At 44.3% G+C, this 254338-nt stretch overlaps 1 protein-coding gene across 5 annotated transcripts; it reads left to right on the plus strand.

The window, feature by feature from the left end:
- The first annotated feature begins 36406 nt into the window (after window positions 1-36406).
- Window positions 36407-183201, plus strand: NFASC (neurofascin). 5 transcript variants are annotated; one of them, XM_066600152.1, is made up of 32 exons: window positions 36407-36710; window positions 83176-83216; window positions 93586-93725; window positions 95985-96002; window positions 98751-98856; window positions 99001-99197; window positions 100718-100840; window positions 100935-101105; window positions 113480-113591; window positions 115791-115975; window positions 119337-119468; window positions 119960-120103; window positions 122026-122137; window positions 123136-123302; window positions 123614-123761; window positions 125182-125306; window positions 126982-127026; window positions 127298-127399; window positions 129759-129956; window positions 130116-130186; window positions 134592-134814; window positions 142197-142312; window positions 142606-142810; window positions 143431-143553; window positions 144557-144730; window positions 146282-146296; window positions 153350-153541; window positions 155664-155771; window positions 157477-157632; window positions 160841-160972; window positions 164060-164129; window positions 180809-183201. In XM_066600152.1, exons 3-32 carry the CDS (start codon window positions 93641-93643, stop codon window positions 181038-181040), a joined length of 3987 nt encoding a protein of 1328 aa, XP_066456249.1. In that variant the 5' UTR covers window positions 36407-36710; window positions 83176-83216; window positions 93586-93640; the 3' UTR covers window positions 181041-183201. The 5 variants fall into 5 exon arrangements, with proteins under 5 accessions (XP_066456249.1, XP_066456250.1, XP_066456252.1 ...); XM_066600153.1 differs by lacking the exons at window positions 142197-142312; window positions 142606-142810; XM_066600155.1 differs by lacking the exons at window positions 95985-96002; window positions 153350-153541; window positions 155664-155771; window positions 157477-157632.
- Window positions 183202-254338: the final 71137 nt, after the last annotated feature.

A 254338-nucleotide genomic window follows, 5' to 3' on the forward strand; every position in this document is an offset into this window, starting at 1 on the left:
ATTCAGTAGAAACTGCATAGGCAGACCCCATAACATTTCTATAGCAAGAGTATAGGGGGACCCCTGTAACATTTCTGTACCAAAGGTATAGGCGGACCCCACTAACATTTCTGTAGCAAAAGTATAGGCAGACCCCTGTAACATTTCTGTAGAAAGAGTACAGGCAGACCCCAGTAACATTTCTGTAGCAAAAGTATAGGCAGATCCCTCAAACCATTCAGTAGAAACTGCATAGGCGGACCCCAGTAACATTTCTATAGCAAGAGTATAGGCAGATCCCTCAAACCATTCAGTAGAAACTGCATAGGCGGACCCCAGTAACATTTCTATAGCAAGAGTATAGGAGGACCCCTGCAACATTTCTGTACCAAAGGTATAGGCGGACCCCAGTAACATTCCTGTAGCAAAAGTATAGGCAGACCCCTGTAACATTTCTGTAGAAAGAGTATAGGCGGACCGCAGTAACATTTCTGTAGCAAAAGTATAGGCGGACCCCAGTAACATTTCTGTAACAAAAGTAACGGCGAACCCCTCAAACCATTCAGTAGAAACTGCATAGGCAGACCCCTGTAACATTTCTGTAGCAAGAGTATAGGCAGACCCCAGTAACATTTCTGTAGCAAAAGTATAGGCGAACCCCTCAAACCATTCAGTAGAAACTGCATAGGCGGACCCCAGTAACATTTCTATGGCAAGAGTATAGGTGGACCCCAGTAACATTTCTGTAGCAAGAGTATAGGCGAACCCCTGTAACATTTCCGTAGCAAGAGTATAGCCGAACCCCTCGAACCAATTCCATAGCAAGAGTATAGCCGTAACTCTCAAACCATTCAGTAGAAAAGGTATAGGCGGAACCCAGTAACATTTATGTAGCAAGAGTATAGGCGGACCCCAGTAACATTTCTGTAGCAAAAGTATAGGCAGACCCCTGTAACATTTCTGTAGCAAAAGTATAAGCGAACCCCTGTAACATTTCCGTTGCAAGAGGATAGGCGGACCCCATTAACATTTCCTTAGCAAGAGTATAGGCGAACCCCAGTAACATTTCCGTAGCAAGAGTATAGGCAAAACCCTCAAACCATTCAGTAGAAAAGGTATAGGCAGACCCCTGTAACATTTCTGTAGCAAGAGTATAGGCGGACGCCAGTAACATTTCTGTACCAAGAGTATAGGTGGACTCGAGTAAAATTTCTATAGGAAGAGTATAGGCAGACCCCAGTAACATTTCTGTAGCAAAAGTATAGGCGAACCCCTCAAACCATTCAGTAGAAACTGCATAGGCGGACCCCAGTAACATTTCTATGGCAAGAGTATAGGTGGACCCCAGTAACATTTCTGTTGTAAAAGTATAGGCGAACCCCTCAGACCATTCAATAGAAACTGCATAGGCGGACCCCAGTAACATTTCTATAGCAAGAGTATAGGCAGACCCCTGTAACATTTCTGAAGCTAAAGTATAGGCAGACCCCTGTAAGATTTCTGTAGCAAGAGTATAGGCGGACCCCAGTAACATTTCCTTAGCAAGAGTATAGGCGAACCCCAGTAACATTTCCATAGCAAGAGTATAGGCAAAACCCTGAAACCATTCAGTAGAAAAGGTATAGGCAGACCCCAGTAACATTTCTGTAGCAAGAGTATAGGCGGACCCCAGTAACATTTCTGTACCAAGAGTATAGGTGGACCCCAGTAAAATTTCTATAGCAAGAGTATAGGCTGACCCCAGTAACATTTCTGTAGTAAAAGTATAGGCGAACCCCTCAAACAATTCAGTAGAAACTGCATAGGCGGACCCCAGTAACATTTCTATAGCAAAAGTATAGGCAGATCCCTCAAACCATTCAGTAGAAACTGCATAGGCGGACCCCAGGAACATTTCTATAGCAAGAGTATAGGAGGACCCCTGTAACATTTCTGTACCAAAGGTATAGGCGGACCCAAGTAACATTTCTGTAGCAAAAGTATAGGCAGACCCCTGTAACATTTCTGTAGAAAGAGTATAGGCGGACCCCAGTAACATTTCTATAGCAAAAGTATAGGCGGACCCCAGTAACATTTCTGTAACAAAAGTAACGGCGAACCCCTCAAACCATTCAGTAGAAACTGCATAGGCGGACCGCAGTAACATTTCTGTAGCAAGAGTATAGGCAGACCCCTGTAACATTTCTGTAGCAAGAGTATAGGAGGACCCCAGTAACCTTTCTTTAGCAAGAGCATAGCCGAACCCCAGTAACATTTCTGTAGCAAAAGTATAGGCAGACCCCAGTAACATTTCTGTAGTAAAAGTTTAGGCGAACCCCTCAAACCATTCAGTAGAAATTGCATAGGCGGACCCCAGTAACATTTCTATAGCAAGAGTATAGGTGGACCCCAGTAACATTTCCGTAGCAAGAGTACAGCCGAACCCCTGGAACCATTTCCATAGCAAGAGTATAGCCGAACCCCTCAAACCATTCAGTAGAAAAGGTATAGGCAGACCCCAGTAACATTTCTGTAGCAAGAGTATAGGTGGACCCCGGTAACATTTCTGTAGCAAGAGTATAGGCGGACCCCAGTAACATTTCTGTAGCAAAAGTATAAGCGAACCCCTGTAACATTTCCGTTGCAAGAGTATAGGCGGACCCCAGTAAAATTTCTATAGCAAGAGTATAGGCTGACCCCAGTAACATTTCTGTAGTAAAAGCATAGGCGAACCCCTCAAACCATTCAGTAGAAACTGCATAGGCAGACCCCAGTAACATTTCTATAGCAAGAGTATAGCCGGACCCCTGTAACATTTCCGTAGAGAGAGTATAGCCGAACCCCTGTAACATTTCCGTAGCAAGAGTATAGCCGAACCCCTCAAACTATTCAGTAGAAATGGTATAGGCGGACCCCAGTAACATTTCTGTAGCAAGAGTATAGGCAGACCCCTGTAACATTTCTGTACTAAGAGTATAAGCGGACCCCAGTAAAATTTCTATAGCAAGAGTATAGGCTGACCCCAGTAACATTTCTGTAGCAAAAGTATAGGCAGACCCCTGTAACATTTCTGTACCAAGAGTATAGGCGGACCCCAGGAACATTTCTGTGGTAAAATTATAGGCGAAGCCCTCAAACCATTCAGTAGAAACTGCATAGGCAGACCCCAGTAACATTTCTATAGCAAGAGTATAGCCGAACCCCTGTAACATTTCCGTAGAGAGAGTATAGCCGAACCCCTGTAACATTTCCGTAGCAAGAGTATAGCCGAACCCCTCAAACTATTCAGTAGAAAAGGTATAGGCGGACCCCAGTAACATTTCTGTAGCAAGAGTATAGGCAGACCCCTGTAACATTTCTGTAGCAAGAGTATAGGCGGACCCCAGTAACATTTCTGTAGGAAGACTATAGGCGGACCCCAGTAACATTTTTGTAGCAAAAGTATAGGCAGACCCCTGTAACATTTCTGTACCAAAAGTATAGGCGGACCCCAGGAACATTTCTGTGGTAAAAGTATAGGCGAACCCCTCAAACCGTTCAGTAGAAACTGCATAGGCGGACCTCAGTAACATTTCTGTAGCAAGAGTATAGGCAGACCCCTGTAACATTTCTGTAGCAAGAGTATAGGCGGACCCCAGTAACCTTTCTTTAGCAAGAGCGTAGGCGGACCCCAGTAACATTTCTGTAGCAAAAGTATAGACAGACCCCTGTAACATTTCTGTACCAAGAGTATAGGCAGACCCCAGTAACATTTCTGTAGCAAAAGTATAGGCGAACCCGTCAAACAATTCAGTAGAAACTGCATAGGCGGACCCCAGTAACATTTCTATGGCAAGAGTATAGGTGGACCCCAGTAACATTTCTGTAGCAAGAGTATGGGCGAACCACTGTAACATTTCCGTAGCAAGAGTATAGCCGAACTCCTCGAACCATTTCCATAGCAAGAGTATAGCCGTACCCCTCAATCCACTCAGTAGAAAAGGTATAGGCGGACCCCAGTAACATTTATGTAGCAAGAGTATAGGCGGACCCCAGTAACATTTATGTAGCAAGAGTATAGGTGGGCCCCAGTAACATTTCTGTAGCAAAAGTACAGGCGGACCCCAGTAACATTTCTGTAGCAAAAGTATAAGCGAACCCCTGTAACATTTCCATTGCAAGAGTATAGGCGGACCCCAGTAACATTTCTGTACCAAGAGTATAGGTGGACCCCAGTAAAATTTCTATAGCAATAGTATAGGCTGACCCCAGTAACATTTCTGTAGTAAAAGTATAGGCGAACCCCTCAAACCATTCAGTAGAAACTGCATAGGCGGACCCCAGTAACATTTCTGTAGCAAGAGTATAGGCGGACCCCAGTAACATTTCTGTACCAAGAGTATAGGTGGACCCCAGTAAAATTTCTAGAGCAAGAGTATAGGCTGACCCCAGTAACATTTCTGTAGTAAAAGTATAGGCGAAGCCCTCAAACCATTCAGTAGAAACTGCATAGGCGGACCCCAGTAACATTTCTATAGCAAGAGTATAGGCGGACCCCTGTAACATTTCTGAAGCAAAAGTATAGGCAGACCCCTGTATCATTTCTGTAGCAAGAGTATAGGCGGACCCCAGTAACATTTCTGTAGCAAAAGTATAGGCAGACCCCTGTAACATTTCTGTATCAAGAGTATTGGCGGACCCCAGTAACATTTCTGTAGTAAGAGTATTGGCGGACCCCAGTAACATTTCTGTAGTAAAAGTATAGGCGAACCCCTCAAACCATTCAGTGGAAACTGCATAGGTGGACCCTAGTAACATTTCTATAGCAAGCGTATAGGCGGACCCCTGTACCATTTCTGAAGCGAAAGTATAGGCAGACCCCTGTAACATTTCTGTAGCAAGAGTATAGGCGGACCCCAGTAACATTTCTATAGCAAGAGTATAGGCGGGCCCTAGTAAGATTTCTGTAGCAAAAGTATAGGCGAACCCCTGTAACATTTCTGTAGCAAAAGTATAGGCGGACCCCAGTAACATTTCTGTAACAAAAGTATGGGCGAACCCCTCAAACCATTCAGTAGAAACTGCATAGGCGGACCCCAGTAACATTTTTGTAGCAAGAGTATAGGCAGACCCCAGTAACATTTCTATAGCAAGAGTATAGCCGAACCCCTGTAACATTTCCGTAGAGAGAGTATAGCCAAACCCCTGTAACATTTCTGTAGCAAGAGTATAGCCGAACCCCTCAAACTATTCAGTAGAAAAGGTATAGGCGGACCCCAGTAACATTTCTGTAGCAAGAGTATAAGCGGACCCCAGTAACATTTCTGTAGCAAGAGTATAAGCGAACCCCTGTAACATTTCCGTTGCTAGAGTATAGGCGGACCCCAGTAACATTTCCTTAGCAAGGGTATAGGTGAACCCCAGTAACATTTCCGTAGCAATAGTATAGGCGAACCCCTCAAACCATTTAGTAGAAAAGGTATAGGCAGACCCCAGTAACATTTCTGTAGCAAGAGTATAGGCGGACCCCAGTAACATTTCTGTAGCAAAAGTATAAGCGAACGCCTGTAACATTTGCGTTGCTAGAGTATAGGCGGACCCCAGTAACATTTCCTTAGCAAGGGTATAGGTGAACCCCAGTAACATTTCCGTAGCAATAGTATAGGCGAACCCCTCAAACCATTTAGTAGAAAAGGTATAGGCAGACCCCAGTAACATTTCTGTAGCAAGAGTATAGGCGGACCCCAGTAACATTTCTGTACCAAGAGTATAGGTGGACCCTAGTAAAATTTCTATAGCAAGAGTATAGACTGACCCCAGTAACATTTCTGTAGTAAAAGTATAGGCAAACCCCTCAAACCATTCAGTAGAAACTGCGTAGGCGGACCCCAGTAACATTTCTATAGCAAGAGTATAGGCGGACCCCTGTAACATTTCTGAAGCAAAAGTATAGGCGGACCCCTGTAACATTTCTGTAGCAAGAGTATAGGCGGACCCCTGTAACATTTCTGAAGCAAAAGTATAGGCGGACCCCTGTAACATTTCTGTAGCAAGAGTATAGGCGGACCCAGTAACATTTCTATAGCAAGAGTATAGGCGGACCCTAGTAACATTTCTGTAGCAAAAGTATAGGCGAACCCCTGTAACATTACCGTATCCAGAGTATAGGCGAACCCCTGTAACATTTCCGTAGCAAGAGTAAAGGCGAACCCCTCAAACCATTCAGTAGAAAAGGTATAGGCAGACCCCAGTAACATTTCTGTAGCAAGAGTGTACGCGAACCCCTGAAACATTGGTTTAGGCGAAGGCTGGAAAAATGAGTTAGATAACAGTTTAAGCAAGGGCCAGAAAAATTGGTGTACCAAGAGTACAAGTGCACCCCTGAAAAATTGCTCAACCGCGAGGGCAGGTGAATCCCATAAACATTTTTTAAAGATACAGCTCGCTGTTGCTTAATTTGTTATAGAGGCTGGAGGTAGCCTTGTGAAAAAAATTGGTTTCTGTTAAAGTATCAATATTTTTGAAACTTTGAAAAATTGTAAAAAAACTTTTAAACACAGCCTTTTGGGCCGCAGAAAAATTGGCAGTTCAGCGTGATGACATGCTGTTTTAGCAGGAGGAGGAGCAGGAGTAATAATATCCGAGAGTGATTGACAAAGCTAATTCCCCCTTTTTTGTGGTGATAGAGGATGCATTTTTCTCCTGTTGCAGTGAAAACAATCATTAGGTTCTGCTTCTTTCTGCCGGTGGAGAAGAGAAGTCTGGGGAAATCCAGCCTTTGTTCATCTTTATGAGTGTAAGCATGTCGGCACTGGCAGTTGACAGGCGGGTACGCTTATCCGTGATGATTCCCCCAGCTGCACTAAACACCCTCTCTGACAAGACACTAGCGGCAGGGCAGACCAGCACCTCCAGGGCGTACAGTGCAAGTTCGTGCCACGTGTCCAGCTTTGACACCCAATATTTGCATGAAGCAGAGGCATCACGGAGGACGGTGGTACAATCGGCTACGTACTCCCTCACCATCTTTTTACAGTTCTCCCTCTGACTCAGCCTTGACTGGGGAGCGGTGACACAGTCTTGCTGGGGAGCCGTAAAGCTGGCAAAGGCCTTGGAGAATGTTCCCCTGCCTGCGCTGGACATGCTGCCTGATCCCTGCTCTTCCCCTGCTACTTGGCCCTCGGAACTGCATCTTCTGCCACTAGCGCTGTCAGATGGGAACTTTAGCATCACTTTTTCCACCAAGGTCCTGTGGTATTGCATCACTCTTGTACCCCTTTCCTCTTCGGGAATGAGAGTGAAAAGGTTTTCCTTATACCGTGGGTTGAGAAGGGTTTACACCCAGGAATCTGTGTTGGCCAGAATGTGTCTACTGCGAGGGTCACGAGAAAGGCAGCCTAACATGAAGTCAGCCATATGTGCCAGGGTACCAGTACGCAACACATCGCTGTCCTCACTAGGAAGATGACTTTTAGGATCCTCCTCTACAGCCCATACGTGCTGAACAGATGAGAGGAAAGCAGCATGGCTACCCTCTGCAGTGTGGCCAGCAGTCTCTTCTCCTCCTCCTCCTCCTCCAAAATGCGCTGAGATATAGACATGAGGGTGGTCTGGCTATCAAGCGACATACTGTCATCCCCCTTCTCCTGTTCCAACCGTAAAGTGTCGGCCTTTATGCTTAGCAGCGAACTTCTTAGCAGGCAAAGCAGCGGGATGGTGACGCTAATGATTGCTGCATCACCGCTCACCATCTGGGTAGACTCTTCAAAGTTTCCGAGGACCTGACAGATATCTGCCATCCATGCCCACTCCTCAGTAAAGAATTGCGGAGGCTGACTACCACTCCGCCGCCCATGTTGCAGCTGGTATTTCACTATTGCTCTACGCTGCTCGTATAGCCTGGCCAACATGTGAAGCGTAGAATTCCAGCATGTGGGCATGTTGCACAGTAGTCAGTGCTCTGGCAGCTGAAACCGATGTTGCAGGGTTCTCAGGGTTGCAGCGTCCGTGGTGGACTTGCAGAAATGTGCACAGATGAGGCGCACCTTGCCGAGCAGGTCAGACAAGTTGGGGTAGTTTTTCAGAAAACCCTAAACCACCAGATTGAAGACGTGGGCCAGGCATGGCACGTGTGTGAGGCTGCCGAGCTGCAGAGCCACCACCAGGTTACGGTCGTTGTCACAAACGACCATGCCCGGTTGGAGGCTCAGCGGCAAAAGCCAGAGGTCGGTCTGCTCTGTCAGACCCTGCAGCAGCTCGGGGGCTGTGTGCCTCTTGTCACGTAAGCTGATTAGTTTTAGTACGGCTTGCTGATGCTTGCCCACCGCTGTGCTGCCGCGCACTACCGACTACTAGCGATGTGCTCACACTTCTTAATTGAGAGGTAGAGATGGCAGAGGAGGAGGAGGGGGAGGGTTTGGAGGAGGTGGCATAAAACGCCGCAGATACCAGCACCGAGGTAGGACCCGCTATTCTGGGTGTGGGTAGGACGTGAGCAGTCCCAGGCTCTGACGCGGTCCCAGCCTCCACCAAGTACTTGTCCACGTGTCCGTGGTTAAGTGGACCTTCCCAGTAACCGCGTTAGTGAGGGCACGATTTATGTTGCAGGAGACATGCTGGTGTAGGGCTGGGATGGCACACTGGGAAAAATAGTGGCGACTGGGGACCGAGTAGAGCGGGACCGCCGCCGGCATCATATTTTTGAAAGCCTCCATTTCCACAGGCCTGTACGGCAGCATCTACAGGCTAATTAATTTGGCAATGTGCACGTTAAAGCTTGTGCATGCGGGTGGGTGGCGGCGTATTTGAGCTTTCGCTCCAACGCTTGTGTTAGCGACAGCTGAATGCTGCACTGAGAGACATTGCTGGTTGTAGTGGAGGACGGTGGAGGTGAGGGTGCAGGCTGGGAGGCGCTTGTGCCTGTGTCCTGGGAGGGGGATTGGATCAGTGTGGCAGGTTGGGGCACAGGGGAAGAGGCAATGGTGTGACCCGGAGGCGGTGAATGGCCTTCGGCCCACCTTGTGGGGTGCTTGGCCATCATATGCCTGCGCATGCTGGTGGTGGTGAGGCTGGTAGTGGTGGCTCCCTGGCTGATCTTGGTGCGACACAGGTTGCAAACCACTGTTTGTCAGTCGTCCGCGCTTTCACTAAAAAAACATCCACACCTTTGAACACCTAGCCCTCTGCACGGAGGCTTGCCGTGAGGGGGTGCTTTGGGAAACAGCTGGGGGATTCTTCGCTCTGGCCCTGCCTCTACACCTGGCCACTCCACTGCCTCTTCCAACCTGTCCTGCTGCTGCACTTGCCTCCCCTCTGAAGCCCTGTCCTCAGTAGGCTTAGCAAACCAGGTGGGGTCAGTCACCTCATCGTCCTGCTGCTCTTTCTCTGAATCCTCTGTGCGCTCCTCCCTCGGACTTACTGCCCTGACCACTACCTCACTGACAGACAACTGTGTCTCATCATCCTCATCCACAAAAAGCTCTTGAGACAGTTGACGGAAGTCCCCAGCCTCATCACCCAGACTCCGGGAATTTTCCAAAGGTTGGGCATCGGTCACGACAAACTCCTCAGGTGAGAGGAACCGTTTTTCCCCACTCATGGCAGGGACCCAAGAACAGTTCCTGGGAGTCTGCCTGCTCAGAATGTCATTATAATGGAGTGAGGAGGCTGGGAGGAAGGAGGAGCAGCAGCCAGAGGATTCAGAGTTGCAGTCCATAGGCCGGAAGTAGTGGACTGCGTAGAAGGCTGGGTGGTCGATACATTGCTGGACGCGTTTTCTGCCATCCACGACAGGACCTGATTGCACTGCTCTGTTTGTAATAAAGGTCTACCACGCCGACCTGTAAATTGTGATATGAAGCTGGGGAGCCCAGAAACTTGCCTCTCTCCTAATCCCGCAGCAGTCAGCTGTGATTAACTACGCCCAGGAACTCGGACTGTGCCCACACCCTCTCTTGGACGTCCGCGTCCTTAACCCTTACCCCTATTCCTCATCATGGCGAATTAAGAATAGAGCAGGGCCCAAATAAATTACCCCACTGTACAGCACTGACAACTGTGGCTTAATTCACTGCACAAAGAGACTTGTAGATAGCGGAGGCTGTATGCTGTGACTTGAAAAAAGTAACTCGCTGTCTTGCACTGATACTTAAAGGGGTTGTCCGGCTATAAACATTAGGTCTCATTACTTCTGTTTGCCAATTTCCATGCACTTTGTAATATACATTGTGCATGGAAAATGAAGCAAACAGAAGTTTTGGACTTACCTGAAGGGATGCCCCCCCCCCCCTGTGTTGCTCCTCCGTCGTCCCTGGTTACCACAAGAATCTTCTCTTCTTGTCGGCCCAGCTCTTGTCGGCGCGGGAACGAGCCTCTTCTCATCCGCGCATGCGCAGTTCTTCTCTCTGCAGCCGGGACCGATATACGATCTTCTTGTGTGCAGGGGGGGAGGATGGAAGAGCCTCAGAGCAGGAACTGAGCTCCCGCCCCCTCTCTGCCTCCTTTCCGCCCCTCTGCACTATTTTCAATGAGGAGAGGCGGGACGGGGGCGGGGCTAAGGTCCGCGAATTAGCCCCGCCCCCATCTCGGCTCTCCCCATTGCAAATAGTGCAGAGGGGCGGAGAGGAGGCAGAGAGGGGGCGGGAGCTCAGTTCCTGCTCTGAGGCTCTTCCATCCTCCCCCCCCCCCCTGCACACAAGAAGATCGTATATCGGTCCCGGCTGCAGAGAGAAGAACTGCGCATGCGCGGATGAGAAGGGGCTCGTTCCCGCGCCGACAAGAGCTGGGCCGACAAGAAGAAAAGATTCTTGTGGTAACCAGGGACGACGGAGGAGCAACACAGGGGGGGGCATCCCTTCAGGTAAGTCCAAAACTTCTGTTTGCTTCATTTTCCATGCACAATGTATATTACAAAGTGCATGGAAATGGGCAAACAGAAGTAATGAGACCTAATGTTTATGGCCGGACAACCCCTTTAAGGGTAATTTACGGCTCGCAGAGACTTGTAGATAATAGAGGCTATATGGAGTGGGAGAAGACTATAAAGACAGTGGTTAGTGCTGGTAACTGCGGCTATCTCAACCCCACCAAGGAAAGGGTATTGTGAGACGCTCTGCACAGCGGCAGAGCTGAAATACTTTGCAGTGGCCCAGGAAATATTACAGTACTGTTTATCGGTGAGACCTCTGTCTAATGCACTGCAGACACAGAACGGTATAACTGAAGTTGTTTGCAGTAGGCTAGGAAATGTTAGAGTGCAGTTTCACGGTGAGAGAAGCCAGCCACAACTATAATGCACACGGTGAGATGTAGCCCTAAGAAGGTCCATTGGGTTTCTTGTACAGAAGATCAGGAGGACTGTATAACTTTCCCTACAGAAGTGGCTGTGTCCCTACAATCTGTGTTATGCACTGCAGACGCAGAACGGTATAACTGAAGTCGTTTGCAGTAGGCTAGGAAATATTTGAGTGCAGTTTCACGGTGAGAGTTGGTTGTACGGCACTGCAGGCTGAGAACGCTATTACTGAAAGGCTGGGAACAGGCCTAGATGCGTAATACAAAAATTGATGCACTACTGCTCCCAGCCAGCCACAACTATGATGCACATGATCAGATGTAGCCCTAAGAAGGAGCGTTGGGTTTCTTGTACAGAGGATCAGGAGGACTGTATAACTTTATACCCAGATTGGGGTTTAAAGAGTGCTGCTGGTAACTGTTTCTTTATGTTAAATGAAATGTTGTCACAATCCATGATGATTGGCTGATAAGATGCTGTTCGAGAATGCCATTTTTTTTTGCAATAAAACTTGATGGAGACAGCACAAGTGGCAAACTAAGCCTGAATGCCCATAGAAGGATTATCACTGCGGAAATCAAAGTGAGACACCAGCCGCGAATTCCACAGCAATGTCCATCCATAGACCTGCTGTGTTAAATGATTCTCCCCTGCCTACGAGCGGAAATCAACTGTGATTTTCCGCTCACAGGGGAGAATTGCAGCATGTTCTATTTTGTGCGGAAAAACACACAGACAGGATGGAAGCCATCTGCCCTGCGATACTTCCACACTGTGAGCACAGCAGAAGTATTGCAGGAATCCACGTCACAGCTCAGCACGGGCGCGTCATGCACTGCACTGTGCATGCGCATCGGCTCACCGGACGAGACACTCGCAGTGGATCCGGAAAGGTGAGTATGGGGTCTCTGGGGGGCACCGGGGCTGATTCCGCTGCAATATTTTGCAATTCGACCCGGCCATGGGCATGAGGCGTAATAGTAATTACAAACTATCCGGGTATTTCCATCACTCCCATTGAAACAAATGGAGCACTAATTGCACTGCTTGGCCAGTGCTCCATTGAGAGTCACGTCACTGCTGGAGTAGAAGCCACCTCTATAGTGACTGCAAAGTGAGACATGGGAGTCCCATTCTCGAGATTGGTAGGGGTCTCAGTAGTGACTCCCACCAATCAGCATTTTATTCCCTATTCTGTGGACATGTAATAACTTGTTTTTCTGGTAAAAAAAAACCCTTACCCCTTCCCGCTCCAGGACGTACATTTACGTCCTGGAGCGTCAATGTATGTATGCAGAGAGATCGCGGGGCGACCTCTCTGCATACAGCGCGGGCGTCAGCTGTTTACTACAGATAACACCCGCGGGCAATAGTTGCAATCGGCCGTTCGCGGCTATTAACCCTTTAAATGCTGCTGTCAATTCTGACAGTGGCATTTAAATCCCTTGAAAGATGTTTGGGGGTCCCATACGGCCCCCCCCCGCGGTGAGATCGGGGGAGCCGTGCAAGTGTCATGGCAGCCAGGGGCCTTCTGAAAGGCCCCAGGGCTGCCTTGGGAGACTGCCTATCAAGCCATCCCCGTGGGGTGCTTGATAGGCTACCTGTCAGAATGCAGTATGCCGTAATGCTATAGCAATATGTCATACTGCAGGAGCGATCAAAGTATCGTATATTGTAGTCCCCCAGGGGGACTTAAAAGTAAAGTGAAAAAAAGAGCAATAAAGTTTTTTTAATTGTAAAAAAAAAAAAGTTATAAAAGTTTAAATCACCCCCCTTTTGCCATATTTATAATTAAAAAGTCTAAATAATAAAATAAAAATACATATTTGGTATCGCCGCGTCCGTAAAAGTCTGATCTATCTAAGTAGCAGATTATTTACCTCGCACGGTGAACATGGTCCGAAAAAATAAATAAGAAACGCCAGAAATGCACTTTTTCAGTCACCCTGTCTCCCAGAAAAAACGCAATAATAAGCGATCAAAAAGGTACGCAGTCCGAATTAGTACTAACGGAAACTACAGGACATTCCGCAAAAAATGAGCCATCACTGAACTACGTCGACGGAAAAATAAAAAAATTATTGCGCGCACAAGATGAGCGCAGAAAATAACTGAAAAAAATTAAATGTCTTTAAAAAAAAGAGTAGTATAGTAAAAAAAAAAAACTATACAAGTAGCAATCGTACTGACCCAGAGAATAAAGTTATCATGTCATTCCTGTTGCAGTTTGTGCATCGTAGAAACAAGACGCACTGAAAGATGGTGGACTGTCGTTTTTTTTTTCATTTTACTCCACTTAGAATTTTTTTAAAGTTTCCCAGTGCATTATATGGTACATTAAATAGCACCATTGAAAAATACGTGTTCAACAAAAAACAAGCCCTTATATAGCGACGTCGATCGATAAATAAAGGAGTTATCATTTTTTTGAGGGGGGGAGGAAAAAACGAAAATAGAAAAAAAAGGGCCCCGTCATGAAGGGGTTAATGTCATATCTAACACGTTTCGAGGGAATGAATTGGCGAAATTATGCGTCAGGGCATTATTGGCGCAAATATGGCATCGCCTGAACGGTGATTGTGGACCAATAGGACCATACTGAGGACTTTTTTATGAGTCCCATTAGCAGGACAATTCCCCCCCAATTTTTTAACTCGGGGACATCTATTGTGGTCCATGTTGCTAAATATACCGACGTGGGGTGCGCGGTAATGTATTGTTTAGCATAGGTATTAGTCTGCTGGACAATAAGCTCCTGGACGCCGCCGCTAATGAACAAATTAAAAATATTAAAGGGGGTAAAATTTGCGACGACCGTATTGATGCCTGGAGTTGCTGTAAATTCAGGGATTACATGGCCCTGCTACCCCAACCCCTTCCTCAACCTCCATGGCGCTAGAGGCAGAGTCGTCACTCTCAAAAAAAAACTCCTCTTCCGACTCACTTTTGGTATTGCTACCAGAACTAGTGGTGAAGAGTAGCGTGTATGCTTGCTTAGCGCTGTAGCGTCTACGCTCCATTTTAGAATTTTTTTTTTAATGGAGATAGACAAAAATATAATTAACCCCCAAAAAAGCGGTCAGGGATATAATGGGGTGATTAGGGTATGAGGAATGGTGATGGCGGGGTGATGACGGATAATGACAGGGTTTTTTTCTGTTTTTCACTCTCTATATGGCACATGCTTTTTCTCTGCTATCTTATTCCTGTCACAAATCTCTCTCAGTGACAGAAGAGAGATACGCCGGACTAGACGTGTGCCATATTTATGAAACAAATGACATGGATGGCTGTGATAGGTGTATCACAGCCACCCATGTCAGCAGGGACCAATCACTTTGGTCCCTGCAGGTTACTATGCCAAATGCCACTTTGGCATTGGCTTCTACTGCGCATGTGCCGCCATTTTCCCAGCGCATGATGCCCTGCACAAAAAGACTATGGGCTGGTCACCAAGGGGTTAACTGAAGGTAGAAACGCTGGCACAGTTATTATGACACCCTGCTCCACCACCCCTGCACTGTCAGCGATTTTGAAGCAGTTTCCACCTGTTACTTGGAATGATTGGATACCCTAGTTACTGTGGAAAACTGCACTATGAAAAATAAATATAAAAATGATGGTACCCCCAGAGGTAAAAAAAAATAATAAAATATACAAAGCGGGACCCATTTTATTTGTAAGTTTTTCCCAGGAAAGTGTTACCTATGCAAATATACAAAAAATATACAAAAATATTTAAAAAAATGTTTGTAAATACTAAATTCATACAGAAGCAAATCAAATGAATATCTGTCATTTGCAAAGATTGTATACATCGGTCAGTACACAAAGGGTAATAAGATGACAAAAAACAAAACAAGTGAAGCTAAAAGACTGCTATATGGCCTAAGAAATATTATTCCGTAGTTTTTTACTCTTTCACCGTGCGGGATAAATATTGCAAGATTTTGATAGTTCAGACCTTTACGTACACGGCGTTACCAACTGTGTTAGGTTTTCTTAATTGTTTAGATTTGATAAAGCTCTGAGAAGTGGAGAAAGAGACATTTTTTTTGTAATAATATACATTGCAAAGGTTTTTAAAAAGCGTAAACGTTTAGCTCCTGTTTAACCCCTTAGTGACGGCCCCATGATGTTTTTTACGTCCTGCCGTTGCAGGACATGTATGGAGGGAGACAGCGCCGCTATCTCCATCCATACAGTGCGGGCATCAGCTGTTTATTACAGCTAACACCCGCGGACAATAGCTGCAATCGGCCATACGGAAATGCACTTTTTTGGTCACCCTATCTCCAAGGAAAAATGTAATAAAAAGCAATTAAAAAGTCAGTTGTATGCAAAAATGATACTAAAGGAAACGACAGGACGTACCACACGAAATGAGCCCTCACTCAACTATATCGACAAAAAAATAAAAAAGTTATTGTGCGCAGAAAATTGAGACAAAAAATAATTTTTAAAAATTAAATATAAAAAAAAAACAAGTACTACAGCGAAAAAACTATACAACTTTGGTATCGTAGTAATCATACTGACCAATAGAATAACGCTATCAGGTCATTTTTGTTGCTCTTTGTGCGCCGTAGAAACAGGACGCAACGAAAGATGGTGGAATGTCGTTTTTTTCCCATTTCTCTCCACTTAGAATTTTGAAAAAGTTTTTCAGTACATTATATGGTATAATAAATAGTACCATTGAAAAATACAGCTCGTCCTGCAAAAAACAAGCTCTCATACAGTGTCATAGATGAATAAATAAAGGAGCTACGATTTTTTAAAAGGGAGTAGGAAAAAACAAAAATGGAAAAAAGCAAAAAAGCTCCGTCACTAAGGGGTTAAGGAGCAAGGCATACAAGTTAAGTCAGGGTGCACCAAGAGGTTAATACAGTATGGCTATAGAGATTAGAGATGAGCGAGCACCAAAATGCTCGGGTGCTCTTTACTCGAGTCGAACTTTTCGCGATGCTCGAGGGTTCGTTTCGAGTAACGAACCCCATTGAAGTCAATGGGCGACCCGAGCATTTTTGTATATCGCCGATGCTCGCTAAGGTTTTCATTTGTGAAAATCTGCAAAACCCAAGAAAGTGCTGGAAACAACACAGAAACGGATAGGGCAGGCGAGGGGCTACATGTTGGGCTGCAAGTTCCCAGGTCCCACTATTCAGCCACAATAGCGGCAAGAGTGCCCCCCCCCCCCTACCAATTTTTACTTCGGACAAACCCTCATTAGCAAGGCACACCTTAGCTAAGCACCACACTACCTCCAACAAAGCACAAGCACTGCCTGCGGGACACACCCCTGCCTCTTCTCTTGGGTTACATGCTGCCCAACCCCCCCCCCCGCACGACCCAGTGTCCACAGCGCACACCAAAGTGTCCCTGCGCAGCCTTCAGCTGCCCTCATGCCACACGCTGGCCTTACAGCCACACTACCCTCATGTCTATTTATATGTGCGTCTGCCATGAGGAGGAACCGCAGGCACACACTGCAGAGGGTTGGCAGGGCCAGGCAGCGACCCTCTTTAAAAGGGGCGGGGCGATAGCCCACAATGCTGTACAGAAGCAATGAGAACTCCAATCCTGTGCCACCTCCATCAGGAGCTGCAAATGTGGCCATAGCAATGGGGAATCCATGTGCCACACAGTATTCATTCTGTCAAGGTGTCGAATAGCTCAATTCACACTGCAAGGGGAAAGCCGTCAGCGCTCTGCCCTCTACCCAAGTCAGTCAGTGTCTTTGTGCCAGACAGGTCAAACACCGCGATGGGAGCTAAGTTTTCACCAACAGCATGAACAAGCCCAAGACATGAACAAAAAATTGATCTGAGCGGCCAAACATGGCAGACTTGCACCGCGCCCACGACATAGGCCTCGGCCCACAGCTTCAGCAATCCTAGGCAGGAAGCGGACTTTCACTGCACCAAGGACATAGGCCTCTGCACAAACCCTCAGCAATCGCGGGCCTACAGCGGACTCCTATGCTAGCGTAGCTGTGCACGTCTCATTAGCACTGTATTGCTCATGTAGTTTGTCCCAATGCAGTGCCCCGGATAGTAGAGCTAACGTCAGATTAAATACAGGTGGGCTTCGGCCCACACTGCATTCCCCAGTCAGACCGGGGTTTTTAATACATAGACACAGGCAGGTACAACTCACTAATGTGAAGTCTGTGTGGACCGACAGCATGGGTGGCTCCCTGGAACCCACCGGCGGTACATAAATATATCCCATTGCAGTGCCCAGCACAGCAGAGGTAACGTCAGGTTTAATGCAGGTGGGCTTCGGCCCACACTGCATGCCCCAGTCAGACTGGGATTCTTTATGAGTAGACACATGCAGTTACAACTCCGTGTGGACCGACAGCATAGGTGGGTCCCAGGAAGCCACCGGCGGTACATAAATTTATCCCATTGCATTGCCCAGCACAGCTGAGGTTACGTCCGATTAAATGCAGGTGGTCTTCGGCCCACACCGCATGCCCCAGTCTGACGGAGGTTTTTAATACATAGACACTGGCAGGTACAAATCCCTAATGTGAAGTCCCTGTGGACCCACAGCATGGGTGGCTCCCTGGAACCCATCGGCTGTACATAAATGTATCCCATTGCAGTGCCCTGCTCAGCAGAGCTAACGTCACATACAATACAGGTGTGCTTCGGCCCACAGTGCATGCCCCAGTCAGACTGGTAATATGTACCTTAACAGTAACCGCGTTGGTGGGAATGTGGTGGCGACTGCGGACCTAGTAGCGCGGTTTTATTTAGTTGGTTTTCGGAATGTGGCCAGGATTAAGTGGGCCGTGGCGGGGGGATGGTGGGGGGGCTCTCTTGTTGTGTCGGTAAAGGTGAAATTCTTGGACTGCCACCAGACGGACCAATGCAAAGGTATTTGCCAAGAATGTTTTCATTGTTGGAGGAGGAGGGGGATGTTTTTGAGGCACTACGTGTCTCTCCACGTGTCCGTGGTTATATGCACCTTAACAGTAACCGCGTTGGTGGGAAATGGCCTCGCCACCATCATGTCTTTGGGAAGCCTCCGTTTCCACACCCCAGTGACATAGCATTAGCAGCGGTATAGGCAGAGCCAGAATTAGTAACATTTCAGCGGTAGCATTAGGGACAGACCCCAGTAACATATCACTAGCAGCATTATAGGGGGAGCACAGTATTAGTTCCATTTCAGTAGTAGTAGCAGTCCAGACAGGCCCCAGTAACAATTCCGAAGCAGCAGTATAGGGGGAGCACAGTCTTAGTTCCATTTCAGTAATAGTAGCAGTCAAGACAGGCCCCAGTAACAATTCCGAAGCAGCAGTATAGGGGGAGCACAGTATTAGTTCCATTTCAGTAGTACTAGCAGTCAAGACAGGCCACAGTAACAATTCCGAAGCAGCAGTATAGGGGGAGCACAGTATTAGTTTCATTTCAGTAGTAGTAGCAGTCAAGACAGGCCACAGTAACAATTCCGAAGCAGCAGTATAGGGGGAGCACAGTATTAGTTCCAATTCAGTAGTAGTAGCAGTCAAGACAGGCCACAGTAACAATTCCGAAGCAGCAGTATAGGGGGAGCACAGTATTAGTTCCATTTCAGTAGTAGTAGCAGACAAGACAGGCCACAGTAACATTCCCGTTGCAGCAGTTTAGGGAGATAACAGTCTCTTTCACATTTCAGTAGTTGCAGTTTAGACAAGGCTCCAGTTACATTTATGTAGCAAAAGTGTAGGCCAACCCCACACACCTTGCTGTAGCATGAGTGCAGGCGAAGCCCATAAAAATTACTAGGATTACACTGTAGGCGAGGCCCCAAAAAAATTGGTGTACCAACAGTACTAATGTACCTCAGAGAAATTGCCCATGCCCAACAAAGAGGGCAGGTGAAACCCATTAATCGCTTTGGTTAATGTGGCTTAATTTGTAACTAGGCCTGGAGGCAGCCCAGTTAAAATAAAAATTGGTTCAGGTGCAAGTTTCAACGCTTTAATGAGCATTGAAACGTATAAAAATTGTTTACAAAAATCATATGACTGAGCATTGTGGGCCTAAGAAAAATTGCCCGTTCGGCGTGATTACGTGAGGTTTCAGGAGGAGGAGCAGGAGGAGGAGGATGAATATAATACACAGATTAATGAAGCTAAAAGGTCCCCGTTTTTTATGGTGATAGAGAACGATGCTTCCATCCGCGGGTGCAGCCTATGTATTGTTTAGGTATCGCTGCTGTCCGCTTGTGGAGAAGAAAAGTCTGGGGAAATCCAGGCTTTGTTCATCTTTATGAGTGTAAGCCTGTCGGCACTGTCGGTTGACAGGCGGGTACGCTTATCCGTGATGATTCCCCCAGCCGCACTAAACACCCTCTCTGACAAGACGCTAGCCGCAGGACAAGCAAGCACCTCCAGGACATACAGCGCGAGTTCAGGCCACGTGTCCAGCTTCGACACCCAGTAGTTGTAGGGAGCAGAGGCGTCATGGAGGACGGTCGTGCGATTGGCTACGTACTCCCTCACCATCCTTTTACAGTGCTCCCGCCGACTCAGCCTTGACTGGGGAGCAGTGACACAGTCTTGCTGGGGAGCCATAAAGCTGGCAAAGGCCTTGGAGAGTGTTCCCCTGCCTGCACTGTACATGCTGCCTGATCTCCGCGCCTCCCCTGCTACCTGGCCCTCGGAACTGCGCCTTCTGCCACTAGCGCTGTCGGATCGGAATTTTACCATCAGTTTGTCCGCCAGGGTCCTGTGGTATAGCATCACTCTCGAACCCCTTTCCTCTTCGGGTATGAGAGTGGAAAGGTTCTCCTTATATCGTGGGTCGAGCAGTGTGTACACCCAGTAATCCGTAGTGGCCAGAATGCGTGTAACGCGAGGATCATGAGAAAGGCATCCTAACATGAAGTCTGCCATGTGTGCCAGGGTAACTGTACGCAACACATGGCTGTCCTCACTAGGAAGATCACTTTCAGGATCCTCCTCCGGCCATACACGCTGAAAGGATGACAGGCAAGCAGCATGGGTACCCTCAGCAGTGGGCCAAGCTGTCTCTTCCCCTTCCTCCTCATGCTCCTCCCCCGCCTCCTCCTCAACGCGCTGAGATATAGACATGAGGGTGCTCTGACTATCCAGCGACATACTGTCTTCCCCCGCCTCCATTTCCGAGCGCAAAGCATCTGCCTTTATGCTTTGCAGGGAACTTCTCAAGAGGCATAGCAGAGGAATGGTGACGCTAATGATTGCAGCATCGCTGCTCACCATCTGGGTAGACTCCTCAAAGTTTCCAAGGACCTGGCAGATGTCTCCCAACCAGGCCCACTCTTCTGTAAAGAATTGAGGAGGCTGACTCCCACTACGCCGCCCATGTTGGAGTTGGTATTCCACTATAGCTCTACGTTGCTCATAGAGCCTGGCCAACATGTGGAGCGTAGAGTTCCACCGTGTGGGCACGTCGCACAGCAGTCGGTGCACTGGCAGATTAAACCGATGTTGCAGGGTCAGCAGGGTGGCAGCGTCCGTGTTGGACTCGCGGAAATGTGCGCTGAGCTGGCGCACCTTTCCAAGCAGGTCTGACAAGCGTAGGTAGCTTTTCAGAAAGCGCTGAACTACCAAATTAAAGACATGGGCCAGGCATGGCACGTGCGTGAGGCTGCCAAGCTGCAGAGCCGCCAGGTTACGGCCGTTGTCACACACGACCATGCCCGGTTGGAGGCTCAGCGGCGAAAGCCAGCGGTCAGTCTGCTCTGTCAGACCCTGCAGCAGTTCGTGGGCCGTGTGCCTCTTCTCTCCTAAGCTGAGTAGTTTCAGCACGGCCTGCTGGCGCTTGCCCACAGCTGTGCTGCCACCCCGCGCGACACCGACTGGTGGCGACGTGCTGCTGCTGACAGAGGTTGCGTAGGAGGAGGAGGAGGGTGGTTTAGTGGAGGAAGCATACACCGCCGCAGATACCACCACCGAGCTGGGGCCCGCAATTCTGGGGGTGGGTAGGACGTGAGCAGTCCCAGGCTCTGACTTGGTCCCAGCCTCCACTAAATTCACCCAATGTGCCGTCAGGGAGATATAGTGGCCCTGCCCGCCTGTGCTTGTCCACGTGTCCGTTGTTAAGTCGACCTTGGCAGTAACCGCGTTGGTGAGGGCCCGTACAATGTTGCGTGAGACGTGGTCGTGCAGGGCTGGGACGGCACATTGGAAAAGTAGTGGCGACTGGGAACCGAGTAGCGTGGGGCCGCCGCCGCCATCATGTTTTTGAAAGCCTCCGTTTCCACAAGCCTATACGGCAGCATCTCCAGGCTGATCAATTTGGCTATGTGCACGTTTAACGCTTGAGTGTGTGGGTGCGTGGCGGCATACTTGCACTTGTGCTCAAACAGTTGCGCTAGCGACGGCTGGACGCTGCGCTGCGAGACATTGCTGGATGGGGCTGAGGACAGCGGAGGTGAGCGTGTGGGTGCAGGCCGGGAGACGGTCGTGCCTGTGTCCTGAGAGGGGGGTTGGATCTCAGTGGCAGGTTGGGGCACAGGGGGAGAGGCAGTGGTGCAAACCGGAGGCGGTGAACGGCCTTCGTTCCACCTTGTGGGGTGCTTGGCCATCATCTGCCTGCGCATGCTGGTGGTGGTGAGGCTGGTGGTGGTGGCTCCCCGGCTGATCTTGGCGCGACAAACCTTGCACACCACAGTTCGTCGGTCGTCTGCACTCTCAGTGAAAAACTGCCACACCTTTGAGCACCTCGGCCTCTGCAGGGTGGCATGGTGCGAGGGGGCGCTTTAGGAAACAGTTGGTGTATTATTCGGTCTGGCCCTGCCTCTACCCCTGGCCACTCCACTGCCTCTTCCAAGCTGCCCTGCTGCTGCACTTGCCTCCCCCTCTGAAGACCTGTCCTCAGTAGGCTTAGCAAACCAGGTGGGGTCAGTCACCTCATCGTCCAGCTGCTCTTCCTCCGAATCCTCTGTGCGCTCCTCCCTCGGACTTACTGCCCTTACTACTACCTCACTGATAGACAACTGTGTCTCATCGTCATCGTCCTCCTCACCCACTGAAAGCTCTTGAGACTGTTGCCGGAAGTCCCCAGCCTCATCCCCCGGACCCCGGGAACTTTCCAAAGGTTGGGCATCGGTCACGATAAACTCCTCTGGTGGGAGAGGAACCATTGCTGCCCAATCTCGGCAGGGGCCCGAGAACAGTTCCTGGGAGTCTGCCTGCTCCTCAGAATGTGTCATTTTCATGGAGTGAGGAGGCTGGGAGGAAGGAGGAGCAGCAGCCAGAGGATTCAGAGTTGCAGCTGTGGACGGCCTAGAAGACTGTGTGGTCGATAGATTGCTGGATGCACTTTCTGCCATCCACGACAGGACCTGTTCACACTGCTCATTTTCTAATAAAGGTCTACCGCGTGGACCCATTAATTGTGAGATGAATCTGGGGACCCCAGAAACTTGCCTCTCTCCTAATCCCGCAGCAGTCGGCTGCGATACACCTGGACCAGGAGCTCGGCCTGTGCCCACACCCTGACTTGGGCCTCCGTGTCCTCGCCCCCGTCCACGTCCTCTAGGCCTACCCCTACCCCTCAGCATGGTGTATTACGAGATTAGCAGAAACAGAACGCTGTAATTAAATGTGCCGCTTATTGGCCTGTGGTTGGAGGCTGACTTCGCTTACGTAACGTACTGCAGAGGCAGGAAACAATTATGCGCAAGGCTGGGTATTAATTCACCAACTACTACCCCCAGCAGAGACGCAGTAAACTGAAGGCAGTGACAGGCAGGCCTAATATTGTATTTTTTTGAAGTTTTTGGGAACAACCACACTGCCTGTGATATACACTGTATTTCGATTTCCCTGTTGGAGGCTGACTTTGCGTACGTAATGCACTGCAGAGGCAGGAAACAATTATGCGCAAGGCTGGGTATTAATTCACCAACTACTACCCCCAGCAGAGACGCAGTAAACTGAAGGCAGTGACAGGCAGGCCAAATACAGTATTTTTTTGAAGTTTTTGGGAACAACCACACTGCCTGTGATATACACTGTATTTTGATTTCCCTGTTGGAAGCTGACTTTGCGTACGTAACGCACTGCAGAGGCAGGCAACAATTATGCGCAAGGCTGGGTATTAATTCACCAACTACTACCCCCAGCAGAGACGCAGTAAACTGAAGGCAGTGACAGGCAGGCCTAATATTGCATTTTTTTGAAGTTTTTGGGAACAACCACACTGCCTGTGATATGCACTGTATTTTGATTTCCCTGTTGGAGGCTGACTTTGCGTACGTAACGCACTGCAGAGGCAGGAAACAATTATGCGCAAGGCTGGGTATTAATTCACCAACTACTACCCCTAGCAGAGACGCAGTAAACTGAAGGCAGTGACAGGCAGGCCAAATACAGTATTTTTTTGAACTTTTTGGGAAAAAGCCCACTGCCTATTTAGCCAGTATACCTCTTTCCCTGCCTCACCAGTACTGCCCCTATACTCTGTAAAATGACTGCAGACTGAGGACGCTATGGTCTGCATGCCCGATATACAAAAAAAACACTGCTCCCAGCAGCCTCAACAGTACTGCACACGGTCAGATGTGGCCCTAAGAAGGACCGTTGGGGTTCTTGAAGACTAAAATAACACCTAACACTCTCCCTATAGCAGCTACAGCAAGACAGCACTTTCCCTGATCTCATTTAGCATGCATCTGTGGCGAGCCGCGGGCCGGGCAGATTTTAATACTCGGGTGTCATCTGATCTCCCCAGCCACTCACTGCAGGGGGGTGGTATAGGGCTGGAACATCACAGGAGGAAGTTGTAATGCCTTCCCTGTCTTTCTATTTGCCAGAAAAGCGCGCTAACGTCTCAGAGATGAAAGTGAAAGTAACTCGAACATCGCATGGTACTCGTCACGAGTAACGAGCATCTCGAACACCCTAATACTCGAACGAGCATCAAGCTCGGACGACTACGCTCGCTCATCCATAATAGGGATGAAGAAAACTCTTTTGATACATTAATGATTTAGCATCCAGAACAAAATACGACAACTGTCTAATGGTAAGGAGGATCCCACTGTTCCAGAATAATTTATTATTTTACCCTGGAGATGTATTGCGCACACCTACAATGGATCTCAGATTCATATTTTCTATGATTTCAGTGATTGTATTGCAGTGTATGTGTGATGTTTCCAAACTAGGGTCATTGTCAAGGCATAGTGCTTCATGTGGGAGTCATGTACTTAGCAAATGCAAAAGAAATCCAGTCATGGGAATTCACAGACATTTTTTTATTTCTGAAAAATACTTGGGAAAACTTTGGCTTCCTTCCCAAGATAATATACGATCTTGTTTTTGGCGATAAATATACCCAGACATATTACACCTTTATGTCATGTTTGGGAATACTATGCCTACATTTACATACTTATTCACATGAGTGGTGGCGTATTTGGTCTAAGAATATGGATGTAAAATGAAAAAAAAAAAAAAGTCAGCCCCTCTGGCAATGTCTTCCAGTGCAAGCGCGGTGCATCGGTGAACTCAGGTTGTATATACCTTGCTTCACTGTGCATGTGCTGGGCAGATGGGGTGTGTGTGTGGGGGGGGGGGGGGGTGCAAGACACCTTGAGAGATTTCAGCAGCACCAGTGCTGATGTGCTTACACAGGGGGAGCCGGTGAGCAGGAGGAGTAAGAATTTCTGCAAATGCAAAAAAACTTTTTTTTCGGGTAAAAGCATGTGTGTTCTGCTTGTGTCATACTGATTGAAAATGATTTTTCAGGTGACAGGTTCCCTTTAAAACCACTGACAGCTTAAGTGAACAACACTGATTCTCATGGGACCTGTCAACTGCTGGAATATATTAGGCAGCAAGTGAATGGTCAGTTCTTAGAGTTGATGTGTTGGAAGGAGGAAAAATAGGCAAATGTAAGGATCTGAATAACTTTGACAACTGTTAAACTGTGATGGTTATACCGCTGGGACAGAACATCTTCAAAACAGCAGATCATGTGGGGTGCTCCTGGTATACAGTGGTTAGTACTTGCCTAAAGTGGTCCATGGAAGAGTAACCAGTGATCAAAGGCTAGCCTGTTTGCCCTAATCCTACAGAACAACTACTGCATACAAATGTCTGGATAAGTCAACGCTGCCAATATAAAGGTGTCAGAACATAAAAGGTATCACAGATTGCCATTTATGATTCTGCGTAGCCGCAGACTGGTCAGAGTGTCCATGCTCACCCTTGTCTACCATTGAAAGCGCCTAAAATGGACATGTGAATATCAGAACTGACCATTCAGTAATAAAAAGGCAGTCTAGTCTGATTAATCACATTTTCTTTTACATAATTTTCATGGTGTGTCTAATACTTGAGCAAGAAATGGTATCAAGGTGAGGTCTGGGCAGAAGACAAGTAAGCAGAGGCAGTGTGATGCTCCGGGCAATGTTCTGCTGGGTAACCTTGTGCCCTGGCATTCATGTGGATGTACTTTGACATGCACCACCTATATAAACAGGATAACAGTCCTAATCACACTGCACAAAAGTGTTCAGGAATGGTTTGAGGAACATGACAGGGTTCAAGATATTGACATGGCCTCCAAATTCCCTCCATCTCCATCCGATAGCATCTGTGATATATGCTAGAAAAACAATCTGATCCAGGAGGTCCCACCTCACAACTTACAGGACTTAACCCTCCCAAAAGTTGCATTCAAATTGCAAAAACCCTCCAAAAAATGTAAGTTTGAATTTATGTTTCATGTTAAAGTATTTGAAGCAGAACTGAGTTGCCGTTAGTGTATTTTTAACCACTTAGGCCAGGTGGGTTCATATGGGCGAATTTACGCACTACACAGAGAATAGAATTTATAGATTTCAATGGGTTCGTTCACTTTTCAGTATTTTCCACATGCATTTCGGTCATGCAAAAAAGTGGAGCATGCTCTATTTTTCTGTATATTGGCACACCAAGGGTCCTCATAGAAGTCAATCGGAGGTCTGCACATGCACGCGCAATATACAAGGAGATGCGTGAAACACTGCGTAATACCGCTGGGAAAAAACCCCACATCTGATACTCATTAAGACTGAATAGCCATTTCCTTCAGTGCATCTTTGCCGGGCGCAGATGAGCTTGCCTCGCAGGCAAAAAAGGACAGTAAAATACGCCAATGCATGTGCGCAAAAAAGCATAGTTCACTCCACAAATATGCAGTGCTCAGGCGTGTGCAAATCCGCGTATGCTTGTGTGTAGCTGGGACATAACTATTTTTAGCCTTAAGAGCCATTATTTCATTTTCTCGTCTGTATCTGTATGACACCTGGTATTTTGCAGGACAAGTTCTAGTTTTAAAGGAGCTAATTTCGATACATATTATGTATTGAAAAACTTATATTAACTTTTATTTTGCTGCGGGGATTAATTTTTATGGGGTTCTCCATGTGGTTTAAATATTCTGCTGACTTTATTCTACGGGTTATTACGATTACGACAATACCAAATTTATAGAAGTTTTATTTTGTTTTGCTTCTTTTGCACAATATAAACAATATTTTAAATTACAAAACCCCTTTTCATGTGGCATCACTTTACAGGACCGGAGCATTTTTATTTTCCAGTCAACAGAGCTGTATGAGGGCTTGTTTTTTTGTGTACAACATGTAGTTGTTATTGGTACCATTTTGATGACTTTTTAATTACTTTTTATTTTTGTTTTGGGAAAGAAAAATTAACAGAAAATGACTTTTTCTTTTATGGAATTTACCATTGTTGTTGTTTATTCGTTCAGTCGCTTCCAAGACTTCGTGGACCAGCCACACCAAAGCTTCCTGTTGGCTGTCGCCACCCCCAGCTCCACCGAGGTCCAGTCCGTCACCTGAAGGATATCATCCATCCATCTTGCCCTTGGTCGGACCCTCTTCTTTTTGTTTTCCACTTTCCTCAACATCAGCATCTTCTCCAAGGTATCCTGTCTTCTCATTATGTGGCCAAAGTACTTCAGTTTTGCCTTTACTATCCTTCCCTCCAGTGGTTTTATTTCCTAGAGTATGGACTGGTTTGATCTTCTTGCGGTCCAAGGCACTCTCAGCATTTTCCTCCAACACCACAGTACAAAAGTGTCTATTGTCCTTCGCTGAGCCTTCCTTATGGTCCAGCTCTCACATCCATAGGTTACGATGGGGAATACCATTGCTTTAAGTATGCGGACCTTCGCTGTCAGTGTGATGTCTCTGCTCTTAACTATTTTATTGAGATTGGTCATTGCTCTCCTCCCAAGAAGTAAACGTCTTCTGATTTCCTGGCTGCAGTCCGCGTCTGCAGTAATCTTTGAGCCTAGAAATATGAAGTCTGTCACTGCCTCCATGTTTTCTCCCTCTGCTTGCTAGTTGTCAATCAATCTGTTTGCCATATTCCTTTTTTTTTAAAAACGGCAACCCATCTTTTGCACTTTCTTCTTTCCCCCTGGTAATACGGCTCCTCAGCTCCTCCTCGTTTTCAGCCATCAAAGATGTATCATCTGCATATCTAAGATTGTTAATAATTCTTCCAGCAACATTAACTCCATCCTTGGATTCATCAAGCCCCGCTTGTCGCATGGTGTGTTCTGCATACAAGTTGAATTGATAGGGTGAGAGTATACAACCCTGCCGTACTCCTTTCCCAATCTTAAACCAATCTGTTGTTCCATGGTCTGTTCTTACCATTGCTACTTGGTCGCTATACAGATTCCTAAGGAGGCATATAAGGTGACTTGGTATCCCCATACCACCAAGAACTTGCCACAGTTTATTATGATCCACACAGTCAAAGGCTTTAGAAAAATCATTAAAACAGAAATAAATGATTTTCTGTAATTCCCTGCCTGCCTCCATTATCCAGCGGATATTGGCAATTTGGTCTCCAGTTCCTCTGCCTTTTCTGAACCCTGCTTGTACATCTGGCAAATCTCGCTCCATGAATTGCTGGAGTCTACCTTGCAGGATCTTGAGCATTACTTTACTGGGATGTGAGATAAGGGCCACTGTGCGATAGTTAGAGCATTCTTTAGTGTTTCCCTTTTTTGGTATGGGGATGTAAGTTGATTTTTTCCAATCTGATGGCTATTCTTGTGTTTTTCATATTTGCTGGCATATGGCATGCATTACCATGACAGCATCATCTTTCAAGATTTTAAACAGTTCAACTGGAATACAGTTGTCTCCTGCTGTCTTATTATTAGCATTGCTTCCTAAGGCCCATTTAACCTCACTCCTCAGGATGTCTGGTTCTAATTCACTCACCACACCGTCATAGCTATCCTCGATATTATTATCCTTCCTATACAGATCTTCTGTATATTCTCGTCACCTTCTCCTGATCTCTTCCACTTCTGTTAGATCCTTGCCATCTTTGGAATTTACCATGCTGGATAAATAATGTAATATTTTATAGTATGGGTTATTATGAATGTGGTGATACCAATTATGTGCAGGTTTTTTTGTTCTTTATATTTTTGGAGTATTTGAAGCCTTTAAGGGGGGCAAAGTCCTTAAAAAATTTTCTGTAAAAACATTTAGATGGCACAGTCAGTAATGACTGCAGCATCTGTGAGATTAAAGGGTGTAGAAAAGTGATTAGATGAGCAAGTCTTTATTTCACTCCTTTTCTAGAAAAAAGACCCCATATGTGACAATCAAAGAGCAAATATGCTCTCTGATTGATGGGGACATGGAGATATACAGGAGAATTACAGAGCTTATCTGTAGCAGGCTGATCTCGCACCTCTTTCTCCCCTCTGCACACACTAACTGAAAAGTGACAGTGGTGAATTCAGTATTACTGACTCCACTCCAAATGGCTGCTATAAACAATCTTACCTTTAAAATGACACCAAAAGCTTGTTGATAGTGCTAATTGTACCAGAGCTACAGCCATTTAAAGTAGAACGAGTGTTGTTCATCCAAAGCTGTAAGGTCCTTTTCCTGTTAAATGAGCCCTGTTCATCCTTAACAGATTAAAGGTGGTGTACCAGAATTTCAAGTTATCCCCTATCCACAGGATAGGAGATAACTTGCTGATTGGTGGGGGTTTCACTGCTCCCAGTAAATGCTTTGGGCTGCCTGCAGTCGCTTCCTCTGAGCTGTGTCCTGACTTGCTGTGCAGCCACTTTCCTCCCAGAAGAAAGCAGACACACTTGAAGCCAGGACTTTCAGCCTCCCGATGCAGGCGGCACGATGGGATGACGTCATCGTGCCGCCTGTGCGGGGCCAGAAGGAAACTGCAGAAGTCATGGACAGGTAAGTATTAGAGATGAGCGAACGTGTCCGTTACGGACACATCCGCACCCGGACACCGGCTTTAGCGAACACTGCAGTGTTCGCGCGTAAGTGTCCGGGTGCCGCCGGGGGGCGGGGAGATGCGCGGCGGCGCGGGCGGCAGTAGCGGGGAACAGGGGGGAGCCCTCTCTCTCTCCCTCTCCCCCCCACTCCCCGCCGCACCCCCCCGCGCTGCCACGGCGGCCCCCGAACTTTTTCGCCCGAACACCGAGGTGTTCGCAAAGTTCGGTGTTCGGGCGAAAAAGGGGCGGGGCCGAACGTGTTCGCTCATCTCTAGTAAGTATAGCTTTATTTTTTTTTTCTATTGTAACATTGGGGGAACTATTACTAAAGAGACATTAGTGGCACTATTAAAGCTTTGGGAGCAAAATTATAACTTTAGGGGCATTAATAAGGCTATGGGGGCACAATTATAACTATGGGGGCACTATTACTAAAGAGGTACTAGTGGCACTATTAAACTTATGGTGGCACAGTTAAAATTTAGAGGGCACTATTACTAAAGAGGCACTATTAAAACTATGGGGGCGAAATTATAACTTTGGGGGCACTATTAAGACTATAGGGGCACTATTACTAAAGAAGTACTAGTGGCACTATTAAAGCTATTGGGACACAATTATAACTCTGGGGACACTATTACTAAAGAGCCACTATGGGTACTTTTGCAAGTATGGGGGAACTATTATTAAAAAAGAGGCACTAAGAGGACTATTATACTAAAGAGGCACTGGGGAGCACAATTATAATTAAAGGGGAACTAGTAATACTAATGAGGCAATCAGGCGCACTATTATTATTAAAGAGGCACAAGGGGGATAGGGGTACTATTACTAAGGGCTCAGTCAGACAGGCGTTTTTTGCTGTGCATGTTATTTGCGTTTGCGATCCGCATCTATTAGAACCAATGCTTTTCAATGGCAGTGGTCATATGTCTGTTTTTTACCTGCGTACAAAAATGTGCAGTGGTAAATATAGGGCAGTGGATTTTAAAATGCAAATAACGGCAGTATTCAGGATTTCTTGGATGTGCAACCCAGGGGTTTCACCCTGTTGTCAGTGGGGCCGGCGGCAGCAGCGGCGGCCCCATTGACATACAGAGAAGATCGCGATCCTCTGCCAAAGCTGTGGCCAAGGATTTCTTCATCTCCACGGAAAGTCCCCTCATCACTGAACACTGTGACAGCATTGTCACAGTGTTCAGTGACAAGGGTTTCCCCGCGGAGATGAAGAAATCCTCTGCCACAGCTGTCACAATTGTGGCAAAGGACCGCAGTGCTATTCCATTGAATTCAATGGAGTCGGCACTACAGCAAGCTCCATTGAAAGCAGTAAGATGCTAGCAGCTTCCGCAGTGATTTTCGGGGAAGGGCTTTAAAAATAAGCCCTTCCCTGAAAAATCATTCCTAGAATGTGTAAAAAATATATACTCACCTTTCCGCTGCTGCCGGAGTCAGGCACGTCCAGCCGCGTCTTCTCCTGAACTGATTTTAAATTCCCGCCTGGTGAAAGGACTGCCTCTGATTGGCTGAGCACTGTGAAGAATCAGCGGCAGCACTCAGCCATTGACTGACAGCTGAGTGCTGCCTGTGATTGGTTCCTGCGCTCAGCAAATCAGAGGCAGTGCTCAGCCATTCATTGAATTCAATGAATGGCTGAGCGCTGCATCTGATTGGCTGAACGCCTGCTGAAAGGACTGCAGACCAGTTCAGGAGAAGACACGGCTAGACACGCCTGAGCCCCGGCAGCAGTGGAGAGGTGAGTACATGCTTATATTTAAAGCCCTTCCCCGAAAATCACTGCAGGGCTTGCTGGCAGCCCATTGCTTTCAATGGGGCTGCAGAAGCGCCATCCCCACTGAAAGCAATGGGAAAACATCGTGCTCCTGTGCCACAACTGTGACAGGGGAATTTTTCATCCCTGCGGGGAGTCCCCTTGTTGCTGGACACTGTGACAAAGCTGTCACAGTGTTCAGTGATGAGGGGACTCCTCGTGAAAATGAAGAAATCCTCTGCCACAGCTGTGCCAGAGGATCGCGATCTTCACTGTATGCTCTCAATGGGGTTGGCGCTGCTGCCGTCACAGCTGCAGCAGGGGATAGAGGGCACCACACTTTATGTGCGCATAAACGCAGCCAAGTGTGTTTTTTTCAGCGTGATGCCCGCTTCGGTCACACAAACTTTTGTGTGTTTGCGTTTTACGCAAAAATATGCGCAGGAAACAAACGCCCATCTGATTGAGCCCTAAGGAGGCACTATTACTAAGGGGGCTGTTATTACAATGGAGAGCTTTTGGGGTGCTACTACTATTAAGGGGGTATTTGAGATTATGGTTAAGAGGGCGTTGTTACTTTGTAAAGGGCACAACAGTGGGCATTATTAGTATGTGTGTTACAAAAGGGCTATTACTGTGTGGTGCATTAAGAGCACGACTAGTACAGTTTGAGGTACATAAAATGGCTTTTTGACTGTGTGGTGCAGTATAATCATTTTAAGCATAATATGGGGCATTATCTGATTGGCACTATCTATTTGGCACGACTGATATCAGAGGCACTGTCTGAACCGCTCTATCTTTTTAGGTTAAAGGGGTTTTCCAGGAGGAATACTATTGATCAATAGCTGATCAGCAGGAGTCTTTCACCCGGGACCCCGACCGATCAGCTGAGCGGGCGCATTCTGTCAGTGACACAAATACACAGAGGTTGGAACTGAAGCAGCTGAAGCCGCTCTCCATTGACTTAAAGGGGTTGTCCCGCGCCGAAACGTTTTTTTTTTTTCAACAGCCCCCCTGTTCGGCGCGAGACAAACCCGATGCAGGGACTTTAAAAAAAAAACGCACAGCGCTTACCTGAATCCCCGCGCTCCGGTGACTTCTTACTTACCCGGTGAAGATGGCTGCCGGGATCTTCTCCCTCGGTGGACCGCAGGGCTTCTGTGCGGTCCATTGCCGATTCCAGCCTCCTGATTGGCTGGAATCGGCACGTGACGGGGCGGAGCTACACGGAGCCGCTCTCCGGCACGAGCGGCCCCATTGAGAAAAGAAGAAGACCGGACTGCGCAAGCGCGTCTAATCTGGAGATTAGATGCCGAAAATTAGACGGCACCATGGAGACGAGGACGCTAGCAACGGAACAGGTAAGTGAATAACTTCTTATAACTTCTGTATGGCTCATAATTAATGCACAATGTACATTACAAAGTGCATTAATATGGCCATACAGAAGTGTATGGACCCACTTGCTGCCGCGGGACAACCCCTTTAACATAGCGGCCCTTTAATACTGAACAGCTGCTGTTTACACTGTGTTTAGCTCATTGTCCAGCGTTTATGTGGCATAAAATCCTGAGCGATGAGTGTTCAGTGTAAATAGCAGCCGTTCAGTATTGAATGGCCGCTATGTTAAGGCAATAGAGAGGGGCGGGGGAGCGAGGAGAGAAATCTCCTGCAGCCACCCCGCTGTGAGCCAGCGATACTAGCTCTCCTGTGCAGCAGCACCAGAGCTAGTATGTGTGGGGACGAGTGTCGGGCATCGTTTACCTGACACTTATCCCGTCTAAATGGGCCTTTTGTGTAGGTTGGGGAAGGGTTAATGGGGTGGTGGAAAATTGAGGAGCCAAAGTTGTCTGTGTTACAAACGTTGCAGAGACAAGCTGTGGCTGAAAAAAAGCTGGACAAGATGGAAAAGATGGGCAAAAGTGAGCAACTCCAGAGAAGATGTCACCTGTGAGTCACTAAATATAACTGTTCTATATTTACTTATTTAATCTGCAGACGCTTGTGTAGTACTGGTATCTACCGCTATATGGTCACTATATGGTGCTGGGATGTACCTATATGATGCTGTGAATTCAGGTCACCAGACTCGAGGTCAGACTGGAACGCTTGTCTGTATTGTGGGTGCAAAAATACACCTGTAATATGCTCATCTGAAAGTGATTCTGGTGCTGTATGTATGTTATTAGCTTGGTTAAGGTATTGTATTTATGTAAAGAGCTTGGTACTGATGCTATATTTATGCTATTAGCTTGGTTAAGGTGTTGTATTTATATGATGAGCTTGGTTCTAGTCCTGTATTAATGTTATTAGCATGGTTCTGGTGCTGTATTTATGCTATTAGCTTTGTTCTGGCGTTGTATTTATGCTATGAGCTTGGTTCTAGTCCTGTATTGATGTTATTAGCATGGTTCTGGTGCTGTATTAATGTTTTCAGATTTCTTCTGGTTTTGTTATTAGCTTGGTTTTGGAGTATTTATGTTAACTTTGTTCTGGTGCTGTATTGATGTTATTAGCTTGGTTCTGATGCTATATTTATGTGATGAGCTTGGTTCTAGCTCTGTATTTATGTTATTAGCTTGGTTATGGTGCGATATTTATGTGAGGAGCTTTCTTCTGGTGCTGTATTTATGTTATCAGCTTGGTTGTGGTACCATATTTATGTGATGAGCTTTCTTCTGGTGCTGTATTTATGTGATGAGCTTGGTTCTGGTGTCATATTTATGTGAGGCTCTTTCTTCTGGTGCTGTATTTATGTTATTAGCTTGGTTCTGGTGCTGCATGTGTATATTGAAGTTAGTTCTGGTGCTATATTTATTTTTTAGTTTGGTTCTGATGCTATAATTATGTGATGAGCTTTCTTCTGGTGCTGCATTTATGTTATTAGCTTGGGTCTGGAGCTATATCTATGTGATGAACTTGGTTCTGTTGCTGTATTTATGCTATTAGCTTTGTTTTGGTGCTGTAGTTATGTTATTAGCTTGGGCCCGGTGCCATATTTATGTGATAGGCTTTCTTCTGGTGCTGTATTTGTTATTAGCTTGGTTATGGTGCTGTATGTGTATATTGAAGTTAGTTCTGGCACTGTATTTATGTTATTAGCTTGGTTCTGGTGCCATATTTATGTGAAGCTCTTTCTTCTGGTGCTGTATTTATGTTACCCTTTTCCTGAAAATAAGACCTACCCTACAAATTAGCCCTAGCATGATTTTTCAGTATTTGTGAGGATTCTTGAACTATTAGCCCTACTCCAAAATTAAGCCCTAGTTACAGTTAAAAAAAGTTAATTTAAATAGTGTCCAGACAGCTATACATGTAAAAAAGTGAAATCTTTTGGAGCAAAAATTAATCTAAGATTCTGTCTAATTTTCGGGGAAACGGGCTATTAGCTTGGTTTTTGATGCTATTCTTATGTGATGAGCTTTCTTCTGGTACTGTATTTATGTTAGTAGCTTGGTTCTGGTGCTGTATGTGTATATTGAAGTTAGTTCTGGCACTGTATTTTTGTTATTAGCTTGGTTCTGCTGCTGTATGTGTATATTGAAGTTAGTTATAATGCTGTATTTATGTTATAAGCCTGGTTCTGTGATGAGCTTTCTTCTGGTGCTGTATTTATGTTATTAGCTTGGTTCTGGTGCTGTATGTGTATATTGAAGTTAGTTCTGGTGCTGTATTTATGTTATTAGCCTGGTTCTGATGCTATACTTATGTGAGGCTCTTCCTTCTATTACTGTATTTATGTTATTAGCTTGGTTCTGATGCTATACTTATGTGATGAGCTTTCTTCTGGCACTGTATTTGTTATTAGCTTGGTTCTGGTGCTGTATTTTGTATATTGAAGTTAGTTCTGGTGCTGTTTGTATGTTATTAGCCTGATTCTGGTGCTGTATGTGTATATTGAAGTTAGTTCTAGTGCTGTATTTATGTTATTAGCCTGGTTCTGATGCTATACTCATGTGATGAGCTTTCTTCTGGTACTGTATTTATGTTATTAGCTTGGTTCTGGTGCTGTATGTGTATATTGAAGCTAGTTCTGGTGCTGTATGTATGTTATTAGCCTGATTCTGGTGCTGTATGTGTATATTGAAGTTAGTTCTGGTGCTGTATTTATGTTATTAGCTTTGTTCTGGTGCTGTATGTGTATATTGAAGTTAGTTCTAGTGATGTATTTATGTTATTAGCCTGGTTCTGATGCTATACTTATGTGATGAGCTTTCTTCTGGCACTGTATTTGTTATTAGCTTGGTTCTGGTGCTGTATTGTGTATATTGAAGTTAGTTCTGGTGCTGTATGTATGTTATTAGCCTGATTCTGGTGCTGTATGTGTATATTGAAGTTAGTTCTGGTGCTGTATTTATGTTATTAGCTTTGTTCTGGTGCTGTATGTGTATATTGAAGATAGTTCAGGCACTGTATTTATGTTATAAGCCTGGTTCTGATGCTATACTCATGTGATGAGCTTTCTTCTGGCACTGTATTTATGTTATTAGCTTGGTTCTAGTGCTGTATGTGTATATTGAAGTTAGTTCTGGTGCTGTATTTATGTTATTAGCTTTGTTCTGGTACTGTATGTGTATATTGAAGTTAGTTCTGGCACTGTATTTATGTTATTAGCCTGGTTCTGATGCTATACTCATGTGATGAGCTTTCTTCTGGTGCTGTATTTATGTGATAAGCTTGGACACCTCGGTGGGGCCTACGCAGTATTAGGCGGGTGGTTTATAGCGGATGGGTGTATATCAGATTCTCTTGGCGTGGCATGCCCCACAGTAAGCTGCCTCTAGAACCTCATAACTACAGTGATTGTGTACAAAGCCCATTCAATGTGGGTCAGAAAGCTGCCATAGCTGCAGGGATAAATCTCCTCAGCACGACCATGATGGCTTCAGTTGATAACCGCCCTTTGGGATTCCTGCTATAGAATGGCAGGGAGTCCCGTTCACCATATGGTCTCGTCGTGTTCTATAGGTTATCCCCTGTATTGTTCTGTCGCCATCCATTCACCACACAGCAGCACGCTCCTTCGGCAGCTGTGCTGAGGAGGAGCGCGGGAGCGCGGATGCTGAGGAGGAGCGCGGGGACGAGGAGGGGGCGCGCTCGGCTCTGAGGCACGCGCACGCAGGTTTCTGCCCTAATGCGGTGCACGGAGAGAGAGGACAGCTCCCTGACAGCTTGTCACTGACCGCCCCGCAGCCCGTCCTAGTCACCTCAGTGCCAGCCTCCAGCCTGGCAGAGCAGCAGCTACACCCACTTCATGCATCACCTCAGTGCAGCCGCCCGCATCCTGCCAGCATCTCCTCACTGCTAGTCCTCTGTGGCCATCCTCCCAGCGCATCTGTCCAGCCGCCGGGGCTCCACTGCGGCGCCCCATCCTGCCAGCACATTCCTGCATCATCCCGGGGACCGGCCGCCGCCGGAGAGATGACAGGTCAGCACTGCGGGTGCGGGAGGAGGGGGAGGATGTGGGGATGTCTCCGGGGGTCTGCAGCCGCAGGACGGCTCTACCTGCCTCATTGTCCCCGCGGTGTGCCTTTGTGCTCCTCGCTGCAAACTCTGGTCATGTCCTGGCAGACGCATCCATTGTCCGTCTGGGGGGGTCGGGGCTCTCCGGCATCTAACGGGTTACTTTGACATTGGAGAGCCATTAATAAGGTTGCTGGTAAAGGTAAAAAAAAGCCGCAGCTTCTCCCACCCGAAGCCCCCTGTGGGGTAGGGGGCGCACTGACAAAAGGGGGCAGAAATCCGGACCTTAAGGCCCCTTTACACAGAGCGATAATCGTTCAGAGACACGCAGCCGCTGATCGGACCGTAGATTGTTCGCATCTCATGCATTTTATGCCAGCGTAAAAATCATCACTCGCCAATCGGTTTAACATCCGATCGTTCTCATACCGCGAACGACTGAACGGCGTTTATCGTCTGAGCGAGCCAACGATATGTCAGCCTGTATAGACAGGGGAACTCCGACATCGTCCGCTCGCTCAAGCGAGAAACCGGTGTGAGCGGATCCTTCATGTCGGACCGCAGTCATCTGTCCTGGCTTGTATGGTGGGGGGCTTGTTCACCCCGAGTCTTAGCTCCACTGTAGGACAAAAGGGGACATGTTCCGCTGTCTACTGTTCTAAGTGCGCAAGGAACAGGGGGTCCTGCTCTGCTTCGGGGGGTCCTGCTCTTCTTCAGGGGGTCCTGCTCTGCTTCGGGGGTCCTGCTCTGCTTCGGGGGGCCTGCTCTGCTTTAGGGGGTCCTGCTCTGCTCCGGGCGGTCCTACTCTGCTTCGGGGGTCCTGCTCTGCTTTAGGGGGGGTCTGTTTTGCTTCACACCCCTATGAGGATAGAGATACACCACCCAGAGGCCACATAGTAGCTTCCAGTGCCAAAAATCGGAAAACAGTTATAATCAGATACATATTGTCCTACCCCCCCACCCACCCCCGTACCCAGATGTGTCTTGAAAATCGGATCATACGTCTAAATCATCTTAATTGTCGTTGTTGGCTGCAGTACTAGTGTGTCAGTGGTTAGTAGGTTGTGTCAGTGGTTAGTAGGTTGTTTGTCAGTAGTTAGTAGGTTCAGTCGTTAGTAGGTTGTGTCAGAGGTTAGTAGGTTGTCAGTAGTTAGTATGTTGTGTCAGTAGTTAGTAGGTTGTGTGTCAGTGGTTAGTAGGTCATGTCAGTAGTTAGTATGTTGTATCAGTGGTTAGTAGGTTGTGTCAGAGGTTAGTAGGTTTTGTCAGTGGTTAGTAGGTTTTGTCAGTAGTTAGTAGGTCATGTCAGTAGTTAGTATGTTGTATCAGTGGTTAGTAGGTTGTGTCAGTAGTTAGTAGGTTGTGTGTCAGTAGTTAGTAGGTTGTCAGTAGTTAGTATGTTGTGTCAGTAATTAGTAGGTTGTGTCAGTGGTTAGTAGGTTGTGTCAGTAGTTAGTAGGTTGTGTAAGTTAATAGGTTGTGTCAGTGGTTACTAGGCTTGACTAAAGGTGCTTTCATACGGAATAAATTGCTGGATTGTTTGAATTTGACCGATATCGTAACCTCGGCCGATGATTGAATGATCGACGCTTATCATTCATTTTGTGCAAGCATGAAAATCATCACTGGCTCGTTTCCTGATTATACGGTTTAAGCACCAATTGTTCAGTCGCCCTCGTTCCCCGGTACAGAGTCGCCCTCCTTCACCGGTACAGAGTCGCCCTCATTCACCGGTACAGAGTCGCCCTCATTCACCGATACAGAGTCGCCCTCGTTCCTCGGTACAGAGTCGCCCTCGTTCCCCGGTACAGAGTCGCCCTCGTTCCCCGGTACAGAGTCGCCCTCGTTCCCCGGTACAGAGTCGCCCTCGTTCCCCGGTACAGAATCGCCCTCGTTCCCCGGTACAGAGTCGCCCTCGTTCCCCGGTACAGAGTCGCCCTCGTTCCCCGGTACAGAGTCGCCCTCGTTCCCCGGTAGAGAGTCGCCCTCGTTCCCCGGTAGAGAGTCGCCCTCGTCCCCGTGTACAGAGTCGCCCTCGTCCCCGTGTACAGAGTCGCACTCGTCCCCGTGTACAGAGTCGCCCTCGTCCCCGTGTACAGAGTCGCCCTTGTCCCCGTGTACAGAGTCGCCCTCGTCCCCCGGTACAGAGTCGCCCTCGTCCCCCGGTACAGAGTCGCCCTCGTCCCCGTGTACAGAGTCGCCCTCGTCCCCCGGTACAGAGTCGCCCTCATTCCCCGGTACAGAGTCGCCCTCATTCACCGGTACAGAGTCGCCCTCATTCCCCGGTACAGAGTCGCCCTCATTCCCCGGTACAGAGTCGCCCTCATTCCCCGGTACAGAGTCGCCCTCATTCACCGGTACAGAGTCGCGCTCATTCACCGGTACAGAGTCGCCCTCATTCACCGGTACAGAGTCGCCCTCGTTCCCCGGTACAGAGTCGCCCTCGTTCCCCGGTACAGAGTCGCCCTCGTTCCCCGGTACAGAGTCGCCCTCGTTCCCCGGTACAGAGTCTCCCTCGTTCCCCGGTACAGAATCGCCCTCGTTCCCCGGTACAGAGTCGCCCTCGTTCCCCGGTACAGAGTCGCCCTCGTTCCCCGGTACAGAGTCGCCCTCGTTCCCCGGTAGAGAGTCGCCCTCATTCCCCGGTAGAGAGTCGCCCTCGTCCCCGTGTACAGAGTCGCCCTCGTCCCCGTGTACAGAGTCGCCCTCGTCCCCGTGTACAGAGTCGCCCTCGTCCCCGTGTACAGAGTCGCCCTCGTCCCCGTGTACAGAGTCGCCCTCGTCCCCCGGTACAGAGTCGCCCTCGTCCCCCGGTACAGAGTCGCCCTCGTCCCCGTGTACAGAGTCGCCCTCGTCCCCGGTACAGAGTCGCCCTCCTTCCCCGGTACAGAGTCGCCCTCATTCACCGGTACAGAGTCGCCCTCATTCCCCGGTACAGAGTCGCCCTCATTCCCCGGTACAGAGTCGCCCTCATTCCCCGGTACAGAGTCGCCCTCATTCACCGGTACAGAGTCGCGCTCATTCACCGGTACAGAGTCGCCCTCGTTCCCCGGTACAGAGTCGCCCTCGTTCCCCGGTACAGAATCGCCCTCGTTCCCCGGTACAGAGTCGCCCTCGTTCCCCGGTACAGAGTCGCCCTCGTTCCCCGGTACAGAGTCGCCCTCGTTCCCCGGTACAGAGTCGCCCTCGTTCCCCGGTAGAGAGTCGCCCTCGTCCCCGATACAGAGTCGCCCTCGTCCCCGTGTACAGAGTCGCCCTCGTCCCCGTGTACAGAGTCGCCCTCGTCCTCGTGTACAGAGTCGCCCTCGTCCCCGTGTACAGAGTCGCCCTCGTCCCCGTGTACAGAGTCGCCCTCGTCCCCGTGTACAGAGTCGCCCTCGTCCCCCGGTACAGAGTCGCCCTCGTCCCCCGGTACAGAGTCGCCCTCGTCCCCCGGTACAGAGTCGCCCTCGTCCCCCGGTACAGAGTCGCCCTCGTCCCCCGGTACAGAGTCGCGCTCCTTCACCGGTACAGAGTCGCCCTCATTCACCGGTACAGAGTCGCGCTCATTCACCGGTACAGAGTCGCGCTCATTCACCGGTACAGAGTCGCCCTCATTCACCGGTACAGAGTCGCGCTCATTCACCGCTACAGAGTCGCGCTCAATCACCGGTACAGAGTCGCCCTCCTTCACCGGTACAGAGTCGCCCTCATTCACCGGTACAGAGTCGCCCTCATTCACCGATACAGAGTCGCCCTCGTTCCTCGATACAGAGTCGCCCTCGTTCCTCGGTACAGAGTCGCCCTCGTTCCCCGGTACAGAGTCGCCCTCGTTCCCCGGTACAGAGTCGCCCTCGTTCCCCGGTACAGAGTCGCCCTCGTTCCCCGGTACAGAATCGCCCTCGTTCCCCGGTACAGAGTCGCCCTCGTTCCCCGGTAGAGAGTCGCCCTCGTTCCCCGGTAGAGAGTCGCCCTCGTTCCCCGGTAGAGAGTCGCCCTCGTCCCCGATACAGAGTCGCCCTCGTCCCCGTGTACAGAGTCGCCCTCGTCCCCTGGTACAGAGTTGCCCTCGTCCCCCGGTACAGAGTCGCCCTCGTCCCCCGGTACAGAGTCGCGCTCCTTCACCGGTACAGAGTCGCCCTCATTCACCGGTACAGAGTCGCGCTCATTCACCGGTACAGAGTCGCGCTCATTCACCGGTACAGAGTCGCCCTCATTCACCGGTACAGTGTCGCGCTCATTCACCGGTACAGAGTCGCGCTCAATCACCGGTACAGAGTCGCCCTCCTTCACCGGTACAGAGTCGCCCTCATTCACCGGTACAGAGTCGCCCTCATTCACCGATACAGAGTCGCCCTCGTTCCTCGATACAGAGTCGCCCTCGTTCCTCGGTACAGAGTCGCCCTCGTTCCCCGGTACAGAGTCGCCCTCGTTCCCCGGTACAGAGTCGCCCTCGTTCCCCGGTACAGAGTCGCCCTCGTTCCCCGGTACAGAATCGCCCTCATTCCCCGGTACAGAGTCGCCCTCGTTCCCCGGTAGAGTGTCGCCCTCGTTCCCCGGTAGAGAGTCGCCCTCGTTCCCCGGTAGAGAGTCGCCCTCGTCCCCGTGTACAGAGTTTATCTTTGTGTTTAAATTGACCGTTTGAGCGAACGAGCAAATTGTGTCATCGTTTGCTCTAGCGAGTGATTTGTCACTACGTGTAAGCGCTCCCTCGGGCCGGACGCTCACGGATGTGTGCATATTGACCTACAATACAGTGTGCAGTGAGGGACCATATCTGGCCCATGTAGTTGTGTGTGGGGTGTAGTATTCCCATAGACACAGGGAACCCATTCATATGACAGCATGCTAACCTCTGTGTGCTGCTGTGTTTTACAAGGGCTTATTGAAATGCATTAGAACTAGAGATGTATGAAATAATGTTCCTGTATCACTTATTGCCTGATACGCTGATCTGTGGTGTACAATGGCAAAAATGATTATTTACCTAATATTCTCATAACTGTGGCAAAAATTTATCTCAGACTTGCAGAATTAGTTTTCAACCATGCATCCTGTTGGCTAGATAATCTCAAATTTGTCAGAAAATGAGATCTCCTCCCATATTCAGGATCCATGTGATACAGATCCAAAATATGATCACATGCATGATGACTTGGGCTGATATGCTTCGTATATCACATCTTCTTGTACAGCAGGATAGAACATTTTGCAGGACTAGCTCAGACTACAGAATACAGTTTCCAAGAAAGGACCAGATGTCAAAATCCCTAGACCAGGGTCTACATCTGCTGCAGAGCGTTTCCTCCTGAGTCATGAGGGTACATACTCTAAAATATGTAGTAGTTCTTGGTTGCAGGTCAACTTAAATGTACCGATGATGGAGGAGTGTGCTTGCTTGGTTCTTTGCTTTTCTTCTCTCCTCTTCTAGTTCACTCTCAGCATTTGACCCAACAACAGACGAAGTCTCCAGGCAGGCTTCTCTCTACGCCTCACCCTACCGCCTGCATTAGTGACCCTATTATTTATCCACCTTCTTAAGTGATCTTACAATAATTTTCAACCTGTCTCTTTCTTCTGGTACCTTTCTCTCCTCCTTTAAGCACTCTGTCATATCCCCATTACTAAAGACACTGCCTCTTGTGCTGCCAACTACTGACCCATCTCTTATCTCCCCTTCATCTCTAAACTCCTGAAGGTTCTGTCTACTCTTGCCTAAGCTATCTCTCAGATAACCTTCGTCTTGAACTCTTACAGTCTGGTTTTCGCTCTCTACATTAATAATAATCTTTATTTGTATAGCGCTAATTTATTCCGCAGCGCTTTCATACTACAAAAACAGTTCCTACTAATATGTCAAATGATCTTCTGACGGCTAAATGAAAGGCGACCACTCTCTACTTACCTCTTGGATCTTTCTGTGGTGTTCAATACTGTAGATCACCAAATTCTCCGCTTTATCAACCTAAACAATATTGTTCTTTCCGGGTCTTCCTGCTACCTTGTTCAGTGTATCACTTGCCATGTCTACTTCTTCTCTTACCCTTGCTGTTGGGATTCCTCACGGTTCGGTCCTTGGTCCTCTCTCACACTGCCCCTGTTGAGCAAATTATCAGTAGATTTGGGTGTCAGTACCATCTTCATGCTGATGATACCCAATTATATACTTCTTCCTGTGACATTACACCTTCACTACTACAAAACGTCAGTGATTATCTGTCCACTGTTTCTAACATTATGTTGTCCATCTATAACTGAATCTCTCAAAAACGAAACTACTTGTGTTTCTGCCGTCTACTAGCCAACCAAAACCTGATATCTCCATCTCAGTCTGTGGTATAACCACAACTCCTCGGCAGCACGCCCGCTGTCTTGGGGTCATGTTCGATTCCAATCTTTCCTTTACTCCCCACATCCAGTCACTTACTTGCTCATGTCACCTGTACCTCAAAAACATCTGCCCTTTACAAAAACTTTTAACCATTCTCGGCTTGATTACTGCAACTCGCTACTGATCAGTCTTCCCCTCACTTAACTCTCCCCTCTCCAATCCATCCTGATTGCAGCAGCCAGACTCATCTTTTTGTCAAGCCGCTACACTGATGTCTCCCACCCACTGGTTGTCCATCAAATATAGAATACGATTTAAACTCATCACTCGCATCTGTAAGACTTTCTCCAATGCTGTGCCACCCTATAACTCTTTCCTCATGTCTGTCTACTATCCTGCCTGTGACCTCTGCTCTGATAAAGGCCTTAGACTACTTTCCTCTCTAATCTGGACCTCTCACTTCTGCATCCAAGATCTTTCCTGAGCTGCACCAGTTCTCTAGAACGCGCTACCCCAGACAATCAGGTAACTCTGAACGCCCACAGCTTTAACTGAACCTTAAAAACATATATTTTTAGAGAGGATGACCATATTCCCTAATTGAAACTCTTCTCCATCCACCATGCTTCTACACTCCCCCTTGGAAATCCGAATCCCCCATGTACCCCATTACTCCACTTACCTGTTTATGCACAAACATGGCTAGTGATCAACTTACATCGCTTAATGTATGTATGTATGTACATATATAGTTTTATATTATCCCATGGGTATGCTTCGTTAAGGCTCTTTCACACGGGCGTATTTGTGCCGCATATTACGCGTGTAATACGCAATAAATAAAACCAATTGATTTCAACTGATTCATTCATATGAGCATATGTTTTCATGCAATGTTCGACCATGTGAAGTAATGCTTGGCATGCCCTACCTTGGTGCGTATTCTGCACCACAATAGGCCATTGCATACTCACTGTGCATCTGTGCACCAAATACATGGGCCCCTCTGCGTCCTATTTTGTGCATGCCACAATCCAAATTATACGGGTGTAAGCAATTTTTGGCCTTGTAACTAAGCATCGTATTTATGCGATCCGCCCGTGTGGATGAGCCCTGCTAGCCTAAGCTCTCGCGAGCAGGCTGCTCATCCCTATTGTTCAAGCTTTGCATCAATTTAATATTGTATGTTATGACTCATTTTGTGCATGTTTCCCCTGATTTGGAAAGCGCTGCGGAATATGTTGGCACTATATAAATAAAGATTATTCTAAATGCCAAATTATCAGCATTTCTGGGATATCAGGTGGTGGACTACTGGAATTGGACTGTGAGGTTGTTTTGCTGACAACTAGTTTCCCTTTCCGCATTAGGCAGACAAAAGTATCGGCTTTGTTGCTCAAAATAAAACGAACAAAGTGGCTAAATCAGAATTTAGTAAATATAAATGAATAGATATTTAAGCTAGGAAATAGTTTCTAAATAAAAAGCTATTATGTGGCTAATGGGACTGCAATCAGGCAAGAAGTGAATTCTGGATGGATTAGAATAAAATATTCAGTGAACTGGCAGTGACTGGGGAGAATGAAAGGGATTTAAATCGTCAGATTAGGGGAATTAGAATCAGTTTTGGACATTGCGCATCATCTTTTTATATCAGCAGGCCAGCGCTGGGATGTACTATAGAAGTGTAGAGTAATGATATGTTAATTCCAATAACAGATTACTTAGAAGCGGGGTAGTCATTTACAGTGTTTGTTTCATTCTAATACTGGATTATCCATATTTTAGTCTTTGGCTAATCTTTACGTTATTATTTCTAGGTATTTAATATGTCACCAAATGTGCACGTCCCCTCCTTATAGGAAACAATGTCAGGAACATAAAGATTCAACGCAAAGGTCCTAGAAATGGAAATGTTCCTATGGAAGGTCCTTACAGCGCCGTATGGGCCTGCTCCATGCTATATGCCATAGATATTCTCTATCACTATGTGATTTCACATCTCATCTATTAGTTCGGATATTCATTTTCAGTTCTAGATTTTATGGCCATCAAATTTTTGCTGCAAAACAGTAACATTATTAAAAATAGGGGTTTGATGAGTAAAACCCGGAGGCGCGGTGTCACCAGGATAGAGGATTAGTATGTCACATTTCAGTGCTCATCTGTTTAATCCATTTGTAAGCCATTGTTCCAGTTGGAGTAAAATGTAAAAAAAATACATTACAGTATTTGGATATTTAACAATGATAGCCATTAGTTTCTGAAGTCAATGGATGAAAGAAGCGGTTGTAGGCGCAATCCCTTTTTTAAAGAGACAAGGACCGTGATGTAAAGCTCAACTCTACACTTTATATTAATATATCCAGCATATAATATTTGCTATCTCCATTTAGTAAGAGATATTAAGAAAGGGCTGTCTTCATTGGTTCCATAATGTAAGTAGGGTCCGCTGACAATAAGCTGATCACAGGGTGTCCCACCGGTGATCAGATGTCCAGCAGTCTGTGGGGGAACCTGTGGGGCAGATGGTCAGTTGCCTGCTTTACTACCACAGGGAAAAAGAAGGACTGAGGCCAGACACATGTGGCTGTAAGTAGCGGTGCGCCGCACGTGAGCACGCAGTACGTTCGCAGTGACGTGTACTTGCTGCGTGCTGCCAATCCACATACACTATCTTGGCATGTATGTGCGTGTAATATGTGTGAAGATACTGCATGCTTTTTTTTCTGCATGCAAGTATGACTGGTCCAATAGTAATCAATGGGCAATTGGCACCGCAACACGCATTGACAATACGCTCGCGTGAGAGTGGCCTAACCAGTATTGGACCTCAATGGAAATCTTATACATCTCTCAAAACTGCACTGTGTGAATGTGGCCATATGAGAAATTGAGTTAAGTCACTTATAATGAGACAAAGGCGTTTTTATTTTTGTTTTTTTTTAAAGGGCATTTTTTGGATGCCCTTAAAAAGTTACATGGTGATTAACCATGTGAGGTACTACATGTCCCAGCATGGGTCTGTTCTGTGATTCTGGTGGCTTGCTTTCACAGCACTGTTAGGCTCTATAGTGGACTGTACTCCTCATAGCTCTAGTCTGCTTCTGTTTCCTACTTCCAGACCTACTGGAGACCAAGAGTGGGTCGTTGCCTGTGGAAGATCACTCCCATCATTTTCTAAGACGTATTAGTAATCTGAATGGTTGCTACTGGCAACAGCCTTGTTTCTGGAGTAGCTATATGTATGACAGATTGATTCCTGGGTATAGCTTCCTCCTGAGGACCATAAGAAAGGGCTCCTTCAGGCACAGAGCTCTTAGTTCATGTCAAACCTGGGGGAATTTTTCTAAAAGCAGTCCAAGTCGTGGACAAACAGGCTCCATATGTAGCAAGTGCAAGTGAAGACATAATACCCCGTCTATCATTCACCCTCTCCTGCTCGCCGTTCGGCATGTGTCCATATTTTTGTTTCTATGCACATTCAGCTCCACTTTTACATCTGTCCTGTCCCTTTCTTTATCTCGCTGGGTCCTTTCTCTCGGAGCCTATTTAGCTTTCTTTGCATTAGTTTCTATACCCTTTTCAGTTCTTTCCAAGTACCCCCTGCTGTTTTCCCTTCTGTCGCCCTGTCAGCTTTTTCTGCAGCATCACACATTGAGACACTCCTCTGCCAAACACGTATGCCCCTCCAGTATGGCATATAATTATTGTGCTTTAGTGATGGGGCTGCCAGGAAATTAAAGGGGTTTGCTGGCTGTAAACCATTTATGGCCTTTTAACAGTGCAGACCATCAATAGTAGATCAGCAAACGATTGTGGCCCGGAACCACCGCGATCAGCTGTTTGTCAAGCCACTGTGCTCATGCACTGAACTGATTTCTGCAGGAAACAGACAGCTCTGTTCGCACTGCAGTGGCCAGCTTTGGCATTACAGGCAAAGTTTCCATTCACTTCAATAGGAGCTTTGCCTGTAATACCAAATCTGGCCACTGCAGTATGAACAGAGATGTCTGCTTCCTACAGCAATCAGCTAAGTGCAGGAGCGCATCGGCCCAGCAAATAACTGATTGGCGGGGTCCCAGATGCAGACCTCTACTGATCTACTATTGATGGCCTACACTGTGAATAGGCCATCAATAGTTTACAACTGGACAACTCCTTTAAACTATTGCTGCCAGAATCTCCCAACAAATTGCAGCTATTTGCTGGGGATCCACTGGTGCAAACGTTGGTGCTGATTTGCTGCAGATTTTTTCAGTTGTGGAAAATCCACAGCAAATCAGCCACAAGTGTGATGGCACACGGCAGTTTTTATGTTCAGTTTTTTGTAAGCCAAAGCCAGGAGTGGAGAGAAAGTACAATGGAGGGATTGGCATGTCTTCCCTATTTTGGACCCACTGCTGGTTTTGGCTCACAAAAAAACTGAACATAAAAACTGGCGTCTGAAAGTGCCCTGAATGTGGCTTAAATTGCTCCAGAAAACTGTCATTTTTTGAATAGTAAATCTGCCCCTCTGGGTTACAAACCAGGCAGTTTGGTGAAATTTACACCAGATTTTCATCCCGGACTTGTGGACAATTTGGAAGGATATATTGCTATAGGGAGTAGAATTGGTAGCAGTCATTCTGCTTTGATTATAGTAATACTGATCAGTGGTCAAAAGGCGGAAACTTCTAATTAACTTTCTATGGTAAAGGGACATATGTCCAGCAGGAGCCAGCTGGAGCCTCATTGTCCGGTGACATTACAAAGGGGCTTCCAGCCACTGGTCAGCAGCTGCTCAGAAGCCCCGAGCCGAGGCCGAAGCCTGCTGCTCCTCACATCAGCTGTGACATCTGTCACCGGAAGGTCAGGACTATCACAGTGAAGGACTTCACAGAACGGCTGGGAACATTTCATGAAGAGTAGAAGCAGTCCTTAACTTTCTGTACGGCATCCTTAAAGCATTGGTGTGCTTTATACCTGCTGTAGCCATAGAATCAGGACTGCTTGCTGATGGCAAAAACATCCTTTATAAAAAGTTTTATCAATAAAAATGATGAAACTATTATATATTCTTTATTTCATCTGCCTTCCCACAATGCCATGCAATTTTACATTTTCATATTCACTTCATTCAGGGATGGAGCCCATAGCATTGTTCATACTAATCTCCCTGGTTAATGAGCAGAATCCTAGAACTCCTATGAAGACTGGCACTGATGCAGGGAAATAAGTAGGTTTTAGGGACAGACCCGTGCACAGATTTAGGACAGTTTCATAAGAGTGTATTACTAGCGCATTTATGCGCCTGTAATACGGACGATTGTCCCAGCCCGTCCGCAGGTCTACTGACACAAAGTCGGAGAATCCTAGATCTCTATGATGCTGTGAGTTCAGGTCAAGTAGACCTGTAGTAGGCCTGGGGCACTCGTCCTTATATACAGTAGTACACTCCGGTGATACTGGGCTTATATAGAGAAAGCCTCTAAAGAAGTATACTGTAGTAGCTTCACTCAGTGGTCGGAGCCCAGAATATTCCCTGTGTAAGAGAACGAACGCGGTCCAAAAAATACACAGAGAATAATAGAAAAAGTGGCCTTATTGCCTATATTAACCAATTGCACTGCCATTTCAGACACACTTATGAGCAGAAATGCTTCCATTATCATGTAGTATCATATCAGCGATCAGCCATGCACTCTAGTGAAATGGTTAATTAACCCCATGAATATCCGTGCTCATTGCCAGTTCACAGATGTCCCATCCATATGCAGTGGTAGAAGGGGGGTAGTGTTTTCTGTGTCTGGCAGATGCGGGATTATAAAGAATGAGGCAGTGACGGCAGGCGGGGGGGAGATGAGCTGCAGAAGGAGCAAGCACCAGCCTGGTACCCACTGTCTGCAGAAAGAATTCCTCCACTCATTCATTAATGCCCAGCTAAATAGTGACCCCTTATTACCTATACTATCATATCACATCAGAATCCTCCTATATTATTAGATGGCATATATGTGACACTATTCACACATTAGTTACAAAAGGGAATAGTGTTTGTGTTTTGTACCTTAATTCCATAGAGAAACAGATGGTAAGGCTACTTTCACACCTGCGCTCGGGTTTGTTCAGGGTTTCCATCTCTCTGCTCCATTTTTGTAGGAGAGAAATTGGTATAAAACCGAAAAAACGTCCGCTTTCTTCTCCATTGATTCCTATAGGGTTTTTTAAAAAAATGGAAAAGCTTTAATTTGCTTCGATTCCAACAGGTTTCCATTTTTTGGGGATGAGAAAATAACGCTGCACTGCTTTTCTGTAAAAAAAAACAAGAAATCGGACAGAATGGGAGCTTTTCTTTATTTGAAACCCCTCAGGACGATCAAAATCTCACACATGCGCCAGAGATAGCAGCCAGGCACATGTGCAGTTAATTTGGCGCACTGATCTGTGCATATGCCGCTCCATGAACTCCCGGTGTATGCACAAGATTTTGATCTCCCTGTGGATGGCATCTACTACATTGTCCATGTCACCCTGGCAGAGAGGGGTGACAGTATGGGGCATACTCCTGGTAGTACAGACAGTCCAGGCCACCCACCGGGCCGCTTGCAAGAATTGGCAGGAAAGGTTTAAATCTTATTTATACAGATACGATTTAATCAAGATTTATTACCAAATATGTTTAAGAAGGAGCATCATTGTTGTATCCATGTAGGCGGTTTTATAGGCACGGAAGGGATGATGGGTTCCCTCTATAATGTATGGGAAATTGACAATTTTATGGGTATATTTTCAAAGTATGTGGAGACTAATTTGTATTTTAAAAATGAGTTTGTGTCAAGAAGAGGAAAACGTCACATACTGGACATATTGATTTCATCTGTAGTGGTTGGGACAACTGATATTCAATGATTTGAAGAATAAGAGAAAATGTAATGCTAGGACTTATCGCTGATATGGAGAACAAAGGGTACACGTGTCCCATTGGTAGTACAGATGAATGTGACTGTATTGTAGTTCCCTATGAAGTGAATGGCTAGGAGGAAAATCAATACAGCAGCCGCTGCGATACTTAATGACGAGTGGATAACATCATTTCCCTTTGTATGGTATATGTTCCGCCGTTTGTACGATAATTGTGATCACACTTATTACGCTACATATTCCTGTACAATATACAGCCCATCTAGATGGAAGTTAGTAATGAACCTCACGTTAATTAAGATACGAGTCTCTCTTCCTATAACATTGTGTGCTGAAAACAAGGCTGTTCACGTATGCGTTGGGGTTTCAGTTTTTAACATATCCATCTATAGACATATATGGATTCAAAAACACATACCAATCTGAAAGGAATTCTATTTTGTTACAGATCAGTTAGACAGATTGGTGCAAAACTGGAAACATTAGTTGTCATTTGTATCAGCTCGGCATCTGTTTGCATCTGTTAGAATGGATCCTTCTTTAAAAAAATTGTTTTGCTATTTCAATAAAAGAACATGTCAAAATACAGAAAAATATCGATAGAAATACAAAATAAATGATGTGTGTCAGATACATTGGAATCCCTTTTAGTGCAAGCCTTAAAATAATAATAGTGCTAATAAATATCCTCCCAGCTTCTCGTGGGCAGTCATTTCAAAAACGTCTCTTAATCATCTTGGAATGTCCATTTTCACACTAAGTAATCTCCAGTTTCCCCAAAGACCCTGCAATATTTAAAGATGGATCCCTATACCATAATATCCTTCATGGGCAAGAACTTTTCCATAAAGACCTTCCATTTCTGGAAACCTTTTGAGGCTTGTCCCTCCTTCAATCTCTTTGTTTTAAGTCTCTCCATATCTAGAGAATGTTTAATTTGCACAATCACTTCCTGTACAGACGATTAGATGGCGAAAGCCAGTAAGTCAGCTAATATAACAGGAACCACGCTGGAGGTCTTCATAGTATCAGGAATATATTGAAATGGAACGATTGGAGGTTCTAATGGGAAAACCATATCCGAAATTCTAGCAATTGGCTTTTGTATTTCTTCCCAACATTTTTGGGATTCAGAACATGTCCAAAAGCTGTGAAATAAGCTTGTCCTTGGGTGGTCATGTGTGCTACAGGGAAGCAATCTGTCAGGTGTGTTTGAGTGTGGGGGGATATGGAAGGCATATATATTACCCCATCCATCAGTTTAAAATAGGATTCTCTCCCCCTTTCATTTATGAACAGATCCTTTTTACATTGTAAGTATTTTTTGCACGCAAGAAAAATGGATTAGTTAAACAGAACAAATAATAGATACAAGCAGAAGGCTTTCCAGCGGAAGTTATTTTCTGTCTGGTTTCTGTTGTAGGCTAACGGCACACGGGCAACTGCAATATTATGAATCACAGCCCGATATTGCGCTTGCCAACATGCGATTTCCCTGCGGATGAGAGGCGTTTTTATCTCAAAACCACCGCACATCACTTCGGGGAAGTAATGATTGCAGAGTTTCTCCCATTGTTTTCAATGGGGAAGCCCCGTATAACACCGCATGCATCTAGCACATGGTGCGATGCTGCCACTGGACCTTTTGAAAACAATGGGCAAAGCGATGTGAGGGCACGCCCAAAGATAGGATGTGCCAATTTTTTTTCCAGATGTGGTAAAAAAAAAATCGCTCATGTGTATGACCCCATTCAAAAAAGAATGGCGTTGCAGCGCACAAATCTCACGCGAAATGGCAAAAATATCGCAGATTACACTGTTTCCATAAACAAAGCAGAAACCTGACGGAACTGAGGCAAACTGAGAAACCTAAAATGGGACATTAAATGCAAATATTTGTTTCCTTTTCTCTGTCACTATGATAGAAATGAAAAATAGAAACTCTGAACACAGATGCAAACAGAGAATTATTGAGGATGAAGAAGGATTTCACAATGAATGCCTGCAGCGTATTCCTCAGTATAGGTACATAGTGTCAGATGTCACCAAAGATACGTATTTCACTAGCGGACTCTGTAGTGATGGCACAGCAGACCGTGCCGCTCTATAGAGTTGTCAGCTGTACCTTGCAATAAGCTTTACTACAGATATAGTACTGTTAATACAAGAACCGGACTGGTCCCATTCAGAACATAAGAAAAGCCAAGTATTGTGGGAGAACTGGCATCAGAATGCATGGCATTATGAGATGACTGGTCGCCTGCAGCCATCCGTGTAGCCCTCACAAATGTGTAATCCAGGCTCATAGTTACTGCATAAAGCCATTATCTCTAACACAAGTCTGGATTCATTTAATCTCCAGTCAGTGGTAATAGATTGGATACACAACTGATACATTGATTGATACAAAGTGACACATAATTTGCATGATATATTTTGCATTGCTTTTTAGGCACTGGGCACATCTGCGAGGCGTGATAGACAACGTCTTCATCTTCTGAAGAATAAATAATATTTGTAAGCTAATTAGCTTTGTACCATATGAGAACGGGGTATGTTCATTTTCCACAGTGAAAGAGATCTCGTCTTTATGAGTCCACATAAAGCCTTGTTTGTAGGGCGGTCTGGATGTGGTACACGTAGGGTACACCATGCAATAAATAGTTCTTTCAGGCTTCATTCTAGTATCTCATAAACAACTTCATGGAGAGTTATAAAATATGGGACTAGATGAATGCTCGTTAGTGATTACTAAGCACAGATAGCAAAACACAAAATGTAGTCCCAACTGTACCTAGACCTAGAATACCACGTAGGAGGACCGCAGTGCTGGGAACGACATTATGGAGGCATAGTGCTACATTATACAAAGCTACCTCATTGTGTAAGTAGAGTGACCCTCCGGGCAGGCGCACAGATCATCAAATGATTGAATCTACTTAGTCGTAACATTTTATTTCTATGAATATAGTGATAGCTGCAAAAATCCAGTTCCATAATTCTAGTTTTAGTCATTTAATAGATGTTGCTATAATTTTAGCCTGCAACCTCTGCCAATGGGCCATAGCAGATGCAGAAGGCTGAAGCCTTCTCCACAGACTATATTAGATGTCAGTGCAATTGTGTTTATAGAAACCACGCACTCCATTCAGTAGCACAGAGGAGCAGGGTGACGGCTGGGACCTGGGGTTTCTTAATTGGGTAGATATACACATCATGTACTGCGTGTTAGTAACATGGTATGAAAGGCCAAAAAAAGACATATATGTCCATCCATTCAGCCTATTAACCAGCAGTGTTGATACAGAATAAGACAAAAAGAAACAATTTTCCCCATTCCTTCCTGACTCCAATATGGCTATCGGAATAATCCCCGGATCACCTCCCCTTCTATAACATGTAATATTGTATCGCTCAAGAAAGGCGTCCAGGCCTCTCTTATACTCTTATCAAATTCACCATCCCCATGTCCTCAGGCAGAGAACTCCATAGTCTCACTGCGCCTACAGTAAAGAACCCCCTTCTATGTCGGTGCAGAAACCTTCTTTCCTCTAGAAGTAGAGAGCGCCCCCTTGTTACAGTTACAGTCCTGGGTATAAATAGATGATGTAAAATTGAAGTCCGGCCCTTTATCGTGCCCACACAATAACAATGCCATCCTCAGTGTTTAACCCAGTAGCAGTAACCCTCACATAGTAGTGCTCCACATAGAAATATTGCCCTTTATGGGTATGTTCAGACATTGCGGAAATGATTCATATTTTCCACAGTGGAATTGGCTGCGGAAAACCTGCGGGCAGTACAGATAAAATGTCAAAACATGTTATTGGGAATTGACCTGCAATGCCGATTTTAAATCTGTTGTATGTCAATTCATGTTACAGATTTTCACCAAGGATTTCACTTTTTCAAGTCAGGGGGTGAAATCTGCATCACAATTTGTATTAAAGTCCTGCAGACTATGACACAGATCTGCACCAAAATCTGCAGCGGGTTTTCCATCATAGAGATTCTGCATTCATGGATAAAGCCTTAGGCCCCTCTCACACATGGACGCTGCAAAACACCGAGATTTCAACTGCGGCCAACAGTGTGTTTTAGTGCACCCCATCATTGTGATGGGTGATGAGGTGTGCTAAACGCTGAAAAATAGAGCAGACAGAACTCAAAAATCACGGCGCTGGAAAGCACCCTCCAGCCTCGATCGAATGCATGTCTGCGAGACCCCATTGAAATCAATGGGAGCGTTATCGGCGTTCAAAACATTGCGGTAATCACAGTAAAAAACGCCTGTGTGAGAGAGGCCTTAGAGTTTATTGACGCCTTGCGGATCCACTGCACATTTTCCGCAGTGGTGAAGATTTTGCACCGAATGGTGCACATTTCGTAACAGATCTGTTGCTAAAATGCTGCAAATTTGCAGTGGATTTTGGAACCTCATTGGAAGGGGTAAAGTCAAAATCCACATCATAAATTGACATACTGTGGATTTCTTCCACAGCAAGTAGACAAAGTTTCTTGAAACCTTATCTGAACTGCTGCTGCTGTAAAATGCTGCAGAGCCTCTGCAGAAAACTCCCCTGCCGGCAGTCTGCAGGGTTCATGAGTGCCGCTCCCCCTTCAGTGTTCACGTGAATAATCCTACAGGAACATTCCACGTTCACACAGCGTCATTTTGGTGCAAATTCCTGCCAGAAATGTGCATGAGAATCCATGCAGTTTTAGTGTTCAGTGGAAAGCTGTGGAAATGCATCTTATGGTTTATATTGGACACATTTTGAAATCCATGTCAGGGAAAAACAGAATGTCAATTATTGATGCAAAACTAGCAGTGGGTGGGTGCACAGGGAGTTGCCCCTTGTCTGGAACTTTGACGTTTGGCCTCGAATTCCTGCCACAGATTAAGGCCGGCCTCACATGACCATATGTGTAAACCATTGTGTAAGTCACGCAGCGTTTTACGGCTGTGGAGCCAGCGATGAGCCACCCTATCACCGCGTATGGCAGCGATTTTGTACTGCGTATCTCACGCACGCTGTCATGCGCAGTCTTCCTGGCTTCTTTTTTGTTTAAATTTCCCACATTGTCACTTCGCACCGTATAAATGCCGCCCATACACAATGTAATTGCATATATACAGCACTGATTACGCACCCATACAGAACAGTGAGCTCTCTTGTGCGTAATACGTGACAAAATAGAGCATGCTGCATTTCTTTTTTGCACTCGCGTAATACGCAATGCATACACGCAGATGTGAGCGAACCAGTGTTAGTCAATGTATTTGATTGCACGCAAATTACCGCGGATTATACGTGTTTACATCTTGTGCGTAATACATAATTCAAATACGTTCGTGGGACCCTGGCCTAAGGGGTACTTCCATCTCAGCACTACCTGGCGTATATAACAGACCCATTGCTATTTCTTGACCACCTTTCCGAGTGTTATGGGAACTGCCGAGGCGGCAGCCTTGGAATGTTTCCATAACTTCCAATGAAGTGATTGGGTGTTATAGAAATAGCGCAACGCAGGAGTTACGCAAATAGCGCTGTGCTAAGCTGTTTCACTTAAATGAGTGTAATGGAAACAACGTTAGGCTGCCGCTTCGGCTGTTCCTTAATATCCCGCAGAATGGTCAGGAAACAGCTGCGGGTTTCTCAAATTAGCCATGGGTCAACGCCTATAAGTGTCAGAAACATCCGAGGAGGATCTGACACTGAAGATCACTGGTGTGAACATGCCCTCTGCTTGAAGTCACACACTTGAGTGTTCGCTCACCTTTTGGTGCCAGAATCAAGGGCCTTTTCAGTGTCAGCAGATACTAAAGGTGGAATTGCCAGCCGAGACTTAATATTGTCTGTAACAAAGCATTAAAGGAATATTTCGCAGTTGAAGCTGCACCAATTTTCTTTCAAACATCAAAGCACGGCTAATCTTCTGTCCTTGAAGGCAATAGGGATACTTTTAATTTCTAATGATTTCCTGTTAAACAAGAATCTATTTAACCAAACGTGTTTCTGAAATTCTAACTGGCCGGCATCTGATAGGCAAGATATTGCTCAGGCAATAAGAAGCGTGAATTGTGTCATCACTGCATAAATATGTAAAAGGATAAAGACATAAGATGTCGTACTTGTAGCAAGCGGAGTACTAAGCAGGGGCTTTCTGACAAATGTTGCCTAATTAACTCTACATAACTAGTCAGAAATCATGAAACACCGGAAATGCAGGACCCATTTAATTTTGTCTGCTGCACATGTCTACTGCCAAAGGATGTTTTGAAGAACTTGAATTATGGGGCTTGCTCTTTGCATTCCGAGTGCCGGACGCAGATAAACTCCCTCCTCCACCCTTTTTTTTAGCTTCCATAGGAGTCCATGGGAGCCTCCAGCATAAATAAGAAAAATTGGCTACTGAAAACGGCAATTTGACATTTTGATGGCACGTTTTTTTCATGCGCCTCAAAATCGCCCTTGTAAGCGAATAAATTGTAATCCAACCCTTTACATGATCGTGATTTTGTGCTGATGTTTTATCTCGGCAAACTAGCGGCGTAAAAACACTAGTGGGAATGACGTCTCTAACCGTGTATGGTGCGGGCTCAAGAACTGAGTCCCCTCCGTACCCAGCAGCTGTCAGCTGTTTCTGAAAGCTGACAGCCAGCGATAACTGCCGAGATTAGAGTTATCTCTGATGGCAGCAGTTTACTGTTTAGTTGCCGTTGTCAAAGCTGAAAAACTAAAAAAGTTACGGTTCTCAAAATATGGTGACAGAAAGCAGATTTTAAGAGAAAAAAATTTTTTTTTTTAACAATAGAAAAACACTAAAAACTATATGTTGGCATCGCTGTAATTGTACTGACCCATAGAACAACATTAAGGTAATTTTTATTGCATTGTGAATGCTGTAAAAACTAAACCCATCTAAATTGGCTCAGTTGAATTTTTTTCATTTCTCATCTAAAAAGTTTTTCCTTACATTTTATGGTATATTAAATGGTGCCATTAAAAATGCAAATTTTTTAAATATAAAAACAAGCTCTCATATAGCCATTCAATGGAAAAATAGAAAGTCAAGGCTCTTTTGATGAAAGAAACAAAAAAGCTCTTGACACTTGAGCGGCACATCTGTCTCCACATTCTGTGGTCAGCCAACACCAGGCTCTTGCCGGGCCTTGCCAGTCCAGCACACTTCCCTTGCAAGTGTCACTCGGAGAGCGCACATAACCATATCTAGCAACACAGCATATCCGCATGTATGCACATAGGACCAATAAACAGCATCTCTCAGCAACAGGTTCAGGTCCAAAGATACAGGCAACCGACAAGAACAAACAGGCAAACTCAGTCTACTCCTCGTAGGCCGGGTTCTATGCTGTGGTAACTGCATGTGGCCATATGATTTTGCCAATAGTGCGTATCTTTTGCTGGCTAATCGAGCAGTCTTTGGCATCTGCGGGTGGTTGGAGGTTCCATATATAGTTAGCACTGCGCTTTACAAGCTCCCCTTCTACGATTCTTCCTATGTAGCAAAGGGTCCTCCAAGCTGTCTCAGGCACTGGAGTCTGGGTGCGACTGCTAGCCCTGTGTCCCCTATAATTATGCCCCTAAATAAGTGCATTTGTTTGCAAGATTTCAAAGTGCCCGGAGTGGGGTAGGGGCAACAGAACATTTACTGCCCTTTTTCTGCCGATATTGTCAGCAACTGTGATGGAAGTTGTTTCCGGAGGTTCTGACGTAGTTGTAAAACCACCTGATCTCTTTCTTGATGATACTTATACGGTTATTGCTGGCCACAAGGTGACCTCCTGGGATGTTTGATCCCTGAAGTTCACTATTCTGTGCCATAGTTGACCTCATGCGAACAGCAGTAATGCTACCATATCCTCCCGGATGTCCAGTGCCACGTAGAACAGTAGAGTTGGAAGGTTTGTATCATTTGGCCAGGTAGGCATTGTCTGCAGTACATTGCAGATGAATCCCGAGGAGGATCTGTGCTGTAAGTGTCTTTCTTGTAATGGGATGGTAAATAACGCTGACTCATCCTTGTTCCAAATCTGGGCCTGTCATCCACTTAACTGCTTTTAGAAAATACTGCTAGAACAAGCTAAATATAAGTTGTAAAATTATGGCTGCAGCGTTAACATTCTGGAAAATGAACCATTTTAAGTGAAGCGGGCCTAGTTTTCAGTGGCGGTGCACCTTAGTCTACACAGGCGGGCACTATTAAATGTCATCTGCCTACATAACTTGTGCATCATTCTGATTTATGGCTCGTGACACAAAGAAGAATCTAAGGCCGGCTGCACACAGCCGGGTCGGATTCCGCACAGCGAGCCGTCAGTACAATTTCTTTAAAATCCTGGCCTTTTCCACGTCGTTGCTAGGCGATTACGTGGAATCCATGACCTTTCTGCAATGTCATTGCAGAAGGGCCACAGGTCGAACGGTTTCCATTGACTTCAATGGAAGCCGTCCGTGTGGAATCCGTACAGAAATAAAGCATGCTGTGATTTTTTTCCTCTACGAGCGGAAAATCACTATTGATTTCTGCTCATGTAGAGGAAAAAGCTTTATGCTATAGCATGCTATGGGCGGTATTTACTGCGGAATCCGGAGGCGGACGCCCGCTCCGGATTGTGCAATGCAAATCGGCCCGATGCAGGTGGCCAAAAGCTTATTGAGATAATTAATTTTATGTGGATTTGTCCCACCAAAGAAGTCATACCGTATCCATAGGATAGGGGATATCTATCTGATTGGTGTGGTCCAGCCAGTGGGACCTCCACTGATTAAAGGAATGGGGTTGCTGAAGGCTCCTGAGTCCTGAATGAAGGGAGCAGTGATCAGGCATGTGTGCTACCACTCCATTTATATCAGTGGGACTGCCGAAGATAGCTGAGTGCTTGAATTTGTCTATCTACGATAATCCCATTGAAATGAATAGAGTGACCACCCCTCCATTCATTCAGGTCATGCAGGACTCCTGTTCTCGTGATTTTGGGGTGTCTCAGTGGTCATAAACTGGCAATAGACATTAGATATTAGTTTAAAGGTCCACCAATTTGAACTGTGTCTGCTGACAGCATAACACTATATTCACACTGCTTTTGCATAGTATGTATAGTACTTTCTAGAAGTTTGGAAGCAACCCATGTTTTAAACAGCAAATCGCTATTCAAAAATATATCTGGCAGCTTTGCCACCAAGAATGGGAAAATATTCCTATCAAAATACTTATAAGTTCCTCCCCTCCCTGATCCACAGAGACCAGGTCGGCTTTATACCTTCACGACAAGCCCCAGACAATATTAGAAAAGTCCCCAACCTTATACATATCTCAAAAACACATAGTACCCCGCTAATAACCATAGCCCTGGACATACAAAAAGCTTTCGACAGCCTCTCCTGGGATTACCTTTTCGCAGTCCTAGAGAACGCAGGCATCCGGGAAGACTTTGTCACAGCACTGCGCTCCTTATATTCCAACCCCTAAGCAGAATTAAAACTCCTCTGTTCCACAGTTAGGAAAATACCTATGCAAAGAGGAACAAGGCAGGGCGGCCCCCTGTCTCCAGCTCTGTTTGCACTAGCAATGAAACCTCTGGCCCATATTATCAGAAAAAACCCAAACATCTCAGGTATTATAGTGGGAAACCCAAGAATATAAAACTAGTCTTTCTGCAGATGACGTCCTCCTTACTTTACCCAGACCCTTCACCTCCCTACCACATCTAATAGCATCACTGGACTGGTTCGCTGAGGTCTCAGGCCTAATAGTAAATATGGATATGATGGAAGTTCTCTTCTATAATATTCCTCCCCATACGCAGAAACTCATAGAGCTTAATTTTGGGTTCAAAGCCTCCCCACGCTATATTACATACCTGGGAATTAAACTCACTTTCTCCCTCGAGACACTATATAAATGGAACTACCGCCTATTATTTAGTTCTCTTACGTCTGAGATAAAGAGATGGGATCAGACTACCCTCTCATGGATAGAACGTATTAATTCAGTAAAATGATAATTTTGCCTCATCTCCTATATCTTCTCAGGTGTCTTCCCATAGAGGTCCCCGCAAACGATCTGAAGGAGATGCAATAGTTTATCTTTATTTTATATGGAGGAAAAAAAGACCTGGAAACAAACAAAAAGTTATGCACTACCGTAAATGGATCGGAGGATTACCAGTCTCTAATTTAAGAAAATACTTACTGAAAGCTCAGCTGTCACATATTCGCGGGTACAAGGAGGCCCCTGTGGGCAGATTTGGAGGCGGCCCTTCTGGCCCCGGTGGAACTTGGGGCAGTTTTCTAGGATAAAAGTATAAAATCCACAATCGTACAACACTTATCACCCCTGACCTTACACCTTTTTCTTATTTGGAGGAAAAACAGGTTTAAATACTCTGTGATGTCACCTCTTCCCCCTTTGGTGCCTGTTAATCGCCCTAAGCTCCCAGGAGGGCAGTTTTCCATGGTGGCAGGCTAGAGGTGTCGCCCTACTTTACCAATTTATGCCCCACGGCAAACTCCTCACACCACAACAACTGATAGATACATATTTAATCCAAGATAATCTCTGGTTGGAATTGGGGCAAATTTATAGCTTCCTTCATTCTCTGGTAGGCACCGCTCATACCACTTTCACCCCTACAGCGTTTGAGAGAACCTGTATTTAGTTCCCACTGCAAGCAGGTATGCTATCCCTATTGTATGTCAACATGAACCGGCCCCACCGGGAGCTAAACTCCCATTCATGCAACAATGGGAATCAGATCTTAATATCTCCTTCTCCTTCCCCCGATAGCATCACTGTTGTACATTCATCTCAAAAGGCACCCATCAAGTAATGCTTGCCGAGCCTTTCCTTAAAATTCTACACAGATCCTATCTAGTCCCCTCAATAATTCATAAATATTCACAAAGCACCCCTCCAAATTGTTTCAGGGGATGTAACACTTTGGGATCTACCTCCCACATGTGGTGGTCGTGCTCCGTGGTAAGGTCTTTCTGGAGCCGGGTGGCCAATTTGATATCTAAAATCTTTCCCCCTTTGTCCGTCGATTTGCCTCTTGGTGGACAAACCTCTGGGCTATAATAATCAGCAGCATAAGCTTTCACAACACATCTGCATGGCCGCCAGAATCTATATAGCATCCCAATGGTTCTCACCCACCCTTATACTTAACCCAGTTATTACAAGATTCTCAAGAATGATGCTGTATGAAAAGCTGTTGGCCACGAGGGAAGATAAAATGGAACTATTCCTCAAAACATGGTTGCCATGGGTATCTTTTCTAGAAATACCTGGAATAAACAGACTTCTCAGCACATGAGGAGTTGGATCCGGAGTACAATCGATTTCATATCACTTGGGGAGAGGGAAAATAAATAAATAAATAAAAAGAATTCAGTAAGGGCATATCTAATGAGCAAGACCAGGCTGGGAGGGAGGGGAGAGAGATAAGTATCATTTCGCATCTACTAGATATTATGGACGGGCGGGGGTGGATTTGGGAGATATGAGAGGAAAAGGGAAAAAGAGGCTTTCTATCCAGCATTCTTTGATTATATGTGTGTTTTTTTCTTCTTTTTTTTGACTGTTTACCTTAATCCACTGTTTGTAAGATACCACTACGCAGGGAACTTGCTAAAGCTTTTCAGCATGTTAAAAAGTGAAAAATTCAATAATATACTTTTTTTTAAACAAAAATATTTATAAATTGATCTAATACATGCCGATAATATGCAAGGTTGTCATGCAGGCAAAGGGGTGATACTTCGAGGAGCCCAGATTGTAAGACTCAGTGGGAAGATTGAGCCATTCTTGTCCTGTTGTTGAGTATAATAAGCACTTACATGTAGGTTATTTAGTATTTTGGAAAACTTCTCCCAAATTTACATTTTTATGATGTGTTTCCAAACTTCTTGAGGTTACTGTACTTTTGTGGTTTACATCAGGAAAATATCCCAATGACTAGATAGGTGTACAGTGGCGTAGGTCGCCAATAGGCTCCCATGTTAAAAAAAAAAAGTATATACTGCAGTATACTTATTTTCATACGATGTCTCTGAATTGAATAGAATAGTTTAGTTAAATACGCTATTCTATCTAAAGATGTTTGCTGGCCCAAGAGAGGACAAAAGGTCACACTTTTGGCCTCTTTTAAATAAATGGAACATATGAATACATTTAACTTATATTCAAGGATCTTATGGGCCATTTACATGGGATGATTATTGCTGGCTGGGTATTATTGTATCTTGACACCACCAGAAGCAAGGGTTTGACAGGGTTTCCATACAGGAACGCCCATGTCACACCCCTAGCTCCCAATTGACTCAATAGGTGAAGGTGCTAGAGTGGATTATTGCTGCCTGAAGCGCCAAGCCATGTCAGTAAGCCGCACTCCTTGTGTGTTTGCCCGTTGCTCAGCTTTACCGGAGTGACCGCAGCTACCCGCCTGTCCCCTGGCGCTGTGCCCTCCCAGCTGTCCTCCTCCTGCTGTCTGCGGCTACTGTCTATCAGTGACCCCCGGCGAGGTTGCCTGCCTGCTGTCCTAAGCAGTGTGTGGGGGACGCATGTCAGCGAGTATCCCACGCCGCTGTGGTCTCCCCACTGTTACTGCAAGCAGTCTGTGGCTGCCGTCTGTCAGTGTCAATTCACCTTGCGCTGTGGCCTCCCTGCTGCCGCCTGCGATGTTGAACTTACATGGGGGGGTGGGTCGCCTTGTGGTCCACCGCTGGGAAAGGCACTTCACACTGGTGTGGCCTCCCTGCTGCCGACCCTGCTCTGCACCTAAACCAAGAGGGGGGTGCCGCCTTCTGCGGCAGCAGGGAAGGCAATTGCACCTGCGGATGCGCGCCTGGAGCCGAGGCCGCTGTCTGTCAAAAGAAATGCAGCTGTAGGCTCAGTTTAGTGGGCTGCCAGGACCTGAACCCCAGCCAGCTGTCTAGCTAATCGCGTACAAGGGGCGTCACCCCCCTGTCAATCTTGACTCCACCAATCATTCCTGGCGGCGTCAAGATACAATAATACTGGCTGGCTGTCCACAGGGGAGTTGTCAATAAATTGCCCACAGATCTCACATGACGTAGTTTCCATAGGCTAACTATGGAAAGCGCAGCCCGACGTCCACGAGCGGAGAATCATAGGCATGCTGCGATTTGCCACTATTCTCCGCAGTGAGCCTATCTGTTGGGCTCATCGTGGAGACCTGTCAGTGCTCCCCCGTCTTCCCCTGCAGGGGAATATCGCTAGCCCATACGGCCCAGAAAATCGTGCAACACTGGAGTGTTGCGAGACGCGCGAATATGAATTCCATTATTTTAAATGGGGTCATATAAATATGTGATGTGGGGAAAAATGGTGGCATCTCCTATCTTTGGGCCTTTTGTCAGAACGCCTCGTCCACTGTTTTCAATGGGGCTGTAAAACACATCATACGGCTTGCGATGGGCACACGAGTGTCATGTGAGGTTTCCCATTAAAAAAAATGGGAAACACTTGCCGATCCTTTCAGCCATGTCGGAGGATCGCTGCTGTACTGAAGTGATGGGAGGCATTTTTAACACACATTGCATGTTCACGAGCGCAATATCGCACCCACCCGTGTGAAACTAGCCTTAGGTGGATTCACAATTGGTTGAGTGATCATACTAAAAGAGTGGGCATAAATGGCTGCACATCCAACTGGAAGACTATGTCAAGTGGGGAACCACAAGGCTCTTTACTTGGAGCCGTTTATTAAACGCTGGTATAAGTAAATATGCCTCGTGTGTCTAAATATACTTCACATGTGTAGCATGAGGCATTGTGCGAAATTTGGCACAATTTCAGACTGTCTAGTCTAAGTTTAAATTTTAGACATGAGTAGCAAATCTTCTGTATGGTTGTAGGTAGATTGTCAGCATGAAGAAAATGCTCCACCCAACTCCCATCCCTCAGGGGTGGTCTAACTCATAGCGTTTTAGGAAAAACTACATTTTCTGCAAGAATTTTTACCGATTAGTCTTTTAACGCAAACGACGTGGCCAGATGTTAGTTATAGGCCAATAGGAATCTACTAAATGTAGTACAAACATTGGTTTTTTTCAGGCGTTTTTCCTCACTTTGGGTGTGTTTTTTGGCTATATGTTATTTTTTGCAAAATGCAGCGCGCTCTCGGTGTGGCCTGGAAAAATCATGGCTTTATAAAAGAAAAAGCTGTTGTAAAAAACGTTTGAAATTCATTGCGTATTTACAATTCTCAAAAATGCCAGAAATACAGAAAATCTGAGTATGAAGGAAGCCTTACCAATGATTGATGGCTGTAACACATCCCTGCTGATTGCTAGAATAGCCCAGCCGACCTGCTATTATTTTAGGCTGCCCTTAAGGGGTATTCCCATCACAGACAGTAGCAGCAAGCAGGATATCCCATCACAACTGCTGGGACCGCCACAATCCTGAAGCCCCCCTTCAAGGGTTACATAGGTTTCCTTAAAACAACAGAGGGGTTAATTGTAGATCCTAGAAGAAAAGCTCTATTGTAAAAATAGAATATGAGATCGAAGCTTTGTCCTTTTGACTGAAGGAGAGGCAATTAAAAAAAAAAAGCGCCTTTGTATCAAAGCCGTGCGATTCTACTCCATAAATATTTTACAGTCCTCATTGAGCGACTATGGCGGCTCCCGGGCGGTGTGAGGTCTGCGCAAATGATACTACACACCAAGTCAAACACCATTCCTAAGAAAACAAGGGTGACGGAAAATGAGTGACATTTGCTGCGTTGAGAGGATTGTACTGATGTTCACATGGTGCGGTACTATATTTCTGCGCGTGTCACTTCATGTCCCCGTAATTGTGTTTGACATGTTTTTAATCTACGCTCATTTTTCTTCTCTTTTGACATTTTGCACAGTCCTCTAAGAAATGTGGTGTTTGTTGCTACACAGACTAAATTTGAGCTGATCCCCCTGAGGAAACCCAGGCCATTCATGGTCGGGACTGAGTCTATTGATTTATCAGTGACAGGTGCATACATGCAGAAAACTGCAGATTAATCTTTGCCCGTTGGGAGCCATCATGTCTCTCTTAGCTTTACATGGACAGACATCGTGGAAATGTCAGCGCCACGGACGCAGGATATTTTTTATAGCACATTGAATTGACTAATAGGTCCATAACTGCATGGGCTGCCTGCTCCCACTCTGCAGCCGCGAATCCATATGGATGAGGCCGAGCTGCCTGCGGGGAGAGGGCAATGTTCTGTACTCATCTGCATATTAACTGGTCTGCCCGCTGATCTGCTGCAACCAGGCCCTCTGGCCGCCTTCCATCTACACACAAACACTCCTGCTTCATGATTTTCTTCCTAGAAGCACCATCATTGACTATCCGTAACTAGACTGCAGGGGTTAAAGGGTAAATGCGCTAATTTTCTGTTGGAGGAATCGAGGCACAATAAAGACCCCATTTATGCACGGGCCGGCTGCTATGTAAATAGTGGTTTAATGAATGTGTGAACGCATCCTCGGACATTATAAATGTTTAGAAATGCTGCACCGATTGTAGCGAAAGAGCCGGGAAATATGTGAGTAGGATACAGGAATGTTACAGTAGACGGAGGGTGTAGATGGCTACATTTATATGGAGCAGCCGCAGAGTGCAGGGAGCGGGAGGGTATATATATATAGATCTGTGTATTTAGATGGATTATATAACCGAATAGCATGGCTTACGGGGCATTCACAGGCATGTCCAATCTCATTTCCGTCAGTACCATCCATATTTATAGAGGTGGGCGGACGCAGAGTCAGTAGCATTTTTATTGTGTACAGAAGAAAGGATATTTGCGGCCTCAGTCTACTGTGTGCCTATAGGCTCTAGACCAACCACTGAACCACCGGGCTCACATGGATGGATTTCAATTGCGAATCTGTGATCAGCGTCTGTACAGAGGATCCGCGGCAAAATGCAGGCATTAAAAAGCATGTACTTTCGCTCACACTTGCGGATACAAAGGAAAACTTGCATCATGCTATGTTTTGCCGCGGATTCCTTACAGACAGCCTCCATTGAAGTCAGTGGAGGCCATCCAACCCACAGCTCAAAAGCAATTAAGATTGCGTATGGGCTGCGGGTACACGCGTCATCACTAAGTGACAGCGCGGGAAATACAAATATTGGAAAAATATGACCGATGGCGAGCTGCCGCTGTCATCTGCAATACAGGAAAATAAGTTACACAAGGCGACAGGCCAGCCTCACTGATGGAATCCGTTGCAAGCCTCCTGCATGCAGGATCCGGTCTGCCCGGACGCCTTACAGGGACCATTACATTCTCATTTGTGTTTGTTGTCGTTTCCTAATCAATTACGGGAATGTAGATTTCGGTATATTTCTGATCCAATTTCCCACATTGCGCATGTCTTCACTTCCTCTTTAGTTTCTTTGCCCCATGCAAAGAGGACACATTAGTGGACCATTACTAAACTGTCTGCTAGGCACTTGGACAAGAAATGCACAGTGTTGTGCTGTTTGTAATTCCATTCTCAACGCAGGTGTTAGGGCTTATAAACACGAATGCATTTGCGTTGCGTATTACATGTGCAAAATTTGCGCACGCAATTAGCCGTGAATAGAATGCATTGATTTCAATGAGTTCGGTCACATGTGCGTTTTTTGCGCAAACATTTCGGTCGCACACAAAAAATGCTTAAATACATATTAAACTAATTTAACTTCATTGCCCATTGAAATTAACAAAAGTATGCTTGTGTGTTTTTTGACAGGTGCGCACAAAATATAGTAAAACATGCACAGGCGCATGCAAAAAAGCAACACCTGTCATGCAAAAACACGTATAAATACACTTGTGCCCGCGTGAAGCCGTCAGTCAACCCATCATAAAGCAGGGCCCTCTGTTGCTGTCTTGACTTCATCAAGCAGTCCGGCTTGGGAGGGGTATACACAGTATACAGTAAATATGTACACAGCTGTATTTTTGGCCCACAATTGTCTCCAACATTTCCTTCATTTTCTTCTAGTAGAAGAAAAAACAAGAGAAGTTACATAACACAGACCACGGGCATATAAAAAAAGTAAAAATAAAGATTCACGCATCATTGGTAGATGGGGCAGGTACCGCAGTGTCCCCATAACAAAAGAGAAAGCAAAATAGTTCTCAAATCAGGCCCAATGTCCACGGGCGGGAGATCCGTGCGTCTTCCTGCCCTTCGGGATGCATCAGCAGTTAAAGACATGCAGATGTGATTTCTTCCCGGCGTTGAAGCCTATGGAAGCCGTCCGTGGCACTGCCACAGCTGTTTTTGTGCTGTGCAGCGGATACAAGGGAGAGCAGGAGTGTAAAAAAAAAAGGTGTGCACGACGCATGCGTGCTGAGCACATTCACCGGCTGGAAGAAGGTCTGGTCTGCACTGAGGAGAGCCCCGCAGCGTCCAGAGAGGGTAAGAAAATGTATTCCCCCCCCCCCCCCCCCCCATGGCCGCGGGCACACACGGATTTCACTGCGGGATTATAGGCTACATTCACATATGCTTTTTCAGTATTTTTAAGCACCTGTAAAAACACCATAAGGCCTCCTTCACACAGTCGTTTGCAAAAACACTGCGTTTACTGCTGTTTCAGCAGTGTTGACATGTGTTCTGTCAGTGTTTTGGCTGTGCTTTCAGCTGTGCCGAAAATGCAGCCAAGGAAGCTGAATGCCAAAACTGAGCCAACTGGCATATCGTGTTTTCTCCCAAAATTAGACTCTGTCATACTAATTTTTGCCCAAAAAGAGGCACAGGGTCTTATTTTCGGGGGATGGCTTATATTCACCTAGCAGGCACCGTCTGGATCCCTCCTGCTGTTCTTTGGTGTTTCTGCAGGCTTACGTGTAGTTGTCAGCGTCGACAGAGCATCTCTTGCTCAGAACGGGGTTTGAAAACCTGCTTCCAGCATGAGATTGCTCTGATTGGCTGAGCCGCGGCGCTTGAGAACCAATCAAATTGATGCACCAATTACAACCATTTATTGAATGGCTGTGATTGGCTCGGAAGCCAGCAGGAACGCCTGAGAGCAGCGGAAGGGACCAGGACGGTGCCTGCTAGGAGAGTATTCCTTTTTTTTTCTCACGTAGTGTAGCTAGGGCGTGTCAAAAACGCAGTACCAATGGGCGACACACAATGTTTAAAAACGCCAAAACGGGCAAAAATAGAACAAATATTACTTTAACGCTTGTCTGAGAAGCTCCATTGAAATGAATGGCAGCATTGTACAGCATTTAGCACAGCGCTGAAAACACAGCGTTAAGCGACAAAAAAAACGCCAGTGTGAGGCAGGCCTAAGTTTTAGGTTATCTTCACGTATAGTCTTTTTTTTCCTGCTTTTTTGTAAAAAAATGCCAGAAAAATTGCATAATGCCTAATGATGATGCCTTTCTTTTTGGTGGCATTTTTTTGGTTGCATTAAAGTTTTTTTGTTTGGAGTTTTTTTCCCAGTAGAGCAGACTACAGGAAAACACCAACCAAAAAGGCAAACCTTTAGAGCATGCTGCAATTCGCAAAAAACACCAAAATAAACTGCACCAACATTGAGAAAAATATGTGAGTACAAGAAGCTCCACAAGTGTGTGTCGTGTGCTTCAGAGCTCAGTGCTGACCTGCAGCTAACATCTCGACCTGACATGCAATGCTAGTATGAAAAAACGAAAAATTAGACATTTTGGAAAAACGTTTGACACCACCCTTAAGGGTTCCTTCACACCATTTTGAGTCACAATGCAAATTTTTCTTTCTGTTGGGTTTATCTTGCCTTTTTTGATACTTTTTATAGCAAAAACTGCTGCCAGCATTATGAGATGTACTACAACAGTACACATTTTTTAGCTTTTTTGGCACATTTGTACTTTTTTGCCTTTTTTTCCTTGAAGCAAAGCTTCCTCTAGTTCTAGCGTTTTATCAGGCTTTTTTCCGTAGACTTCTTCATAGAATAAAGAAATGCTTGAAAAAAACATGTGTCAAAGATACATGAACAAAAAGGGATAATACAAAAAAAGGAAATTCATGGTATTTTCACAAGCCCAAGAAGACAATGTGAGTGAAGAAGGTCTTGCGCATGAATATGGCTCATATTAAACTTAATTGCCCATTAGTCAGACCTCATCTGGAATACAGTGTCCAGTTCTGGCCCCCCACAGTTTAAAAAAAGACATTGGCAAACTGGAGCAAGTTCAGAGAAGAGTTACCAAGATGGTGAGCGGTCTGCACATCATGTCCTATGAGAAACGGTTAAAGGATCTGGGAATGTTTAGCTTGTAGAAAAGAAGGCTGAGAGGAGTCATACAATTCATGACCTATCATCAGGATAGGTCATCAATAGAGATGAGTGGGCACACTCGGTAAAGGCAGTTACTTGAGCGAGCATCGCTCTTCTCGACTAACTGCATGCTCGTCCGAGCAAATGCGGGGGCTGCGGGTGGGAGTGAGGGGGAGAGAGAGCTCTCTCCCCCACTCCCCCCCGCTGCCCACCCGCATTTGCTCGGATGAGTATGCAGTTACTTGAGAAGAGCGATTCTCGCTCAAGTAACTGCCTTTACCGAGCGTTCTCGCTTATCTCTAGTCATCAATAGTTGATCGGCTGGGGTCCGTCATTTAGGACCCCAACCAATCAGCTGAGTGGGAGTATGCTGTCAGCTCTGCAAATACACAGAGCTCGGAGTGGAAGCCTCCGAGCCGACCCGTGTAGTGGCCGGCGCTTGTAACTGCAGGCACAGCTCCCATTGATTTCAATGAGAGCCGCGCCGGAAATTACATGGGAGGTGGTGCGGAGACTTCCACTCCAAATACACAGAGATCAGAGCCCAAGCCTCCTCACCAACCTCCGTATAGTGTCCGGCGCTTGTAACTGCTGTCACGGCTCTCATTAAAATCAATGGGAGCCTTTGCTGCAGTTACGAGCGGCGGCCACTACTCGTAGGTCAGCGCAGAGGCTCCTGCTCCAAACTCTGTGTATTTGTGGCACTGACAGCATGCACATGGATTTGTTCTGCAGTGTGTGGATGGCATTTCTTGAAATCTCATCTACTTGGCTTACACTGTAATACATGCTGCGTGCAGAGCTGTTTTGTCCAGAACATACCCTAATAATTCTAAAAAAATAAAAGGCATATGTACGTAAAAATGGTATATAAACCAGGTTCTATCGAAAAAAAACAAAAGAACCCCATAGCTTTATGGTAACACCGCAGGTGAAGACGCAGAGAGGGAAAATGAAAGCTAAACATCATTTCCAAGCATTTCAGAAATATCCCAGTGCTGTATATGAGACAAGAGCCACCCTATGGAGCTTTACATGCAGCACGGTGGTTGATGACACCAGGAAGGCCCATTGTGAGGTAGTGTTGGCATACTACGATAGCTGCAGCTCTGCTTACATATACGATTCAGAATTTAGAACAAGTTGCATCATCTTCTAATATTAATATTATTAATATCTGCTGTGACTGTGGGCACCCAGTGACTTCCACTTGCGCTATGTACCCCAGAAAGGAGAGGACAGAAGTGGTTAAAAACCCCTTATCTCTTCTCCTCTAGGTTCTCAGCTGTGACTAACAGCCGATAACCTGACCTGCTCCTGTTTGATTGCAGAAGGAGAGGCTTTAATCCCGTGACGTATTTTGTCTATCGGCGGATTAAAGCCAAGGACCAAGTGCCATATATTTACCGCACTTGGTCCTTAAGGGGTTAAATTAATCCCCATAAAATGCAAGTCATGCTACTAAATGATGTGATCCTCTGGTTAAGGGTTTATTCACAGGGGTGAGCACAATATTCTTCTGGCCGACATTGTGGTTGCCAACGCGCGTTTTTTTACAGCAATGCAAAGTGGCTTGGATTTTTTTAAAATGGCATCGCTTCTGTGAAATAGCGATTCTTATGCGCGTTTGGATCGCAAGTGTTTCCGATTGACTTCAATGGGAATCATCACATCGCATTCGCATTCTCATCACATGGCAGGTCCCATTGAATACAATGGGCGAGGCGTTTCCGGGGTCCACCTAGAGATAGAACATTTTTCCTCGCGGTAACGCTTATGTGAATCAATTCATTCAAAGGAATTGATTTAGTATTCGCGCGAGTTTTGTGCGCATCACATATAACTTCACTTGTGTCAATTAGAAGACTAATTGTAAACATATGTTGTTGATTTAACCCTAGTATGAAGTCAGTCACAGCAAGTGGCCATGGGGATGTCTGCATGCTGAGGGTTGTGGTGCTTTTACCTGCCCTCTTCTATTAGTACATTGGTAAATATATGACCGCTTTCTGTGATTGTTTTTCTGTATATTCCCCTTTTCAGTGATTTCTAGTATGAAGTCAGGGTCACTATCGGAATAATTCTGTAGCAGAGGAACACAATGATGTCCGGGGATGAAGTGTGGGTAACATTCCATTCCATTGATGGCCACATCGTGGGCTGCTGAAAACATTTCCCAACCTACTGAAATCCAGACTTCTTAATGAAGTTAAACTTGTCCTTTGTGTGAAATGCCAAGGCAGTGGGGCGGACGGGGTGGAGTTAGTCTAGTTTAATCTTCAGCAAAACTCGAGCACATACACGGCTCACTGTCTGCTGCACTCATCTCTATATCATGTTTTCTGTTTCTAGAAGAGGGCAGATATGGAGCTGATGCTTATTATCCTCATTGTACCCAACGAAATGGACTTTTCAAATCTCCTGTAAGGATTACCTAGCGTGACACAATTCTAGCACAGCTCTCAATAGTAAGAAGTAGTAGGGCTCTACCGATTTCAGCCTCTGGATATTAAAAAGATCACTGACAGTAAACAAAGGTCTTGAGAAAGGCAGAAAACAAAGGGGTTGTCCAAGTCATAAAAAATATGAGCTAAATGCAGGAATTGGCATAATATGGCAAAAAAAGGTATTCTCACATGATTGATCCTTCACCGCTGTAGTTCATCCTGATGGGTTTTGTTTACTTAGCTGAGATGATGATGTGCCGTATGCCTTACATGACTTCTGTAGCCAATCCCTGGCCTCAGCAGACTTGTGATACATACTGCTGAAGCCATAGCTTGGATGCAACGCTCACGAAGACAATGTAATATATTTGCACATCACCACTGCAACCAAGTAAACATAGCCCTGCAGGGAGGAGTGGAGTTGCAGCACTGGAGTAGTGAGGGGGATATACCGGTAACACAGGAGTAAACCTTCTTTTGGTGTTTTATGCCATTTTCTGCACTTAATTTCTATAATGTATGAATGATTAAAAGGGTTATCTGGACTTAAATACTGATGACCTATCTTTAGGTCATCATCAGATCGGTGGGGTACAGATGCCGACATCCCTGCTGATCACCTGTTTGAAGAGGCCATGGCGCTCATGGAAGCACTGGTACCTGGTATTGCAGCTGAGTCCTATTCACTAGAATGGGATTGAGAATGCAGGAAGGCCATAACAGTTCAAAGAAGTAACCAAGGGGCTACCCCAAGCACTGTACCTACCTTCATGCAGCTGATGGGCAGTAATGACGGGAGTTAGAATCCCCACAAATCTCATATTGAGGGCCTACCCAATGGATAGATGGTTAAGTCCAAGATAAATTCTTTGAGTCTCATTCCCTTTAGACTAGAAAACACTTTTGACAGAACTGGCTCACCAAAATTTCTCACCAAAGCAAGAGCTCTGAGCCTGAGCATATATATATATTTTATCTTTCTCACCGCTATGAGTAGTATGTATCTTCCTCCACCTTGGGTGCTCTACCACAGACCTGGGAATTTGAGGGTTCTGCAATTTTTTGTTGGGGCCATTCCCGCACCTTAGGACTTACAGCCCCAAGTGCTCCTACCACCACTAGGACCACTTTGGCCTTCACTTTCCACATCCTCTCCAGTTCTTCTTTCAAGTCCTGGTACTTCTCCAGCTTCTCATGCACCTTCCTGGTGTTGCTGTCACTTGGTATCACTACAGCTATCACCACTGCTGTTTTCTGGTCCTTGTCAACTACCACAATGTCTGGTTGGTTGGCCAGTACCTGTTTGTCTGTTCATATGGAAGTCATACAGGATCTTTGACCTTTTATTGTCGCCCACTTTCTGCTGAGTCTGCCATCTGGATTTACAAGGCTTTATCTCATACGCTGTGTAGATGTTCCTGTACATAATGCCTGCTACTTGGTTGTACCATATGCTGTTCCTACTTGCATCATACATCCTGTACTTATCTGTTGGACTGTCTCTAAGGCCCCTGCTCAGTCTGCACTTTGACTTCTGTCTAATATGGTAGATCCCTGTTTCTATGGATCTGGTACTAACTGTCTGTTCCTGTGCTGCTATGATCAGGGCCTCAGTGCAGTCTTTGTATCCAGCCTTCTCCAGCCACTGGTAGGATTTCCCAGTGTTGGCAACTTCAATTATCTGTCAATGGTACATCCCATGCAGTAGCTTATCTTGCCACTTGTTCTCCCTTACATGTCAGCTGCTGCTTCCCTCAGCAGGTCATCTTTGGATAATACCTTATTGATGTACTCCTGGATGCTCTGAGCTTCATTTAGGATGGTGGCTTTGACCCCCATCAGACCCCATCCACCCTCTCTCCGTTTGGTGTACAGTCTCTGGGTGTTGGATGTAGGGTTGAATCCTCCATACATTGTGAGGTTTACACATCGGCAGCCTCCATGTCTTTTTTTGGCCAGCTCACTATACCAGCAGGGTATCTGATGATTGTCAGGGCATACGTGTTGATGTTTTTCCCATCAAGCTATTTAGGACCTGTCTTACTTTTTGGTGGCACTTGGATGTAGCTGTCTGCCTTACATGTTTTTATGGTTCCCATGAGATTGTGATATACCAAGGTACTTATAGCTGATCTGTATGTCTGCTAGATGCCTTGCTGGCATTTCCATGCCATCAGTCTTAACAACTTTGACTCCCTTTACTACCAACTGACTACAATTCTCCAGTCTACATGACATCTCAGTGCTCTCACTGAAAATCCATGTCAGATGGATCAGCGAGTCAATGTCTCATTGGCCATTAACATACAGCTTGATGTCATCCATGTAGAGGAGGTGGCTGATGGTAGTTCCACTCTTGAACTTGTATCCACATACAGCTCTTGTGATTATCTGGCTGAGAGCATTCAAGCCTATGCAGAACAGCAACGGAGACTGCATCACCATGGTATATGCCGCATTTAATGGTCACTTGTGCTAGATGTCTTGAGTTGACCTCCAGTATTGTCTTCCACAGTCTCATTGAGTTTTTGAAGTAGGTCCTTAATGTATTGTTGACTTTGTAGAGCGTCAGGCATTCAAAGATCCACATGTGTCACATTGAGTCATAGGCTTTCCTGCAGCCAATTCAGGCTCAGAGGTTGGTCTGCCTGGATCTTGAATCTTAGACAACTGTTCTATCAAGGAGCTCAGCTCAGAAGGGCATTGGGAACAACACCAGATATATATGTGTGTGCATATCCAGTATATATACCTCTTAGCCTGTAGTTGTGTGCTTTGTTATCAAAATAACTCTGCCCTTATGCATATGCATTATACACAACTACACACTATTCCTCACACTCACTCATCATCACCATAGCATCTGCATCTTGATTTCAAATTCCAAGCTTAAGTCCCATGAAATCCTGGTACGCCCTGGATGTAATAGTGAACAGGAGCGCCAAGCTGCGCAAGCAGAGAGAATGAGACAACAAAGGGTCCACCATGTTGGTCTGCCCTGGGGATTTCGTGTATTCAAAATAGCTGATGCCTTTGTATCATAACTATTATTCCTAATTCCACTGAATAATTATTCAGAACAGGGATTTTTAATTCTACATATAAATTGCAGTCATATATATATATATATATATATATATATTAAAAGGATGGAGACGGTTGTCCATTGGAGTCCTTGCAGTATGCGCTGGCACCAGGAGTTATGTGGAAGCCTGCAGTGTACTATTGTAACCTGTGCCCGCTCCCCTCGGTAGAAGAGCAGATTGTCTGTAAGTAACATTTGAGGTTATGACATATATTTAAGGTGTTTTCCTGGAGGGGAGCTTGTTCTTTGTGATGATAATACATGGTGATGGATGCCAGAACATTTTAACTCTAGGTTATAAAACCAACTGATTAGGAGATGCTTTTTATTTGACAGAACCTGAGGGATAAGAATGTAAAAATAAACCCAGTGCGAGGGCAATGTGTCCCAGGAGCCATAAACATCACCGACACGTCTGCTGCTTACCATACTGCAAATCACAGCTTCAGATCACTGGATTCGCTCATTTACAGCAGGATGTTTGCCACTGGTGTCTATCTTCTGTATGGCATTGGACACCTTTCTCAAGAACATGTAATTACCTAATTTTAGTTACAGACTTCATATTCGTATACAATGCCAACCCCTAGTTTGGCCTCAGAATGGGATTTATTGTTCCAAGATGTGAAAGTGCTCATATAACACTAATATACTGTATAGACATTAAAGGGGTTGAGCCAACTAGGCATATAATGTGATGGATCAAGATCCCCCGGATGGAGAGCCACACTACATTCTGGCAGACATTGGATATACAGTTATTACAAGAATGCAAATGGCCGACCAGTAATACTACATTTCCCCTGCAGCAGCCGTGGCTTCCTTTTGGCGATATTAGCTGTTTTCAGAGGGGCTGAGAGCGGGACTCGGCAATCAGCTGTTCACACGGAGCCTCAAAGGGTTTGTGCATCTCAGGACAACACCAATAATGACAATTGAATGCTATATAGCGTACTATATAGCTGGGCGGAATTGATACTTTTGGATGCAGTTCTGACAGGTAGACAAAAAACACTATGTGGCAGATTCCTCAATAGTGCTGAAAAATGTATCATTTTTAGAGATATGTCTAAAACACTATAAGGGTGCCTGCCCACTAGTGTTTTTTTTTTCTAGTGATACGAGGTCGAGTGCCTCACAGCTCAGAGAAAACGCTGCGATATCACTCATTGTTTACAGTGGGGCTGCAGGCAGCAGCGCCAGACCCATTGAAAACATAGGGAATATATGACAGCTTTGGCAGAGGATTCCTTCATACCCGCTTGGACTGCCCACAGAAAGCGCTGGCGTCATTGGCTAAGCACTCAGCCAATTACAGGAAGCGCTCAGCTGTCATTCAATGACTGAGCGCTGCCTGTGATTGGCTGAGCGCTCAGCCAATGACACTAGCGCTTTCCAGGGGGCAGGGATTTTTCAATCCCCTGCCTCCAGAACACAAAAGAAGACTGCCATGCGGAGAGAAGAGTCGGACGGTTCTTCTAGGTGAGTATAATTTTTTTTTTAGTTTTATTTTACAGCTAGCCATGATTTTCAGGAAAGGGCTTATATTTCAAGCCCTTCCCTGAAAATCATCGCTGCGGGGGTAGCCTGCAATCCACTGCTTTCAATGCGGACCCCTTTGAAAGCAATGGGATAGCATCACGGACTTCTGCCACAGCTGTGACAGAGGATTCCTTGATTCCCGTGGCCCCCATTAAGATGAAGGAATCCTCTGCCATAGCTATCACAGCTGTAGCAGAAGACTGCAATATATGCCCTATCTTTTCAATCGGGCCGAAGCTGCTGCCGCCGGCCCCATTGAAGACACTGTGTGATATTACAGATTTTTTTCTTTGCGCTGCGAGACTTCCGAAGAAAAAATCGCAAATGAGTATGAAACCATTGAAAATAATTGAAAACTAAACTTTAGTGTGAGTGGAACAGCAAAAATGCATGTATTTGAATTGCTGCGATGTACCGTGTATTATACACATGCACATCACATGCAGAATACGCATTTCAAATCTGTTCATATGCTGGCCAATGATGAGAGAGATTGGTGCCACTGTTACTAAATTTTGGACAGTTCTTGTTAGCTGTTTAGTCGTTCACGCCCCTCGGCGATCCTAAAGGCTCCCTCCATCCATGTTTTTCGGTTTTGCACTGCTTCTTTCAGTTGTCCGATATCCATGCCAGTATCAGCTTTGACAGTATCAGCCATCATGTTCTTTGGTGCCAGGTCTTCTTTTGCCACTGATCTGTCTGAGTATTATAGATTTCTTTAGTGACTCTGCTCGCATTACATGGCCAAAATATGTGAGCCTGTGCCTGGTCATCTTTCCCGACAGTGATATATTGGGTCTTACACGATTCAGGACTTCTCTGTTTGTTATTCTCGCCATCCAGGGCATATGTAACAGCTTTCACCAGCACCACAGCTCCAACGCATCAATCCTCCTTCTATCGGCTTTTTTCGCAGTCCAGCTTTCACATCCATACATGGCTATAGGCAAACTGTTTGCACTATTCTGCGTTTAGTTGCTATAACAATATCCCTACTTTTCCAGAATTGTCCATGTTTAGCATCGCACTTTGCCCCAATGCTATCCTACATTTTATCTCTGGCATAGATTCTCCAGCCTGGTCAGTTTTTGGGCCACGGAAGATGAAGTTTCGCACGCATTTTATAGCCTCCTTGTCAATTTTTATTTGAATTCGGTCATTTTTTGCAGTTGTCAAAATTTTAGTCTTTTTTAAATTCAGGTAGAGGCCCATTTTTTCAGTTTTACTCTTACACATCAGCTGTTTCAGACCGGCTTCTGTTTCTGTAAGCAGAGTTGTGTCTTCTGCGTAACGGAGATTGTTGATGTTTCTGCCACCACGATTTCTAATGTGTCTAGGTCCATTTTCTGCATGATGACTTCCACATATAGGTTAATCAAGAAGCGTGAGAGGATGCAGTACTGTCGGACACCTTTATTGATCCCAAACCAGTCTGTGTTCTCACAGTGGCTTCTTGATTGGTATAAAGTGATTTTATCAGCTTGACTAGATGTGCCAATAAGCCCAGCTCTTGCAGGGCCTTCCACAGCTTGTCATGGTCAACACAGTCAAAGGCCTTAGTGTAGTTGATTAAGCACATGTAGATATTCTTTTGGTATTCTCAAGCTTTTTCAATGGTTCATCGCAGGTTTGCAATATGGTCGTGGGTGCCAAAAAGTACTACACACCTATATAGCATTAATTATTTGAGATGAATGGGAGAGCGAACGCACAGAGCGGGTTAAAAAGAGTCACACTGTGTATATGTGGCAACTTCGTGGGGACACATTGTTGGAACAGGGCACCCGGTGACTATGAAACACAGCTCACCGAACTTCTTGTTCCCTGTCTTTTTAGCCCCATGACATAGTTGATGGGGCTCAAAGGCTATGATAGATTCCCTTTAAGGCCTAATGTCCACAGCACATGCGGATTTCCACAGCGGATGCACTGCAAATGATTATGGATTTAATTTTAAAAGCCTGCGGGAGATAGCAGATTCTTTGCTTTTTCTGCACAGTGCATCATCCACACAGAAGAAATCCACAACCCTGCCTCCCAGCCCTTTCCCTACCTTCCTAATTGATCTTAACCTTCAAATGCGCAGTGAATCCACAAATGTATTTGCAGATGCACTGTGGGTCACTTGCTGCCATAGAGATGAATGGAGCCCATCCGCACTTCATCTGCGGTAAAATGGAGCATGCTGCGATTTCTTTTCCGCGCGTGCCATCTGCAAATCAAATCAAATCCGCAAGCCTTAAATTAATTGCGGATGCCCCGTGCTTCTCTATGGGCTGCTTGAACTGCGGATCGTCGTGACCTGTGCGAATTCCGCAAATCAAATCCGTACAAGCACCGGCCACTATTCGGAGGTCGGCACAGAGGCTTCCACTACGACCTCTGTGTATTTGGAGCGGAAACCTCCACACCAACCTCCCATATAGTGTCAGGTGCTTGTAACTGTGAGCACCGCCCTTCACAGATATAGATTAAAACTAATAACTTTTATTAACAACTAATTAAAATTGCCAGCCGCTCACCATCAGAGCCGCAGGCGCTACACTTTTTCTCCTATCCTCTACCTGCACTATACCTCCCCTAGCTAGTGGGGCAACGCAGCATTGCCTTGCAACCTGGGTATTGCTGCTAGCCCACATAAGCGCATTGTGACACTTGATCCATTCCCGCAATAGGGATCTTCTATGGACCAAGAGCCTGATTATCCTCTATAGGCTTTTCCTGTCCTTACTTAACAACAGGAGACGACTCCAGAGCTATTGTGCTTGGACCGTACGGTCCATCTGGAATAGCCTCTCGCCATATATGGGCATGATATACAATGCGCTTTAGGAGATAAATCTCTACCTCCTGACATCCCTCCTGTTGGGAGGTATCGGGATTTCTAACTCCCACCTACCCGCTTTGAGACTAATATACCCCACCGGTGTCTCGGAGCGACTCGGTGTGGCCTTCGATAAATATATCTAGGGTAAAGCTAGACTCTGTGCTAATTCATCTAGCACAGGGACCTATTACACCAAGGTCCTGAGTCAGTACAGGTAGAGGAGTCATAGGAGGATTCTGTCTGAATCAATGACAAAGTTTAATTTTCTAAAGGACTATCAACAAGGTTCTGAATCACCGTGATAGGACAAATAGGGATAATCACGCATATTTCTGGGCGATTATCGGCCCCGCTCCTGAGGAACCGCCCCAGACAGGGACGGAGAAACGCGTCGAGCAATTACCCCACTTCTAACGTTGAAACACGTAAAAACACCTGAGCGACTACTTACCTTTAATGGTGAAACATATAAAAAACATCTGACCAGTTACATAAATCCCTACTGTGCAAAGGTGTATAGAAACATCTAAGCGGCGACACGAACAGTCAGCCAGCTTCCATTCCTGAACCATGAATAGAAATATTTGAGTTATTCTATTACCTAAGAATGGAAGTCTGACACTTTTTGACTATTCCACGTAACGTGACGTGCCGCTACAGACTAGTGACCCAGTCCCCTAATATTGTTAATAGGGTCTAACCTGACTGGCTACTGGAGGGGAATTGATACCCTCACACCACCCGGTCACTGGGTTATTGAGCATGATCTATGTTGTTAGTCCACGTTTGTTTTGTTTTATGATGTATGTGGCCCTAATTTTAATTAGTTGTTAATAAAAGTTATTAGTTTTAATCTATATCTGTGAAGGGCGTTCCCCTGACTATATAGATTTGAAATACCACTGTGATTTTGTTTAACTGTGAGCATCGCTCTCATTAAAATCAACGTGAGCTGTGCCTGCAGTTACAAGCGCCGGCCACTACACAGAGTTCGGTGCGGAGACTTCCGCTGCATCGAGGTTCCGCTTGATGATCTACCTTTTGGGTAGGAGGAAAGGGAATCCTTGCTGCCAAATGTCTCTCTCTTAGGACAGAACCAAACAGTGCCATGTGGACCCCTGCCTGGCTTTTTCTAATGTTATTTTGAGTCGAATCTCAGACGGAACCTTTGACCGGAGGTTCCAACACAGATGTGAAACTGGCCTTAAACTGTTCCCTCATTCTGAAAAACTGCTGTAATCCATCTTGTTAGACAAGAGCTGCTGCAACAGCCAATAGTAAGTGTTTTATCTCACCTGAGAAATGGAATCCTCCATGCTGCTGCTTCTTTGAATATAAAAGATAGAGAAAGGGGAGCAGGATTTACTCTTCTGTGTGCATGTTACATCATGGCAGCTAGTCTCTACCCACCAGCTCATAGAAAACTGAGAATTATGGATGGAGCCTGATGAGGGGAAATCTGATGAAAAGTTCAGGAAACAAGTTATATAATGGGCATAAATGGGGTTATTCCTCATGTATACGCGATAACTTTCTCTGGAAGGTCTTCTGCAATGACATTTACTTTTTAAATGCAATCACTGAGTCCCTACTGCTATCTCTATACCGTTCTTATGTTTTGTTGGTTTTATTTTATCCGACACGTACATGCTGTATATGTGAAGCATCTGTTATTTTCCAGTGTTTAGTGCTACTTGTATATAACAGAATAGAAATGCACCATGTATTATTTATGTCCTCACAAGTTTACTTTGTCATGACTTCTAGTCAGATAGGAGGCATATCTATTACCTACAAGAATAGCTGTCTTCTCTTCTCTTTGGTTTACCTGATTGTACAGTAACTTCTGCTGTGTAGATTTCAGTTGGCCATGGACCTTTATGGAGTCCATAACTAAACCTTAAAAAGGCATATAAAAAAAAGTTATATTTTTATTTTGTATCTGACCAAGATCAGCAAGCAGGTGACCCAATAGTTGGAAATTTCAGTTTCCTTTTTTGGTCAGCAAAAATATGATAGATTTGAGAAACTGTTATTATTTTACTTAATGTTTGTAGAGATTTACTTGCATACACATTGTTTTAGTCTGTAGCTCTCATGCATAAACTGTGGATTGGATTAATAAGGCCACTCTCACACATAGCGTCGCCAAAAAAAACAAGTTTTCGGATGTGGGTTACTGCTTCCGCCAACGGGCTTTAGCACACTCCATCATTGTGACGGGTGATGAGGTGTGCTAAACGCTGCAAAATAGAGCAGACGGTGCTCAAAAATGCCGCGTTCGAGCACATGTGTGCGAGGCCACATTGTAATCAATGGGAGTGTTATACCTCAATTACTGCGGTGTTTTGAATGCCGTGGTAATCGCGGAAAAAAATGGATGTGTGAGAGTGGCCCAAGAGTCCAGGAATATCTTTTTGATATAATGTATTCCGTAGAAAATTTCCCTTTCCCTTTCCCTGAGATGTCAGTTCAGAAATAAGAGTGCTACAACTCATCATCACTCTACAGATCATACAGTGACTACATGAGTGATCAAAGGCAGCCAGTGGCAGAATAAACAACAACACTGTGACTCACATGTGACATCATTTCTAATTAACATTGTGGTTTTCTTCTCCGTCCAGTCCAGACTGACATGACAGCTTCTCTAGGATACGATTTGTCTCTTCAGAAGTTGCCACACAGATGTCTTTGGCTCTTTGCTTTTTCATATCCATAATCGCTATGTTAGAATGAGCTTTTATTAATGCCACACATGGTTTCCCCTAAATGCTGTATACCAGTGCAACTCACAGCATCCCCTGAGTAATGAAAAATAAGCCATACTGTCCCCCTATAGTAGTATATAACCATACTGTCACCTTGTAGTAATATATAGCCATACTGTCCCTCTATAGTAGTATATAACCATACTGTCACCTTGTAGTAATATATAGCCATACTGTCCCTCTATAGTAGTATATAACCATACTGTCACCTTGTAGTAATATATAGCCATAATGTTCCCCTGTAGTAAGATATAGCCATAATGTCCCCTCTGTAGTAAGATATAGTCGTACTTTCCCTTTGTAGTGAATAAAGAGCCATACTGTCCACCTGCAGTAAATAAGTAGTCATTTTGTTCCCATATAGTATTAAAAAGCCATAATATCTCACTGTAGTAATATATAGCTTTACTGTCTCTCTCTAGTAATATATAGCCATACTGTCCCTCTGTAGTAAGATATAACCCTACTGTCCCTCTGTAGTAAGATATAGCCATAATGTCCCCCTTTTGTAATATATAGCCGTACTGTCCCTCTGTAGTAAGATATAGCCATAATGTCCCCCAGCAGTAATATATAGCCGTACTGTCCCTCTGTAGTAAGATATAGCCATAATGTCCCCCTGTAGTAATATATAGCCCTACTGTCCCTCTGTAGTAAGATATAGCCATAATGTCCTCCTGCAGTAATATATAGTAGTACTGTCCCTCTGTAGTAAGATATAGCCATAATGTCCCCCTTTAGATATCTATCGCCGTACTGTCACCTTGTAGTAAGATATAGCCATAATGTCCCCCTGTAGTAAGATATAGCCATAATATCCCCCTGTAGTAAGATATAGCCATAATGTCCCCTGTAGTAAGATATAGCTATAATATCCCCCTGTAGTAAGATATAGCCAGAATGTCCCCCTGTAGTAAGATATAGCCAGAATGTCCCCCTGTGGTAAGATACAGCTATAATGTCCCCCTGTAGTAAGATATAGCCAGAATGCCCCCCCTTCCCCCCGAAGTAAGATACTAGTGATGCTGATCACACAGCCCCTGTCACACAGTTATAATAACGGAGATCACAGCTCATCCTCTTGACTGCATACTTATGGCATGAAAACATACCATGGTATACCCAGAAGATAGCTCTACCTTGTGTGCCACAATACGCCTTTATGAGACAACCACTTGAGGAAAAATTGGTAGAAAGTATGACACTTAATAAACAACAATATCTTCTCTTGCAGATTAAAACGGAAACTATAGACGGAAGTGGGACACTTGTAAGGTAAGGTGACAGCTTGCTATCATTATAAGGCTTTCCCACAACTCCTTATAGTATATTGATAGTGCATGTTGTATGAGTGAGTGGGGGAAGTTGTGGGGAACTTTCTGGGAAATGTAATATCCCTTTCGCTAAAAATCTAAATTTACATTCTGTACAAAAAACAATAGTCCGCAGCACAATACATAGCAAGCACCCGCGTAGCTGCACCAGAATGCCCTACTGTTGTTTATGCCAACCGTCTAAACAGTGTAAGGTTCTTACCGCATCATTTGATCACATCCGTGTGTGCCCATCTGCCACGTCACAGCGAACCTCCATTTTTTATGCAGTTAGTATTTACAACAGTTGTGCGTTTTTCTGCAGATATTCAGTGTGTACGAGTGCTGTGTTACCTTCCATCCGTGTGATTGCTGCAGAGATTAGTTTGTTTTCACATCTGCACTGGGGATTCTGCTTTCAGGGGAATCCCCGCGGCTGAACAGCTCCGTCTCTGAACAGCGCCGTGGGTGAGTGTGATATCAGTCCGGGAAACTTGGGCCGATATCACGCTTGAAAACATGCAAGTGTGATGCGTTTTGTGAAGAAAAAAAAACGCATTGCATCACTGTACATGTGCGTTTCACGTGCATGAAAAAAACACATGTTGCTCCAGTATATGTAATGATAACAATCGCATGGCACTAGCCTAAAGTATGCGAGTGTGATGCAATAATTGGCAATATCGCCCAAAAATTGGACATGTAAATACACCCACTGAAAATAATGGAGTCTATTTCTGTGTGAGCTTTTGCATCTCGCAACACACAGAACTGGCAGGGTAATATTGCCCCTGTAAATACTGCCTTGGGGTGGATTCAGGCGTGCTTATGTTCCCTTACGTGATAATAACTGCCGTAAAACAGGGCAAAAGGAAACCAGTTATCTATGGGATTTCAGTGGTTTCGTTTTCACCACCTCTACAAATCAGACATGGGCATCAATAGAGAATACCTGGAAAGGGGGTTTCCAGGCAGCGCCCGCAGTCAGTGCTGGGGTACACCGGGGTCGGATCAGAAGCCGCTGCTCCAACCTCTGTGTAGTGACCGGTGCTTGTAATGCGCTGCTAAATAAGTTGGCACTATACAAATAAAGATTATTATTGTAATGACAAGTTCAGCTCCCATTGATTTCAGTGAGACCACAGCCTGCAATCACAAGTTGTGGCCACTACACAAGTGGAGGGAACAGCGTCTGCTCCGAGCCCGGTGTATCCCAGTGTTGCCTTGGGAAACCCCTTTAAGTTATCAGTATAAGCTAAAGTTTGGTAAATATGCATAATTCAGTAGAAATGGTTTAAACATAAAGGTCATTTAATGTGGTAATAAAGCATTTAAAATGGGCTTTAAAAAGTTGCAATAAATAAATCTGTGAAAAAAAAGATGAATAATCAAAGTAAAAAAAAATTGTAGTACGTCCCATTTTATCTGATTCTCCAAAATATGTACAAATGAGTGTATGCTGTCCCGCACATCACAGCACAAGGACAGGGGATGGGGTTCATGTGCTGAGAAACTCAGATGCATCGTACTATCGGTCCGGGGGAGGTAGCCTTCATCTGATATGTCACATATCTGCAGATAATAACACTTACCGTAGATTTCATATATAACAATTCATTGAAAAACTGTTTTTTTGTTATGGTCAGTCGCTTTGGATGTCTGAATTGCTTTAGTTTTGTGGGGATCCATGGCAGCCAAGTGTAGTGGTTTAGGCGGGGCTCACGGACATGTGTGGTAAAGCGCTGCATATAAAGTGCAGCATTTTACAGCATTTTTTGCCTGCGTCTGACAGTGTATCCCGCGCACGCTGTCCTGCACGGGCTTCCTGGTTTCCTTTTTTTAAAATTTTTTCTTCTCTGTCACTTAGTGACGTTGCGTTTACACTCTGTACATACACAATGTAATTAGTTATGTACAGCGTTTTGCACGCACTCATAGAGGACAGTAGGGAACGTAAAGCACAATTCCAATCCCCTTGTGTGAGCCCAGCCTTACTCATGCGGCCGTGGACACCATGCTGACAATACTGCCACGTGAATGAGGCCTTACCCAGAAAACAATTTGCAAATGGCTCTGAGGATCAACATTACTCATTAAAACAAACCTGCTGCCAGCAGTGATTTGCGCGGCTCGCGTTTGGTCGTTTGTGCTTACTTGTAACATTTTTAAATAGACCACATAAAAGCATGAAAGCATTTTGTACATCGTGCAAGGCTTTTACTGGAAATAGTCAGGTTGGAGACAACCCCATACTGGAGCCTATGGATGACTTATGCCGGGCTCACACAAACGATTCGTATTGCACATATGGGAGCCCGCAGCAGAATCCAGCCGGGACCCCGGCCGACGACCCCACGTACCTTCTTTTCCTGTGCTGCGGATGACTGTGGACCCTCGCCGTCGGTCCTCTACAGTACAGGTTGTTTTTTTTAAATATTTGTGTTTCCTGCGCCATCGCTAGGCGATGACACAGGTACCTGTGACATATCCGCAATTTCAATTGTGGATGGGCTGCAGTTCAGATGGCCTCCATTGCGCGGAGTTCCCTGCAAAATAGAGCGTGCTGTGATTTTGGCCGGGAAAAGATATTACCTGCCCCATCTTCTCCGCACAGAGGTTAATTATGTGCAGGGAATAACCCCTAGCATGGACAGCTATTCATCTGTATGGCCGCATCTGTGTATGCAATTATATAGCTGGCAGAAACTTTCCTTAGCAAAATGAGCTGTTTCCTGGGAGGGTGAGAAGCCAAAAACTGGTGGCCTCCATCAGAAAAGTGGGACAACCCCCAGTAAGAAATGCTCCTTCTTCCTTCCAAAAGCCAGGCAGCTGGATGGAAAGGTGGACTGCATTATAGTCAATGGCATCCGCCCGGCGCTGTTCGGTGTCATCTAGAGACGAAACTGTTCGGCCGTGGGGATTCCCCTTTCCTGATCCCCAAACGGAACATGGAAGTGGAACCCCGAGTGCAGATGTGGAACCACCCAATGATGCATTATTGTTAAGGTTCATGCAGGCACCTTAGATGTTTCTCATGATGAGAGTGAACTGTTCCTCTACAGCAGACGTTACAGGATGGCGGCAGCTGAGGCGGACATACATAGGAGGACGTGCCCGAAACTCTTCGCACAGTCCACTGCTGCCCGCTTCCAAAAGGTTTACTAATATTATAACTGCTAGGTAAAGCTAATAGTATGATGCGGTGAGATGGACCAGCACTAATCTGTAGATCTCTCGTGAATGAACTCCTTTATGTCACGTCTGGAAGGTGTTGTGTTTTTTCTGAAGCACCTGGTGATACCTGCGTGACATCTGAGAATACATAAAGGATTTTGACTTCTCCGCTAGAGATGTTGTCAGTTAGTGTCATACAATACCTGACATCTTGCATGTGGGGCTTCGGTCGCATGAACTTCCGGGGTAATATCACAATAGCTCTGGCCACAGAGGTGGGGGAAGTGCTGTGACATGCGGCAGCTGGCTTGTCAAGCAGATGGGCACAGAGCAAAGCCGGAGGCTGGAACTTGTGCAAATGAGAGCGGGGGAATCTATGATATTGTAATGGACTCTTAATGCACAATTTCACCTCCCTTCCTAACATGCAAAGTCGTGTTTGTCTGAAATAGGCCGGAATCATGTTGTGATATATACTCAAGATTAGAACTATCCCATCCCTAGAAGGAGTTGTAGGAATCAAATGACACTTTCTCTGTGTGATTGTAACATTGATATAAGTAACTGATTACAGTATCAGAGCAAAAGGATCATTTATTGTGGAGAACTGAACCCTTGTAGGGAGGCTCTAGTACCCTGTTAGGCTGCCTCTAGCTTGGATACAAGATGTGATACAAGCAGGCATGGAGGCTCTATTACCCTGTTGTGCCGCCTCTAGCTTGGATACAAGATGTAATACGGATGGCCATGGAGGCTCTAGTACCCTGTTGTATCGCCTCTAGCTTGGATACAAGATGTGATACGGAGGGGCATGAAGGCTCTAGCACCCCGTTGTACCGCCTCTAGCTTGGATACAAGATGTGACACAGGTGGGCATGAAGCCTCTAGTACCCTGTTGTACCGCCTCTAGCTTGGATACAAGATGTGATACGGGTGGGCATGGAAGCTCTAGTACCCTGTTCTACCAGCTCTAGTTTAGATACAAGATGTGATACGTATGGGCATGGAGGCTTTGGTACCCTGTTGTACTGCCTCTATCTTGGATACAAGATGTGATACGGGTGAGCATGGAGGCTCTAGTACCCTGTTGCACTGCCTCTAGCTTGGATACAAGATGTGATACAGGAGGTCATGGAGGCTCTAGTATCCTGTTGTACTGTCTCTAGCTTGAATACAATATGTGATACAGGGGGGCATGGAGGCTCTAGTACCCTGTTGTACCTCCTCTAGCTTGGATACAAGATGTAATACGGATGGGCATGGAGGCTCTAGTACCCTGTTGTACCGCCATAGCTTGGATAAAAGATGTGATACGGGTGGGCATGAAGGCTCTAGCACCCTGTTGTACCGCCTCTAGCTTGGATACAAGATGTGACACAGGTGGGCATGAAGCCTCTAGTACCCTGTTGTACCGCCTCTAGCTTGGATACAAGATGTGATACGGACGGACATGGAGGCTCTAGTACCGTGTTGTACCGCCTCTAGCTTGGATACAAGATGTGATACGGGTGGGCATGGAAGCTCTAGTACCCTGTTGTACCACCTCTAGTTTAGATACAAGATGTGATACGTATGGGCATGGAGGCTCTAGTACCTTGTTGTACTGCCTCTAGCTTGGATACAAGATAGGATACAGGCAGGTATGGTGGCTCTTGTACCCTGTTGTACCGCCTCTAGCTTGGATGCAAGATGTGATACGGGCGGGCATGGAGGCTCTAGTACCCTGCTGCACTGCCTCTAGCTTGGATACAAGATGTGATACAGGTGGGGGTGGAGGCTCTAGTACCCTGTTGTACCACCTCTAGCTTGGATACAAGATGTGATGCAGGCGGGTATGTAGGCTCTAGTACCCTGTTCTACCGCCTCTAGCTTGGATAAAAGATGTGATACGGGCGGACATGGAGGCTCTAGTGCCCTGTTGTACCACCTCTACCTTGGATACAAAATGTGATACAGGTGGGCATGGAGGCTGTAGTACCCTGTTGTACGGCCTCTAGCTTGGATACTAGATGTGATACAGACGGGCATGGAGGCATACAAGTTCTGTATGGTATCCTGCGGCACATCAGTCCACATATGCTGTAATTGAGCCTCTAGATCGTGCAAACTCTAGGCTGTCAAAGTTGGCATCCTAGATGGTCCCATACAGGTTCTATTGGCAATAAATATGGCGACCGGGCAGCCACGGAAGTGTGACAATGTTGTGGAGGCCTTCCTGTGACCCCCCCCAGGCTGTGTGGCTGAGTATTATCCTGCTAGAAAATGCCTCTTGGAAGCCGCCATGAGAGGAACACATGTGGCTGTAGGATGTCCTGAACATATCACTGAGCTGTCATTGTCCCTTGTACCACTATTAGGGATGACCGACTGCCGTATGTGATGGCCTCCCAGGCCATCACACTGGTGGGGGGCAGTGTGCCGCTCCACAGCACAGGCAGGATTAAGGTGTTCACCCCAAGGTCTCCAGACATGAACACAGCCGTCGTCAGCGCCCAAACTAAACCTGCAATAGTTGCCGAAGACAACCTGGTTTCACTCTGCAGCGTCCAGTTTCGTCGTTCATGACACCGCTGCAAACGGAAGCTATGGAGGTTGTCAGAGGCTGTACACATAATGTCTGCTGTTTGACCAAATGTCCTTCAGCCAAGTACCTTGAAATGACAGACACAGGTGCCTGTAACAATAGTGCCACCTGTCTGTGGATGGCATCCAACAAAGCCTTTGGAGCTGCTCAGGCTTGTCAGGCGATTAGACAATCCTCAGCTGGTGGTCAGCCGAGGGTGTCCTGAGCCCAGTCACCTTTATTCATCCACTGGTCCCAACATCTCCTAACATGGTGGGTAGAACGACCCAGAAAAACGACAACTCCCTCCTAAGTGCTTGAGGTAAAGGCTTGTGCCATCCCTTTGTAGAGAATTACTTTTGGAGCTCATCTACCTAGGCAGAGTCATATGGAGCTGGGACTTTAGGTTCCACTGTCCCTAGGTGCAACCTGCAGAGCAGCGTCACTAGATGGGAGGGAGGGGACGACTGAGTGTTCAAACATGGTAAGTTTTTTATAGAATAACTGACCTGGGAGCATAGACCTGATAAAGTTCGTTAGTTGGACATAGAGATACCAGTCCCCAACAGGCAAAGCCCAGGGAAGGAAGACCACAGTTGTAAGGTACCTGATAGGGTGAAATGTTTGATAGAGGGAACCTCAGACCCAGAAAAACCAAAAATAATTCAGCGCTGCATCCCCTAGGGAAAAAGATTGTTAAGAATGGGGATAAGTGGGCCTGGTGCAGAGGAAAAGCCGAGGGACAGTTTATTTTAGGCATTGTGGGCAGTCCCTTAGTTGGTGAATATGATCTACTATTTTTATTTGTTATATTTGTCTTCTTGGGTTGGTTGCTTTTACACCCTTAATGTTATGACATGATTATATCTGTAACCTGTATATACCCTGCTGGGCTGAAATGGTTTTGTGCTTGCTCTTAGCATTATTTGCATACTTATACCCCAAGGACATACATTCATGAGAAATAACTAAGTACACCCTCTGAAATCTATGGTTTTACATATCAGGACATAATAAAGAATTTGATCCTTAGAAGATCATAGAATTAGGTAAATGCAACCACAGATGTAAAACAACATATGAGAAATTACTACACCATAGCGTAACTAGGCAAAAATTGCAGAAGCTGTGTGTGAAAAATTTGATAACCTCATGAATTAGTAGTTTGTAGAGAATCTCCTATAGCAGCAATGAAGTAATCGTTTTTTTGGATAACTCTGGGTCAGTTTCATATATTACTGGATGAATTTTGGCTCACTTTCCTTGTCAGCTTTGCTTCAATTTATTACATTTTGTGGGCAATCATTTATGTACAGCTCTCTTAAGGTCCTGCCTTAGCTTTTCAACTGAATTGAGGTCTGGACTTTGACTGGACCATTGCAACACCTTGATTCTATTATTTTTCAGACATTCAAATGTAGATTTGCTGGTGTGCTTGGGATCATTGTCCTATTGCAGAACTCAGTTTTGGGCAAGCTTTTGCTTTTGGTGAGATGACCTCACATTTGAATCTAGAATATTTTCTAGCATACAGAGGGGTTTATGGTCAAGTCAGTGACTGCGATGTGCCCAGGTCTTGTGACGGCAAAACAAGCTTATATCATCACCCTTTCACCACGGTGCTTGAGAGTTGGTATGCTGTGTTTGGTTTTCACCAAACATCTCCACTTTATGGCCAAATATCTCCACTTTATGGCCAAACATCTCCACTTTGGTCTCGTCTGTTTAAAGGATATTGTTCCAGAAGTCTTGTGATTTGTTGAGCTGCAACTTTGCAAACCTTAGTTATGCTGCCATGTTTAGAAAAAAGAGACTTTCTCCTGGCACCCTTCAAAACAAGCCATTAATTGTTTGTCTTTTTCTAATTGTACTGTCACGGGCTTGAACATGTAACATGCTAACTGAACCTTTTGAATCTGAAATGTAGCTCTTGGTTGTTTTTTGCAGTTTTTCTGAGCATTGCACAGTCTGACCTAAGGCCTCCCTCACACAGGGCGTTTGCAGAAACGCAGCGTTTTTCAACGCTGCATTTACTGCAGATTCCGCCACCGTTTAAGCAGCGCTGGCATACTTTATGCCAGCGTTTTTGCTACGTTTTCAGCTCAACTGAAAACACAGCCAAGGATGCTGAAAAGAAAAAAAAAAGTAGTACTCACCTAGCCGCTGCAGTCCGGGTCGCGGCCGCTGGTCTCTGCCGCTCATCCGGGCTTCCTCTGCACTCCCAAGTCTATTGCCGGAGGCCAGGTTTGAGAACCCGCCTCCAGCAATAGAGTGCTGTAATTGGTTGTTGGCGCTGGCTCGAAGCCCAATCACAGCCCTTCATTGACTGTCTCAGCCAATCAGAGCTTGCCGGCGCTGATTGGCTGAGACAGTCAATGAAGGGCTGTGATTGGGCATCGAGCACGCCGACAACCAATCGCAGCACTCTATTGCTGGAGGTGGGGTTCTCAAACCTGGCCTACGCCAATAGACTTGGGAGTGTTGGAGAAGCCCGGATGAGCGGCAGAGACCAGCGGCCGCGACCCAGACGGCAGCGGCTAGGTGAGTATTGCTTTCTTTTTTTCCTCTAACTAGCTGGGACTGATTTTCAGGGTAGGGCTTCTATTGCAAGCCCTCACCCCAAAATCGTCGAGCGGTTAATGCTGCCAAAAACGCGGCACCAAGTGTTGCAGCATTTTCAGCAGTGCTGAAACCGCTGCCCATTCATTTTAATGGGTGACGCAGGGCTGAAAACACCCCAAAATAGAACATGCATCACTGTCAAAGCGCAGCATTGGAAGTCGCTGCGTTTTCAGCCCTGTGTGAGCAGCCCCATTGAAATGAATGGGAGTGTTGTACAGCGTTTAGCACTGGGCTGAAAAGGCAGAGCTAAACGCTGTACAAAACGCCCTGTGTGAGGGAGGCCTACTGTCTTGAATATTTTCCACTTATGAATAATCTTTCTGACTGTAGAATGATTGACTCCAAATAGTTTGAAAATGGCCTTGTAACTTTTCCCACATTGTTGGACAGCAACAGTTGCTTCTCATGCCTGAAAGCTCCAGACAAGCAAACTGCCAAAACTTTTACTTTTATAGAGGTAGTCACACTTGTTGTTGATCATTTAATCAAGGGCATTTGATTAGCAGCACCTGGCTACTACTAATTCCTATGGAAGGAGTAAGGCCTCATGCCCACGGCCAGGTCGGATTCCACCTGCAAAATATTGCAGCGGAATCAGACGGCGCCCCCCAGAGACCCTATACTCACCTCTCCGGATCCACCGCGAGTGTCTCGCCAGCGCAGTGCAGAGCATGACGTGGCGGTGCTGGGCTGTGTTGTGGATTCCTGCGATACTTCCGCAGTGCCCATAACGTGGGATGGACGACTTCCATTGACTGAAATGAATAGAACAGAATAGAACATGCTGCGATTCTCCCCCAAGAGCGGAAAATTGCAGTTGATTTCCGCTCGTGGACAGGGGAATATAGTTTAGCACAGTATGTCTATGGACGGACATTGCAGCGGAATTTGCGGCGGGTGTCTGACCGCGAATTCCACAGCGATAATCCATCCGTAGGCATTGAGCCTAAGGGCTTATTCACACGTCCGTATATCAGCCGGATTTTCACGCCCGACCGATATACAGTGTCCCTTTCTGCAGGTGGAGGAGGCGGGTTGGGTGGGAGCAGTGCACTGAGCTGCCGCCCCCTCTCTCCACCCCTCGCCACTGTTTGCAATGGGAGAAGCAGGACAGGGCGGAGCTAAGTCCCCCCCATTGCAAATAATGGCGGAGAGGGGACGGGAGCTCAGTGCACTGCTCCCACCCAACCCGCCTCCTTCCCCCTGCAGAAAGGGACACCATATATCGGTTGGGCGTGAAAACCCGGCCGATATACGGACGTGTGAATAAGCCCTAAAGGTGTATTTAATTTTTCATACACTGCTTCTGCATTTTGGCCTAGTTTTTGTTAAATAAACAATGACTATAATTTGTTATGTGCTGCAGTTCATCTGAAGTTGTATTTGCCTTATTTTAAGGGCTCCTACCCACTTGCCTTTTTTTCACGCGTTATAGCTTGCTTTTTTTCATGCCATATGGGCTCCTGCACACTTGCCTTTTTTTCACACGTTAGAGCTTGCCTTTTTTTCATGCTATATTGCTGCTTTTTTTTCACGCGATTGTCAATGGAACTTTCTAATGTTAAAAACGCACCAACTTGCAATGCGTTTTTAACATTAGAAAGTCCCATTGACAATCGCTTGAAGAAAAGGCAAGCTATAACGTGTGAAAAAAAAGGCAAGTGGGTGGGAGCCCCGACACCACATAAAGACCGGATTTTTTTATCAAGTCCTTATACATAAAACCAAATAATTCAAAGAGGTTGTACTTAATTATTTTCATGACTATATATGTTTTTCAACTCAATCCTTGGAGGGGATGCTTTTTCTGCATAATATTTGCTGCCTTCTTACTTGTTGTTTTATGATAGACCTTATAAAGGTGTCTTTTGTCTGTTTTGCTGTAGTATATATTTATTTATATAGGTCTGTATTTCTTTTTGATGCATTGGGTAACATTTTTGTAGGTGATTGCTTGTTTCTTCTGTTGCAGATCTGCTCTGCAGAGGTGAAGGCAGGCGCACTCACCCTTCCACCTGAGGACCAGAATGAAGTCTCACCCTTTAGGTTTAGGGATATCGTTTATCCTGTTCCATCTGCATTTGGTCTGTGCTATTAAAGTTCCTCAGGACCGTAAGTTAAGGGAAAGCTGGTGTGGTCGCTCCCATAATGGATTATTCTTTGCATTCATTATTTACATGTAGTGTGATATATTTTGGTAAATTCATTTTACGTAAGTATGCAATACTTCTGATCAACTATCTATAATCATAATCATTCATGTTTATTGATCCATGACCAATCTTTTACCTGTCCCGTCTTAGCGGAGACATGAAGCAATCTACATTGTGCAGATGGTACTGCTGTGTCTCTTAGCACCCACCACTGCCCTCGTACAATAGCTCAGTGACCCTGGTATGTTTAGGCTCCATTGGTGACAGGGGACTTGGGAGCACACAATGAGGACTCACTCCGTGCAACATTGCAGGTGCTAGTTAAGAATAAACCGAGCAGCTGCCTCTTTCTGGGGATTTTTTGTAATAGAAACTAAACTTTTATGTTTGTCATCTTCCCCTTCACAAGACAAGGTGGCAGGGTCTCTAGACATCTTGAGTGTCAGGCTAGACAGTACATGCAGACATGAACTTGAGAACATCTCAGAGGCTGTACAATGAGAAGAGTGTAAAAATACTTAGCACAAGTCAGAAGCACCTTACACTAGACCCCTCTGCACTTATGCCTGCTAATATTACCAAGTTGAGAAAAAAAACCCATTCATTTCTAGTTGTTTACATATTTTTATTCATAGTCCTAATGTAAAAACCAGTTTAAATGTATTTGCTATACTGTGGAATAAGAAACAGTAGAATGTGCAAATAATAAAGCCTAAGAACACCATATGAGAGAATAAGCAGTTTAAATTGGGACTGACCTCTCCAAATACATACTTCCACACATAATGAAGTCTTGCGATATTCGAGGTTCTCCAAGCCTGCATTGCGGTTCACCCTATTCTCTATATAAGTCAAATATATTCCACCCTTAGGTCCCCTGTCCACGGCCGAGGCGGAATATCACTAGCGATATTCCGCCGCAAGGGAGGAGGGGGGAGTACTGACAGGTCTCCGAGATGAGCCTGACAGATAGGCTCACCGCGGAGAATCACAGCAATCGCAGCATGCCACGATTTAAATCCTGTGAGCGGAGAATCGCTATGATTCTCCACTCATGGACGCCGGTGCTGCGCTTTCCATAAGCTTTACAGAGAGTGATCCGCGGGCGATATATCGCCCTCAGATCATCGCCCATGGACAGGCAGACTTACTGAATCTTGTAATATCTAACAGAGAAAGGTTTTATTTATAATTAGATCTAATTATTCTTTGCGCCAGGAATAGTTAAATACATACATTTCTGTTGTATCATTGCTAAATACAAAGCATGTCTGTCTAATAACAGTCCTTGTAATGATGATTTGATACTAATATCTTATAAAGCAGTGGTTCTTAATACTCATACCGTTTGTTACAACGTATCGTTGGAAGCAATCCTTTTCGAGAATGGTAGACATAAAAGTGAAGGAAAGGAACAGGCTCTGTTGCGACAATGATGTGAGAGTGGCACTGGCCAAGGTGAAGACGAGTATTTCTGAACTTGTCTGTGAAAGACAACAGCCAAAGTCACATTGATTTGCAGTAAATATTCCTTGAGTTCATTGCGTACAACGGACGCACGGTTCATTTTGTGCACTAATAAAATATATAGCTGTTCTGTGTTTAAAAAAATCATATTTAATTTTTCCAATTCTGAAGGGTTCGGTGAATGCGTGTATGAAGCTTGTGGGGCTCAGCACCTCCAACAAGGTTAAGAACCACTGATATAAAGGTACCTTTACATGGTGCAGTAGTCGCTCAGTGAATAGAGGCGAGCGTGCTGGAGATCTCTACTGGCCGCCCGCCTCCACAGCGGCAGTCATTCATAGATGAACAAGTAACTGCTTGTTTGCACGGGCCGATAGTCGCTTCCTTTCTAGAAGAGCTTAAAACCAAACGACTCCGAAAAGTGAACAATTTCATACTGAGTACCCTGTTGGTGGCCGTGTGGACACAGGACAACTATCACCCAAAATCGTTGTTTCCAGTATTATTCAGGCACTATTCGCCCTGTGTAAAGGTACCTTCAGCCACATGGGCCTGTATTGTCTTGTGCAACTCAGAAATATAATTGTCTGTTATCTTCCTCACCCCTATATGTAAGTTATTTAGACTCATTAGACCCTTAATAATCGTTTACGTCTGTTTTTTCCTTTAGTTTTTGTTCTCTAGATGTAATTTGTGTTTGCTAACCTTGTTTATTCTTCAACTTTTCATTTGCTTTCATGGAAACTAACAGCAACTATTGAACGAGACCGTAAGTTTCATTTACCAGAGTTACATATTTCTTTGGCTTATGTGTCAGTTCCCAAAACATGGAAATGTTAGGGTACATTCACAATGCATTGTCTGTTGGCTGCATAGATCAGGAAAGCTGCAGATGCACATGGCAGACATGTCCATAGGTCCCTGTTCATGCAGCAGAGCACAGTAACATATCCTTCTGGCTTCCTTTGAGCTCGTAAACATCAGTATACCTTTTTTGTTGCTGTATGGAATAGTTCAGTCTGCAGCTCTGGTTCATACAGAGGAATTCCGCTGAGAGCCAATGGGCAGCATGGGCAAATGTATGACTATATAATGACATATCGCATACATCTGTCCATGTTAGGTCAGTCTCACACAACCGGATTTGTATTGCGGATTCTGCGATTGTCGTCCGCACATACTTTCCACGGTAAAACACAGCATTGAAAGGCATGCATTTTCGATTTTTCGTTCACACTCGCGAATATGAATTGCATGTTCTGTGAGCAGATGAAAAATCGCAGCATGCTCTATATTATTGCAGAATTCATGAGGATGGCCTCCCACATCATCACCAAGCCATGGCTTGGGAAATACAAACCAAAAAAACCTGAACTACGCATGACTACCTGCGAGCCTCCGCGGTACAGTTAAGGGAGGTACGTAGGGTCACCAGCCAGGTTCACAGCCGAAATCCTCTGCAGGCTTCCCGCATGCGGAATCCGACCCGCTCGTGTGAGCCCAGCCTAATGTGTTGAGAAATCCTCCCAATTTATACCACAAAGTGTGAAAATATCCTTACAAAACTCTAGTAAATATGCTGTGAGAAAACAAGGCCACAGAGATACATACACACAAACTGCAATCTAGCAGGATGTTTATAAATACATGATAGAACTAGAGCTGGTGATAGACTGGAAGGGTTAATCAATTACATGGGCCATAATAAATCTAAGGCTATCCTAATTACTGAGATTGTTCTCCTTGTGAAATGTTTATATTCCTTCATTTATATTGCTGCATATGTATTTTCTCACCTGATAAGCGAATAAGTACTTTCATCATAACATTTGTATGAATTACACATAAGATTTCTTTTTTATGTATAAGAAATTAAAATCAGAATACAAAACTGTTCAAATAATACCATATGGGTGTAGATATCACAATTCACTTGGTGGTTGTTGCTGCAAAAGTCCAAACAATAGTGAGATAAAGTTTCACATGGAGACGCTGTGGGGTGGGGGACACAAGCACCTGCACGACTGTGATGTTAACGTTAACCTCCCCCTTTCCCAAGCTTGTGCAGACCATCCTCCAACACTGTGAAATAACTTTCATCCTGTGACTCTCCAAACCCTATTACATAAAAACATATATAGCGAACAGATAACTCACAATGACACTTCACATAAGAAAAGGAATCCCTTACTTCAATAGAAATAGTATAATTCTCCACTATATCAATATAGAGAAATTATTAATGCCTATTTAGGGTACTGAATCTACAAACCATAGATCGTTCAATCAGCGCCCATAGAAAAGCAATAAGTATATTGAAACTGCATTTACAAGTCTCACTCAGACCCTAGAAATTAGCTAATCTAATGTATAAATCTAAAAGACTTCATGTTGTAGTCATCTAATAATACGTCATTCCTCATCTATAACATTCACCGTTCGTAATACCCATCAGTCCAAATCACATACTTTTTGCCAAGTTTTAAAGAAATGATGGTCTTCAATAGTCTCCTTGACTTCTTTAGTTTTATATAGTTCATCTTTAGAGTTTTGTCCCTTTTTCTTTTTTGGTCATACACACTGATTGCCCACTGACGTACATTTGACTTCACCTTTACAGTACACAAGTTCTATATGTGAGGGGTTCCTTTTACTACAGTATCCTTTTTACCAAATGTAATTTTGGGATCTTTGCTATATATGTTTGGGAATTCACCCGATCAGTACTAATTTACTGTAACAGAGGATGGTCTATTGAGCATGCTTGTGAAAGCAGAAGGTTTCTTCGAATGTCGCACTGGTGAACAGGTGCACATCGCCCCCCAGCAGTGTCCGTGCATAGAACTTTATTTCACTAGTTTTTGGACTCTTGCTGCAACAATTGGTGACGTGCACAGCTCGGTGATATGACATTATTTGAACTGTTTCGTATTGCTGTATAGATATGAAATGATCTAAAGTTGAAAAGTACAATAAAGTCTTCCCTGTAATGTGCATCAATTGGAAACAGCTGTTACTGCAAGATGTTTGACTGGTGCATGGACTGTACTGTTGATTGTGGCCATAAAACCGCTACTGTGAGAGAACTTGGAAACTTGAGAGCAGTGAACTACACCTGCTTTCTGTCATCCAAAACTGATTATTTTGGTACCGTAGACAGCAACTATCATAAGAGAAGCCAATTAATGTAAAATTTTTGTAGATTTAAGTGGTAGCATAAAATAAAATGTCATTCAGAAAAAGAGTTTCTGGGGTGAGCAGTGATTTTTTTTTTCTAGTTGCCATGCACCTATTATTCATCACATGTTATTTGCAGACGTACCAAGTGTAGGTTCTTTAGGTTCTGTTCACATTTGCTTTGTGTTTCCTTCTATACTGGAAACCAAAACACTTTAGTGGATCCATCATTCAGTGGGTACCACCTGCGCCTGATGATGCAGTCCATTGGGTACCCTTTAACAATGAAGATAAGTAGACTGAGATGTTGTAAGTCGTTTCTCTTTTATCGTTTTTGCAGTGTATCAGCCCCCAACCATCACCAAGGAGTCTGAAAAGAATTATATTGTTGACCCACGTGATAATATTGTCATTGCATGTGAGGCTACAGGAAACCCATATCCAACGTAAGTAAACTTCTAGTCTAGATTAGAAAAAAGTGAAATGTAAAACTTCTGTGAGAGTCTGTGTCTGTTCTATGCTGCTATATACTTGTCTATGCGGTATAGCACGTATTTTACCTTTTTTGTATTGTTGTTTGATTCTTATAGATTTTTATGGACACGGAACGGGAAATTTTATAATGTAGCCAAAGATCCAAAAGTCACATTCCGCAGGCGGACAGGAAGCCTTGTCATAGACATCTATGGTGGTGGCCGGCCGGAAGACTATGAAGGGGAATATCAGTGCTTTGCTCGCAATCGGCATGGAACAGCCCTTTCAAACAAGATTTTACTGCAAGTATCAAGTAAGGACCCAGCTAGGACTTAAGTCATTAATGGCTGGCAATATAAGTCGATTAAGTTGTTTACTAAAGGGTTTTCTCATGAAGACAACTCCTGTTCATGTGCCCTATTAGGACATTTGGACATCATGGAAGGGGGGCCCCAGATCAGTGACTCCCTCTGTGAGTCCGGATAGAGAGTTTCTTGCGCAAGCGGCTCCTGTTCAGAAGAACTTGAGCCATTGATGTATTACATGGATGGCCATTAATTTCAATGAATGTCATATAATAAATTAATAATGCATTACATTGCCTAGCTGGCTTGTAGCATATGCCATAAAAATCATTTGCATGCTGGGGATGTCAAAAGCAGGAGCTGAGATGATCAACTGATTGCTTCAGAAGCCGCTTTTTAAAAGGGGTATCTCCGAGGTGACAGCCCCTTAAACAATATTATATAATCCAGTCCAATTTCTAAACACATTTCTAGTGGCAAAACTAGGAAGGGAGCTCATAACATACATAGATATGCATATAAAGTAGGAGCGTGCAGTTGTATGAAGCTGTGGATTTGCGAGATGCAAATTCCACATCAAACAATGTTGTTTACATAGGTAAATTTTTTTGCTTAAAGGGCAAGCTCACATTTAATTATCATTAAGACATGTCAGGAGATTTTATTGGTAAGGTCTATGAACCCCATCAATTCCTGGAAACAAGTGTTTGTGACACTCTTAACAAAAGTCATGACCTTTTGGCTTCCGCTGGTTTAACATGAGCATATTCCTATTGTGGTGAAGCTGACATTGCACCCATTAAAACCAGTGAAACTGTATTGTGCATTGCAGCACTTATCTTGTTGGTAAGCAATGAAAATTACCCCAGGATATTCGTTATTCCCATAGACAAGAATTAAAATGGTTTGATCAGTCAACAGTAATGTAATGTCCATTGATGGCTTTAAAGAATTTGATGCCATGTTCTCAGCCTATCATCTCTCCTATAATGTAGATAAACTAGAGATCTTACCTGTGGATGCGAGGACATTAGGGTGGTTTCACATCTTCATTGGAATCTCCGGTCGGAGTTTCTGTCGCAGATCCAGCACAAAACACTGCATGCAGTGCTTTTCCTTCCTGGCAGCTGGGTGGGAACCAAGCATACCCCATTATAGTCAATTGGGTCTGTTCGGGCTGTTCCGTTCCGTCCTAAAACGGAGTCATTTGACCAGTAGATTCCCCTTTCCTGTTCCCTGAATGGAGCAGGAAACCAGACCCCTTGATGCAGATGTAAAACCTTTTGCTGCCCTCCCGCTCTTGTTGGATGGTTAAGAATGTAAATGAATTTTAATTGTAAAGAATTGTACTTGCTTGATATTTCGTCCTTATGGTTCAGCTAAAGGGATGATGTAACGTCTTTGTTTTGAAACACCGGAAACTACCAATTGAACATAATCCTAATTTAGAGCTATAATATTCCTTAGTATGTGAGCAGGTCCTGTAAATGTTATAGAATGCTTTTCAAAACTCAGATTTAATTTACAGGATCCCCATTGTGGCCAAAGGAAAACCTGGACCCAGTTGTGGTAAATGAAGGAGCGTCCCTGATTCTTCAGTGCAACCCCCCACCAAGTCTTCCACCTCCAGTCATATTCTGGATGAGCAGCTGTAAGTGGGGACTATTGCTATACTATGTTATATTTCTGTAGGTGTATTCTCTCACATAAGACATTCTAATATTACACGTTTGTTCTCTTGGTAGCAATGGAGCCTATTGTACAGAATAGACGAGTGTCCCAAGGATTGAACGGAGATCTGTACTTCTCTAATGTTCTGCGAGAAGATGCACAGACAGATTATAGCTGCAATGCTCGTTCCCATTTCACACATACCATCCAGCAGAAGAATGCCTACACTCTTAAAGTGCTGACCAGTAAGTGGACTCTCACTCCCTACAGTTCAGTAAATTGGAACAAAATTCTTATATTGCAGCTTCCACTGTCACTGTTCATATCGAAGTATATATAACACAGTGATCCGTCCCATGGCGTTCTATTGTAGGGTGCAGTATGCAGTCCTATATGAGTTATCTTGGCGTTACAGTATAACTAAGAGGGGATGCAGTTTAAGATGAAAATTATGGTGACTGTTACTTTGGTTAAGTATTTTGTAGCCATTGCTCCTTATATTCATTTTATAGAAATAGTACAGTGCAATCCAGAAATATTTAGACTGTGACATAGTTTTTGTAATTTACCCTCCACCATGAATTTGAAACAAAGTCCTCAAGATGTGATTAAAGTGTAGACTTTTAGCTTTAATTCAAGGAGTTTAACAAAAATATAGTCCCCCAATTTTCACAGGCTCTAATGAAATTGGACAACTGACCAATAATTAGTTTCATGGTCCATTGTGATCTCTTGCCTCATTGTTTAATGGTAAATTAAGGCGATAGAAGGTCTGAAGTTGATTCCAAGTTATGAATTTGAACTTGGTAGCTGCTCATGGAAACTCTGAAAACATGGATCAATGAAATGTCACTGCAAGTGAAGGAGGACATCATTAGGCTGCGAAAGACCTATCAGAGAGTTAGTGGAAACTTTTTGAGTGGCTACATTAACAATTTGGTATATCCTTAAAAAGAAGGAAAGTGCTGGTGAACTCAGCAGCACCAATAGGCCCTAAAGAACACAGAAGACAAATAAAGTGGCTATTCGCAAAATTCCTTTCTTGGTAAAGAAAAACCTCTTCACAATATTTAGGCAAGTCAAGACTGCTCTCAAGGAGGTAGGCATATCATTGTCAAAGCCTACAATCAAAGGAAGTCTTCATGAAATTTAATACTGAGGGTTTATCTCAAGTTACAAATCACAGTAACACTCAACTGATAGGCCAGATAAAACTTTGCTAGAAAAATCCAAAACCCTGCCGAATTCTGATACAAGAGTCTTTGGACAGATGAAACCAAGATTAACCTGTTCCAGAATGATGGGCAGAGAACTGTATGAAGAAGGAAAGGAATGACTTACTGATCCAAAGCATATCAAACATCTGTTAAACATGGTGGAGACAGTGCTATGGCAAGATCTTGTATGGCTGCCAATGGAACTGGGTCACTGGTGTTTATTGATGATATGGTTGTAGATAAATGTTCTAGGATGAATCTTAAAGTATATAAAGCTATATTTTCAGCAAAATGCTGCAAAAATGATAGTATGGTATATTATATGTATAATGACCCAAACCATACTGGAAAAACAATCCAGGAACTTCTTAAGGCAAAGAAATGGAGTATTCTTCAATAGCCAAGTCATCTGACATCAGTCTGTTTAAGCATCTTTTTCACTTGCTAAATATAAAACTGAAAGTCTAAAGTCCCACACACAAGCAGTAACCGAAGGCAGCTGCAATAAAGACATAGCATCTCAATAGTGAAGATGAAGCATTTGGTCACGACCATGATGGTTTCCAGAGTTCACATGGTTATCAACTGCAGAAGATTTGCATCCAAGCATTAAAAATAGTACTTATAGTCATAATTATATTAAATTATGTTAGTTTGTCCAATTACATTTATGCCTGTGAGAACGGAGGGGCTGTGGAAAAAAATGACTAATTCCGAAACAATTAATGTAATATTTTTGTTAAAGGGGTTCGGTCATTAGAAAAAAAAAATCAATACTTACCTATCCCTCCCCAGGAAACCTTCTTATCGCATTTTCTCCTGGCTTCTGCAGTCCCCTATGTTTTTGGAGCGTCCATTAGCCGCAGCTCACTTCCTGCAGGGCAGTGTACGCTACGAGTGACGTATTGTACATTGCCTAGCAGGGAATGCTGAAATATTAGTAGCCTGCTTTAGCTCCCATGTGTGATATCTCACCACTAGTGTTACATATAGTATATTAAACACTAGCAGCGAGACATCGTGCATATGCAGTCGTGCTGAAGCAGAATGCTGATGATTCGGCATTCCCTGCTAGGCAGTGAATGCTATGTCACTAGTGACTGGGTACAGTGACCTGCAGGAAGCAAAATGCCGGCAATGTACGCTTCCTCACAGGAAGAAGAGGATCGGCTAGCTGGAGGTGTAGTGACCTGGAGGACTAGAGGAGCTAGGAGAAGATCGATGAGGAGAAGATCTGGTTAGAGGGCTGTCTGGGGAGGAATAGGTAAGTATTTACTTTTTTTTTATGACAGAACCCCTTTAAACGCCTTGTATTAGAGCTGAAAGCATACCCTTCAATCTCATATTGATGACTTTCTTTCTAATCCATTGTGGCCAAAGGCTAAATAATGACAATTGGGTCACAGTTCATACATTTCTGGACCCAACTGTGTATGTTGATGCACAAATAAATTAAAGTCAGAGTATATTTAATGTTTTCCTCTAGAAGCCCCTGTAATGCTCCATGGAATAGAAGTGAAAGATATGACATTCTTTACAGTTACATTCTTCATGATGTTCTGGTACAACTGTAATATATACTTATAGGGGAGAAGCCAAAGAAGACTGTAAAATTGATCAATGTAATATATACAGATCTGTGAGAATCCTCCATACGAGTGCCATATAAGTACTGTTTTTCATTTCAATAGAAAAGCAGCTTAAAGCGTACTTAACTTTTCAGACAACTTATGCTCATCTAATAGACTGTGTTTCTCATTAATTTTGTAATGTATGTTCATTTATTTTTGTTTTGTTTTACTACTGAAAATCAAGGCTGAAGTGCAGCCTCTCTACAATCCACTGCCTGTTGCCAGGTACTGAGCTTCTGTAGCAACTAGGACTTTAGGACATTTCTTATCTATCGGGTAGGGTTTATCTTCATAGGCTCAGCTCCTCTGCACCCACACCACTAACAGATTTGCAGTCAATATGTACACTATATCTGCCTCTTATGATCTTATATTTACCTGACCTTCTATCTTTATGTTGTAGGCATAATATGTCTCTAGTTTGCTGGGGGCAAAGCAGCATCATTTCTAATAATTTTAATGAAAGGGCATTGCAAAATTGATGAGAGCATTAATTGTCTAAAAAGTTAAGTATGCTTTTAAAAAGTTTTTAGTTTTCTCAGTTTTATAGAATACTCCTACAGAAGTAGTATGGAGCTTACTGAACACAACATAGTCAGTTTTGTGCTTAAGATCTCATTATTAGAACACAATAGTTTTAGGGCCTAGCATAGCATTCCTTTCAGTTTTTACAATTTAGGGTTTTTGCATACCTACTATTGGTTAATAAGAATATGATGTACCAATCAAATCCGTATTCCTTGCAGTGTGATTACAGATCTCCAGTCCACTAGTGATTAATAGAAAGTCAAATTATAGTGTACAGCAGAATAGGTTTATGATAGTCACAGGAAGGGTAAATCTGCTGAATAATTGCCTGCTGCTGCTTATTAGTTTATTCAGCATTTTGTGTCCAGCCTGTTTGCTTGAAATATTATAACAAATGGCTATCTGCAGTTGCTTTTATGCTTCTTGATGCAATTTGCATTTGTCTTGAATTTGCTATCTCTATATGCCTTTCTGCTATTTTTATGTATTTGTAACTACATCTATCACAATAACCTTTTCTTACATAACCCTTCATTCATTATCTATTTTTTTTTATTGTTTAACTGTAGAGGCACAAAAGCCTTTACAGAACTGTAGGTAGATCATTATGTTCTATGGTATATAATGATATGGACACGTTGGATTCTCTTCAGAGTTTAAAGGGAATCTGTCAGCACTAGAGATGAGAGAGCGCGGTTGGTAAGGTCAGTTACTCGAGCAAGCCTTGCTCATCTCGAGTAACTGCCTTCTCCTCCGAGTGTGCTCGGGGGGCATCAGGAGTGAGCGGCGGGTGGCAGGGTGTAGCGGGGGGAAGAGAGATCTCTCTCCCGCTCCCCTCCGCTCTCCCCTGCCGCCCCCCGAGCACACTTGGAGGAGAAGGCAGTTACTCAAGATGAGCGAGGCTCGCTCGAGTAACTGACCTTAGCGAGCGTGCTCGCTCATCTCAAGTCAGTATGTTTGTAAAATGTCTGACAGCGCTAGGTAAGGACAGGGAAGAGGGGATGATACAAACCTCTATGGATAATTTTTTTGGCCCCAGTAGTGAAGAAACAGTCTCCTGGTTGGAAGCGCCAGCTGTCAATCAGAGCCATGGAGCAGTTTAATGGGCAGAGAAGTGGGCACTTGAGTGAGTCCAGCCTCTAGAGCACTTGTGGCAGAGGCGTCGAAGTTCATTTTTCGACTGCTGTGGACCCTAAAGCATTGATACAAGTGTATATAATCCCCTCTCACCTGCCCTACCTAGCACTGTCAACAGTTTTGCATTGGCAAAAACTACTGACAGATTCGCTTTGAGCGTAAACTTGGGTTGTGCCTACATGCACTTTTTATATTTCCCAGCTAGCAGCCTCCAGGAGTCCTTAAGATCTTAACTCCTAGCCCATAACAACATCATCTATTGACTGACATTTTATTAAACCCTTGAGGTATTGTTTTGTAGGGATTTCTCACACTATATAAACACAACTTTCAGGCCATCAGTGGTAAATTGGGCATTTACCGGTATGTCTTTTCTATAGTAGTTCATACAGTAGTTGTATAGTAGTAAGCATAACATGTCCAGCATCTAACAGATTTACCACAGGCAAATATCTCCTGGTTTGAGAAATCACCTTAAAAGGGCTATCCAATTGACATTCCCCCTATAGGTCCAACAGTCCTCAAAAACAGAAGCTATATGTACCCATGCTCTGCTTTGGGGATGCAGTAGCCCCACTTACCTCCCGGTGTTTGTTGTGGATGGTGATGTCACTGGATATCACCTAACCGCTGCAGCTAATCAGACTGCAGCATCACTCCAGTTCTGCTAGCATCAGTGCTCACATTTTGAACGTCATGATGCCAGGCTTTTGGAACGGTGACACTGTAGCCTATAATTGGCTGCAGCAGTCTGGTGATATTTAGTGACATCCTTTTGTTATTTTGACACAGTTGTCCGGTAATTGAACAACTGCTTTATCATGCGTGTTCCACTTAACTCTTTAACTGCTCGTCATGTATGTACTTTCTAAATTTAGTTTGCTATGAATTTTAAATATTTCTTCCCGATCTGCATGCTTCCAGCATGTGTCCCATCTCATTCCTACCATGTGCATCTTGTTTGGTCTTCTACTCAAACTTCATCTTCACTCTTTGCAATGATTATGTTGACTTATTGACTGCTCCAATGTATGTTGCCCTGGGGCTCTCATCCTATCTTATTTATTACAGAGAATTCCCGTAATGACTCTGCAGTACATTCCAAAGTGAACCTCACTATTATGTACCATGGTGAGTTCTTGGAGTCTCCAGACCTCCATCCTACCTCACCTACTAGCTAACACTCTCCCTATATTCATAACAAGTCCCAAAAATAAAGAACTTGAAACTTATGTTTTCAGTACTATGAACTGGAAGCCCTTTAGAGCACAGTTACATCCTTTATCACTTGTTGAGATTGCCCAGAACTGTTTAAATCACATTGTGTTTCCACCAATTAGTTGTACTCCTTTTTTTAAAGACATTTAGATATAAAAACATGCTTGTCTCCAGGAAGTAAATTTCATATTGTCTAAGACAAATTAAACTTTGGAGATAAAATAAAATTAGTAATTGATAGTGAAGTACTTTATGAATATTTTTAAGAAGAGAAATTCAGAGGTTCTCAACCCTTTGTATCTACTGAGCCACATTCAACCTTGAGTGATGGTCAGGCGCCACATTCAAGGGAAAATGTTCACATAGTAAAGGTGGTGAAACGCGAAATCATTACATCGCAATTCATAGACAGACATTATAGTTTGAGAAAAGGAAAAAGTTTGGTACTGTGAAGCCAGGTGGAAGGATTGTTCTCAGTAAGACAAAATAACCTTGTAGTACTGATCCACATTTTTGGTTTCTCTTACTGAGAGCAATAACAGTTTGACATTTGAAACACTGTTATTATACCATCAGATTGCCACTGTGGCATATGGCCATAATTCAGGGCTACTACTGGCGAACCACATGTAGCTGATTTGGAAACACTGCTGTAATAATGAAATTGACCACATTAAATATAGGTATAATTTGGAATAATTTTTCCCTTATCTTTAAATATATCCCACTTATTACAGTTTAATATTGTCAAGTTACACCTGACTCATTCCATGTTTTTTTCTTGTTTATTGCTTTTCTTGCTGCTGTTCTTTGTGAGTTTGTAACCAAGGCTGGCTTTGCGCTTTTGACTTTGGGCTTTTGCACATTTAAACTTGACCATTGTATGTTTAGGCAGCAGAATTGAAATGATTAGTTCTTTATGCAATCAATAGGAGTTTAGTTGGAGAAACCATATACACTGCAAACCTAGAAGTGTGTCTGTACTTCAAAGTGGACCACAGCCATGATATGTCCACATTGTAATATTAACCATTGCTTATACAGATAATAGGCAGAATTTATTAAGCTATTCTTCTTTCCAGTCGTCATAACAGCACATATACATATCAGGGATTTATTCCCCTACCACGTGCTTTAGACAGGTGATACAAAGAGTTTATTCAAATTTTGAACAAACACTTCAAGAAGGGCCTTAGCTTTTCCCCTTGGTGTATTTTTAAAGACTACAAAGAGATGTAGAAAAAACTTTATTGGTTGGGTAGTTATGTGCTGCTGTTAGGACTACCGGAAAGAAGAACAGCATGATAAATTCTGTCTTTCCTGGGCGTCCTGACAGCAGCACATATACACATGGGGATGTAGCACGATCCATTAGAGGTAGGAAATAACATGAGTAAAACTGAATGATCAGAGGACGAGTCTTCTCCATAGAGAGGTTCATCTTACACAAAAGGTATTTTTGTGCTCTGTGATACTTCTCAGCAGATACTCTCAGCCGGAACTAGAGCACCTTCTGCCCTTGAAGTTGCTGTAGCTCCAGTATAGCGAGCACTGATGTCTTCTGGGCTAGTGATAATAGGGTCTATCAGCCACCTAGTTATGGTGTGCTTGGGGGCTTTCTCCCCTTTCTTTGCGCTGTGTGCAAGGACAAAACAACTGATCTGTCTTCAAGAAACTCCCAATCTGGGATAGATTCTTAGACACTTCCCTATGTCTAGTGTCTATAAGTGCCTTTCCTTGGAGGTAGGTTTGAATTAATGCTTTGTGTCACCTGTTAAAAGTATGCGGTAGTGGAATAAATTCCCATGTGTATATGTGCTGCTATGATTGGATGCCCAGGAATGTATTCTTAATAACCATGTATTAGGGTGGGTTCACACGTAGCTGGTTTGTTGGGGATTTTGGTGCAGATCTGTTGCAAATTTCACCCCTTCAATTTGAATTACTTGAAGGATTAAATCTGCTGCAGATCTGCTGAAAATCCACAACAAAATCTGCACTAAATTAGCTACATGTTAAGGCACCCTTAAGAACATTTATAATGAGAAACTACTTTAAATACATGTACAAGTAATGAATAGTATAAACTGAATATCAATTGAAAGCATACCCAGTGGACAACGCTGCAGATGTGTTACAAAAGACATCATTTGTGGAGCTTTAGGGGAAGAATAATTATTCAGTTCTGTTTTTAAAATCAAAGTGTACTTGTGTAGTAGTGCAAATAACTAAAGAGGTTAAATAATGCAGGCAGAGGTGAAAGAAATGATCAGCTCACAATACGATATTTATGTTGGTGCTGAATGTATAGTTGCATGAAAAAGTAAGCCGTTGGAATTTACAGTTCTAGACAAACCCCATTGAAATGCTGTGTCAGGACCTGAAGAGTAGCTGTGCGTGCAAGGCATCCCTGAAATATTGAGGAACTGAAATATTTACAGAGAGGAGTGGTTCTCCTTAGTATTGTAAACATAATGTTTGGTGCAGGTGATCGCTACTAAAAGAGATTCTTCATGTTATTAGGTACATACAGCCTCAGATGAACAACAACACATGGAAAATTACACCGTGACTTTCTTTATTTAACAAAAAGTAGGCCAAAATGCAGAACAGTGTGTGAAAAATTAAGTACACCCCTACTCCTTCCATAGTAAATAAGAGTGTAAGGCCTCATGTCTACAGGCGGGTCAGATTTCACAAGTGGGAGCCCGCAGCAGAATCCGACCCTGGTGGCAGCGGCGTCCGCACGTACTTGCTATTCTTCTTTTTCTGTACTGCAGATGGTCTGCACGGCTCACCGGCGGACATGGGCAGTACAGATTTCTTTTTCAAAAACCTGCTTTTCCCGCGGTATCCACGGCCCATCCGCAATGTCAGTTGCAGACAGCTTCCATTGACTTCAGTAAAATGGAGCATTTTTCATCCACGAGCGGAAGCTGCAATTGATTTCCGCTCGTGTGCATGAAGAATCATTTTACTATAGCATGCTATGGAGGGTTATTGCTGCACAATCCTGAGCCGGACGCTCACTCCAGATTCTGCAGAAAAAATCCGCCCGTGTGCATGTGACCTAAGTCGCATTAACCTGAGATGATTAATTGGTCATCAGCAAGTACGACCAGCTCTATAAAGGCTGAGGTTTTGGCAGCTGCAGGAATACGTTGCTTTTTGAGTGTCAGGGGGCAATGCACTCCTGACTATACAGTTTCTCAAATTTGGGGGTCACCTGTAACACAGAAGGGGAGGGTCCGGGAATATGATTTTCAGACTCTCATCCTTGTGTAGGGTATGATGAAGTTTCTTTGCGGTTTTCCTTAGTACCTCTAGCTGTGAATTTTAGGTCAATAGTAGAGGTACACAATTGTTTCCTTCCTTCTCTGTATATTGGAGTAGTTGATTTCTGGGTATCCTGGTGGCTCTGGTGATTTGGTCATCAATTAAGGTGGGATCATAGTCCTGATTTAAAAATGTCCTTTCAACCCTTTCCAATCCACTGTCTGACGTCTTTCTGCATTCTGATTAAAGCCTGTGCAGCTCCGATGTCAGAAGATGTCCAGCAGGGTATTCTTACTATATATTGCCGGACGCTTTGTTGTCGGGGGGCCTCTTCAGCATATCACATACTGCAGTACTGGCTCTAGCCAGCAGAGGATGCCATTGTATAATGGCAGAAAGAGAAAACCCCTAGGAAACCCTGAATCCAAAATTGGATTGCAAAGGGTTAAGATGGTATAGATGTTCCTTTCTGTCTGTTGGGTTGCAGCAGATCCAGTTTTATCTGATGGCCTGGAGGTAAACGATCAACTTTATTAGTTCTTGTTCGGTGTTGGTCCAGGTGATTTTGATGTCATCAGTGTAGTGGAAGTAGGCTAATAGTTTGCTGAAGCAGGATGCCAGAAAATCACTCTCCAGTTTTGCCCTGAAAAGGTTGGCATATTGTCGTGCCATTATACTGCCCGTGGCGGTTCCAGAGAGTTGCAGGAATATGTCTTTGACAAAGGAGAAATAATTGTGTATGAGGATGAATCTTATGAGTTGTAACACGGATTCAAAGGCAACTCCATGGGCCTCAAGGTGTGCCTAACAGGCGGTCAGTCCATCTTCATGTAGGATGTTGGAATATAAGGACTCCACATCTATGGTGGCCAGGATGGCACCATCGGGGAAGGGACCTATGTTTGATAGCTTGTCAAGTAGGTCCGTGTTGTCTTGCAAGTAGCTGGTTGTGTTTCTCACCAGTGATTTGAGGTCACCTTCTACCCATCCTGAGATTCCTTCACTGAGGGTTCCCACACCTGAGATAATTGGCCTCCCAGAGTTTCCAGCTTAGTGTTGTTTTGGAAGCATGTAGGATGTTCCAACCCTGGAGCTTTTCGGTATCAAGTCCAAAAGTTTTGTGGAGCACACAGATAGGCTTCTGTCAACCCTTCTCAATTCCCTCACATATTTTTGAGTTGGGTCTTGATTCATTTTGGGAAGGGGGCAGTAATAAGCTTGCAGTGAGGAGGATGAGAGAGACACAACCCCCATTCACAGAATTGGTATGGGGTCTCAGTGGTGAGATACTCACGGGTCCGCAAGTTATCTCTTATCCTGTGGATAGGGAATAAATTATAATTCAATTACAACCCCTTTAAGAGAGCTGTGCATAAATGAATGTCCACAAACCTCAATGAACTGAAACATTATAAAGAAGAGTGGGCCATGATAAAGCCATACAGAAAGCGATTACCTCAGGTTATTGCTGTTAGAGGGGATTCTAGAAGCTATGGATTCTTAGGAAGTACTTTAGTTTTTTACCCATTGCTTCTGTATTTTGGCCTAGTTTTTGTTAAACAAATTTTAATGCAGTGTAATTTGCTTGTTTTATCTAAAGTTCTATTTACCTGATTTTAAGATCTTCTAAGGACCGGATATTTTTTTTTATCATGCCCTGATACATAAAACCATAGAATTCAAAGAGGGCATACCTAGTTTTCCTCATGACTGGAGGTTTGTATCACAAGTTTTAAGTATAACATGTATAGTTTTATATTGATCTAAATACCTTCTCACTGTAGACATAGGAGTCCAGTGGGTGGTCCTACTCAGTGATTGGCTGAGATAGATATCAGTCACTGAGTAGGACCACCCACTGGACTCTTAAGTTTAGACTGAGAAGGTATTTAGATCAAGTAATTATAAATTATACTGAATCTTTTCTTACAAAATGTAATATTAATCTGCTCAACTCCTCCTACTTCATAATTTGTTGGCTGCGGTTCACACTGTATTTTCAATCTGACAGGAACCTTTAGGCCTCCTGCCCACGCCTACACGGCCCCCCACAAAGACCCCATATTCACCTCTCCGGGTTCTGCTGCGCGAGGTCTGTCCGTTGCGCATGCGCAGTTCAGCACATCAAGTGCCGGCGGTGATGCGTAATCATGCGATATTGCGCTGTGCGCACAGCGAAAATATCGCGTGACGGATGACTTCCATTGACTACAATGGAAGCCGGCAGCGCGTTTTTCCGCGGCAATTAGAACATGCCGCAATTTCTTTCATGCTGCGGGATTCCGCGGTAGATTTCCACAGCGTCAACATTGCAAGGCAGAAAGCTATTAGGTTTAATAGAATCTAATAGCTGAGGGATCACGCCGTGAATTTCTGATCCATCCATGGAACTTAGCCCTAAGTTTGTGATATGATAGCTATAATCTCTATTGTGCATCCTTTCAATAATTTAGACAAATAGTACATTTATTCTTTCTAATATCCTATTAAGCACAAGTTAGAGCGGCACCGTCTTGTGAAATAAAGAAAAAACTGTGTACTGTGTTGGCAAGAAGAGTATTAATATATGTAACCTTTAATGAGTTTTACTGCAAAAACATTAATTTATTGTATTTTATTTGTATAACAGAGGTCTGTGTGTGAGTTTGTACTTTCAGGTTTTAATAGCTCATTTGTAGTCTTTTCATTTCAGTGTTTATTTAGTTTAATTATACAGCTATCACTGGATCTAATACATATTAGTGGCCTCGGAAGACAAGCAGATGAAGTGATGAACACTGAGGTGCAGGCATGAGATATTCATCTAATAAACCTACTGATGGGTTCTCTCTAATTAACCAGTAATTGACTAATGCTATTCTCCAGACCCAGTGAAAGTCCCGCGAGGCCTGTAAATAGATCCTTAAACAGACAGCAGGTGCCTCCAATAACAGATTGAACTTCGCCAGAGACTAAAGGGCTTGATTTCCAATGGGACCTGAACTAAAGCAGCAATTTATTTAAGAAAAATGGAAAATATAAACATTTGTTTTTGCTTTAAATGCAGTGCTGTACATAGAGAAGAGGGGACCCCATAGCAAAGATCAAAATGGACCCCTTCTTAGGGGGCTGGATTTTGGTACCCAGGACAGGAGGGTGTTTTCCTTTCTTCTCCCTTGACATGATCCTTAAGACAATTCTCTACTACCTTGTTTTTGAACTGTTCATTTCCTTTAGAGATGTGGTTCCAGCACTAGTAGAACAGGGGATGGGTGCAAACATCACTAGGCCCCCTTTTTCCATGAGCCCCATTGCAGCTGCATAGTCTACCTCTATGGTATGTACACTCTTAAATATGTGGATCACATAACACTGAAGCCTTTATCATCTTAGTCTTTGTATAGAAATTGATAAGGATTACCACGGGCCAAAATAACACATTTTTGGTAATGTGTCAAAAGCGGAACAGGCAGTAGTGGACATGAGGGTTGGGTTTCCGTGCACTATGAAATTGCTGCTTTAGCTAAATGCTGGGTGTAGTCAGTGTGTGATTGATAATACTTTTAGTTTTGTGTAATGGTTATGTTATCTATGCTACAGCTTGCTTGATTGTGGTTGTATTTTTGTGATTAGCCCGTGGAGTACCAGAGAGAACTCCAACATTTCTGCTGCCCACGGGCACTTCTAGCACTAAGCTGGTGTTACGGGATGAAGATCTTCTGCTTGAATGTATTGCCTCTGGAGTGTAAGTACTGTAATGGCGATTCTAATCATATTGTAATTGTATCCTGTACATTGCATCTCCACTACATCTTCATCTTTAAACCTGAGAAAATATAATCTGATATTTTGTTTTTTTAAGAAATCTGAGGTGATTTCTAATATCTTCACCCATTTAAACCATAGGCTTTATCACCCAACACCGTTTTGGGGTTTGCATATGCTAAGAACAAGGTTTAAATAAGAGGCTGCATAATTCTTCATAATGCATATTGTATTATTTTCTTGGCATTTTACATCTTGCTTACATGTTCATGAGATGTATTATGTCCCTTTAATAATTACTGTATGTAGTTTCATTAGTCAGACTGCAGTCTGTATCAGTATGAAAGAGATATATCAATAGTGTTGTAAAATAACTCCTTTTGATAGGAAGTTGATAAACTCTTGAGATACTAAACACATGTTCTTATATCATTCCTTACACCACTGCCCTTAGGGTGGCTTCACATGAGCGTGTTTTTGTGCGTGCATACGCGTGCACAAAAACACACTTCTATAAGAACCAATGCATTCCCTATTGTGTGTTCACATGTTTGTGTTTTACAGGTGCATACCTGTAAAGATAGGACATGCGTGAACCATAGGGAATGCATGCAATGTCTTCAATAGAGCCGCGGCTGCTGCTGGCACCCCTGAATTGTTTTTCAGGGAAGGGCTTTACATATAAGCTTTTCCCTGAAAAACAAGAATTTTAGTGTAAAAAAAACCAACTTACCTGTCCACTGCTGCTGTGTCTCTGCGGGCATGCAGAACACATCTGCCGCATGCGACAGATCTTTCCTTCATCCCTGTGAGGAAAAAAATTCCCTGCTGCACCTGCTACATCTGTGACATGCAGCAAAAGAATTCATCCCTGCGGGGAATAAAGAATTCCCTACCACAGCTGTCACAGATGACAGCTGCCGGCATCCTGTAATTGTTTTTCAGGGAAGGGCTTTAAATATAAGCTCTTCCCTGAAAAACTAGAAAAAATGGTGAAGAAAATTTAAAAAAAAACAACTCACCTTTCTTCAGCTGCCGGGGCTGAACCGCGTTCAGCCGGCTCTTCTCCTGCACTGCTCTGAGAAGTATTCAGCAGGCGGGTCCCCGCCTGCTGAATGGGCTGCTTCTGATTGACTGAGCACTGTGACCACACAGCATACCAGTCACCCAGCCTGCAGGTCCAGCAGTGGCGGTCTGATCGCTGACCACTCTTCCCCCTGCTGTGTGCACGCACAGTCCTGTATGTGGTGCAGACGCCAGGAGGAGAGGTCAGCGGCCACAGGCTGCATTCCCGCCACCAGAAAGAACCGGCAGGCTGGCTGTAGGGATGCTGCCTGGCCAGAGACCAATAGGGAGTTCTCTATTACTACTTGGATTATTATGGGGGCCACTAATTACCACTGGGGTCAATACAGGGAACACTATTACTACTGAACCCAATATGGGGAGACACTATTATTACTGGTGCCACCAAAATAGGAGAAACTTGCTATGGGGGGCACTATTATTACTAGGGTCACCTACATAGGGGACACTTACTACTGGAGCGACTATGTGAGTTACTATTACTACTGGGGCCACTATTAGGGCTCGTTCACATGAGCGGAAGCGCATTTTTTGGCTGTTCGGCATCTTTTTGTGTGCAGACTGGCCATTGAAAAGGTGCACAAATACGCTGTCAGTACGCAGGTTTTCTGCATATTAGCTGCATATTTGCATCGGCCCATTCACTTCACTAGCCTATTGTGGTGCGTAATACACACCAACATAGGTTATGCCATGTATTTTTTGACCCGATTGCACATTGCCAAAAATGACACTCGTAAAGGAACCCATTAAAATTAATGAGTTTTATTCACTGCGTATTATGCGCGCAAAAATTGCACGTACAGTACACTGCGCTACTATGCTTGTGTGAGCAAGCTTTTACTATACAGTATCATAATTACGTTTAAAGACAGCCAGACGGCTGATGTGGCCCTTGTCGAAAATTACACCCATGGTTTAGATGGTACACATTACTTACAAGTTTTTCTAACGCTTGCCACCTTTCTAGACAATTTCTGCATTTATCAATACTGCAGTAAGAATAACACTTTACAAATGGAGACGGAGTGATTTATTTGGTAAAACTTGATCTTTTTCTTAATTATGACTATTTATATTTTTCTTTCTTAAGGCCAACTCCAGAAATCATGTGGTACAAGAAAGGGGGGGAATTACCAAGTCTAAAGCTGAAGTTTGAGAATTTCAACAAAACTCTCCGTATTTCTCGAGTGTCCGAAGAAGACAGTGGCGAGTATTTTTGTCAAGCGTCTAACAGGATGGGCAGTATCAGGCACACCATCTCTGTTCGGGTGAAGGGTAGGAATTATAGTCCTAATTTAACAATTCTACAGATGAAGGGGAGCCTATCTTAGTGATTAAACCAGCGACATGATGTTATAGAGCTTGTGAACTCTAACCATGCCCATGGTGAAATTGGAAGTTTTACTATTAGGCAGAAAATGAATCAAGAAAGGGTAGGCATGCTAACAGCGAGGACTAGTCACTCCTAAAGGACCGAACCGATGACTATTCGTGAGCAGATGATTTACATCTATTTTCACTGCCTAAATACTAAAACTACTAACACAGTATATTAGGCTAAAAGAAGACTATGTCCATCTAGTTCAGCCTGTTTCTACCTCTTCCCCCCCTCACCCCACTTGTTGATCCAGAGGAAGGCAAAAAATCGTCAAAACCCTGAAGCGAATTTATCCCATTTGGGGGGGGGGAATTCCTTCTGACCCCATAATGACAGTCAGAATAATCCATGGATCAACGTTTGAAAGTTCCTACCTACCTCCAAGACCCGCATCAACACCTTTACTGACTTAAACAGGAACATTAGAATATTAATCAGAAACTCTGTGCCGCTGGTTTAGTTACTAAAAGATTCCTGGCAGGTTCCCTTTAGCTGATGTTCAGAGGGCGGATTTTCCACAGTCGATTTTCTACAGTGGAATTTGCCATGAACCCACAGTAAAACCCGCAATGAATCTGTGGCAAACAGCAGATTTGTAATATGCAGATTTGTCGTGGATTTTGTTGTGGATTCACCACAGATTTTACCCTATGCACTGCAAACTGTAAAAACCACTGGGAAAAGCCAAAAGATATGGACATGCTGCGGATTGAAACTCCGAATTGCATTTTGTGTGTATTTTGTCTGCAGTGTATATATGAGATTTGTCTGCTATTGTATACGCTGCAGATTTTCTTTCCATAGAACCAGATGGAAAATCTGCAGTTTGCCTGCTCTGCATGAACATACTCTAAAGGGCATTTCACCATTTCACAAAAAAATTTGTTAAAGGGTTTTCTGAGTTTTTCTTAAAATCCTGCTGCCCGTGGTCACAAATAGTAAGAAAAATGATCGTCGCGTCTCCCGGGTTCCGACATGTGTAGCGCTGCAGATCTCTTCTGTGCAGTGAAGCTTGGAGCTGCAGCGCTAGACATGTGGGGACCTGGGAGAGGTGAGTATTGGCTCTTTTATTGTAAACAGTACAGACAACTGCAACAAGGAAAACACTGCCCCTAAAGAACCTTACCCAAGGAAGGGGCCTTAGCACAGTTAACCCACCCTGAGAAGGATGAACCTGACCACCTACCTAGGCCGTACCACAGCAAACAAGATGTAAAAGATAATAACCACTGTACTTAGCTTTGAGAAGACTCATGCAAGCAGGAGATCCAGCACTAAGTTCTGACAAGCTCTGACTTCCATCACAGCCAAAGCAAGACTGAAATTAAACAGCACTGAAGCCAAGCACAAGGCCAGGTTAAAAATAGTAAACAAAGGCAGCGCTCCTGGGGTAAAGAAGTATATAGGTGTTCAGAGCAAAATAAAGGTGACTTACCTGGTGGGATCGGGCCATCTGGGGTGGGGCAATCCGTCACGCCTGAAGTCCCTGTGTGCAATTAGGACTCCTGCCCACGGACGGATATTTGCTGCGGAATCTGCGTTGGGCATCTGCACTGTGGATCCACAGCAAATAGCACCCATAGCATGCTGTGGGAAACCGATTCTTCCTGCACACTTGCGGAAACCAATCAAGGTTTCCGCAAGTGGAGGAAAAATCGCACCATGCTCCATTTTTTCACGGATTCTTTGTGAACGGCTTCCATTGAAGTCAATGGAAGCCATCTAATCTGCAAACCCTTTCGCAATCACATTGCGGAAAGGTCGGAGATTCCACTTCATCGTTAGACGATGACACGGGAAAAGCAGACGTTTAAAAAAACAATTCTGTACTGGCTCGCCGGGCGGACCATCTGCAGTGAAAAAGAAACAAACCAGGTACGCTGGTGTGCAGGGGGCCATAGATTGGCTGAAGGTAATTGGTTCAACCTGCCCTGGTCACAGAGATGTCCAAAGGAGGAGAGCATCAATGGGACTCCCATGTGGATTTCACACAAGGCCAGGTTATATTAGTGCTGACAAATTACCCACAGGAGAGGCTAAGCATGTCTCACCTAACACCACTCCCACCAGAGCCAGAAGACAGAGAAAGGTAGTGATCCCAGAACTGCCGCAACAGAATATTAATCATTTTCACTCGTTTGAACGATAATCGTTCCATCTAAAAACACCTTTACATTGGCCACTTCCTCTATTGTTATCTGTTTTACTAAAATGGGTATCATTTGACAAAAGGCAGTTGACAGCAGATTAAAAGCAAGGGAGACTCTTAGTGGCCAGCACTTTAGAGTGAATTTTCAATAAAAAACACCCTTCTTCCAGGTGAAGTGATTAGTACATTTGCAAGTTATCACATTGGTTATGACTTTAGCACAAGTTGTTTGAAAAGTTAGTGACCATTTAATGTTCTCTCTTCCATTTATGTTCAAAGATAAATTCAAAATTTCTATTGGATTTCTGTTACTAGAGAGCGATACATGTGAGAGCCCTAATGACAGGTACACAATTAGGCCTAAGGAGTACCCTGCACTCCAATGTGGGGTACAGTAATAGAGCTCTATTGAATGGGCAATCTAAAACTGGTTCAAACATACAAGGACCTTTATTAAATATAGTTGTCATTTGTCACAGGAAATCTGAGTTTTGAACCCTGTAGGAGGAAATGATTGCAGTCATATTGTAATGGCGGTAGTAGCCTATGGTTGTTCTCAGTACCTCGTACAGAATTCCATGACAATTGCCATTGGTCACAGGACATATATTTGACAAAGGTCCTTGTATGTTTGCACTGAAAGTAATCACTATTTTGAATTACCTGTTGAATAAAGCCCTACCACCTTACCACCACATTGGAATGCAGAATTCTCTTTTATATGTGACGTTATGTGTAAAAATAAAATTTTGAAATAATGCAAAATTGGTAGAAAATAACTATAGCAAAATAAACGTATATTTTATTATGTTCTTCAATGTTTAATGAAGAGTTAAACCATTGAGCGATAACAGACACGCAGAATTTACGAGTATAGACAAGCAGTAAGACCAGGCATACAATAAGCACTAGTATGCAGACATAATAATGGCCTCAGGCATGCAGTGGATACAGGCATTAGATTAGTCCTTTCATGTCGTGAGCATAGGCATTCAAAAGTTATATACGTGGTGTTAGCAGAGAAAAGGTTACCGCAGGCTTGCAGGGACTGCAGTGAGTGCAGACATCCTGTATTTGCAGATATAGCAGTTTTTGTTTTGTCATGGCAGCGGCACCTTTTTGGCTGGATAGACCTAAGGATCTGATCTTAGCTCCAGGAGAAAATGGTCGATTGGTGTGTCGTGCTAATGGAAACCCTAAACCTACAATTCAGTGGATGTTGAATGGAGAGCCCATCTCAGGTAGGTGTTGAGATGATCGTTACGATTTCTGTCAGCTTATTTTGGGACGTATATAGGCTGGCTACAAAGTCTGGCCAATTCACAATACTGCTGCCTGCGCTGCATGACATGGCATCATTTGTACAATTGACTTTCTTACCGAGTGTAATCCATAAAAGAAATTCTGGACTTGGAAAACTCATATGAAACTAAGAGCATTAGTACTGCTAGCGCCCTCTTTTGGTGTACTAATGAAACTAAACAAGGGAAGTAGACTTATAGCGCTGTCCAGGGTACTTACAGCAAATAGCAAAATGACTTTTTACCAACAGTCATACACCCATGTGCTTAATATCCACAGTTTCAAAAAAGCTGTATTAAAGTGTTCTTCAGTGGAATCCGTTCTGCACACCTGATCCAGCAGTCCACATATAACATTGTATTGTTTGCCTTAACATGTTCTTGATTTGTGATTTCGGAAGTTCTTTTTTGCTTCCTTTTATCTTATATAGTAACAGAGCCAAACCCCAATTTTGAAGTTGCTGGTGATACCATCATCTTCCGTGAAGTGCAGAGTGGAAATAGCGCAGTGTTTCAGTGTAACGCATCTAATGCCCACGGCTATCTGTTGGCCAACGCCTTCATCAACATCCTTGGTAAGTCAGCTACACATTAATACTATTGAGGCTCACAGGTCACTCATTTGTCTAAACACTAGGTGTACTAGATTAAAGGCGTATACAGCATATACAGATTAGTCACTGTGATGATGACTCAACTCTATTGCATGTTGGACCTCCTTTGCCTGCAGAAATGCAGCAATTCATGATAGATTCCACTGGATGCTGAAATCATTCTATAGAAATATTGCCCACATTGGCATGATAGTTTCTTGCAGTTATATGGCGGTACTGACAGCTCATTCTACCTCATTCATCGATTCATACTGCTTAATCCAAATTCTGACCCTCCCATCAGCACGGTACAACAGAAATCTGGATTCATCTGACCGGGAGATATTTTTCCACTGCTCAGGGATCCTTGCTTTTCTGTTTCTCTTAGCAATGGTACTCAAACTCATCATTTACTGTTACAGCCCATGAATGTTAAGCACGAATGAGTTGCACATTTAGACACATTAGTCACAGCATTAGCTCTGTATTCAGCTGAAATTTGAACAATTATTGACATCCTCCTCTGACCCCTTTCATCGGCGAGTTACTTGCATCCTCAGGATACCCTTTTGCCACTTGTTTTTCTTGATCACATCATTTACGATACCATTGCATTTGGAAACACAACAAGGTCGGCAGTTGTTGAAATACAGATGTAGCAAACGTTAACTTGAAATGTGTACTGCAATGCTGTAAATTAAGTTGTCATGATGCACCAGACATATTAGTAATTGCTGTAGTTGTACTCACCCTGGCTAGTCTAGAACTGATGACTGGATCTCGTTCAAAGTCATTCAGATCACTCAATTTCGCCATTCTAATGTTGATTCATACTGAAACTTGCTTAGGGCTTTTACCCACTAGTGTTTTGTTTTTTTTCGCTGAGATTTTGTTGCTTTTTTTTCCCACATGGGAAACTTGCGATTTTTGTGCCATGCAATTTTAAGATTAGAAGGTCCTATTGACGTTCGAAAAAAAAAAATGCAGGAAAATCGCAATGAAAAAAAATGCTAGGGGGTAAAAGCCTTTACTTGATTTTATGCTGCACTTTGGGGTCACATGTCTAATTTCTATTCAAGTTCCAACTGTGAAAGGGCTAGAGACACTAATTATGTGGATATTCAGCGTACATGTACTGTATTGTATCCCCGTAACAGTAAATTAGACCATGTCCCCTGGGCTATGTTAAAGGGATTGTCTTGCACCGAAACGGGTTGTTTTTTTTTCCATAGGCCCCCCGTTCGGCGCAGGACAACCCCAAAGGATGTGTTTAAAAAAAACAACATTTTATTACTTACCCGAATCCCCGCTCTGCGACGTCTTCCTTCTTCCTTCTTCTTCCTTGACCAAGATGGCTGCCGGGATCTTCACCCACGATGCACCGCGGGTCTTCTCCCATGGTGCACCGTGGGCTCTGTGCGGTCCATTGCCGATTCCAGCCTCCTGATTGGCTGGAATCGGCACACGTGACGGGGCGGAGCTACGAGGACCAGCTCTCCGGCACGAGCGGCCCCATTCACCAGGAAGAAGACCGCACAGCGCAAGCGCGTCTAAAAAAGCAAGAAGACATCAGAATTAGACGGATCCATGGCGACGGGGACGCTAGCAACGGAGCAGGTAAGTGAATAACTTCTGTATGGCTCATATTTAATGCACGATGTATATTACAAAGTGCATTAATATGGCCATACAGAAGTGCTGAACCCCACTTGCTGCCACGAGACAACCCCTTTAAGTAGTTTCTTATCTTCAGCTCTACCCCCGTCTAAGTGACATTGTATTACTATGTGTTGTAATTCACCAAATTATTTTATATATTGAAAAAAAAAAAGCAGTTATGTTTCTAAATTAATGTTCTATTTTGTATCAAAATCTGATATTTGCATTGTATATTCTCACTGCAGACGTTCCATCACGAGTGTTGGGCCCTCGGAATCAACTAATAAGAGTTATTGAATACAACAGGACTCAACTAGACTGTCCTTTTTTTGGTTCCCCTATTCCAACACTTCGATGGTAAGAACTTGTGTTTGACGTTGATTGGTATAGCGTTGCTGTCATATTTGTTTAATTGCATTGTGAATGTGCAGATTGTTTTACATTTTTTCTTTTAAATATCTTTTTATTGAAGTTTTTTTGTGCAAATCAAACATTCAACACCATAATAACGCTACAGAGCACGGCCTCATGTCTACGGCTGTAGTGGTAAAATGCTGCGGGTCTCCTCATAGCGTTTTACCACAAATGGCTGAGAGTGTACTGTGCATGCCCGCGTATCACACGGACATGCACAGTGTGACTCTCTTTTTTTTTTTTAATTCCCTTCCCTGTTTTTTTTATAGCGGGGTTGTGTATGAAAACGCTGCCCATGCGCAATGTTTTGCACATGGACAGCATTGCGTAAGCTGCCCATATATAGAATGGTAGAGTTGGAAGGGACCTCCAGGGTCATCAGGTCCAACCTACTGCTCAGTGCAGGATTCACTAAATCATCCCAGACAGATGTCCGCCCAGCCTCTGAAGACTTCCATTGAAGGAGAACTCACCACCTTCTGTGGCAACCTGTTCCACTCATTGATCCCCCTCACTGTCTAATATCTAATCTGTGTCTCCTCCCTTTCAGTTTCATCCCATTGCTTCCAGTCTTTCCTTGTGCAAATGAGAATAGGGCTGATACAAAAGTTTAGGGCTCACACTGTGTGGTGCACATAGAAATAGAGCACGCTGCGGTCTATTTCTTTTGCGCATCTACACACACATGTGCATGCATCAATGAAAGTCCATCGCACACGTGATATGCGGTGAAAAACGCCTGTGGATATGAGCCCTATTGAATATATAACCAGTAAATGTAACCAAATGTAAATAACAACTAACATGTCACAGATACATCGCTTGCAGAAAATAAGATCCAAATCCAAGTAGGTAGTAAATGTAGATAATAAATTAGGAGATACAAACTTTAATGCTGTATCAAATGAGTGTTTTACATTTCTATGCTTTCACACATGCAGGTTTAAAAATGGACAAGGCAGTAACCTGGATGGAGGAAATTACAGAGTACATGAGAACGGCACCCTAGAGATTAGTGTTGTAAGGAAGGAAGATCAAGGCAAATACACCTGTGTTGCTACAAACATCCTCGGAAATGCTGAAAACACCGTGCGGCTTGAGGTCAAAGGTAGACTTACGAAAGAAAAATAATGTTATAGGAACTGAAGATTGCTATAATGTTATCTGCATGTACTGTGTTTCTGTACTCTCTTATTTTATAGTCACCATTTGTCTGTTTGAATTCCCACTTTCATAAGAAATTCTTGGGCTTGGCTCACACTATGTTTTGCCTCTGTTTTCATTGCATATGCCAGGAAATTCCCTTGATATATACGTGTAATGAGCTCAAAGACTAACATTGGCCTAACTTGTTGAGCATGCAGATGATGTAGGTTGGAAGTAATTTCAGAAGCCATCATGTTCCTTTCCCATTTGTAGAGCCTACCCGTATTATTAAGGGTCCCGAAGATCAGATAGCCAGACGAGGCACCTCAGTACGCCTGGACTGTCGAGTGAGGAGTGATCCAACACTAAGATTAACAGTAATATGGATGAAGGACGATAGTCAACTGTACATAAGCAGCAGGTGAGTACTGACCTGCAATACAGTACATGATTCGCTTATACCCGCCAGTAGGAGAAGAGGTTGAGGGAGTTTTTCAGCCCTAAAGACCCCTGCACAGACTACAATATAATGTCATCCCTCCTAACCCTGAGCTTATACTTGTGAATGGAATAAAACAAAGAATAGCATTATATTAGGGAATTATTATTTATGCAATTCTCTGCTGTACTCATTAATACCTTAATGCTCCGTTACAGTTACGTCATGAGGGTTTGTATGGATCCCGCTCTATACAATGCGTTTGCCAGCCACTTCTTACATCCAACATTAGCCTGCAACAGCTCAGATCAGCAGCACCACTGATTGCAGCTGTGAACACTTTAAATGTCAATTCTGACAGCGGCATTTAAATTCCCCAGAGTGATGTTCGGGGGTTACAAATGGTCATCCGTGAGAGGATTGTGGGTGCCATTTGGTTGCCATTGCAGCCGGGGAACTTCTGAAATCCCCCAGGGCTGCTATTGCAGATTGCCTATCAAGCTGTGGTGTAGCTTGATAGATTGCCTGTCACATCATGGTATAACGTAATACTATGGTATTGCCTCATTCTACGGGAGTGATCAAACCATTGCAAGTTCTTGTCGCCTCTGGAGACTAAAAGATCGAAAAATCACATGTACTCCAAAGTGGTATCAAGAGAAACTACAGGACGTCCTGCAAAAAATAAGCCTTCGCTCAACTATGTTGACGAAAAAATAAAAAAGTTACGGCTGTCAGAGGATGGCGGCAGAAAATAATTTGATTTTTTTTTCAAAGATATTTTATATTTTAAAAGTAGCACATCAAGAAAAAATAAAAACGATATAAATTTGGAATCGTAGTATTTGTAATGACCCACAGAATAATGTTAGTGTCATTTTTGCTTTAGTATGTACACTGATGGCAGAATTTAGGCTTTTTTTCCATTTCACTCCACTTAGAATTTTTTAAGGTTGTTCAGTACTTTATATGGTACATTAAATAGCAACTTTGAAAAATACAACTCGTCTTGCAAAAAATAACTAGTCTTTAAATATCTACATTGATGAGTAAATAAAAAAGTTACAATTTTTTTAAATGTCGAGAAGAAAAACCTGAAAATGGAAAAAAAAGGGATTGTGTCCTTAAGCGGTTAAAGGGGCTCCGATGATGGAGTTTTTCCTTTTCAGAATTAAAACACATGCTACCAACAACTTTATCACCTGTAGGTCTTAACACTAGCTGTCTGCTACTTGTAACCATCTCATCTTATGGTCTCTATTGTGTTTTTATACCATTTAAAGCCAGTGATGACTTACTTCGGAAGACAGTTTGTTAATGATGTTTTAGTAGACATTACTGCTATGCCTCTTGAATACCAACCTTCCACAAAGTGGTCCTTTATGGCTCTTTTTAATTCTAGAATGAAAAAAGAGGATGACGCTCTCATTATCTTTGGGGTAGCAGAGAAGGATCAAGGTGCATACACCTGTGTGGCCAAAACAGAGTTGGATCAGGACTTCGCTAAAGCCTATCTCACTATTCAGGGTACTTACATTTCCAACTATTCATTTTTATAATGGGAGAGATACAAAAATAGGATTGATGTAGCAGAGAAGATACTGGTGTGTCTTGTGTAAAGGAATATTTATAAAAACCATCAAATGACCTAAAATGTTAAGATGATAAAAAAATAAACTTTTCACTTACTTTACCTTTACAACTCTCCTTTGGACACCCATTGAATCTCTCTGGGTCCTCTGCAACTAGGGTGTTCATGGTCCGTATTAACAAGGTGATAGAACATTGGCACGCATGATGCAGTCGCTGCCTGCTATGGTCATGGGACTATGTATAACACATCACCGCAATGAGCAATAATTGGCTACTGTCCACATGCAATGTGTTATTCCTTGGAAGCTTAATAAACAGCAAGCAACAGATGGAGAGTTGTGGTAGTGAAATAATGAAAAGTTGTAAAGGCACTTTTACACGGGCCAACAATCATTCAAATTCCCACAATCCAGCGAGAATCTGAGCGATATCATTCACGCCCTGACTGAACGACACACGAGAATTTTTTTTTGCTTCTAGTCTATTGTTCAGTCTATGCATGCAGAAAACTGAATGCTAGATCTGCCTGTGTAAACAAGCAGTAGGACTTATGAACGATGGCCTGCTTACTGTGAATGGAGGCGGGCGGTCCAGAACGATCCCCGGCTGCTCCACCTCCATTCACTGAGCGATGTAGAAGCACAGGAATGATTATCGCTGGGACGACTTGTCAGGCATCTTGTCAGATCGTTCTGTGTAAATGCAGACTTGGTGTAAAAAGCTTATTGTCCTTCTCTGTTTGGCTATTTGAAAACCTTTTTGAATACCTGGAAAATGACTTTCATTCTTGGTGAGACGACTAATATAGATGTAAGGGCATGTTACCATTTGTATCAGACCCAGAGAAGGCACTTATTACTATATTGGCAGATGGATTCTCTCCTACTAAAAGAAGGGTACATGGGAGTTGTCAAACTGAAAGCTAATAAAGTCATTTGTGATCCTTCTAAAAAGCTGTTACTGAAATCTGTCAGCAAGTCCAGTTATAGCTTGGGAGACTGAGTTTTTTTTTGTGTATATAACCTATTCTCACATATAAAACCCACTTATTTCTAACAGTCCTTCTAGAACTAAGGAACGAGCCTATCAGAAGACTTTCAGAAAACCCTTTATGGATTTGGAGCACTATTGGAATTTTTAGTGACTCCAAAACTGGCAACTAACTTCTGAGATTTGGAAAATATTATGCTGATTTCACATAAATTTATTAAACGGATTTGTCCAAAAGTAAAAAAAGGGGTCTGCTGTTTTTCCAGAATCAGCGCCACATTTGTCTAAAGCTTGCATCTAGTATTACATCTTATCCCCATTCAAGTGAATGGAGCTGAACTACAATAGTAGATGCAGCCTATAGACAGACATGCTCTGTTTCTACTCACACAGCAGACCTTTTTTGTAAGCCTGGACAAACCCCCTTTAAAAATATGTATGTTTTTTTATCATGAAAACATTTTCAATTAGCAGGAGCTGAAATCCTCCTGAAGCATACCGTGTGTTTGAGGTTTTACATGTGCAGAATCTGAGACGAGTGCAGTTGTGAGCATTTGGCTTTTGATCCCTAAAATAACATTAACCCGATAATCAGTAACATTTCCTTATTCGTTTGCAGAAACCTCTACCTCACCTACTAGCCGACTGACATCAGTACAAAGAGGTAACCTTTCCCTACTAATCCCCCACCCTTCTGACCATGTGCAGAATGTTGTCTGAGATACAGCTTGTTGCTATATCAGAACCCAAACCTCAGAGAGAAGGGATGTTTTCTTATTTTTCCTAAATATTAGTACATTATCTTTATATCCAAAGCAGTTTAGTTAAGGATCATCAATTCTGGATCCAACCTAAAGCTTTTCCTTATGGGATCATACCTTGTGGACCTAAAGACTTTAGCTATCATGCTGTAATTTCATGTATACCGTCTGTAGATAAACCAGACCCTCCCATGGATTTGGAGTTAACTGACCTTGCAGAAAGAAGCGTCCGACTCACATGGACACCAGGTGATGATAACAACAGCCCTATTACAGGTGAGTTGGAGAATGTCATTCTTTTTCAGTGGTTTGGACACAGATGTGGACAACCCCAGAAGTAGATTTCTAGACTCTTGTCCATCAAAGCAGTTACATATAAAAGTTAAAGGGGTTGTCCCGCGGCAGCAAGTGGGTCTATACACTTCTGTATGGCCATATTAATGCACTTTGTAATGTACATTGTGCATTAATTATGAGCCATACAGAAGTTATCAAAAGTTATTCACTTACCTGTTCCGTTGCTGGCGTCCTCGTCTCCATGGTTGCCGTCTAATTTTCGCCGTCTAATGGCCAAATTAGACGCGCTTGCGCAGTCCGGGTCTTCTGCTTTTCTCAATGGGGCTCCGTGTAGCTCCGCCCCGTCACGTGCCGATTCCAGCCAATCAGGAGGCTGGAATCGGCAATGGACCGCACAGAAGCCCTGCGGTCCACCGAGGGAGAAGATGCCGGCGGCCATCTTCACCGGGTAAGTAAGAAGTCACCGGAGCGCGGGGATTCAGGTAAGCGCTGTCCGGTGTTCTTTTTTAACCCCTGCATCGGGGTTGTCTCGCGCCGAACGGGGGGGGGGGGGGGGGGGTTGAAAAAAAAAACAACCCGTTTCGGCGCGGGACAACCCCTTTAACTTTGTTGATCTGTAGTCGTTGTACCTTTATGAGTAGAAGGACTTGAGTTTGTGTACTGAAGCAAGAGAATAGCTAAAGAGGCATATGTTCTTCTGCAGCTGAACTTTAGGGATAGCTGGAGACACATTTTAAATTGTTAGCTACCACAGAGGATGGCACACAAATATATATATTTTTCTTTTCAAACTGATTTAGTTGTCTATCACATGTACTGTGTTAGAGATTCTCAGTGACAGAACTCTTTAACCCCTTAGTGATGGTCAACACGTCTTTTTACTGATCTAACTAATGGGCTTTAAACCTGCACATACATCTTTTTAAGCCAATGGCTTGGCTGACTACTGACAGCCAGGCTCCTGCTCTAACTTCCAGGAACAGAGAAACCTCAGATTCTGGCAATTTAACCCCTTCCATGTCGTGCCTGCCATGTAACTTAACCTATTAGACCCCGCCTCCAGCAGAATCTAATCGGCTGATGTCATAGCCATAGTGGAATGTACAACATACGAAATGCAGTGTACTATCCTAAAGGGGAAAAAATCCAGTTTATAAAAAAAATATACGATTTTCCCCACAAAACCTTTTTAAATTTAATAAAATACCAAATTAATTAAAGAAAGCAACACATAATAGGTATTACTAAGTATGTAATGACCAATGAAAATATTTTGTTATTTATCGCACGTTAAACACCGTAAAAAATAATTCAAAAAAGTATACCAGAATTATTGTTGTCCTTGTCTTCACCTTCCAAAAAACATAATAAAAAGCGATCCAGAACTTATATGTATGTCAAAGTGTTACCAATAAAAAATTAGAACTATTTTAAGAAAAATAAAAAACCTCTAAAAAGACCTCAGGGCTTAGTCACACTTCAGGATGGACGTGTCTCTGCAGCACCGGAAGAAACAACATGTGACCGGCTCCATTGCCGATCATACATTCTTTCTTCGGCACCCGTGTGACTAAGCCCTCACACAGCTACATTGCCAGAAAAATAAAAATGGCATTGATGTTAGAATGCAGCAATTTTCTTTAAAAATGTTTTTTTATTGTGCAAAAATAGTAAAAAAAAAACTCAAAAAAGCTATAAACTTGGCATCGCAGTAATCGTACTGATCCAGATAAGAAAGTTATTATGTTATTTTTACCACATGGTGAACGCTTTAAAAACAAAACCGCAAAACAATGGCGGAATTTCTGGTCATTGTTTCTATCTTTCCTATCTAAGAAATGTAATAAACGTTATACAACACATTATATGTACCCTAGAGTGGTGCCATTAAAAAGTACAACTCGTCCCTAAAATTCAGCCCTCATACGAGTCTACGAGTTATGGCTCTTGCGATGCAACAATCCTTGGTACTTAAGGCAAAAAATAAGCTGCTCACCAAGGGGTTAAGCAGTGCCAGTTTCCTCCTGATGAAATCCAACATGCTTTTCATATATGAGAAGATCAGGCATAATCCCAGTATAGTTATTCCCTAGATTAGTATACATTCTTCTGCACTAATAAGAGTTGATGTATTGCCTTATCTTTCTGCGTACATTTTAGGGATTTCCATTGTACACCTCTTCTACTGTCTGTCCATCTGTTGGCATCTTACCATTTCCTTCATAGGTTTGCTAATGTATGATATCTCACTTAATTAAACAAGAGCTTGTTTTTTCTGTGCATTTTTATAAACTTTCACATGGTCAGATATGCTCAATTGCTTATTTTAACTCATCAGGCTTCATCATACAGTTTGAGGAAGACCGTTTCCAACCAGGAACCTGGTACAACCTTGCGTCGGTGCCTGGTAATGTCAACTCTGCTTTGCTTCGTCTCTCCCCATATGTCAACTACCAGTTTCGAGTTCTGGCACTAAACGATCTTGGAAGCAGCATGCCTAGCCCATCATCTGAGCGATACCAAACTAATGGGGCACGTAAGTGATGAGTTCATGTTTTTAGAATTTTCCAGCTAGTCAAGCTTTGCGTCTTAACCCTATATTGATCATTTCTTTTGACTACTTGTCTTCCATGAGCTGCATCTCTTTCCTATACTATTGTATTGTAGTGTGCTTAAGATTTGTTTGGATTTTTAGCTCCAGAAGTTAATCCAAGTGAAATACGCGGAGCAGGAACTCGCAAAGACAACATGGAGATCACGTGGGCAGTAAGTAATATAACATGTATGTTTCTAGGTTCTTATATTTTAAATAATCCTCTGTTAAATATATGGTTGTGTTCCTCCGGTCTCTCACACACTGCTTGTTAAAGGAGCTTTCTAGGACTAAATCATTGCTCCTCACGATACATCATCCAGATCCAATTGCTGAGGTCCACTGCCAATTATCTGTTTGAAGAGACCGTGGCACACAGGTGAGCACCACGGCCTCTTCTTAAGCCAGTGACGTCACATTTATTCATCACATGGCCTAAGAGCAGCTCAGTCCCATTCATAACAGGCAACATCACTAAGAAATGTACGGCACTGTGCCTAGCATGCAGTGAAGAGACTGCAGTGCTCACATGATCATCGCGTGGGCTCTTCGAATTGCTGATTGGTGGGGGTCGCAGATCAGCCAATTTTATATGTGTTACTGTGTCTAGATATTGCTGTTACATACTTAATAATAATAATCTTTATTTATATAATGTCAACATATTCTGCAGCACTGTACACTCCGGAGGGAACATAGCAAAATTAGACATTGCAAATAGTATTAAACCAAAAGACAATTTTAAGTACAATAGAAGTGAGGGACTTTGATGTTGGTGAGTGAATTCAAAGTGGTTTTGGGGCTCTCCTCCACTGTATCCTAGTTCACCATATGACTTCCACATTGTGAATTCTGAAACTTGGATCAGGTTGCAAACTGCAGGTCAGGGGGTTTGAAAATGAATAAAGGAGTTGAGATTACAGCAAGGAAAGTAGTAAAAAAAAATTGAATTCAAGGTAACCAATAACGTGTAAAAATCATTTTCGCACATCAAAGGTGTCCATAGCCTAAATTCCTCAAGAGGATTCAAGTGTAACTGGCGATTAAGAGAAATCTATAGCAGAGATAACACACAGGCCTGGTGCACCCTGAACTTCTTTGGGCGAGGAGAACCACTGTGTCTCCACTCTTTTGACTGCTCCTTGGTTTCAGGGTCATACAAATAAATCCAGATCTCATCCATAGTGACTAGTCGATCCAGGAAGTTCTTATCAGTCCGGTAACGCTGACAAATGGACCAGGAAGTTTTCACTCGCATGCTTTTCTGATCTGTTGTCAAACATTTGGGGACCCACTTTGCAGATAGCTTCTTCATGTTCAAATGTTCATGGATAATGATACAAACACGTTCACGAGAAATCCCCATGGTGTCTGCTATTCCTTTAACTGAAATTGGCCGATTCTCTAGTATGAGGTTGTGCACAGCATCGACGATCTCCGGAACAACAACCTCTCTCGGTCGTCCAGGACGTTCCTCATCATTGGTGCTGAAGTGGCCCGCTTTAAATTTGGCAACCCAGTTCTTAACTGTAGAATATGAAGGGCATTGATCCCCAATGTCTGCGACATATCACCATGAATATCCCTCACAGACTTTCCTTGCAGAAACAAGAATTGTATCACTCCTCTGCTCTCATTTGCTGTGAATATCCCTTAGACTCCCCCATTTTGTTTTCCCGCGTGCCTAGATCACTGTATCCATAAGCTACAAACACAAAATTTTGCAAACATATATTAGACACATAAGGCTTTCATGTGATGTAACATTCATTACCAAAGAAACATAAAAAGAACACAAAGCCAAAGACTTATCAGCAGCCCCTCGTATGTACACACGTGTGTGTATATTATACATACACATGTGTGCATGTACTACTAATGTATAAAATACATACACAATCCCAATTCCCAAGTTGGGAAGCTGTGTAAATTGTAAATAAATCTAAAGAAAAAAAATAATGTGATGATTTGTAAACCTCATATATGTTTTACTCACAACAGAACACATATCAGAAAGTGAAAGAGAGACATTTTTACATTTCATTTTTAAAAAGTGTCTAATTTAGAAATTGATGGCATCAACACATTTTAGAAAGTTGGGAAGCAGTAACAAAAGGCTAGAAAAGTAAGTGTTACTAATGAAAAACAGCTACTAAATCACATGACTGTGTATAAAAAGAGCATGTTAGAGAGGCAGAGTCTCTCAGAAGCAAAAATGTTGATACGTTCACCAATCTGTGAGAAACTGTGTCTAAAAATTTTGGAACAATTTCTGAAAAATGTTCCTAAGCATAAAACTGTGAAGACTTTGAATATCCCAACATATACAGTACATAATGTCATCAAAAAATTCAGAGAACCTAAAGAAATTCATGTGCACAAGGGACAAGGGCGATGGTCAGTATTGGATGCTCAGGATCTATGGTCCCTCGGGTCACTGTATTAAAACCAGGCATATTTCTGTAATGCATATCACTGCATGGGCTCAGGAATACTTCCAGAAATCATGGTCTGTGAACACAGTTTGCGGTGCAAGCCACTAATGCAAGTTAAAGCTGTATCATGCAAAAGAAGAAGCTAATTTAAAATGGACTAAAGGCTGGTTTACATGGGCCGATGATCGCTCAAAGGACAGTTTGAGTGACACTTTTGAGCGATCATTCTGCATAAAGTATTAAGTAGCTACTCAGCTACTTAAATACCAATTAGGTACGCAATGAAGCCGATTGCAACATATGGCTGTGAGACATGGACACTGAGAATAGCAGACAGAAAAGAATTGATGCTTTCGAGCTATGGTGTTGGAGGAAATTTCTTTGAATTCCCTGAACAGCTAGGGTCACCAAGAAAGCTTTCCTGGACTGTATCAACCCAGAGGTGTCCCTGGAAGTCATGATAACAAGACAGAGACTGACTTTGGACACGTCATGAAGGCGAATTAACTGGAAAAAAGATATACTACTTGGAATGGTCATTGCTAAAAGAAAACAGGGAAGACGAAATACACACTGGCTGGACACAAGGAGGACACAAGAATGATCATCATACAATTGAAAGCAGCCGTAGAGAAGAATGGAGAGGCCTACAGAGTATCCATTGGAATTGGAATGCTCCCATCCAGACAACCTCTCTTTCAGGGAAGGCCTTGCATATTTCAGCAAGACATTGCTAAATGACATACTGCATCCATCACAACATGATGGCTTTGCATAAGAAAAGTCCAGGAGCTGAACCGATCGCCTGCAGTCCAGACTTTTTCACCATTATAAACCAAAAAATCTGGCAAGAGATGACCCAGGACTCTTAAGCAGCTAGAATTCTAGATTACCGTGTTTCCCCGAAAATAACACCTACCCTGATAATAAGACCTACCACGGATTCAGGGGAGGCTTGAAATATAAGCCATCCCTCAAAAATAAGACCTAGCTAACCTGCTTTAAAAAAAATCTGTACTCACCTGGTCCACGGCGTCCCAATGCCTCACGATGGTCTCTGGCGGCGCTGCAGCAAACTGCAGTATCCTGCCCAGTCTGACATCTCAGCTTCTTGCTGGTGACTGTGGTTTGAATACCCAGCCTCCAGCAAAGCGAGCACTGTGATTGGATCGAGCGTCAGCCAATCACAGCCGGCCCTTGATGAGCCAATCACAGCCATTCCGTGATGTCATTTAGAGAGTGGCTGTGATTGGCTCATCGAGCGCCGGCTGTAATTGATGAGCCAATCACAGCGCTCTTTTTGCTGGAGGTGGAGTATTTAAAGCCCCCGACACCAGCAGGAGACCATCGCAAGGCATCAGGGCGCCGCGGACCAGATGAGGATAAGCCTCCCTCTGTGACACTGTACCTCTTTTGGGGCAAAAATTAATATAAGACAGTGTCTTATTTTCGGGGAAACGCCGTAGACAAGAATGGAACAACATTCATCACCCAAAACTTCAGCATTTGTTCTCCTTACTTCCCAGACATTTATAGACTGCTGTAAAAAGAGGAGGCGATACTACACAATGGTAGACATTGCCCTACTCCAACTTTAGTGAGATGTGTTGTTGTCAGCAATTTCTAAATGAGTTATTTGTTTAAAATGAAATAGAAAAATGTCTCTTTCACCTTCTGATACGGTGTGAGTGTTTCATGTTCTTTTGTGAATACAATATGTTTATATGAGATTTCATATTAACATGTTATTTACACAGCGTCTCAACTTTTTTGAGAAATGAGGTTTTATATATGTGTATATGTAAAAGGCAAGCACCTAAAAGGAGTTGTCAGCTTGCTTCAAAAATCGCTTCAAAAATCGGAATGCAGTTACGTCTCATGCTACATTGGAGCATATGAGAAATCTGTAGCAGAGATAACACACAGACCTGGTGATCCCCTAACACCATTATAGAGACCATAAAACTTTTACATTCTTATCAGTGGACTAATTAAGTATTTACTTCTCTGCTCATCCTGCTCTCTTATTGTTTTAAGTGCACGTATAGGATGTCATCATATTCAAAACATCAAATATACATTAATTTATTGCATGTTTGTGTCGACGCATCTGTTTTATTTTCTATCTCTTTGCTGCCCACAGCCACTAAACTCGACACAGGCATATGGTCCTAATCTACGCTACATTGTAAAATGGCGCCAGCGTCACACAGGAGAGCCGTGGAGCAATGTCACAGTATGGACAAACAAGCATGTTGTGTGGAACACCCCTGTGTACACCCCTTATGAAATAAGGGTGCAGGCAGAAAATGAGTTTGGCAGATCTCCAGAACCAGGCACTGTGATTGGATACTCTGGAGAAGATTGTGAGTAGCAGAAGCACGTCTTCATCTATTTATTTTTTTTGCTAGAATGACACAGATTTTCAATACTTTTTTTCAAGATTTTAATTTTTTTTTGCATTTTATATACTGTTCTTCAATCTCATTTATATATTCAATTAATTTGTGGCCAGTGTAGCATCCATAATGGAAACAAGCAAGCAACATTTTATGGCCTATCACCTGGATATGCCATCTATATCTGAGATGGGAATACACCACTTAAGCAGAATCCTATATTTGTCCAGATGTCAACACAATTGTATACATATAAAAACATAATACATATAATTTAGGCGGGGCTCACACGACCATGCTGGTATAGTGTATTCCACGCATGTACCAATTGGTACACTGTACCAATCTCCCATAGGAGTCAATGTTGCCTCTAACACAAATTGCGCACACGAAAAATCGCAGCATGTTGCGCATACATGCCAAAATAGTACATGGCAATGGCTGGCATGCAGCAAGTACGCAATGTTATTGCATACTTGCTGCGTGCCATGCGCATGTCTCCTGCAGGCAGCTCACAATGAATTATGACTGTCTGAGCCCAGCCTAAATCATATAAATGTACAGTAGATCCTCCTGTAGATCCTTGCTCAGTTGATAAATGCAAAGCAATGACAACATTTAAACAATAATAGATACAAATGTTTTATGTACAGATGTAGCAAAGTTTAACTTGACACTTAGGCCTCATGCAGACGGCCAGGTTGGATCCAGCTGCGAGCTGTGCCCCTGCAGTGACCCCCGCGTCTCACTTCCTGCCAGCGTCTCCTCTGCTCTGCTATGTGCTGGCTGCTGCCCAGCCGGCACATGTGCAGAGCAGAACCGGCGCATCAGCGGCGACGTTTCTGTGTGGGCCTCTGCGAGTTTTTACGCAGTCAAATCGCAGCCATCTGCATAGGATTGCATAAACTCATACAATACTATGGCAGCATGCATGGGCGGAAATTCCGCGGAAAATTCCGCCACGGAATTTCCACCCATGTGCATTCAACGTTAACACATGAAAATCCACAGTTGCCTCAAATTTTAATTTGACACTTAAGACAATAAAAACCTTTATTAATCAGAGGCTTTTATTGTGTTGTGTCAAGTTAAACTTTGCTGCAACTGTGCATTTAACACATTAAAGGGGTTGTCTCGCGGCAAACATCAAAATTTTACATGGCTGGAATCGGCACACGTGACGGGGCGGAGCTACGCGATGACGCGTAGAAGGGGGCGGAGCCAGAACGCCGCTCGTGCCCGGACCGACCAGAAGCAGAAGACCGCACTGCGCAAGCGCGTCTAAAAACGCCAGAAGACATCAGAATTAGACGGAGCCATGGAGACGGGAACGCTAGCAACGGAGCAGGTAAGTGAATAACTTCTGTATGGCTCATATTTAATGCACAATGTATATTACAAAGTGCATTAATATGGCCATACAGAAGTGTATAACCCCACTTGCTTTCGTGAGACAACCCCTTTAAGTACTAAGTTAAAGGTGTTTTCCAGGCAAAAACTATGGATGACCTATTCTCAGGATAGGTCATCAATAGTTAACCACCAGGGACCCACCACTCAGGATCCCCAGCAATGAGCTGATTGCGGCAGCTTGCCGTCAGTGCATCGGGACAGATGTGCATCATAGGAGACAGGATCGGAAGTGCCCTAGCTAGCTACATTCCGATTGAAATCAATGTGAGCTGAAGATGGCTATTTCACTTCCAGCACTGCAACATCAGGCTTGGATGCATAAATGTAATATGTGCTTCAGCTCCCATTGATTTCAATGGAAGTGAAGCGTTCTATGGCACTTCTGCTTATGTCCTCTATGAAGCACCTTCAGCCCGGGATCAACTTATCACCAGGAATCCCGAGCGGCAGGTCCTCTGTGACTAATTATTATTAATGATCTATCTTAAGGATAGGTCATCAATAGGTTTTGCCTGGAAAACCTCTTTAAATTTTGCTACATCTGTACATTATACTTTTACATAATGCAAAATAACGTTCAAAGATTGTCATACTCTTTGAACAGGTTGTGCAAAAATAATAAAACGCACTTCTCACCTCTTCTGTCTTCCTGCATGTCCGGCTCTGTTCTCCATATCGGGTCTGTGTTTACTGGCTGTAATCAGCGTGCATAATGATATCACAGGATGCCGCAGCCAGTCAGACCTCAGGGTTCAACCACTTGGTGACATTTATGTCAGATGTGCGGGGCAGTTTGTATGGTGTGGGCTCAGTAGCTGAGATATCTCGGCCATTAATCATTTAGATATCAGTGCAAGCTCTGACAGTGGCGTTTAAATTGCCTGATAGAGGTAGGGAGCTGCTTCTGTCACCTGAATTAATTCCTTTATGTAAGCTCGGCGCTTACGGCCCTTTTAGACACAATGATTTTCGCTCAAAAGCCATCTTTTGAATGATAATTGTTGCGTCCAAACGCGCAGCCGTCGTGCACTGTTCGTTCATCGCTCATTTCTAGTTAGCTAGAAATTAGCTATGAGCCTTATCAACGCCGCATGCTGATATCTCAGCGGGCGGAGCTGATAGCATACTTTCAGCTGGTATCCCGCTGGCAGTTCTCAGCGGGACACCAGCTGAAAGTGCCGAGAACAATGCAGCTGTTTGCATATTCAAAACAGCGGCATTGTTCGCCGAGCTATCGCAGTGGTATCCCGCTCCACCTGCATAACTCTTAAGCAGCTAATTAGCTACTTAGAGTTATGCAAAGATGATTGCTCAAAACTGTCACTCACACTGTCGTGTGAGCGATTTTTGAGCGATCATCGCTCCATGTAAATGGGACTTTGGTGAAGGGCCGCAGGGCTACCATGGATGTTTACCTATTATTTTGACAGGGCTTAATAGAATGCCTGTCAAAATACAATATATTTCAATACTAAAGTATTGCAGTATACTTTCTAAAGGCTCAGTCATAAGGGCGCATACGGGCACTGATGCGCCCGTGTTACTGCACGAAGAAGACGACCACACTGCAGGTGCGGACGACTCTCCGCACTGCCCGTAGAAAGAACACATGACCAGCAATGGAGCCGGTCATGTGTTATTTCTTCCGGCAGTGCGGAGAGTCGTCCGCACCTGCAGTGCGGCCGTCTTATCCTGCAGTAACACGGGTGCATTGGCGCCCGGATGCGCCCGTGTGACTGAGCCCTAAGTGATCAAACAGTTACTGTTTGAGGTCTCCTATGGGGACTAAAAAAAGGAAGAATAAATAGATTAAAGATTATTTAATTACAATAAAAAATATATAAAGTTTATAAAAAAAAAAATTTCCCTTTGTAACATAAAGAAATCAAAGCAAAAGAAAAAATATTTGCTATCACTGCTTCATTAAAAGTCAGAGTTATTAAAATAACTCATTTTTCATTCTACACAGAGAATGCAATAAAAAAGCACAGGGCCAGAATTGCCCTCTTTTGGTTACCTCATCTCCATAAATTTTTTTAAATAAAAAGTCATATGTGCTCTAAAATACTTGTATACACCAATATAGACTATAGGTCTTCCCTCCAAAAAAATAAGCTTTCTTCTTTTAAAAGATATTTTATTTTTTCCAAGTAGTCGCATGAAAAAAACTTATATAAATTTCAGTGGATACCTGCCCACAGAATAAAATTACCATGTAATTTTTGCTGCAAAGTGTACTTGGTAAAAACAACACTCCCCTCACATGGTGCAACTGTTAGGTAGATTCACAACTGGCTTTGTGATCGTACTCAAAGAGTGGTCATAAATGGCTGCACATCCAATTGGAAGAATGTCTCAAGTGGGGTACCACAAGGCTCTGTCCTGGGCCCAGTGTTGTTCAACATTTTTATAAATGATCCAGATGAGGGATTTGAGGGAAACTGATCAAATTTGCCGATGACACAAAGCTAGGAGGGATAGCTAACACTAGGGAAGAGAGCGAGAGTATTCAAAAAGATCTAGACAAGCTCGAACAGTGGGAGGCGACTAACAGAATGGTATTTAACAGTCCTACATCTGGGCAAGAAAAGGGAAAAAAGCATATACAGAATGGGAGGAATTGGGCTAAGCAGCAGCACATGTGAAAATGACTTGGGTATACTAATAGATCACAGACTGAACATGAGTCAACAGTGTGCTCCAGCAGCAAAAAAGGCAAATATAATTTTGGAATGTAATAAGAGAAGCGTAGAGTCTAGATCATATGAGGTCATTATCCCCCTCTATTCTACTACCTTAGTCAGACCTCATCTGGAATACTGTGTCCAGTTCTGGACATCCCAATTTTAAAAAGACATAGACAAACTGGAGCAAGTTCAGAGACAAGCTACGAGGATGGTGATCGATCTGCTAATCATGTCCTGCATTGAGTAGGGGGTTGGGCCCTATGACCATCAAGGTCCATTCTAACTCTGCAATTCTATGATTCTATAGAAATTTTTACACGGTTTTCAGTACATGATATGGTACATTAAATGTTACCTTTAAAAACTACAATTCATCCCGCAAAAAACAAGCCCTCATATTGCTTTGTTGATGCAAAAATTGAAAAGTTATAATGTTTTGAAACTGGGGAAGAGAAAACAAAAATATAAAAATAACCTTGTCCTCAAGGGGTTAAAGGGTTTTATGGGACTTGGATATTAATGACCTATCCTAGGGATAGGTCATCAATATCTGATCAGTGGGGGTCTGCCATTGGGAACCCCGTTACTCAGCTGTCTGAAGTGGCAGCGACACGCAGCTGAGCACCATGACCTCTACATGCATATCAGGCACAGTAACATACATTATATAGTGGCACTTAGCTGCTCTTAGGCCATGTGACCAATGATCATGACTTCACAGGTCTGAGAAGAGGCCATGGTGTTCTATAGAGTGCTGCAGCCCGTTCAATCAGCTAATTAGTAGGAGTCCTCAGCGGCATACCCTAACCTATCTGATATTGACGGCCTATTCTAAGGATATCTTAGTCCCGGAAAACGTCTTTAAGTATTAAAAAAGGCTTAAAGCAACGGTGCACAACCTGTTCTTGTCTGAGGGCTATATTATCAGACTGAACCAATCCCACGGTACACAATATCTTTTTAATATATTGAATATATATGCTATAAATATTTGATAGGTGCCTGTTTCACTTCCAGAACTCCCACTTATCTGGAAAATGGGGGTCCCCTTTTCCATCTCCACCCTGCTGACAGAAGGAGACCATGCATGCATCTCTCTTCATTGTATTATATTAACAGCCAAGTGTTTCACTACTCCCATAAACTACAATGAAGATAGTCACAGTCCTCTACTGCTTTCTGGAGCATTGCACATCAGAAGACACCCATTCTGCCAATATAATGGGTCCAAAGATGACTACACAGTGCAACATTAGTATATATGCTTCCCTGCTCCTGTGCTACATGCCACTCTTCTTCTCTTTGGTGGCCAGATGTGTTGTGCACCCCTGCCTTAGAGGAACCTTGTACTCCTTGTACATTACTCATATGAGAGGGCTCAAGCTGCTTCCCAACATGTAAAGGGAGAAGTGTATAGCTACCTTTTTGTAAATGGCTCATGTTTTGGATAAAGTAAAGCACATTATAATGAAACTTTTGAGCACCGTGCCAGGTTGGCTGTTCTTTAGGCACGGCTGCAGGGTTACAACACTTGGGAAATGATGCAGATTCAGTTAGATATTTAGAAGAAGCCCAAGTCTTTAGTAGTGGCTAAGGAAACATTTTTAGCGATTAGAAGAAGTTTATGTCACTTAAGGGTCAAAGACTATCATGTACAATTTGCAAAACAGTTCAGTCATGGTGCATAATGTCTTGTGCTGCAGTTTGCCAAGAGTATTTAGAGCCTGGGTGCACAGCTTGCTGGCCGCCCTGCCATACTAGAGGGAAGCTGATCAGCTGTCTGTGAGACCACAGAAGATCTCTGCTGCTGCAGGTTTGCAATGAGCACTTTCCAGGCTCAGAAGAAAATCTGGCTAATACAGGCTTGTGTCACACAGATGCAACCTGTATGTATGACTGGCCTGTAATAACCAATGTATTATTTACTGAGTGGTGTCTGCCAACGCGCTTTGACGAGGGAGTGTCGAGAAGAAATAGTACACAAGGGAAGAAGAAGAGAAAGACGTGTTATGGGGGGACATTGGATTGTGCTCTGAGGTGGATGATGCAATAGCTGTCATCCACGCAGCGCTGCAAAGTTTTGCATGTGCGCCATGTGGTTGTCCACCGGAACATGTGCAGATGAGCACAAAAGGAACAGATTATCTGTGCATGCGCTGAGAGGACATGAGAAGGCTAGCAGAGACGGTCCGCCCCCAGCCCACTGAACCACTCTGCCTGATTTACATGCAGCGCAGGAAAGTTTTAAACATTGATTCCTAAGGTATGCTTTTAACACTCATTGTAAAATGACTGTGGGAAAGAGAGGATCATCATAATTGAAAGATTTCCATTAAGATGTTAAATACAATCTTCTACAAAACATTTCTGGCATCTCAAACTGCCTATAATTATGACATTTTTAATCAACACTTTGCTCTGTACTGCTTATGATGTGCTCTGATCACAATGTAGCACAGTTCTAGTATATCACCATCTCCACTCGGGTAGGCACACTTGAACATCGCGTCAATCTAGTTTTTAGTTATGTGAACATAAGATGGGTTAATTCACATTTGCAATGGTTCCTTGTATGGCACCGCGTTGCGAATCTATGCAGGGAAAAAATCGCAGCATGTTCTATCTTTCTGTGTTATCGCCCATTGTTCACATTTTGGGCTGATGGCAGCAGTGCCGGCCCCATTGAAAACAATGGGAGAACATCGTGATTCCCTGACGCATCTGTGATAGCCACACCGGGGGATTCTTTCAGCCCCACGGGGATGTGAGACTGCTAACATGTGAAAACTCCTCGCATCCAGGAATTTCCACATGGATTGCGAGGGCGATATCAGGCTGTGATTTATGACCCGATACCACCCTCGCTATTGTGAAGGAGCCCTGACTCTCCATAGCGGCGCTGTTGGCACAACAGTGCTGCTAGACTTAACATAGGAACTCTGACCTTGCCTGACAGTCACTCAATGTATCAAACTCAAATGTTATGATTTTAGAGCAGTGTTGAGGATGTCACAGATCTAATGACACCAAAATCATCCACCAAAGGTCACAAGTCAGTTTCTTGAACGAAAAATGACATCTAGGAGTGCATCACTGTGTCCCACAAGCATCTGGAGTAGCTTTATATAGGAATGCCAGTAGAAACCAGTGGAATCTGAGCAGACAAAGTAGAATTATATTAACTTGTACTGCAAAAACTGGCATAGAAATCTAGTATGTTGGTTTGCTTAAAGCTGTCTTTACCCTCAGATCCTAAGGCAGCACCAACTGACATTAGACTGAGGGTTATGAACAGCACTGCCATCTCCCTTCAATGGACGCGTGTGGCCCCTGCTTCTGTCCAAGGAAGTCTCGTGGAATACAGAGTGAGCAGAACCAGCTCCTAATTAACAGCCCACCTATGTCTAATTAATAATCTGGAAAGAGGAGGGGGGACGGGAAATAATGTAACTTTCCCTTGATTTATCTCTGTGGATCTATTAACCATTGTGAAGCCCCAGCATGTAAATATGACAAATCAGAGAAACTAATTATTAAGCTGCTCCTTAAGTGAATTTAAACAGACTAAGTGATAACACATACTGACAGGCTGCCAAAATTCACCCTTACTAATATATGAAGGCTGTCTGTTAAATGATTGGGCTGTATGTCTCAAAAGGCATATTACTGGAGGGAGAGTAGTTTGCTGAAGGGAATTTGGGTCTCCCGAAAGAAGCTGCAGCAGAGTTTTATTGGGGATCGTGTACGAGGGATCGTGTCCTTCCTGATACCTTACAGCAACTACAAGTTATACATGGTGGCAGTGAACGGGAGAGGGGATGGCCCGAAGAGTGACCTTAAAGAGTTCACCACACCAGAGGGAGGTAGGTGCTCAATAAGAGAGCATTTGTAGCAAATAACCGGAATGTAATATTTTGTTGTATATCCCCCAAAAAATAACAATTTCGAAACCTCTTTTCTTAGAACTCTGCATTGTTGCGTTCCCTCTGTTAATCCTCCGAAAAATTGGGTGTTGTCATTTCCACTTGTCAAATAGGTGTCCCTACATAGTCTGATACTGTCAGCACTGAGAGGATAGTGTCAGACTATCTAGGGACACACCTCAAATGTCAATTTATTCATAGATTTCCTGAGAGAGATAACAGAGGAACAGTACAACAACCTAAGAAAAGATGCTGCAGAATTGTTATCTCATGGGGAATTCAATTATTTACTAATTATTTACTACTCTTGAGAGCCGAAAGGTCTTCTTCAAGAAACCACCGCACTGTATATGTGACAACCTCTATGCAAAGTAATAGGTGCTAACTGACGTGTTCATTTCTAAGCTGATGTACAGTGTGTATATATATTAATTGTACTATGAAGGTTTAATTCTCACATCACCATGTAGCCTTATATGCCTACATGGCACACATTCAGTCTTTATTTACAAGCGTATGTTGTTTTCTTTGGCTTTCATCTACTTTTCTCACTCTTGCAGTGCCCAGTCAACCTAAAAACTTTAGATTCAGTGAACCAAACCGTGAAGTCATTTTCTTAGATTGGAGTCCTCCAGAACACCCCAATGGAAATCTGACAGGTTACAGCGTGCGCTTTCAAGCATGTGAGTGATCACCATTAAAATAATTTTTTCCATGTTACTTGTAAGTTTTTCTTTTATTCAGGCTTTATTAGTTGTGGAAGATTTCTTTTGGACCTCCAGAGGTGTAATATAGTCTGTAACAGGGGCCCTCGCCTCCCATATGCCATTGGTAAAATTGGTCGTCTCTTATGTACCAGAAAACCCCTAGTCACCAGGGCCCAGGTGTAGTTTGTAATGTGGCAGGTCTAGACTCGCTGTGTCAATGACTGATTTGACTTTGGGCTATTCCCGGGTGTAGCTCTAAGAAATCCCTACTCTTCACCCTTTAACCCACTTTTTAGCAAAATCTGGTCTTTCCTCCTAAACTGTATCTCAGGAACAGTCTTATTTCAGTGACAACTGACCTGGCTGGGACAAAAGGCAACAGGGTGTGGTACCAGAGGATCGCTCTGGAATGGAGTCAGATAGCAGGCTGAAGTCACTACAAGTGGAGTTTGTCCGATAGAGCAGACAGGTAGGGGGTCAGGGCAGGCAGCGTTTAGTCACATTATAGTGAGTAAACTGACCTAGGTCAAGACAGGTGGACTACAGAAAAGCTGGATATTCAGGCAGAGGGTCAAAACTGGGAAGCAGGCGGGATTTAGAAACACCTTCTCTGGAACTGTAGGAACCTATCGCACAGATAACTTTCATTGGAGGCAGGTGCCATAAATGACTTGAGAAGTGTGAGATAGGCTGGGAATGGGAAAGCTAAATGTGCTCACTGGCCCTTTAAAAGACTGTTTTAAATAGTTTTCACCACTCATACTCATCAGTTACAGAGGACACTTAGAAGCAGGACAACCCTCACAATTTAGATCTGGTATGTTGCCTGATGCATCACTGACTTTGTCACAAGGAGATGTATACCAGCAAATTTGTCAATTTCTTGGATGATTAAGCAAAAGATCTTAAATTATTGTGACCTTTGTTGCACTTTTAATAATCAAATGTGTTGATAACAATCCTCAAATTCTCCGAACAGTCAATGGTTCCAGATTTGCAAGACCGATGGTTGAGATTCTGTCACCAAATCAAACAAAATACACAATAACAAGGACGGATCCAATATCACGTTATCGCATCAGCTTAAGTGCAAGGACCCAGGTTGGAGGTGGAGAAATAGTCACAGTTGACACCCCTCTCAAGCAGGATGAAGGTAAAAAAGTTGATCTGATACTAGAATCTTCCAAGTTTTCATGCATTGAAATAACCTTTTTACTAGGGTATGCCTTAACCTTCTGATCAGTGAGGGTCCAGCCTCCAACAGCTGCACCGATCCCAACAACAAAGAATTTGAGCCCCCTTAGACAATTCTCTTGAACAGCGGTGCTCCTGGCTACCCATTGTACAGGAAATTGCATCACAGCTTCATTTAAGTGAATGGTGTTGTGTTTAGTTCCCGATAGAACAGCCGTCCATGAACGTCAATGTGTGGGAAAAATCTGTGACTCGTTGGGATCCTGGAAGTGGGCCCTCATGAAAAAGAAGTGATAGTGTATCCTAGTGATATGGCTTTTTTTCATACAGTGTGAAAACTCCTTTAACCAATGGTTTTAATTTGTATACAAAGCATTTATTGCAAGTAACATCCATGCATTCACCAAGTACAGGGTGTGGACAAAAATATGGAAACACCAAAGCTGCAGTCTGCTTCTTTTTCATCACAACCCTATGCAATGATCATCTTTCTCTGACGCTCAACGCAGACTTTCATCCACACTGGTGTTTGTCTGATGCATTTTTTTTTCAGTCTTACTGTATGTGGTAATAAACTTGGATACTGTGCCTTGTGAGACAACAAAAATTTCCGCTATCTTCATTACAGAGGCACCCACCATATAGACTTCAACAATGCTACCGCATTGGAATTCCGTTAGCTTTGCCACGATTCCCTCACAACTGCGCAGAACGTTGTCTCGAAGGCAAATGACACCACTAGAGATGAGCGAGCATACTCGCTAAGGGCAAATACTCGAGCGATTATTGCCTTTTGCGAGTACCTGCCCTCTCGTCTCAAAAGATTCGGGTGCCGGCGGTAGTGAGCAGGGGGAAGCTGGGGGGAGAGAGAGAGAGATCCCCCCCCCCCCCCCCCCGCTCCCCGCCCCCTGCTGGCATCCGAATCTTTTGAGACGAGCGGGCAGGTACTCGTAAAAGGCAATACTCGCTCGAGTATTTGCCCTTAGCAAGTACGTTCGCTCATCTCTACTTACCACACGTTGCATCATGCAACAACTATAGCACCGCCTACGAACTCCGCTGTAGTACACATGTATGGATCACGGACCATTAGGAGGGATCCGCATGGGATTTTAATTAGCACTGAGCTGCCCTTTTGATATACTTAGTATCTACTGGTAGTATTGTTTAATATGATTTAGAATCCAATATACCTTAAGGTGTGCATTTCGTACGGTGTTTCCATATTTTTGTCCACTCCCTGTATTTTATGTGACTAGTAAAATGTTTTCTGCTAAAGAGAGATTTTCCAAGTATGATCATTTTACTCTGTTGTGCTCGGGTACCATCCACTGGAGGGACATTGTTCAATACCTGGCCTGGACATAGCAAAGTTATCTCATGTAACCTGACAGGAACCGTTGCCCTTTGACTTTCTCTTCTTAATGTTTATGTGTTCCACTCTTTTTGCTTTCTCTTCCATTTTCTTTGCTTGCTCTTTCCTATTCTTGGCTTTCTGTGAGGTCTGCAGTTCCCCCTACTTCAGGTAAAGTAATAAGATATCAAGGTAACATGCATGGGGCTTCAAGCATGCTAGGCTTGTGGCATGGTATTCTGTCTTTCAAAGCACCCATCAAGCTTGCACAATCCAGTAGATTGCTTGTGGTAATGGCAGCTTTCTTGGCTCTGTTAAACTAAAAGCATTTATTTCACTACTGGGAGGATCAGCATTAAAGAAACGATGACCATCCGCTCTTTTTCTGTGCTTTTTCCTGATGAGACAAGTAGAGACAGAAAAAGTCTATATTCAAAAATGCAGTATCTCTATAGTGAAAATAGACAGGGTTATTGCACATGTGTTATTGTATGTTTGCACAAAAGACCACAGTATGCTTATTTCCAGACATAGTGGATAAGGTGGGTGATATTGTTTGTATGTGCATAAAGCTACAGAACCAATATGTCTGATTTACAATATCTGCTGCGATTTCTCAGTCTCATCTATCAAGGGTTTTCCGGATTCAGCAAATAAAGCCTATTCGTTGTATAATAAAAAGTTCTGTATGCTTTCTGTGTCAATTGTTTGGTTTTCAAGGTCCCTGCTTGTAGTCATTGAGTAGGATCTAGTCCTGTGCTGCAAACTGACTCCAATTGATGCTCAAAGCCAGAGAATTGCCGCATTCACAATATGATGAATGAGTTTATTTGCTGTAATCAGAATACATGTTGAGCACATTAAGGCTCCATGATATACAAAACCAATATGGGAATGTACCGTTCACGAAGATTGATGTAATATGTCATCATGGTGCTCCAGTGCCCGTGCTGTCTGCACCGGCAGCAGACTGTATCGTACAGCTGGACTTCCACTGAGACAGCCCGGGTGGGAGCTTTTTTTAACTTTTTAAATGCCATGGTCAGTGCTGACTTCGGCATCTAAAGCCCCATTCACATCTGCACCTGGCTCCGATGGTGTGATTTCTGTTGTTTGGCTGAGTCGAACAAAGAGAATACTAAAACCAAATGGATCCATCTGCCTTCCAGAACACCAGGCAGAGTGTTCCCAGATGAAATAGCATGGCATGCTGTGCTGTTCATCCAGGACTTCGTGTCGAACCTGCACCAGAGGTTCTGTATGGAGTCGGGGGCTCCCGACATCACCACATTGCTCATTCCCCCACAACATGACTGTGGGGTGCCCATTGGTTTTCATGGCCGCTGGATAGGTCATAAACACTTGATCATCTGGGGTCTGCCAATCAGGACACCATCTGATCAGCTGACAGCGCTGCTACACGCAGTAGCTGCTGCTCTGATCTTTGTGTACTGGCTTACGCATTTCAATTGCGCAAAAAGTCGCAGCCTACTCCATTTTCCTGCACATCTGCGCACCCAAAATCTCCATAGACATCAATGGGGATGTACAAATGCACATGTAATATGCTAGGAGATGCGTGATATGCTGCGTATTTGTGCAGGAAAAAGAACACATCTGGAACTCATTAGACTAATAAGCGATTTTAAATCAATATGGAAGTAGGTCAGCAGCACTGCATAAATACTCACAAGAGGAGACTTTAACTTGCACAATTCTGCACGCTCAAACAAGGGATATAGACTTCTGAATCCCGAATTAGTCCATAGAAATATCAGAGGATCGAGCAGCAGATGGGGTGTATATAAAGGAATGGGAAATCCTCACAACGTAAAAGGATCCTTTATTAGGTCCACGGCATACTATATAGCAGTCTTTGTCAAGTTTGTACGTTTTATAATTAGCCAATCGGTGGTTCTTTGTTTGCCGCACACAAAGTAACAGGACGTGTGAGCACAAAAAGTACAGTAAAATATGCTGATGCATTCACAAAAAAACATCATTCACCCCTCAAATACGCATACGCTCGTGTGAAGGGTGCCTTAATCTGCATTTATAGGTGCCTCATAAGTTACTGAAGTTGTAGTTCAAGACATAAATACGTACATAAGGTGTCGAGTGGGTCCAAATTAGATTACAAGAATGGAAAGGTACTATGGGACTATTGGAAATATAACAGCCTTCTGGGGAAAATTGCGTCAGAAAACTGGCTTACATGCTTTGCAACACGTTTATCATGTGTTTTTAGACCCTTTCAGATAGTTTTTCTGATTTATCCGCAAAAAAAGGCGTGTGACCTAAATTGCTCCAGCTTGCAGTAAATTACGCCAATTTTTTGTCGTAAACTACACCCACTAATAGGTGTTCTAAACTTAGACTAGAAAATCTTAAAATGCACCACCTTTATCGTTAAGTAATAAATCTGTCGAATTTTAAGACTGTCTAGTCTAAGGCCCAATGTCCACGGGCAAATTTTAATTGCAGAATCTGCGTGGGGCAGCCGCACAGACGATCCGCAGTTTAAGCCTCCCATAGGAAGACATGGGTGTCCGCAGCTCAATTAAAGCATGCAGATATGTTTCGCAGACCTTTTGGTTCAAGAAACAAATCGCAGCATGCTCCATTTTGTTGCGTTTCCCGTACAGATGGCTTCCATTTAAGTCAATGGAAGCCGTTCGATCTGCGGCCTGTCTGCAGTTGAATTGCGGATGGGCCACGAATTTTGTGGGAAAGTAGATTTTTAAAAAATCTCTACTGCACATGTGCGCCGACCAATGCTTTCACACACATCTGCAATGAAAACCTGGGCAGGTAAGCACTGTCCTCAGCCGCGGGCAGTGTCGGATTCCGCTGCGGGCTCCTGCATGCAGAATCTGACCCGCCTATGGGCATGAGGCCTATGTTTGCACTGTCTCACTTTTAGACAGTATTAGTAAATACGCCTCATAAGGTGTTGCAGCAAAGGCTTGCTTATGCATATTTTCCTGTTCTGCTTGCCTGTTCTTGAAGTGACCCTCAAGGCCTGAACGAACATAGATGGCTGCATTCCCTTTCTGACTAGCTGATGCACAATGTGCATTAGTAGTATCTTTAGTCTGAGACACTACACTTGCTTTTATTAACTAGTGCTATCCACATGATCAGTGCAGGCCACGCAGAGCAGCAAGTAGGGTCTTAGACTACTAATGCATACTAACACACAGCGAGCATCATGTAGTCTGAGAAGCTGGTGCTGCCATCTTTGTTTCTCCAGGCGCGGGGGGGATGGCGGGTTCAAAAATATCTCTGCAGGAAGGTAATGTAAAACGTTTCAATAGGAATTCTGTACCCTCCCCTTTAATGGAGTCTGTGGCTTTATTTATCTAATAAAGTAATGAAAATGGGAAATTAAGCTTAAAAAGTATTTTTGTTTTAAAGCTGTGATATTCTGTTCCCCCCAGTTACATATATACTGTATTGTACACATCTCTTACAGTTATTGGCAGATATAGACCTGTACTGCATGCAGATATGGCAACCAAGAATGACTGAATTATCGGGGCAGATGCAATGCATACTGAGGGTTGTGTGCATGGCTGTTTAGGGGCTATTGTACTTTCACGCAGATGCTTACAATCCACCGCATGGCTGTATATGAATAAGTGATGTTTTACTGTTTTGCATTAAAGGGATTTTTGCGCTTTAAAAAATGACAGTACATATACCAACATTTTCACTTTCTTGCTCCACCAGCACCGCTGATCAGGGTCCCCCCCCCCCCATTTCATGTTTACCATGTTGACGTGATGACATGCAATACTGATTGATACATGACTGTTCCAGCCAGTCACTACAGCACTTATATCCTATATGCTGACATGACTGCTACAGCCACTGATTGGCTGAGACGGTCACATGTCAGTATGGTATGTCATCCCTTCAACATGGTAACCATAAACTGATCGGGGACCGCTGGATTGGCAGCACCAAAGTAGCAGGGATTTAAAAGATAAATCTTCGCTTTTGTTAATAGCATAACGCATTAAACTATCACACATTTACCTAACGGCTATGATACGAGTGCAAATGTGGTGCTGTAGAGACCAATGCATTATATGTGAGTGATAGACTACTTGGTCAGCTGATTGCATTAGTGCATGCCGGCTTCATTAGTTATTGCACATAGAGCAGCTTCTCTCCCATGATCAGGAAGCATCTCTGTAAATACTTGCTATTCATTCTGCTTGCTTACAAATGGATGATTTTGGGCCATATTTTCAGTGCTAAATTGTGCAAATTGTGTGTAATGAATATTTCCAGTGCATCTGTGTTTTAAGCAATAATTGTATGTTATTTTATCTTACAATGACCATCATAATATTTTTATTTTGCAGTCTCTTGTTGTATTAACATATGTTAGATCTTTGCATCTTCTCAGCAGAGTCCCTATGCGTTAAAGGGCCACTCCAGCAAAAACACATTTTTCCATCCATGCAATCTTCCCTTGATTGCTTGTCCCACTCTGGAGGTCTCCTCTGTGTATTGAAACCACTTCCATGCAGTTCAGCCTCCTGCTTGATTTTTATCAGGCACCATCATGAGGCTAAGATGTTTTACTTTAAGTTTCACATCTATCCAATGATGCATCAGCACAGCATTAGCTAGGGCTATACTATTTTTGCCTGCTGTGGGGGACAGTTTAATTATCGTCACCTTCTGTATTCACCTACATAGGCTACAGCCCACAAATATACAGTCAGGAGGATGAGCTGTGATCTCCTCTATTATAACTGTGTGGCAGGAGCTGTGCAATGATCATCATCTGTAACTGTGATAGGAGTGACTGTGTCCCCCTCTGGGCAGTGTCTGTAGTAGGGAACATGTAACCGCATCGCACAAACTGAGAATTTGACTAAAAAATGAATCCATAACTCCACGTAAATCTAAATTGGCCAGAACTGAGATCACATGACCATCTGAGGAAAAAGAGGCCGGGAGTTTCAGACAGAAAGGAATAACTTAGCAAGGTCACACTAGGGGGAATAGCTACATAATGAATTAATTTTAAAAAACCATCGGAGTGGCCCTTTAATTATCGTGCTAAAATGACGTACAGTATCCAATGTAACTTCGTATTGTGTGGGTGATTGAAAAGTTGAAAACATGTAGATAAATGACAGACAATGAGCCTTATTCATAAAGACTATTGTAAACAACAGTGAGTCATTTGAGGCTTCTTCACATGGACGATTTTAATTTCCAATCTCTGTCCAAGTTTTAAACTGACAGAACTTGGGCCCATGAAAGTCAATGTGTGTTTTCATATGTGTAATTTTTTTTCCTTGTTCACAAATCAATGATCCATGTAAAAAGATGGCAGAACGGCCTATTCTGCTGCGATTCTTGCACCACAATTGCCCATTCAAGTGAATGGCATATGACTGCATTCCCTTTTTTTTCCATGCATTCCCTGACTTCAATGGCAATTTTAATTTAAATTAATTGGGACGTCTTTTTTTTCTGTATTGAAATATTGATCATATGCGTGTGACACCCGCGTGTTAAAGACACAAACACTGATGTAAAATGCTCATACATTTGTAGTGAAATCGCTCGTTTGAATAAGGCCTTACTTATGGCAACCAAATAGTAACCGCTAAATAATTGTTGTAAAGTAGGTTAAAAAATGAAAGAAGTGGTCCAAGCGATTTCTATAGAGGTGCTTTCGCACTTGCCATTTTGATGCACTTTTTGGAGCTAAAACTCGAAGTGACATCAAAATAAGTGGAGAAGTGAAATCTTTCCTACAAAAGTGATTGTACTCTTTCTTCCAGGTTGTAGATCTGGCTGGTCGTTGCATCACGCTCTTCCCAAATGTAACACTAAATTCAATCACACAGACAGAATCGCATGAAAAGAATTCTTGAAGTTTTTAATTCACCTTACAGATGTGACATTGGTGACATAGCGGATGGCAATTCGGTAGTCCAATTCACGATGCAACCCAGTATATCCTCTGTTATCGATTCCACTGCGGCTGAGATGCTTTATTTTAGGTTGTCTAGTGTCGCCAACAGCGCCCACATCGAATATCCGTAAGGTGGATTCAAAAGCTTAAGAGTTTTTCTATCCTTTCATGATATTTTGGCTGCTGTATGAATCAGCTTTACTTTTGCACCCTACTTTTTGAATCATCCTGTAATATAAGTTTTGTTACAATACTCTCCAGGCACTTACTTCAAAAGCTGCATAAAAGCTGTAGCAGAAGGGCATATGTAAAAGCATCCTAAGGTTGAGGGCAGCTGCAGAGCAGGCCAAATGCACTGGCTGCACAGTTTTATGGGAATTACTGGGAAATTTATGTGGCTGTTTGCCACTACAGACAAACAAGATATGTGGCCAGTTGTGGCTATCACTGCATGTATCCTCACCCTTAATCCCATACCAAGTTCTCTAGCATTTTCCGATCCAGCTACCTTTTAAATGGGTTTTCCAGAGAGACTACTATTGATGACTTATCCTCAGGATAGGTCATCAATAGTTGATCGGCTGAGGTCCATCGCTCGGGACCCTGACCGATCAGCTGATTGTACGCCCGCTGACAGCGCCGCAAATGCACAGGGTCAGAGCTGAAGTCTCTGCTCCAATTTCTGTTAAGTGGCCGGCGCTTGTAACTGCAAATCAAGGGGAGCCATGTCTGCAGTTACAAGCACCGGCCTCTACACAGAGGTTACAGCAGAGACTTCCGCTCTGACCCCTGTGCATTTGTGGTGCTGTCAGCGGGCGTACAATCAGCTGATCAGTCGGAGTCCCGAGTGACGGACCCCAGCCGATCAACTATTGATGACCTATCTTATTCTCTGGAAAACCCCTTTAACGCATGGCTATGGAGTGGAATTGTACTATCCAGCACAGGGGAATTTGGCTTTTAGATTTCCTTGGTCACAATAATTCCGCTCAGAAGTCTTGCACTGGAAGCAGTTGGGCAGTAGAATACTAGAGATCTCTAGTCCCTAATTGTATTTTGTCTACATCTGAAAATAATGTCTAACACTTGGAAGAAAGTCACAACTCCTTGTTTACCCTGCTTTAGACCTCTCTCCAACAACACTGAGTGATTCATTGTAGTTCTGGCGTTCCATGTGTGTGTCTAAGAGGTTGTATAAAATACATACTATATCAAGATGTCTGGAAGACATGCATTTCTCTGCTCTTTTTTCAGTCTATTTTTCACCTTGTTCTCAGTTCCTCCCACGTCTCCAGCACCAGTTACAGATGCTCCCACAGAAATCCTAACTGTTCCCCCAACCACTGCGAGTGGTACTACAACTGTGCTCACCACAACTATTACCGCCAGACCCACTACCACAACAACTGTTCTTACCACCACTGCTACAGAGCGCCCTCCAACAACTGTGGCTAGCCTCCATGAAATAGGTACTGCACTTCAGAAGAAACCACTTTCAATGTTGTCAATAAAAATGTCTGCGGTAAAGCCTTCCCCAAGCCCAAAAATTCTTACTGGACGAAGCCGGAAGCTCCTTATCTGTCTATAATGATTCTTAAAGCGACCCAAACAAACCAGTTCCCTGTCTACCTGATAGACTACTGATGCATTACCAATGCACAGCATGCAAGACACTACACGTTGCTGTGATTGGCCGATGCTGCTCACATAAGCTGCGCTGGCCAATCAAGCAGTGTGTAGTATCTTAGACTACCAGTGTGCATCAGCTAGAGAAGCGATGCGGTCATGTTGGTTTGTCCGGGACAGGAGGATCGCTTTAAATTGTATTTGTGTTACCCTTATCATTATTAAAGAACTATAGGAAAACACTGCAGCAGAGCCTTCCAGATCTGTGTGGAAAAGTGCATTGTATTCCTCAACAGCGGTGTGTCCTGTTGTGGGCTACTGGGCACACGACATGGCAAGGTTTGATTGGTGTACTAGAGAGCATTTATACCTGTGTTAGTAAATTGTGTTCCCATTCTGTTTTCAAGAATAATGCTTGCAGTCAGTGACTGGAAGCATTAATTGTTTACATTCAGAGACTGAGAACTGATTCTAGTCCACAGCTATTGTGTTACAGTATATCAGAGCTCTCAGTCTGGAGGTCAGGACAGCGTATGGATATGAGCTGCTAATGCCCACTGATTGTCTCTCATCAGCTGGTTTAGCACTACAAAGTCAAGTTCTGTTTTCACCCCTAAAATGTAAGCCATGTTTACTGACAGTAAGTAGAGATCTTGACAGTGAAGAGCTGACATAAAGTATATTCAAAAGTTAGGGCTCATGCAGCGGTTTACATATTTTGCAGCCATACGCTCTGCTGGCAGAGACCGCGTATGGCACTGCGCCGCCCACGATTCACACGGACATTCGCAGGGTGGTTATTTTTATATATTTTTTAAATTCCCCGCACTGTTCAGAGTGGGAATGTGTATGAAAATGCTGCCCATAGGTAACGTAAGCCGAATTGACAGCTTATCATAAGTGTATAAGGCTCAAACTATATATGTACAAAGAGCATGCTGCAATGTATTTCTCTTGCCTATCGATAAGCAGTGTCTACATGACGGTGTGCATGGATCAATGAAAGTCCATTGACTTTTAATGACTCCATTCACCGTGTTATCACAGAGACAACAAGGTCGTGGACATGAGCCCTTAAAGTAGTTTCACATTTGCACCAGAACCTCTGGCTGGAGGTTCCGCTGCAGATCCGACTGTAAATGCCAGAAGAAAAAACGCTGCACGCAGCGTTTTTTTCTTCCGTCCTAAAGTTGGTCGGAAAGCGACCAGACCTCATTATAGTCAATGGGCTCTGCCTTGCACTGTTTGGTTGGGTCCACAGACGGAACCGGTCGGCCATGGGGATTCCCCATACCTGCGTCGCGATTGGAACAGGAAGGGCAATCCCCAGCACAGCTGTGAAAGCACCCTTACCTGATACTATACTGTATTCTTGATATCAGGTTGGTAGGAGTCTTCCCTGGAACGCTCACAAACTACAGACGGGAACAAGATATGAAAAGAGTATGTTTACATCTGCTCAAAATGCCAGATCTGTACTGTTTTGTGCACGAAAATGCCTAACGGCATGTTGGAAGCCCAAGGGGTGGCATTCATTTCCAGAATGTACTGGATCTGGAATTGGCGCTTTCCCGTTCACAAACCATAGCAGAGACGTGAACAAGGCCTACAAAGCAAAGTCTTTCTGGTAAAGGTTACATAACATACATATTGTAACACTGTTGCATACCCCACTGGCAGGAATATTATAGGCCCTGCTACTGCTACTATCTGGGAAGGAGCTGCAGATTAAAAGATCACAACAATCAAGTTCCTTTAAGGATTTACTCAGAAGAAATTTGTATGTAGAAATTTCCCTCCATGATTACGGTCAGCTCTTATAGTGACTGATCAGTCGTTAAACTACAACCGGTTGTTCTTTTTATTAGCTTTTTCTTCAATGATAAATGAGCACAATTATAAAAGGATGTTTCTCTGCATAACATGCTGTTTTGTCTAACTTGTTGTAAATCACCTCCCCAACAGCACCTGAACAGTGGGACATCAAAATTTCCCCCAACAGCCACTGGGCAAACATCACCTGGGTATATAATGTACAGATGGGCACTGAGGTTATGGTTGAGTATATTGACAGTAAGCATCATTTTGCATGTGGAGTGTGTGTAGCTGGAATGGATCAACTAGCCACCACCCACACCCAGCCGTGGCTGCACTCTGCACAAACGCTATAGGCTGGCATCTCAGGATTGGTTGTCAATGAACACAGAAATAAATAGAAATTCCACCATTTTATGCCATGTTTCTGAGCATGGATTAACAATTACCCCATTTTAGAGTGTGTTATACCACCACTCCTGGAGTGTCAGCATTGCACCCACTCAGCTTCTAAAATACAAAGATGAAGAAACGGGCTGTCATGTATTTACATAGACATTTATGGGAACTCTTATGTAAATTAAACTGTTTATGCAAATCCATTACATAACTTGAACATAACTTCCTGATTGGCGTTCCTCTGTTAAAGCACTCGCGTAATCTACAAGTAATATTATCCAAAGTCTCCAATCTAATGTCCCATATATGACTATGTATACAGTTGTGTAAAACATTACATTTGCATATATATATAAGGTGGCTAGGTGCATACAGAACGTGTCCATGCTTGGAAGCACTGCATTTCTTTTAAGTGGCTATCTATCGCTTCTTTTTTTTTAATGGAAGATCTTGTCACCTCATATATTAAACATTTGATTGGCATGCCTTGCATCACATATGCTTCGTTTGCTTCTTCAAGAATCATATTTGATAGGGTCAGCTTAACATGCTGCGTTATAGCTGCCATCCAGATTGGTAATGGTTACAATGGTTGCATATGGGCAGGACGCATGTTACAATAAGCACGTATATGTGTAGTAGTTCTGCAGACCACTGATTAAGATTCTGGCAGAGGTGTTTGGTGGAATCTGTAGTGTCCAGTTTACCTTCTACAAGCTGCACGCTGTATAATGGGGCGGGAGAAAGCCCTAAAGACTGTGCGCTCATGTCTAAATGTGGATTGCTTTTGGATTATATACGTTTACATTGACTGTAGACTCTTCTAAACCTGGTTTAACAAACAGTACATACCAGCACTTTCTATTTTATCTTGTTTTCTTTAACCCCTTAAGGACCAAGCTGTTTTGGGCCAGACACCTTTAGGGATTTTACTCATGTCATGGTTTTACTGCCCTATTTTTTTCCTTCAGCTGCAAAAATGGGTATTAACTCCTTAAGGTATATAAACCCCTTAAGGACCAAGCGGCACACTTGGTCCTTAAGGGGTTAATATCCTACATATAGTATTGTAATAGTAGTAGAGACTATCAATAGTCAGTTACAATAGGAATTGTTGAGGTGAATGTTAAGCCTATGGGGTTATGTACTGGAGAAGATGAAGGACAACTATTTTACCTGGTTGACCTAAACGAGTTCTGTGAAAAAATATAAGGCATGTTTCTATAGTCACTTCTATAACATGGATGGAACAGTCAGACAGGGCTGGTTTATTGTGGTATTGTAACTATGAAAAGGAGACTGATACAATAACTGTTGCCAAAGTAGAGTGTTTGGAGTGGGATTGAAGCATTGGCTGTCTTAGATGTTGGATTTTATACACAGATTGCATTTAGCTTTATACAGTCTGTTATGATATAGAGAAAGATTAATGAGAGAAAAGTCCTAGGATTAGGGCCACCATGTATGTGAATGTTGGTGTTCGATTCATTTGCATGAAACATTTGGCCTCCCTTCTCCTTGCTGTCACATCAGATGACATTCATGCTCAGCTCTTTCCTATCAGGTAATAACATGAGCAGAACTGTTCCTGTTAGGGGTCATCCCCCAACATCAATCCAACTGTCTGACCTGGTCCCTGGGATGACCTACAGAGTACGGGTTTATTCCCAGGAGCACCACTCAGTCACAAGCCCGTTTGTGACTTTCGAGACCAATTCAGGTGAGGGATCTATCTTTTCTGTGACAGCACAGATGTATTCTTGTTTTATCTTCATAGTGACATCCAGTTTGTATGGAAGATGCTTCTTGTCAGCAATGCCATTAAATCTCATGCTATAAATTAACATAAGAGGTGACCTAATAGGGACGCTGGTGCAATGGAGGATAACGAAGAGGGAAGTTGATGAACGGTAATTCCTCAATAAAATGCCAGTACCGCAATAAGCAGAAGACACCTCTCGCCAACAGCGGGCAACGGCCTACTGAATATTGAGCTGTACTCATTGTTTGTTGCTTTTTAGTGATCATGAACTTTTACGGTTTTTTTTTTGTGTTTCTGTTAGTCATAATAATCTATATTGTTTTCTGGAAAAGCTTCACTTTACATAAACATGTTTATGCTCAGAGATGATTAACATGATTGTTATATTGATAAGTGCTGCCTTTATGTAATTATTCTTTACAGATACAAACAGATGCATTTAGAGCTTTTTTTTCAAAAATTGTCATTTTGTGAGATAATGATAAAAGATTAGATGTTTTCTACTTCACCGTTCACACGAGCGATGTTTTCACACTGTTAGCAGCACATAGAACGCACTTCTAACAGGAACCAATAGGTCCCTATAGAAGCGTTCACAGGAGAGAATGATAGACGAGCTGAATCAGCGCACCTAACAAAAGGTAGGACATGCGAGTGCAAACTCACATGTCTGCTCCAAGGTGCGCGCAAAAATAGGGCATGTCCTATCTTTGCTGAGTGCTTCCCATAGGCTCGTAGGGGAGCCTTGAAAGCATGCAGCACGCACCTCGGATCGTGTGAACGGGCTACTTCACTTAGCTTGAAGTAGCCCGTTCACGCAATCTTTTCAGCACAATAACCCCATTTTTTTCTCACTACTAACAGCGTGAAAACAGCTCTCGTTTGAACAAGCCCTACAAAGTATTTACTACTGCCCATACACCGAGATTTTTCATAAGATGAGCAGAACATTTTGTATATTCACATGAGGATATTCTAAAGTGAAAAAATAGTCATGTACTATTTGAATTTTTTTTTACACATTGGCCCTTGTTGCTAATGTTTGCAATTGGACAAGTCTTCTAAGACGTCCCATGTCAGGGGTCTTACAATAAGGCCGGGCTCAGGTGGCTTTAATTCACTGTGTGCTGCCTGCGGGACACACGTGTACTTGCTGCATACCGCCGATCGCCATGCACTACCTTGGCATGTATGTGCGTGTAATACATGCGGAGATAAAACCTTATGGAAGATTGGTACAGAGTATTCCGCATGCAAAACCCAGGCGAGGAATGCGCTATACCAATACGGTCATGTGATCCAGACCTAAGAGACATGTCCCAATCGTAGACACCTCAGAATGTTGAACAGTGAAAACCTAGATGTTTATTTACTGGTTTTGAATGGGATAATTTATGCCCAATCTGAACAGTTCTGATATTTTTCACAATGGTAAATAGAAATACATTAAAAGATATTGAAAAGGAGAATAATGGGTTTTGCTGTGTTACATCAATCATCTAATGGCGGATTACACAGTATGTTCATGGTGCCCCCCCCAGATTTTCCTGAATCAGAGTTTAGGAGTAAGAAATACTGCCATGTTTAATTTCAACATGTTCCTCTATCTCCCCCAGAGATATACTGCTGCTACAGGTGTCTGTCTCGTCTCCCCATTGAAATAAACCTTCATATTCGGTTAAGCCGATCGTGCATATTTAAAGGGAACCTGGGCCTCTCAGAATAAACGTACTTTGCTGTCTGATTCTGAGCAGAGCTCGGAGTCAAGAGGGTGGACTGCAACTGCCTCTCCCTGCCTACATCCTGTAGACAGACAGATGTCTCCCTTTTTGTGTATAGGGAGAGGTCTATCAGTCTGATTATGTAACCAGAGAGAGGCCGGAGACGGCCCACCCCTTTGACTGAACTGCTTTCCGAGTCAACGTATGTTTATTTTGAAACCGGCATGAATCCGGTAGCATGTTCCTTTTAGAGGGGGCCTGGAAATGTTGTGCAACTCAACTAGCTTTAGGCCGCATGCACACAGCAGAGCTGGATTCCGTATGCGGAATCCCGCAGCGGAATCCAGCCCTGGCAGCTGCGATTTTCGCATGTACCGACTTTCTTGAATCTTCATCTGAACTTCTGCGGATGTTCCTTCTTTTTTTTTTTTTTTTAAACTCCTGCTTTTCCCGCAGAAACTGGGGCCCGTCTGCAATGTCAATTACGGATGGGCCACGGGTCGGACAGCTTCCATTTCCTTCAGACATGGAGCATGCTGCGATTTTTCATCCGCGAGCGGAAACTGCAACTGGTTTCCACTCGTGTGCATGAAGAATCACTTTACCATAGCATGCTATGGGCGGAATTCGGAGTCGGTCGCCCGCTCAGGATTCCTTAATTCAAATCCGTCCGTGTGCATTCACCCTTAGTTTTTGTTAAATCCTCTAGCAGCTTTATGTAACATTTATTGTGCTTATGGCCAGTTTTACCGTGAGACAGCTGGAACCTCCACCCGATCATTATTAGCACTTTGAAGGGACTTTGGTTTTGTTTAATGCTTGGAACTGAAGTCATTCTAATATATCGGTAATGTGCGTGTAATATTGCTTGGTTTCTCCATTTGATAAGATTATTTGTGACTCCACAGGTTTGTACTTCAGTCACCACCATTCCCATTGGGGCATGCACTGTGTGTTGTAAGGTTAATGATGTTATATGCAACATGTGGATTTGCTAAACAAGATAAACGTGGATGTTTTTATATTCCGTTGCTCCGTCATTGGTTAAGAACTGTTCTCTTCTGACTTCCTCTTGCTCTTCAATAATTAATTAGAGGATTTCCCATCTCTGGTCCTCAACAGCCCCCCCAAAATACTGAATTTCATGGTCTCTTCATATGAGCTCCAGAGAATCTGCCTGATTGACTCATACGTAGCCAACTCCTATGCTGTAAAGAGATCCTAAAAAGAACTGCACTATCTGGGTTGCTTGAAAGACAAGGTTGGGGATCAGTATTCCAAAATTTGTGACTTTACAGATTTTCATCATTTTTTTAACGCTACTACCTAAAGCTATTTTCTTTCTCTGTGTTGATTGTGTTCCTTGTTCTACATGTCATCAGTGTTACCTGTTTGTGAGATATTCAGAACTCTCTTATAACCAGTCTTTTACTTATCTATGATAGCTTATACAAAGAACCAGGTGGACATTGCTACCCAGGGCTGGTTCATTGGACTCATGTGTGCAGTTGCTCTTCTGGTGCTCATCTTATTGATTGTTTGCTTCATCAAGAGGAGTCGAGGAGGAAAATACCCAGGTGAGGCGCACATACTTAAAGGGAACTTGTCACCTCGAAACACCACCATGAACTAAGTTATGGTGCTGTTCTGGAAGGTGACTAGGTGCCGAGTGATATCATTTTTTACTCACCCGCTCTGTGGTGTTCGCCAGTGAAGATAGAGCAGCACCCGAAGATATGACTCTTCTCTGAGTGACGTTCATACGTTCTCCTATACCGTTCTTATCTTTGAATGCCATGCAATCTTCTCAACAGCGGCGCCCCCATTGAAAGCAATGGGCACGCAGCTTTGTTCATGCACTTTTTTTGCACATGAGTGCAGTGCTGTTTTGAACGCACACATGCACGTGCAAAACAACGCTCGTGGCCTAATACCCTCATGTCTACATGTGGATTTTGGTGCTGAAATTTCAGTTTGTTTTGAAGAATTATTCTGCTCATTTGAAAGCACCGTAAGGCTACATTCACACAAACGAACACGATATCAGGTTGAGAAACCCGTTCTGATATTGCGTTTGTCAACGTGCCGTTTAACTGTGGTTGCGAGGCTTGTTTCATGTAAAAATTCCTCGCATTACTACTGTGAAATTCCGATACAGGATCGCAAGTGTTTCCCATTGATTTCAACGGGAAATATTACATTGCGCCAAGTGCCATATGACGTCTTTAAGGTCCCATTGCAAACAATGAGCGATGTGTTCCGAGAGAAGCAAAACAATAGAACATGCAGTGATTTTTTTGTTACCTTGCAGCATTGCTGTGAGGGTAAACATCGCTTCTGTGTATGACTCCATTCAAAGCATGGAATGCATATTCACACAATTTTTGTGCTTGTGTGCATGTAGCCTTATAGGTAGGATCCCCATTGCTAGAAGTAGCCTTTATAAAAGGACCGCATGTCGCATAAAGCGATGCACCAATGTGCATGTGATCAGCAACACTAATGTGCGGCATGAAAACTTTCCAACATGGATCAATGGGTTTGTGTGATTTACAGCAAATTCATCATTTACCAGATTCACCAGACCAGCTGAACACTTTTCTCATGTTGGTGAGGCTTCTTTCATATGAGCGCATATCGGCCAGCCTTTTTTGTGGTGTATTAGTAAGACGTAAAAACGCCCAGCCAAGCCAATATAGCGCCGGACATTTTTACGTTAGAGCCAAAACATAGTTCTGGAACTATGTTTTGGCCGGAATACGTTGGTCGCTGCATGGGCTCCTATGGGAGCCCATGGCAGGGGCCGTAGGTGGGAGGGAGTGTAGCAGCGTGGCTGCTAAACTCCTTCCCTCTGTTCTTCCCCTCACCCATGCAGGCTTACCTGTCTTCCTCCCCTTTCGTTCTGTGCAATGGAAAGGTGTGGGACGGGGCGGAGCTAAGCACCAGCCAGCCCTCTCCTTGCCCCTGATCCATAGTCATCAATGGGAGGAGGCAGGGCGGACAAATGCTTGGCTCCGCCCCCTGTCCCACCCCCTCCCATTGTACAGAAGGAAAGGGAAGGAAGACAGGTAAGCCTGCAATGAGGAGGTAGGGGAAATGGGAGATGGCCTGGTGAGGTCAGCGCATTTGCGCCGGCCTCACCAGGCCATATGAACGGGCGCACAAACGTTTGATTTGTGCGCCCGTTCATCAAAATTTTAACTAACAATGCAGCGTATATCTAACGATTTGCGCTTGTGGGAAAGAAGCCTGAACCTGTGTGCTGTGTAACTTTAGTTTCTGCCTGTCAGGATTGGAAGCAGGTGTTGTCTTTTGCATCACCTGGAACCCATTTGGCTTTTCTCCTCCATAGGCCGTTTTCACACTAGCGTGTGTCAAGCGCATACCACTCGCGTATCTGCCATGCGGACTGTGGACTGCTGCGTGCCGACAGATCCACATACACTATCCTGGCACGTAATACGTGCCAAGATAGAGCATGTCTTGGTGCACTCGCATTTCACGCGCTGTGTGCTGCTTATTTGCACACTATGCCTTGTGAGATGTAGAAGCTGATGTGTCCAACCGATACGTGTGTGAAAAATCCCTGAGGCTATGTTCACACAGGGAGGAATTTGTTGCGGAGTGTCTGATGTGAATACTCTGCAACACACTTGCAATGCAAAACCTACAGTATTTGGTGTAGATTTGGGGGAAAATTCACCCCCTCATTTAAGGAGGTGGAATCCGCACCACAAATCCACTGCTGTAATTGACATGCTGTGGATCCAAAACAGGTTAATTTGCACACAGATTTCCTGCCAATTTTTTTCCGCAATGTATGAAGTAGATTTTGAAAATGTTATCCTCTTTGCTGCTACTGTAAATGCCATGGATTTTTCATGTGGTGAGTCTGGACAGTAAATCCATGGCAAATCCACCCTGTGTGAACATGTCCTAAATCAGCGGTTTCTTAGAGGCATTTTTAAATACCCTCTTATGGAAACTCTATAATAGTGAGTAGAGTGGTGTTCATTGTCCAAGACATTTAGGGTGCGTTCCCACATCACAGGTATTGCTTGTGGATGAGACTCAGCTCAGCCGTAGTTGCCAATAGCCACACAATCTTGCCAACCTTATCGGTAGTTCTATTGGTCGCCCTAGCTGTTTAGAGTCTTAGCCACATGTAGTACCGGTGACATGAAAATGCACCCTTATTTATTAACTGGAGAAGAGAGCCACAACAAAGAGACTTCTCACTCTGGAGAACCCTGCATGTCTATGCATTACACAGGTAACCCACTGACAAAAGAAAACATGTAATGCTTTGTTTTACCTGTGGAGGTGCTGCAAGGAAATTCAGTACTTGCTGTTGAGATCACACTCGGTTTTTTAGCAAAATGCTTGGGGTCCAGCATCAGGATACTATGGTATCAGGGTTAGAGGACTCTTCCAACATAAACTTGTACTTTTTGATTTGGTAGTTTTTAAGAGCAATATATTTTAAAGAATATTCAAATTAGCTAGTTGTAATTGACTAGACTGACCATACTTTGAGCAAGCTAAGTCTGTAAAAATGGAGTTGTTGTACAATGCTTGGAGGTAAAAAGGATTAAGAAATAAAATGAAACTTGTAAGATCTATTTGAGCACCAGAAATATAACCTTTTCATTTATACTCTTCAGTGAGGGAAAAGAAAGAAGTGGCTCTAGGTCCTGAAGATCAGAAAGATGACGATGGTTCATTTGACTACAGGTAAGAAAAGAATGTGCAGGGTAATATATTAAATGATAGATAGATAGATAGATAGATAGATAGATAGATAGATAGATATGAAATAGTATATAGATAGATAGATAGTCATAAGTGTGCAACACACATAGACATTTAATGAAAGCATATATAGAACTAAATACATCCATGGACATGGTGTCACACTTGCTGTAGATTATCATTTAGACTGTCCATTACTTTTTACATTTAGCACGTTAGGTATTTCTGCTCTGCAGATTTAGTTTACTGTCCATATAAACAAAATGTTTACTAAATATGCCAACATACCTTAGTATCTCAATGTCACACTTGTTCAGTGCCCAAAACACCGGTTCACAGCGTCACACACAGGACAGTCCTCCATCGTTGTCCCAGAACGGCCTGTGCATGTAACGTCTGTGCCTTTGCCTCCCACTTGCTACCCAGGAAGGAGCACAGGTGAGGGACGTCACTGCCTATGTGTCACCCTCTGTGCTTTGTGTGTAACAGACATTTCCCTGAGTCCTAAAAAACATCCTCAAATAATCAATTAAATGTATGGTCAAGCTGTAAGAATGGCTAGGAGTCATAAGTGCCGTCCCATCCAAATCCTTGGCCAAAGGATGCTAACAGCAAAAGAGCAAAGCTGGATACATCTCCAGACCTAACAACCTAAACTTTGTTTACTGTAACATGATGTCACAGGACATCCATTTTTCATAAGCCACAGTGTTATGTGCAACCCTGCATCAGATTCTCTAAAGTCATCAGCGTCAGCATATATGTCCATGTGATAGCAACATGGTGTCTCTTGCCGTTATTACAGTCTCTGCTTCTCTCTCCCTTCTCCACATCTCTCATCTTTCTATTCTATCATGTATGGCCTTGTCTGCTCTCTACATAAAACATGCTCATGTGTCCATTTGTTCCATGAAGGTTTTTCGGAAGGTAGGATAAATCCATTTTCCCTTCAAGGCATTAAGCTAGTGTAATTAACTTAATATAATATCAACATTAATCCCTAGAATGTCAACTGATTACATCATATGGTATAACACATATGGTATTAATCTGTTCAATTTATAATTGACTAATGTAGCTGGTGGAATACATTTCATTATCTTAATATATTTACAGTTTCTAGAAATAACCTAAAGTACCTCACTAGTGGAACACACACTTGTCAGTTTTTCCCTCAGCTGCATGCTGTACTGGTTTTAATTAAATGGCATTTGGATGAATGGACCCCTGGAGTTCCTTCAGTCCTAATCATGGGTTCCCCGAACACAGCAACTGCAAGATCTGTCAATTTTACGACAGAGAAGGCTAACTGATTTCAGCCTGCTCAAAGATTATTTTCAACCAAATTAAATGATTATTTAAACCAAATTATAATACTGGACAAGAATTACAGAAGGCTTTACCTGCTCCTACACCAAGAATTACAAAAGGCTTTACCCACCCTTACACAAAGAATTACAGAAGGCTTTACCAACCCCTAAACCAAGAATTAAACAAGGCTTTACCCGCCCTTACATCAAGAATTAAAGAAGGCTTTACTCACTCCCTACACCAAGAATTACAAAAAGATTTACCCACGCCTACACCATTAATACCAGAAGGCCTTAGCTCCCCTAACACCAAGAATTACAGAAAGCTTTACCAACCCTTAAACCAAGAATTGCAAAGAGTTTTACTTGCCTCAAAACCAAGAATTACAGAAGGCTTTACCTACCCTTACACCAAGAGTTACAGAAGGCTTTACCTACCCTTACACCAAGAGTTACAGAAGGCTTTACCTGCCCCAGACCAAGAATTACATAAGGCTTTACCTGCTCTTACAACAAAAATTACACAAGGCTTTTCCAGTCCCCTACACTAAGAAAATCTTTTTCCTACCCCTACAGCAATAATTTCAAAAGGCTTTACCTGCCTTTACACCAAGAATTACAGAAGGCTTTACCCGACCCTACACCAAGAATTACAAAAGGCTTTACCTGCCCCTACACCAAGATTACTAAAAGTTTTACCCACCTTTACACCAATAATTACAGAAGGCTTTACCTGCCCTTACACCAAAAATTGGAGAAGGCTTTACCTGCCCTTACACCAAAAATTACAGAAGGCTTTACCAGCCCTTACACCAATACTAACAGAAGGCTTTACGTGCCCTTACATCAAAAATTAGAAAAGGCTTTACACACCCCTACACTAAAAACCACAGAAGGTTTTACCCGCCCCTACGCTAAGGATTACAGTAGGCGTTACCTGCCCCTTACCAAAAATTACAGAAGGCTTTGCCTGTACCCTACACTAAGAATTAAAAAAAGCTTTACCCTCCTCTAAACGAAGAATTACAGAAGGCTTTACCCGCCCTTACATCAAGAATTAAAGGGGTTGTCTCGCGAAAGCAAGTGGGGTTATACACTTCTGTATGGCCATATTAATGCACTTTGTAATATACATCGTGCATTAAATATGAGACATACAGAAGTTATTCACTTACCTTCCCTGCGCTGGCGTCCCCGTGTCCATGGCTCCGTCTAACTTCAGCGTCTAATCGCCCGATTAGACGCGCTTGCGCAGAAGGGTCTTCTGCCTTCGGATCTGTCCGGCAGCAGCGGCGTTCTGGCTCCGCCCCCTTCTGCGCGTCATCGCGTAGCTCCGCCCCGTCACATGGGCCGATTCCAGCCAATCAGGAGGCTGGAATCGGCACATGTGACGGGGCGGAGCTACGCGATGACGCGTAGAAGGGGGCGGAGCCAGAACGCCGCTGCTGCCGGACAGATCCGAAGGCAGAAGACCCTTCTGCGCAAGCGCGTCTAATCGGGCGATTAGACGCTGAAGTTAGACGGAGCCATGGACACGGGGACGCCAGCGCAGGGAAGGTAAGTGAATAACTTCTGTATGGCTCATATTTAATGCACAATGTACATTACAAAGTGCATTAATATGGCCATACGGAAGTGTATAACCCCACTTGCTTTCGCGAGACAACCCCTTTAAAGAAGGCTTTACTCACTCCCTACACCAAGAATTACAAAAAGATTTACCCACGCCTACACCATTAATACCAGAAGGCCTTAGCTCCCCTAACACCAAGAAATACTGAAAGGTTTACCAACCCTTAAACCAAGAATTGCAAAGAGTTTTACTTGCCTCAAAACCAAGAATTACAGAAGGCTTTACCTACCCTTACCACAAGAGTTACAGAAGGCTTTACCTGCCCCCAGAACAAGAATTACATAAGGCTTTACCTGCTCTTACAACAAAAATTACACAAGGCTTTTCCAGTCCCCTACACTAAGAAAATCTTTTTCCTACCCCTACAGCAATAATTACAAAAGGCTTTACCTGCCTTTACATCAAGAATTACAGAAGGCTTTACCCGACCCTAAACCAAGAATTACAAAAGGCTTTACCTGCCCCTACACCAAGATTACTAAAAGTTTTACCCACTCTTACACCAATAATTACAGAAGGCTTTACCTGCCCCAACACCAGGAATTACAGAAGGCTTTACCTGGCCGCTACACTAAGAATTATGAAAAGCTTTTTCCCAACCCTAAACGAAAAAATACAGAAGACTTTACCTGCCCTTGGCATCACAAATTACAGAAGGCTTTACCTGCCCCTACACCAAGATTACAAAAAGCTTTACTTGCCCTTATACCAAGAATTACAAAAGGCTTTATCTGACCTTACATCAAAAATTACAGAAGGCTTTACAGGCTCTTACACCAAGAATTAGACGAGGCTTTAGCCGACCCTACACCAAGAATTAAAGAAGGCTTTACCTGCCCCTACACCAAAAAACTTTACTTGCCCTTACAACAAGAATTACATAAGGCTTTATCTGCCCTTACACCAAAAATTACAGAAGGCTTTACCAGCCCTTACATCAATACTAACAGAAGGCTTTACGTGCCCTTACATCAAAAATTAGAAAAGGCTTTACACACCCCTACACTAAAAACCACAGAAGGTTTTACCCGCTCCTACGCTAAGGATTACAATAGGCGTTACCTGCCCCTTACCAAAAATTACAGAAGGCTTTACCTGTACCCTACACTAAGAATTAAAAAAAAGCTTTACCCTCCTCTAAACGAAGAATTACAGAAGGCTTTACCTGCCCTTACATCAAGAATTATAGAAGGCTTTACCCACCCTTGCATCAAGAATTACAGAAGCCTTTACCTGTCCCCTACACCAAGAATTACAGAAGCCTTTACCTGTCCCCTACACCAAGAATTACAGAAGGCTTTTTCTGCCTCTAGACCAAGATCTACGAAAAGCTTCACTTGCCCTTACATCAAGAATTACAGAATTCTTTACCTGCTCTTACACCAATAATTACAGAAGGTTTTACCCACACCTACACCAAGCTTCTTTGAGGCGGGAAGGGAATAAAGGGTAGCCCAACAATGCAGACATTTTTCAGAGCTTCCCCTGCAGTATAAAAGTTGGGGATCACTAGTCTTAGAGGTTGCAAGCAGCAGCATATGAACTACTATATAATTAATGGATTGCATGCATCAGTTGCACAGCCACACAAATGCAGTCAGGTCACATTCGCAGATCATTTTTTGGATGCAAACACTGCAGATTTCTCTGTGTTAGAATCTGCATCATTTTAACATACTATAGAATTAAATGAAAATCATCACTTTAGTTTGTATGGCGCAGATTTTCCATATGTGGATTTTGAAATCCATATCACGGGAAAAAAAGAATTGACAAGTTAATTGTTTGGTGGAAACCGCATCAGGTGACGACACGTGTATTTGCCCTATCAAATGGATCTAAATCCAAATTTGGATCTGGGGCATTTAAAATGAAAATCCACGGCAGATTTTTTTGCCGCGGATTTAGTCTGTGACGAAGGCCTATCCATCCTTTCCTTTAGTCCCGTGTGCCATCCTTCTTTGTATTGTTTATTTTATATAAAACCTGCACTGACTGCAGCAGAGGGACAAACACGAGTACTTGTACCCTTTAGGTAATTTAAAGGTTAACTACACAACTTTTTCCCCCCTCAAAATCAGTAAAGGCCTCAATTACAGCTATTCTAGTCATGTCTACATCATTTGTGTTTGGGGTTTTGGAAAATAACTACTCTTGGTTTTTTCCTGTTTTCTAAGTATTTTACAACATTCAGTTAACCTAATATCTTCACTAAGGTTCTAGAGCCTGCTGCAGAGAAACATTCCCCAAGCATGACTCTGCCACCAACTGGCCTGATAATAAGGGTCGTATGTGCTTGGCGGGTTGACTGTTTGCTGTCCCAACAGTGGCTTCCCCTTCAGACATGAAAGCTGCCATTGTTAGCAGATTTACAGCTGCAGCATTCTCTCTATTTTAATGTTTCATTTAACTAACTCTAGTATGAAGGATATTCAATGACTTCTTTTGTCCATTCCAAAACCTTCCTATTAAGTTGTCTGGAGTTGTCTTTTGTTTTCTATGTGGTGTTCGTCAAAACGTTAAACTCCCATGTATAGGTGTGTTTATATTACAGTTATTACTGCAATGCTTCTACAGGAAATACATCATAGTAGTGTATGGCATATGGTAGAGCATGCCATGCTTTTTTCTCTCACAGATACTTACAGAATGGGTATAAAGTTGGAGGCTGATAGAATATGAGCTCATAGATTATTAGGAGTCTGTTCCAGTGGGATTTGTAATATGGTCACATGCATAAGAATTAACCCCTGAGTGAAGTAAACTGTTTGCACCTTAATGACCAACTAATTTTTCATTTTCTTTCATTGTCACATTCTAGGAGCCAGAACTTTTTAAATTTTCTATCGTAGCCATATGAGGGGGACAAGTTTGCGGGACAAGTTTTATTTCTAATGACATGGGGTTTTTTTGGTATATATAATGTATTGCATAAGGGCTTTTACCCACTAGCGTTTTTTTTTCGCTGCGATTTCGTGGCATTTTTTTTCAAAATGTTATTGGGACTTTCTAATGTTAAGATCGCATCGCACAAAAATCGCGAAATCGCAGTGAAAAAAAGCTAGTGAGTAAAAGCCCTAACTTTTATTTATTTATTTTTTTTAGGAGCTTAGGGGAGAAAAATGTTACCGTTTGTTTTTAGGATTTAATTTTTACGGCATTAAAGGGGTTCTGTCATTGAGAAAAAAAATCGATACTTACGTATTCCTCCCCCATCAGTCTTCTTACCGCATCTTCTCCTCACCGATCTTCTCCTGTCTACTGCAGTCTCCTGGGTCACGTCGCCTCCAGCCAGCCGGATCCTCTTCTTCCTGTGACAAAGTGTACATTCACAGACATCTCCTTCCTGCAGGTTAATGTATGCTCCATCACTAGTGATGTAACGTTCACTGCCTAGCAGGGAATGTCGAGCTATTGCTGAGATTGCGCATATGCGTTGTCTCACTACAGTAGCATTTGAACACTCGCAGCAAGACAGCCTTGGCAATAGTTTGGCATTTCTTGCTAGGAAGTGAACACTACATCACTAGTGACGTAACGTATACTGACCTGCAGGAAGGAGAATGCCTGTGAATGGACGCATCATAACAGGAAGAAGAGGATCTGACCGTCTGGAGGTGAAGTGACCCGGGGGGACTGCAGGAGTCAACAGAAGATCAGTGAGAAGAAGATGCGGTAAGAAGACTGATGATGAGGAATAGGTAAGTATTGATTTTTTTTTTTATGACAGAAACCCTTTAAGTGTGCAAAATTAATAATGTGATAACATTCACTGGATCAGTACGATTTCCGCGATACCAAGTTTATACAGATTTTTTATCTTTTGATATTTTTATACAGACAAAACACAACTTTTTTTTTTTTTTAAGATTTGCTTTTGTGTCACCACATTCTAAGAGTAAGAACATTGTTATTTTTACATTGATGGAGCGCTACAGGGGCCTTTCTTGCAGAATAAATTTGTGTCTATTTGTTACATTTTTGGGAACATATAAAATTTGAATTGCTTTTTATTCAATATTTTAGGCAATATTAAAGGGGTTGTCCCGCGGCAGCAAGTGGGGTTATGCACTTCTGTATGGCCATATTAATGCACTTTGTAATATACATCGTGCATTAAATATGAGCCATACAGAAGTTATTCACTTACCTGCTCCGTTGCTAGCGTCCCCGTCGCCATGGTGCTGTCTAACTTCAGCGTTTAATCGCCCAATTAGACGCGCTTGCGCAGATGGGTCTTTTTCCTTCGGCTCAATCCGGCAGCAGCGACGTTCTGGCTCCGCCCTCTTCTACGCGTCATCGCGTAGCTCCGCCCCCGTCACATGTGCCGATTCCAGCCAATCAGGAAGCTGGAATCGGCACATGTGACGGGGCGGAGCTACGCGATGGCGCGTAGAAGGGGCGGAGCCAGAACGCCGCTGCTGCCGAGCCGAAGGGAAAAGACCCATCTGCGCAAGCGCGTCTAATCGGGCGATTAGACACTGAAGTTAGACGGCACCATGGCGACGGGGACGCTAGCAACGGAGCAGGTAAGTGAATAACTTCTGTATGGCTCATATTTAATGCACGATGTATATTACAAAGTGCATTAATATGGCCATACAGAAGTGTATAGACCCACTTGCTGCCGCGGGACAACCCCTTTAAAAATAAAAAACATACCAGAACTGCAGATTGTGTTAACATTGTTTACCAAGCAGTATAAATAACATGTTTAATTATTTCTGCAGGCTAGTACAATTATGTCAGTACCAAATTTATATAGGTTTTGGGGGGTTTTTTGCAACTTCCTCATTTTTTAAAAATAATAATTTTTTTGTTTACCGCTGCATTTTTCTTTTTTTCTCAACGGTGCTGTATAAGGGTTTTCTTTTTTTTGCAGGATGAGTTGTACTTTTTAATAGTACCAGTTGTTGATCCATGTAACTTTTTGATCATTTTCTATTTCGTTTTTTGTAAGGCAAGATAGGCAAAACTAGCAATTTTGCCATGTTTTTTGTATTTTATTCTTGCTGTGCACTATGGGGGTTAAATAATGTACAATTTTTTTTATCTGGGTCATTACAAACACAGCGATACCACATATGTGATTGGATTTTTTTTACATGGTGAGGCCTTAGTCACACGGGCGTTTTTTCGCGCGATTTGCGCATCGCATGATGGATGCGCATGCGCAAATCGCGTGACCGGCGCCGAAAAATCGGCCGAAAAAACACCCGAAAATCTGCTCCTAGCCGCGTTTCATTAGAAACGGGCCAGAGCTGTCCAGCGCATTGCATTCAATGGAGCCGGCAATACAGCCAGCTCCATTGAAAGCAATGCGCTGCGGGCGAGCCCAGGATGAATTGTCGGGAAGGGTTAAATATATAAGCCCTTCCCTGCAATTCATCCTAAAATGTGTTAAAATAAAAAAAAATTGTATACTCACCTTTCCGCTGAAGCCGGAGTTCTGCCGCGGCCGCTGTCAATTCTCCTGAACTGCTTCTCGGCACTATTCAGCCGGCGGGGCTTTAAAATCCCCGCCTGCTGAATGAGTTGCCTCTGATTGGTCACAGCCTGACCAATCAGAGGCAGGTTTCACTCACACACCCATTCATGAATTCATGAATGGGTGAGTGACTGCTGCCTCTCATTGGCTCAGCGGGACCAATCAGGGGCAGCTCCCGCTGAGCCAATGAGAGGCAGCAGTCACTCACCCATTCATGAATTCATGAATGGGTGTGTGAGTGAAACCTGCCTCTGATTGGTCAGGCTGTGACCAATCAGAGGCAGATCATTCAGCAGGCGGGGATTTTAAAGCCCCGCCGGCTGAATAGTGCCGAGAAGCAGTTCAGGAGAACTGACAGCGGCCGCGGCAGAACTCCGGCTGCAGCGGAAAGGTGAGTATACAATTTTTGTTTATTTTAACACATTTTAGGATGAATTGCAGGGAAGGGCTTATATATTTAAGCCCTTCCCGACAATTCATCCAGCGCTCGCCGGCAGCCCATTGCTTTCAATAGAGACGGTTGTATTGCCGGCTCCATTGAATTCAATGGGCAAACATCGTTCTTCTCTGCCACAGCTGTTACAGCTGTGGCAGAGAAGAATGATTTGTATTCTATATGTTCTCAATGGGGTTGGCGCTGCTGCCGCCGGCCCCATTGAGCGCATATAGAGAAGAGAACAGGAATCGCAGATCGCACATAGGTGCGATCTGCGATTTCTGTTCTATAATTTATCGGACGAGCGCATAAAAAGCGCTCATGTGTCCGATACCATTGCAAAGCAATGGTTTTATAAAATCGCCGGACGCATGCGCATGCGCAAATCGCGGCTAAAAACGCCCATCTGACTAAGCCCTAAGGGGCGAAGTCAGACAAGCGTTTTTTTGCGCGCCTGATAGAACCATTCGTTCCCTATGTAGTGTTCAGATATCCGTTTTTTACAGGCTCAAAATACTTGAAAAAGATCAAGGCTCCTTCGCGTCTTCTCTCTTCCATTTAGGGACTGCTCAGAAGCAATTTCTGATGGCCGGGGATTTAAAAATCCCTGCCTCCAGAAACTGTTGGTGTGATTGGCTGAGCGGTCAGCCAATCACATGCAGCGCTCAATCATTCATTGAATTGGTCATTCAATCAGACCAGCACTTTCTAAAGGCAGGGATTTTTAAATTCCCATCCATCAGAAATTGCTTTAGAGCAGTCCCGGCATGCATGATGGAGCTCCGACAGCAGCAGAAGGTGATGTATGTCTATTTTTTTTTCCACCAGCTAGGGATGATTTTCAGGGAAGGGCTTATATTTCAAGCCCTTTCCCGAAAATCACTGCGGGGGTTGCCTGCATCCCATTGCTTTCAATGGGGTTGGCCAGTAGCGCCGTCCCCATTGAAAGCAATGGGCACAGAGCTTCGGTTACGCGCATATTTAACATGTGTGGAGCGTTTGGGGTTTTTTTTAGCGCACATAGGTGCACAAAAAATGATGCTCATCTGACTGAGCCCTAAAGGAGGGAAAAGTGGGGTTTTGGTATTTTTTATTTTTTTTTACTACTTTTTTATACTTTTTATTTTTGTCCCACCAGGGGATTTAATTATCTCCATATTTTATCATTCTTCTAATACCTACCTTAGTATAGTAGAAGATTAGAAAGCTTATGAGGCTAAGCCAGAGGTTTCAAAAATAGAAGAGGAAGTAAATTTGTAATGATTTTAGAGTGGTCAAATCAACAAAACTAATAGAAAATTTCCCATAAAAGTTTGAAAGTGCAGTGACTCTTTAAGCCATTAAAGGGATTCTGTCACTAGAAAAAAAAATCAATACTTACCTATTCTTCCACAGCCAGTCTTCTTCGGTGACAAAAATTTTTTTTTAAAAATCGGAATTCTGGCATTGTGTATTTGACGTTCAATGTGCAGGAGAAATATTGCGTTACTATGATAGATCGGACTTTTGCAAATGCAGTGATACCAAATATATTTTGGTTTTTATTGTTTTTTTTATAATTTTTTCAAATTTTTACTTCTTTTTATTTCTTCTAAAAGTAAATAAAAGTTCTTTTAACTTTTACATTTTTTTTCTTGAACCTGCGGTGGTTTCATCCCCCTTGCAATACAATGTAATACCATAGTATCACATTATACCACTATCTGACAGGCATTATAGCAAGCTACACCACAGAAGGCCCTAAGCTGCCATGGCAATCGAACAGTACCGACTGACCCGAACTGACATCATAGATCTCTAAGATTCTCTGAGTTGGGGTCAGTAGACTTGTGGTTGGTCTGGGACACTCATCTATATTACAGGCACATAAATACGTTCGTTATATGTTCGTGTGAAACTGCCCTTGCGATTATTTCTCCAGCTTTCATTACTATTTTCTAGATGTTTGTTTGCCATTAGTAAATGGGAGCATTTTTGTTTACATCCAGAAGCTAAAATACTACCTTCTACCCTAAGGCCTCTCTCACACAGGCGCTTGATACTGCAATCAGTGTTAACTGTGGTATAAGGCTTCCATTGAAATCAGTGGGGCCTTGCAGAGATGTGTTGGATCATAACACTGGACGGCGCTTCCCAGCGCTGGGATTTTCAAGTGCTGTCTGCTCTATATTTGTCTGTTTAGTGCACCTCATCTCCGAATACAATAATGGGGTGCGCTAAAACACGCTGTTGGCCAAAAGCTAAAGTTAAATTGCAGTGCTTTGCCGCCTTCATGTGTGAGAACGGCCTAATGCTTCTGACAGCTGAGAGTTTGCTACAGTATAATCCTGTCTAGGTAATTCTCTAATAGCTATATAGCTTAATAAATAAAGTACTTGAAAGCGCTGCATAATACATTGGCGCTATACAAATAACGGGATTTTTTTGTCCTATGAGGAACAGTTAAAGGATCTGGGAATATTTAGCTTGCAAAAAAGAAGGCTGAGAGGAGACTTAATAGCGGTCTACAAATATCTGAAGGTCTGTCACAGTGCAGACGGATCAGCCCTATTGTCATTTGTACAAGGAAAGACTAGAAGCAAATGGGATGAAACTGAAAGGGAGGAGACACAGATTAGATACTAGACAGTGAGGGTGATCAATGAGTGGAACAGGTTACCACGGGAGGTGGTGAGTTCTCTACCAATGGAAGTCTTCAAACAAAGGTTGGACAAATATCTGTCTGGGATGATTTAGTGAATCCTGCATTGAGCAGGGGGTTGGACCAGATGACCCTGGAGGTCCCTTCCAACTCTACCATCCTATTATTCAATCCTATGATTCATTTACCTTCAGTGTTTGATCTTTATTTGCAATAATCTGGAATACCCCTTTAACTTAGTGATGGCCAATGCGTCTTTTTACTGACCTCGCTAATGGGCTTTTAATTTGAACATACATCGTTTTAAGGCGGTGAGTTGCTGACTGCTAACAGCCAGGCTCCTGCTCTTTCCGCCAGATATGGAGAAGCCTCAGATCCTAGTGGAACCTTAACCCTATACATCCCACAATCAATAGAAGCTGCAGCATGTAAGCAGATGATATGGAGAGTAGTACCCTTTTGTCAGCAGTTGGCACTCTGCAGTGTGATTGCAATGGCTGCCATGTAGCTCAGCCTATTAGGCCCAGCCTCCCACAGTGTCTAATAGGCCACTGTCATAGGCTTTATGCATTAAATAAGTAATGCAATGTACTATCCTAGCGATCGAACTATCACATCTTCAGGTTCCTTTAAGGGACTAAGAAATAGCATCAAAAAAAGAAAAAAGTTCTAAACCGTTTAATTTGAAGAAAAAAAATCCAATTAAGGCCGCCTGCACACGGGTGGAAATCCCGCGGCGGGATTTCCGCCACTGAAAGCCTGCATAGGAGTGCATTACAATACGCACTCCTATGCAGACGGCCGCGGTTTGGCCGCGCGAAATATCGCGCGGCAAACAAACCGCGGCATGTCCTATTTCTGTGCGGGGCTCGCAGAGCCTCGCACAGAAACGTCACTCACCCAGCCGCCAGCTCCGGTGTGCACATGCGCCGGCTGCCCATTATCGGCACACGAAAGAGCCGGGGCCGCCGGGCGCAGGTGAGTACGCGCTCCCCCCTGCAGGCGCTCGGGTCGGGTCCGACCCGCTCTTCTGCAGGCGGCCTTAAAAAAATATCTTTTTTCCCCGGATCATTCACGGAGACCAGGTGGGCTTCGTCTTGGGGAGAGAAGCAAGAGATAACTCCATAAAGACCCTGGTCCTGATCGATCGGGCTAGAAAGGAAGGGACCCCACTATGTCTGTTATCTGTCGACGCTGAAAAAGCGTTCGACAGAGTCAGCTGGAAATTCTTAGAAGCAACCCTCCGGAAGGTGGGAATGGGCCCCAGAGCAATAGCATGGATACAGGCCCTTTACCACCGCCCCTCGGCACAGGTCAGGGTCAATGGTAAGCTGTCGGCCCCATTTGAGGTGAGGAATGGCACACGACAGGGGTGTCCCCTATCCCCCACGTTATATATCCTGGTTATGGAGGCACTCGCAAACGCCATCAGGAATAATCCATCAATACGCGGAATACGGAGCGGAAAAGAGGAACATAAACTATCACTTTATGCAGACGACCTCCTGCTATATGTCACCGAACCCCGCATAGGCTTCCCCAACATCATGCAAGAGTTTGCAACCTTTGGTAAGCTTAGCAACTATAGAGTAAATGTCCAAAAGTCAGTAGTGCTGAATATCACGATCCCACAACAAGAAGCCAGGAACATAGCCACAGCCCTCCCATTCCAATGGGGAAGCGACTCAATTAAATACTTAGGGATCCAGATCCCACCCGACCCAACCCAACTATATGAATTAAACTATAAACCCCTGTTGTCAACTTTGAAAAAAGATCTGGAGGGATGGGCGGGAGGGTCACTATCATGGTTCGGTAGAATGAATGCAGTTAAAATGGATGTCCTTCCACGGCTCCTATATATCTTTCAAACCGCACCATGCAATCCCCCGAAAATCTTTTTTGACAGACTGAGAAGTCACATACTCCGCTTCATATGGAGGGGAGGAGCTAAAAGGCTTAGTTACAAAAGCCTAACCAAGCCAAAATCCAAAGGGGGGGTAGGCCTCCCCGACATATATCTTTACCATAAAGCCACAATCGGAACCCTGATATTAGATCTATACCACCACAGGTCAGATAAATTGTGGGTGCAAATAGAAGAAGAGAGCAACACCTTCTCACCAAAAGGGGCATTCTGGATCCCGAAGGGGGTCAGGGGGGTTAAAGGAGAGAGGGTGGAGATCTCGGCCCTGATGGTCACGCTCCTGGGGGCATGGAAGGGGGGATGCCGGACATCCATCCCGGGTCCCCTCACCCCATTAGCAGGAAACCCACAGATCCCGGCAACGCTGGACACTCGTAGTCTGGGATTTTTGCCCTCTGGGACTGAAGCAAGGGTGGGGGAGGTGCTGGACGCGCAGGGCATCCGTGACATGGCGAGTTTACAGGGGAATGGGGGGACTCCCCCGGGCTCATGGATGCAATATCTGCAGGTCCGCAGCTACCTGAGTAAGATAAGACCCGAACGAGGGTGGAACTTAACGCTCACACCATTCGAGAAACTATGTGACATGGAAGAGGCACCTAGACATACTGTGTCATTATTATATGGTCAACTACTAGAAGAGCGATTAGGGGACCACACCCCCAGGTGGATTGCCGCGTGGGAGGAGGCGCTGGGTCGACCCATCCCCGGAGAGCTCTGGAACAAGGCATTCCAGCACACCCACAAGATGTCGGTGTCCAGTAGGTTACAAGAACTGAATTTTAAAATCTTGTCAAGGTGGTACATGACACCGGAAAGACTCCATTCTCTCTTTCCAGCGACGCCAGACACCTGCTGGCGGTGCCATGGGGAAGTGGGCTCGATGCTACACATATGGTGGGAGTGTCCCATGATTACACCCATATGGAAAGATACAGAGAAGCTATACGAGAAGGTGAGCGGGCAGCCGCTGTCTCTGACACCTGAGGTGGCACTCTTGTCTATCCCGCCACCCGGCACCCACTCATTTAAAAAAGGCCTACTGAAATTTTTCATTATGGCCACAAGACAAGTAATTCCCAGATTCTGGAAGCAGGATACTGAAATTTCCAGAGGTGCGTGGGTGGGGGCGATGGACGAGATTGAACGACTAGAGAAACTGAGGACACAGGACGACATAACCAGACAAGAGAGCTTTTACCACACCTGGGTGGTCTGGATAGACGCACGTAACTCACATTCATTCACTAGGTGGCTGCAGAATGGCAATTATGACTGACCCAACGACGCCACAAGTGGTAAAACTAGACAAGGGGGCCAACCTGGAGCACCCCCCCCCCCCTGACACCCCCCTCCTCCATCCCAACCTCTACTTTCCACCCTCCCCTTTGCCTCTGTCTGTCAAGTAATTGAATGTAACAATTATATCTTGTTGGTTTTCATAAGTTCTCTTTTAATTGTTACAATAAGACGATGGAGAAGCGAAACCACGACTCTATCGCTTTTGACAAGATAAAGTTATATATATATATATATATATATATTGTAAAATCAATAAAATATATTGAAAGAAAAAAATATCTTTTTTTTTCCCTACAAAAACCCTATTTAAATGCCAAAGAATATTTTAAGAAGCAATCCAAAAGTCATACTTTAAACTGGTACCAATAAAATCTACAGCTCTACTTGGGGAAAAAAAACAAGGCCTCACAGAGCGCCGTTGCCAGAGAAAAAAATGCTATCGATCTTAGAATGAGACGATGGAGATTCAATTGTTTTTGTTTAAAAATCTGTTTTTATTGTGCAAAAGTAGTAAAAATAAAAAAAAATCTCTATGAACTTGGTATTGCAGTAATCGTGCTGATCAGATAAGAAAGGTATCATCCTATTTTTACCAAATGGTCAATGCTGTAAAAACAAAACCCAAAATCAATGGTGGAATTTCAGGACATTTTTTCCATCTCTACCTGATAAATTGTAATAAAAGTTATTCTACATATCATATGTACCCCAGAATAGTGCCATTAAAAAATACAACTGGTCTCAAAAAAAACAAGCCCAGATACGGCATTAACAAGTTAGGGCTCTTGCAATGCGACCATGACAATTGCGTGGTCCTTAAACTAAAAAATAGGCTCGTCACTAAGGGGTTAAGGAATATGTAATGTTAGTTAACAGGAAGATTGGGGAGATCAAGATTTGTGGTGATAGTGCATTAAAGTTGTGAATTTTATTAAACTTCTACAAAATGTTTCACATCTGCATGAGAATGAGATTGGAGTACTAATAGAAAGAGGAGCCAGAATGACAGATTGTACCCTTTGCAAATGACAGCACTCAGCCACACAGATATGGTTATTGCCTTGATTACACAGTGCAGTTTTGGAGACATTTTTGGATGCTATTTTGAAAGCTGAAAACAGGAGTGCATTCTATGAGAATGTTATTTTGTATCGAATCCCAGTTTTAACTAAAAACAAATTCATACATGACCCGGATAAAGCATAATGGTCTATGAGATCGATCAGAACATCCATTGTATGCTGCACTGTGCTCATTTCTATTCTGAAATATCCTATGTTGGCATACACTCTCTTGTACAGCCGAAAGTCACATTGTACCTGGTTTGCCAGGTTTCAGTGAACATCCAGCATACTTCCCAAATATTTCTATCTGCAAACCACCGCATTGTCTAATTTTTGGACATGCCATAAAATAAACAGCGGAACTCAGCAGCTTATGTGAATTTATACACTATTTGCCTTCTCAGCACTGTATGCCATCTGCAAGTCAAGCAAAGGCTGTTGGGCACTTTCTTACTGGCTTTTTTAACGCGTAAGAAGTTCCAACTCCATCTCATTACATAAAAGATCAGGGCTACAAAGTTACCTTCGGAAAGGAATATATAACACTATTGCATGATTAGGGTTTGAGAGTGTGAATGGACTTAGAAGGTTGGAACTCCTCCATCGTTATATTCTATCCCTGATTCTACCGTTATCAAGTATCCATGTTCTATCTCCAAAGCTTTATTCTTCTGTTACCTAATGACATTGTAATGGCCTATATTTATACCACCCGCTGTTATCTTCTCACTCATTAATGCTTTGTTAACATTAGCCAAACAAGTATCCTTGGCATCACGTTCCCCAATCTGACGGAGGCTAAGATACTACAACCTCTACATTGTGCACTATAAATATACTATTTTCTTGTTCTTTTCTAGTGATGAAGACAACAAACCACTTCAGGGCAGTCAGACTTCAATAGATGGAACCATAAAACAACAGGAGAGTGATGACAGTCTTGTGGACTATGGTGAAGGAGGAGAAGGACAATTTAATGAAGATGGTTCCTTTATAGGGCAGTATACAGTTAAAAAGGACAAGGATGAGACAGAGGGTAATGAAAGTTCAGAAGCCACCTCTCCAGTCAATGCCATATATTCCCTGGCATAGAACAATTTCCACCTCCTGTCCCGTCTCAGATTTTACCACCTTCATGTCTTCACCTCTCTAAACTCTCCTGGGAATACAAGATATCCTTTCCACCCAGCTAGATTATAATAAGAAACATGCACCTGTGCAGAGGCCTACTATCATAAGAAGCTCACCTGCAGTTGAGAGACAGGGAATCATGGACCGCTATCCTCTACTACAGCCGTTACAGTCTCTGTGCAAGCCACATACACAGTATTACTGTACCTGCTGGGACATCTCCCTTAGCCATGCCTTGCAATCTATTGACTATAGTTCCACAGGAAGAAGACAGTGACTGCTGTCTAATGTTGACTCTATACAGGATTCATTCTAGGAAAAAGAAGAATTACTGTCTTTCACCTAAAGATATTAGTTTTGTCCCAGTCACTGACAACTTCTCATTGGGATGAAAGGGACCTTTTTTTTTTTTTTTTTCACTTTGCAATGTGGGAAAGCAATGGGATGGGTGATCTAAAACACAGTTTTTACTAATCCCCATCTATCAATGAGGTTATGTTAACTATTAATATTCCCCTACCTCCTATTTTTAATGTGAACTTTTTGGTTGTGCTCCAGGGTGTTCTGTAATATAGACCATATAGGGCAATAAGGCACTCTGGGTTTGTGTTGCTTCATTATCATTCCCCTCAGGACAGTACTAAATCCACTGCTCTAACTGCTTGTGGGAGCCTGGCACTGCCATTGGACATGCCCCAGCATCATGGAGCTGTCGTCCATTGATTGTAGCTGCTATCTTTACATATCTTATTGTCTTATTTTCAAAGGGCCAACTCCTGCCATTAATTCATTTGCTGCCAGAAGGATAAGAGTGGAGACACACAGTTAACCCTACTAGAGGATGTTGCGCAATATTGGAAACTGTACTAAGGAGACAAATGTCCCTATTTCTATACATCCATCTTTACTCTCTGTGCCGCTAACAATCTATGCAGAAAATATGACCATCCATGTCCTCGGTTGTTTCGGATCACCCAGTTTTCACCTATTTTTGTTCTACGAAACAGTAGACTTTGGCACCGGAATGGATGGAAAGGAGCCATCACTGATTATGGGTGCCTGCCCCTGTAGCGCCCAGGATACATGTAAATGATTGTGAATATGATGAATGTTTGCAACATTGGAGGTGACACTGCTGCTGATTGTGACAGATAGTACACCAAGCGAATTTGTGTGATGTTGGCATTGCTGCTGCGAATGTGTACATATGAATGTGTGTTTTCCAGGAGAGTATGGCGCCCTCGCTGTGCATCTGTTGTATATATGTCAATGTCATTGCAGAGGTGCAAGTAAAATAGGACTTACAGATGTGCTATCCCTGCTGAACCTGAGCTAATAATGCCTTTGGTGTGCAAGGAGGAGGCTGGAACTTCCACTGCTGTACCTGTGAATACATATCGGGTTTGGCGGAGTGTGTACATATTAAGGGGAGCTGGCACTGCCTTAGTATATCCTGAAGCTTTGCCAAATCTGGCCTTAACAATCACCAGAAAGAGAAACTCTTATCCATCGTGTCGTCACGCATAGATGCCCCGACCTCTTGATTTCTGTAACACACACTCTGCCTTGTCTCTCCTTTTGCACTAAAGATTCCTTCATATCTTTCGTTTGACTTGTAAATATCAACTTATATCCATATTTAAATACCACTCAAAGAAACACTAATATATTTATATCGTCTTCACTGTACATTAACCGCAAGCATAATACTGGACTCTTATTATTAAGGATTGGGTAGCCCATATTGGTCTTTGGTACTGAAAGGGTTAATTGTATAACAAGAGAAGAAAAACAACCCACAGTGCGTCATATGGAGACTCATCTTCTTTTCTTTAGCGCTTTTTTCTTTGCCAGTTCTGTTTTCTCAGAAAACCAGACTATAATAGGAGCGGTGGGATAGCTCCTCGATGCTGAACAGTCCTGCCCCTCATAACCAACGAGATATCAGTGTTTTCACAAAAAGAACCTCCTGTTGAATCTTCATTTCTGTTTTCTTTGTTTGGAGCGAGCAGAGAACTGCATGAAGGTCACTAATGAGTTTATATCTGTCTGTTGTCTGTTCCTCGTTTTGTCTTTTTTAATCACTGTAAAACAATGAAATAAATACCTTTTTTTTCTTTTTTCTCTTTCCTTCTTTTTTTCCTGTAAGCTTAAGATAATGAATAATGATGATTTGTTCGGTTATAGGTCTTGTCTTGTTATTATGGCTCTTTGTAGAACATTTTCAAAGGTCACTAGAGGTTCTCTCTTAAAGGCGATATTCCACAATTAACACTTTTTTAAAGAATTCTTGTTGACTTTTTTTTTAATCCGTTTAGGACCAGCCACCGTAAATTTACGGCGGCTGGTCCTGGGCTTAGAGCACCGCCGATAGTAAAATTACGGCGGTGATTTAAGTCTCCTGCTCTGCAATCAATCAGATTCAGGAACAGGTTATCAGCTGTTAGTGACAGCTGATAACCCAGAGCAGAAGGCAGGAGGGGTTTTTAACCCTTCCTGCCTTCTGCTTCCCTGATATACAGTTCTCAATGAGCACTGTGTGTGGAAAGTGAAAGTAACATGTACTTTCACTACGGGAGCCCGGAGGGGGGGGGAGTCATGTGACCTTCCGGGATTCCCTGCTACTGCAGAGCTGGAGGGTCATACTAGACCCTGGCAGCTCTGCAAGTGACTAATGTCACTACAGGGATTGTTTTCCCCTGTAGCTGGGGCTCCTATTGACACCCCAGCTACAGTGGAAAGTGTCAAATAAAGAAAAAAAAAAGTGAATATCCCCCAGGAGTTCTTACATGATGTCATCGGGGACATAAATAGTTAAAAACACAATTACATACATAATTAAAATAGAATTACGGAATAAAACAACAATATATACATAAGAAAGAAAATAACACAAAGTAGACGCCAACAAAAAACATTGCCGTATGCGCCCTGTAAACCAAAGCCATACATACTATATATCAAAATGTCCAAAACAAATAGAGGAACCCATTCCTATACTTTATTTTAGTGTAAATATAAAAATAATTTTAAAAAAAATTATAAATGTTAAAAAAATCTTTTTTTTTAGCTTTTTACCCCCAATAAAACTAAAAAACGGGGGGGAAAAGGCAGTGAAAAAGATATAAAAAATAGTCCTATATGTCACGGGGAAAAAACGCAGCAAAAATAATTTTGGTAGCTAAAGGAAAAAAATAGAGCAGTAAAACCGCCACATGGGTAAAAGCCCTAAAAAGTGTCTGGTCCTTAAGGTACAAAACAGCCTGGTCCTTAAGGGGTTAAATGACAGTCACAATCTATATTTCTTAAATAATCTTTAAATCCTGCATTTTTCACACTGACCACAGAATGCGAGGTTCCTTTTACATGGAGCGATAAATCATTCACGGGAGCGAATGACGACAGAGCTCACTCGTGCAGCCAGTTTAGACGGGCAGATAAATCATTCACAGTTGCATCGGTAAGTTGTTTACATTCATTGTAGCAGTGAATGTAGATGATTGCTGTTCACAATCAACGAGGCGCAAGCGAGCGAACAATTCTTTTTATGCCTGCATAAAATGAACGATGCACCAGAATCGAACAAATTCTCGTTCGCCTTTCAATTGTTGGCTGTGTTTACACTGAGCGATTATTGTTCACATTCGCACGACCCAACAATGTTTTGAACGATAATCGTTCCGTGTAAAATGGCCCTAATACTAGTCTGTAACGTACTGATCTGTAGAGAAAACCTTTTAGCAGTCATCTCACTGACATCACAGGCAGCATTACACTGAGAGGTAACACCTGTATGTAGATAACACAGGATCCACCATTCACAATAGGTGATCAGCTGTGACCATCTACTCTCTCCCCTGCAAAGTGACCGCGACAGGTCACAGGTCATGTCTAGAACATCTCATATACAAGTCAATGAGTCCCCTTCTGTCTATTATGTGAATGACATGTGAGGCAGCCGTAAAGCATATCTTCTTAATGCTGTTAAACGTAGCTCAGGCAAGATGGCCGCCCTCATAGTCATGTATAGACAGTAGAATAAAAAATTACATACTAGGAAAATAAAAAAATGATTATATAAATGGAATATGTTTCATTATCTGGTTTTAATTAATACAAAAGAATGTTGGTGATATAGTCCCCTTTAATGTCTTAGATGTCGTATGCAGCATATGCCAGCTGTGTTATTCAGCTGATAGCTGTCTGCAATAGCTGAGATTGGAGAACCCTATCTGTTCCCCTGTGACACGATCAAGGCTACTGATAGGTTGTTATGACTGCTGGAGACCTAACAATGTGTTTCATATCTGTTTTGTACAGAATCCTATCAGACCTTGCCACAGGCAGGGCTTAATAGGATAATGCTGACAGGTACAATTCACTGCAGAACAGAAGTGTAATATACCAGCGATCAAGAGATTGCCTGGTACCTTTGTAGGATTTTTTTTTAAGTACATAAAAGTTTTTAATAAAGCTTTTAAATGGCAAAACAAATATTAAAAAGTTCAAAAAAAACTATTTTGACATTTAGGCCGCTTTGATTTCAGTGAGAGCTGTGCCTGCAGTTACTAGCGCCGGCCACTGCACAGAGGTCAGTGCAAAGACTTCCGCTCTGACCGCTGTGTTATTGCGGCACTGACAGCATGCGTTCGCTCAGCTAATCGGTCTGGGTCTCGAGTGACAAACCCCAGTCGATCAAGTATTGATGACCTATCCTGATGATAGTTCATCAATAGTATTCTCCCTGGAAAACCCCTTTAAGTCAAATTACATTTTCAAAAAAATAAATGAATATTAAATTTAAAAAAAACATTATCCCATTTTCTGCTCACTCATGTTAGGTGCGTTTGCGAATTGCATCTATTATTTCCAATGAAAGCAGTCACGTGCATTTTTACATGCGAATGAAATTCCCACCTGCAAATTATAGCACAGCGTTTTGAACAAGTCGATGCAACTTTGACAGTAGGAAATCCTACTGTGACAGCCCTTAAATAAGCCCTAGATGCTGGGTTCTTCATCATTCTTTTCTGGCCAGGGATTTAAAAATTCCCGCCTCCAGGAAGCGCTGCTTCTGATTGGCTGAGAGCTTTGACCAATTAGAGGCAGCGCTTCTGGGAGGTAGAGATTTTTAAATCCCTGGCCAGAAGAAGAACGGTGCCACGGGCCAGGGGAGAATATGCACTGGAGCCCCAGACAGCACTTCTAGGTGATGTATAATTTGTTTTTCTTAGCATCTAGGGCTTTTTGGGGGGGGTAGGGCTTATATTTCAAGCCCCTCCTGAAAATCCCTGCAGGGGTTCCCTTCCTCACATTCCTTTAAATGGTGCGAAGTTGCTGTTCTTCTTCTGGCCAGGGATTTAAAAGTCCCCGCCTCCTGGAAGCGCTGCCTCTGATTTATTAAAGCGTTCAGTGGTGTGGGGATTCCCCCGCGGGGATGAAGGAATTCCCTGGCACAGTAGTGGCAGAGGATCGCAATCTTCTCCTTATGTTTTTATTGGGGCCGGTGCTGCTACCGCCGGCCCCCTTGACTACATGGTAAACCCCCAGGATGTGACAGCATGCAGGGGTTTCACATACCAGGAATCCCCTACTGCATCTGTCACAGATGCAGCAGGGGATAGCAATGGGACCGCACTTTTATGTGCGAATTTTGCCATTGTATGACCACACAACAATGGCAAATGTAAAAACGCGTCTGCCGCTATGGTCACGCACATTTTATACATGCGTTTTGCGAATTCATCTCTCGCGCCAAAATGAGTGGGAAAAAAACGCTCGTCTGACTGATCCCTAAGAGTGAGACGTCTCCCGGAGCTTCAGTGCTGAATCGCTGGGGGAAGGAACAGTAGAGTAATGGGGTTTTTATTGTTTTAAACTTCCAGCTATTTTTTTTCATTTGTAAGTTGGAGAGCTCCGTTAACCAGGGGCATAGCTGGGTGTTACAGGCGGGCCACATGTCCCAGGCACAATGAGGAAGATGGAGGACACTGGCTCAGTCAACAGTCAAAGGAGGCAATCAGCTGCAGGTGATGAGCTGCAGAGGAAGATGCTACATTTAGCGTCAGGTATAGGAGGGCTGCTGAGGATTCTGAAGAATCTTTGATGATGTCATGATCATGAGATTAGACACTTATATGAGAAGAGTCAAGACTCCAGGCTGTGCTGTCGGGTGAGTTTCTTGCATTTTTTTTTACCTGAGTGCAGGAAATGAAGATATCCTCATGAACAGGTAAGGTTGGCTTCACACAGATTGCTATCATCCAAATAATTGATTAAAAGAGTGAATGTTGATGATGGTCATTTCATGTAAACATGGACACCAACAGGGTAACAAGAGTGATCATTTGCCGACTAGTCGCTAGCCAATCACAGCGCTGTAACAGTTTCTCTTTCCCTCGCTCTCCTGTCAGTGTGAGATTGGAAGACAGAGAAGCAGAAAGTAATGTAGCACACCACATTAACCCCTTCATTTTCTAAAAATCTATCTATAAATAAATGTATATGGGTACGTTCACCTGTAGAACATTTTGGTGTGGATCTGCGAATTCTGCTATGTGTGCATTTACATTAATTTATTACATCAATTAGTTATTTATCCATCAATTGAATTTGGTTTTATCATTCACATAAAGTAAAAATTATAAATTAAAAAGAAAAACAATATTCTTCAACTTTTTAAAAATTAGTGTTAAAAAAGTAAGTCTCCTATATTGCTGAGAAATGTGAGAAATTTGTCAAATGTTCTTCTAAAATAAAGTAAATAGATAGAATTATATATCTGATAAAAATAAAATTGTACAGTATTTATGTACATATATTTTGTGACATACTGGAGTTGAAAATATGAAAAAATAGTCATCTTTAAAAATGTTCTTCAATTTTGGTGTTTTTTAATAAATACGTGCAAATCGTGTTGGTCTACTTTTACTACCTAGATAAAATACAGCATGTGACATTATAACAGTATCAGGATTACTTTGATGTGTAAAACCTTTACAGACTTATGGCCTTTTTACACAGGGCGAATATCGTTCAGAATCAGGGCGCAGTCGGACATTTTTTATGTGCGCATGTTACTTGCGTTTGTGATCCGCATTTATTAAGAACCAATGCTTTTCAATGACAGCGGTCATATGCCCAATATTTACCTGTGCACAAAAATGTGCAGCGGTAAATGTAGGGCAGCGGATTTTAAAACGCAAGTAACCTCTGCATCCGTCTTTTTTGGATGTGAAACCCCTGGATGCTTTCTCATCCAGGAGTTTCCCCTTGTATCCAGTGGGGCCAGCAGCAGCAGCGCCGACCCCATTGAGAACAAACAGTGAAGATCGCGATCCTCTATAACAGCTGTGGCACAGGAGCGCAATGTTTTCCCATTGAATTCAATGAAGCCAATGCTACAGCCGGCTCGATTGAAAGCAATGGGCTGCCGGCAAGCCCTGCAGTGATTTTCGGGGAAGGGCTTAAAATATAAGCCCTTCCCTGAAAATCATCCCTAAAATTTGTAAAAAATAAAAATATATATATACTCACCTCTCCGCAGCTGCCGGGGCTCAGGAGCATCCAGCCGGGTCTTCTCCCTGCACTACTCTTTCAGCAGGCGGGGATTTAAAAAAAATATCAAAAGGGCTGACTGATTGGCTGAGCACTGTGACCAACCAGAGGCAGCACTCAGCTATTGAATGACAGGTACTACAGCAAAATAATTAAATTTGGTATTATAGTAATCATATTGACCCACAGAATAAAATTATGTGATTTTTGCTGCAATGTGTACACCGTAGCAAGCGAAGGGACACAGAACAGGAGTTGTCAGGCCAAAACTCTCATCTACCACAATGATGAATGAGGCAGGTGGACCTGAAGAGCCAGGATGGTTTCGTGGTTCTGCCAGGGACAGCTAATCACCCATAAGTCACTGACCATATTCTGGAAGCCCTGAAAATGTGAGCATCCGCAGCGCTTCTATAGGCCCCGGTATCCACAATTATAAATCTATCAGCAACAGTATTAACGAGAAAAACGGCTTATAATTAAAATATTGGTCCCAGAAATCATAGATTTCCCCAACAGAAACCTGAAATGCAATGAAGCATACCAATTTCCAGTGGCCAGATAGCAAACAAGAAAATTTCCAGCTAAAAATATTCATTTAAAAAAAAACACAATACAATAGAGAAGAATGAAGTAGAAGACATTCATAATACAGAGAGGTTAGAATATAGAACACACTATGTACTTACCTCAGGACAGGGGTGTAACTAAAGGCTCATGGGCTCGGGTGCAAAAGTTTATCTTGGGGTTCCCCAACTTCTCTTAACCCTTTAACACAGAGGCGTAACTTGAAGCTTCTGCGCCCCAATGTGAAACCTGTAACAGGGCCCCAAACTATAATGCTTTATTCATAGTACTGGGCTCCCTATATGGAGAAGAGAGGTTTTATGGGCCCCCTAGGACTCCTTGGCCCGGATGCAACCGTATCCCCTGCTTCAACCTATAGTTACGCCAGTGCCTGAAGGTAACCAGAAGTCTTTCCTGAGCAGATATACACTGACACATGTTGGTGTTGGTGTATGTAATTCTGGATCGCACCGCCTCCAGAAGCTTATGGAACAGCTGGACCGAAAAATGACAGAAGGCGATGAACTTGACTTATGGTGCCTCAAGTCAGTGTAAAGAGCATGGAAATCTTCCTTAGGTGCATGCTACAACACCAGAGGATGAACCAAGAACATCCTCCTCGTTCTAGGCCTGTTCTCCAATATATCACGTAATTATCCACATCGGCAAGACCGCAACCAAAGCAAAAGAACATCCTCTTCATCAGAGGTCATGTCTCCAGAAAACTCAATCACAAACCCAGAAAGTACAAGAAGCACAGTAGAATAGCCCGCAACCGCACATGTGATTACAGTGGACAGGGTCGATTATGACAACTTCTGGTCTTGTTTGTGTGCTTTTTTTGCGCATGCATTTAGCGCAACTTGTGTATTATGCAGCCATGAGGTCAGATATGGATGTGTCTAAAGAATCAATTCCCTCCAGGCCAGACGGAGACATGAATGCTGTAAAAAGGAAACAGTTTTTGATCACTTTGTATTTTTAAAACATAAAATTATACAGAAAATGTTGGTTGTGGCGACAAGCGTAAGATGGAAATATCATTTCTTAGAAGCAAATCACCTCATTTCCACTTAGCTTTTAGACATCCTACAATCATTAACCATCATTATTGTGTTCCTGCTGCCACCACATCGGGATGCTAAGAAGACTTAGAGATTCACACAAGAACTATAAACTGTTTCCCATGTATCACACTTTGCGTAAAGAGTGAAAGGTGAGTTTCCGGAGGACATTCAGAGGACAAGCAAGCTCACACAGTAGATATATATTTAAGCTGTGGGGTATATTCAGGCTAAATCCACATATAGCAGAAATGCTTCTGATTTTCTGTGCAGATTTAAAGGGGTTGTCCCGCGCCGAAACGGGTTTTGTTTTTTTTCAATAGCCCCCCCGTTCGGCACGAGACAAACCCGATGCAGGGGTTTAAAAAAAAAACCGCATAGTACTTACCCGAATCCCCGCGCTCCGGTGACTTCTTACTTACCTTGCGAAGATGGCCGCCGGGATCTTCACCCACGGTGGACCGCAGGTCTTCTCCCATGGTGCACCGTGGGCTCTGTGCGTTCCATTGCCGATTCCAGCCACCTGATTGGCTGGAATCGGCACACGTGACGGGGCGGAGCTACGAGGAGCAGCTCTCCAGCACGAGCGGCCCCATTCAGAAGGGAGAAGACCGGACTGCGCAAGCGCGTCTAATCGGGAGATTAGACGCTGAAATTAGATGGCACCATGGAGACGGGGACGCTAGCAACGGAGCAGGTAAGTGAATAACTTCTGTATGGCTCATATTTAATGCACGATGTACATTACAAAGTGCATTAATATGGCCATACAGAAGTGTATACCCCCACTTGCTTTCGCGGGACAACCCCTTTAAGCAATGAAAATGCAGGTAAAGTATCATCCTTGTAGATGAGATTTTAACAAATCGCATCCACATGCAGCAGAAACTTTCTGCACAGAAACTGACCTGTAAAGATGTTTAAATCTGCAGCTTAGGTCACAGATTTGTTGCAGGTCTTCAGTAAATGAGGTCTCATGTTCACAGTCATATAATGGCTCTGACTTGCATGAAGCCATAATTAGGCTTCAGGGCCGGCGTTGGGAGATTGGAGGGGGAAAATGGGCAATTGCCCAGGGCTCCAATCCCTAAAAAGGCCCCCAGGTCATCCTAGCGGGGACAGCACACCTTCAGCCACTGCTACTAATAATGCTATTGCTGTGCTGCAGACTGTCATCTTCACATACTGACACTCACTGTCTGTCACAGTGAGTGTCTGCGAGCAGCAGACGCCGATAACAGGTGAAATGCAGACTGCAAATCTTCCAGAGGATGAGGTGATAGAAAGACTGACATCATGCTTGCAGATGCATTCAGTCACTCACTCGCTGCTGGCTGCTCTGGGTTGTCTGCATGCTGCTGAAGGTTGGGTTGGGCTTTCCGCATTCTCCCTCCAGGTAGTCTGAGTCCATCCAATGTGCCCTCATCTTTTGACTCCGCCTCCTCTTCCAACCCAGGGTACATCATATTAGCCTTTTACTCCATACTACCAACCCAACTACTAGCCCTAACAACCAATCAGGTTGAATCAGACAACCCAAACAACCAATCAGGTTGCTGGAATTGCTCCATAGTACTGAGCTAAAGAGTAAGAGGCTAATATGCGTACCCCACTGCTGCATGTCCCTACCTGACCACTAGCATTAGGACGTAAGCAGCTAGGGTGGGGTGTGTCCAGACCCCTCAAATAGCCACTGTGAATGCCAGCCAGTCAGCCAACCCAGTACTGAATTAGCACTAGTGGTACTGGACTCAGCCAGGGAAGATGCTACAGTGCATAGACTGCCTACCATCTGTTCATTGATCAGGCACCTGCCAAATGGTCAGGCAAATTGCAGATGGTGTGTAGTCGTAGGTTGTAGTACAGAGGTCTGGGCCTGGTTGTTCCTCGCAGGGTCTGATAACTAGGATATGCACTGCTTCTATGGCTGGTGAAATATGAGCGCACTATGGCTGCACTTGTGTGTACTCTGTGTGCCAGCCATTTTTTACATCTGCAAGAAAAAACTGAAACAAACCCAACTCATTTTTTTTGTATATATTTAAAAAAAAAACTGTAGCACATGGGTGGCATCCTTATGCTGTCTTTTTTTTCTATCCCCATTGACTTGAATGGGCAGATGTTCTCATAAAAAAAGATCAAAATAGCAATGAGTTCTTTCACGTAGTGTCTACATGAAAAAAACTACTAGTATGTGTTGCCACATACTAGTATAATATGGCTCTGTATGCTGCGCGCGTGTAGTCCATTTTTAAACAGACTATACACAGACAACAAAAATGCTAGTGTGCCGGAGGCCTAGGGGGATATTCATATGGGCATCTGCACCCACATCAGATCCTTCTGAGGCAGATGTCAATGGAATTCCGCTGCTGCAGAAATCTGTGTGTTTTTAATGTGATTTCTGTCGATGATTTACATATGGCTCTTAGGCTCATACCATGAGGTTAATCTACGTGCAATACATGTGATGTGGAATCCGTGTCACGTGGTTACCAGAGATGAGTGAGCATACTCGCTAAGGCAAACTACTCGAGCGAGTAGTGCCTTATGCGAGTACCTGCCCACTCCTCTCTAAAGATTCGGGTGCCGGCAGGGGAGAGCGGTGAGTTGCGGGAGTGAGCAGGAAGGAGCGAGGGGAGAGAGTGAGAGAGAGATCTCCCCCTCATTCCTCTCCGCTCTCCCCCGCCGGCACCCGAATCTTTAGAGACGAGCGGGCAGGTACTCGCAGAAGGCACTACTCGCTCGAGTAGTTTGCCTTAGTGAGTACGCTCGCTCATCTCTAGTGGTTACCTGTGACTTTTTAAAATTTCATTGTGGATTCCTCATTATGGGGAAGAGCACGGTCTGTGAGACTTGAAACGTAATCAATTCACATGTTTCAAGCCTCATTATGAGGAAGAGCCTAGTTTGTGAGGCTTGAAACATGTAAATCATCTCCCTTTTTTTCCATCTGCTTCTATGAGGATGTCTTTAAAGGATGTTATAATAAATGTTTTGTTTTTAACTTCATGAGTGCTGGAAGAAATCTTGTGTTCTTGACTTTCATAGAGGTGCATGGGGCCTTGCTATACCTTGGTATGCATCCCTTTTCATATGAAGGTTTTTTCCTGTCAAATTTTGTCCTTCAGCCAATCTCTGCTCATCTTGTGGGTGATGCTTGCACAACTCAGTCCTTGGTCTGGAACGTCCTGAATTTTAATGGAAATTCTTACTTCCTTCATTGGATTCTGTATGTACCGAGGTATTTTGCCCTAAAATTATTGTTTCCAGTGGACATTGTCTCTATGCATGCAGCAGCTGATATGGCAGTACTCGGAGGCCACTCCGGACTGCTATATAAAAGGGATCTTATGAACATTATTTTAGGATACAGCTCATGCTCTGTAGAGCAAAACTAACATATGATATTAACATAACATGATCTCTTTAGAGATAAAATTATTTTTGAGGATGAATAAAATAAAAATTTGTGTTCTGTCAAATGTTATTTTCATGTTGAGCATCTGATAAGCTGCTTCTCTCATGGTGTCACATTTTATGTAATCTGTAAATGAATTTTTGAAATCCTTATGGTATAAACTGGAGGTGGAATAAATATTGTATCCAAGTATACTGTAACTCATCCCGTCCAGTTAGGTCAATACAGAGGCAGCTGCTACATGTCGCTAATATTCCCTAGAGGAGCATGCACTTGGAGGAGTGGGAGTTATATGGCACCATTACTGCCAAAAACACCTTCTCTAATTCTGTAGTTAATTATTTCCTTACACCAGACTATATGCAGTTATTTTGTGATTTGAAAAACGGCATGATAAAAGGTTGTAGAACAACAGAATTGGTTACATACATTGCTATTTATATAAAAGTACTACCTCATTCTGGGTTGTTTCACAAAGTGCTCCAGCAAGCACGGCCACCCTTGTGTTGTGGTGTTCTGTGGGGTTCCTCGGGTTGGGACCTTTAGCGAAATATTGTAAGGATAAGCTATCAATGTATTGGTATTTTGCTGAGTATTAAAGACAACACTTAAATGGAATACCAATCTGGACATGTACTTTTTGAGAATGCTTTAGTCATGTCATCTCCCATCTGGAGGACTGAGAGAACAAAATCTTACTGTAGATTAAAGTCATTTGTTTTAATTGGCTTTGAAACTGGAATAAAATAAATCAAGATGTTTGCAGACATCCTTAAAGTCCTTTGGGAATGATTAATTAGAACAAGAAGTGAACATCTTCTTTTAGTGCTCAAATCCTAATCAACAGAAGGAATCTATTTCTAGATATAAAAATAATCACCATCTCCCTGTCATGCTAAGATCTTATTAGCTGCCAGATCCCAAGAAGACAACAGGAAGTTTCATTCACATGTCAGCATTGCATGAAAAGTTTCCATCTGTTCTCTCAGAATGCTCCATGTCTATAGGGTCTAAGATTAATTACCACTCTCCTCCTCGTCTGTATCCATTGCATTAATAAAACCGGTCTTCAGATCAGTCCAATTAACCCCAATAGTATCATTAAATACCAAGCTTTCCATTTGGGTAATGGCTAATGTAACTGATCTTCACATGTAGTACTTCTTAAAGATAGGATTTGTAGCATTAAAGCCCCTTTTATATGGCACAATTATCATGCTAACCGCTCATTACACTGTAAACGCATGCAGGGAAAGACCAATTAGCAATAAATTGATGATGGAATCTTTTCTGCGGACCATAAAATCATCATTGGTCCGCCGTTGCATCTGTCTGCGTAAACAAGCCATCGTTCCAACCCGCTGCATCTCCATTCACTGAGGGATAGTGAAAGCCGAAGGTCTCTTTCACACAGGCGTTGCGATTTTTGGCTGCCCACATTTTGGCCGAAAATTGCATGAACGGGAGAAAGCCGCGACTAAGTCACAGCTAAATGTTACATCTGCTTGGCGCAAAAAAGCGCCATTCCACAAAAGGAACGCAAGTGTGTCCATTTAAAACCTACAAACACTCTCATCAAACAATAAATGGGAAGGCTTTTCCTAAATACGTAACAAATGAGGGAGAGGCCCTGCCTACCACGGCAGACTGGTCACGTCGATAGATGCGGGCCTGCACTCGTACCTGGGACCTAACTATCCCTGATTAGGGAGCTGAAGAGAAGAACTAAATAGACACACAGGACATGACGTTATACTGACACACCGAACACAGAACAGGACTAGACGTACGGATCAGGCATCCGCCCACCAACGGACGGGTAGACATACAGGAACAGGAACCTGGCGTCCAAACACCAGTGGGCGGGTGGATCAGATAGACAGGCATAAACCAATACTCACAACAAATAGTGCATAACACAGGAACCCCAGCCAGAGCTCACATGCAAGCAGCTGAAATACCACAGCAAGTCTCAGTGTCCTCATACCAGGGGGACAGACAGCCACCGTGCCGACATAGGGAACTGTGTCAGTGATCCACAACTGACACCAAGGCGAGACATAAGACGTTTGGAGGCCGCATGTGTCAGGGGAAGGAAAGAGGGGTTCTGCATATGATACAGACAAGGACTACAGGTGTCCAAACCGTCTTTAGGGAAGTAGAGAGACACACAGACAAGCAAACACAGCTCTAAATGGGCACAAGACAGTGAAGTCCAAGCAGTAAAATGACCAGCATCAACTAATGGGAGATGCTGGTCTTTATATGCTGCAGAGTAAAGGGGATTGGCTGGCAGAGATCACCACACTCAGCCAGCTCAATCATTCAACACCTGTGAGCTGTGCTGCTAGAAACCCTAGTACTACAGGTCCCAGCAGCACAACGTAACACCAAATTTCCTGTTTTCTCGCCTGTTCATATGGCTGGGCTGCAGCTTATATACGCCACAGCTTGAAATTCCGTGGGCCAGGGGAAGAGACCTTGAGTGCATACTGCTGATAGCGGCTATAGAAGCCAATGGGAGTTGCCGGGAAGGGGAGGAGCAGAGACTTTAGCAACTGCTGCTAAACTCCCTTCCCTGACGGTTGTCATAGGTTCCCAAAGGAGTCTACAGGAACAGCCGGCGTATTCCCACAAAAGATAGGACAAGTCCTATATTTTTTCCCGTGTCACGCACAAGCGGCTGGCCAGAATGCGCACCGTGTGCGCTATCTTTTCTGGACTTCTGATTTTACGCAGCGGAAAATCGCCCATCTGAACAAATGCATTGGAATCCAATGCTTCAAATAGTCGCGATTTCCATCCAGCTCGTGTAAAAGAAGCCTTAGAGCAATCACTGCTAGGACAGCTTTAGCACCCAACAGTCGTCCCATGTAAAAGATGCTTTAGAGTCCTTAGGTTTTATGTGCAGTATCTGTATGTACTATAACTTCGTTAGATAAAATGGGGTCCTTTCAACATTCATGCAGCAACCCAAGATGTGGACAATTCAATAAAATGTTGTATAAGCCTTTTGTTTCTCTCATCATCAACATATCATTTTTTAGTTCTTTTTGTAGAGAAAACTCTAGAGGTTTTTTATGGCAGCTTTTCATGCAGGGCTTTTTTTGTAGCCAAAGTTAGAAGTTGATCCAGCAAGAAGGAGAAGTAGAAGTTATTCCTTTATATTTCCCATTCATTTTATTCCACTTCTGGCTTCGCAACAAAAAACTGCATCAAAACTGCAATGTGGTTTCCAGGAAACTCTGCGTGTGAAAGAATTCACCTGAGTAGTTCTATCCAAAATTTAAATTGCACATATATACATGTATTGTAGTTATATGATGTTAGAACATGATGGCGTTTCACTCATTTCATACTCTTTAATAAATTTGGTGCATCTCAAGCCGTCCGTGCATCCCAATCGGAAATCTATGTCAGCTATGAGCTGGCTTAGATTGTAGCTATAATGTACCCAAATTTCTGGCATAATTTCTTTCAAAATGTGTTTATTGATTTTTCTTATACAAAATATAAACCGTACAGATAGTCGAATAAACAATGGATGGAACTCGCCAATCGGAGTAGCAGGCCAATAATCTGTCTCACTTCAAGTCTTATGGCATATCGCAATAGTGTACCAATCTATGGGGAGGTTATGGTGGATATTAGGTATATAGTATTGGCACTTCTCATCCTAGGGTGAGAACCTTAAACATTAAACATTAGCCCTGCTACGTTCAAGGGAACTAGGTATAGTGGTATAGTTTCACGTAGCGAGGTAAGCTATCTTAATCAATCGCGAGCGATGCAGCCCACGGGCCCCCCCACAATCCTTGTGGTCTTGTAGTGACCCTGTTTATGTTCGCCTATGTGATCTCACCGAGGGTCTGAGGGTTTAACCCTGTACCCCGTCGGTCGGAGAGGTAAGTTATGGGTCACTTTCGTATATATGTGTGGGTGCCCGCCCGCCGCACACCCCGCATATCCGCATCGACCTACAAAAACAGTTATGAGGTAGAACAAAAGAGATAGATGAGGGGGTGGGGGATGTTAGGGAGGGGGGGGGGGTGATATTAGCCTCCGTCTCGGTCCTGTGCCCAATATTTTGGGTCTTGAAATTTGTTATAGGACCCCTGCACCAATCCGAGGGGGGGGGCTCACTGTGAGTTCTTATATTGAGCCATCGGTAAGCCACCTGTCAAAGGCATCAGAGCTTTTATAATCTAGCCACACTGTCCAGGTATTAGAGAAGTTGTCTGCCTCCCGGTCTCCTTCCGTATCTGTACTTCTGAGCTCCTCCATGTACCTGATGTGTTCTAGTGCCTCGGTCCACATGGCCCTAGTCAGCTCGCCCCTCCGCTTCCAGTGCAGGGGGATAATGTGGCGCATGGCCATTATGAAGTGTCTTAAGTGCCCTTTTTTTACATGGGAGATGGAGCTCGGAAACATAGACAGAAGGGCCACCTCCGGGGTAAGGGCCAGGGGTGTCCTACATACCGCTTCATACAGTCTGGCGACGTCATTCCATAGTGGAGCGATTAGTGGGCAGTTCCACCAGATATGGTACATGTCTCCCAACCCCGAGCCGCACCTCCAGCACTCACCAGGATATGATGGGAAGATTCTATGTATCTTATCAGGGGTCTTGTACCATTGCGTCAATATTTTATAACTTAGTTCCTGTGCCTTGCTCGAGATGGACATTTTATGTGTGAGGGTATAGGACTTAGTCCATAACTCTTCGGGGAAGCCTCTTCCGAGCACCTCCTCCCATCTCAACTCCCAACTCGGCCGCGTCTGCCCCTTCTCGGAATTGATCAACAACCCGTACAGCAGAGAGACCACATGAGGGGGGGGGGGGCTTTGAGGCTACACATAATCTTTCAAAGGGTGTTAGCTCCTTGTTTAGTAGGTCAGGGGCCTTCAGTGATCTGATGTAGTCCCTCACTTGAAAATATTGCAACCACGCACCAGGTTTAGTTTCCTGGCCAGCTGCGAGATCTGTTAAATCGCGCATCCCCTGAGAGTCCAGGACGTTGCGAGCCCGGGGTCCGGGTAAGTCAGGTATGAATTGCAGTGTCTCCGTGAAAACTGTGGCTCGGATCTGAGGGTTTCCTGTTAAAGGCGTCAAGGGACCCGGACAGGTGAATATCTCTCTGTTCCCTTTTAGGCGCTTCCACGCCCTCAGCAGATTCAGAGCTAGGGGCGAGGCCCCGGCCCCTTTCCAGTCCACCACACCTGGGACCCAGAAAGCGCCCCCCAAATTGAACCTGTTCTGACCTATTTCCAGGGGAACCCACGCCTTCTCGTCCGCGCAATGCAGGATATCCAGAATGCATCTACCTATTGAAGCTTTATGATAGAGTTCGAGGTTCGGCAAGCCCGCTCCCCCCGAACTTTTGGATCTAGTTAAGATTTTGTAACTTACTCTGGGAGAGCGGTCTCTCCAGACGAATTTGACCACAGCCCTCCGTAACTGAGTGAAGAATCGTCTGGGGAGATCGTGTGGGACAGTCTGGAAAACATATAAAATTCTAGGTAGGATGTTCATCTTCAGGACGTTGATTCGTCCGAACCATGAAAAGTTAATTTTTGACCAACCCTCCATCTCTGCCTCGAACACTGATAACAGGGGTCTGTAGTTCAACACAAATGAGTCCGCCATGTCTGGGGAGATTTGTATTCCCAGGTATTTAAGAGACCTCTCTCTCCAGATAAGGGGAAAAGACTCTTTCAGGGCATTGGCTTCCTCCTCTGGAATTGAGATATTGAGGACCTCTAATTTTTGGGTATTCATTTTAAAGTTGCTAATCTTCCCATACTTAGACATTTCTGCTATGATCCCCGGAATGGCTATGCGTGGGTTCGTGATATAGATCAAAAGGTCGTCTGCAAAGATTAATAGCTTATGGACGTATCCGTGGTCATTCACCTCCTGTATGTCTGGGTTCTTTCTTAGGGCCACTGCCAGGGGTTGCCAAGATGTAGAGTAGCGGAGAAAGCGGGCAGCCCTGTCTTGTGCCGTTACGAATTTCGAGAGGGGCAGATAAGAGTCCGTTGACTCTAATCCGTGCAGACGGGGAACTATATAGGGCCATTATCCAGGAGAGGATCCTTGGGCCCAGACCCACCTCCCTCAACACCTTCTCCAAGAACCCCCAGCTTACTCTATCAAAGGCCTTCTCCGCGTCGACAGCCAGTAGGCAGAGGGGAGAGTGGGCACCCCGAGCTTTGTTGATTAGAGACACGGTTTTAATTGTATTGTCTCGGGCCTCTCTTCCCGGAACGAATCCGACCTGATCTGAATGGATCAGGCGGGGGATAAGGGGGTTCAGTCTGGTTGCCAAGATCTTTGAGAAGATTTTTAGGTCGCTGTTAATGAGGGAGATGGGTCTGTAGCTGCCGCATGCAAGGGGATCCCTCCCTGGCTTCAGTATGACTACTACGTGGGCCTGTAGAGCTTGGGGTGGAAAGGGGCATCCCTGGGAGACCGCGTTGAATGCTTCTAATAATACTTCTGAGAGTTGTCCCCCGAGTTTCTTGTAGAACCTCGGGGTGAACCCGTCCGGTCCAGGGCTTTTCCCCAGCTTCAGGTCTTTCAGGACCTGTGTGAGCTCTGGGATAGTGATGTCTCCCTCTAGGGCGTCCGCCTCCTCCGGCGCTATGGTGTTGACGACATTTTGATGTATATATTGTATAATTTCATCTTTCAATTTGGTTATGTGCAGTGCATCTGGGTGTGGGATATTATAAAGTTTGGAGTAATATGATCTGAATGCCTCCAGGATACCCTCCGGGGCGTGAGTGACATTTCCCCCTGGCGTGTTGATAGAGAGTATGTTTGTCTGAGCGATCCGGGGATGTAATGCCCTTGCCAGCCACCTCCCACTCTTATTTCCATATTCGTAACACCCTGCGCGGAACCGGTCTCTTATGTGGAGTGTATTTTGATCAAGTATTGAGAGGATCTCATGTCTGATTTTGGTGATTTCTATCTGCAGGGCTTCTGATTTCTTTCTTTTATTATCTGCTTCTCGTGTCTCTAAGAGTCGCAATAGTTGGGATAGCTTATGGGCCCTTTCTTTCTTGAGTCTAGAACCATGCGCTATAAACACCCCCCTCATTACACACTTGAGCGCTTCCCATTTGATTGGCGCGGGGGTGGGATCTGATTTATGGGCTTCAAGGAAGACGTTGATAGTCTCCATCAGGTTCGCCATACATGTTGGGTCTCTGAGGAGGTTATCGTTTAGCTTCCAGTTGAATCCATTGGGTTTCTGGGTCCTTGGTCTGATCTCCCCAAGAACCGGGGCATGGTCTGACCATAGGAAGTTGCCTAGCGAGCATTTGGGGGGCCCATCTAATAATTTGTGTGAAACAAAAATATAGTCGATTCTGCTGTACGAGTTGTGGACCTGCGAATGAAAGTTGTAGTCCTTGGTAGAGGGGTGCAGGGCTCTCCAAAGATCTACAAGGTGAAGACTCACCAGCATCCTTCTGAGCTTGTTCACGGCCGAGCGGGAGATTGAGGAGCGTCCGGAAGAGGTGTCCAGCCGCGGGTCCAAGGCCAGGTTAAAGTCGCCACCGGCAATTTCTGGCATAATTTGAAGTAATTCTGACTGGTCCCGGGAGGCCATGTTCCCTCCCAATAAGATCTTCCCCTTTTTTGACATTTTTGGTTCAATAAGTTTTTATTAAGACATAGAGGCACATAAAGATTTCAGCACAGGGTACATATCCATCATTGGTACATTTGTGACATAGATATTGTTTGTGTTGCACCCACTATCTACTCCACTTCGTCTCCGCCGTGGAGTCTGTAAATTGACCGCCTCAGTCCAACATTTCTTTTAATAGATAGAGTTCTTTCCCTCCTCGCGGTAGGGGTCCAGGAGGTGGTAGTAAGAAAGATGAGAGAAAGAGAGAGAGAAAAGTTAACCAGGGAAGGTGCTCTGAGGAGCTCAAGGGAGGATTAGGAGGGGATGGGAGTGGGGGATTGGGTGTGGGTGAATTGGGAGAGAGAATCTGTCAACACACTGTATATCTGACTGTATTCTTGACGTGTCTAGTATTATAGCGCCCCATTTCGGGGGGGGTTTCAGTATGGGCTAGTCTGCCGTCCTCAGCCCGGGGGAGGGGAGGTCGCCTCCTCTTTGTTTGCAGGGTGATATCAGGGGGCCCCCAGCCTGTGTCAGGCTTGTCTACCGAGTGATCCATTCTCTCAAACCGGGTGATGATCTGAAGTCCAGCCAAGGTCGCCATGTTGCATAGAACCCCTCCACCGTGACATCCTCCTCTGCCCTCATCTCCTCGAATCTGGCCAAGGAGTTCAGCGCCTCCACCCAATGGGTCTTATTGGGACCCAACGCAGCTCGCCAGAATTTTGGGATAATTTGCCTTACTGCCAGGATGAAAAATCTCAGTAGGCCTTTTCTCACATGGGCTATAGACCCTTGGAACATGGACAGCAGGGCCATCTCGGGTAAGAGCTCTACACTTGTCCCGCACAGGCTGTTGTATAAGGCCTCCACGTCCTTCCATAAAGTCGCTATTGGGGGGCATTCCCACCAAATATGAACCATGTTAACCCTTCTGCTCAAGCACCTCCAGCACTGGGAGGAGGACTGGGGAAACATTTTATTCAATTTTTCCAGGGTTGTATACCACTGAGACAGAACCGTATAATTAAGTTTGTGTAACCTGGAGTGAACTGAGATCTTGTGAGTTAGAATGAAAGATTTCCGCCAAAGATCAGCGGGTAGGCTTTTCCCCAGTTCTCCCTCCCATATGCCCGTGAACCTCGGGAGTTCGTCCCCCATCTCACGTTCCAGCATTAGCCTGTATAGTGCTGAGATTGAATGTCCGTGGGAATCGGGTGACATGCATAACTCCTCGAAGGGAGTGAGAACCTTAGTTAGGCCTGTCCCGGGTGTCAGGGAGTCCAATGCGCCCCTCAGCTGCAGATACACCATCCAAGCTCCCGGTGGAACCCGAGTCCCCGCGAAAAACTCCGCCAGAGGTTTGAGTCCTGTTTGACCTGTCACATCCCTCCAACGTGGAACTCGTATCTCAGGGGTTAGCGGCAGGGTTCTGCTGCACTCAAAGGCTCTGAGTTGAGGGTTAGCCAGGATTGGGGTAAGAGGGCCCGAGATTGAGACAAGTTTTTCCCCTTTGGCGAAGCCCGACCATGCCTCCGCCAGTGTCTTCAAAAGTGGGAACGCTCTAGGCGTCCAGAGTTTGGACTTGCTGTGCTTGAGAAGGTCGAGGACGCATGTAGCTATATTAGCTTTGTAGTACAAAGAGAAGTCCGGAAGGCTTAAGCCTCCCCTATCCTTAGTTCTAACCAACATACTATGTTTTAGTCGAGGCCTGCGCCCACGCCAGACGAATTTGGTGATTAGGGAACGTATGTGCTTTAGGAATTGTCTATGAAGCCGTATGGGGAGGGCCTGACAAAGATAAAGAAACCTTGGAAGCGACACCATTTTAACCGCGTTGATTCTGGCACTCCAGAACAAGAACAAGGGATTCCAATTGTTGAGGTGTTTGTCTAAGTTCTCTAGGAATGGTTTGTAGTTTAGATTGAATGTGTGGGAGGGGTCGGCAGGGAGCTGGATGCCCAGGTATTTCAAGGCCTTGCTTTGCCACTTAAATGGGAACTGCCCTTTCAACCTTAGCTCTTCGGCCTGGGGGACTGATATGTTTAGTATCTCTGTCTTTTGGGGATTCATTTTAAAGTTGCTAATTTTACTGAACCTGTTAAATTCACGTAACAAGACCGGGATACCGACACTTGAGGTCGTCAGCGAACAGGGATAATTTATGCTCCGTGTGTCCTATCTTTACGCCCTTGATGGAATCGTTTCCTCTGATGGCGTTGGCCAGCGACTCCATTGTTAGAATATAGAGGGTGGGCGACAGCGGGCACCCCTGTCTGGTTCCGTTGTGTATGGGGAAGGTATCTGATAACATTTCATTGACCCTCAACCTAGCCATGGGATTCTTATATAGGGCCTTTATCCTCTCCCATACGGGGTCCCAGACCTATGCTCTGCAAGGTGGCCTCCAGGAAACTCCATCTTACTCTTTTGAAGGCCTTTTCGGCATCGACAGCCATGAGACATAGTGGGGTCCCCGCGCCACGCGCCCTCGAGATCAAGGACATAGCTTTGATTACATTGTCCCTGCCCTCCCTTTCCGGGACGAACCCCACCTGATCCCTGTGAATTAGCTTTGGGATAAAGGGTTGTAGGCGGGACGCAATTAATTTAGCGAATATCTTAATGTCGGTATTTATGAGTGATATAGGCCTATAGTTGCTACAAACTGTAGGGTCCTTTCCTGGTTTGGGCAAAACCACTATGTGAGCCTGTAGAGCCTGGGCTGGGAAATTACACCCCCTATTTACCGCGTTGTAAGCCCCCAGCATCCACGGGGAGATTTCATCTTTAAAGGTTTTATAGAATTTAGAGGAAAACCCATCCGGCCCCAGGCTCTTGCCCGCTTTAAGATCTTTTATTAGACCTGCTAGTTCAGGGGGCGAGAAGTCCTCCTCCAAATCCACCAGCACATCTGGGTCCGCGAGTTTTGGGGCGTAGCTGTCTAGGTAGTCTCGTGTATCTACTCCCCCGTCCCCACTTGTCCTCTCGGACTCTTGTTTAAGGTTGTATAGATCATTGTAGAATGTACTGAACACCTTTAGAATCTCGGAGGTTGCGTGTGCCATTCCTTTCGGGGTCTGAATTTTGGGGATGTGGTTAATGGGGGCCTTCGGGTGTAGCATTCTGGACAGCCACCACCCGCACTTGTCCCCGTATTCAAAGGCACATCTGCGCAGTCTATCTCTGGCCCCTAGAGATCTCTGATCTAGTATTTGCAGGATTTGGTGGCGGATCACTAAGATCTCTGCCTTTGTTGCGTCCGAGGGGTGACCTTTATTGAGGGATTCCTTTATGACCATCTCTCCCATAAGTTTCTGCAACTTAGCTGATCTAGCTTTCTTGAGAGATGAGTACCCCCCTGAGTACGCACTTTAGAGCTTCCCACTTAACCGGGGGGGTCTGAGGTGTCATTTCTATGGGTCTCCTCGAAGTCTGCTATGGTTTTTTTTAATTTCATCAACGCACAGCGAGTCATTTAGGAGGTTCTCGTTAAGTCTCCATTGGTTCGAGCGTGGTCGCCTACCCATGTCTGCGAATTCCCCATATACTGGAGCGTGGTCTGACTAAAGAAATGGTCCCATTGAACACGCCGGTTTGTGGTCTAGGAGACTATGTGAGATTAGGATGTGGTCTATCCGACTATAACTGTTGTGGGCCCCCGAGTGAAAACTGTAATCCCTGACACCCGGGTGCAGAATCCTCCACAAATCTACCAGTTGCATTTTGTCCAGTTCCCGTTTCAATGTCCTCCGTGCTGTGTGCGAGATGGGGGACTTACCCGCCGATGTGTCCGTCTCCGGGTCCATCACCAGGTTGAGATCCCCTCCTAATATCACTTTGGATCTGGCGGCGAAGGCGTCTAGTTTCCTCAAGGTGTTTATCCCAAAAGAAGCTTGACCCTGAATGGGGAAATAGACATTAGCAAATGATAACATTACCCCCATTATTTCCAATTTAACAAAAACAAATCGACCCATCGGATCCGTCTTGTGCTCTAAAACTGTGTGTTGCAGAGATTTGTGCAGCGCTATCGAGACCCCCCCTGCCTTTTTCTCGGGGTGAGTGCTATGAAACCAAGTTGAATAATATCTCGAGGGGAGGCGCGGGACCCCGTCGGCCTTAAAGTGGGTCTCCTGCAACATGGCAACCATGATCCCCTTTTTGTGTAAATGGTACAGGATCTGGTTCCTTTTTTCTGGGGTATTCAGTCCCTTAACGTTAAAGGTGCACATGGATACGTTAGCCATCAATAGAAAATATAATCAGAAGTTTGTTACATCCCAGGGCCCACACCCTTGTGGGGAGATGGGGGGGGGGGGGGGGAGAGAGAGGAAGGGGAAAGGGGAAAACCAAGAAAACACGAGGCTTAGTGCCTCTCAAACTAAATGAACATGAAGTGTGAAATAACATTTCAATATAGCACGCAGGCTATTGCCCCTATGTGGGGACGTGGAAACCAACAGCGGAGCCACTCGCCCTAGCGGCTCTGGCCAGATGACAGGCATATTACAAACAAAAAGGAACGGCGTTACCGGCATGGAACTTTGACTTTTAACGGAGGATTCTTGCCGAGGTGGAACCTGGAACAAAGAACAGACAAGAACCCAGATAGACAGGCATGCGGAGATCTTCTACCTCTGTCAGGCGCTGGCCCACATGCACTATATCTTTCTGTAAAGCTGATATGTCTCTCTTGTGGGACGCCTCTAGCTTGAGTAAAGCACCATCCAGGTCCCCTTTAGTGGGGAGGGAACGTAGATGAGCTCTCCAGTCCCACTCCTCTCCCGTGTCACTTGGGGCTGTGGGGCTGTGCTGGGAGTAGCTTTTTTGTCTAGGGACATGTGAGAGTCTATGTGGGGTATCAGAGGGGCTGCTGGACTCACCCCTGTCTTCCCTTGGACTGGCTGGGCAGCTTGTTGGATCTGCGGGGCTGAGGGCTGCTGGGCTTTCAGGCAAAGTCTGACCTGCATGCTGTTGGTCCTGGAGCCTGCCGCTGCTCTCCCTCCTCCTCTCTGTGTGCATCCTCTGCAGTGGTGAGTGCCGTTCGGGGACTGCTTCTTCTGCCTCCTGTTCCTCTCTCTCCCTCTCAGGGTATTTCTCCCAGGGTGCCCCAGCTGGTGCTTTTCCTCCTGCAGCGCCGCCGCTCATCGCGCTCTCCTCTCCCGCCGGCGCCATCTTGGATCCGCCGGCACGGCCGGAGTCATCTCTTTGCGGCCGCAGAAAGTGTTCTAAGCCGCCTCTGTCGCGTCCCAGCGGGTGCCCCGGGGTGCTTTGGGCTCTCCTGCGCCCCATCTTGCCTGTCTGCGCTGTGTGTTTGTGCCGGTAAGCCACTGGAAAGGCCGTTGCCGCAGGAGCTCTCTCAGGGCTCGACTTGTACCACGATTAGCTGGCTCTGCCTTTTTTGACATTTTTAAAAAGTGGCAGGAAAAGGTAAATTTGCCAAAATTTGTGACTTTTATATGCCAGTAAGCTATTGGAAATGCTCCCCAGATGCCTCTTCGAGGTAAACTTTGGTAAAAACCACTGTTTTCCATGTGAATTTTCACCTCTAATCATGATGTTTGATGACACTCTTGTCTCTTGTAGGTTTTTGAATAGTAAAATATCAGGTCGGGCAATTGCATAGAAATATCTAGAAATGTATGGGGTGACAACTACATTACATCTCTCTGGAGCGGTTTGTACAGTTTTGGGTATCGATACTCAAGAAGGACATATTAGAGCTTGAGCGAGTACAAAGGCAGGCAACTAAAGTAATAAACGGAATGGGCAGACTACAATACCCAGAAAAGTTATCAAAATTAAGGTTATTTAGTTTAGAAAAAAGATGGATGGCTATGGGGCAACCTAATAACTATGTATAGGTATATCAGGGGACAATACAGAGAGCTCTCCAATCATCTATTTATACCCAGGACTGTAACAAGAAGGCGCTCTAATAACTATGTATAAATATATCTGGACAATACAGAGATCTCTGTTAAGAAGAAAAATATGGTTATGTTATGTAGGTGACATCCAACTCAGATACAATTAAATGGTTGCGTCATGCGTCATTATTAGAGATGAGCGAGCACCAAAATGCTCGGGTGCTCGTTACTCGGAACGAACTTTTCGCGATGCTCGAGGGTTCGTTTCGAATAACGAACCCCATTGAAGTCAATGGGCGACCCGAGCATTTTTGTATTTCGCCGATGCTCGCTAAGGTTTCCTTGTGTGAAAATCTGGGCAATTCAAGGAAGTGATGGGAACGACACAGCAATGGACAGGGCAGGCGAGGGGCTACATGTTGGGCTGCATCTCAAGTTCACAGGTCCCACTATTAAGCCACAATAGCGGCAAGAGTGGGCCCCCCCCCCTCCCAAAAACTTTTACTTCTGAAAAGCCCTCATTAGCAATGCATACCTTAGCTAAGCACCACACTACCTCCAACAAAGCACAATCACTGCCTGCATGACACTCCACTGCCACTTCTCCTGGGTTACATGCTGCCCAACCGCCCCCCCTCCCCCCACAGCGCACACCAAAGTGTCCCTGCGCAGCCTTCAGCTGCCCTAATGCCTCACCACCCTCATGTCTATTTAGAAGTGCGTCTGCCATGAGGAGGAACCGTAGGCACACACTGCAGAGGTTGGCACGGCTAGGCAGCGACCCTCTTTAAGAGTGGCGGGGCGATAGCCCACAATGCTGTACAGAAGCAATGAGAAATAGAATCCTGTGCCACCGCCATCAGGAGCTGCACACGTGGGCATAGCAATGGGGAACCTATGTGTCACACACTATTCATTCTGTCAAGGTGTCTCTGCATGCCCCAGTCAGACCGGGCTTTTTAATTCATAGACACAGGCAGGTACAACTCCCTATTGTGAAGTCCCTGTCGACCGACAGCATGGGTGGCTTCCTGGAACCCACCGGCGGTACATAAAAATATCCCATTGCAGTGCCCAACACAGCTGAGGTAGTAATGTCGTGCTTAATGCAGGTGGGCTTCGGCCCACACTGCATGCCCCAGTCAGACTGGGGTTCTTTTCAAGTGTACAGATGTAGTAAAAACTCCGTGTGCACCTACAGCATGGGTGGGTGCCAGGAAGCCACCGGCGGTACATAGAAATATCCCATTGCATTGCCCAACACAGCTGAGGTAGTAATGTCGTGCTTAATGCAGGTGGGCTAAAAATTTATTTGATTACACTGTAGGCGAGGGCCCACAAAAATTGCTGTATCAACAGTACTAATGTACCTGAAAAAAATTGGCCATGGCCAACCAAGAGGGCAGGTGAAACCCATTAATCGCTTTGGTTAATGTGGCTTAGGTGGTAACTAGGCCTGGAGGCAGCCCAGTTTAACGAAAAATTGGTTCAAGTTAAAGTTCCAACGCTTTTCAGAGCATTGAAACATCTAAAAATTGTTTCAAAAAATTATGAGTGAGCCTTGTGGCCCTAAGAAAAATTGCCCGTTCAGCGTGATAACGTGAGGTTTCAGGAGGAGGAGCAGGAGGAGGAGGAGGAGGAATATTAGACACAGATTGATGAAGCAGAAATGTCCCCGTTTTGGATGGTGAGAGAGAACGTAGCTTCCATCCGCGGGTGCAGCCTACGTATTGCTTACGTATCGCTGCTGTCCGCTGGTGGAGAAGAGAAGTCTGGGGAAATCCAGGCTTTGTTCATCTTGATGAGTGTTAGCCTGTCGGCACTGTTGGTTGACAGGCGGGTACGCTTATCTGTGATGATTCCCCAAGCCGCACTAAACACCCTCTCCGACAAGACGCTAGCCGCAGGACAAGCAAGCACCTCCAGGGCATACAGCGCGAGTTCAGGCCACGTGTCCAGCTTCGACACCCAGTAGTTGTAGGGGGCAGAGGCGTCACCGAGGATGGTCGTGCGATCGGCTACGTACTCCCTCACCATCCTTTTACAGTGCTCCCGCCGACTCAGCCTTGACTGGGGAGCGGTGACACAGTCTTGCTGGGGAGCCATAAAGCTGGCCAGGCCCTTAAAGACTGTTGCACTGTCTGGGCTGTACATGCTGCTCGATCTACGCACCTCCCCTGCTACCTGGCCCTCGGAACTGCGCCTTCTGCCACTAGCGCTGTCGGATGGGAATTTTACCATCAGCTTGTCCGCCAGGGTCCTGTGGTATAGCAACACTCTCGAACCCCTTTCCTCTTCGGGAATGAGACTGGGAAGGTTCTCCTTATAGCGTGGGTCGAGCAGTGTGTACACCCAGTAATCCGTAGTGGCTAGAATGCGTTGAATGCGAGGGTCACGAGAAAGGCATCCTAACATGAAGTCAGCCATGTGTGCCAGGGTACCTGTACGCAACACATGGCTGTCCGCACTAGGAAGATCACTTTCAGGATCCTCCTCCTCCTCCTCAGGCCATACACACTGAAATGATGACAGGCAACCAGCATGGGTACCGTCAGCAGTGGGCCAAGCTGTCTCTTCCCCCTCCTCCTCATCCTCCTCATCCTCCTCCTCCTCCTCCTGAACGCGCTGAGATATAGACAGGAGGGTGCTCTGACTATCCAGCGACATACTGTCTTCCCCCGGCTCTGTTTCCGAGCGCAAAGCGGCTGCCTTTATGGTTTGCAGGGAACTTCTCAAGATGCATAGCAGAGGAATGGTGACGCTAATGATTGCAGCATCGCCGCTCACCACCTGGGTAGACTGATCAAAGTTTTGAAGGACCTGGCAGATGTCTGCCAACCAGGCCCACTCTTCTGAAAAGAATTGAGGAGGCTGACTCCCACTGCGCCGCCCATGTTGGAGTTGGTATTCCACGATAGCTCTACGCTGCTCATAGAGCCTGGCCAACATGTGGAGCGTAGAGTTCCACCGTGTGGGCACGTCGCACAGCAGTCGGTGCACTGGCAGATTAAAGCGATGTTGCAGGGTGCGCAGGGTGGCAGCGTCCGTGTGGGACTTGCGGAAATGTGCGCAGAGCCGGCGCACCTTTACGAGCAGGTCTGACAAGCGTGGGTAGCTTTTCAGAAAGCGCTGAACCACCAAATTAAAGACGTGGGCCAGGCATGGCACGTGCGTGAGGCTGCCGAGCTGCAGAGCCGCCACCAGGTTACGCCCGTTGTCACACACGACCATGACCGGTTGGAGGCTCAGCGGCGCAAGCCAACGGTCCGTCTGCTCTGTCAGACCCTGCAGCAGTTCGTGGGCCGTGTGCCTCCTATCTCCTAAGCTGAGTAGTTTCAGTACGGCCTGCTGACGCTTGCCCACCGCTGTGCTGCCACGCCGCGCGACACCGACTGCTGGCGACGTCCTGCTGCTGCTGACACATCTAGATTGCGAGACAGAGGTTGAGGAGGAGGAGGAGGGTGCTTTAGTGGAAGAAGCATACACCGCCGCAGATACCACCACCGAGCTGGGGCCCGCAATTCTGGGGGTGGGTAGGACGTGAGCGGTCCCAGGCTCTGACTCTGTCCCAGCCTCCACTAAATTCACCCAATGTGCCGTCAGGGAGATGTAGTGGCCCTGCCCGCCTGTGCTTGTCCACGTGTCCGTAGTTAAGTGGACCTTGCCACTAACCGCATTGGTGAGGGCGCGTACAATGTTGCGGGAGACGTGGTCGTGCAGGGCTGGGACGGCACATCGGTAAAAGTAGTGGCGACTGGGAACTGAGTAGCGCGGGGCCGCCGCCGCCATCATAGCTTTGAAGGACTCCGTTTCCACAACCCTATACGGCAGCATCTCAAGGCTGATAAATTTGGCTATGTGGACGGTTAACGATTGAGCGTGCGGGTGCGTGGTGGCGTACTTGCGCTTGCGCTCCAACACATGCGCTAGCGACGGCTGGACTGTGCGGTGCGAGACATTGGTGGATGGGGCCGAGGACAGCGGAGGTGAGGCTGTGGGTGCAGGCCATGAGACGGTTGTGCCTGTGTCCTGAGAGGGAGGTTGGATCTCAGTGGCAGGTTGGGGCACAGGGGGAGAGGCAGCGGTGCAAACCGGAGGCGGTGAACGGCCTTCGTCCCACCTTGTGGGGTGCTTGGCCATCATATGTCTGCGCATGCTGGTGGTGGTCAGGCTGTTGGTGGTGGCTCCCCGGCTGATCTTGGCGCGACAAAGGTTGCACACCACTGTTCGTCGGTCGTCAGGCGTCTCTGTGAAAAACTGCCAGACCTTTGAGCACCTCGGCCTCTGCAGGGTGGCATGGCGCGAGGGTGTGCTTTGGGAAACACTTGGTGGATTATTCGGTCTGGCCCTGCCTCTACCCCTGGCCACCGCACTGCCTCTTGCAACCTGCCCTGCTGATGCCCTTGCCTCCCCCTCTGAAGACCTGTCCTGAGTAGGCGTTGCACACCAGGTGGGGTCAGTCACCTCATCGTCCTGCTGCTCTTCCTCCGAATCCTCTGTGCGCTGCTCCCTTGGACTTACTGCCCTTACTACTACCTCACTGCAAGACAACTGTGTCTCATCGTCATCGTCCTCCTCACCCACAGAAAGTTCTTGAGACAGTTGGCGGAAGTCCCCAGCCTCTTCCCCCGGACCCCGGGAACTTTCGAATGGTTGGGCATCAGTGACGATAAACTCCTCTGGTGGGAGAGGAACCACTCCTGCCCAATCTAAGCAGGGGCCCGAGAACAGTTCCTGGGAGTGTTCCCGCTCCTGAGCAGGTGTCATTGTAGTGGAGTGAGGAGGCTGGGAGGAAGGAGGAGCAGCAGACAGAGGATTCGGATTTGCAGCACTGGACGGCGCAGAACTGTGGGTGGATGATAGCTTGCTCGAAGCACTTTCTGCCATCCAGGACAGGACCTGCTCACACTGCTCATTTTCTAATAAAGGTCTCCCGCGTGGACCCATTAATTGGGCGATGAATGTGGGGACGCCAGAAACGTGCCTCTCTCCTAATCGCGCAGCAGTCGGCTGCGACACACCTGGATCAGGAGCTCGGCCTGTGCCCACACCCTCACTTGGCCCTCCGCGTCCTCGGCCACGTCCACGTCCTCTAGGCTTACCCCTACCCCTCAGCATGCTGTATTACCAGTGATTATATTTCCCAGGCAGGAAATAAATTGGCGCAAGCCTGCAGGCCAAATATAATGTTTTCGCTTTTTTGCAAAGGGAAGACCCCACTGCGTATATTCAATGAACAAGAAGTTTAATATCTGTGGTGTGGCCCTCAAAAAGTGTCACACAACTATAGTGTAGCAGAGTTATTAACTCTAGCAGAGCAGGTATTTGCCAGTCAGGAAAGACAATGGCGCTAGGCTGCAGTAAAGCGTAGCTGGTTGCGTCTGATTTTTGTACGTAGTACACGCAGCACACACGTACACGCAGACCTTAGGACTGACACAGGCAGGCCAAATATAATTTCTTTTCCTTTTTAGCTTAGGGAAGCACCCACTGCGTATATTCAATGAACAAGAAGTTTAATATCTGTGGTGTGGCCCTCAAAAAGTGTCACACAACTATAGTGTAGCAGAGTTATTAACTCTAGCAGAGAAGGTATTTGCCAGTCAGGAAAGACAATGGCGCTAGGCTGCAGTAAAGCGTAGCTGGTTGCGTCTGATTTTTGTACGTAGTACACGCAGCATACACGTACACGCAGACCTTAGGACTGACACAGGCAGGCCAAATATAATTTCTTTTCCTTTTTAGCAAAGGGAAGACCCCACTGCGTATATTCAATGAATAATAAATGTCTTCTGGCCCTGCCTACACAATTCTATCCCTGTAGTATTAATGCCGGGTGCAATGCTCTGCACAGCCGGTTTTGAGAAAAAAAAAAAATATGCAACACTGCTAACAGCAGCCTGGACAGTACTGCACACGGATAGAAGTGGCCCTAGAAAGGACCGTTGGGGTTCTTGAAGCCTACACTAACTCCTAACACTCTCCCTGCCTAACCCCCACTTCTGTCCCTATTGCTGGGCGCAATGCTCTGCAGATCCAATTTTGGACAAAAAAAAAAAAAATTACTGTGCTAACACAGTACTGCACACTAGTAGATGTGGCCCTGAGAAGGGCCGTTGGGGTTCTTGAAGCCTACACTGACTCCTAACGCTCTCCCTACAGCAGCACCAGCAGCAGCACTTTCCCTCAGCTAAGTCACAAGGCATGTGTGGCGAGCCGCGGGAGGGGCCGATTTATATACTCGGGTGACATCTGATCGCCCCAGCCACTCACAGCAGGGGGGTGGTATAGGGCTTGAACGTCACAGGGGGAAGTTGTAATGCCTTCCCTGTCTTTCAATTGGCCAGAAAAGCGCGCAAACGTCTCAGAGAGGAAACTGAAAGTAACCGGAACACCGCGTGGTGCTCGTTACGAGTAACGAGCATCCCGAACACCCTAATATTCGCACGAATATCAAGCTCGGACGAGTACGTTCGCTCATCTCTAGTCATTATCTATCCCACTATGCGGCATATATAAATCCTCTGCTCTCAGACCCAGGGTTAGAATAGAGGCCCTAGGGACGAGCTGGGACCACCCTACATGGGTGTAATCAGAGGACCATGGATGGTTCCTAGGAACCTCCATCTTGCTGGTTAGGTAAGGCAACACATTCCCTAATGGTTAGCTCAAGTTTTTGAAATGAGGGAAGAGGTCATGTCGTTGACGGTATGGAGGAGGAGCTGGCTAGCATGATGAATCGGCCGCAAAAGGGGGAACTGTTAGTGAAATGAATATGACTCCATGTTCTATCCTATGCGTAGCTATTCTGTGAGCAAGTAGCCATCTTCTGTGTCAATTATTTTGTACTTTTCCTTTTACAAGATTTGCTAAAATATATTGAAGAATAAGAAGGAACCTTGATGATTAGAACATTCCAAGGCCCTAGATTGAATGTCTCGGGTCATTGTGCCCTGTTCTCCTGTCTCTCTCTAAACAATTATTGTTTATAATTAAAGTACCTTTGTATTCTGAGAAGTTAATCATGTAGGATTCTACTGCGTCTGCACTGCTTTCCCTTAAGCTATTTTAAATGTTAAATTCCTCATCTTGCATGTTTATGTTTCTTTGACCAACAGTAATAAATGAATTCTAATAGTTTTGAATTATTATAATTAAATCATGTGCCTCTATAATAGCTGTGGTCTGTCAATCAATAAACAGATAACATATATACTTCTAACCAATTTGAACCCCAGAGGCATATCATAGCAAATATTATTTGCACCGACAATACCCAGGACTGTAACAAGGGGGTGCTGTAATAACTATGTATAAATATATCAGGAGTCAGTACAGAGATCTCTCCCATCAGCTATTTATACCCAGGACAGTGGCTGTAACAAGGGGGCATCCTCTACGTCTTTACTGTAGGAGCAGTAAAACTATAGAACTCTCTGCCTGAGGACGTGATGATGGCAAATTCAATTAAAGAGTTCAAGATTGCCAGATTCTCCAATGAGGAAGAATTTTTTCCCCCTAAATGGTGAAAATTGGCTTTTATCTCATTGGGTTTATTTTGCCTTCCTCTGGATCAACACTGGGAGATAATAGGCTGAACTGGATGGGCATATGTCTTTTTCGGCCTTACATACCATGTTACTATGTATGTTTGTATTCTGTCCTGGCTGATGTTGAACTATTGCCACTTATCATTTCTGCTTTACCTTGCAGTGGACTGGATTTTGCAACCCGTCTTTGACATGCTGCAAAGGGCTGAATCTGCAGTCTCTGCAGTCTTTTCTATATCTTTAACACTTGTGTCTGCAGCTGTTCTGCTCGGACTTGGAATGATCTATATAATTAGCCACTGCTAGATATTATCTATACATCAATCTGGCCAGATGCCTGAAATGAGTAAAGCATCATGGGACATGTAGATGCCAGAAAAGGATGAGAGTTGGGTGATTCTCTTACTAAAATCAAATCAGAATTTGCATAGGGAAAAACAGGAGCTCCTCTATCCTCCAATAATTGTGGCACAATGTTTCAGGCAACATCACAACACAAACTCCTATGTCAGCATTCTTTCTGAGCCCAGGCTTATGTTGGCACCTTATCCTGCTGTCAGTGGAGAATCCAATCACTTTTACTGCCAGCATGGTGGCACCGCCAAGTACTGTGGCTTGCTAGTCCAGGAACCCAGAACCCAAAAATGTATAGCTAGCACTGAAAACAATTTCACAAGTACATCGTATACAGTTACATATACTGTACATTGTATTGCATATAATAGAATGAGCCATAGTAAGAAGGGCACTATTACGCAAGTGCTGGCAGTTGCGATTTACAGGTATAGTAATTGTGATGCTGAATTTGCAAGTGCAGTTGCAGCCTGGCAATTAGCCGTAATAATACAGTTATTTTTCAGCTCAGCAATCTCTCAGGCAAGATCATACAAAAAAACTAAGGTCTGTACATGCAAGTGTTAGACACAATCCTCTATCTCTGTGTCTAGCAGAGACATGCTGCTGAACATGTTAGATACTTTTTGCAATTAAAGTATGGAAACTATGTGACCTTTGCTCATCTAATCTATTGGATTCCCTGGTGCTGCCAATCGTTTACTTCTCTGTTTATAGGTAGTGTCTTCCCTCTCCCTGCTACCAGCTCAGGGCAAGATACTTTCCCCAGTTCTCATCTTTGTACGGGGTTTGTACATCAGGTATCTTACCTCCAATGCCGGGGTCGGCTGTCAGCCATGTTGGATTAGGTCATCACCTACCTGGTAGGTTTACACAGTGGTAGGACATCCACAGTCATTACACCAAGGGATAAAGTGTGAAGGTACACAACAAGCTGTGTTTGCAACAAATACAGTAACAAACACACACTTCAGCACTCATACACATTTAATAGCTGCATAGAAATGTCCAACTGTTGCTTATACTAACTGCGAAAAAAATGCAATTTTTTTAGCTCACAATTTAATCAAATTATGTGGGCCCATCCGCAACGTCTAGTCAAACCTTAAAGGGGTTGTAGTTAAAACTCCTTCCCCATGCAATAAAATAACAAGTATATACTAACATTTCCTTGCTCCCATTGTGTCCCACAGTGCTGCTCCGGGTCTCCCCCCTGATGTCACCTTTACAGCCTGCCCCAGCCTGTTTACAGGATGTCATGGGCACTGCAGCCCATGACAGTGCTCTGCACTCGATTCCTCAGCTTTGTTATTGGCTGCAGTAACTGTGACGTCCCGTAAACTGGGCAGGACGTCTTCCTGTAAATATACAAGTCACAGAGCACTGATTTTAGCCCATGGGGAAGGAGTTTTACTCAGAAGCTACAACTTGGACAACCTCTTTAATGGATTGGAACCTAGCTCTACACACACCTTTCTTTTGGAATAAAAAGGCTCCACATGAATGGGAGAGCTGGGTATCCAGCTTTATACTATCACTAAACCACCTGAGACAGATGGGAAAATGATGTGCATGACAAAAGTGGAGGCAGCTGCATTTCTTATGCAGTTAGTATTATTGACAGTTGTGAATTTTTATGCAGATATTAAGTGTGTACGAGTAATAAAGCATGCGTTTGCTACTGCATTGTGTTGCAGCCATAGCTTATTGTGCACGTTCACACTTAATATATGTGCATTTGCAAACTATTGTTTTTTGCATGCATTTCATTTGTGTACGAGTGGCTGCCTGCACTATTGTCACGCACTGCATTTTCCCATCTGTCCAAGGTGGTTTAGTGATAGTATATAGCCAGGTATCCAGCTTTCAAGATTCTCATCAATTAATGTTCGTCTTGATGTGGGTTTTTCCAGGGAAATACTATTGATGACCTATCATCAAGATAGGCCACCAATAGTTGATTGGCTGGGGCCTGCCACTTGGGACCCTGACCAATCAGCTGTGCGGGCGCAAGCTGTCAGTGCCGCAATAACATAGAGGTCGGAGCAGAAGCCTCCGTACCGACCTCTGTGTAGTGGCTGAAGCTTAAAACTGCAGGCACGGCTTTCATTGAAATCAATCTTCTTAGTCTAAAAAAACTTTTTGAATTAAAACAGCAATGCAAAAAGCTCTGTTGAGACATTTCTGATGTTGCACTGCACCCTTAGTCATAACTGACACTTAGAGACAGGGCAGTGCCCCAGAAGGTTGTTAAGACAAATTTGTATTACTCTGTCTATAATGACCCAAACTATAATGTTATCACATTATTTAACCTGCATGGGAAATAACATAAAGATATGCAAGAAATGCTGTTTTTGCTTACCCCACCTCCCCAAAAAATTGAGTAAAAAGCATTTTAAGAAGTTGTCAATACCTCAAAATGGTACCAATAAAAAGTACCATCTGTCTGCAAAAAAACAACCCCTAAAACAAACAGCACAGTCAGCAAAAAAATCAAAATATTACAGCTGCTAAAAGTGTTTTTATTTTACAATAGTAGGAAAGCATTAAAAAAGTCTATGATTTTAGTATCACCACAATCATATTGACCAGCAGAAATGAAAAGATTACTTACTGGTAATCAGTTTTCCATCAGCCCATGACAACAGCTATGAAAGACCACCTTCTATTTTGACAGGGGAACCTCCTAGATCTCTAGGTAGAAATACCCTTTACCTCCTCAGTCTGTAGCAAGATCTATGGAGTACTTGAGGCCTTTTCTTCTATATTATTTATGCTTAAACCTAAACTTACATCCATGTTGGCACGCATGAGAGATTAAACCAGATTAAAAACTAGAGCATGTTGATAGTCTGAAGTACTACTCTACTAAAGGCTGATTGCTCACTGAATTGGAGAACCTACCAAGAAGTGTTCAAAAAAGCCGCCTTACAGATTTGTTTATTGGCAGTATTGGTCCTCTCTGCCCCAGATGTTGAAAATAGTCTAGTGGAATGAGCCCTACAACCAGATGGACTTTCCAACCCTACAGAGATATATGTCAGCTTATTTGTCCCCAGGATCCACCTGGCTATTGTTGTATTGGTTGGTCTATCTCCTTTATTACAGCCATCCAGACTATGGAACTCAATTACTTTATCATTCCTAGAAATTTGACAAAAAGAGGGAAGGCTGATTTAAAGGAAGGAACACAACATTTACATAATATAACACCAAGACATTGTGCGTGGAATGATACTTCCTTAAGATAAGCCAAAAGCAGAGGTTTTAGCTTGAACCCTAAACTGAAAAAGTGGGAACATTTGTGTAATATCTTGTTACTTAAAGGGGTTGTCCCGAGGCAGCAAGTGGGTCTATACACTTCTGCATGGCCATAATAATGCACTTTGTAATGTACATTGTGCATTAATTATGAGCCATACAGAAGTTATAAAAAGTTTTATACTTACCTGCTCCGTTGCTGGCGTCCTCGTCTCCATGGTGCCGACTAATTTTCGCCCTCCGATGGCCAAATTAGCCGCGCTTGCGCAGTCCGGGTCTTCTCCTCTTCTCTATGGGGCTCCGTGTAGCTCCGTGTAGCTCCGCCCCGTCACGTGCCGATTCCAGCCAATCAGGAGGCTGGAATCGGCAATGGACCGCACAGAAGCCCTGCGGTCCATGAAGACAGAGGATCCCGGCGGCCATCTTCAGCAGGTGAGTATGAAGACGCCGGACCGCCGGGATTCAGGTAAGCGCTGTGCGGGTGGTTTTTTTAACCCCTGCATCGGGGTTGTCTCGCGCCGAACGGGGGGGGGGGTTTAAAAAAAAAAAAAAACCCGTTTCGGCGCGGGACATCTCCTTTAAAACCTCCCAACAAAAGTCAGGGAAACAAAGTCAGATTCTAATGAACAGCATTCTATTGGAGAAAAAAAGTCAAGGGTTAAAAAGCAACTTGCTTTGTGCATAAAGGAGTGGATCAATGTCCTCAGAAAAACTGAATAGAACCTATATGCACATGAACTTTTCACGCAATTTCTGTTCAACTAACAGCTGGGATCAGGGGCTTGAAAAATATTACATATAGGGCGGCTAGAAGTCCCAATTTTAAAGGAAGGCAACTACCCCATGTGGGGATGTTCAAAGGATCAATCTTACAGATCTCTTTCATGTGTATTCAACATCCTACAATTGTGGTGACAGGTAGTCGGCACTTAATGCTACAACCATTAACTGAGGACACTTAAATTCACTAAAAAAAATACCCTCACTTCCAGTTGTAAAATGTAACTTTTATTAGGTTAAAAGGTAAAAAAATCTCTAATATCTAGGTACTATTCTGCCGTCGATGCAGAGCTCCTGCTGTGAGACCCCAAACTCTGACTTTTACATATATGACCCTACACATCCCTAATGGAGTCAGAAATAGGTAATACAGCTGATGGATAGAGACAAGATACAATACAGAAAAAGCCTACATTGATACACTTATATAAAGTTGATAAGAGATCACAATTGAAAGATAACAATGATGCTGCATCTGTATCTCAGAATCCATGCAAATCAGTTGCAAAATGTCCAAAGTACAACTAGGAGATTCCTACACGTTCCAGTAGGTTCCAACGCATTTCCCCCAACAAATAGATGAGTTTATCAGGGAAACATTAACAGGATAAACTCCATCAAATATCCAGGACAAATTATCAACAGACTCAAAAGTACAGGGTATACAGAAAGTAGAAATCTAATATAAATAAGCCTACATGCTTTTTCTAGCCCCACACTTTGACCCCTTTGCTTTAACTTTGGTGTATGATGTTGGTGTCATTAGATGACACGCATGCTCACCGGTGCAATAAAATCATCAAATGTGAGTTTAATACATTCAGGGACCTGTCAGGCAGGTTGGAAGTTACAATGCTAAGTCTATGGGCGGCGCTGCTGTGCTTCAGGAATGCGCTGGAATGAGTGAAGCATTGCTAAGCAACGCAGTATACACTGATAAGCTGCACCATACACTGTCCAACCAAGAGTGATAGAGAGACAGCAATAGATAGGCAGAGAGAGAGAGAGCAAAAGAGAGACAGAGTGAGAGAAAGGGAGATGGAGAGACAGTGAAAGAAAGAATGATAGAGAGACAGCAATAGAGAGAGAGACAATGATAGAGAGACAGGCAGAGAGAGAGAGCAATAGAGAGACAGAGTGATAGACAGAAAGAGATAGATAGATAGAGAGACAGAGTGATAGACAGAAAGAGATCAATAGAGAAATAGAGAGAGAGAGCAATAGAGAGACACAGAAAGAGAACAATAGAGAGACAGAGAGAGCGATAGAGAGACAGAGAAACACAAAGAAAGAGCGTAGAGAGACAAATAGAGAGTGATAGCAATAGAGAGACAGAGCGAATCATAGAAAGAGCGATAGAAAGACAGAAAGCGATAGACAGACAGAGAGAAAGCGATAGACAGAATGAGAGTGCAATAGAGAGAGAGAGTGATAGAGAAATAGAGAGAGAGCAATAGAGAGACAGAAAGAGAGAACAATAGAGAGACAGGGAAACACAAAGAAAGAGCGTAGAGAGACAACGATTGCGAGACATAGAGAGCGATAGCAATAGAGAGACAGAGAGAAACAGACAGAGAAAGAGCGATAGAAAGACATAGAGAAAGCGATAGACAGACACAGAGAGAGTGATAGATAGACAGAATGAGAGTGCAATAGAAAGACAGAGAGAGAGTAATAGAGAGACCCAGAGAAAGCGATAGAGAGAAAGAACCATAGAGACAGAAAGAGAGAGTGATAGCGAGAGACAGACAGAGAGAGAGACAAAGAGAGAAATAGACAGACAGAGAGAGAGACAGATAGAGAGAGAGGCAGACAGAGAGAGAGACATACAGACAGAGACAGTCAATGAGAGAGACAGACAAACAGAAAGAAAGAGACAGACTAAGTGAGAGAGACAGAGAGAAAGACGGATAAACATAGAGAGACCTGTAGGCTTTTTTATATTAGATATCTGCTCTAAATACAAAGTGACACTCTAAATAATCACCTAACCAAGCAGATTTAGAAGTTCACAACCACCACTTTTGAAACATTTTATGTTCAAGTAACGAACATTGGGTCAATCTAGTAAGGAAAATTAACTTACTAAACAGGTGGTTCTCCACCTCCGGTGGATCTTTTATTATAAGCCCTGGGTAACACCACTGTGGTACATCACCAACCCGGATTAGGGGATGTTCTCAACTGAGACCCCCCTGTAAAGTTAGTTAATTTTCCTTACTTCTGCTTTCTGGAAATATATCGTCATATTCCCTGGAGTGCTGGGAATTGTTTACTTATCTTTATCCTGTACTTCACGTTTCTGAGATTTCTATCGGGATTTCTATTGGGACTCTGTCACCAACCCCAATCGGGGCACACTGAACCTCACGCTCCAAATTCCTGACACGGCTGCTCAGACCACCTCTCACTCTGGCTAGCAGCCAGCTTTCTTTCCCACTTAGTATGACAGAAACTGACCTTTTTTATCTTAGTTCCTGTCACATCCATAGGTCTTTCCTCTCTCTGCAGTTATCAGAATGGCTCTGTCTAACACCTTCTGCAGGCCATCCTGTACACTGAACTCCTACAGTATTGATATATATAGATTGCAGTCGCCGTCCTGGGACGGGCTTTTTACTAGTAAACAATATAAGGGATGGGATGAATAGCACTGTCTTTGCAGTTAATGCCAAACTATAATGTAACAACCTATGGAAGATGTTCATAAATTGCCTAGATATATTGGTGCGCATTTATTAATAATGGAGTAATTTGCACCAGTGAAATTGTAGACAATAGTTAATAAAAACTGCACCTAATTTATTAAAAAGTGCACACTTCTTAATCTAATGCTTTCAACATTGTCTGACCTTGAATTTCTTCTTATGCTTGCTACTCTATGCGCAGACTTACAATTGTACAGCTAATTTCATTTTCTTTTCTTCACCTTACCTTTGATAAAAGAGTCTAAATGTACTTTTATATCCAGTCTGTGCCCACTTTTCTCATCTGTGAGAAGACAGATGTGGCAATTTCAACCTGTGCAGTTTGTGTCAAAATCAAAATAAACAGAATTGCCCTATTAAATATCATACATCAATGCAAACTGCTGATTTGGCAAAAAAAAAATCCCTATATCACTCAGCTAAATAAAATGTAACTTTCTTATTCCATTTGCCTTCTTTCCACTGAAGACACCAGTCACAGTAAAACATGTCAGGGGAGGCATTTGTGTCATGTTAATAGCAGAGTACTTTATATTTAAGTGAAACAAATACTGAACAGGAGCTTTTGGTGTAGCTTCACAGACACAAATGAATATAGAGCAAATCGAGTGCAATTGACAATGTGATTGTAAAGGGAGCAGACTTTCAATAATCTATGAGAGCTGGCATAAGTATACCTGGTTTTTAATACACATGTATACACTTAAAGGGGTTGTCTCGCGAAATCAAGTGGGGTTATACACTTCTGTATGGCCATATTAATGCACTTTGTAATATACATCGTGCATTAAATATGAGCCATACAGAAGTTATTCACTTACCTGCTCCGTTGCTAGCGTCCTCGTCTCCATGGTTCCGTCTAAATTCGCTGGCAGCTTGCTTTTTTAGACGCGCTTGCGCAGTCCGGTCTTCTCCTTTCAGCACGAGCCGCTTCAGTGTGCTCCCCGCTACAGCTCTTCTGCGCATGCGCAGACGAGCTGTCACTGCTCGGGAGCGCGCTGGAGCGGCCATTCTGTACCATCCTCTGTTAGAGGAAGGTGCAGAGCTGCCGAGCTGTCCGGAGAAGCCGTCCAGCTGTCCCGCCGTCCAGCTGTCCCGCCGTCCAGCTGTCCCGCCGTCCAGCTGTCCCGCCGTCCTGGTAAGTGATGGGCCGGGGGGGCTGCCGCTGCGCCGGGGGCGGGCTGCGCCGGGGGGGGGGCTGCCGCTGCGATGGGGGGGCTGCCGCTGCGATGGGGGGGGCTGTCGCTGTGCCGGGGGGGGACTGTCGCTGTGATGGGGGGGCTGTCGCTGCGATGGGGGGGCTGCCGCTGTGCCGGGGGGTGCTGTCGCTGCGATGGGGGGGGCTGTCGCTGCGCCGGGGGAACTAGCGCTGGGCCGGGGGGGGGCTGTCGCTAGGCCGGGGGGGCTGTCGCTAGGCCGGGGGGGGGCTGTCGCTGAGCCGGGGGGGGGCTGTCGCTAGGCCGGGGGAACTAGCGCTGGGTCGGGGGGGGGCTGTCGCTAGGCCGGGGGGGCTGTCGCTAGGCCGGGGGAACTAGCGCTGGGCCGGGGGGGGCTGTCGCTGGGCCGGGGGGGCTGTCGCTAGGCCGGGGGAACTAGCGCTGGGCCGGGGGGGGCTGTCGCTGGGCCGGGGGGGCTGCTGCTGTGATGGGGGGGGGGCTGTGCCGGTTACCTTCTGCCTGGCGGTGGGTGACTGGTCGGCCGTGTTCACTCCAGGGGTCCGGTCGGCGGCTGCGGGGCGTCTGGTTGCCATGGAGACACAGCTGGTAGTGTCTCGGGAGCGCGCACGTCGGGCTACAGCAAGCGATGCGAAAAGAGCTGGCGGCCATCTTGGGAAAAAGTTTTATAAGTTGCTGAAACGCTGGAACGGTAAGTAGAAACCAGCTAGGAAAGTCATTTACAGGGGTAATTAGTAATGTATGTTTAATTAGGGGGACTGGGCAAAAAAAAAAATTCACTGCTTCCTCGAGACATCTCCTTTAAGGTTTACACTGGTACTGGCAGAAATAGGTCTGCCAGCATGTTATCTATGCCTGGTACTTTATTTTTGGCTAGTTGTTTCATTGCCGGAACCACTTCTGACTCCATAATGGGGGGGCTCCAAGTCCACAGTCTCCACCTCATGCAATGGTCCAGACAAGTGGTTGCAGACAATGGCGTAACTATAGAGGATGCAGGGGGATGCGGTTGCACCCGAGCCCAGGAGCCTTAGGGGGCCCATAAGGCCTCTCTTCTTCATATAGGGAGGACAGTACTATGAATAAAGCATTACAGTTGGGGGCCCTGTTACAGGTTTTGCATTGGGGCCCAGGAGCTTCATGTTACACCTCTGGTTGCAGGAATATAGTTCCTTGGAGTATTCCCTCCACCTATCCTTGATACTTTGTTGGTCATTCAGTTCCTTCACATTTTTGCCTTTCATTGTGCTGTTGTATGCCATGAAAGGTTTTCGGGCAATCATGACCTGTGAGAAGAGGCCTCAGATATGGCCTTTCATGGCTTCTGCTTCAAGGTGTTTGCAACGCTCATTCCAGTCCATTTCCTTGTCTTTTCTTGCCACTCGCTGAAAATCGTCATTTAGTTGCCGAACTTCGTCTTTGTTTTCAGCCACCTTTACTGCTCTTCTTTTATAGACTATTCTCAGGACTTGCTCAGACATCCAATAGCGTTGTTTTTCTTGCTTCTTATAGGTGAGGTGCTGGCTGTTTCAATAGCAGTGGACTGTATATTGTGCCATAGTTCCTCTGGATCAGAGTTTCCCAAACCTTTTTGCCCTGAAGACCACTTGCTGATATTTTTGTTTTCCAAAGACCCCCTGCCTGCCTAAAGGCCCATTTATACACAACGATTATCGCTAAAAAGCTGTCTATTGAGCGATAATCTTTGTGTCTGACTGCACTGACATTGTGCAGTTTTTGTTAACGAATCGCAGATCGTTCTCTTTCAGCATGCTGAAAGAGGACAATCAGTCTTATCAGGAGCTTACAGCGGGATACAGCTGATACAATTGTTTCAGCTGTATCTCACTTAGTGAACACAGCCAAGGTATGAAGACCACAGCGGTCCAGCTGTGTTCTTCATACTCCGCACGGAGCGCACAGCTGTGTACCAGCTGAGCGCTCTGTGAACACAGCCGGGGTATGAATAACACAGCACTCCAGCTGTGTTCTGCATACCCCGCTCAGAATGATCAGCTGTATAACAGCTGAGCTCTCCGAGAAGAGAACAGCTAAATATATAAGACAAGCGGCCCTGCTTGTCTTTTGCATACCGTGCTCGGAGCGCAAAATGATCGCTCAAAACTGTCAATAAAACTGTCGTTTGAGCGATCACCCTGCACTCCAAGCACGATTATCGCTCAAAAGATAATCTTGCGTCTAAACCACTCATGTGGGAGCCCTCAGTGGAATCCGACCCTGTGCCCTGTTATTTCTTCTTTGTCGGACATGCGCCATCAGACATGCACAGTACAGATTTTTTTAAAACCCCTGCTTTTCCCGTGTCAGTTGCGGAAGGGCCGTGGGTCGGACGGCTTCCATTAATGTCAATGGAAGCTGTCCACGTGGAATCTGCTTAAAAATAGAAAATGGTGCAATTTTTTCCTCCGCAAGCGGAAAATCGCGATTAATTTCCGCTCGTCTGCAGGAAAAAGCATTTTTTCATAGCATGTTACGAGCGGTATTTGCTGCGGAGTCCGGAGGCGGACACCCGCTCCGGATTCCGCAATGTAAATCCGTCAGTGTGTAGCCGGCCTAATTATTGAATATTCCTTAACTTACTAAAGTCAAATGGGCTTTTCCCAGCTGACATAGTGCTGCTCACTTTGGGTTTTTTGTAGAGTGGTCAATTGTAAAAAAAAAAGAAAAACGTACAATTTTAATTCAGATCTTTATTGAAAAGACACAAAATGCAAGTAAATATTTGGATTTGGGCCGAAACAAATCAAACCTTCTTATGTAAGGTTCTGATTTGCAATATGTAAAATTCTTACATAAAATTAACCCTTTTTAATCCACTGTCTGACGTCTGGAGACATTCTGATTGAAGGCTATACAGGTTCAATGTCGGAAGACGTCCGGCAGGGTATACTTACTGTATGTTACTGGCCGCTCTGTTGTCGGGGGCCTCTCCAGCATGTCCCATACTGTAGTACTGGCTTTAGCCAGCAGATGGCGCCATTGTATAATGGCAGAAAGAGAAAGCCCCCTAGGAAACCCTGAATCCAAAATTGGATTGCAAGGGGTTAATACACAAATAATGCTGTTAATGGGAGGGATGAGTTGGATGCTCTGATAGTCTCAAATCTCTCCCTCCAGTGATTTGCAATCAGTTTTTTTTTTCGTAAAAAGATCGGCGACCGTGCTAAAACCCCTTTCCACAAAGTATGAAGGTGGAAAAAGCTATCAAAAACATTCTTGCGATAGTCCATAATGCAGGATAAGCAACAGATTGCTGCCAGTATGAAAACTTGTAAAAACTTGCACATGAAGATAACACACCACAAAGCAGATAGGTATAGTTCGCGCAAAACTTCTTGGGCTCTGGCGGATCACGTGAAAACGATGCGCAGTAAACTTTATTGGTAAACTAGCTACTGTGCAGGTCTGTTTTGTCTATCGCCAGAGCCCAAGGAGTTTTGCGGGAACTCTACATAAACAAGTTTATAAAATATCAGAGGTAAGTCATTTCTATGTCTATTATAAGTCTTATGTATAAATCTGTGTAAGGTGCCACAACGGTACTTTGAAATGGTACAAGAAGATATAGCAGTAGGATAAATTGAACACGGCGTAGAATACAGCAATATTGCCTTGCTGTATTCTAGAATTCAGCAATATTGCCAACGCTCTCTACTTTCCTTTTCTCTGAACTGATTTGAAAGACAATTTCTCTGCTAGTTGTTCTAACTGAAAGGATGATTAAAGTTTAGTAAAGTGTAGATAAAGCAGAGTATAAAGTGGCCGGTAGAATAATCCTGGCTTTGAGTTCACCGGGTAGTTTTAGACTCACTGTTTAGTAGAAGACCGACCTTGAAAAGGTTCTCCTCCTCTCTGCTGTGGATCGCAAGGGGGCGGAATAAAAGGAGGAGTTAAATGTACATGCCTTGTGCACACAAAAAGTACAATAAAATACGCTAATGCGTGCATATATACACATATGCTCATGTGAAGCCAGCTTTAGGGAGTGCTTAGAATTCTTTCTGCAAGACCTTTTTGCCTGAACAAAAGGACTAAACAAGACTTACTTAATTTCTCTTCCACTAGGAAAAGCACTAGGAGATATGTCTAATGAAACCTAAATTCAATTATGTAATTCATATTAGATCAGATTTAGTACATGCAAAACACAGGATAAATTCCCACAATGCACATTGTAATATACAGTAACAGCAAAAGGAGACAATTAATACTGAAGATGTAAATTCTCTGATTTAATGCTTTTAAAGATGTGTCATTTGTTTTATTATATATAAAATAATTATAGTTATAAAATACTATTTCTGAAGCCCAGTATTTGGGGTCACCGTGTTATAGACCAGGTACAGTAATAGGGGTAGATAGGGCATTAACAGGCACAGAATTCAAGGTAGCAGCAGGATGGAGAGTTTGCGTAGGTTGGGAAAAGTTTAGTGTGCTGGAAAAGTGGGGAGCCAAAGATGTTTGTATTACAAATTTGCAAAGGCAGGTTGTAGCTGGAAGTAGCCATCGTGGCAAACTGGACTTGATCGAAGAGACAGGAAAAGTGAAAGACTCCAGTCAGAGAGGACATCACCCGTGAGTCACTGAATATAACTGTACTGTAGTCATTTACATGGTCTGAAGAGTGCTTGTGTAGAACTGGTATGAACCATGGTCATTGTATGGTGGTAATACTGGTCTTTGTGCAACCCCTATGATTAGGATGCAACTCTGCAGTTGTACACATATGTTACCTGGGTTAGGGTCCCAATCAGATTGTTTCACCTTCCTGTGTTGAACCTCTGGCTACACCTCAGGTATAACCTTATTCAGGATGGCTATGGAACAGGAAGGAGTATAAACTCTAACTGCAGTGGGCATGCATGCCTTATTTCCTAATTTCTAATAGGCATAGAAGGTAGGTATCTGTAGGCAGCTCAGCATGATGCCAGTTTGAAATGGGGGTGCTACGGCAGAGTCCTCTACCCCGGGATTAGGATTGGCTGATGGGTGTTGTAGTCACTAGGGAGGAGTCACGGGGCCTACCTGGATCTCGGGATGCGGAGTCCACAATGGGGAACCTGGCATCCAGATCATCCGCCCAGCTCACCAATGGTTTTTCAGTCATTGCTTTGTCTCCCGATCTAGGTAACCAATTCTACTTCCGGTGCACCTCACCACAGGAAATAATCCAGTCCATATCCATTATCAAATTTCAACGAACATCTGTGGTATGTTGTTCTTTATGGGCACAGGGTGGCACACTTGGTGGAGTCAGGAGATAGTCCCTATTTCACTAGCATTATCACTTACAATAGCGATCACAGTCCATGGCAAGCCCGTATGCCATTGTAACAGGCCCTGGCAACCCATCGGCCCTCTGCAATTACATGATGTCACAGAGGAAGCACGTGTTCTCACCGATGCCCGCTGTTGCAGTGGAAGGCAAGTTGTCAATCACAGCCGGTCCTGCTGTAGGATGGAGCGGGCTCACTTCTGAGCCTGTACTATCCACAGGGCATAAAAGTTTACATTCTGTTGTGTCAAGTAGCCTTACATCCTGTGGCGTTGAGGGGTTAGGAAACTTTGCCAGCGGTACATTGAGGGCCTCCCAAATTGCAATCATTTTATTGTGCCGGTTCTCATTGTGTAGTAGTTGAATACTCTAAGGAGATTTTAATATTGTGGTCAAAAATCCATAAACTTAAGAGATCCTATTGTGAAGATAAGGGACATAATTTTGATTTTCCAAGTATTGGAGGGCAGCTGCTCCTCACGGCACCACAAAAGACAATTACATACTACATCACCTGGATAAAACAGTTTTATTAGAACAACCAGCATTGTCATAACAATAAAATATCAATTCTCTATAATATAATTAATGTCTAAAGTCATATAAGCTGCACATGAAACCTAACAATATCTTCAAGAATTTCACAATATGTTCCTTTTTCTTGCGGTCACTAAAGTTAAATCAAGAAGGTTCCCAGATATGACATGAATTACAGTATATCAATCAATGGACAGCAAGCCTGCGACTCTTTAGTCATATATATGGATATTGTATGAGAGACTGACGGGTCCTTAGAGAAGATATTTCACTAATGAGCTTTGTCTTCTGATTATCCATTAAACCCCTCACTCTCACCCGGCATATTCCATTAATCCACCTGCATTATTAATGGTACTGGGAGCAGAGCAGATGGGATGCAGTGTGCGTCCGTGCGACCCCCTACTATGATCCCATTGTACTTCTGACTGCTGACACCTTCTGTCTGGGTCTGCTCCTCTTCTACCCAGAAGGGTGAACCTCATGTCCTCAGGATATATTTAAAGCAGAGATGTAGCAGATCACTTTGTGAAGAAAGAAGACGCATGCTGAGAAGTGGGGGGCAGATTCTGCAGCATATTCAAGAAACTGATTATTTCTTACACGACTTCATGAATATTCTTTCATATAATGAGGATTCTTCTGAATTTACACTGCATATTCAGAAATGTCCTAATGAATAGGGCGCGTGTTCAATACAGTATATGATCGGTGTTCTGCCTTATACCTGTAATTATAGAAATCTACATTTTTTTGTAGGGAGATATTTTAAGACTCTAATACCCAAGTTATATTATTATTAACCCCTAATAACATGGCTTTGCTTTTTTTAACTCATTTTTGTGTTTTTCCTCACCACAAAAAAATCCTAACTTTTATTTATCTATCAATGTAGCAGTCTAAAACTGCTGTTTCCTGCGGGACGAGTTGAATTTTTTAGTGGTGCTAGATTTTGTGCATTAACAGAACAACATTTTACAGTCACATATAACATTACTAGATTCATTCTTCTTCTGTCACAGTAAGGCCCCCTGCACATGAGTGGAAATTCCGCGGCGGGATTTCCTGCAGAATTTCCACCCGTGGTCGCTGCCATAGGATTGCGATTTGTCAGCGCAAAATCACGCGCGGAAAACAAATCGCGGCATGCGCACAGAAATATCACTCCCTGGCCACCGGCTCCGCTCTGCGCATGCGCCGGCTGGCCGGCAGCTGGCACATCAAAGAGCCGGAGCCGCAGGAGAGGTGAGTGCCGCACTGGTCCCTGGAGGGGCTCGGGTCTGGTCCCGCTGCAAGAATTCTCGCAGCGGGATCCAACCCGGCCATCTGCAGGCGGCCTAAATGTTTTACTTTCCTGTATTGTATAATTAGAAATAAATAAAAAACATTTCACCACTTTCCTGTGCTGTGACCATAGAACCCTGCCCGACCAGTCCACCCCCTGCTACTGGGGTGTGAGGACTCCCTGGAAAGCGCCCCGCATACACAGCTCTACCCCCTTTCAAATACTTATTCAATCAAAAATATACCAACAATGTATCAGATTAGATAAGAAGCTAAAAAAAATAATAGAGGAAAAAGAAAAGAGGAAAGGAGAAAGAAAAGGGGGCAGTTTAGAGGAGGGAAAGTGCCCGGGAATCATAGACCTCACTCATTTATGAGGGTTTCTCCAAGTTTCCTTATAGAGCTACTTGGTTTATTTCTCACGAGACCATTCCACTTTGTAGCCAAAATGCGAGATAGGGGGAATCTCGGAACTACACCCATACAGTCCAGGTGGCATAAAATTTTGAGTACTCTGTTTTGAGATTGCTACATTTGAGCTCCTCCGTGTATTTCAAGGAGTCCATATGGCCTCCAACCACACTATTCTCGCGATTGCGACACTCTGTCTCCAGTATCTAGGAATAATCTATCTCATTGCCATAATAAAGTGTCAGAGCAGGCCCTGTTTGAGCTGAGATATTGGACCAGGGAAAATAGACAGGAGCGCCAGCTCTGGCGTGAAGTGAAGGGAGGATGCACATATAGCTCGGTATAATTGGGATACATCCTGCCACATGGGGGCTATGAGGGGACAGTCCCACCATATATGCAGCATGGAACCCATGTCAGACATACACCCCCCAAACTGCTTAGAAACTGAGGGATATATTTTGTGCAATCTGACAGGAGTTCTGTACTATTGTGATATTATATTGAAGTTGAGTTCCTCTAGACTAAGTGATACATTCATTTTGTGTGTGAGGGCATAGGATTCAGACCAGAGCTCTCTGGAAACAGGTCTTCCCAAGGCCTCCTCCAACTTTCCGATCCAGCTAGGGTTGGAATTCTCTGCCTGTTCATCCATCAGGATTGGATACAGTAGAGAGATCACACTTGTAGGTACCTCCTTCACTGTGCACAGTCGTTCAAATTGTGTAAGTTCTGCTGTAAGTTCAGAGAATGGGGCAAGTGCAGTGGTATAGCTATGTAGCAGAAAATATAGTAACCAGGATCCCCCTGGCAATCTGTGCTCTCCCTTTAAGTCTGTGAGAGTTCTCATACCCCGGTACCCCATGACATTCCACACACAGGGGAACTCCTTCCCTGGCATGAAGGAGATGTAGGTATGCGTCATCGTGGGTGATACTTCTGGGTTTTCCACTAGTGGGGTAGGTGGCCCCGACCTCGACATCACCGAACTCTGTCTCATGTGTTTCTGTCAAGCATGTACTACTGCCTTGACAAGGTCTAAGGCCCCAATCCTTTCCTAATCCACTCCCCTGGGAATCCAGAATGCTCTCTTAACCTGAAATGTGTTTTACGCCTGCTCCACCTCCACTCACAACTTAGATGCAGAATTGTGATATGATAAAATTATCGATTGTGACCTTATAACACAATTCCAGTTGGGGTAGCCCCACTCCGCCTGCGGATTTATGTCTTGTTAGAGTTTTATAGCTAATGCGTTGTGAGGAGTTTTGCCAGACGAATTTAGTCACTAGTTTCTTAAGTTTCGCAAGATAGTATCTAGGTATATCCCTGGGAACCATTTGAAAAAAATATAGAATTTTTGGCAGGATATCCATTTTTAATACATTAATCCTACCAAAACCATGATAGCAGTAGGTTCTGCCAGTTCTTCAATTCTGTCTCAAGGAAGGGGATGAACGGCATATAGTTTAATTTGAAGGTTCATTTAGGTCAGCCGGGAGCTGAATTCCCAAGTACTTTATAGATGAGTTCTGCTATTTAAAGGGGAAGAGTTCCTTGAGGAGTCCCACCTCCCCCACTAGAATGGATATGTTTAATATTGTAGACTTTTGTAAATTAATTTAAAAATTGCTTATCCTACTGTATTTAGAGAATTCTTGTAGAAGCACTGAGATATCTATTCTCGTGTTTGTAATGTAAAGCAGCATGTCATCTGTGTATAATGCTAGTTTGGGGATCTGATCTTGGCTGTTGTGGACAGCTGTCGGCTGGCAAAGACGACTGACACCTGCATTGTGTGGAGCGGGATCAACCCCAGATCCCGCTCTATGCAAACTCTGAACCTCCATGATGTAACTGTACGTCATGGAGCTTTAAGGGGTTAATGGGAACCTGTCAGCAGATTTTTGTAAGGCAGCCCAATTCGATTTTTCTATTTTTACTATTGAAACAACATACGATTTACTATTGAAACAACATGTGAAAATCACAAATGCAGCGATGTTATGCATTTTTCTCACAAAATGCATCGTAATTGCAGGCAAAAAACACTAGTTTGCAAGTGCAATATTGGTCCAAGCCTTAATTACCTTTCCCTCTTCTATTTATTAAAGCGCCCCTGTATGACTTCTATCTACTGGTGCTCTTTGAATCTCTGAGTCATGTATTGACCCCCACGGCCCTGTATAAGGGTTTGAAGTTAAACTCACTGGAAATAAAATCCATTTGTTAAATGGTATAAAATAGGTACGTATAATGTATTGGGATAAAAATATATATAACATTTTTGGGGACCAGTATAAGGCAGGAAATATTGTGAAAGTTACATTAAAGGGAAGTGAATCATATAAAAGTAAGGATATGAAAGTTATGTAAAGATTAGAGATGAGCGAGCACCAAAATGCTCGGGTGCTTGTTATTCAGGACGAACTTTTCGCGATGCTCGAGGGTTCGTTTCGAGTAACGAACCCCATTGAAGTCAATGGGCGACCCGAGCATTTTTGTATTTCGCCGATGCTCGCTAAGGTTTCCTTGTGTGAAAATCTGGGCAATTCAAGAAAGTGATGGGAACGACACAGCAACGGATAGGGCAGGCGAGGGGCTACATGTTGGGCTGCATCTCAAGTTCACAGGTCCCACTATTAAGCCACAATACCGGCAAGAGTGGGCCCCCCCCCTCCCAACAACTTTTACTTCTGAAAAGCCCTCATTAGCAATGCACACCTTAGCTAAGCACCACACTACCTCCAACAAAGCACAATCACTGCCTGCATGACACTCCGCTGCCACTTCTCCTGGGTTACATGCTGCCCAACCCCCCCCCCCCCCCCCCGCACGACCCAGTGTCCACAGCGCACACCAAACTGTCTCTGCCCAGCCTTCAGCTGCCCTCATGCCACACCACCCTCATGTCTATGTATAAGTGCGTCTGCCACAGGAAAAGCAGGCACACACTGCAGAGGGTTGGCATGGCTAGGCAGCGACCCCCCCATAAAAGGGGTGGGCTGATAGTCCACAATGCTGTACAGAAGCAATGAGAAATCCAATCCTGTGCCACCTCCATCTGGAGCTGCACACGTGGGCAATGGGGAACCTATGTGCCACACACTATTCATTCTGTCAAGGTGTCTGCACGCCCCAGTCAGACCGCGGTTTTTTATAAATAGTCACAGGCAGGTACAACTCCGCAATAGGAATTCCGTGTGCACCCACAGCATGGGTGGGTGCCAGGAAGCCACCGGCGGTACATAAAAATATCCCATTGCATTGCCCAACACAGCTGAGGTAGTAATGTCGTGCTTAATGCAGGTGGGCTTCGGCCCACACTGCATGCCCCAGTCTGACTGGGGTTCTTTTCAAGTGTACAGATGTAGTAAAAACTCCGTGTGCACCTACAGCATGGGTGGCTCCCTGGAACCCACCGGCGGTACATAGAAATATCCCATTGCATTGCCCAATACAGCTGAGGTAGTAATGTCGTGCTTAATGCAGGTGGGCTTCGGCCCACACTGCATGCCCCAGTCTGACTGGGGTTCTTTTCAAGTGTACAGATGTAGTAAAAACTCCGTGTGCACCTACAGCATGGGTGGCTTCCTGGAACCCACCGGCGGTACATAGAAATATCCCATTGCATTGCCCAACACAGCTGAGGTAGTAATGTCGTGCTTAATGCAGGTGGGCTAAAAATTTATTTGATTACACTGTAGGCGAGGGCCCACAAAAATTGCTGTATCAACAGTACTAATGTACCTGAAAAAAATTGGCCATGGCCAACCAAGAGGGCAGGTGAAACCCATTAATCACTTTGGTTAATGTGGCTTAAGTGGTAACTAGGCCTGGAGGCAGCCCAGTTTAACGAAAAATTGGTTCAAGTTAAAGTTCCAACGCTTTTCAGAGCATTGAAACATCTAAAAATTGTTTCGAAAAATTATGAGTGAGCCTTGTGGCCCTAAGAAAAATTGCCCGTTCAGCGTGATTACGTGAGGTTTCAGGAGGAGGAGGAGCAGGAGGAGGAGGAGGAATATTAGACACAGATTGATGAAGCAGAAATGTCCCCGTTTTGGATGGTGAGAGAGAACGTAGCTTCCATCCGCGGGTGCAGCCTACGTATTGCTTACGTATCGCTGCTGTCCGCTGGTGGAGAAGAGAAGTCTGGGGAAATCCAGGCTTTGTTCATCTTGATGAGTGTTAGCCTCTCGGCACTGTCGGTTGACAGGCGGGTACGCTTATCTGTGATGATTCCCCCAGCCGAACTAAACACCCTCTCCGACAAGACGCTAGCCGCAGGACAAGCAAGCACCTCCAGGGCATACAGCGCTAGTTCAGGCCACGTGTCCAGCTTCGACACCCAGTAGTTGTAGGGGGCAGAGGCGTCACTGAGGATGGTCGTGCGATCGGCTACGTACTCCCTCACCATCCTTTTACAGTGCTCCCGCCGACTCAGCCTTGACTGGGGAGTGGTGACACAGTCTTGCTGGGGAGCCATAAAGCTGGCCAGGCCCTTAAAGACTGTTGCACTGTCTGGGCTGTACATGCTGCTCGATCTACGCACATCCCCTGCTACATGGCCCTCGGAACTGCGCCTTCTGCCACTAGCGCTGTCGGATGGGAATTTTACCATCAGCTTGTCCGCCAGGGTCCTGTGGTATAGCAACACTCTCGAACCCCTTTCCTCTTCGGGAATGAGACTGGGAAGGTTCTCCTTATAGCGTGGGTCGAGCAGTGTGTACACCCAGTAATCCGTAGTGGCCAGAACGCGTTGAATGCGAGGGTCACGAGAAAGGCATCCTAACATGAAGTCAGCCATGTGTGCCAGGGTACCTGTACGCAACACATGGCTGTCCGCACTAGGAAGATCACTTTCAGGATCCTCCTCCTCCTCCTCCTCAGGCCATACACGCTGAAATGATGACAGGCAAGCAGCATGGGTACCGTCAGCAGTGGGCCAAGCTGTCTCTTCCCCCTCCTCCTCATCCTCCTCATCCCCCTCCTCCTCCTCCAGAACGCGCTGAGATATAGACAGGAGGGTGCTCTGACTATCCAGCGACATACTGTCTTCCCCCGGCTCTGTTTCCGAGCGCAAAGCGGCTGCCTTTATGGTTTGCAGGGAACTTCTCAAGATGCATAGCAGAGGAATGGTGACGCTAATGATTGCAGCATCACCGCTCACCACCTGGGTAGACTGATCAAAGTTTCGAAGGACCTGGCAGATGTCTGCCAACCAGGCCCACTCTTCTGAAAAGAATTGAGGAGGCTGACTCCCACTGCGCCGCCCATGTTGGAGTTGGTATTCCACTATAGCTCTACGCTGCTCATAGAGCCTAGCCAACATGTGGAGCGTAGAGTTCCACCGTGTGGGCACGTCGCACAGCAGTCGGTGCACTGGCAGATTAAAGCGATGTTGCAGGGTGCGCAGGGTGACAGCGTCCGTGTGGGACTTGCGGAAATGTGCGCAGAGCCGGCGCACCTTTACGAGCAGGTCTGACAAGCGTGGGTAGCTTTTCAGAAAGCGCTGAACCACCAAATTAAAGACGTGGGCCAGCATGGCACGTGCGTGAGGCTGCTGAGCTGCAGAGCCGCCACCAGGTTACGGCCGTTGTCACACACTACCATGCCCGGTTGGAGGCTCAGCGGCGCAAGCCAACGGTCGGTCTGCTCTGTCAGACCCTGCAGCAGTTCGTGGGCCGTGTGCCTCCTATCTCCTAAGCTGAGTAGTTTCAGCACGGCCTGCTGACGCTTGCCCACCGCTGTGCTGCCACGCCGCGCGACACCGACTGCTGGCGACGTCCTGCTGCTGCTGACACATCTAGATTGCGAGACAGAGGTTGAGGAGGAGGAGGAGGGTGCTTTAGTGGAAGAAGCATACACCGCCGCAGATACCACCACCGAGCTGGGGCCCGCAATTCTGGGGGTGGGTAGGACGTGAGCGGTCCCAGGCTCTGACTCTGTCCCAGCCTCCACTAAATTCACCCAATGTGCCGTCAGGGAGATGTAGTGGCCCTGCCCGCCTGTGCTTGTCCACGTGTCCGTAGTTAAGTGGACCTTGCCACTAACCGCATTGGTGAGGGCGCGTACAATGTTGCGGGAGACGTGGTCGTGCAGGGCTGGGACGGCACATTGGGAAAAGTAGTGGCGACTGGGAACTGAGTAGCGCGGGGCCGCCGCCGCCATCATAGCTTTGAAGGACTCCGTTTCCACAACCCTATACGGCAGCATCTCAAGGCTGATAAATTTGGCTATGTGGACGGTTAACGATTGAGCGTGCGGGTGCGTGGTGGCGTACTTGCGCTTGCGCTCCAACACTTGCGCTAGCGACGGCTGGACTGTGCGGTGCGAGACATTGGTGGATGGGGCCGAGGACAGCGGAAGTGAGGCTGTGGGTGCAGGCCATGAGACGGTTGTGCCTGTGTCCTGAGAGGGAGGTTGGATCTCAGTGGCAGGTTGGGGCACAGGGGGAGAGGCAGCGGTGCAAACCGGAGGCGGTGAACGGCCTTCGTCCCACCTTGTGGGGTGCTTGGCCATCATATGTCTGCGCATGCTGGTGGTGGTGAGGCTGTTGGTGATGGCTCCCCGGCTGATCTTGGCGCGACAAAGGTTGCACACCACTGTTCGTCGGTCGTCAGGCGTCTCTGTGAAAAACTGCCAGACCTTAGAGCACCTCGGCCTCTGCAGGGTGGCATGGCGCGAGGGTGTGCTTTGGGAAACACTTGGTGGATTATTCGGTCTGGCCCTGCCTCTACCCCTGGCCACCGCACTGCCTCTTGCAACCTGCCCTGCTGATGCCCTTGCCTCCCCCTCTGAAGACCTGTCCTGAGTAGGCGTTGCACACCAGGTGGGGTCAGTCACCTCATCGTCCTGCTGCTCTTCCTCCGAATCCTCTGTGCGCTGCTCCCTTGGACTTACTGCCCTTACTACTACCTCACTGCAAGACAACTGTGTCTCATCGTCATCGTCCTCCTCACCCACAGAAAGTTCTTGAGACAGTTGGCGGAAGTCCCCAGCCTCTTCCCCCGGACCCCGGGAACTTTCGAATGGTTGGGCATCAGTGACGATAAACTCCTCTGGTGGGAGAGGAACCACTGCTGCCCAATCTAAGCAGGGGCCCGAGAACAGTTCCTGGGAGTGTTCCCGCTCCTGAGCAGGTGTCATTGTAGTGGAGTGAGGAGGCTGGGAGGAAGGAGGAGCAGCAGACAGAGGATTCGGATTTGCAGCACTGGACGGCGCAGAACTGTGGGTGGATGATAGCTTGCTCGAAGCACTTTCTGCCATCCAGGACAGGACCTGCTCACACTGCTCATTTTCTAATAAAGGTCTCCCGCGTGGACCCATTAATTGAGCGATGAATGTGGGGATGCCAGAAACGTGCCTCTCTCCTAATCGCGCAGCAGTCGGCTGCGACACACCTGGATCAGGAGCTCGGCCTGTGCCCACACCCTCACTTGGCCCTCCGCGTCCTCGGCCACGTCCACGTCCACGTCCTCTAGGCTTACCCCTACCCCTCAGCATGCTGTATTACCAGTGATTTGATTTCCCAGGCAGGAAATAAATTGGCGCAAGCCTGCAGGCCAAATATAATGTTTTCGCTTTTTTGCAAAGGGAAGACCCCACTGCGTATATTCAATGAACAAGAAGTTTAATATCTGTGGTGTGGCCCTCAAAAAGTGTCACACAACTATAGTGTAGCAGAGTTATTAACTCTAGCAGAGCAGGTATTTGCCAGTCAGGAAAGACAATGGCGCTAGGCTGCAGTAAAGCGTAGCTGGTTGCGTCTGATTTTTGTACGTTGTACACGCAGCACACACGTACACGGAGACCTTAGGACTGACACAGGCAGGCCAAATATAATTTTTTTCCTTTTTAGCTTAGGGAAGACCCCACTGCGTATATTCAATGAACAAGAAGTTTAATATCTGTGGTGTGGCCCTCAAAAAGTGTCACACAACTATAGTGTAGCAGAGTTATTAACTCTAGCAGAGCAGGTATTTGCCAGGCAGGAAAGACAATGGCGCAAGCCTGCAGTAAACCGTAGCTGGTTGCGTCTGATTTTTGTATGTTGTGCACGCAGCACACACGTACACGGAGACCTTAGGACTGACACAGGCAGGCCAAATATAATTTTTTTCCTTTTTAGCAAAGGGAAGACCCCACTGCGTGTATTCAATGAATAATAAATGTCTTCTGGCCCTGCCTACACAATTCTATCCCTGTAGTATTAATGCCGGGTGCAATGCTCTGCACAGCCGGTTTTGAGAAAAAAAAAAAAATATGCAACACTGCTAACAGCAGCCTGGACAGTACTGCACACGGATAGAAGTGGCCCTAGAAAGGACCGTTGGGGTTCTTGAAGCCTACACTAACTCCTAACACTCTTCCTGCCTAACCCCCACTTCTGTCCCTATTGCAGGGCGCAATGCTCTGCAGATCCAATTTTGGACAAAAAAATAAATAAATACTGTGCTAACACAGTACTGCACACTAGTAGATGTGGCCCTGAGAAGGGCCGTTGGGGTTCTTGAAGCCTACACTGACTCCTAACGCTCTCCCTACAGCAGCACCAGCAGCAGCACTTTCCCTCAGCTAAGTCACAAGGCATGTGTGGCGAGCCGCGGGAGGGGCCGATTTTTATACTCGGGTGACATCTGATCGCCCCAGCCACTCACAGCAGGGGGGTGGTATAGGGCTTGAACGTCACAGGGGGAAGTTGTAATGCCTTCCCTGTCTTTCAATTGGCCAGAAAAGCGCGCTAACGTCTCAGAGAGGAAACTGAAAGTAACCGGAACACCGCGTGGTGCTCGTTACGAGTAACGAGCATCCCGAACACCCTAATATTCGCACGAATATCAAGCTCGGACGAGTACGTTCGCTCATCTCTAGTAAAGATATATAAAAATTAAGATAATATTAAGAGGGAGGAGAGAACCATTTACATGTAAAAAATGCAAAAAAAAATAAATAAAACCCTAATTAATGGAGGTGTTCCAACATGGACAGATAAAAAACATAAAAAGAAAAGAGCTTCTTGTTAAAAAAATATGTATTTCTCTTTTTCTTCGTTTTTCCTGCTACTTCCTCCTTCCTTTATCTATATATATATAAAATTGAATGTATGTCTGTCTGTCTGTCTGTTTGTCCTTTATGCGCTACTACACCATTCATCCGATCGCCATGAAACTTTGGGAAGTTGTTGAGTACACTCCTGGGAAGATTATAGGCATAGTACAACTATCCTATGATAAATGGCGCGCGTGCGAGCGTCGTCGACAGTTACCACCCCCCCACGTAGATCGTTCGATTTCCATCACTGCCACTAATTCTCTCACTTCGCGATGTCGTAGAAACATGAAATTTGGCACGAGCATTGATTATGTCATAAATAGGAAAAATTAATAGGTCCCAACTCAATTATTCAATTCTAAGCGCCAAAGAATTAGCGTCCAAATTTTACGTACGGAATCTAATTTTCTCGCTTCCCAATGTCATAGAAACTTGAAATTTGGCACAAGCATTGATTATGTCATAAATAGGAAAAGGTAATGGGTCCCAACTCGATTATTCAATTCTAAGCGCCAAAGAATTAGCATCCAAATTTTACGTACGGAATCTAATTTTCTCGCTTCCCAATGTCATAGAAACTTGAAATTTGGCACGGGCATTGAATATGTCATAAATAGGAAAAGCTAATGGGTCCCAACTCGATTATTCAATTCTATGCGCCAAACAATTAGCGTCCAAATTTTACGTACGGAATGTAATTTTCTCACATAGAAACATTAAATTTGGCACGGGCATTGAATATGTCATAAATAGGAAACGCTAATGGGTCCCAACTCGATTATTCAATTCTATGTGCAAAACAATTAGCGTCCAAATTTTACGTATGTAATCTAATTCTCTCACTTCCTGATATATATAAATGAATGTATGTCTGTCTGTCTGTCCTTTATGCATTACTACACCATTCATCCAATTGCCATGAGACTTTGGGAAGTTGTTGAGTACACTCCTGGGAAGGTTACTGGCATAGTACAACTATGCCCCCCAGACAAAGATCGTTTGATTTCCATCTCAAGCATGAAAGCAAAAGGCATTACGAGCAACGGGATGAGTGTTCAACTACAAAATGATGCATCCGCCGAACGTTTCGCAAGACAATTGCTGGATATTGAGAATGCTGAGGTAAAATGAAAGCTGTGCTGTGATTGGCTGCTATTTCTTATACTTCTGAGGTAACATGAAAGCTGTGCTGTGATTGGTGGCTACTTCCTATACTACTGAGGTTGCATGAAAGCTGTGCTGCGATTCGTTGTTATATATTATACCACTGAGGTAACATGAAAGCTGTGCTGTGATTGGTTGCTATTTCTTATACTGCTGAGGTAACATGAAAGCTGTGCTGTGATTGGTTGCTATTTCTTATACTGCTGAGGTAACATGAAAGCTGTGTTGTGATTGGTGGCTACTTCTTATACTACTGAGGTTGCATGAAAGCTGTGCTGCGATTCGTTGTTATATATTATACCACTGAGGTAACATGAAAGCTGCGCTGTGATTGGTTATCTAGATATATAAAAACGAATGAATGTATGTCTGTCTGTCTTCGCAGCAACGCGCGACGGGTAAGCTAGTATTATCTATATATATAAAATTGAATGTATGTCTGTCTGCGTGCGTGCGTGCGTGCGTGTGTGCGTGCGTGCGTGTTTGTCCTTTATGCGCTACTACACCATTCATCCGATCGCCATGAAACTTTGGGAAGTTGTTGAGTACACTCCTGGGAAGATTATAGGCATAGTACAAATATCCTACGATAAATGGCGCGCGAGCTTCGTCGAAAGTTACGCCCCCCCCCCACGTAGATCGAATAAGTAAGCCACCTGCTATTGTGATGTCATCACTGATGTCATCAACATCGGACGCCCTTGAACATGCCCCAACATGTTCTATAAAGCTGCATTGTGATGTCATTAAGGCTCTATTATGACACGTACAGCTTGGAACCACTAGAGCACGCCAGCCAATTACCATTGGAGTTGGAAGTGGGTAAACAAGTACTAGGATATCTTCCTAAGAAGCCACAGCAGCTGGATAAATTGTATGTTCCACCCAACGGCTATTTTATTCAGCCCGCAAGGGGGAAGCAGCGGCCTACAAAATCTAATTCTCTCATTTCCTGATGTCATAGATAGATAGATAGATAGATAGACTGTATGCAATAACCCTGATAGATAGATAGATAGATAGATAGATAGATAGATAGATAGATAGATAGATAGATAGATAGATAGATAGATAGATAGATAGATAGACTGTATGCAATGACACGTACAGCTTGAAACCATAAATACTAGAGCACGCCAGCCATTTACAGTCAGTCTCCATTGAAGTTGGAAGTGGGCAAACATGTACTAGGCCAGTGATGGCGAACCTTTTAGGGACCGAGTGCCCAAACTACAACCCAAAACCCACTTATGTATCGCAAAGTGCCAACACGTCAGGGGGCGGGGCTTATCACAACGTATGATTTTACCCCCGTCGTTCTAAAAAGGACAAGGCTGTTTCAGAATAGACCGGGTGCAGATTCTGACTGCTTTTTGGACGCGGAAATACTGCAGAATGTGCTCAGCGGAGATTTCTGTGGAAAATTCTGCAGCATTTCCGCATCTAAAAAGCAGTCAAAATCTGCACCCGGTCTATTCTGAAAGAGCCCTGCCCATTTCTGCCACATGTACACATACCCCAGCGGTAATAGTGACACCTTCACCCCAGCGATAATAGTGACATCCCACAGCAGTAATAATAGTGACACTCCCCCCATTAGTAATAAGAGTGACATACCCCAGCGGTAAACCTCAGTGGTCGCTGCTGCCGTCATCTAGATATATAAAAACGTAGTATGTATGTATGTCTGTCTTCGCAGCAACGCGCGAACATGCCCCAACATGTTCTCATAAGCTGCATTGTGATGTCATTAAGGCTGTATTATGACACGTACAGCTTGGAACCACTAGAGCACGCCAGCCAATTACCATTGGAGTTGGAAGTGGGTAAACAAGTACTAGGATATCTTCCTAAGAAGCCACAGCAGCCGGATAAATTGTATGTTCCACCCAACGGCTATTTTATTCAGCCCGCAAGGGGGAAGCAGCGGCCTACAAAATCTAATTCTCTCATTTCCTGATGTCATAGATAGATAGATAGATAGATAGATAGATAGATAGATAGACTGTATGCAATAACCCAGATAGATAGATAGATAGACTGTATGCAATAACCCAGATAGATAGATAGATAGATAGATAGATAGATAGACTGTATGCAATAACCCTGATAGATAGATAGATAGATAGATAGATAGATAGATAGACTGTATGCAATAACCCTGATAGATAGATAGATAGATAGATAGATAGATAGATAGATAGATAGATAGATAGATAGATAGATAGATAGATAGATAGATAGATAGATAGACTGTATGCAATAACCTAGATAGATAGATAGATAGATAGATAGATAGATAGACTGTATGCAATAACCCAGATAGATAGATAGATAGATAGACTGTATGCAATGACACGTACAGCTTGAAACCATAAATACTAGAGCACGCCAGCCATTTACAGTCAGTCTCCATTGGAGTTGGAAGTGGGCAAACATGTACTAGGCTATCTTCCCAAGAAGCCACAGCAGCCGGATAAATTGTATGTTCCACCCAACGGCTATTTTATTCAGCCCGCAAGGGGGAAGCAGCGGCCTACAAAATCTCATTCAGGTAGGTAGGTTCAGTTCTTGGAGGTTGGGGAATGCTTATGGGCAAGGCCTTATGTCTCATCCCAACTTAATTCTCTCACTTCCCAATGTCATAGAAACTTAAAATTTGGCACGAGCATTGATTATGTCATAAATAGGAAAAGTTAATGGGTCCCAACTCGATTATTCAATTCAAAGCGCCAAAGAATTAGCGTTCAAATTTTACGTACGGAATCTAATTCTCTCATTTCCTGATGTCATAGATAGATAGATAGATAGACTGTATGCAATAACCCTGATAGATAGATAGATAGATAGATAGATAGATAGATAGATAGATAGATAGACTGTATGCAATGACACGTACAGCTTGAAACCATAAATACTAGAGCACGCCAGCCATTTACAGTCAGTCTCCATTGGAGTTGGAAGTGGGCAAACATGTACTAGGCTATCTTCCCAAGAAGCCACAGCAGCCGGATAAATTGGATGTTCCACACAACGGCTATTTTATTCAGCCTGCAAGGGGGAAGCAGCGGCCTACAAAACCTCAGTGGTCGCTGCTGCCGTCATCTAGATATATAAAAACGAATGTATGTATGTATGTCTGTCTTCGCAGCAACGCGCGACGGGTACGCTAGTATATAATATACGTATATATACTGTACATGAGGGGACAATACAAGGATCTCTCCCAGGATCTGTTTATACCCAGGACTGCGATAGTAACAAGAGGGCATCCGCTTTGTCTAGAAGAAAGCAGGTTTCATTGCCAACACAGAAAAGGGTTCTATACTGTAAGAGCAGTGAGACTCTGGAACTGTTTGCCTGAGGACATGGTGATTGCAAAATCCATATAGGAGTTTAAGAGGGGACTAGATGTCTTTCTAGAGTGGAAGGATATTACAGAATATAAATTTTAGTGGACCAGCGGGTTGTTGATCCGGGTCTACAGACAGGTAGGAACTATTAGAGGTTGATCCAGGTATTAGTCTGACTGACATTATGGAGTCGGGAAGGAATTTTTTCTCCCGAAAGGGCTAATTGGCTTCTGCCTCTTGGGGTTTTTGCCTTCCTCTGGATCAACAAGGAGGTTGAACAGGCTGAACTAAATGGACATTGTCTTTATTCGGCCTTACATACTATGTTACTATGTTACGTGTATGTTATATTATTTTTTGGGGTTTTTTTCAAACTCCCAATAAAACTAGTAATTTTTTTTCCAAAACTTCATTGAGGCTATTAGCATATTGAGGCAGAATATCCAGAAAATCTCCTTTGATTTAAGATGTGCGAATTCACCCTGAGGGACCCTCTAGAATGGCGTAATCCGTAAGACAGAGGGGTCGATATTATGGTGACTGGAAAAGTGTCTTAACACACTGTTTCATGAAGCCCCTATGTATGTACGACAAATGTTTATTAGCCCTTACGCTCAGGGCGTTAATGGTGTGGCCTACGCACTTGATGTTACAAGGGCATTCAATCATATATATTATAATGTGATACGCACTTTAAAAAGTCTCTCAGTGGTAAGGAGATGTTCTTTACATCCAGACAAATTTCATTGCGATTCTGATATGTTTGCACAAAATTTACAATCCTTTTTGCCACATCTATATGAACCTCTTAACCCAGCCATATAGGAGTCATCCCTATACGCCGATCCTGGATAAATGGGGAAGGATAGAGAAAAACCTAGAAAATTACCCTGTAAAAACCTTGCCTTGGAAACCCTATAAAAGAGCCCTCAAAGGATTCAGATATGGTATCTGATGGCAGGCCCCTCAGGCAAAGGAGTCTCTAGATGCAACTGGGGAAGAGCAAGGTCTAAGTAGAAGTAGTTAAGGTTTTCCTCATTACACAACTGGGGTAAAGCCCTTGGGAAGCCCAGCTGCTGATGCACCTTATGATGAAAGGAAAGGACTGTGCTGTACCAAAGCTCCCATACTAGCAACATGGAATGTGCGTGGCATGAGTCTAGGGAAATTGGACATTGTGAAATGCAAAATAACAAAACTTAACATTTATATTCTTGGAATTAGCTAATTGCACTAAACAGGTAATGTATATTTTCAGTTCGAAGACTTCACATTGCACTATGCCAGACACGAGAATATCAAGAGGAATGGAGTAGCCTTTATTACAAACAAGCGGACTTCAAAGACAGTACAAAGTTTTAGAAGAATCAGCAACCATATCATTGCTATCCGGATACATGGTAAGCCAGTGAACATCTCAATCTTACATGTCTATGCCCCAACGACTGAAGCCGGTGAGGAAACCATTGAAGATTTTTATGCCGAAGTCAAGAAAACTGTAAATGAAGTGCCAAAGAAGGACATCATTTACATTATGGGCAATTTAAATTCCAAAGTCGGCAGCCAGAAGCAACCATCACAGGAAGATTTGGGCTTGGTGAAAGAAATGAAGCTGGTACAGTTGTGCTAAGAAAATTGGCTTAGGATAACAAACACATAGTTTATGCAACCCAAACGCCGACTGTACATGTGGACATCTCCCAATGGCCTCCATTGAAATCAGATTAATTACATGCTGTGTAATCACCACTGGCAAAGTTCAGTCGCTGCATTAAAAACCTTTCCTGACAGCACATTATCATTAACTCCTTGCAGCTAAGATCCAGATTAAATTCTATAGCATTAAGAAAGGCGCTCCATTGAAAAAAATCGACACCTTTAAAATTTCCCTATCATACACTATTGAGGTAGCAAACAGATTTATGTTCAATAAGTATTTTATTGGGATATCAGTAACTTTACATGTCGATAACTTTACCTAAAGCAAATAGATTTAAACTGCCTGACACATCAGAAAAGCATGCAGAGGAACTATGGAATGGTATACAGTCCACAGTTATGGAAACAGCCAGTAAGCATCTCACCTATAAGAAGCAGGAAAAACTACACCATTGGTTGTTTGAGCAAATCCTCAGAATACTTGATAAAAGTGGTCGGCAACAAAGACGAAGTTTGGCAACTAGATGCCGATCTTCAGCAAGCGGCAAGGAAATGGACTGGAATGAACGTTGCAAACAACTCGAAGTAGAAGCCACAAAAGGTCATATCCGAGGCCTATTTTCACAGGTCAAGATAGGTGGAGAGAATACACAGAGGAACTGCAACCACATACCTAGACCACTGCGGGAGGTAGAGTCTGTGGATCTGGAGCCCTCCATTATGGAGTCAGAAGTAGTTATGGCAATGAAAGAACTAGCCAAAATTAAATCCACAGGCATAGATAACATACCGGCAGAGCTATTGCTGCTAGTACCAGTGAAAACCATTACAGTGCTGTGCCAGGCAGTATGGGGATCCACAGAGTGGCCACAGGACTAATTGTCTAATTGTAAAAAAAAAAAAGTTATAAAAGTTTAAATCACCCCCCTTTTTACCATATCTATTATTAAAAAATCTAAATCATAAAATAAAAATACATATTTGGTCCGTAAAAGTCCGATCTATCAAAGTAGTGCATTATTTTTCCGACATGGTGAACGTCGTCCGGAAAAAAAAAAAAAAGAACGCCAGAAATGCACTTTTTCAGTTACCCTGTCTCCCAGAAAAAACGCAATAAAAAGTGATCAAAAAGTCATATGTATTCCGAATTGGTACTATCAGAAACTACAGGACATCCTGCAAAAAATAAGCTGTTGCTCAAGTAAGTCGACGGAAAAAGAAAAAAGTTATTGCGCGCACAAGATGACGGCAGAAAATAATTGAAAAAAATTAACTGTCTTTGAAAAAAAAAATAGTACAGTAAAAAAAAACTATACAAGTTTGGTATCGTAGTAATCGTACCGACCCATAGAATAAAGTTATCATGTCGCTTTTGTTGCCGTTTGTGCACTGAAGGATCGCGGAATGTCGCTTTTTTTTTTCATTTTACTCCACTTAGAATTTTTTTTAAAGTTTTTCAGTACATTATATGGTAGTTTAAATAGCACCATTGAAAAATACAACTCGTCAAGCAAAAAACAAGCCCTCATACAGCAACGTCGATGGATAAATAAAGGAGTTACGATTTTTTTAAAGGGAAGAGGAAAAAACAAAAACGGAAAAAGAAAAAGGGCCGCGTCATTAAGGGGTTAAAGATACAAATCTCCAGATCCAAGAACACTATTGGAGCCAAAACTCCAATCCCCATGCGTTATCATTCAACTCGGTAATGTATAAATTTAGGAGGGCAACCGTGAGGAGCTGGATTCATACACTTTTCAATCTATAGCTGTATATAGTTTTGGTTGTAAAGCTTTACTTATTCATTTATTCGTTTTACATCATATCCAGCCGCCGGAGCGCATCAATGCCTCTGACACTTTGGAGTGCAAGGGCGCACAATGCTTGCATGCACTTCGCCATTTGGAGTACACAAGTGCGCTCTACCAAAGGGTTCTGGTCCTGGACGTACAACGTTGGTAAACACTCGTCTTAATGGTTTCTTTGCATGCCAAGGTGACTGCAAAAGCAGGAAATCGGAAACACCCACCTACTGATGTCTTAATCTTATAAGTATATCACCTGGTTGGACATCTTTTATGTGCTTGAGGAAGGAGGTTGAGTCATCCCCCAAAACGTGTTGCACACTTTCCTTAGATCTTTAATTATTTTTAAAATGAATTAATATTGTTAAGCTCATATATAATTTTATGAATAAACCCTGGATACCTTATTTTGTTTATTCCAAGCTCTGGGTAACACCACTGTGGTACATCGCCAACCAGGATTAGGGGATGTTCTCAACTGAGACCTCCCTTTAGGGCTCCTTCCATCGGACGGATTTCCGCCGCGAAAATCCGCCGTGTTGCCCGCAGCTATTAGGTTCTATTGAACCTAATAGCTCAATGCTTACGGTGCGGAATTCCATCACAGAATTCCGCACTGTGAAATCACCCGTCCTCACCCGTGGCATGTTCTATTTGCCGCGGGTGTACGCGCGGACAACTTCCATTGCAGTCAATGGAAGCCGTCCGTCATGCTATCTTCCGCTGTAACACAGCGGAAGATAGCGTGAAACCGCTTCCTCGCCCACCGCCAGCCGCGTCATGTGACACTGTGGGCGTGTCATATGACGCAGCCAGCGTGTCACATGACGCTGCGGCGCGTCACGCGCTCTATTGCGGGACGGAAGACGCCAGATCCGCAGGTAAGTACTGGGGTCTCTGGGGGGCGCCGTCATGGGCTCCGCTGCAAAATTCCGCGGCGGAGCCCGTCACGGCCGTGTGCAGCTGGCCTTAAGGGGGTTGTCCCGCGGCAGCAAGTTGGGTTAAGCACTTCTGTATGGCCATATTAATGCACTTTGTAATATACATCGTGCATTAAATATTGGCCATACAGAAGTTATACACTTACCTGCTCCCGGTGATGGCGTCCCCGTCTCCATGGCGACGAACAAACTTCTTCTCTGGTCGCAGGAACAGTCGCGCTTGCGCACAGAGGATTCTTCGCATGGATGGTCCGGGCTCACGAGCTGCGTCCTGGCTCCTCCCCCTTCTCAGCATCATCGCGTAGCCCCGCCCCGTCACATGGTGCCGATCAGCCAATGGGGTGGCTGTAATCGGCAGTGGAACGCAGACAGCAGAAGAACATCCACAGTGCACCATGGGAGAAGACCCGCGGTGCACTGTGGGAGAAGACCAGCGGCATCCGTCTTGGACAGAAGATTTTTTAAAGTAGCTGAACGGGGATTCAGGTAAGGGAATTTTTTTTTTTACTAACACATGGCAGCGTTTTTCCTTTACAGGTTCCTGGGGACTGGGCAAAAAAAAATTTTAGCTTTCGGCGCGGGACAACCCCTTTAAGGTATGTTAATTTTCCTTACTTCTGCTTTCTACAAATATATGCCATATTTCCTGGAGCTCTGGGTATTGTTTACTCATTTGTATCCTGTATTTAACGACACAAGGGTAGGCCCAAACACCAGTTCCCAACAGCATGCAGAAAGGGCAAAATGCTGTTACACTTGCACATAGAAAAGACTTCCATGGCAGGTTGCTAGCTTGTGCATTTTGGCCAAAATATCAACAAATATCTCCTGTTTATTATTTACGCAGGACGCAGCCTGGTTTTGAAATGTTCTGTGAGCCCAATATTTCAGTATTTTGTATGGTAAATTTACCACACTTTTTCCTTTTCTGTTGTATTTTTGTGTGAGTTTTGTGCGCCTCACAACACACAACACACACGCGTGATTTTCTCACCGATATGTATGCTCCCCGAGGCCCCCTTCACAAGAGCATATGCATATTTGTGCATACCTAAGCACAGCATATTTACAGACTGAATGATGCTTTTTGAGCGAGCATTGGCACATTTTACTGTACTTTTTGCACCCATAAGGCAGGTTCGTTTGCACGCAGCAAACATAGATGCACTGAATAAAATGGATAATTAGTCTAATGAGTTCCAAATGTCTTTTTTACCGTGCAATTACGCAGTGTTTCACGCATCTTCTTGTGTATTTTATTTTCATCCCCATTGACTTCTATGGGGACTTTGGGTGTGCAGGAAAATAGAGCATGTTGTGTGTTAACGAACCTATTAAAATCAGTGCGTTGTATTCTCTGTGTATTGCATGTGCATGTGCAAATACATCCATGTGAAGGGGGCCCTTAAACAGATTTTTTCCTAGCAGGTTTCTTTAAAAACTAAAAGTAATACCTACTTTGAATTTCCAGCTACATTTAAGTTGTCAACAATGTCTAGAAGAAAAGCTCTATACCCAGGTATTTATGGCTCCTTGTGTGTAGTGACCTCTTCTTCCGCTTGTGTAGAGCTTGTTGACCACTAGATGCCTGTACGATGCAGAGAAGAGATTTCACCTTCTTACCAGAGTCTGAGAGGGGCGCATTATTGGGATGTGAGAAGCTGGATGGTCGTATCAATGAATTATCCCTCACCGGGGCCGTTCTGACCAGACTGCTAGGAGGTGTTGGCATGAGGGCACACAAGGTAACCGGGCTCAGGTCGCCATCGACAGACCACAAGTAGAGAGAATTGTCTGATCTTCCGACAAGCACCAGCAGCTCTAACTGAATCGTTGTCCACCATCCAGAGACAGGTGACACCATCGTTATAGGCACCATCTTCAGGATGAAACTGGACTGCTATGGAGTGGAATTGGGTTGTCTTCAGTGATGAATCCAGGTTTAGTTTGGGCACTGAAAATGGCTGTGTTCGTTTCTGCAGACCTCGTGGTGAGCACCTCAATCCTGATTTGCTGTGAAGCGGCACACTGCCCCCATTGCTGGTGTGATGATCTGGTGGCCATCATGCACGACAGTCAGCCACCCCTAGTAGTGGTACGAGGGACAATGACAGCTCAGCGATATGTTTAGGATATCCTGCAGCCACATGTGTTGCTTCTTATGGCGGCTTCCAAGAGGCATTTTCCAGCAGGATAATGCTTGGTGGTACACAAAAAGGGGTCACAGGAATGTCTCCACAACATTGCCAATAGAACATGTATGGCACCATCTGGGATGCCAACTTTGAAAGCCTACGAGTTTGCACAATCTAGAGGCTCAGTTACAGAAAATGTGAAGCAATACGCCACAGGATACCATACAGAACCTGTATAACTCCATGCTTGCCTGTATCACATCTTGCCTCATAGCTAGAGGCGGTACAACAGGGTACTAGAGCTTCCATGCTCACGCATATCTAATCTTGTATTCAAGGTTGAGGCGGCCCAACAGGGTACTAGAGCCTCCATGCCCGCCCGTATCACACCTCGTATCCAAGCTAGAGGTGGCCCAACAGGGTGCTAGAGCCTCCATGCCCGTCCGAATCACATCTTGTATCCAAGCTAGAGGTGGTACAACAGGGTACTAGAGGCTCTATTCCCGCCCATATCACATCTTGTATCCAAACTAGAAGCGGTAGAACAGGCTACTAGAGCCTCCATGTCCGCCCGTATCACATCTTTTATCTAAGCTAGAGGTGGTACAACAGGGCACTAGAGCCTCCATGTCCCTGTATCCCATCTTGTATCCAAGCTAGAGGCAGTACAACAGGGTACTAGAGCCTCCATGTCCGCCCGTATTACATCTTGTAACTAAGCTAGAGGCAGTACAACAGGGTACTAGAGCCTCCATGCCCGTCCGAATCACATCTTGTATCCAAGCTAGAGGTGGTACAACAGGGTACTAGAGGCTCTATTCCCACCCATATCACATCTTGTATCCAAGCTAGAGGCGATACAACAGAACACTAGAGCCCCTATGCCCGCCCATTTCACATCTTGTATCCAAACTAGAGGTGGTACAACAGGGTACTAGAGCCTCCATGCCTGTCCGTATCACATCATGTATCCAAGCTAGAGGCAGCCCAACAGGGTACTAGAGCCTCCCTACAAGGGGTCAGTTTTCCACAATAAATTATCCTTTTGCTCTGATACTGTAATCACTTACTTATATCAACATCAGAATCACACACATTCTATTCCAACAACTTCTAGGGGAGGGATTGTTTTTTGACAATGAGTGTAGTAGCACTGATATATTCTTTTAAGAGTGGTGCATGATAGTATTTATGAAAAGACACATATAATGCTGAGCACAATGAAAGGCAGTCAAGTTGGCAGACATGTACTAATCAGACATTTAGGAGGATCTCAATGAAAGCAAATTACTTATCTTTTTTAATCATGTTACATAGTAAGAAGATTTGGCTACGAGGGGACACATTACTGCTGAGTAACTGTGTGACATTACTGCCTCCCTGCATATGATTGGCATAGTAATAAGTGTTACAGAAGTTTCATCCAAAACAAGTGAAATCTGAGAACATCAGTTCAAGGCTTCCTGGTGTCTCTTTTTAGTTCTACATTTGTGTTATCTCACTGGGAGTTATGTAATAATAATTTTAGATACATTGAATATACATGTAGCATAACTGTATGTAGCAGTGAAGAATTGGTCTTGTTTTTCAATAATTTTATATTGATTTTAAATTTAGCAAAGAACAAAATTAAATACAAAATAAGTGACATATTTGCTATGCTACAAAGTCTGTTCTGCATGAAATTATACATATTGTAAATATGATAAGGATTCAGGTCAGAATTGGTCTTCTTTAACTGTTTGAGCTACATCAAATGTGAATAGGGACAGTAGAAAATTTGCTAAAATTGTATCTATTCCCGGCAATGCATTCTACCTATATTAATATGTTATCGCAAACACAATTGGGATACAAGGGATGTCTTTTGCTGCTGGTGTGTTTAGATTTAGCTATAATTCAAAGACATACATCACTGCTGTGTAAATACATGTGACATAACCAGTATTCATCGCATCTCTCCATATTGACATAACACAATACATTAGGTGCTACATAAGTTACATTCAAAACCTGTAAATATAGGAACACTTATTTCAAAGTTTAGTAACATCATTCTAGTTGCACAAACGTTATCACATTGTACCAATAATACTTTTTATATAGACTGAGCAGTATTTACATCCAATATAACTCTATGACGCTATACCTATGTAGTAGAGCTGAATTGGTCCTGTAACTAGTTGAGTAGCGATCCATTGAGCTGTGTTTACTGCCTTAAATAAAAGCGGCTTTTCATTGTTCCAACATCTACATGGAATCATCTGTAACATTGTGCACAACTGTAATATTACCCATAAAACTGTAGTGGCCATAAAATAACTACACATGCAGTGCTGTAGAGTAGTTTATGCTACAGCTGTGCCCATTCAAATGCAGCAGACACAGTGCTCCATAATACAACACATTTGTCTGCTCCATGGTCCTGTACTGTTCTCTACTTTACTAATAGGAATTTCCATTTATGCAACAAATTATTTACTTGCTCGGACATTCCATAGAGTCTATGATCAGCACTGGGGAGTATAGGCTTGCCAAGGCATTAATATTATTTGTCTCTTTTATCAAATGTGTGGCATTACAAGACAACATACAGATTTGGGCACTAAAGGTACCTTTACATGGGGAGATTATCGCCTAAACTATCATTGGAATCAGCAAAATTATAATTGTCCCGTGTACAAGCTGCCTCCCACTTGTCAGAGTTGCTTGGTTTTTAGCAGAACTAAAAAGCAAGTCACAGTCACCCTCTGTATACAGGAATGATCTCTGGTGTGATCCGTTCACAGAATGATTATCTCTCCTGCGTAAAGCACAAGAGTGATAGTCAGGTGGTAGCTTATGCTCCCAACAGTCATCCCATGCAATGGTATCTTAACTCCCTGAATCCTGGACATAAGTTATTAATTTGTTAGCCAAGGGCCACTTGTCTCTGGTCTTGGACATGAAGAAAAATGCGCCAAATGTATTTAAAGGTGTAAGCCTCTTCAAACATTTGGGATATCCACACCAATTATGAGGGGGGAGTAGACTTTTCACTCTAATTTACGCCAGATTCTGGCATAAATTATATTAAATCTACCTTCTGGTTTCAGGACAAATTCTGTTCCAGGACCAGAGGGGGAGTAGGGTTCATATCCTGCAGTTGTTCTTCTCTGCTGTCCCTTGGACAGTTTTGAGTCCCATTTTTGGCCACCCAAAATTGCCAATGCAATTTTCAGACTGAGATTGCCAATGAACTGTGGAGGAATAGGCAGACTACCAATGCACTTTACCTGCTCTATGAATGGCCAAAGTTGCCCACATGATCAGCATTGGCCAGAGGGCAGTGCACAGTGTGCATTAGGTAGTTAGAAAATTGCTGTGGCCATCTTGGACAGACGAAAATGGGTCCAGAATTGGCAAATGGGAGGGGCATCAGAGATATATTACTTGAAGAAATGCAGGTGATATATCCCTCTCTCCCTTCTATGTCAGCACAGAAATTTGTCCCAAAACTGGATCTTTGCTTTAAATCTGTTGGCTGTGGTAGGCTATGCCCCTCCCTCTGAGCCCCACCCACTTTTTAAAAAAGTGGTGAGCATATCATAAAAGAAAAAGAGAGTCTAACTCTTTTGCACACAAAAGGGTGTGCCAAAATTGATGACTTTTTTTATGCCTTAAAGCT

The sequence above is a fragment of the Eleutherodactylus coqui genome, chromosome 4 (assembly GCF_035609145.1).
Source record: "Eleutherodactylus coqui strain aEleCoq1 chromosome 4, aEleCoq1.hap1, whole genome shotgun sequence".
NCBI lineage: Eukaryota > Metazoa > Chordata > Amphibia > Anura > Eleutherodactylidae > Eleutherodactylus > Eleutherodactylus coqui.

Coding starts and splice junctions, on each gene's coding strand:
- NFASC (XM_066600152.1), top strand. CDS start 93,641: ATGAAGTCTCACCCTTTAGGTTTAGGGATATCGTTTATCCTGTTCCAT. Junction 127,400..129,758: donor TAACAACAGCCCTATTACAG/GTGAGTTGGAGA, acceptor TTAACTCATCAG/GCTTCATCATACAGTTTGAG. Junction 142,811..143,430: donor GTTCACCACACCAGAGGGAG/GTAGGTGCTCAA, acceptor TCACTCTTGCAG/TGCCCAGTCAACCTAAAAAC.